Genomic DNA, 282,057 nt, shown 5'->3' with positions numbered 1-282,057 from the left:
GAAGCTGCCTTCATTCTCACATCTCTCATTTTCTATCTTGTCTTAATTCTTTCTGTCTATTTTCTCCACCTTTTGTCTTTTTTATTTAGCTGACAGGCTGAACCGCAGGGCGTGGGATGGCCAGTGGGGGAATAAGGACGAGAACAGTGGGAGAAAGGGAGGAGACACATGAAATGAGATAAAGATGAGCTGCAATGAAAGAAACAAGGATGGAGAACGTATGTCGTTGAGAATAAAACAAAGGCTGGTACACTGTTGAGTAAAAATGAAGAAGAATGAAGTTCTCTTTAGTGAATTTGGGTTTCTAGAGAGATAAGGAGGTGAATGGTGTGATGTTGGGCTGCTTGTTTTCATATGTTAGACTTTATAGACAGATTGTATGAAAATAGTGTTTTGTGACAAGGATTCTATTTAGATTTGTGTCCTCCTGCCTATTTACCATGAGCTTCCTGAACTCTCTGGCTGTTGCATGTTTGTAGTCAGACAGTTTCGACTCAAAGTTAATCATGTTGCTTCTCTTATTTATGCCCACATAAACAGATGTGTAAAGAATAACCAGAGCTTGATACACCTGGACAATTGCAGTCATAATTGCCTCATTTTTTGCTCCTGTCACATTGTTACTCCCTGCAATATAAAGTCCTGAACCTCTATGGAAACAGCACAACCATGGATAGAAGAATAGAGAACTCAACATGATTATAACATATTTTATATTTTTTAAATAAATGTACATTTATTTGATTATCCATTTTATACAAAATGAAAAATTCTAAAATCAAGATGTTCAACATTTCTGTCTCATTTCTATTTGAGGCTGCAGTTCAGCTGAAAAGTCCCAGAATTGTTCTCATGTGACTGTTCATCACAGCTGAGTAATTACTGGCTACTTGGTTGTGCTGAGGAGTGCAGAAGATTTTGTTTTTACAGAAAATCTAGTTAGAGCAAACTGTGGATTTTGGGGAAATTTTTAAACAATGTTACATGTAGAAAAAAAGATTCTGATGAAAGTTTAAGGTCTAATGTTAGATTAGGTCATGTTTCCCCAAGGAACAGCACAACACACATGGTTAGTGTAAGGAGTACCAGAGAGGAAATGAGATGTTTCTAGCTCCAATAAACAGTGTCATTTTGGAACATGTCTTTCAAACCTGCCAACAGGTTTCATGGTTCGAAGGTTAAGATGATAACATGTAAAAATCCACTTTGTTTGGAAAGCTAATTGCCCCACTAAATGCTTTGTGTGTGACTCCTTGTTTCACTGAATTTCAAAGTCAGAGCTGCATTAATGGGCAAATTTGTGGGATATATTACAAAACTGTTCATAGCTAACATAATGTCAGTACAAGGTCATCTCAGGCATCAGATTACCATTACTGCTGCTGACAGGGAGGTAAACGTTAAACTGCTATGAGTTGAGGCACTTTCTTGAAATTAAAATATATAAAGTAGCGGCTAATGTAGCCTGAGGCCTTGAGCCTCAAGCAAGGCTCACACAACAAACTTTTCATCTTCTGCACCAACACCAATGCCCTTTAAATCTAACTGTAACTCATTCAAACCTCTGGCTAAACACTTGTTAAAATATAAATGCACGTTTAAAAACTTTAATTTTTTTCTAGAATTACTGCTAACATGTCAGATCTGCCCTGAACATTTAGAGCTAAATGGACTTGTGATGAAATGTAACCGTCGGACCTAAGTGAAGCCGCTATCAGTGGTATCACCTTGATGACATATAGTAAGGACGGCATGGGATGAGTCAAAGTGGGAGTTTATGGATCAATAGCTGTCACAGCTCAGGAGTCCTATGATCTGTAAAGCTGCCTGCTTAAAAAGATTATGAGTGCACTGTGGGTGTTGGGCTTCTGTGGTTATACAGTGTGAGCGTGAGCGCACGAAAAAGAATAAATTACAGGGTAATGATATTAAAAGCACAAAGTCGTTAAGATGCCAAGTTAAGACACAATAAATCCTGTCATGGCTTCTACAGCCTGTCCCCACACAGGGTAATTAAATTAGATTTATAAGCCATATTACATCAGTGCTAGATACTTCATCCACCCTCAGCTCTGCACCGTCCCTCCTTTCTGGCCCGCTTTATTAGACGACCTGACAGCCTGCGAAAAATATGGTGGAACGTTTCAGGTCCCGGGCTGCGAGAGCTCTGCACTGGGCACTCTGTCTTTGGTGGTGTCAGTCGTGTCCACTGATAATATATTAAGCGCTCCACTTCTCTGCAGAGCGGGATAGTAGCAGGGCTGCTTATGACAGAGTCAAACAGCTTTATCACCATCCGCAGTCACTGCTGCCACTGTTCCTGCTGCTGCCACCTCAGCCCAGACGCCCTCACCCTCCTTCACCTCACTGGGATACTTTGGAGTTTTTGAGAACAGTGACACAGCAGGACAAACAGCACAGCTTCCAGAGGATATGGCAACAATGCACGTTTCCACTCCTCACAAGTTACATTCGGTGCCGATGCTCGATGCCCTTTATGCATGGAGGTGGAAGATCAGGAGGCTTGCAACAGACCTGCAGTGAACAAGTGCTGGTCTATTAACCGTAACCTCCAGACCGTCCTTCCAGCATCAACATGGCATACAGTATGTTTATGTCAGATGGCAACCTCTAGTGCTGAAAAATGAAGCCAATGCAAAAGCCCCCAAAACTGCAGTTCCTTGAATGGCCACTTGAGGGTGGATCAAACCCCATAGATCTCCATGATGAAATGCCCAACCTTACCGTAGGAATAAACATGCTTACAGCCTGGTACAGAAAACAGTATTGACCTCTATAGGTGATTCCTCCTTTCATGACAACTATTCAGGTGTGAATTTCTTATATAACTCACTTTTTAAAATTGTATTAGGACTTAAAGGGATGCATAATTACTCCACCAAGGAATGGCGGAGTTATGTGACGATCAGTGTACGTGTATCTATTTGTCCGTCTGTTTGTCTGTTCACAACATTACTCAAAAACAGAATAACGGATTTGGATGAAATTTTCAGGGAAGGTCAGAAATGACACCATGGACCAAGTGATTAGATTTTGGCAGTGATGTGGCTTAGAGTCTGGATCCACGGATTTGTTAAAGATTTCTGTATCATTGCAAGATAGTGGCATGGCATCACTGTAACTCTGACAAGTGAACACTACGTCAGCTGTTTGCTGATGATAACATGATTGCAATCCAACTACAAATCCACCGCTGCGGACTTATCCATCAGAAATGATAAAAGGAACAATTGATTAAATTATAGGGGTTTCCGAGTCCCATCACTTCCCGCCGCATGCTACATATTTAGGTCATGCAATTCAGTATCCGTACATAACATACACATGCATAACACACACCTGTGCTCAGCGCAAGGTCATTTTGTTTGTGGGTACATCTATATTAAATAATCACATTCAGCCGTGATTTCTGCCACAAATTTTTTTCAAGATTTCACCCGTCAGAAATGATACAACGACTGAGCAGTCTTGGCGGAGTACTGCACTCTCTGAGTGTTTTTCTTGTTAAAAGTGTTTCCTCTTTGAGTGACAGGTGGGTGCTGTCATATGACAGTCCATGGCCCCAACATAATTGCATGTGGCCCGCCTTAGCCCATTTTTTAAATTAACCAGGAGTTAGGAGGAGTTTAGTCTGAATCACCCAATATAGAATGCCATCGCACATTTTAGGCGGCTTTGTCTTACCTTCCGCTCTCATTGTGTTACCATTTTCTTCACTATGGGAAACAACATTAACAACCTCCAACCAGCAACCTATGACACTGAAAGTTTCACTTTTTGCAGTGGATTTGGATAATGCAATAAGGTAACACTGCTAGTTTTTTTGTGGTGAATTATCCATTTTAATTTCAGCATTTGCCTCAGTGCATGCAAATGTTTTACTAAAACAATTTCGCTATTTTGAGGTAACATTGAAGCCACATCATTTGCTTAACTTCCCCCACAATGACTACGATTGGTTTAAAAAAATGTAAATAATTCTGAGTGTTTTGTTTCCCAATAGCAGAATGATAGTGAGGTGCGGTCAAACCATAATGCACTACAGAATGGTCTTCCAAGCGAGACTAGGAGGAGTCACTCACTGCCAGGATGGCCAGTCGCTCTGCAGGACACCTGTTGGGGATGTCAGAGGTTTGTCCATCTTTATATACTGTCAGCGGTTTATGTTCACATGTCCTCTAGTGGCCCTAGAAATTACAAAAGGAGGAATTTATTATAGAGCTTCTAAGTCCATGGAGAGAGGAGGTCAGGGTGGATGACTGGGTCAGCCAAACATCAGATTATAAAGTGGAAGACCATTGTTAATTTAAGACAAAGAAGTTTTTTGGTGGGAATGTGGTTTGGTGCATGGGGGCATTTACATCATAGTATTTTACATATTTGATGTTGAGGATTTTGTAATTCATTTATGATTTTGCCAAGATGAAGAAAATCTCCCGGATCTTCACTATTTCAACCCAAAACCACAATGTTTTCCAAAACCTAGTCAAGTTGTTTTTGTGCGGAAACATGAATATTATTTTTGTCACATTTTAAAACAATTTTGAAGCATTACTCTATACGTTGTCCTGTCATCCATTTTACTGCTTAATTTAGATTATTTGGTGGTTATCGTGACACTTCTTTAATTTATAACCTAACCCTGAACAAACCTTAACCATAAATGCATTACTCACAATCATTGCTGTGTAGAAAGTAATTGGAACACTGTTGAGTAATTTGGAACATGCTGGCATTGAACACAATCAAGGACTTTGCAGAATTGCCCAATCCTGACATTTATAACTGGTGCTGGGGAAATGTAAAACATGGTGGAAATGGTTTTATTGTCAGTTTACCAAAAAAACTCATCTTTACTTTCCTCTAATGTGCATGTAAAACACACTGCAGCAATGTTTTTAAATTACAATAGACAAAATGACTATAATGTGAATTATTCATCTCCATACATTATTTTACTGTAGCACCTTTCAGGTGGTTGCTTTCACGGCTCGCAACTTAACTGTTTTTTTTAAAGTTTTTTTTTTTGGCCTTTTATGGCTTTATTTGATAAGTGCAGTGGAGATGGACAGGAAAGGAGGGAGAAGAGTGGGGGGAAGACATGCAGCAAAGGGCCGCCAACAGGACTCAAACGCAGGCCGCCGCGTTGGGGAAGCCCTGTACATGGGTCGCCTGCTTAACCTGTTGAGCTATACAGGTGCCCAACTTAACTCTTTTGATTTAGTCTTGCACAAATTACAAAAATGGTAGGACAAATGAATGGCATACAGCCATTTTTGCTGCCACCTCACAAGAATGGAGCCGAATGGAATTTTGTTTGTGTTAAACAGCAGTGATGCCAGATAATGCGAAGAACCACTTCCATAGGGAACATTTCTTATGTAAAAAATGGTGCCAATGAAAACTCCATTCACCTCCAATCCAATACTTTGGGCTTGGAGTGTGGGACTACAGGGGTGGAGTATTTCAAAATTTAACACAAATGAAACCAATTCAGCATGGATATTTCATTATAAAATCAAGTAAAAAACTGTTATTTATGTAAACCAACCTTATAAAGTCGAGCATGTAGGCAATGTCAATCATGAAGAAACCCAAACATGTAATGGGATAAAAGGAGGAATATGCCAATCAAAGGAATGACTGTGGGCAGAAAATAGCAAACACATTATTATTATTATGGATGAAGGAGTGTGTGGGGGAGGACACTTATCTGCCAACATCACAGTCAATTAGAAAAGACAATAACACGCATAATAGCAAGTGCACGATTAATATTATTACGTTTGATGTTCCTCGTGTCATCTGGAAAACTTAACTGATGATAAAATTGAAGATTTTCAGGCTGAGAATACAAACTCAGGCTTAATGGAAGAAAAGACCTTATATAATGAAAGCAGTGAAGAAGATAAAAAGGAGTGGAGTTCAGGCTGCTGTGGTTGATTTTAATGGGCTGTGGCACTTTTATTATCATTATTAATTAGCAGTTTTCAACCAGCGGGGTGTGATCAATAAGGTGGAGTGAAACAAATTTCAATGGGCCATTGGAATCAATCAGAAAGAGTTTTTATCTACATAACTGCCACTAAGCTCCGCTCGTTAGGGCCAACAGTAGGAGATGAGAGATTTGCAGCATTTTTAATTGGAACGACGTGACCAGGCAGCCATTTTTCTTCTGCTCTCCTCTAATCTGCAATTTTTCGCTTTGTTTCGCCTGTATTAGTGTTTTTTTTCCACTAGCTTTTCCTAATAGGCACGTGCACTATATGGTGCATGCAGCACACCACACATGCACGCTGACACACTAATCCTTGTCACCTCTTAATCAGACAACCATTAAAATTGGATTAGAGACTATCTGCTGAAATTCCACATTTCCAAGCAGGAGATGTTGTCCTTGTTTACTAAGCTGTGATTTTCCTCTTTGGAAAAGCGACACAATCCCTTGACATGCTGAGAGCTTGGAACCATTGAGACCGACCACACGCGGGATTCCAGTGTGTCTAAATCTGGTGACTGAAGGTAACATACTGTAACCAAAAAGCACTAAAGCCATTTATTATCCAAATATATATACAGGCACAGTCCCTCGTTGGATTCTCAACATAATGTTTCTCAGTGGTGGAATTCTCCTCAGTTTGTAGAAAGTGAAGGAAATACTCTGTAAATCTGAAAAAAAGCCTTTTTTCTCTGAAATACGTGTGTTTTATTAGGATATTGCAAGATACTTATTCAGCATCTGAATGTGCAAACATATACAGACTGATTTTTGTTTGAACAGAAGCACAGATATACATAGAGTTCATCCGTTCTTTAAAACACACAGAGTACACCTCTGTGCAACATCATGTAAAGATGTCAACTGGTTGAAATTTCTATCAGCTCTCAATAATTGCATTATTTCTTAGTTTGCACAGTAAAGTAGCCAAAAACAAATAGAATGTAAAGACTACATTAAAAATACAAGCGCCAAAGGAAAAACCCAGTGCAACAAAAGTGGACACACTTGGTATCACTCACACACAAGATAGGAAAGCTGTGATCATAAAACAGATCTTAGTACACCCTTTCTTTTCAATGGCACTTATTGCTTGAACGTGGGTGTGTCTATCTGCAAGTCTTCATAACGTGTTGTCAGAGGAATTGAATTTAATTGTGAGGCTTCAAAAAGATGGAAAAGGATGCATGAAGATCAGTGAGAAACTAAGAATCAGTAGAAACACATTAAACAAGATGTGCAGGAAGATCCGTAGTACCAAGAATCAGAGCCATAGCGATTGTCTAAAATCACACCAGAGACAGTGCACTACTCTCACAGTCCAGCTCTGAAAAACAGATGACCAGATGCTTGAAATATGGCACAAGGGTTATCAATGGACATCAGATTCTGTGACAGCTCTGATGGTGAGAGGGATGATGAATAATGATGATGTGTCCAAGAAAAAAAACGTTACTTGCTCTTTGGCAAAGAAGAGATATTGGGGCACATTCTTTGGTCAGATGAGATCAAGACAAATTTGTTTGACTCATGGAGTCCAGCATGGTTGGTATGAGCCTGGTCAGGGCCAGCACAGTGAATGCATGGTCCTGACAGTGAAGCACAGAGGAGAGGCGGGAGTGTGATGATATAGGACTGCAGGAATGCAGGTGTTGTGGAGATGACATTTATAGATACGCCATGAATGTCTGGATAAACTAAAATACTAGCTGACAAGATGACTCCCACTCTGCAGAAGCTTGACAAAGAGGAATATTTCAGCATGATAACCATCCAAAGCACACTGCCAAAATCACATGAGAGTTTTTACATCAGAAAAAAGTGAAAACTCATTCTGCACAAGTATGCTGCCTGACTTGAATAATCCAGTAGAACACCTTTGGGCAATTTTAGAAAGGAGGGTAGCGCAACACAACCCAAAGAGCAGATGAGAAAAATAATCTCTGCAGACATGTGTGCTGCACTGGTATCCTCCACGCTGAGGAGAACTGACATTAAAAATTAAGGTTGACATTCAGTGTATTGAAAAAATGTAAAGATTTGAATCTCAGCAATGGAAGTTACGCTGAGTTTTGTTGAATGAAATTCTTATTGTGGGTTCTGTATTTTTAAGATAGCAAATCCAAACAGATTTAAATTTTACATGAGAGCAAATATCCTGCTGTTCAACTCAGAAGTAATTCAGTCATTGAGAGGTGGGGCAGTTTTGAATAAGTGATATTTTACAGTGTTTATTCAGCATGTTAGAGAATTCAAACACATGACGCTACAGAGGTAAAAATGGATAGAAATGCAATTCCAAGCAGCGGGAACTGTGGACTCTACTACTATCAAAATATGAGAGGTTATCTTGCCATGTGCTGTAAAATTCATCAGTCGACCCTCTAAGAGAGAATTAGGTTTATTTCCAGTTTATGGAATGACACAGAGTTGGCCTGCCAAAAGCACTCTGCTGGAGGTGAGGGCGATTTCCAGTGTAGGAGGATGCGTCTGCAGCCGCAGACAGAGGCAAAGGACAGGACTTTTAATTTATTTTTGCTAAACTCAGGGTAGTTACAGGGCAACAGTGCAAGATCCATTCCTAAGACCTCTAACATGATTTTGAAAAGGTGATCAAAAGGTATAGACTAGATGAAAAGGGCTAGAAGCACATTTATTCAAATATTTTGCTAGTTTAGCTTTGATTAAGTGACTTCTATGGAGCGCTTCAAACGGAAGAAGAAAAATTAAGCTGTAAATAAGCTTTTGCCACAATGATCCTGAAACTAGAATCCCAGTTCAGCCTCCCTCTCACTTTGATTTCATCATGTGGAGGTGTGTCATAATGTAAGAATGAAACGCAGAAGTCATCCCTGCCAGGTTTTGTGGTTTCTCTAAAAAAGTTGGAAGCGTCCTCAGGGTGTGAGGGAATGTAGCAGAAAAAATATTTTACAAGGTTAGATTTACTGGTCAGACTTTAAAGTTGGCAAAAGTGCCATGAAAAACCAAGTGTCTGGATTATATGATCAGAGGTAGGTAGAGTATCCAAAAATTGTACTCAAGTAAGAGTAAAAAAGTCTTTGGTGAAAAGACTACTCAAGTACTGAGTAACTGTTTGATTGTAATATCAGATTTTTTTTTTTTTGAAATGTGGTCAGACAGACAAAAATGTAAAATAATGTGCAAATTCTGGTATTTCAGAATAATACAATAAAAAAAATCGAAAAAATAAATAATATCTTTACAGAATGACAAGTTAAGGCACAATAAACACAAATTTCCAAATCTCAGTGTTTCACAACATAAAGCTTTTGAAACAAATACCTGTAGTAAGGTAACGTTTGTATGCTTAAACAGTGCAAACTACTTCCAGTGAAAAATATACTGTATTTCACTTTCCTCCAAATGGCACAGGCTCAGTACATAAAAAATAACATTACAACTCAGGCTGGACCCCCCCGCTGTATCACGTGGACCTACCAGCCTGACCTGATGCTATACTACCCCCATGTTAGTAGCCGTCTTCGGCTTTTGTTAGAAGACAAAAGCCGAAGACGGACATATCCATGCTAATGCTATGCTAATGTTGTCAGACTCCGAAGTAAGATCAAATTTCTTGAAAATGCCCCCGTGTTTTTCATTCCTTGTCTGCTGTGTAAAGAGTTTGTGCCGCTATTCCGTCACAGTTCGTATGAGGTCATGTGACCGCAGGGCGACATCTGGTGAAACACAGTCACGTGATTATTGTTGCTTCGTCTGATTGGTGAAACACAGTCATGTGGTAGATCCACTGGGGGCATCTCTCTGGCAAAATAAAGCATATCTAAGGTGGTAAATAAAAACGTAAGGAGTCGAGTGTAGCCCAATGTAACAGAGTAAGAGTAACGTTTCTGCTTCACCAATCTACTCAAGTAAAAGTAAAAAGTATGGCAGAGAAAAACTATTCTCAGAAGTAATTTTTTTTTTTTTTGGAAAAGTTACTCAAATAAATGTAACGGAGTAAATGTAACTCATTACTACCCACCTCTGGATATGATACAATAATTTTACCAAAGCCTGCAGACAGAGTAGATTCTAACAGGTCAGAATAGAGACGGAACCTGAATAATTTGAAGTGTTTGCTGAGGTTCACGAAACAATTGTATTTAACAAATAGTTTTAATACTGAGATGGCGAAAGTATAGCAGGTGTGACAGGAGAGGGATCCTACTTTACTTCAGCCCAATCCATCCTCAAACAGCCAACTGAGATTTTTTTAAACTCAAGTTAAATATATTTGTATATCAAGTGGTCAGAAATAACTGGAAAAAGCAGAGATTTCTGTCAAACAGATAACACATACTATATATTTTACATGAAGTTCCTACATCAAAAAATTTTACAATGTAAAATGTGTACATGAGCTGTAATTAAAATCTGTTTCGAATGAATCTCATTAAAAAATTTTTTTTTGGTGGTGTCAGTTTTATCACCTTCAAATTATACTTTATACCTTTAACCCTTAGATGCATAAGTGGGTCAAAATGACCCAGTGAGGTCGTTTTCTTGCAATATCTTTGTAATTAAAAGTTTTTATCATTTCATATTCCAGCTGTTCCTCAAAAACGTGTTTGTTATATCATTCAATTTAAAATTTTAAGCTACCTTTTATACTTTTAAAGAAATTGTAATATTTGTATTACTACCCCAGGCTCTATCACTGATAGTAAGAGGTGATAAAGTGCACAAACTTGGAGGGACAGAGTAGCAACAGCTGGAGAAAAAGAGTGGAAAAATGTCAATAAAATGGATGTTGACATTCTTCTATTGCTGTCCTGTGTCATCTTTGTTTTTTTCAATTATCAGAATGTTCAAAATATGTTGTAAAATAAAAAATAAACATCTCTCAAACATGAAAAAATTCTTGTAGGGACAAAAACGTAATACAAACAAATAATATAAATTACTCTTAACCAAAATGGCAAAAATGGCATAAAAACACATTGATTCTTATACGGGTCATTTTTCACCCACTCATGGAAGAGTGTAGGTGCAATCACTTGTGCATCTGAGGGTTAAACGGGGATCGTAATTTCAGCCAAAGTGAAATAAAAATGAATTTACTGCTCCTTTAGAGTTGTGTATCTGGCATCAAGACATTAAGAAAAAATAGACTCCCACTCAACCACATGTTTTTCATTAGGACAACAGGGTAAAGAAAAGGAAAGAACAGTAAGTCTAATGACGAAAGTATGTTTTATAGTTTACTCTGGGGTTGAGCAAATACTTAAACTGGAAAAAACGAGAAACTTCTACGTTTCTTTAAAATTAAGTTGCAGCAATACTAACTGTTCACTTGAGAGGAATCAAATGATTTAAATACATCTCATTCACACCAGTGTCAATATTTTTTTAACTAAATTTACAGTCTAATCTGAGGTAACCAGCTGTAGCTTGAGTGAGTGCTGTCAGTCTTCACATCCAGTTCTCCACCAGAATACACATATTTTTTTACAAAGGTCAACAATCTCTTTAAACTTAACGAGATAAAGTGATCATCACACTCACCTCTTCCATCTCTCCCTCTTTCCTCCCTCCATCTCCCTCCTTCCTCCTCTCCTCTCGTGGCAGTCGGTGGTGGAGGGCTACTTAGCACACAACAGTTAATACCTGTCTAATTTATTAGCCTCCTGCCCCAGCCCTGAAGGGCCATTAGCAACACACACTGTCACAGCACACCGGCCTGTGTCGTAATTTATTGTCTTATTACAGTGCTGCAGCGGCATCAATTAATTATCCATTAAAGCGCTGCTGTCGCAGGATTTATGGAGGGGACTGTGGGGGCTGTGGAGATATAGTAGAGGAGGAAGTGAGGAGGGCGAGCAGAGATGCTGCAGAGGATGAAAGATGGATTGTTGTTTTTGGGGTGTGCTTTGGTTTAAAAGTCGGGATAAAAATAAAGTGAGCTGAAAATGCTGTAAATAAAAGTCAAACCAAATAATGTATCTGTTGTGAGATTATGAATCACACCAAAGCTGAATTATAATCTTTAAAAACATAGAGGTGATGCATAATTTACTGTAAATATCCAGACAAGCTGCTGCAGTATGCGCAGTAAGGAGGAAAAAAGTAGAATATGTATTTTAAAAAGCTTTTCAGCGAGAGGCCGGCTGCTGGTCACATTAACATCATAGCAGTTATTGCTTGTGCTAAATGAAAATGTACACAGGTATCAATATAAACAGCCATTATATCCAGTGTAGTAGAATCACTGTTAAAATATACAACACTGCACATCAGAGCGTTATGTACAGCAGCATTTAAAAAACGACTCAGGTGAAGGTTTGTAAGTGCTGTCAGGATATTGCAATTAAAGCTGCGCTAAATCAATATTTTTAAATTAACAATTGATGAAATGACTCAGCTTTATGAAGTGTTTCAGCATCTTTCAGTTCATTGTTTTGGTTTTATGGCCTCAAATGTTACTGTTTTGGTTCAACGCTTCCAAAAGCATAATTTTCAAATCTCTTAAAAAATATAAAAGTACTTGACATAGGGGAGCACTCAGCAGCTGAAAAGGCAGATATTCTTTCCTTAGAAGGTGGCGGAGACCAAACGAAAGCTAAAAGAAGAAGGAATACTTTCGTAGGACTGCACAGTTGCTTGGTGGTTAGCACTGTTACCTTGAAGACAGAAGATCCCTGGTTCACATCCCCACCTGGACCTGGGATCTTTCTGCATGGAGTTTGTATGTTCTTACTGTGCATTGTGTGAGTTTTCTCCAGGTAGTCCAAAAACATGCTGAGGTTAATTGATGATTCTAAATTGTCTGTAGGTGTGAATGTGATCTTTGTCTCTGTATGTAGCCCTGTGATAGACTGGTAACCTGTCCAGGGTGTCCCCTGCCTTGACCCTAAATCAACTGGGATAGACTCCAGACCCCCAGTGACCCTAATGAGGATTAAGTGATGTATAGATAATGTTCTGACAGTTGTTTTGTCTATAAAAAGTCAGAAAACGGTGAACGTCAATGTCAATTAGTGTCTCCCAAAGCTCAGGATGACGTCCTCAGATGTCTCAATTCATCCAAAATCCCAAAATATTCAGCGTACTGTCAAAGAGAAGTAAAGAAACCAGAAAAAATTCACATTTAAGCAGCTGGAATTCAAGTATTTTTTAATTTTTTCCCTCCAAAATTACTCAGATTGATGAGTTTTTTTGTCAAAAAAAATTGACAAATAATTTAAAGAAAAAATCCAAAGTAAACTGTTCTATATGCAACAGCCCTTGATTTTTTTAATCATAAAAATGCTAAATTATCTTGTCAGTTTAAAAGTACAGTGGTGCTTTTGTATACTGTTGAGTAGATTGATCTTAAAACTTTTTTTTAATTGCCCCCTGGAGACAAATAAAGTTTTCTGAATCTGAATCTGAATGACCCGTAGATGTGAAATGTGAGTGTGATTGTTTGTCTCTATATGTAGCTCTGTGATAGACTGGCTACCTGTCTAGGGTATCCCCTGCCTTCACCCTAAGTCAGCTGGGATAGACTCCAGCCCCCCCGTGACCCTAATGAGGATTAAGCGATGTATAGATAATGGATGGATGGATGGATGAATCTGAATGTAACTTTATAATATGTTTTGAGTGTAAAATAATAACTTGATAATAATGCAACACCTTTGTTAAAACTTTTATATTCTGTATAATTGTGCTGTCATTAATGCACTGGAATGTAGCAACATCTAAATGTACAGTGGCGCATAAAATGTAACTATTTTATACACTGTTGGTAGATTCATCCATAGCAATGCACCATATTTAGTACATTAATACTATGTTTTGTGTGTTAAGTATTAATTTAATCAGTAACTAGTTACTGAAGCTCTCAGATGAATGCTGTTAGTGATTATTTAACCCTCCAAAATAAAATGCTAATAGTTATGCACAAGTACATCAGAAATATTTATGGATACAATTACTTTAAACACATCAAAAATGCAAATCAGTAGCGTACAGTATATTATATGTGCACAGAAAAAAACCCACTCCTGCCCTTAAAACTGTATGAGACGTAACGATGGTAGTATCTTCTGCTGCCACACTCCCTCCATCTTCACCCCAACGAGCATCCTCCACCCAAACACAATTTGTCCAGAAAACAAAGTGTTTTCCAGCGCTGACAGGGAGAATGGATTACTTCCATTACACTCTACAAGAAACACACTCTGTTGAGATGAAAGGGTTGTAAATTATTGCAGAAGGTGTTGCTGCTAACAAGTCTGGTGATCCGGGGCTAATGGGGTTCACATTCGCTAACTGCATCCCGGCAGTGTGACAAATCAAACGCACCCAAATGAGCATCATCATCGTCGTCATCATCATCATCACGGCATGCCGGCTTGTGAGATCTGCAATAATCCTTACTGGACTGAGAGTGAAGAGGAAACATAGTTACAGTCAAAAATGCTAATAATTTAACTGAACTCTGTCTGTTTTGTGTTTGATTGTAGTGAAGCCTGATACCTGCCTTTGACCTTCTGAAGAAGAAGACAGAAATGACTGACAGGACAATCCCAGCAGACCTTTGGATGAACCTGCTAGCACGACGTTGACCGGTGTCACTTCGCTGTGTCAGGATGTGTCTGCTGTTTCGTCATGGCAACAGCATTTGAGGCTGAGCTGCAGAGACCATGCTGGCTCTTTGGTTACAGTGGTTATCCACTGATTTCCCTCTAGTACCCCATAAAATTGTCATTTGTGCTTTTAGGTGAAAAAATCCACAACTACTGGGTAAATTGCAATGAAATTTATTGCACAGATTCAAGTTTCCCCTCTTGATCAATTATTACAACTTTGGAATTTGTCCAGTATGTGGATCTATGACATCCAACACTAACTTCCTACTGACCACAGCTAGTTAATATTTAGTGCTGATTAGCAGCTGTAGCTAAAAATCAATGTGTTAGCTTTTAGCTTCTATTATTATATTTTCTCATCTTTTTCTTTTTTAAAGCAACTCTAAATACACTGAAAGCTACCTTTCAAAACTGATTTATATAGTGGTTTTTGCATGTCCACAGACAAAAACATATACTGAATCTTCAAAATGCACCATTTGTTACGTTTTCTCTTGAGGCTCAGGCGCAGGAACAGAGATTGAGACAGAGCTGAAGCCAACAATAATACTTTTATTGACAAGCGGGGAACCAAAAACTACAACTCCCAGTCGCTGGTCCCGGAAACAGGAACTTGACAACCACACTCGAAACCAGGGCGAGGGTGTCCCCTAGTGGCGGGCGGACTTGACGAATGTTTCAAAAAGCCAAAACTTAAAGCGAAAGACCTACTCAGCTCTCTAGAAAACACTATGCAAACTTAAAGCGAAAGAGCTACTCAGCTCACTAGAAAACACTATGCGGACTGAAAAGCGAAAGAGCAACTAAGCTCACTAGAAAACACTATGTAGACTGAAAAGCGAAAGAGCAACTCAGCTCACTAGAAAACTCTGCAGACTGAAAAGCAAAAGAGCAACTAAGCTCACTTAGAAACACTATGCAGACTTAAGGCGAAAGAGCAACTCAGCTCACTAGAAAACACTATGCGAACTTAAAGCGAAAGAGCTACTCAGCTCACTAGAAAACACTATACGGACTGAAAAACGAAAGAGCCACTAAGCTCACTAGAAAACACTATGTAGACTGAAAAGCGAAAGAGCAACTCAACTCACTAAAGACCTCCACCTGGCTCGTGCTGGGGACGGACTGCTGACTAAGGGAAAGGGTAAGGCAGGGGGGCTGAACGGAAGGTAGAGGCAGCGACGGCAGAGTGGGGGCCAGACTGAAGATGGCGAGTGGGTGGCGAGGTCTCCGGTGTCTGCCAGGAACTGTAGACGTGGGGAAGCCCAAAGAGACGGCTCAGTCGCAGGAGCAGGTGAGGTTCCCACTGAAAGGGAGAAAACTCAAATTACAAAGATATCCAACTCTCAGGTTTGGCTAGAGTGAAACAAGCAGCAGAACTGACAATGTGCATTCACAATCCGGCGTCCAAGTGGTGACTGGCGTCTGAATATATAGAGGGGAGGAGGAAGGCTGACTGGCTCCGCCACACCTGTTCCTACTTCCGCTGATGACCCTGATTGTTCACCTGCCGTCGTTGCCACAACACTCTGGATACCTAAAAAGGAGAAAGCACAAAAGGAGGGAGGAGCCCTAGCCAGAGCCTGCTGGAGCAGCCCTGACAGTACCCCCCCCTCTACGGGCACCTCCAGGTGCCCGAACTGGGTGGTTCGGGTGACGTCGGAAAAAGTCTGTGACGAGAGTGGGGTCCAAGATCAAGCTACGAGGAATCCAGCTGCGCTCCTCAGGTCCATAACCCTCCCAGTCGACCAAGAACTGCAGCCCCCGTCCTCGACGGCGGACATCCAGGAGTCGTCGAACAGTATACGCAGGCGCAGCATCAATGACCCTGGGAGGTGGAGGGGGACGGACAGGGGGGGCCAGAGTACTCTCCACAACTGGCTTAATCTGAGAAACATGGAAGGTCGGATGTATCTTCATAGCAGGTGGTAAAAGTAAACGTACCGCACTGGGGTTGATGACACGTTCCACCGTAAAAGGTCCAACAAAGCGTGGAGCCAGCTTCTTGGACTCCACTCTAAGTGGTAGGTCCTTTGCCCTTAACCAAACTCGTTGACCAGGCTGGTAAGTAGGTGCAGGTCTTCGATGACGATTAGCCTGTGAGGTCATTCTCTGTGAGGCCTGTAGAAGGGCCCTCCGTGCCTTCCTCCAGGTGCCTTGGCAGCGCCTAATCATCGCCTGGACAGAGGGGATGTTGATCTCTTGTTCTTGGGAGAAAAACAGAGGTGGTTGGTATCCCAAGGAACATTGAAAAGGAGACAAGCCAGAGGAAGCGTTAGTCAGAGCATTATGGGCGTACTCCACCCAAGGGAGTCTATCACTCCAGGTAGATGGGTTGTCAGAAACCATGCAACGTAAAAAAACCTCTAATGATTGGTTAGTTCTTTCCGTCTGTCCGTTAGACTGCGGGTGAAAACCTGACGAGAGACTAACCGTGGCCCCCAGTGCAGAGCAAAAACCCTTCCACACAGCTGACGTGAACTGAGGGCCCCGGTCAGAGACAATGTCCGCAGGGATTCCATGCAAGCGAAACACATGAGTGACCAAGGCGTCGGCAGTCTCCTTGGCGGAAGGAAGCTTGGACAAGGGTACAAAATGGGCAGCTTTGGAGAAACGATCAACAATAGTGAGTATGACTGTGTTACCTCGAGAGGGTGGCAAACCGGTTACAAAATCCACCGCTATGTGTGACCACGGGCGTCTGGGGACAGGGAGAGGCTGGAGAAGTCCATAGCTGGGCTGAGTGGAATTCTTATAGCGGGCACAAGTGGTACAAGCTCCGATGAACTCCCTGGTGTCAGCCTCCATGGTGGGCCACCAAAATTTCCCTCTGAGAATCTCCAAGGTCCGACTTATTCCAGGGTGGCAGGAGAACTTGGATGCATGCCCCCATAGTAATACCTGGGAATGCACAGAATCTGGAACAAATAGACGGTTAGTAGGGCCGTTACCTGGGTCTGGCTGATGTTGAAGTGCCTCCCGGACCTTAGCCTCTATCTGCCAAGTCAGGGCGGCCACCAAGCAGGAGTTCGGAAGGATGGCTTCGGGAGTCTTGGGTTCATCAGAGCAGGTAAACTGTCGAGATAAAGCATCAGGCTTAACATTACGGGAACCTGGTCGATATGATAGGGTAAAATTAAATCGGCCGAAAAACAGGGTCCACCGGGCCTGGCGTGAGTTCAGGCGTTTTGCAGATTTAACATATTCCAAGTTTTTATGGTCAGTCCACACCACAAAAGGTTGTTCAGTGCCCTCTAGCCAGTGTCGCCATTCCTCTAATGCCAGCTTCACAGCGAGCAGTTCCCTGTTTCCAACATCATAATTTCGCTCGGCGGGGGTTAGACGACGAGAGAAAAAAGCACATGGGTGTAATTTCTGGTCGTGGGGGGAGCGCTGGGAGAGGACGGCGCCAACTCCGGAGTCTGAGGCATCCACCTCCACTACGAACTGTAACGAAGGGTCCGGCTGGATGAGGATGGGGGCGGAGGTGAACCGATTCTTTAGTTCCTGGAAGGACTGCCCGGCATCCTCCGTCCAGGTGAATGGCCGAGCAGTTGAGGTGAGAGCTGTGAGGGGTGCAGCGACCCTACTAAAATCTCTAATAAAACGTCGATAAAAGTTCGCAAAGCCCAGGAAGCGCTGGAGCTGTTTTCGGTTCTCAGGAACTGGCCAGTCCTGAACCGCCGAAAGTTTCCCAGGGTCCATTTTAATCTCTCCTGGGGAAATAACAAAACCTAAGAATGAAATAGTGGAGGCATGGAACTCACATTTCTCCGCTTTCACAAAGAGACGATTCTTTAGCAGCCTCTCCAAAACCTGCCGTACATGACCAACGTGTTCCTCCAAGGAACGAGAGTAAATGAGGATATCGTCTAGGTACACAAAAACAAAACGATTTAGCATGTCTCTAAGTACATCATTTATAAGGTTCTGGAAAACAGCGGGAGCGTTGGTAAGGCCGAAAGGCATCACTAAATATTCAAAATGTCCTAACGGGGTATTGAAAGCAGTCTTCCACTCATCCCCCTTGCGAATTCGGATAAGATGATAGGCATTTCTAAGGTCCAATTTAGTAAAGATAGTCGCACCTTGGAGGGGGGTGAAAGCGGAGTTTAGCAACGGTAAGGGGTAAGAGTTCTTTACTGTGATTGCATTTAGTCCTCGGAAGTCAATGCAGGGACATAGAGACTTGTCCTTCTTGTCGACAAAAAAAAATCCAGCTCCTACTGGGGAGGAAGAGGGACAAATTATTCCTGCATTAAGGGACTCACGAATATAGGTCTCCATGGCTGTTTGTTCTGGTTTTGAAAGGTTGTATAGTCGGCTGGTAGGCAGAGTAGCATCCTTTAATAGTTCAATAGCACAGTCGTAGGGTCTGTGGGGCGGTAAAGACAGTGCAAGATCTTTGCTAAAAACTGGGGCGAGATCATGATACTGTGTAGGTACAGCTTCTAAATTCACAGGTTTAGAGATCTTAGAATGTTCTGAGGCAAGGGGCGGCAAGGCCGACAGCAAACAGCTCTGGTGACAGGTTGGACTCCAAGAGGTTACTTTCCCTGATTGCCAGTCGAGTTGGGGATTATGCCGTTTCAGCCATGGAAGTCCTAACACAAGAGGGGGCTCAGAATGGTCTAGGACACAGAAAGCTAGTTTCTCTCTATGATTTCCTGCTAGGCAGAGATCTACAGGTACAGTTTTCCTAGAAACTTTAGCTAACCTGAGGCCATTTAAAGAGCGAGCAATTAAGGGCTGATCTAAGGGAACAGTAGGAATCTTTAGCTGCCTTACCAACTCAAAGTCCAAAAAACATTCCTCGGCTCCAGAATCCACCAGGGCTGAGACGGGCAGAGAAGCAGAGCCCCAACTGAGCAAGGACTCCAGCTGAATGCGTGGCGGAGGAGAGGTGGTAGTTCGGCTCACCAGGATCCCCCCGTTCACTGGTGAGCCGTGTCTTTTGGCGGTAGCTTGGGACAGGAGGCAATAAAATGTCTAGATTTCCCACAGTATAAACACAAGCGGGCTTCTCGGCGATGTCTTTTCTCCTCCGGAGTTAATTGGGCACGTCCTAGCTGCATGGGTTCTGGATCGGAGGCGGTAGGAGAAGAGGGGGCCGAACTGGACGTGCGTCGGTGACTGGGAGAGCTGGAACTGGGGCGGACCCGCTTCTCCCGTCGTCGTTCTCGGAGACGGTTATCCAGTTTAATAGCGCTTGCGATCCACTGTTCCAAAGTCGAAGCCTCTTCTCTCAAAGCGAGTTCGTCCTTTAAACTCTCATTTAGTCCATTGTAGAAAGACCCACGTAGGGCGACATCATTCCATCCTGCTTCCGCCGCCAACGTGCGGAATTCCCTGGCATATTCAGCCACGCTCCGGGATCCTTGTTTTATGTTCATTAGGCGGGTTGAGGCATATCTCCCCAGGATGGGATGGTCAAAATTTCTCCTCATTTCTTGAACAAAGGCAGCGTAGGAATGACAAAGGGGCCCCTGTTGCTGCCAAACAGCCGTGCCCCAGTCACGAGCTTATCCTGCTAAGAGGCTAACTAAAAAGGCTATCCGGGCCTTATCCGTCGCATAGGAGTGAGGCTGAAGGTCGAAAACCAGAGAAACCTGAGTCAAAAATGCTTGACAGGAGTTAAAATCTCCGCTATAACGCTCAGGGAATGGAACATTAGGTTCCTTAACGTTACTGACTGAGGCTGTGGGGGCGACTACAGGAGCGGGTGCGACTGGACGAGCATCTAGTCGGTTAACTCGTTCGGTAAGCGAGGAGATCTGCTTATACATAGCGGAATTGCTAGTTGAGAGAGACTGTAACAAGTTGCTATGTTGATCGATCGCAGAGCCCTGACTAAACATAACCTCCTGAATAGTCTTCCCCGAGGCTCCGTCAACCTCGATCTCTTCTCCTGCTGAGCTCATTATGGCCGGATTGTTCTGTTACGTTTTCTCTTGAGGCTCAGGCGCAGGAACAGAGATTGAGACAGAGCTGAAGCCAACAATAATACTTTTATTGACAAGCGGGGAACCAAAAACTACAACTCCCAGTCGCTGGTCCCCGGAAACAGGAACTTGACAACCACACTCGAAACCAGGGCGAGGGTGTCCCCTAGTGGCGGGCGGACTTGACGAATGTTTCAAAAAGCCAAAACTTAAAGCGAAAGACCTACTCAGCTCTCTAGAAAACACTATGCAAACTTAAAGCGAAAGAGCTACTCAGCTCACTAGAAAACACTATGTGGACTGAAAAGCGAAAGAGCAACTAAGCTCACTAGAAAACACTATGTAGACTGAAAAGCGAAAGAGCAACTCAGCTCACTAGAAAACTCTGCAGACTGAAAAGCAAAAGAGCAACTAAGCTCACTTAGAAACACTATGCAGACTTAAGGCGAAAGAGCAACTCAGCTCACTAGAAAACACTATGCGAACTTAAAGCGAAAGAGCTACTCAGCTCACTAGAAAACACTATACGGACTGAAAAACGAAAGAGCCACAAAGCTCACTAGAAAACACTATGTAGACTGAAAAGCGAAAGAGCAACTCAACTCACTAAAGACCTCCACCTGGCTCGTGCTGGGGACGGACTGCTGACTAAGGGAAAGGGTAAGGCAGGGGGGCTGAACGGAAGGTAGAGGCAGCGACGGCAGAGTGGGGGCCAGACTGAAGATGGCGAGTGGGTGGCGAGGTCTCCGGTGTCTGCCAGGAACTGTAGACGTGGGGAAGCCCAAAGAGACGGCTCAGTCGCAGGAGCAGGTGAGGTTCCCACTGAAAGGGAGAAAACTCAAATTACAAAGATATCCAACTCTCAGGTTTGGCTAGAGTGAAACAAGCAGCAGAACTGACAATGTGCATTCACAATCCGGCGTCCAAGTGGTGACTGGCGTCTGAATATATAGAGGGGAGGAGGAAGGCTGACTGGCTCCGCCACACCTGTTCCTACTTCCGCTGATGACCCTGATTGTTCACCTGCCGTCGCTGCCACAACACTCTGGATACCTAAAAAGGAGAAAGCACAAAAGGAGGGAGGAGCCCAAGCCAGAGCCTGCTGGAGCAGCCCTGACACATTTTCTCTCATTGTGACCTCATTTTCTCTCACTGTGACCTCATATCTCACTTTGACCTCATCTTCTCTCACTGTGACCTCATTTTCTCTCACTGTGACCTCATTTTCTCTCACTGTGACCTCATTTCTCCTCACTGTGACCTCATTTTTCTCTCACTGTGACCTCATTTTCTCTCACTGTGACCTCATTTTCTCACTGTGACCTCATTTCTCCTCACTGTGACCACATTTTCTCTCACTGTGACCTCATTCTCTCTCACTGTGAACACATTTTCTCTTATTGTAATCTCATTTTCTATTACTGTGACATCATTTTCTCTCACTGTGACCTCATTTTCGCTCACTGTGACCTCATTTTTCTCTCAATGACCTCATTTTCTCTCATTGTGACCTCATTTTCTCTCACTGTGACCACATTTTCTCTCAGTGACCTCATTTTCTCTCACTGTGACCTCATTTTCTCTCACTGTGACCACATTTTCTCTTATTGTGACCTCATTTTCTATTACTGTGACGTCATTTTCTCTCACTGTGACCTCATTTTCTCTCACTCTGACGTCATTTCTCCTCACTGTGAACATATTTTCTCTCATTGTGACCTCATTTTCTCTCAATGTGACCTCATCTTCTCTCACTGTGTTCTCATATTTCTCTCACTGTGACCTAATTTGTCCTCACGGTGACATCATTTTCTCACTGTGACCTCATTTTCTCTCACTGTGACCTCATTTCTCCTGACTGTGACCTAATTTCTCCTCACTGTGACCACATTTTCTCTCACTGTGACCTCATTTTTCTCTCAATGACCTCATTTTTCTCCCAATGACCTCATTTTCTATCATTGTGACCTCATTTTCTCTCACTGTGACCACATTTTCTCTTATTGTGACCTCATTTTCTATTACTGTGACCTCATTTTCTCTCACTGTGACCTCATATTTCTCTCACTGTGACCTAATTTGTCCTCACGGTGACCTCATTTTCTCACTGTGACCTCATTTCTCCTCACTGTGACCACATTTTCTCTCACTGTGACCTCATTTTCTCACTGTGATCTAATTTGTCCTCACTGTGACCACATTTTCTCTCACTGTGACCTCATTTTCTCTAACTGTGACCTCATTTCTCCTCACTGTGACCTCATTTTTCTCTCACTGTGACCTCATTTCTCGTCACTGTGACCTCATGTTTCTCTCACTGTGATCTCATTTTCTCTCACTGTGACGTCATTTTCTCTCACTGTGACCACATTTTCTCTCATTGTGACCTCATTTTCTCTCACTGTGACCTCATCTCTCACTTTGACCTTATCTTCTCTCACTGTGACCTCATTTTCTCTCACTGTGACCTCATTTTCTCTCACTGTGACCTCATTTCTCCTAACTGTGACCACATTTTCTCTCACTGTGACCTCATTTTCTCACTGTGACCTAATTTCTCCTCACTGTGACCACATTTTCTCTCACTGTGACCTCATTTTTCTCTCAATGACCTCATTTTTCTCTCAATGACCTCATTTTCTCTCATTGTGACCTCATTTTCTCTGACTGTGACCGCATTTTCTCTTATTGTGACCTCATTTTCTATTACTGTGACCTCATTTCTCCTCACTGTGACCTCATTTTCTCTCACTGTGACCTCATTTCTCCTCACTGTGACCAAATTTTCTCTCATTGTGACCTCATTTTCTCTCACTGTGACCTCATCTCTCACTTTGACCTAATCTTCTCTCACTGTGACCTCATTTTCTCTCACTGTGACCTCATATTTCTCTAACTGTGACCTAATTTGTCCTCACTGTGACCTCATTTTCTCACTGTGACCACATTTTCTCTTATTGTGACCTCATTTTCTATTACTGTGACGTCATTTTCTCTCACTGTGACCTCATTTTTCTCTCAATGACCTCATTTTCTCTCACTGTGACCTCATTTTCTCACTGTGACCTCATTTCTCCTCACTGTGACCACATTTTCTCTCACTGTGACCTCATTCTCTCTCACTGTGACCACATTTCCTCTTATTGTGACCTCATTTTCTATTACTGTGACGTCATTTTCTCTCACTGTGACCTCATCTCTCACTTTGACCTTATCTTCTCTCACTGTGACCTCATTTTCTCTCACTGTGACCTCATATTTCTCTCACTGTGACCTAATTTGTCCTCACGGTGACCTCATTTTCTCACTGTGACCTCATTTCTCCCCACTGTGACCACATTTTCTCTCACTGTGACCTCATTTTCTCACTGTGACCACATTTTCTCTTATTGTGACCTCATTTTCTATTACTGTGACGTCATTTTCTCTCATTGTGACCTCATTTTTCTCTCAATGACCTCATTTTTCTCTCAATGACCTCATTTTCTCTCATTGTGACCTCATTTTCTCTGACTGTGACCACATTTTCTCTTATTGTGACCTCATTTTCTATTACTGTGACCTCATTTCTCCTCACTGTGACCTCATTTTCTCTCACTGTGACCTCATTTCTCCTCACTGTGACCACATTTTCTCTCATTGTGACCTCATTTTCTCTCACTGTGACCTCATCTCTCACTTTGACCTAATCTTCTCTCACTGTGACCTCATATTTCTCTAACTGTGACCTCATTTTCTCTCACTGTGACCTCATATTTCTCTAACTGTGACCTAATTTGTCCTCACGGTGACCTCATTTTCTCACTGTGACCTCATTTCTCCCCACTGTGACCACATTTTCTCTCACTGTGACCTCATTTTCTCACTGTGACCACATTTTCTCTTATTGTGACCTCATTTTCTATTACTGTGACGTCATTTTCTCTCACTGTGACCTCATTTTTCTCTCAATGACCTCATTTTCTCTCACTGTGACCTCATTTTCTCACTGTGACCTCATTTCTCCTCACTGTGACCTCATTTTCTCTCACTGTGACTCATTTTTCTCTCACTGTGACCTCATTTTCTGTCACTGTGACATCATATTCTTTAATTGTGACCTCATTTTTTTCTCACTGTGACCTCATTTTTTTCTCATTGTTACCTCATTTTCTCACACTGTGACCTCATTTTTCTTTCACTGTGAACTCATTTTATCTCACTGTGACCTAATTTGTCCTGAGTGTGACCTCATTTTCTCTCACTGTGACCTCATTTTCTCTCACTGTGACCTCATATTTCTCTCACTGTGACCTAATTTGTCCTCACGGTGACCTCATTTTCTCTCACTGTGACCTCATTTCTCCTCACTGTGACCACATTTTCTCTCACTGTGACCTCATTTTCTCACTGTGACCTCATTTCTCCTCACTGTGACCACATTTTCTCTCACTGTGACCTCATTTTCTCTCACTGTGACCTCATTTCTCCTAACTGTGACCACATTTTCTCTCATTGTGACCTCATTTTCTCTCACTGTGACCTCATCTCTCACTTTGACCTCATCTTCTCTCACTGTGACCTCATCTTCTCTCGCTGTGACCTCATATTTCTCTCACTGTGACCTAATTTGTCCCCACTGTGACCTCATTTTCTCTGTGTACCTAATTTTTCTCTCACTGTGACCTCATTTTTCTCTCACTGTGACCTCATTTTTCTCTCACTGTAAACTCACCTTTTCTCACTGTGACCTAATTTGTCCTCACTGTGACCTCATTTTCTCTCACTGTTACCTCATTTTCTGTCACTGTGACTTCATTTGTCCTCACTGTGACATCATTCTCTGTCACTGTGACCTCAGTTTTCTTTCACTGTGACCTCATTTTCTCTCACTGTGACCTAATTTTCTCTCACTGTGAACTCATTTTTTCTCACTGTGACCTAATTTGTCCTCAGTGTGACCTCATTTTCTCTCACTGTACCTCATTTTTCTCTCACTGTGACCTCATTTTTCCCTCACTGACCTCATTTTCTCTCATTGTGACCTCATTTTCTCACACTGTGACCTCATTTTTCTCTCACTGTTACCTCATTTTTCTTTCACTGTGACCTCATTTTCTCTCACTGTGACCTCATTTTTCTCTCACTGTGACCTCATTTTCTCTCACTGTGACCTCATTTTCTCTCACTGTGACCACATTTTCTCTTATTGTGACCTCATTTTCGATTACTGTGACGTCATTTTCTCTCACTGTGACCTCATTTTTCTCTCAATGACCTCATTTTCTCTCATTGTGACCTCATTTTCTCTCACTGTGACCTCATTTTCTCTCACTGTGATGTCATTTCTCCTCACTGTGAACACATTTTCTCTCATTGTGACCTCATTTTCTCTCACTGTGACCTCATCTTCTCTCACTGTGACCTCATATTTCTCTCACTGTGACCTAATTTGTCCTCACGGTGACATCATTTTCTCACTGTGACCTCATTTCTCCTCACTGTGACCTCATTTTTCTCTCACTGTGACCTCATTTTCTCTCACTGTGACCTCATTTTCTCACTGTGACCTCATTTCTCCTCACTGTGACCACATTTTCTCTCATTGTGACCTCATTTTCTCTCACTGTGACCTCATCTCTCACTTTGACCTCATCTTCTCTCACTGTGACCTCATTTTCTCTCACTGTGACCTCATTTTCTCTCACTGTGACCTCATTTCTCCTCACTGTGACCTCATTTTTCTCTCACTGTGACCTCATTTTCTCTCACTGTGACCTCATTTCTCCTCACTGTGACCACATTTTCTCTCACTGTGACCTCATTTTTCTCTCAATGACCTCATTTTTCTCTCAATGACCTCATTTTCTCTCATTGTGACCTCATTTTCTCTCACTGTGACCACATTTTCTCTTATTGTGACCTCATTTTCTATTACTGTGACCTCATTTCTCCTCACTGTGACCTCATTTTCTCTCACTGTGACCTCATTTCTCCTCACTGTGACCACATTTTCTCTCATTGTGACCTCATTTTCTCTCACTGTGACCTCATCTCTCACTTTGACCTTATCTTCTCTCACTGTGACCTCATTTTCTCTCACTGTGACCTCATATTTCTCTCACTGTGACCTAATTTGTCCTCACTGTGACCTCATTTTCTCACTGTGACCACATTTTCTCTTATTGTGACCTCATTTTCTATTACTGTGACGTCATTTTCTCTCACTGTGACCTCATTTTTCTCTCAATGACCTCATTTTCTCTCACTGTGACCTCATTTTCTCACTGTGACCTCATTTCTCCTCACTGTGACCACATTTTCTCTCACTGTGACCTCATTCTCTCTCACTGTGACCACATTTCCTCTTATTGTGACCTCATTTTCTATTACTGTGACGTCATTTTCTCTCACTGTGACCTCATCTCTCATTTTGACCTAATCTTCTCTCACTGTGACCTCATTTTCTCTCACTGTGACCTCATATTTCTCTAACTGTGACCTAATTTGTCCTCACGGTGACCTCATTTTCTCACTCTGACCTCATTTCTCCCCACTGTGACCACATTTTCTCTCACTGTGACCTCATTTTCTCACTGTGACCACATTTTCTCTTATTGTGACCTCATTTTCTATTACTGTGACGTCATTTTCTCTCATTGTGACCTCATTTTTCTCTCAATGACCTCATTTTTCTCTCAATGACCTCATTTTCTCTCATTGTGACCTCATTTTCTCTGACTGTGACCACATTTTCTCTTATTGTGACCTCATTTTCTATTACTGTGACCTCATTTCTCCTCACTGTGACCTCATTTTCTCTCACTGTGACCTCATTTCTCCTCACTGTGACCACATTTTCTCTCATTGTGACCTCATTTTCTCTCACTGTGACCTCATCTCTCACTTTGACCTTATCTTCTCTCACTGTGACCTCATTTTCTCTCACTGTGACCTCATTTTCTCTCACTGTGACCTCATATTTCTCTCACTGTGACCTAATTTGTCCTCACGGTGACCTCATTTTCTCACTGTGACCTCATTTCTCCCCACTGTGACCACATTTTCTCTCACTGTGACCTCATTTTCTCACTGTGACCACATTTTCTCTTATTGTGACCTCATTTTCTATTACTGTGACGTCATTTTCTCTCACTGTGACCTCATTTTTCTCTCAATGACCTCATTTTCTCTCACTGTGACCTCATTTTCTCACTGTGACCTCATTTCTCCTCACTGTGACCTCATTTTCTCTCACTGTGACTCATTTTTCTCTCACTGTGACCTCATTTTCTCTCACTGTGACATCATTTTCTGTAATTGTGACCTCATTTTTTTCTCACTGTGACCTCATTTTTCTCTCATTGTTACCTCATTTTCTCACACTGTGACCTCATTTTTCTTTCACTGTGAACTCATTTTATCTCACTGTGACCTAATTTGTCCTCAGTGTGACCTCATTTTCTCTCACTGTGACCTCATTTTCTCTCACTGTGACCTCATATTTCTCTCACTGTGACCTAATTTGTCCTCACGGTGACCTCATTTTCTCTCACTGTGACCTCATTTCTCCTCACTGTGACCACATTTTCTCTCACTGTGACCTCATTTTCTCACTGTGACCTAATTTCTCCTCACTGTGACCACATTTTCTCTCACTGTGACCTCATTTTCTCTCACTGTGACCTCATTTCTCCTCACTGTGACCACATTTTCTCTCATTGTGACCTCATTTTCTCTCACTGTGACCTCATCTCTCACTTTGACCTCATCTTCTCTCACTGTGACCTCATCTTCTCTCACTGTGACCTCATATTTCTCTCACTGTGACCTAATTTGTCCTCACTGTGACCTCATTTTCTCTCTGTGACCTCATTTTCTCTCACTGTGACCTCATTTTCTCTCACTGTGACCTCATTTTTCTTTCCCTGTGAACTCATTTTATCTCACTGTGACCTAATTTGTCCTCAGTGTGACCTCATTTTCTCTCACTGTGACCTCATTTTCTCTCACTGTGACCTCATTTCTCCTCACTGTGACCTCATTTCTCTTCACTGTGACCTCATTTTCTCTCACTGTGACCTCATTTTCTCTCACTGTGACCTCATTTTCTCTCACTGTGACCTCATTTTTCTCACTGTGACCTAATTTGTCCTCAGTGTGACCTCATTTTCTCTCACTGTGACCTCATTTTCTCTCACTGTGACCTCATTTTCTCTCACTGACCTCATTTTCTCTCATTGTGACCTCATTTTCTCTCACTGTGACCTCATTTTTCTCTCACTGTGACCTCATTTTCTTCACTGTGACCTCATTTTCTCTCACTGTGACCTCATTTTTCTCTCACTGTGACCTCATTTTCTCTCACTGTGACCTCATTTTCTCTCACTGTGACCACATTTTCTCTTATTGTGACCTCATTTTCGATTACTGTGACGTCATTTTCTCTCACTGTGACCTCATTTTTCTCTCAATGACCTCATTTTCTCTCATTGTGACCTCATTTTCTCTCACTGTGACCTCATTTTCTCTCACTGTGACGTCATTTCTCCTCACTGTGAACACATTTTCTCTCATTGTGACCTCATTTTCTCTCACTGTGACCTCATCTTCTCTCACTGTGACCTCATATTTCTCTCACTGTGACCTAATTTGTCCTCACGGTGACATCATTTTCTCACTGTGACCTCATTTCTCCTCACTGTGACCTCATTTTTCTCTCACTGTGACCTCATTTTCTCTCACTGTGACCTCATTTTCTCACTGTGACCTCATTTCTCCTCACTGTGACCACATTTTCTCTCACTGTGACCTCATTTTCTCTCACTGTGACCTCATTTTCTCTCACTGTGACCTCATTTTCTCTCACTGTGACCTCATTTTCTCTCACTGTGACCTCATTTTCTCTCACTGTGACCTCATTTTCTCTCACTGTGACCTCATTTTCTCTCACTGTGACCTCATTTTCTCTCATTGTGACCTCATTTTCTCTCACTGTGACCTCATTTTCTCTCACTGTGACCTCATTTTCTCTCACTGTGACCTCATTTTCTCTCACTGTGACCTCATTTTCTCTCACTGTGACCTCATTTTCTCTCACTGTGACCTCATTTTCTCTCACTGTGACCACATTTTCTCTTACTGTGACCTCATTTTCTCTCACTGTGACCTCATTTTCTCTCACTGTGACCTCATTTTTCTCTCAATGACCTCATTTTCTCTCATTGTGACCTCATTTTCTCTCACTGTGACCTCATTTTCTCTCACTGTGACCTCATTTCTCCTCACTGTGACCACATTTTCTCTCATTGTGACCTCATTTTCTCTCACTGTGACCTCATCTTCTCTCACTGTGACCTCATATTTCTCTCACTGTGACCTAATTTGTCCTCACGGTGACATCATTTTCTCACTGTGACCTCATTTCTCCTCACTGTGACCTCATTTTTCTCTCACTGTGACCTCATTTTCTCTCACTGTGACCTCATTTTCTCACTGTGACCTAATTTCTCCTCACTGTGACCACATTTTCTCTCATTGTGACCTCATTTTCTCTCACTGTGACCTCATATCTCACTTTGACCTCATCTTCTCTCACTGTGACCTCATTTTCTCTCACATTGACCTCATTTTCTCTCACTGTGACCTCATTTCTCCTCACTGTGACCTCATTTTTCTCTCACTGTGACCTCATTTTCTCTCACTGTGACCTCATTTTCTCACTGTGACCTCATTTCTCCTCACTGTGACCACATTTTCTCTCACTGTGACCTCATTCTCTCTCACTGTGAACACATTTTCTCTTATTGTAATCTCATTTTCTATTACTGTGACATCATTTTCTCTCACTGTGACCTCATTTTCGCTCACTGTGACCTCATTTTTCTCTCAATGACCTCATTTTCTCTCATTGTGACCTCATTTTCTCTTACTGTGACCACATTTTCTCTCATTGACCTCATATTTCTCTCACTGTGACCTACTTTGTCCTCACTGTGACCTCATTTTCTCACTGTGACCTCATTTCTCCTCACTGTGATCACATTTTCTCTCACTGTGACCTCATTTTCTCACTGTGACCTAATTTCTCCTCACTGTGACCACATTTTCTCTCATTGTGACCTCATTTTCTCTCACTGTGACCTCATATCTCACTTTGACCTCATCTTCTCTCACTGTGACCTCATTTTCGCTCACTGTGACCTCATTTTTCTCTCAATGACCTCATTTTCTCTCATTGTGACCTCATTTTCTCTCACTGTGACCACATTTTCTCTCAGTGACCTCATTTTCTCTCACTGTGACATCATTTTCTCTCACTGTGACCTCATTTTCTCTCACTCTGACGTCATTTCTCCTCACTGTGAACACATTTTCTCTCATTGTGACCTCATTTTCTCTCAATGTGACCTCATTTTCTCTCACTGTGACCTCATATTTCTCTAACTGTGACCTAATTTGTCCTCACGGTGACCTCATTTTCTCACTCTGACCTCATTTCTCCCCACTGTGACCACATTTTCTCTCACTGTGACCTCATTTTCTCACTGTGACCACATTTTCTCTTATTGTGACCTCATTTTCTATTACTGTGACGTCATTTTCTCTCATTGTGACCTCATTTTTCTCTCAATGACCTCATTTTTCTCTCAATGACCTCATTTTCTCTCATTGTGACCTCATTTTCTCTGACTGTGACCACATTTTCTCTTATTGTGACCTCATTTTCTATTACTGTGACCTCATTTCTCCTCACTGTGACCTCATTTTCTCTCACTGTGACCTTATTTCTCCTCACTGTGACCACATTTTCTCTCATTGTGACCTCATTTTCTCTCACTGTGACCTCATTTCTCTCACTGTGACCTCATTTTCTCTCACTGTGACCTCATTTTCTCTCACTGTGACCTCATTTTCTCTCACTGTGACCTCATTTTCTCTCACTGTGACCTCATTTCTCTCACTGTGACCTCATTTTCTCTCACTGTGACCTCATTTTCTCTCACTGTGACCTCATTTTCTCTCACTGTGACCACATTTTCTCTCATTGTGACCTCATTTTCTCTCACTGTGACCTCATTTTCTCTCACTGTGACCTCATTTTCTCTCACTGTGACCTCATTTTCTCTCACTGTGACCTCATTTTCTCTCACTGTGACCTCATTTTCTCTCACTGTGACCTCATTTTCTCTCACTGTGACCTCATTTTCTCTCACTGTGACCTCATTTTCTCTCACTGTGACCTCATTTTCTCTCACTGTGACCTCATTTTCTCTCACTGTGACCTCATTTTCTCTCACTGTGACCTCATTTTCTCTCACTGTGACCTCATTTTCTCTCACTGTGACCTCATATTTCTCTCACTGTGACCTAATTTGTCCTCACGGTGACCTCATTTTCTCTCACTGTGACCTCATTTCTCCTCACTGTGACCACATTTTCTCTCACTGTGACCTCATTTTCTCACTGTGACCTAATTTCTCCTCACTGTGACCACATTTTCTCTCACTGTGACCTCATTTTCTCTCACTGTGACCTCATTTCTCCTCACTGTGACCACATTTTCTCTCATTGTGACCTCATTTTCTCTCACTGTGACCTCATCTCTCACTTTGACCTCAACTTCTCTCACTGTGACGTCATCTTCTCTCGCTGTGACCTCATATTTCTCTCACTGTGACCTAATTTGTCCTCACTGTGACCTCATTTTCTCTGTGTACCTCATTTTTCTCTCACTGTGACCTCATTTTTCTCTCACTGTGACCTCATTTTCTCTCACTGTGAACTCATTTTCTCACTGTGACCTCATTTCTCCTCACTGTGACCTCATTTTCTCTCACTGTGACCTCATTTTCTCTCACTGTGACCTCATTTTCTCTCACTGTGACCTCATTTCTCTCTCACTGTGACCTCATTTTTCTCTCACTGTGACCTCATTTTCTCTCACTGTGACCTCATTTTTTCTCACTGTGACCTAATTTGTCCTCACTGTGACCTCATTTTCTCTCACTGTGACCTCATTTTTCTCTCACTGTGACCTCATTTTTCTCTCACTGACCTCATTTTCTCTCATTGTGACCTCATTTTCTCACACTGTGACCTCATTTTTCTCTCACTGTTACCTCATTTTTCTTTCACTGTGACCTCATTTTCTCTCACTGTGACCTCATTTTTCTCTCACTGTGACCTCATTTTCTCTCACTGTGACCTCATTTTCTCTCACTGTGACCACATTTTCTCTTATTGTGACCTCATTTTCGATTACTGTGACGTCATTTTCTCTCACTGTGACCTCATTTTTCTCTCAATGACCTCATTTTCTCTCATTGTGACCTCATTTTCTCTCACTGTGACCTCATTTTCTCTCACTGTGACGTCATTTCTCCTCACTGTGAACACATTTTCTCTCATTGTGACCTCATTTTCTCTCACTGTGACCTCATCTTCTCTCACTGTGACCTCATATTTCTCTCACTGTGACCTAATTTGTCCTCACGGTGACATCATTTTCTCACTGTGACCTCATTTCTCCTCACTGTGACCTCATTTTTCTCTCACTGTGACCTCATTTTCTCTCACTGTGACCTCATTTCTCCTCACTGTGACCACATTTTCTCTCACTGTGACCTCATTTTCTCTCACTGTGACCTCATTTTCTCTCACTGTGACCACATTTTCTCTTATTGTGACCTCATTTTCTATTACTGTGACGTCATTTTCTCTCACTGTGACCTCATTTTTCTCTCAATGACCTCATTTTCTCTCATTGTGACCTCATTTTCTGTCACTTTGACCTCATTTTCTCTCACTGTGACCTAATTTCTCCTCACTGTGACCACATTTTCTCTCATTGTGACCTCATTTTCTCTCACTGTGACCTCATGTCTCACTTTGACCTCATCTTCTCTCACTGTGACCTCATTTTCTCTCACTGTGACCTCATTTTTCTCTCACTGTGACCTCATTTTCTCTCACTGTGACCTCATTTTCTCACTGTGACCTCATTTCTCCTCACTGTGACCACATTTTCTCTCACTGTGACCTCATTCTCTCTCACTGTGAACACATTTTCTCTTATTGTAATCTCATTTTCTATTACTGTGACATCATTTTCTGTCACTGTGACCTCATTTTCGCTCACTGTGACCTCATTTTTCTCTCAATGACCTCATTTTCTCTCATTGTGACCTCATTTTCTCTCACTGTGACCACATTTTCTCTCAGTGACCTCATTTTCTCTCACTGTGACCTCATTTTCTCTCACTGTGACCACATTTTCTCTTATTGTGACCTCATTTTCTATTACTGTGACGTCATTTTCTCTCACTGTGACCTCATTTTCTCTCACTTTGACGTCATTTCTCCTCACTGTGAACACATTTTCTCTCATTGTGACCTCATTTTCTCTCAATGTGACCTCATCTTCTCTCACTGTGATCTCATATTTCTCTCACTGTGACCTAATTTGTCCTCACGGTGACATCATTTTCTCACTGTGACCTCATTTCTCCTCACTGTGACCTCATTTTTCTCTCACTGTGACCACATTTTCTCTCACTGTGACCTCATTTTCTCACTGTGACCACATTTTCTCTTATTGTGACCTCATTTTCTATTACTGTGACGTCATTTTCTCTCACTGTGACCTCATTTTTCTCTCAATGACCTCATTTTCTCTCACTGTGACCTCATTTTCTCACTGTGACCTCATTTCTCCTCACTGTGACCACATTTTCTCTCACTGTGACCTCATTCTCTCTCACTGTGACCTCATTTCTCCTCACTGTGATCACATTTTCTCTCACTGTGACCTCATTCTCTCTCACTGTGACCACATTTTCTCTTATTGTAATCTCATTTTCTATTACTGTGACCACATTTTCTCTCACTGTGACCTCATTTTTCTCTCACTATGACCTCATTTTCTCTCACTGTGACCACATTTTCTCTTATTGTGACCTCATTTTCTATTACTGTGACGTCATTTTCTCTCACTGTGACCTCATTTTTCTCTCAATGACCTCATTTTCTCTCATTGTGACCTCATTTTCTCTCACTGTGACCTCATTTTCTCTCACTGTGACCTCATTTCTCCTCACTGTGACCACATTTTCTCTCATTGTGACCTCATTTTCTCTCACTGTGACCTCATCTCTCACTTTGACCTCATCTTCTCTCACTGTGACCTCATCTTCTCTCACTGTGACCTCATATTTCTCTCACTGTGACCTAATTTGTCCTCACGGTGACCTCATTTTCTCACTGTGACCTCATTTCTCCTCACTTTGACCACATTTGCTCTCACTGTGACCTCATTTTCTCACTGTGACCTAATTTCTCCTCACTGTGACCACATTTTCTCTCATTGTGACCTCATTTTCTCTCACTGTGACCTCATCTTCTCTCACTGTGACCTCATATTTCTCTCACTGTGACCTAATTTGTCCTCACTGTGACCTCATTTTCTCTGTGTACCTCATTTTTCTCTCACTGTGACCTCATTTTTCTCTCACTGTGACCTCATTTTTCTCTAACTGTGACTTCATTTGTCCTCACTGTGACATCATTCTCTGTCACTGTGACCTCAGTTTTCTTTCACTGTGACCTCATTTTCTCTCACTGTGACCTAATTTTCTCTCACTGTGACCTCATTTTTCTCTCACTGTGAACTCATTTTTTCTCACTGTGACCTAATTTGTCCTCAGTGTGACCTCATTTTCTCTCACTGTGACCTCATTTTTCTCTCACTGTGACCTCATTTTCTCTCACTGTGACCTCATTTTCTCTCACTGTGACCACATTTTCTCTTATTGTGACCTCATTTTCGATTACTGTGACGTCATTTTCTCTCACTGTGACCTCATATTTCTCTCACTGTGACCTAATTTGTCCTCACGGTGACATCATTTTCTCACTGTGACCTCATTTCTCCTCACTGTGACCTCATTTTTCTCTCACTGTGACCTCATTTTCTCTCACTGTGACCTCATTTTCTCACTGTGACCTCATTTCTCCTCACTGTGACCACATTTTCTCTCACTGTGACCTCATTTTCTCTCACTGTGACCTCATTTTCTCTCACTGTGACCACATTTTCTCTTATTGTGACCTCATTTTCTATTACTGTGATGTCATTTTCTCTCACTGTGACCTCATTTTTCTCTCAATGACCTCATTTTCTCTCATTGTGACCTCATTTTCTCTCACTGTGACCTCATTTTCTCTCACTGTGACCTCATTTCTCCTCACTGTGACCACATTTTCTCTCATTGTGACCTCATTTTCTCTCACTGTGACCTCATCTCTCACTTTGACCTCATCTTCTCTCACTGTGACCTCATTTTCTCTCACTGTGACCTCATTTTTCTCTCACTGTGACCTCATTTTCTCTCACTGTGACCTCATTTTCTCACTGTGACCTCATTTCTCCTCACTGTGACCACATTTTCTCTCACTGTGACCTCATTCTCTCTCACTGTGAACACATTTTCTCTTATTGTAATCTCATTTTCTATTACTGTGACATCATTTTCTCTCACTGTGACCTCATTTTCGCTCACTGTGACCTCATTTTTCTCTCAATGACCTCATTTTCTCTCATTGTGACCTCATTTTCTCTCACTGTGACCACATTTTCTCTCAGTGACCTCATTTTCTCTCACTGTGACCTCATTTTCTCTCACTGTGACCACATTTTCTCTTATTGTGACCTCATTTTCTATTACTGTGACGTCATTTTCTCTCACTGTGACCTCATTTTCTCTCACTCTGACGTCATTTCTCCTCACTGTGAACACATTTTCTCTCATTGTGACCTCATTTTCTCTCAATGTGACCTCATCTTCTCTCACTGTGTTCTCATATTTCTCTCACTGTGACCTAATTTGTCCTCACGGTGACATCATTTTCTCACTGTGACCTCATTTCTCCTCACTGTGACCTCATTTTTCTCTCACTGTGACCACATTTTCTGTCACTGTGACCTCATTTTCTCTCACTGTTACCTCATTTCTCCTCACTGTGACCACATTTTCTCTCATTGTGACCTCATTTTCTCTCACTGTGACCTCATCTCTCACTTTGACCTCTTCTTCTCTCACTGTGACCTCATTTTCTCTCACTGTGACCTCATTTTTCTCTCACTGTGACCTCATTTTCTCTCACTGTGACCTCATTTTCTCACTGTGACCTCATTTCTCCTCACTGTGATCACATTTTCTCTCACTGTGACCTCATTCTCTCTCACTGTGACCACATTTTCTCTTATTGTAACCTCATTTTCTATTACTGTGACCACATTTTCTCTCACTGTGACCTCATTTTTCTCTCACTATGACCTCATTTTCTCTCACTGTGACCACATTTTCTCTTATTGTGACCTCATTTTCTATTACTGTGACGTCATTTTCTCTCACTGTGACCTCATTTTTCTCTCAATGACCTAATTTTCTCACTGTGACCTAATTTCTCCTCACTGTGACCTCATTTTCTCTCACTGTGACCACATTTTCTCTTATTGTGACCTCATTTTCGATTACTGTGACGTCATTTTCTCTCACTGTGACCTCATTTTCTCTCACTGTGACCACATTTTCTCTTACTGTGACCTCATTTTCGATTACTGTGGCCTCATTTTCTCTTACTGTGACCTCATTTTTCTCTCAATGACACCTCATCTCTCACTTTGACCTTATCTTCTCTCACTGTGACCTCATTTTCTCTCACTGTGACCTCATTTTCTCTCACTGTGCTCTCATTTCTCATCACTGTGACTCATTTTTCTCTCACTGTGACCTCATTTTCTCACTGTGACCTCATTTCTCCTCACTGTGACCTCATTTTCTCTCACTGTGACCTCATTTCTCCTCACTGTGACCTAATTTCTCCTCACTGTGACCACATTTTCTCTCACTGTGACCTCATTTTTCTCTCAATGACCTAATTTTTCTCCCAATGACCTCATTTTCTATCATTGTGACCTCATTTTCTCTCACTGTGACCACATTTTCTCTTATTGTGACCTCATTTTCTATTACTGTGACCTCATTTTCTCTCACTGTGACCTTATATTTCTCTCACTGTGACCTAATTTGTCCTCACGGTGACCTCATTTTCTCACTGTGACCTCATTTCTCCTCACTGTGACCACATTTTCTCTCACTGTGACCTCATTTTCTCACTGTGACATAATTTCTCCTCACTGTGACCACATTTTCTCTCACTGTGACCTCATTTTCTCTCACTCTGACCTCATTTCTCCTCACTGTGACCTCATTTTTCTCTCACTGTGACCTCATTTCTCGTCACTGTGACCTCATGTTTCTCTCACTGTGACCTCATTTTTTCTCACTGTGACCTCATTTTCTCTCACTGTGACCACATTTTCTCTCATTGTGACCTCATTTTCTCTCACTGTGACCTCATCTCTCACTTTGACCTCATCTTCTCTCACTGTGACCTCATTTTCTCTCACTGTGACCTCATTTCTCCTAACTGTGACCACATTTTCTCTCACTGTGACCTCATTTTCTCACTGTGACCTAATTTCTCCTCACTGTGACCACATTTTCTCTCACTGTGACCTCATTTTTCTCTCAATGACCTCATTTTTCTCTCAATGACCTCATTTTCTCTCATTGTGACCTCATTTTCTCTGACTGTGACCACATTTTCTCTTATTGTGACCTCATTTTCTATTACTGTGACCTCATTTCTCCTCACTGTGACCTCATTTTCTCTCACTGTGACCTCATTTCTCCTCACTGTGACCACATTTTCTCTCATTGTGACCTCATTTTCTCTCACTGTGACCTCATCTCTCACTTTGACCTAATCTTCTCTCACTGTGACCTCATTTTCTCTCACTGTGACCTCATATTTCTCTAACTGTGACCTAATTTGTCCTCACGGTGACCTCATTTTCTCACTGTGACCTCATTTCTCCCCACTGTGACCACATTTTCTCTCACTGTGACCTCATTTTTCTCTCAATGACCTCATTTTCTCTCACTGTGACCTCATTTTCTCACTGTGACCTCATTTCTCCTCACTGTGACCACATTTTCTCTCACTGTGACCTCATTCTCTCTCACTGTGACCACATTTTCTCTCACTGTGACCTCATTTTTCTCTCAATGACCTCATTTTCTCTCGTTGGGACCTCATTTTCTCTCACTGTGACCTAATTTTCTCTCACTGTGACCTCATTTTCTCTCACTGTGACTCATTTTTCTCTCACTGTGACCTCATTTTCTGTCACTGTGACATCATATTCTTTAATTGTGACCTCATTTTTTTCTCACTGTGACCTCATTTTTTTCTCATTGTTACCTCATTTTCTCACACTGTGACCTCATTTTTCTTTCACTGTGAACTCATTTTATCTCACTGTGACCTAATTTGTCCTCAGTGTGACCTCATTTTCTCTCACTGTGACCTCATTTTCTCTCACTGTGACCTCATATTTCTCTCACTGTGACCTAATTTGTCCTCACGGTGACCTCATTTTCTCTCACTGTGACCTCATTTCTCCTCACTGTGACCACATTTTCTCTCACTGTGACCTAATTTTCTCACTGTGACCTAATTTCTCCTCACTGTGACCACATTTTCTCTCACTGTGACCTCATTTTCTCTCACTGTGACCTCATTTCTCCTCACTGTGACCACATTTTCTCTCACTGTGACCTCATTTTCTCTCACTGTGACCTCATTTCTCCTCACTGTGACCACATTTTCTCTCATTGTGACCTCATTTTCTCTCACTGTGACCTCATCTCTCACTTTGACCTAATCTTCTCTCACTGTGACCTCATCTTCTCTCGCTGTGACCTCATATTTCTCTCACTGTGACCTAATTTGTCCTGACTGTGACCTCATTTTCTCTGTGTACCTCATTTTTCTCTCACTGTGACCTCATTTTTCTCTCACTGTGACCTCATTTTTCTCTCACTGTAAACTCACCTTTTCTCACTGTGACCTAATTTGTCCTCACTGTGACCTCATTTTCTCTCACTGTGACCTCATTTTCTGTCACTGTGACTTCATTTGTCCTCACTGTGACATCATTCTCTGTCACTGTGACCTCAGTTTTCTTTCACTGTGACCTCATTTTCTCTCACTGTGACCTCATTTTCTCACACTGTGACCTCATTTTTCTCTCACTGTGACCTCATTTTTCTTTCACTGTGACCTCATTTTCTCTCACTGTGACCTCATTTTCTCTCACTGTGACCTCATTTCTCCTCACTGTGACCACATTTTCTCTAACTGTGACCTCAATCTCTCTCACTGTGACCACATTTTCTCTTATTGTGACCTCATTTTCTATTACTGTGACCTCATTTTCTCTCACTGTGACCTCATTCTTCTCTCACTGTGACCTCATTTTCTCTCACTGTGACTTCATTTTCTTTCACTGTAGCACTGTATTGTACACAGTACAGTATGCAAATATTTACATCACGTCTGCATCAATTCTTTCAGCCTGGTCAGGCCACAGGACCTCATCAACATCACAAGCTATGTTTTCTCTGGAAAGAAAGACCTAATGTGTCTGATCCATCCCTGACATGCATCAACAGAAACATCACCACATGCCAAGACCACTGATTGCAAGAGATTTTCCCAAAGTATGGCTTCCGCTCATATACCTTCCACCTCCATATAGAGAAGAATTCTTCTATAGGATTCAGAAAGGGAGAATATGGCGGCAGAAAACAACAACAAAAACCGTGTATTCTTGCCAAACGCCGTGCTGCATCTATGTCAGTCGGCCCTCGAAGTCCATCTAGGAAAGTCAACAAATGCTGGGTGTTGTATGGGCCCAGAACTGCATGACGGTCAATTACTCCATGATTGCTTATTGCAGCACAGAGAGTTACGTTGCCCCACACTGACCTGGAACGTTGACTATAGCCCGTTGTTCAATGATGTTTCTCCCTCTTCTCCTCTTGGCCTCATCCACATAGATGCATTCATGTGTATCATCAGAATCCAAGTGAAGAACTCTCTGGAACAAACACACACAAAACAGAGAAAAAGTCAGTCATGTACACTTTCTGTAATTTTACCAGCACTTGTGAACCAGAATTATGCATTAGATTTTTTACAGTATTCTCAGAACATTTCTGACTGCTTGTATTGTTCCAGTATAGACATGTCACTGAAGAGACAAACAACATTTACATACATGTAAAGTGGTCCAGGATCAGGTGCATGGGCAGGTCCAGGTTCTGGTTCTGGGCGTGGCCTGGGTCATCCACGTCCTCTTCTTCCAACATGACCTCTTGCTCCTCTGACATCCATTTTGAATAAAAAAACAGCTGACATCCGTAGAAAGGCTTTAAGCTATGCTCAGTAACAGGGATGATGTCTCCTCCTGGAAATCAGCCACTAAATAAGGTGTCAAGAAATTATCACGAGTTGTTCCATCATAATTCCTCTAGCCAGTAATGCTAAAATTTAAACTATATTCATATTGCCTGTTTAGTTTGCAAGCCCTCGCACCACATTGCTACTCTTTATTTCCTCGATCAGATGGGCTCCACCATCATCATGAATGTGTGTGCAGTCGTCATTGCCACCCACTTCTCAGAGACCACGGAAAGAGACACAGTAGAGCATCATGCTGGTGCTGTGTCAGTCCAAAACCTCTGTTCCAAATTCACTTCTTGGCTGAGAAGAATCTTCCACATCATGTCAGACATTCTGCTGGCTGTATATACACACGTGGACAAAATTGTTGGTACCCCTCGGTTAATGAAAGAAAAACCCACAATGGTCACAGAAATAATTTGAATCTGACAAAAATAATAATAAATAAAAATTCTATGAAAATTACCCATTGAAAATCAGACATTGCTTTTGAACTGTGGTTTAACAGAATTATTTTTAAAAATAAACTCATGAAACTGGCCTGGACAAAAATGATGGTACCCATAGTCTGAAAATAATGTGACCATAGGGACATGTTCAATCAAGGTGTGTCCTCTAATTAGCATCACGGGTGTCTACAAACTTGTAATCAGTCAGTCGGCCTATTTATAGGGTTACAGTAGTCACTGTGCTGTTTGGTGACATGGTGTGTACCACACTAAACATGGACCAGAGGAAGCCAAGGAGAGAGTTGTCTCAGGAGATTAGAAAGAAAATTATAGACAAGCATGTTAGAGGTAAAGGCTATAAGAGCATCTCCAAGCAGCTTGATGTTCCTGTGACTACAGTTGCACATATTATTCAGGAATTTAAGATCCATGGGACTGTAGCCAACCTCCCTGGATGTGGCCACAGGAGGAAAATTGATGACAAATGGAAGAGACGGATAATAGGAATGGTAACAAAAGAGCCCAGAACAACCTCTAAAGACATTAAAAGTGAACTCCAAGGTCAAGGTACATCAGTGTCAGATCACACCATCCATCGTTGTTTGAGCCAAAGTGGACTTCATGGGAGACGACCAAGGAGGACACCATTGTTGAAAACAAATCCTAAAAAAGCCAGACTGGAATTTTCCAAACTGCATGTTGACAAGCCACAAAGCTTCTGGGAGAATGTCCTATGGACAGACAAGACAAAACTGGAACTTTTTGGCACATCAGCTCGATGTTCACAGATGCAGAAATGAAGCATATCAAGAAAAGAACACTGTCCCTACTGTGAAACATGGAGGAGGTTCTGTTATGTTCTGGGGCTGCTTTGCTGCATCTGGTACAGGGTGTCTGGAATCTGTGCAGGGTTCAATGAAATCTTATGACTATCGAGGTATTCTAGAGAGAAATGTGCTGCCCAGTGTCAGAAAACTTGGTCTCAGTCGCAGGTCATGGGTCTTCCAACAGAATAATGAGCCAAAACACACAGCTAGAAACAGCCAAGAATGGCTAAGGGGAAAACATTGGACTATTGTGAAGTGGCCTCTATGAGCCCTGATCTAAATCCTATTGAACATCTGTGGAAGGAGCTGAAACATGGCGTCTGGAGAAGGAACCTTCAAACCTGAGACAACTGGAGCAGTCTGCTGATGAGGAGTGGACCAGAATACCTGCTGAGAGGTGCAGAAGTCTCACTGACAGTTACACAAATGGTTTGATTGCAGTGATTGCCTCAAAAGGTTGTGCAACAAAATATTAAGTTAAGGGTCCCATCATTTTTGTCCAGGCCTTTTTCATGAGTTCATTTTTTTTAAATAATTCTGTTAAACCATGGTTCAAAAGCAATGTCTGATTTTCATTGGTTAATTTTCATAGAATTGTTATTTATTATTACTTTTGTCAGATTCAAATGATTTCTGTGACCATTGTGGGTTTTTCTTTCATTAACCGAGGGGTACCAACTATTTTGTCCACGTGTGTACATATGCACAAGCTCTATCCAAATATTATCCTCTTACCGCTGACAAAACAACAATATCCAAAACCTGTCATGTATGGAATAATACTTCAGGATAATACCAAGCAGCTTTGAGGATAACGGATTCATACCGTCACCACCTGCCATTAGAACTGAAAACAAATGCTTGAATCAAAAGTGCTCCGATACACTGCCCAGTGAGTTTAAGTTATTTCACACCTGCCAGACAGTGAATGAACAAAATCTTGTTCTGTGCCTCTCTAGGACATACTGAGGGAGTGTCGTCTTGGTGACAAAGAGTGTTCTAGCTACCTGCAGTGGGTTGCTCCCATCTACTTGTCCAGTTTTGTGATCATGGCCCAGTTTGTGCTGATAAACCTGGTGGTGGCGGCCATCATGCAGGCTCTGGAAAACAGCAATGAGGTACAGTGAGAGCAGACAAACATACAGCCATCCACTGATAAAAACAGCTGTAAAGACACATTCAAAACTCTTAATTTCTGTATGGATTTTATGGACCTTTTAAATTTCAGTCCTACTGACAAAATATAACTTACACAAAGCTTTGATTTCTGACATTAATGTTGTAATGCCATTGTAACAGAAGTCTATTTTAATATTTCAGAACAAACCTACTAACAATGGACCCCCCCACCCCGGAGGAGGAAAACCGACCAGCCACTGATCAGACCTCGCTGTGAACTGACTCATTAAGCTCCAGCTATCCTCACAACAACACAAAAGACAGAGGATCCTTTGGTTAAGCAGGAACATGGACATTTGTAAGATTAGTTTTTGTCATATTTCCTTTAATTTTAATAGAAAAAATTAGAAATGGTTCATTTGTGATTGTTATATTTTCTATTGTAAGTAGTGATATAAATTATGTAAATCAGATAGATTGGATTTAGTTCTTTTGATGGTAGCTTTTATCTTAATGAGTTCCACTAACTTGTATTTATAGTTGTTATTTTCTTGCTATTTCCAATAATCTTTATTTTTAATTCATTCTAAATGTATTTTGTTGTTTCTTGTGTTTTTGTTATATATAAACTGTATATGTTTTTTCTTTCACTTATATCTTGTAAGTTTGTGTTATTTTGCTTTTAAAAAATGGAAAACACTTGATTTACAGAAAAATTACTACTTAGATTTTTGTTCATTGTTCAGCTGCGTTACTGTGTGATATAAAGTGGATGTCATGCAGTATAACAGCAGATCATGTTACTGATAACATTTTTCTAAATGTTAGTTTTTAATGTTGTATCACATGCAAAATTCCATGAACTTTTTCAGAATTAGTGTGTACAACCCATTAAATACATATGAATGAAAAAATGAAGTAAACTGAAGGAAAAATAGACAGTAATCCAGCTACCTAATCATACAGATCTGTACCTAAATACACTGCAGTGAGAGGCCATAATATTAATACTGCTATCATTGTATTTAGTTTGTGCTTCAGGACACACTGGCATTCATAAAAACAGACATATCTTTGCACTTTTTTTTCTTTTTTTTTTAATCAAGGGATTAAATCTGTTCATGTATGCAGCAATACCACTGCTGCAAATAATGTAGTATTTAAGGAGCAAAACTGAAATTGAAAAACTCTAAAAAAAAAAAAATCTACTTCATACCCCAAAAAACAGATTTATTTATAAGCCGGTTATGCTGTAACACTGAAGGAGTTGGAGCTGTGTTTGAAGAGACCATATCTTATTTAGTTCATTTGTTAATGAGGAAGACCTGAATGGAAACACTGCCTATGAAGAGAATGTTTTAAAGGAGAGCTAAATGATTTCACTGGAGCCTTAAAGTGTGCAGACTGATGCCAGAGCAGGAGCTGAAGTGTGAACAGTTAGGTGAGAGGAGATGCTACACTGTGCAGTCTACAGCATGTTTTTTAAGAAACCACAACATTAGCAGAAGCTGTCACATATTTTCAATGTTTTTATATTGAGGTTTAAATTTGAAATGAAGTCATCAAACACCTCCATATGAAGATTAACCGATTTCTAAGACAGCAGACAGACACGCAGAAAAAGTCCAAAAAGAAGTACACTGAATAGTACGCCAATTCTTTAAAGAAATTGTACTTTTGTGTTGTTGGTTTCTAACATTGTCCAAGAGCTGCAACAAGATGATTATTGTTAATCCCTTTACGCGTGTACTTACAGTGCTGTGGCTGACCAGAGTACACATTGAAAATATCCAGATGTAGTATACAGATGTGCACTGACCTCTGAGCCTACTACTAATATTCTGTTTGCATCAGGTTCAAAACACTGCACTTTGTCTCCTGACTCAAACAAGTAAAGGGGTTCAAAATTTGCCATTCTGGCATCTTTACATTGACAGTCTGTTCAGTTGTCAGTACAGCATTCAGTATGGAATGAATTAAAGCAATCGTTTGTGAATTGGAGACTCGACATTGTCTGCAGGTCCAATGTGTTTGTCTGTTTCTCACCCATTTGTTGTATTTTAGAATTTTCTTCAGCAGCTTGTAATGCTACAGAGGATCCACAGCTACAGCTGCACATCCTCACTCTAAACCGCTCACAGTGTCATTTCACATCTACCACCAACGAGCCTGTCGTTTGAACGGCTCTTTTAAGTGAACGATGAGAACCGGTTCACAGTTGCGAGCTGTTCTTATGTGCAAATTACCCACGCTTTCTTCACGTGTCACCTGTGTGTCCCATGAGTCTGAGTTGTCCACGCTGTTTTCACGTGAACGACTAATAACATCTCTGAGTTTGAGTTATCCACAGCAGCTCCATTCATGGGAACGCAGCTCCATATGCTGTTAACTCAGAGGAGTGTGACTGAGAGGAGCCACATTTAGGAGAAGGGTATGTCTGCAGAGCCGGAGGCTGCACCGAGAGGGCTGCATCGAGAGGGCTGCACACTTCCGGTCACACATTTCAAGCATTTTTTAAGATAAGATAAGTCCTTTATTTCTCCCCACGCCAGGGGAAATTCACATTGTTACAGCAGCTTATGTAGTAATAGACGTAGTAATAGAAATAAAATAATAATAGAACAGTAGTAATAATATTTACAATATGTACAGGGGTGAGAAATGAGGATGAAATAGTACAGTAGTGACACACTGTAAGTTACTACAATAGATGGACACTGTAGTGCACAACTTGCGGTTTAAATGCGGAACTTACAGTTTTAGAGGATGATTTCACTCAAAATTTTCCAATAGTATGTGTCTGCAGAGCCAGAGGCTGCACGGAGAGGGTTGTATGTTTTATAACGTTATAAACATTTGTATTTATGCAGGTCAAGGAGTCATAGGGCTAATTTACTTTTGTGTGTTTGTGTACTTAACTTTATTTATTTAATTGTATGAAATAAATACGTTTCAGATCGTGCTTTTTGAGATCTCGACACCACAAAGGCCATTACAGATGATTACATTATTATTTTACCTGATAATTACACAGTTTGTCCAAATGCAAGTTGAGGAATTAAGTCCAGGCTGGTGTGGAATACTCGATGTGGTCCTAAAAGTGCAGCCTCCAGCTCTGCAGAAAAACTTACCGGGGCCAAAATGAAAGTGGAATAGTCCTTGAAAAAATATTTTAAATTCTAAGAATATTTTGAGTAAAATCATAATTTAAAACTGTAAGTTGTGCATTTAAACCGTAAGTTGTGCACTACAGTGACCATTTATTGTGGTAACTTTTAAAAAATGTTAGAAATGTGCGACCGGAAGTGTGCAGACCTCTCGGTGCAGCCTCCGGCTCTGCAGACACATACTATTGACATTTAGTGCTTTATCAGGGAGGAGGAGATATTAGCGATGGAAAAAAAAAATAAAACGACCCAGAGTCAAAGGAAACACAGCAGCATCTGGAATCCAAGGCAGTGAAACCCACAATGGATGCAACTGCTTTATTATTTCAAGGATATCTTTAATTTTGTTCACACTTATTGTTTACAGTTTGTTATTGTGTACATTGTTCTGATTGTTCTATACTTTTGCATTCACATCTTTAGCATGTCCTAATTCTTGTTTATTTTTGCAAATTTTACAGTAAACTGCTGTTTTGCATGGAAATTATCTGTAGCCTATATAGTTTTTATTGTGCCACAAAGTTTTTTAGGTGAGAGAAAATTCAAAATCTCACTGCCAAAGCATGGGGATATGGCACCACCTTATGGAATGTTTACAATGAAAACACAAGCCAAATAAAATCATAATTCATATTTCAGAATAATTCCTACCAATAGAGTATATAGTGGTGAGATGTGTAGGTTTGAATTGATCCATATTGTATCTTATAACTGCTACCAGTGATTGTTTCCTTGATAAAAGCAGTTACCCCTGGTTCTTCTAAAATAAATGATTAGAACAACGAGCCAGTCTTTTGAACGGCTCTTTGAAAGGAATGGCTCTTCAAGATCCGGCTCCCTTCAAAGAGCCATAAATCCCATCTCTAATACCACTTAGAAATAAGAATACGGTGCAGCAAACCATCCAGCGATATTCACTCACAACAAATCAAGGCTGATTATTCCAAAATACCTCAAACACACTGTTGCTGGCACTGTGTGGTATTCAGGATGAGGTTATTGACAGATTAACTTTTGTGGACGGACATGTGAGTACAATCTGTGTTGTAAATATCAATGTGGTCACGTTATTGCATGACCATTTCCCAAGCTTCTTTGATGCATAACAATTTCCACAATGTATTGCTCTCAAGGTGCCAGACTTTAGCTGCTACACTCTGCAAACTGTTGTTGATCTTCTTTTTATGATAGTCTGAATGCACTGTCCATCCATACATCCATTCAGTTTCTGTATCCACTCATGGAGGGTTGTGGAGTCTCTAACAGTGGAGTCGGTCTGTCACACGATGGTGCTGTGTGGCTGTGAAAAGCTGTTACATGGTGGTAAAAATAATAATAGCAAAAGTAATAATACAACTATGAGTACAGTATTCTTACTATAAAAACTGGAATCTAAGTCATAACAACCAAACATGTAACTTTCAGAAACAACACTGACTAAAGGACAAACTTACAACAACATAACATTTTAAGAGGAGGCACCGCTTTGTGTCAGGCTGGCTGCTGCCAGGCCTAGTTAGTGCCCTCCCCTCTCCTTTCTCTTTCCTTTTTGGGCAGCCCAGCAGCGCAGAGGAGGCAACAGGTGTTCCCCATCTGCCACAATTAGCCAGTTCATGAACAGGTGGAGTGCAACCAATCAAGCTTGATCTAGTCAGCAATATAACCAGACGCCACCCAGCTCTCAGTGCCGGATCGTAACACAGTCCTTCTGGACCCACCTGTTCCTGCCGTCAACACTGGACCCTGGTTATCACCTCAGAGACAAGGAAACACTCACCTGAGCCGACTCCCTCTTTCTCGCGTCCTTCCCCACTCACCTGTTGCTGCTTCAAGCCATCCACCATCTGGCCCGAAGCACACTGCTCCAAACCCTGGCTGCTACTGTGGTGAACCAGTTCTGAGCATTCCTAGAATATTCGTGAGTCTGTAGTCCAGTCATAATTATAGCTCTCGTAAAGAAACACTGTATTTTGAGAAGACTTCTGTTGTAGTTACCTCTCGCTATCCTTGTAAAGATAGCCTTGTGTTTTAGTTTTAGTACTCCAGAGCCTTTTGCTCTCTATTTCCGTTTCCAGTGGATATCCTAGTTTCCACTTGTAGTCCTAAAAACCTTTGTGAATAAATCTGTGTTGCATTCAAGGACCGTCTGTTCATTTCCTGCACCTGAGCCACCCTGAACCTCGTAACACTTTGACACGTCTGTTCACCCAAAGTCACAGCTTGATTTTACAACAGTGACTGTAAACTGCTGGGAACATTTCTCACATTGACTGTGATGTGTAAGTAAATATAATGTCAAACTGAATTAGAAATACAAACTTCATATATTGCAAGTGTAAAAATATGCCTATATTAAAATCATGGCTAGAGGATGATTCTGGTATAAAATGTAGGTAAAAAAGATTTTTTTCATTTGCAAGAACTTGTTCTGGGCAACCATCTATTACACATGCAGATATGAGCCTTAGAAGTTTACTCAAAATACACTTTTAAAAGATGTCTCCAGTAAATTATAAGAAAAGCAGTTAACACATGCATCATACTAATGTTTGAATTATCAGCCATTGTTTTCTGTCAAGTGTCCATGTGAGAACATTCAGTAATGCACAATAGGCCTCTTCTGTTGGTATATTTCAACATGACGACAACATAGAAGCAACTTGTAACTTTACACATAATATATTGCATACAATATATAGACTCCTATGCACAGCAGCTTTTGTGAGTCTGCATTCTGGCATGTGAAAACAGAAAGTGGAACCTTGGACCAATAAATAAGAATTTGTCCTCTGCTGGAGCCATTCAATCAATTGGGTTTTGTGGAGAAAGTGGCTTCTTAGTTAAAAACTTTAGTTTTTGTTTGTTTGTTTTTACAATTCCTTTCAGTTTTATGCCTTGCTTATATCAATAAAATGATACATCAGACTTGTTGCTGATACAATGGATAGCATGTATGTAGGGCTAGACAAAGAGTAAAAAGGCCAAATTTTATGTGTTTTTTTTGTAAATTTATTTAAATTTAGCTAATTGTTGAGTTCACCTTTTAGAAAGTGCTGTCTTTTCCTGCTGGTGATGTTGTGTCTGTCAGAGCAGATGTGTCAACACCAGTTGGAGATCAGACCCACCACTGCTGTGTCATCAGCAAACTTAATGATGACGTTAGAGTCTGATGTGGACAAACAGTCATTAGTATACAATGAGTACAGCAGAGGGCTCAGCACACAGCCCTGAGGGGCATCAATGTTCAGGGTGCGTGAGTGGGACAGGTGCTCTGCTGGTCAAAAAGCTGTATACCCACCTGCATAGGGAGGAGGTGAGTCCACAGTCCTGCAGCTTAGTGACCAGTCTGGAGGGGATTATAGTGTTGAATGTTGAACTGAAGACCACCAACAGCACTCGCAGCATCAACGTGGCTGATATGTCACTGTTGTGTTCTCAACTTATTCTGCTGCCCCCAAGTGACCAAAAACCTGTTACAGCTGCTTTAAACTCTTTAGATAAGTATTTGATTGTGGACTGAAGACTGATCAGCTTTGACAATCTGGTGGTGACAGGTTATACTATGAATGGACTGACATTTGGCAGTGTATTAACTTTGTATTAACTTGTACAAGCACCACTGCAAAGCCATTATCTGCAGCAGGTGACAGCACTGGTTACATTATGATGTCCTCCAGCATGTCTAAAGTCATCTCCAACCACAATCTGTTTTTATGGCTGTAACTACACCATGAGCTTAGACATAAACTGTAAATTTACATCTTTATGTATAGTCACATACCCAGATTGGTGGAAAATGTCTTCCTTTTTGTAAAAACAAACTGTGTTTTCTCCTCCAGGCATCATCCTAATCGTGACATCATTGTAGCTCTTGGAGATGCTTGTTATGGAGTTCAGAAGAGAGGAGGAGTAAGTACAGCATTTCTTTGATTCAACTGTCCAACAAAGGATAGTTCAACATGTGACTCTGGAGATTTTTTTAATTATTGTGTTCTATCTGTTGTATGATGAGAAACAGGACTAAGATTTTGTTGTAGTTGTATCAAATGGAGTCAGTGAAAATTGTGGGCTGATAGTACGTTATTTTCCTTCGTCCTTAAGATCAGTTAAACAGAAAAAAAGGAAGTTCGTAACAGCAGTTTATACCATCTGTATAACACATTACACAAAGATGCTGTAAATATGAGAATAGAACACGGTTTTGAGACACCACAGGCTTTGGATTAATGGCTTAATATAAATATAAAAGGTGATAATGTTAGTCAGGTCCACCAGTTGATGGGAACGGAAGTCAAGTTAATGAATTCAGTTCATCTTAAGTACAGTTGACACCTAATAACTCCAACAGGAGTTGTTGCACAAACAGTTTGAATTCAGATTTTTTTTTTTTTAAAGTCAGTTGTCTTAATTCTGCAACAACTCAGAAAGCAAGTTTCAAAATTAGAAACTCTAGAATTTGTTTTAGATATGTTCTTCCCTAAGTTGTATATTTTATGCAATGTCATTATTAGACATTCAAACAAAATACATAATTTCTTATTCTTGTCTAATTGTTTTGGCATTTTCATGTGTAAAAAGTGCTCCTGTTCTACTCAGATAGGTCACTAAAAGTTAAAGGTGCGATCATGTCTGGACGTGCCTCTCTGCCTCGAGCCACACTTCATTTTGATGGACACTGTTACGGGGGGAGCTGGAGAATCCAGGCGCAGACACAGAAAGACTGGCGGAAATGTGATTTAAGGAAAGGCTTTTATTTTACCAGAGAACAAAAACAATATATAAATGGAAAACTGAACTGGGGGGAAACAAGACTAAACCAAACCACTAACAAACACTATGAATTCAAGAAAGGAAGATCACTAAACTAGAACTAACAAAACTAAGCAAAGGAGGGGTACTTACAAAATGGGGGAACTGAACAGAAAGGGTAGGGAAGCAGGCTCAGGAAATCTGGGGTGAACGGAGACGAGACTAGAGCTACTGGCTGGAGACAAAAAACAAGGCTAGCGGGAATCCAAAAAAAGAACTGAGTCCAGGGTGAGGGAAATCCAATGGAGGTGAAAACAGAGTCCAAAAGCAGAGGGCATATGGGTCGATGATCCGGCAGGGAGTGAATGAACGGGCAGACCTTAAATAGGTGGAGGTGAGGTGGAGAACAGGTGAATGATGTGAACTGATTGCTGCAGCTGAAACTCATTGTAGCAATCAGCAAACCAGAGTGCAGGCAGGTGAAGCAGGAGGGCAAGAGACAGGGAGAGAGAGAGACACATGAGGGAGAGGTGACAGACAGAGGGAGCCAGAGAGAGACAGGTCAAAACAGAAACAAATCATGACTCAAGGGAGAAAGGAGGAAAACGAGGAAAAAGGGAAAGAAGGGCAGGGGCTAGAGCAGGATCCTAACAGACACTTTGGAAAAACAACCACCTTTCAATTGGTTTTCTTTCTCTCATGGGAGGGAAATAATGACGCTTTGTCTGTAGGTGACTTCACAGCAATTACACAGCCAGATTTTTAATTATACATCTGGGTTTTCTGCTAATGATTACTAATCCACGGGAAAAGTACAAAATCTCTTTGACAAAAATTTCCCCCAAACCTAATCTTCTGTAGCACCTAAATGTCTGGAGGCAAATCACCTCAAGTCTGCTTAAAACAACAGAACAAGATAAATGTGAAAGTGTTACTGGAAAATAAACATGATTGTGGAAAAAAAAAAAAGACTAAAGAAACTTAGAGCAAAAGTGTATAACTAGTATGAGGTAACTGGAAAATTAAACTATTGATTAAGAGTTCACTTCAAAGACGACCCAGTCAGGAGGCTGACTGAAATAATAAAAAAACTTACTTTGTGTTGATTGTTAGATTTTTAATGTATATTACACAAATCTGTAAGATATACAACCCCTGCATTTTCCCCCTGTAAAGTTCAAAGGTAAATTTGACTTTAGCACAGCAATCTGACTCACACAAGTCTTGAAAAGTAACCTGTGTAAAAAGTTCTGATAAGTAAAAACTTTTACAGAACATTTTGAAATGTCTGTGATTAAACTGTATGCACAATAGTTCGTTTCCTTGTTTGAACTGTGAAAAAACTTTGTAAACATGACCTGCAGTACCCAGGTCCACAACTTGAAGGAAATGGAAACAAAACTTAATAAATTCAGTTTGTCATAATTGCAACTGACACATAATATCTCCAACTGAAGCTATTAAATAAATTGCCAAATGCTGTACAGAGGAGGGAGGTTGAAAAAACCAACAAAAAGCACAGTTTACGTACTTCAAAGTTGAATGTGCATGTTGTAGTATCACACTGCAGGACTGTCCTGTAGAGCTAGAATGTGTAGAATGGTCTGGCAATGCTCTGGTGTGTTTATATTTCTTTAAATCAATTGCTATTTTCTTGGACGTGGCAAACAACAATATGCAATGACAGTTTTTGAACATTTGCCTACAGAGAGGAGAGCAACTTACAGGAAAAAAAAGTAGTAGGGCTGCTTTATTTACGCGATTCAAACTTCTGGCAAAACTTGAAACTTTCAGCATACAGGTTGCTGCTTGGAGAATGTAGTTGTTGCTTCCTGTAGTTCAGGGGATTTTAAAAACATTAACATGTAAATAGCAGAGAGGGAGCAGAAAGTTCTATGAGAGCCATTAGGAGGTTTACATCTACGTTCTCCATTCAGTGAGTCAGTCTGAAGATGCAGTGACAGCTAGAGGTGAAGTTGCTAATTGCAACCAACAGAATACCCTTCATCTCACCCAATGTTTCTAGTGTTTCAAGTGCTTACAGTAGCTTCTAAAAACACGAAAAGCCCTTTCTAGAGCCAGAATCTGGTTTATTTATTGTGGCCTTGGTAGTGCAAAATGGATGACTTCGTAGAAGAGGACTTACATCTTCTTTAGGCATTACCTAACAAAAACATGATTATATATCAATAAACACAGATATAAATTCTGCACAATGGACCTTAAAACTGATGCAAGATTATAATATAAGAAATCTCGGCCGGAAAACAAAAACACTTGACACACAAAGGCAGACTCCAAGGTACCACAAAAAGGCTAAAAACACTTCAGAGACAGCATGAACTGAAAATGCTAAGAAACAATGGCACAAAGAATGCATGTGACACAGAAAACTGGTGCGGTAGCCACAAAGGCAGGACAAAACAAACACTGACATGATAGAAGCGATTCCCAAATCACCAAACCAAAACCTGAAAAGATGACAGTATTAGGAATTTCACTGAAGTGACATTTGCAAGCTGCATGTTGTGCAACACAGCTGGTCAGTTTTATATGTAAAGATATGGAAGTGATAAAAGAGACAAAAAATAATCGGTTAACATCTATTTTCAATCTTTATTTTTCTTTGTTTAGTAACATTTGTTTAAATCTTCATTTCTAGAGAGATTTGTTCAATAGGGAGGCATTAAAACTGTGTTGAAACTGTACTCAAATATAAGTATTCAAATTTTACAAAAACATCCAGCTAAATTTTTGACAGGTCATGTTAGCAAATTAAGGTGACTAAATTGGTTCAGTTTGGCCAAAAACCGCTTTGAATAATCAAATTTGGTGCTTGGAACAGGATTCTCTATTGCAGAACAAGGAATTTGGGCTCCTCCACACTGAGTGGATCCAGGGGGTGCACAGCCTTTAAGTATAGAACCAGAGCAGGGAGACAATTAGCCTGACTCAGTGCTGATACTAGAAGCAGATTAAAGAACTTCCTCGGCCTGCTGCAAAGTTAAAAGAATAACTGACTAGTTGCATCTTGTTTGTCTGAAAATCGATGTGTGCTGGAAACAAACAAGCTTTGTACATGTCATCTGTATGAAAGCAAAAGTTTTTACAGCTCTTCCATCAAGCTACACTCAGAGGCGCAGTGAGAAATCACTGTAAAAGTCAAGAAATGTTACTGACTGAAATAACAGTCAGACTTTTAATCTTTCTGGTTATACAAGGGGATCTATTTCCAGCATATACAATAAGCTTAAATGCATTAGCCTGATCAGAAGGGTATTTTTACGCTTCAAGTCTACTGTCTTCCCTTTTATGCAAATAACTATAGTCACAGTGTGTTGGGCTTTAAGTGCTGCAAAAATGCAGGTGACCTACAAGGTGGTACCAAACATGCGCTCAGGATTGTGGCACAAATATAACTCCATACATTTTTGGGACAGCCATAGACTACAGTCTATGGGGACAGCCTTCGTTGTATCGCTGTATGCAGCTGGGATCTGTTCTGGGCAGGTCTGACAGCCCACAGCCTATTACAGCTGGCAATTTAGATTTTTACAAGGCTTTCGACACAATCGTACATAAATTCATAATCCACGCCTTAGAGAAATTTGGCTTTGGTTTGTATTTCAGCAGTGCTATCAAAACAATGTATACGAATGTAAACTGCTCAGTCAGATTGCATGCTGGTACTTCCCCTTGTTTTTTCCTTAAATGCGGGGTTAGGCAGGGATGCTCCATATCACCTTATCTCTTTTTGCTCTGCACTCAGCTACTCACTGACTTTATAAAGCTTAGTCCATTAAAAGGTATCTCAATAGCGGGTAACGAAGTTATCATCAGCCAGCTGGCTGATGATACAACATTATTTCTAAAAGATCTCTCTCAGATACCTTTATCTATTGATTTGATCAATACTTTCTCTGAAGCATCTGGACTTTGCTTGAACATAAAGAAATGTGAATTGCTTGCTCTCAAATATTGTGACATCCCTCCTATTTGCAAGATACCTGTAAAAGACACTATCACCCACTTGGAAATGGTCATTACTAAAGATAGAGAAGCCAGATGCAATCTGAACTTTGACTTGATTATTGACAAAATTCAGAAAAAATTGAACCAATGGCTACAAAGAGATTTGTCACTGAAAGGCGGAATTTTGCTAACCAAAGCTGAGGGAATATACCATCTTACATATGTTGCTTTATCTCTCGATGTTAACAAAAAGGTCTTAAAAGATATTGACAAGATGTTATATAGCTTCATATGGAGGAACAAAATCCACTATATTAAAAAATCTGTAATAATGAACTCATATGATATGGGCGGCCTTAACTTTTTAGACTTTTACACCTTAAATAGTACTTTTAAAATAAATTGGCTTAAACAATTCATTAAAAAACATTTTCAATTTGGAACTTCATACCAAATTTTATTTTCACTAAATTAGGAGGTCTAAATTTATTTTTATTTTGTAATTACAGTGTTGAAAAAAATCCCCTCAGAACTATCCAACTTTCATAAACAGATGCTTCTTTCTTGGTCATTAATCTACAAACAATTTTTCCCCACATAGATGCTACATATGGAACAATAAAGACATCATACACAGAAACAAATCCTTATTTTACCGTTTTTGGTTTACTCACAACATACTCTTGGTTCTTCAGTTGTTTAACCCAGATAGGTCACTTATGACATATCAAGAATTTATTTTAAAATATAGTATCATAATCCCTATTAATGAATTCAATATTGTTATAAATGCAATCCCTAAAGGAGTAATTATGTTATTTAAAAGTACAGCAGGACAGAATCCAAAACTATTACCCACTAATCCAACCAAACTTGAAATTAGTCAAATTTGTTTCTCCTCAACAAGCAATAGCAATTGTCGTATACGCTCATTATTTCAGAAAGATGTCGTATCAGTCCCATATGTGGTATCTTTCTGGAACACCTTTATTAATAACCCTAACTGGAAAAGGATGTGGAACCTGCCAGCTAGATATATGATAAATAATAAAATAAAAGAAGTATCTTTTAAAATAATTCACAGATTTTACCCCTCAGAAGTCTTTTTACGACGATTCAAAAAAGACATAGATATAATTTGCTCTTTCTGTGAAGGACACCCTGAAGACGTATTTCATTTATTGTGGTCTTGCCCCTTCTCCACCAAATTATGGGAAGATATTTGCAAATTGATTTCTACTTGTATTGAATCACATTTTTCCTTGTGCTTTGAACATATATGGTTTGGCTTCACTGACTATCCATCTGGCAAAAAAAAACAAAACAATTTTATATTATTAATCTTATTATATATTTAGCCAAAAGGCATATTCACAAATGTCGATACACTAATCAGAAACCACTTCTTTCTGTCTTTGATTATGAAGTCAAACAATACATTAAAACTATTAGACATTCCACTAATATGAAAGCCATTAAGACTCTTGATCTGCGTGCTCTTTTTAATGTATTTGTGGAGTGTAATGTTCTGAGGTGCTGCCCCTGAATGTTTGTAGCCCCTGGCGATGGTCTTCACATTGTATTGTGTTGCACTGTACTGCATTGTTTTTGTAAATAAAGATTTCTACAAAAAAAAAAAAATACGGATAGCAGCTTCCGGAAGTGGCGTGAGATACTGTTGATGCGAGAGGTCTGCTGGGAAAGTTTTAGTGGGACGCCATATTGGCCTGAAAGACAGAGGGAGAGCAACAGGGCTCGCAGTCACCTGTACGCATTTTCAGGTACATTCGATTCTGGGTAAGAATCAGGGTGATGGGAATGTATTACGGAATCTAATCTTGTTGTCTTTGTAACCAAAATTACACGTGAAGTGTGTGACAAAACGCAGCCTTTGCCATTGAGCTACCCATGTAGCTAGTTTAACTGACTAGGATTAACGTTTCTCCAAGTACATTTGTTCTGTTGCACGGGTAAATGTTTGCTACAAAAATTCAGTAAAGCCAAGTCCTACCTAATTCGAATCGCTCGTGCATTTGGCGTTGGTTTGAGCGGGTTCACTCCAGGTCCTGCTCTAGTAGATGCCTCTGCAGCCTTGGCTTGAAGGCTAGCTACTATTTGGAAAGAAGTTTGGCACGACCTTCATTCCAGTCCCTGGAGCACAGTTGATATCTGACTAAGTAATAGAAATGTCCTCTTAAAATATTAGTTTAAGGATAGATAATTGACTTTCATTATGTGCATTTCTAACCTTCCATATAATTACTTGAAAGGCGAACACAATTCTGTTATCTCGCTACGATTTGCCGAGGTCTGGATTTTCAGCGCCCTTTGAAGTGACGCCATGTCGATAGATTTCTTGGAGGTAAAGATTAAAGTGACTTGATTAAGCACTGTAAAAATTCAAAGTTGTGCTGCCTGTCAAAAATCTGGTACCCTGAAAGCATTTCTGGGAGAGATTTGTTCGTCATGACAACAGCTTTTGTTTGTTTGTTTTAATAACAGTGCTTATTTTGAAATAAAGGCAAATTGAGGAGAGAACTTAAACTATCATTAGCATTTATATTATCATTCATAGTAACATCAGATCGACATAACTGCAGTGACAGTTATGTTCAGAACCTTCTCTGTATACACTGGGCAACAGATTCATAGAATAGAATAGAATAGAATAGAATTGATCTTTATTGTCACTGTTACAGAAAACAATGAAAATCAGTACAAAAGTGAGTCACGTGTATTTGAAAATTTCTTCATGTAGGGGTTCAGCCTAAGACATCTTGGTCATGATCTGGCTGACTGTCATTAAGTGGCACTTTTTTAGATTTGGGTTTAAGGACTTGTTGCTATGGCAACAGTTTCAGATGGATTTTAAGCCAACTTCGAAGATCCCAAACAACCAATCTCGTGTCAAATTGTCAACATTATAATCTTGATGTGTAGATTGTTCTAATGTGAAGAAAGCTCCCTGGTCTGAGAACAATGGTGTCCTGTAGTATAAGTTATGATATATGATAGGAATGTGACTTTGGAGATGCATTGTTATATTGTAATATTATTGTTTTGTACGTATTGTTTATACGTTCAGAAAAACTGCAGATGGAAAATCTTTAGTTGGAAAATTTCTGCCTCTTTAAGATACATTTTTTGTGCCTTAACTCTTAGAAGTAAATGTAGTAAGGGTTTTCTAATAACAGCAAAGCCACTCACAAATTCCACTACGTTGTTCCTCTGTTGAGACAGTTTTCAATCAGTCTCTCATACCTTCCTATAAAAGTCTGTATTCTGTTCATGTTTGTTCTTTGTAATATTTTGTGTGTCTTTGTATAGCAGTAAGCATAGCTATGCTCCAAAAAGGCATGTATACATAGCCAATTCACTCTATTTAAAAATGGGTTAAGTTTAGAATGATGTGAAGTTTTGACATGGAAAGCATGAACTGACCCTTCTGAAGTTCTGTGGAATGATATGTAGTTGCAGAGTCAAAGATCCTTTTGTGTATGATTAAATTTGATGAGTGAATGCATCTTGGTCATTAAAGCCTGCCATTCTGCCTAATTCTTCAGACATGATGGCGAGTCCAGGGAAGGACAAGTACAGGATGAAGAGCTATAAAAACAAAGCGTTGAATCCTCAAGAGATGCGACGTAGAAGAGAGGAGGAGGGCATTCAGCTACGCAAACAGAAAAGAGAGGAACAGGTAAAAACTGTCTAACCTTGAACCACTTTATAAAAATCATTTATACATTACTTCTATTGTATGTTTGGAAAGCATGATAAAGTTTCAGATTTTGTTAAAGGCAAAACTATTTTGGGTGAGTAAGAATCTAACAGTCTAGTCTTGTATTGTAGACAGTCTTAATTTGGCATATGATCAGCTTTTCAGAGTAATTGTACAGATCAGATCATTATACTAGAAAATAGGGCTGGGCTATAAATCGATTTTATCGATTAATTCGACTTTGTACCTAATGTCGATTTGTTTTAATGAAAATCGATTTTCTCATCAACATCCGCCACCAGCGCCTTCCCGCTGGGCTCCCGTAGTTCAGAGTGCGCCCACCTCCCCCCCACAAACAACATGGCGGCGAGCGGTGCAGATCTAAAGGCACGTGTCCACTAGATGCTATTTTCCCGCACAGCAACGCACCACATCTGAAAATCGCACGGACGGCGGTCACTAGCGAACCACAACATGGTCACATGACAGCACTGAGCAATAGCAGGCCGCTACGTGGTCACATGACCGAGCTTTCAGCTGGACAGTCCTGCAGACAAGTCGGATAAACACAGCAGCTCGGCCGCAGATTTTCCCTTTTATTTCAAAAACACGTCAGTGAAAAGTATTTCTGAAAGCATTTGAAGCAAGAAATAATCTACAGCAGCTGAATCTGTCCTCGTTTTATGTCACCAACGCCTCTTTTCGAAGTTTGAGGACAGTTTAACGATGCGTGGGATCTCCGCACGCGGCATCCAATTTGCATAAAGTAGAAGTTCAGCCTACTTTATGCAAATGAGCTGCAGCCCTCTCCAGGTAAACACACCGGATCGCAGCAGGAAACGCACAGCAACCGGACCGGCATGCCACATGCAGCACATTTCCAGCTGCAATCTGGTGTGTTTACCTGGAGAGGGCTGCAGCTCATTTGCATTGAGTAGACTGGACTCCGGCCTGAGGAGATTAGGTAGGGGGTAAAAAAAACGGATAAATCGTGAATCGGGATTTTTTGTGAAAAAATCGGAGATTTTTTTTTTTTTTTTTAGGCCATATCGCCCAGCCCTACTAGAAAATAGGGCTGGACCTGGTCGTACGATGTCGCGCGATCGGTATTCGTCTCGTGAATTCGCCCAACGTGTCCCCCCGTCGGACGTTAATAGAAAAGCGCTATATAAATCTAATCCATTATTATTATTATTATTATTATTATTATTATTATTATTATTATTATTATTATAAGAACTGATCCGATAGTAACATCATCGTCGTCATTGTCCCCCCAGCGGACCTTACGAACCGAGTTGAAAATTTGGCTCCTTCCTGTGTTGGCTCACCGCCTCTGGCCTTACGAACCGAACCGAACCGAATATTCGCTTCGTTCCTCGGTCCGTCCGTCATTTCTCTGTTTGTACGTTCTTGGTTCCTCTGTTGAACTCCTCTCGTCTCATTTGAATGAGACATCCTTACGTCAGTTTGATACGACCTGTGGCACAGCTGCATCATCTGTCTACTGTTTAGTTATTGTTTGATGACTGCTGTGTTTTATGACCTCTGTCATGTGATCACAACATTGGGAATGATAACCTATAGTGTATAATTACTTTTAATTTCATCGGAACTGTAATCGGATGTACAGATAGGATACATTTCAATTTTTTTTATTCAGCGCACACACACACCAAAAGAGTACTATGTAAATAAGAAGTGATATGTATTGCTCTTTTGGTATGCCTCCATTCTCCTTGTGATTCATTTTAGGAATTGAGAGAGCCTTCAAGATGGTGTGCTGTAATCGATTTCTGGGTCACAGGCAAGAACAGAGAGGAGTCGAGGAGGCTCAAAATAGAGAAATGAGGAGAGAGAAAGTGTTGTTGTGGGCTAGGCAAAATAGTGGGCCAAACGCATCCTAGGTTTTGACAAATATTAACTTATAAAAACTGTGAAAATCAAGTCCAAAGACAGACTTTTCATGTAGCCACCAAATCACTAAATCTGACCCATTTTCAAAGTGCTCTGAAACTGAAACTAATTTTTAAAAGACAGTCCTGATAAAGCTTGTTTTATGCTTGACGCATGTGTGAGGTCCACATGGACTAATTATGTAATTTTAACAGCCACGCCCCCTTGCACAGTCCTAATCAAGTGGCTAATTTCCATCTCGCACACCTCCAGATTTTTCTGACAACACAGATGTGTGAGAATTACTGCTTTTAATTAAATTTGATTGATAATTGTAACACTTAAATATGTATAATGCCAAAATTTTCACAAATTTATGTCCCATCACTCCATGCTTCCACAGCAATCATTTTATCTTTCCAATGTGTGTATGCAGAAGCTTTATGGCTTGATTTACCCAACTAATGTTTATGTTAGTAAAGAGGGACGGCATGGCTCAGTGGGTAGAGTGGCTGTCTTGTGACAGGAGGGTTGTCGGTTCAATCCTGATCTGGTGAGCTCATGTCTAGGTGTCCCTGAGCAAGACACCGAACCCCTAACTGCTCCTGATGGGTCGTGGTTAGCGCCTTGCATGGCAGCTTCCACCATCAGTGTGTGAATGTGTGTGTGAATGGGTGAATGTGATGTATAATGTAAAGCGCTTTGGGTATCGTTTCCGGTATAGTAAAGCGCTATATAAATACAGACCATTTACCATGTTTGCTCATTTTTAAAACTCCCGGTTTCTTTCTGGTTCTTTCTGATTTCTTTCTGGTTAATCATACTCACACCCTGGAAAATGTTATCTACACAAACCAAAGTATATAAAGATGAAAGTGTAAAAATTGATTTCCTTCTCATATAAAAGCCCTTAAGGTCATCAGAAAAGGCAATGAAACTTTTTAACACAATATATGAAAATTACGTACAAAACAAGCCATAGTTGTTGTCCCCACTGTTGGTATCTCACGTGGGTGGCTATTTGGGTCCCTACAGGTATGTAGTATCAATAATATTTGTGCACTGTGGTACAGTAGTATATCATACTGATCTTTGCTCTCTCCAACAGTCTCTCAGTTACGGTTGAACCTCTATGCAGTTTTTGTACATGGGCTTTTGTGTTTGTCACAATCAGTTCATCAGACCAAGGTAGGAAAAAAAATTAATTGAAGAACTGAATTGAAATAAATCCTGTGACTTTGATTCCCCACAGCTGTTCAAGAGGAGGAATGTATGTGTACCTTCAGCTGATGAATCAATGCTGGAATGTCCAATCCAGGATCCAGACATCAGCTCCACGGTGCCTGTCACAGGCGTAAGTGTTGCTTTCTTGTTCTGTACTTCCTTTAAAATTACAATTGGCAGATATCTGGAAAAGGCTAAATAAAAATGAATTTGACAGCATATAGCTATCCTTTTGCAGCTCTTCCATTTTTGTTTAAAGCCCCTCCCACCACACGTCCATGTGTTTCAAACATGCAAAGATAGTCAAGCTGTCTTTGTGGCTTCACCCGGAATGTCAGCCCCAGTCTCCCTGATGAAAGTATCGTCCTAACCCATTGTACCACCACTTCCTGCTCTCACCGCAGAATTTATTTCTCTGTATAAATCAGTCCCTCCAGGATTTCGCGGGCGTTTTTCCAGATTGTTGCAGCCGAAAATGCCTTAATTCGCAGCAGCTTTTCTAAAAAATTGTGATATAAGTTGCAATGTTTTAAGCATATTTGTTGCGATGAAATTGCAGGAGACAGTGACAATTGCTAAAAAGCTGCATTTTTTTCAGCTGTTAGAACATGTTTCAACATTTTAATTGACAATATTTATTCCTAAACTAATTCATTAACTGATGTGGTTGGTAGATTTAAGGCACTAAATGATCATTTACTATTGAATGAATCATATTTGGACATATCTGTCAGTGGCTTAAAAAGTTAATTTCACTTCCTGGCACACATGTATTCACACACAAGCTCACAGTTTGTCATGTTAGTTAACAAGAAAAGCACTCAGAGAGCGGAGTACTCTGCCAAGACTGTTCATTCCCTGACCTTGTGCTGAGCACAGGTGTGTGTGTTATGCATGTGTATGTTATGTACAGATGCCAAATCGCATGACCTAAATATGTAGTGGGCAGGAATTGATGGGACTCAGAAATACCCCCACAATTTAATCAATTGTTTCTGCTATCATTTCTGATACATCCACAGTGGTGGATTTGTAGGGGGATTGCAATCATGTGATCGGCAGCAGGCAGCTGATGTAGTGTACACTTGTTGTCATGGTTACCGTGCCGCTATCAGACGCCGTGCCGCTACCTCAATGGGAAATCTTTAACCAATCCGTGGATCCAGACTATAAGCCTCATCACTGCCAAAATCTAATCACTTGGTCGTTGTGTCATTTATGACCTTCCCTGAAAATTTCATCCGTTTCTCCGTTTTTGAGTAATGTTGCTAACAGAGGAATGATTCACATATGCCGATCGTCACATAACTCTGTTGTATTCCTTAGCAGAGTAATGAATCTAACTTACTTTCATTCTTCCAGAGGTCCAACAGATCTGAATGCAACAGCTTCCGTAACGATGATCTGTCTGGTCTGTGGTCCACTCCTTTCAGCCGTTCTCCTGATATGTTTCATGGTAGAAAAGTGTTTGTCAATCGATGATTTTTGTTTTATTCCACCGCAATATTGCAGGGGTGCAGAACACTTTACCTCTGCTTTGGTGAAGAACATCAGGGAATTGTTTTTCACAGTCTTTAGCAGTATTTTTGTTGGTAAATGAGAGACATTAGAATCAGACATGTCTGGATCTTCGAACCATAAACAAGGAAGTGAATTCGGTGACGTACATACATTATGTTTGCACTGGGGACTACTTTGATTGGTGGAACTCATGGGAGGCGGGCCAAAATTGCAGAAAAGGTGCAGTGATTGGACAAAATTGCAAGGTCGTGCAGAATTTGCGGGAATTGTTGTGATCGCAACATCGCAAATTCATGGAGGGACTGATAATTGCTCATCTGATGTAAGTGAAAATACTAGCATTATGTGCTATATTTTCGAAAACCTAAAAAATGGAGCCAAAAGCAGCTGCAGAGGGATAGTTTCTTCTAAGAGCATTTGAATTGTGATATGCTGAAAAGAAATGATTATAATTCTGAATATTTATCTAATGTTGAATTGTGCAGGATGGGGTCATAACACCAGATATGATTCAGATGATCCTTTCTGAAGACCCAGATCAACAGCTAATTGCTACACAGAAATTCAGAAAATTACTCTCCAAAGGTTTGTGCTGCAAAACATAATTTATTTGACCTGAAGTTTACGTTATAGTCTTTCACAGATTTATTGAAGGATCTGCTGTTCCAAGCTTTAATACAGCAGAGATGAAACCAAAAGAAAAGAGTGCCAATTTTTGATACTTATGTTCATCACAAATGAACACACTGTTTGATAAATGATCTTTGCATGAAGACATCATGACCGCTACAGATGCAACTGTTGTTTTGCACATTTGTTGATCTAAACCAGTGTCTTCCTTTAAATCCTCTATCATTGTTTGAATCGGGCAACATTCAGTGCAGAAGTTTCTGTTGTTTGGTGCAGAGCCCAACCCACCAATAGATGAGGTCATTTCCACACCTGGTGTTGTGACTCGTTTTGTGGAGTTTCTGAAGAGGAGTGAGAACTGCTCACTACAGGTGAGAGCTTCACAATACAGCATAACAAAACATACCAAACATAGGTCCAGTCATTGAGATGTCTACACATTTCACTAGAAGATAACGGCTGTGGTTTTCTAATATGGAATGCCACTGCTTCTGCTTCTTCTGAAGTCATGTCACTGAACACATTTTGAGTTTACCATGTGATGTGAGCCCAGATTTAAATTTCAGAGACGTGGTACATCTTAGATGTCACTGACAAGTATAATTTGTCTCACTCATAGTAAATATAGTCTTTGAAATGTTGCTTTTTTGTAGACAACATGATTTGTTCTATTTTGCTTGTTGATTTGTAATTAATTGTAAAGTACTAAGTAAGTAAGATTAAAAATTGCCATGTTTTCAACTTTGCATGCAGTAATCTTAGACTATGGGTTGACTGAATTGCCATTTTTCTGTGCATTATGTGTGTATTTCCCACAGTTCGAGGCAGCATGGGCATTGACAAACATCGCCTCTGGTACCTTCCTGCACACAAAAGTGGTGATTGAAACTGGAGCTGTTCCCATTTTCATTGAGCTGCTGAACTCTGAATATGAGGATGTCCAAGAACAGGTGACAGACGACAAGATTATATTTAGAACTTCCTGGGCCTGGATTGGCATTCATTAAAGCCCTGAAAACTTATCTCTGAAGCCTGAACCTCTGTTTTTGAAACTATTATTGATACACTTTAGTTCCAAAGTAGAAATCCTCAGCCATAGCGTTGACTGCTAATTCATCATGATATGTTGTCAAGCACATAAAAACACCACATGGACATGTTTATAAGAATGGAAACTTGATTTTCATTGGACAGGGTCTTTAAAGGTAAAAGATTTATTCAAGTTTTTGTTTGTTGTACCTACTTTGCTTGTATTGAATGTTTATCGTTGTAGTCTGATAATGCTCAAAAGAAATAAGGTTTGACAACAACAAGGGCATACAGTAGATGGCAGAAATCAACAAACAGCCTAAACCTCATTAGGCACACACCACTTAGAGATGGACAGTTTGACGATATACATAAACCATGAAGGGATTAACATTTTTATATGAAAATGAACCATCATTTTTTAGTTATTACATTTTATGCAGCTGTATGTGTAATTACATTGACAGCGTGTATGTTTAGTAGTTTTAAGGTCAGGGTGAGAAGTTTTGAGAGATAGGAAGTCGTATAGTGACCTGAAGAACCCTCAGTCACAGACTGGTTGGGTACGTGTGTCCAGGCGAGACTCTTTTGATGAAACTCATTCTTTTAGGCAAAGCTGAGCAGGTGATGTGCTGTGGGGCTTTAAGTCTGTGGGACAACAGTGTGTAAATGGCTGAAGCATGTTCACTATGTGCGTTTCAGGCAGTGTGGGCGTTGGGGAATATAGCAGGAGATAACGCTGAGTGCAGAGACTATGTGCTCAACTGTGGCATCCTGCCGTTTCTACAGCAGTAAGTGTCATTCCTGTGTCTGTCTGTCTTAATCTGTCACACGTGGTCACAACTGGACTATGTATTGTATTGTCTTGTCTAGGCTACTTGCCAAATCCAACCGTCTAACAACAACCCGCAATGCAGTGTGGGCTCTGTCCAACCTGTGCCGAGGGAAAAATCCACCACCGGATTTTACCAAGGTGAGTCATAGCATAATTATTGGAGCCGATTTTCCTTACTTCTGCTTCAAGACATTCAATAGTTTTATTTGTTATTATTATGCTCATAGAATGAGCACTGTAATACAAAGTAACGGTTACTCAAGGCTGTGTAATAACAGGGTTTCTGCAGGGCATTAAAAATTAAATTTGATTCTCAGTGGCATTAAAAATTCTTTCTGCAGTTTTCGAGAAAAATACTTGACAATAATAATATAATATATAATTATAGACTGTGATTCGTCAGATATGTGTATCTGTGTAAACATGCCGGAGCATTGCGATAATTGTTCCAGCTGGTCGGGTACAATTGCCAAAAACTGTATGTTTTTAAAGTGGCTGGCAGGCTGGACCAGGTGGAGGAGAGCTGGGAAATGGGGAAAAGCAAATTCCAGCAAAAATGGCTAGAAAACATGGATTTCAGAGAATGACTGCAGCCCAGGGGTGGTCAGGGGTGGTTTCGGGATTCAGAAATAGTGAAATGTAGGGACAGTTTTCATGTAAAAAAATCATCTTTTACAAAAAAAACAAACCTGTGTAATTTGTTGAGTTCATGGTCGTGGCATTAAAATTTTTACAGTCTAGCATTAAAATCGCATTAAATAACATTAAATTTGACTGGCTGATTTCTGCAGAAACTCTGAATAATAATAAGACATAATAAAGAATGTTCTTCTGTGTTTGCCTTGCCGGCCAGAGCATAGCCACTCCAACAATTTGCTGCTGGGATGGTAAGGGTCCTCCTTAATCTTGCTTGTCCTGACCATGCTCCTCCTTGTGTAGATGTCTTTGAGGATAGGGAGTGCATGGTATGCTCTGCTGACCTCAGCACCCTCTGCAGGGCTCTCTGGTTGTGAGCAGGCTGGGTGATGTTCCCAGTCATTGTACCACTCCATTGTAAACAGTTCTTACTATCTTCACAAAACTTCTGAATGTTCTCAGCTGTCTGAGGTGATAATATGTCAAGATGTTTGAGCCATGAAAAATCCTCAGACATGTGCACCCCTAGGTACTTCAAGCTGCACACCCTTTCCACAAATGATCCATTTATCTTCAGTGGAGTGTAACACCTCTGCAGGCGTCTCTCCAAGTCTACAATCAGCTCCTTGGTTTTGCTGATAATCAGTATTAAGTTGTTAGTCCAGCACCAGTGTGACAGGCTGTCAGCCTCCTCTGTGTACAGCCACTCATCATTGTTACTGATGGATCTGACCACAACTTTGCCATCTGCAAATTTTCACAGTGGTGTTAATGTTGTTTGTAGACACACAGTCATGCATGTAGAGGGAGAAGAGCAAGGTGTTGAGGACACCCTTGGGGGACTCCTGTCTTCAGAGTGAAGGAGCTGTGCATGTGTCTGCCCACCCTGAGCACTCTGGTTCTGCTGGACAGTAAATTTTGAATCCAGTGACACAAGGAGGTGCACAGACCCAGACTGGGCTGCTTGGTGTAGAGTTTGACAGGTGCGATGGTACTGACAGCTAAAGTAAAATGAACTAACAGCGATCTCATATGGTCTGCTCTCCACCTGTCAAGGTGGAAATGGCATGGCTGGTAAGCAAAACAAAGTGGAGTAAGGAACAGATGTGTTCCCCAATTAGTCTCTTGAAACACTTAATTACTTCAGAGGTGAGAACTTCTTGGTGATCGTCATCTATGCAGGCTGGAGAGGCATTCTTTACTGTAGGAAAAATGATGGTGCGCTTTAGGCTACATACTGACTTAGGGACAGGTTGAACAGTTTTGTGAACACTGTAAATAGCAGGACTTTAGTGCTCTCTTTCAGTTATACCATATGGACTGGCTTCCTTCCTGATGTCCATGCTCCTTAGTGTCCTCCTCGCATTACACTCTGAAACAACTAGTACATATTCTGCTCCAGCTGTGAATGAACTCTTAGCTGTGTCGGTTAGCATGTTAGTGCTGATGCCAGAGTCTGTGTTTGCGCTAGCTTCAAACTGTGTGTAGCAGACATTCAGGTCATTAGCCTGAAGAGCAGTATCTGGTCTCACCAAGATGGGGGCTCTCCTTTTCCTGTAGTCTATGATGGTCTGCAATCTTTCCCACAAGCTTCAGGAGCCATGTTGTTGAATTGTGATTCTACCCTGTCCCTGTACCTCCACTTATTATCCTTCAGTGCTCATGTCAACATATGACAGTGTTTGGTATTCCTTCATACAAAGTGTGCGTTCAGAGCGGTGTCACTGTGGTAGCTGTTGTTTCCTTCAGCGTTGCACACTGTAGCTGGCCACTTCCGAGGGCTGTACTACTATTCCTAATGCAACAGATGCATATTGAAGATGTTAAACTGCAAACTTTATATATTAAAACAAGATATTGTATTGAAATTTATTTAGGTCTAACACTGTCCCATAATGGAGGATATCATTTTTATTTTCATCCAAATCAAAGTGAAATTAAAGTTACTGAATATTTGCTGTAATAAACAGCAGTAGAATAATCCATTTTGTAAATAAGTTCTATCACATGCAGTAACAGCAGTATAAATGGACTTGATAGCAAATCACGACCTACAGCCTACAGTCATTTGTTATTTAACCTGAAAAACAGCCAGTGCAGAAGTGAAAATAATACCAAATCCGAAAACGTAAACACACGACCTTTGCAGGGTAGTGGAGACACTGTCTGGAAACGGCCACACCATCTTGTTCATGCTTGCAACATTCATTCTTGTTCTTTCATCCCACTTTAATATTAAACTGTCCCCATGTCTCTGTTGCCATTGTGTCAGGTGTCTCCTTGTCTCAGCGTTCTGTCCAGGCTTCTATTCAGCAGTGATCCAGATGTGCTGGCTGATGCTTGCTGGGCTCTGTCCTACCTGTCTGACGGCCCTAATGAAAAGATCCAGACGGTCATTGACTCCGGTGTGTGCCGCAGACTGGTGGAGCTGCTCATGTAAGAGACTGACCCACCTAGGAGAAGAGTCATTGTTTCAGTCTCTAGAGGACAAAAAAACCAAGGGGTTATTCTGTCTCAAATCTTCAGGGGCCTTCTGCTCAACCAAAAGTCTGATCTACGTATATTTAAAATGGTATCTATGAAATTTTAGATTGATATGTCATTTGCTTATCTATCCTCTTTCAGCAGGTTTTTTTTCACCTTGAACATTTGAGAGTATGTTTGAATGACAATATCTCAGAAACTATAAAAGGTTTTCACTTTTCTCATCGTGCCATTATAGGTAAGTTGAAATGTGAAAAAAAATGAAGCCTTTCTAAAAAAAAAAAAAAAAAAAAAAAAAAAAAAGTCCAATCTTTGAGCACACAATAACAAAAAAAGTATCAGATTTAATCATCTAGTGATATTTTCTGAATTATATGTAGTTTCATGGGCTGCACAGTAGCTCAGCAGTTACCACTATTGTTCACAGCTAGAAGATCCCTGGTTTGCGTCCCTGCCTGGGCCTGGGATCTTTATGTGTGGAGTTGCATGTTCTCCCTGTGCAGACTAGGGCTGGCTTGAATAGCAATTTCTGGGCTCTGAATATTTGGCCCTGATTAATGACAAATATTCGGTTCGGGTTCTCCAGCTTCCTCCCACAGTCCAAAAACAGGCTGAGGTTAATTGAGGATTCTAAATTGTCTGTAGGTGTGAATGCGAGTGTGATTGTTTGTCTCTATATGTAGTCCTGTGATAGACTGGTGACTTATCCAGGGTGTCCCTCGCCTTCACCCTAAGTCAGCTGGGATAGACTCCACCCCCCCATGACCCTAATGAGGAGTAGGTGGTGTATAGATGGATGGATGGATGTAGTTTTATGTCACCATAATACTAAACAAAACATATAGAATGCTTTTATATAGAATGCAAGTACTTGGTCACAAGAATTTATTTTAGTACACAGACGTCCCTGACTGATGGTCACAATGTTATGCCTGATCGGTATATAGACATGGAATCACACTTTGACTTTCTGCACATAGTCCAGCTTGTGAAACTGGTCTTTAAGGCCAAGTTCAATCCCAGTGTTCAAACAAAGCTCCTCCATAGTCCAGTAGCAACCGCTTTAATTAAAGTTATTTTAATGATTAATTATAAAGATTTTGATGACTGAGAATCTCCTCATACAGTCTCTCCTCATAGAAAACATTTGTTTTAACCACTGCTTGTTTTGTGACTGAAGAGAGAGGGAGGCCCGAGTGCATCAGAGCCAAAGCAGTACACTTAATTTGTGTGATCAGTTAATAAAAAATAACGATACCAATAATCTAATAGTGCTGATAATTGGTCGATCCATAATTAAGACAAATAACTGAAGATTTCAGGCTTTTATCTTTTTTTAAAGCTATTTTTTGGTCTTTATTACAGTGCATAGTGGAGAGAGAGACAGGAAACGTGGGTAGACGAGTGGAAGAAAGACATGCAGTAAATGGTCATGGGTCGGACTCAAACCCATGACCATTGCATGGGGGACTATAGTCCCTGTTTGTGGGTCACCTGCTTAACCTGTTGAGCTACAGGGGCGCCTGAAGCCTTTGTCTTTAATAGTTCCTGAGATATTGTTGTTCTAGCATAGCCTCAAATTTCAGTGTGCAAAAAGACATGGTGAAAGTGGTTGACAGGTAATCTAAAAAAACTAAAAAAGTTTTATTTTAAAGTGAGTGATCTTAAAAAAAATATATCACGACATTTTATGCTTTAATTTTTTTGGGCAAATCAAAACTGGTTGAACAGTAATTTTTCTAAAAAAATGGTGAGATTTGATGACACCTAAGATGAATTATGAAAATGTACGTCTGACATTGGGTTGAGCTACTGCTTGTACTGCTACTGAACATCCACAAACCTTAAGGATAATTATGAACTTAATAATTGTTGCAGAATGTTTGGTGGTAATCCAGTCCAAACATTAAATACATTTTCTACTTGTGTGAGAAATCTTCAATTTTAGAAGGTCATATCTGTACAAGTTTTCACATTTTGCAGCCAAATGTTGAGCTTATGTAGTATTATGGTTCCGTCATACTGAGGAGGTATTTTCTAGTGAAAAAAAAAGGCCGTCACAGATCTTACGAAATGTAGCCTCAGAGCTTAAAACCCCACTTTTAAACTCTTGACTGTCATTTCTCAAGAGGGATTATTTTAATTGCCTGAAACTTTCATGGGAAGTTCATATTCGTAGAAGCTGTATAAACCTGGACAACATTCAACTAGCAGCATTCCCCATGATTTTAGTTGCGAGTACTAAACTTGACTGAGAGATACAAGGTATTTAAAATGTTTGAATAGTGATTTACTCAAACTCAAAATTAAATGTTTTAAAATTTTGAGATAGTGAAACTTTGATTTTCATGAGCTATAAGTTATAAGGCTTGAAATGTTTCACTGTTGTTGTGATGAATTTAGAATATATTCAATTTCACTTTCTTAAATTACTGATGGAAAATATTCAACTTTTTCACAAGTATAATTGCACCTGCCAGGAAACTAATTCTAATATTTTGGGGTAAAACATATGTTAAAACATATGAAAGGACTAGATGTAGGGACTGAATACAGCGAGAAGAAAAATGTATGTTCGAAGTCAGCCTGATATGCAGTTGGTTTTTCAGTTATTTCTGACTGAAACGCTCACAGACTTGAATTTCTGGAGTTGATATTTTCAGATTTCTCTACCGTGTTACCTTAGAAAAATGGTGGGCTACACAGCTGGACTAGCTACATTTCTAACTTTTTAACTACTGTAACAACCGACCTAGCTACGCTAGCTGTGTACCTCTATTTACCTTTACTTATATGCTAGAGTTAGTAGAATAGATGCACGTGCCTCACATTTGGTGCACTCTGTGAGTTTTGCAGAGTGAGGAGCTTGTACCTTTGTCCTACTCATCCAGGTGCTACTATTGAAGATGTCTATTACTAGACAGACTACATATCTTTCATGGAATACTTAGAGTTTAGCATTGTTTTGCTCTTAAAACTGGCAAATTCTAAGAAACTGGAGTTTAGCTCAAAATTTTTACAAGCACTAGATTTCAGTGTATTTTTAAAACTTTGTACTGTATGAACGTTCCTTTGTCTCCTTGTTCTTACAGGCACAGTGACTATAAGGTTGTTTCTCCTGCCTTGCGTGCAGTGGGCAACATAGTAACAGGAGATGACATCCAGACTCAGGTAGAGGTTCTGTTACTCACATTAGATGCTGATTCACTCACTTTCTTTGTCAGTTTCTTTATAGGGGATCAGAAACGGTATGAAATATAAATGTTGTCCTCTAAAGTCTTCTTGTACATTTGTTAACTTAGGTAATCTTGAACTGTTCAGCACTGCCCTGTTTACTCCACCTGCTGAGTAGTCCCAAGGAGTCCATCAAAAAGGAGGCATGTTGGACTGTGTCCAACATTACAGCTGGAAACAGAGCTCAGATTCAGGTAGTGGCTGATTCACCTAGGTTTGCATGACAAGAAGGACTGCTGTACTGTATTGCTGACAGCATTCATTCTCTTTTCAGAATGTGATTGATGCCAACATATTCCCAGTACTGATTGAGATCCTTCAGAAGGCTGAGTTCCGCACTAGGAAGGAGGCAGCATGGGCTATTACTAATGCCACCTCTGGGGGCACACCTGCACAAATAAGGTGTGTTTATCAGACTCTTCAAATCTATTTCTGTTCTTCTTCTTGTTTCTGTTGACATAGATTGTCAGAGGAATGATGACTCTCAGTGGATTATGGGGGAACATTGCAAGGGATTTTAAGAATGCAGCATGCATCTCCCACAAAGCCATTATGTTAGATAGCAGGAGCCAGACCAAAATCAACCCTGGCAGACCCTGAGTCATTACACTTCTAATTTGATACAAAATGTTTCCTTACAAATAAAACCATATGTGTAGAATTCAACTATCAGGGTTCTCACTCGCAACTTGCCCTGGCAACTCATTACCCCGACCTTCATATGTCTTCACTGGCTCCCAATCAAGTTGTGTACCTTGTACAAAAATCCTTCTCACCTATAAATCCTGCCGTTCTCTTGGCCCGGACTAGCTTTCAAACCACTTCCACTCTCTGTACCTAATTTGCATTCCACTGATATGGGTCTTCTCACCAACTACCACACCTCTTTGCGGTTCTGTGGAAGCAGAGCCTTTAGGGTGGGAACCCCCACCCTGGAATCCTTCCCCAGTAGTAATCCACAACGTTGCTTTTATTGTAACTTTCAAAAAACTCCTCAAAACCCTCCTGTTCAGAAAGGCCTTTGGTCTACGTCTGTTTCCTTGGCCAGCCCATGATTGTTCAGTGAGTGAGGTTAGGTGGCTATAGAATAAAGTCCACGTAAGTCAGCGTTCCTTGTTCTTTTTTGGTCTTCCAATTAGTGCTTGAAAGCCTTAAAATTGCATGACCTGACACTGACCTTAGTTCCGATGTGATGTTCCCACTGTCACAATGCTACTTAGTGAGCATAGTAGCCTTATTTATAACAGGTGAATAATTGCTGCAAGCTGCTTTAGTTGAACAAGTCTCTGAGAGCTGGTCAAATCCACGAGGGTAAACTGAATGCTGTTTCAACTGAAGGATACAACTCAAGAAAATCTGACCCTCTATGCCGCTAATCTGCTTCAGTTTGTTTGCTGACCTAGAAATGGTGAAAAATCAGAAATGTTCTTCATTTTGCATTTCAAAAGTTTTAGTGTTTTAAATATTTCCAGTTCTTCATAATTTGTAATTATTTTGCTGATTTTCATAAATATATGACAGATTTCAGTTCAACTGTATGATCTGACATAATTTTAAATTAAACAGGCTCCCCTAACTAAAGGTTTGATAGGAGTGTATTAATATTAAACTGAAATGCTTTGTATGATTTACATTTTACTTTGTGTGAACAGATATCTGGTGTCTCTGAATGCCATCAAACCCATGTGTGATCTGCTGACAGTAATGGACTCTAAGATCGTGCAGGTGTCACTGAACGGTTTGGAGAACATCCTCAGGCTGGGAGAACAGGAAGCCAAACAGAATGGAACAGGCATCAACCCATACTGTGCTCTTATTGAAGAGGCTTATGGTAAAGTTCTGCAACACATCTGCATGCTTGCTTACTTATTACCTTGTCCGTTAATAATTTTATGACTACAACACACTTGTTGATACATTCAATATTTAAAAAATTCACAAACTACTAAAATTTTTACTGTCAATATTATTACCCACATTGTGCTCTCATACAAAAATCTTACACTCTGTTGACAGCTGTGTGATTCTGCCTAACATTCTTTGTAAATGTGTCCAGCAGATGTGGAACCAAAACATAGTATTAAAATAAATCCACTCTTAACAGTTCAAACAGAATTTATTTATTCATCACTAAGGCTGCAGCTATTCTATTGATTATTCTGCTGATTAATCGAGTAATCAGATTCCACATTTAGCATTCGCATTACAGCATCAAAAGTGAAAGTGAGCACGCTGCACAACAGGTATGACTATCCAAGTGCAACACGGGCGGACATCCGCACTGTATCGTACATATATATAGTATAGTACAGAGTTTTTCAACTAAAATTCAAAAAGGTCCAGTCAGAGAAAATGTATTAAAGCAAAGGTCCAGAACATCATAATGTCTAACTTGAGTTAGTGTGATATATGTTGATGTACCTGGTAGTTGTATCAATGTCTGCATGTAACCAATAACTGACTGTCAAATAGAAAAAAATAATATGATTTTTTTTTTTTAAATGTTGACAGTATTTAAGTACACCGTGTCACAAAAGTTCGTTCTCAATATAATCAAGTTATTCAATAAGCAGCGTTTCTTCCTTTCACTTTCTTTCACCATCTTGCATAAATACCAATTCGGAAAGTCTGTAAACATTTTCTGTTCAGTCACAGGCCCTGATTTTTCCTCCTGGCCAAAACTGGAAGTAGTAGCTTTTTTAGAGTGTTGCTGGTAGAATATTGTGCATTAACAGTGGAAACTTGACGCACAATGTGCAGTTCTGAGAGACCTGAAGTAGACATAGCCCCCCAAACCATACTGTGGGTACTGAATTTCACTTGCTCAGAAGATGATATTTTTTTACGATCATCTGTATAGATACGGTAGTTTGGACTGTTGGGTGTCAGAAATAAGTACAGAGGGCTTTCCTCAGAGAAAATCCAGTTCTCCTAGTCTTTTGGAGTCAGAGTTATGTACTTCTCTGCGAAAGCCGGTTTCTTTTCCTTTTGCAGTTTGGTGAGTCATGGGGTATGTTGCCTCTTGTAAGCTTTTAGCCCCAATGTTTCTGTTAAATAACGATGCACAGTGCTTGTAGAAACATCTTCTCCAATATTTTTCAGCCTCTGACTGAGTCACCTGCATGACTGGTGTCTTTGACCCTCAGCCTTTCTCCTTAGATCCTTGGCTCTTGCGGTTAGGCCAGATGGACGTCCTGAGTGAGGCAAGTCTTGTAGGATCCTCCTTGGTTGTATGTTTGCCACCACTTCTGCACCCAGTGGATACTTCTGCCAAGAGCTTGCGTTACCTGTTGACCAGTTTCTCATTCATTTCAAAGAGCAATGGCCTGTGCACGAATCCCAGACTCTGAAACAGGAATTTTCCACCCTTACTCTTAGCCATGGTAACGTTTCCAAAGTTTGGTTGTGTGTAATGCATTTTGGTCAAGCAAGACATTTATGTACTGGGACCTGACAGTTTGAGCAGACAAACAAGCAAACAGTACCTACTTGACCAGGCGTAACTCATTTTTTTTTTTTTTTTTTTTTATTATCCCTTATTAATCCCTCGAGGGGAAATTCTGATTTTCGCATCTCTCCCCAATTGGGAGAGAGCGACGGGTCAGCCGCGGTACAGCGCCCCTGGAGCAGGAAGGGTTAAAGGCCTTGCTCAAGGGCCCAACAGTGGCCACATCGGGGCTTGGTGACAAACAAGCATGTTGTTCATTGGGGAGAACAAACTTTTGGAACACGGTGTAAAAGAAGGGCCGCATTTAAACACAAGACAAAATAAAATAGCTTTTAAAAAACTGCATTTTAGAATAAAGTTCAAAACTTGAGAAAAATGTCATTTAGGAGCACCATTTCCCCTTTTTCTTTAATTGTCTTACATCTAGAGTAAACTGTCTCAACCTACTTTACAATATATAAATCTCAACAAACCTGAACAATTGAACACTTGAACAGTTTCTTTCTTTCTCTCGTATATGCCACTCCACTACTTTCTGTTGCTTAGTGAGACAATTGAGCTGTAGCCTTTCCTGTCAGGATTTTAAATCTAGGCCTGAATGGTGTCAGGGCCATTCTCATGCACATGTGGAGGAGCTCATTAATGAGCCTGGAATGAAATTCAGTCTTAATTATGTTCATGGCTTATCTCGCATGCATTTGGTCTGATATTTCCTGACGACAGTACTATGAAGCGAGATTAATGGGCTACCAAGGTATGTTGAGCCAAAAGTCAAAGTTTTCAGTGAAAGGGGCTCTGTTTTAACCTGCTGGATCTCCATGGTAGCTAATCCTGTGGTGCTAACCTGGCCCAGAGCAGGTTATGTTCAGAGTTTTGGATTTTGATCAGCTGTAACAAGCATCTCCCTTAAACCAAAGCATTTCCTGACAGTTATTAACGAGCGAGACAGATTTTCAGCTGACATAAAATGTTTTATCTGTAAACAAGCTGAGCAGTACATTACTAAAACCACTGAATAAAGCCGTTCAGTTACAGTATCACACACTGTATTCATTGCGTTGCCATGGGAACCAGACATGTATTTAGTTGGTGATGCAGAAATCGCATAAATGAGTTTTTATGTTTGCCTTCTTTAAACTGCTGGTGCTCCAGCTGATAGAACACAGATTAGAAAACTGATTAGTTTATTAGTTTTTATTACAAAGAATATTCAATCGGTAACATTAGTTTCACTTTGATTTGGCCACAAATTAAAAGTGATTTCCTTAATTTTGAGACAGTGTGAGACCTACATGCACTTCAACACAATATCATGTTTGAATATATGAAGTTTAATAGTTCTATTGTGCAGCTGTCTGTTATCAATAATCAGCTGCATTGATCAGTAAAATAAATCTGCACGTCTTCTACCAGCATTGCAGCTTTTTACCATCATAAATTTTTATGTTTCTCATTGTTCTCCATTAAAACAACCTGTTCACGATCGGTTCATTTTGTGTGGAAAACGAGTCAAATGTTCGTTAGGAGCTCCTGTTTGTGTGAAGAGTTTGAAGCAGAAAGTCTGAATTGACAAAGAAAGTTGAAAACCACCTTCATACCTGTTAATTCTGACTGAGGTTTTTGTCGAGCCGACTCACACAAAGAAAGCCTTGCTATGTCAAACCGGCTTCATAGTTCAGCCTCTGGTCTGCTAAACCAACACCGTAAACACAAGAAAAGCTGCTCCGGTTAAAATAGAGCGTCCCGTCAAATTTAAAATCCCCTTATGATTTATTGATTATTGGTCCGGGTCCGTATAGGATGATGTCAAGGTCCGGACTAGTTAGTGAGCTGGGTTTGAGGGCTTGAGCTACCTGCTGACGACTGTCCATGAAGTGGATTAAACTAAGCCTGGAGGCAGAGAGTTTTACGTTACAGTATTTTAGTAATGAAATTACTGTAAATACTGGAGGAGCCGTTTCAGCCCTATTCATCACTCAAAGTAGAGTAGGCATCATGTTCAGCAGTCAAAACAACAACAATCAATTTATAATGTTAACAACTAACATACTTGATCAACTAACATTTCTGTACCTTATTTTGGCAGAATTTTAAAAATTTGTATTTTCAGATCTGGAAATTCTTGTATTTTCACCCTCTTAAAACATCTTAACTTGTAGGCCATTGTGAGGATCCAGTATTTCCAGAAATCTAACTTTCACAGCCATTATATTTGGTGAGAACATAGACAAAATTGTTTCCAGTAGATCCAAACGATTGAATGGTTCATGTACAGTCATGAGCCCAAATACAACCCTTGACTGAAAATTTTGCACTTTCTTCCACTTTCAAGGGCCAGTCATTTAAAGCACTCCGTTGTAACTGTTCGATCATTTGCTGGGAGCAATTTTCTCTGTGTCATTACCAGATTTCATGGTTGTGGGGGTTATACTTCTGGAAGAAATAAACCTTTTGAATTACTTCCCAGGTAAAACAATTTTTGTAGTGTAAATACAAAAATTGTCAGATCTGAAAACTTCTAATTCAGCCAAAATAATTTACAGAACTCTGTTGTGTGTCCCAAATAACAAATAGGCAAACTCTGAACAAAATCTGAGGTGTAGCAACACATATCCTCAGTTCTGTCTGAATTGACACAGACTGACCCACCTGCCTGACTAATTATATGCAGCTGCCAACAAAAAGGACTTCTCACCCCTACAGAGCTGCTTTGTTGAAGATGTTCACAATATTTGACAACAAAGATCAATCTCATGCTGCTAAAATGACGGATCATTTGGCGACTCAGCACAGCATGATACTTTTTGGCAGCCCATGAGGGTGAAGCCAAGCTGGTGTCGTGTTAAAAACTGATCGTCTGCCAAAAAGTAGTTGCCATCTGCGGGGGTGCACACTGCTTTCAAAAGCGATCCCACCAGCTGTAGCTCGAGACATCCGATCCCTTGCAGTGACTTTATCTGGTTTATCATCCACAATGTTTGACTTGACACGCACCAGTACACAAAACTGTATGTGCATGGTAATCGCAAAGGTGTGTCTCTGGGAAACTGATGTTTCCTATATGCAAATAATTACAGTTTTGATTAAGAAGAATTAGCAGTTTATAGCATAGCCATGACTTTTACACAGCAATACTAGTATAGTTTACGGTGCTTGCTATGTGTTTGGGATGTCTAGTTTACTTGTTTGTATTTAAAAAACAAACTAATTAACACGATTTACGGCTGGGCTACATGTAAAATAAAGAAATGATATTTTTAGCATTTACATCTGTACATTTTACTGTCTCTATGCCCTAGACCTTGTTATTTATGTATGGGACTGTTTGAGTGTCCTATTTTAAAGATTTTAGCCCACAGAGGCCTTTGTCTGATGAAAAAGCTTTTAACCGCCCATACAACACATTTCCACCTGCCAAAAAGTGATTACGCCACCTACCTTCAGTCTGAAAGCTTTTTTTGGCATCAGAATGACATGACTTCATTCATTGGGGGGTCGTATTGTTAAGATTTTAGACCACTCACTCCTTTTTACTGAGGAAAATAGTTTTAAAGGACCATTCCTTTCCAGTTGTGAAATACACTAAGCTTTGTATCTGTGGATCCCCCTATGCAGGCCTAGACAAGATTGAGTTCCTGCAGAGCCATGAAAACCAGGAGATCTACCAGAAAGCCTTCGACCTGATTGAACACTACTTTGGCGTGGAGGAGGACGACGCCAGCCTGGCTCCACAGGTGGACCAGAATCAAGGCCAGTTCGTCTTCCAGCAACAGGAAGGACCCATGGAGGGTTTCCAGCTTTAATTCCACCTCACCTCCACAGCCCTATCTTCTTCCTCAGAGACTGCAGCCTGCTGGCCTGTATACTCTCCTGGAACTTCCTCTCAGATCTGGGCCAACTCTACTATGCCTTCACAACTACACCTACTTCGGAGACAAATTTGTGAATATAGAGATGAAAAGTGGGCCCACATTTGGCTCCTTGATGATGTTTGAGACTGTGAGAACCTGAATGGAGGGCTCAGCTTTGCTGGTTTCCATCCCACTGGTAAGATGTCAATGCCATGAACAGCCAATGAAAGAAGAAATAATATTTTTAGTGCTGCAGTATGATGTTCCTTTGGCTTCCTGTAACAAAATGTTGATATCATTTTAAATTATGTTAATTGATATTTGTGTTACAATTAGGAACTGTATCTCCAAATCGGCATCCGTATCCCTTTTTGAATGTGAAACTACCTCCTCAGTCTTCGGCACAAAGAAAGAAAGAGGAAGTAGTAAAAGATTAGCCCAAAATGAATACAAAGAACAGTGTTTTTGTTTTTGAATTTGTTGTGGCTAAGTTTCAATCTTGAATAAAATCTTTTTTATTCAGACTAAGGGTATGGTGGCTAACCATTCAGAGGACTGGAGGCAGGCAGTGGGGTTATATACATTATGTACTGAAGCAGCTGCACATGCTTACTGGGATACTACTCCTTGTTATTTTAAAGCTCTTGAAGAGCACCCAAGACTCAAGGTGTTCTATTGTATTCTGAGAGCTTTGGAGGAGCTCCTCTTTCTTTTCTCCAACCTCAGCTCAGACTAAAGGCAACTGCTTCTTAGATTATGTAGCTAGTCAACTGGCCTGTGTTAGTTTGAACTCTGTAATGGTGTTGACTGGTGTTGGTTGTATCCAGTGTTTTTGCTGCTCATTTGAAATGTTCTTTTAGGGGGCGGTGTTTCTGTTACCTGATTCTGCGTATGCAACAGTTTTCTAGTTAAATTTTTGTTCCATTTTTTAGGTTGTCATTCTGAACTAGCCTTGTCTTAGTTTTTTTTCTGCCTGCAATCATTTCCTTGATGTGACAGGATATGTTGAGTGACCTACACAGTTTTGTATATTATATATACATATAAGTAATAGTGAAGAGAGTATTTAAATGGCTGTGGGTGGGTGTGATATGCAAGAATTTTTCTGGCAGATATAAATTTGTTATATTTCCAGTCCGTTACTGCTTCTCCTTTTTTCACTCTATGAACGAGTTTTTTTATTTGTAGCTTTATCTCATCTGAATATTTACACTTTGATTTGTTTTCATATTCTTATTTTGTGGCTGACGTCTTAAGATTAAAGTGTTTTCCTTGCTTCTGGCTCCACGATTTGACAGTTTTTGATACGTGTCTAGAACGGCAACATTAAATGGTGGACAAGTGAATAGGAAAATAATCTATATTTATGTGAGATGGAAAATATTTGTAATGCAGAAAACTCATCAAGCACATTCAATCGCGTATACTTTTCTAATATTTTTGGTTTGTATGATTGTCTATCACTTTGTAGGTTTTGGTAGTGTATTAATTTTTCCTGTTTGGAAATTTATTTGCTGTGTTCTTGTGGCTCTCAGTAGAAATTGTACTTTAACACTAAACCCTAAAAGACAATATGCAGCCACAATCTGTGGTTCTTAACACTTACTGGATCAGAGGCCTGACAGTGAAGCTAGGTCAGGCTGTCTGTAAAAATGTCTTGCTTTTCTGTGTGTGGATGCACACTTACATCGTGTGACAAGAATTAATAAATTGATCTGTTGTATACAAACTACACACACGCGTTATGAGCTTTTTTCTTCATAATCTTAGTAATTTTCTGTAGCAGAGTTCTCATACAGATTGTCAGATTTACTGGTAAGTTGGGTTGACTTACAGTGCCGTGCAAAAGCATTTGACACCCTACAGAATTCTTTTTTTTGAGTATTTGTCACACTTAAATGTTTGAGATCATCAAACTAATTTCAGTGTAAGACCGGGATCAAGAAAACACAAAATGCAGTTTATAGATGATTTTATTTCTTAAAGGAAAAATACTGTTCAGCCCATCTTTCCTGATGTGAAAAAGGAATTGCCCCTCTTAGCCACCAATCCAGCAAATGACCAAATTCATTTGGCAATTCATTGGGCGAAAATTGCAGAGTTGCAAGACGCCAACCACTTCTTACCAAAAATAACACAAAGGTTTGTCAATAATTTGCAAAAAAGTATCTAGATGAGCCCCAAGACTTTTTGGATAACATCCTGTGGACTGATGAGTCAAAGTTGGAACTTTTTGGAGGACATGGGTTCTGCTACACTTGGCGTAAAGCTAATATTGCATTCCACAAGAAGGACACCATACCAACACGTGAAACATGGTGTGATGGTTTGGAGCTGCTTTGTTTCCACAGGGCCTGGACGACTTGTCATAATTGATGGAGTCATGATTTCTGCTTTCTATCAGAAACTCCTGGAGAATATCTGCCATCATGACCTTTAGCTCAAGCACAAATAGGCAAATAGGTCATGCAGCATGACAATGACTCAGAACACACAGGCAAGTTCACCTCTGAGTGGCTCAAAAAGAGTAAAATGAAGGTTTTGGAGTGACCACGCCAAAGTCAGGATTTGAATCCAATTGAGATGATGTGACAAGACCTTACAGGGGCAGTTCATGCTGGAAAGCCATCTAATGTGGCTGAACTAAAACTATTCTACAGAGAAGAATGGACCTCCATGGTGATGTAAAACACTGATCACAAGGTATTGAAATATTTAACTGCAGTTGTTGCTGCCAAGGATGGCCCAAGCAGTTATTAGGTTCAGGGGGAAGTTACTTTTCACAGGATGTGGGTTTTCAATAATTCTTCAATAAACCAAATTAAAAAATTAGAAATCATAGATGATGCTACTTTTGCGCTACCGCACCACCTGTCATAGTGAAATATTGTACTTTTTTGGACCAATTAAGTGACTTGGAAAATGTCATGAGTATTAGAAGATCCAGTGTAGCTTGGTGCACAGAGGGAAGATAGGAGTTTTTCGAGCTACAAGCAATTTCAACTTCGTTTCATTGTTCTTTTTGTCTTTGTAGAGTGGTATAATCCTAAAACAACATCTGATAAGAAAACACTGCAGCCTCATACCCTGATTTTTGACCTCAACAGATTTTCAATAAGCCTAGTTATCAGTTGGAATTATGCTTTTACAATTGATCTTTACTTGCTCCCAAAATGGTTTAACGTCACCAAGCAGCTGAAAGAATGAAATTAAAATTGTCTAACAGCCAAAACAATGAGATCTAATGTGAGATTACTGAATTCATCCTCCACATCACCATGAAAATGATTTGTATTACTTGATTATTTATATCCATCCATCCATTATCTATACACCGCTTAATGTCCATTAGGGTTGTGGGGGGCTGGAGTCTATCCCAGATGACTTAGGGTGAGGACAGGGGACACCTGGTAACAGTCAGGTAACAGTCTATCACAGTACAAAAAAAGAGACAAACAATCACACTCACGTTCACACCTACGGACATTTTAAAATTATCAGTTAACCTCGGCATGTTTTTGGACTGTGGGAGGAAGCCGGAGAACCCGGCGAAAACCCACACATGTACAGGGAGAACATGCAAACTCCATGCAGAAAGATCCCAGGAAGGCCGGGACGTGCTGTGAGGCAACAGTGCTAACCACTGATCCACTGTGCAGCCCTTGATTATTTATGTGTTAATCTTCTTTTTGTGAGTAGTATAAAAGGACAGATTGGTGCTATACAATCTCGTGATGAAAAACTTTTTTAGTGACCTTGTGTTCAAAAGTCATACAGATGAACAGTTTCAAAGATTAATTGAAAATCTTTAGTTACTTTCTTCTTCTACTTTGTTTTTTAATGAGGTACTGTATGTAATTTATTGTGTACAGTTGTGTGGTTGTGACAGTCTTCAGATACACCCCAGGCCGCTAGGCGGCAGAACTGCACTAAAACTAGCACAGTCTCCGAAAGCGCATGCGCTACAACTGACCGGAAATGGGAAAGAAATCCCTGGCGGAAGAAGAAAAATGGAAGCGGCAGTGTTCATTCTATCGCTCGTGGACTGCTGTGCGCTGATTTTCCTCTCTGTTTACTTTGTATCCTTTTGTTTGTGTGTTCCTGGTGGATTTTAAAGGTTATTCGCCAAAGCCGTAAGCTGGCTGAAAGCTCTTATTAAGTCTTCTCTACATTAGCACATTAACGTCAACTAGCTAACTGTTAGCCGCCTTTATACAGCCTCAGGGTCAAACTGTCTGAACCAAGTTACCATTAACCCGCTTGTAACAGCTGAATAACTGTATGACAAAGTATGATCACAGGAACATAAAGTCAGGCCTCAACTTTCCATGAAAATTTTAAAATCGACACAACCAGAGAGATGAAAAGCTCTCTGTACCTCTGTTAACATTACTGATCTGATTCTTTTGAGGGCCACATATTGACTTGTGTGTGCTGACACACAAGTGTGTTTGCCGTTTTAGCATTACACAGTGACTAAAATTAACTAGTGTTATACTATTCTAGCTACTGGCCATAACTGATGACGACCAGCTTATATATTATACTTTGTATTTTTTGCACAATGAAGAAAATATTGCATAAAGTGTATAAACTTCGTGGAATAAACTCTGAGTAGATTTTTTTTTTAAAGCATGCAAATTTGATTTTTTTTTTTTTCAAAATTGATAATTTGGTAACATACAGTAGCTTCAGAAAGTTTTCAGTCCCCTTCACAGTCCCTTTGGTGTTGTAAAATGTAATTTTCCACAATTTTGCTTCTAGTCTAGACCTAATGACCTACAACAAAAGAATATGTTTTCATGTATTTTTGCAAATATATTGAAATTTCAAACCTGATGTGTACCTACAAAAATGTGCAACTAGTTTGTGATTGACGCAAGAATTGTAGACACATCTCAAAGATAACTAAAGTGGATACATCTGACCACAGATAAGAGTCCCGTGTTACAGGGACTGAATACGTTTGTAAATGACAGATTTCAATTTCAGGTGGAAATAAAAACAAGGTTTTCATCTTTCAACTAATGTGTGAACCTCATGAGTCCATGACACCTTCACTTAACACTCAGATTATCACCCTGTCTGATCTAGAATGTGACTACATCAATGCAAGGGCCTGCTGCTCCAAGCTAAACAAAGTACGTCTCCTTTGTCTAGATTATTATTGACTTATACATTCACTTCATTGATTTTGACTTCTTTTTTTAATTAATAATGTTGTGTTACCAGTTTGAATTTCCATTTTAAATTGGACTTTTGTTTGCAATGGTTAATTCTACCATCTGTTCTTAGAGAGACTAAAAGTTGTTAGTGTTCTGATGTGTGATTTTGGATTTTGATGTTTGGATTATGTATATTTGACATTATGTGTGTCCAGTGGGTAATTCCAGAGATGGTTGGCCAGTGTCTCTCCACTATGCTGATGCTGATCTCCATGCACTGGTTTATCTTCCTCCTCAACCTGCCTGTAGCAGCCTGGGACATTTATAGGTATGCTCATATAGATGCTCTTTCAGACAGATGAGTATCATTTAGGAGTTGATGTTCAGCATTTTTCTGACCATTGGTATTGATGATTTTCAGTCAATTTCGATAATACAAATTATTTTTAAAATTCCCTACTTTGGCTGTGACACAGCTGCCTCTCTCTAGCTGTGATCCTCAGCCTGCAGTCTCAAACAATGTCTTGTGCACAGCTCGATGTGATTGGTTACATGTCATGAGTACTTGCTTTATAAAAAATAAGGGCTACTGTGCCACAGATAAACACAGAGGAGGGCGTATGCAGACTACCTGCTCTGGTACGCAGTAGGAGATATTTTTCAAGGGTAAGGTAGGAGATGTTGCAGAAGTTACAATGCATACTCAGACACACACACACACGTGACTTTCTTTACCAATCCTTGCTACAGCACAGTTGAAGATGCCTCCTCTTTGTGGCAAAAAGGCACCATAGGTCAGCTGTTTATGCACAAGCTCAGCTGACTGGCTCAGGTCCATCTTCATTGCAGTGGTGTTCTGGTTTAATGGTCACGTTACTGCTAATGTTGCCCCAGTCCACCCACACGTCTCACGCTCCATTTTACCTTTACTGGAGAACAAAACTCAGTGATACTTAATGTATGTAGCCAAATGTCTGTTCCAGGAGGCACATTTTTGTGTTTGCTTTCAATCAGACCTAAAAACACAGTTTAAGTTTTTTATTTTAAAAGCAGTTTGGCCCATTATACAGTGTTGTGTACAATTCTTCATTTCTCCAAATGTCTGTAAAGGAGGTAGAGAGTGCAAAGTTAGTATGACCTATTGTGACACAATAAGCACATTGATAAGGAATATGCCAGGTAGAAATATACCATATTTATCCACTTGGAAAAGCAGAAAAGCAATTCCTCAGTCCACAAACAGGACAGTTTCCATTTTTGTGCTGCCTACAACACCAATACTACATAATTCTGCAGGGATGCCTGCAGTCCACAAAGCACACATGGACTGGATGAGCAAATGGACCCCTCAAGTAGCCTTACATGAATGAAGAGGTGGTCTGACTCTTTCACAACTTTTGAACTCTAGCATTTCAGGCTACCTTGCCACAGAAAAGTTTCTAAATTTGATGCAAAGTCCCAGCCACAGATGTGGGTGAGGCCCGAGATGTTACTAGTTCTGTTTGATACTTTAGAAAGTGAGAAGAGCATTGTGTTGTACATTCTGTCTCATCATCTTAAGATGTGTCAGTGTGCATGTGTCTTTGATTATGCACTTTTGCTGTCCAAATCCAAAACTCTTTCTGTTGGAGCTAACAACATTTATTTAACTGTGGTTGTGTTCATCATTTCCGTCTGAAATTGAAAGCATCATCTAAACTGTCATTCAGAATTTTAGTTTCACTTTCAGAGCATAGAGCAGCAGGATTTAGTGGCTTAGGTATGTGTGTGGAGACTTGGGGGGCTGCATTCTCAGGACCACGACCACACTTCAGGACTGCATGTTTAGAGTTTTATTTTCAGGACAGCACCACCTACTGCAATGGTCGTTCAAGTGCACGAGTTAAAGGTTGATTATGCTCAAAATATACTACCATCCATCCATCATCTATACACCACTCAAGCCTCATTAGGGTCATGGGGGGCTGGAGTCTATCCAGCTGACTTAGGGTGAAGGCAGGGGACACCTGGACAGGTAACAGTCTATCACAGGACTACACATAGAGACAAACAGTCACACTCACGTTCACACCTACAGACAATTTAGAATCACCAATTAACCTCAACATATTTTTGGACTGTGAGAGGAAGCTGGAGAACCTGGAGAAAACCCACACATGCACAGGGAGAACATGCAAACTCCATGCAGAAAGATCCCAGGAAGGCCACGACACGAACCGGGGATCTTGTAGCTGTGAGGCAACAGTGCTAACCACCACGTCACTGTGCAGCCCTCAAAATATACTTAATGTTTCACACAAAGTACTACTTCATGTCCAAGTACTTATAATTTTAAAGTTTTTTCTACCCAAGTAGTGCTTTTTAACTAACAAGGTTTGAAAGGTTTATTTCACCTAAATTACTGCTTATTACAATAATCATAACAACTTGTTGAGACTTCCATTTGGACAAATTGTGTAATTAGCATGCTTATGTCATTATCAGGAAATAATGGAATAATGGAATCCTTTGTTATGACCTTTGTGGTCTCTAGATCTCAAATTGGATGGCTTGAAAGGCTGTAAAGAGGCAATACACAAGGATCATTTTGGAGGCATGTATATATGGAAGATAAGCAGTATCGGTAAAAGTAGTAGTACCGTTCAAATCATTACGATGACATCCCTACCCTCACGTCCTTACACTCTGCCCCTCCACAACGAGTGTCTTTGAGTGCTTTGGATTATCTGACATTATCCACAGTCAGTCTCCCCCCTGCCTTCCAAAACCTGAGGAAAGGCTTGTTTTTTCTTTATGAGTCGTCTGACAATTTGACAGAACTTCCTTGAGGCCAACCAGAAGTCCCTTCATCAGTGCATCAGAAAATGACAGACTGACTGTGTGTGTGTCTCATAGCAGTAGGAGCTAGTGGAGCTAGTTAGGAGCACTGTCATGCTGAGTATGGTGTACTGAGGCTTCTGGGTTTACCCTCTTCTTGTCCCTGTTGTCCCTGCAGGTACGTGAAGGTCCCAATGGGAAATATGGGTGTGTTGGACCCAACTGAGATCCATAACCGAGGTCAACTAAAGTCCCACATGAAGGAGGCCATGATTAAACTGGGTTACCACCTGCTCTGCTTTTTCATTTATTTGTACAGGTGACAGCAGCAGCATCTACACACACAGTTTAATGACATGTCCAGGCCTTTCACATATCAGTTTACTGTCTGAATGCTAACATATGTTTCCCATTTTGTTTTTTCCAGCATGATCTTGGCTCTTATCAATGATTGAAGTCCCCAGCAAGCTCTCTGACTCCAGCTGCCAAATTTGAAACTCCAGGGTTCATTGTTTTGTGCTCACACCCTTCCCTGCCTCCGTACTGTATGCGTAAAATCTTTCAGAACAGCAGAAAATGTCCTAGCCTGTGGCTACACTGCATGCATAACGTATACATACACACTGTCACACTATGCTTCCATCATAATCAATAAATCAAAAGTGACAAAACCGCATGTCAGCAGCATTTAAGTATTGTGCACTGCAAATGTCAAAATAGACCAGTCTTCTATTAATGTTTTTACACGCTACCATTATAAAGAAAATAATGGCTCTGCATCAGTAACAGGGTTCCATTTCCAAATGCGAGCACCCTGTCAGTGTACCAACTAATGCTTACTTAGTAGCTTTTCCCTTACAAAGTCCACTGTGTTTGTCAATTTATTCTGGCAACATGTGGAATTTCAGAGGGATGTGTTGAGTCTGGAAACTGAGAATCTGTCATTTTGCCACATCCCAAGACCATAAATGTACTACAAGCTTAGCCACTAAATAGATTCCACAGCCCTGCCATGCTGTGGTCTCCATATGTGTCATTCAGTGTAGCCACACTGTTACACTGGGGTTTGTGTTGTCAGAATTTCAGAAGTTTTCCAGAGAATTCCAGAGTTTTTACTTCCAGAGTGGTCACATGGTTGATATTTAGCTATTCCACACTTACTTACAAACCAGTATGTTTATTGTGAAAGCCAAACTGATGCCAACTGTTTTTGACTAACAGTGAATGAATACAACATCTAGAGCTTTCTACCCTGACAGGAGGGAACCATGCTCTGGTTCTCTGTAACATTGTCTGCAAACCACTGGCATAAGCTTGTTGTTTGAATTACTTCCTGATGTCTTGAAGCAGTCTGGTCTGGTCCCTCTCTGTAAGTTCTCCTGTAAATGAGAACTTACAGAGAGACTGATAATGTGTTACTGACACCATGGCTTGCAGCTGTCCTTTATCAGTGGCCTTCTGCCAGCTTAGCATGCTGAAATGGGGAGGTCAGAGCTCTCTGATGGTCTGTCCTTCAAGTGTTTTCCCCTTCAAGTAATTTTTATGATGTCATTCACAGTCTTGTCATATGCCTTGACATGCTGTCATTTAGATTCTTACAATGAATCTACTGAGTGAGATTCACAGTGGTCTGAAAATGGTTGAATACTTTGTAGAAGCATAGAAGAGGATTCTGGGATGGCGTGTGAAAATGAGTTAGCAAGGTTGTTGGGAGTGCAGTTTAACACTTTGCTCTGAATTAGTCACATATTTTCTTCCTCTTTGTTACCAGCTTGTGCAAATGTGAAATCACTTGCTGTTGTGTTTCTTTGGTTTTGTGTTTTGTTTTTTTACTGCTCAAACGTGCCAGGTTCTGACCTCTGTTTTTAAACAGAACAGGTTTGGAACTTGCATTGCAGATTTGGTCACAGTATCAAAGGTTTTTCAAATCAAATGTTGAATTGAAGGTTTTTGATGGTATTGAAATGTAATGAAAACTGGTTGTGACAGCACATGTGATCCTCAGATGATGGAGAGCTAATGCTGTTCTGAGACTTTTTTATGCATACAGGACTTGCAACACTTCTAGCAACACACTTCACTGATCATTGATCATCGGCCACAGCTCAGCCTACAGACACACTACACACTGGCACATACACACTCATTTGCTTCAGTATGGGAACATCTGTGTGTATATTCACCACAAACAGCACAACATGTGATCATGTAATTGGCCAGTTTCAGTGATGTGGTGCAGATCCCACTCCATGGACAATGTGAACGACAATCACACTACACCACACACTTGAGTAGTCTCCCACTTTGTCGTAACACATCACAGAGGTGGATGCTGTTTGAAATTGTGTGTCTCTGTGTGTGTGGCTGTGTGTTAATGTATTATTATATCACCGTATGAGTGACAGCTTAGATTTGACCTCAGTTATGCACTGATGTAGTGTTTACTGAATGACTTATTACTGTATGTTTAAGCCTGACATTCCCTGTTTGTACGTTTCCTGAGTAAGCTGGTGTTGCAGCTTTTAACTGGGAAAGGGATGTGTGCACTCCTCTTTAGTTGATTAAGTGTATAGACAGAAAAATCATGACTTTACATTATATCCATACCTGCTTTGTGTTATAAAAGGCATGGTGTGTGTAACCACAGGATTGTTGGTGAACAAGTTTGTGTCTGATTGACACTTAACTGTCTTATGCAGCGGTAAGTTTCTTTTGTAAGAGGGAAGTGTGGTGTTTCATAAATAAAAAGGAAAAACAAACTTGCCTTATTTGCCTCAAAATGAGTAATTACTAATGAAGTGGTGACTTGACTTAGCAGCAGTGAAAGTGACGGTATGTGGTATCGTATGAAAAATATCTTACAGACATCACACAGCTAATCGCAAATGAAAAATAAAAATTGTCATATTTAAGAAGACAGGTTTTGTCAAACAGTTTAATGTATAAACACAAGAAGTTTGTTAAAGGTTGAGCATGGAACTTTAATCCAAAACACTTGTCAGACTGAGTGATTGCTAGCTACCTGTTCTATATGTGCTCTGGGAAATAATCTGTTTCTACAGAGCCCCGACTTTATAAATGGAAAACAAAAGTGGCTCAGACTGATCCATTGAAACTCGAGAGCTAATTTGTCATTTGTGTTTTCACAAAGGCTCTGCACAGTGGCATTAAGTGGTGTATAGAGGATGGATGGATGTCTTCACAAGGGCCTGTGATGTAACTTTTATCATGTACTTAAGTATGGCAGGGTCTGCATGGAACCCTATGCAGATGTCAATGTGCACCTCAAAATTTGTGATCAGGCTGACTGCATGCAACAGTAAAACAAGTAGATCTCAAATGCTTGTTTGAAGGAGATGCTGTGTAAAGAGATTTCCACACATTTAAAACCCATCATGCTTTCCAGTGACTTTGACCAAACAGTGTGAAGTTCTAGATTGTACTGAAATCCTGTGCTCTGTCTACACACTGTGCTTGGGACAGGAATGAAACAAACTGTAGACCAATGTATACCCCATAGTGTGTAAATTGTATGAATCGAACTGTGTCTGTTCAAAGTTCACATTGGTCAGTACATAGAGATGCAGGAACCCTGATCTCGCCCTAGGCTAGTGTTAGGCTGGGATTAAGCCCTAATTATTCTAACAAATGAGCACAGAGACAGCTGTGGACACAAGATTAATATAGTTTTTATTACTATTACTATTTATTTTTACTACTTTGTAGTCTGCTTGGAGGACACATTCCAGAATTGTACAGTAGACCTGCATTTTTGCATTCCATGCATCCACATTTCAGTCCTTGTAGATCCATGTGGAACCCAAAAGTTGCACTTCTGTGCTACAAAGACAGAAGTGGACCCTTGCATATCTGCAGATGCCCTTATATTTTAGTGTTCAGGGATAACAGTGATACCATATACATCAATAACTGGCCATGTGATTTTTTTATTTTTTTTTGCTCACGTCTCTGAAATCACTTAATTTTAAATAATTTTTTAAAATACTTTTTTTGGCCTTTATTATATAGGACAGTGGAGAGAGCGACAGGACACGTGGGCAGAAGAGTGGGGAATGACGTGCAGTAAATGGCCATGGGCTGGATTGGAACCCATGACCGCTGTGTCAGGGAAAAAGCCTACTCTTGATCCAGATGTTTTAGCTAACTATCCAACCTCCCATTTCTCTCTAAAATTCTTTAGAGAACAGTTGCAAATCAATTATGTGAACATTTACAAAGGAATAGCTTGTTTGAAGAGTTTCAGTCAGGCTTCAGAGTGCATCATAGCACAGAAACAGCTCTGGTGAAAGTTACTAATGACCTTCTCATAGCGTCAGATAATGGACTGGTCTCTATACTTATTTTATTGGACCTTAGTGCAGCATTCGATACAATCGACCACAAACTTTTATTACTGCAACCAGAAACATTCTGCTGGCATTAAAGGAACAGCACCTGGACAGGTTTGAATCCTACTTATGTGGGATTTCTATGATATTTCTAAATGGAGTTCTTATACTGTTTTTATATTAACTGCTTGCTTTTATAGAATCATATTCCTAATGTTTTGCACTGTTTATGATGATATTTTATACTGCCTATGAAGATGGAAAAATACTGGATAACGGAGGTATGCAAGAGTGGAAAATTACTAGGTGAAAAGTTATGATGGAGACTCTGTTTCAAGGTTGTGCTGGAGACTCTGTTTCACAGATAAGAACAACTGCTGAGGTTTCATCCTCCCCCACAAACAGAGGGGAACCATCTTCAGGGCTGTAAGGCTTGGAACATCCAGATCGGTACAACAAGACGGCTGCTCATATGCAAAGGAGGGGGTCAGATGCGCAGAAGACAACCAACCAGAAGAAAGACACACCCTGAATGCTTATGCACCTATGAACCTAGATATAAGGCTGGGTCAGGGGAAGAACAGCATGTCAGACTTCGTGACCTGACAAGAACTCTGTTGTTGTCAGGGATAGAAGTTTGGACCCAGAGCTCTGTATGCTATATTCAATCTGCTGTTAAATAAACATGTTTAATGAGACCTAAATACCTTCTACTGCTTCATTCAATGAATCCGCAGGAGCTATCTCACACAGTCTGTTTTCCTGGTAGATTGAGATTTTGCTCCAACACTTATCAGACAGGTTCCAGTTTGTGCATGTCAACAATGACTCTTCTGAGCATACTAGGGTTAATCATGGAGTTCCTCAGGGCTCTGTCTTAGGACCAATACTGTTCACATTATACATGCTTCCTTTAGGCAAGCACTGTATTAATTTCCATTGTTATGCTGAGGACACTCAATTGTATTTATCTATGAAGCCAAATGAAACTAATCAGCTAGCTAGACTGCAAGATTGTCTTAAGGACATAAAGACCTGGATGACCTATAATTTCTTACTACTAAATTCAGACAAGACTGAAGTCATTGTATTTGGCCCCAGACATCTTAGAGAATTGCTTTCAAAGCATATAGTTACTCTGGATGGCATTACATTGGCCTTCAGTACTACTGTGAGGAACCTCGATGTTATCTTTGACCAGGACATGTCCTTTAACTCACACATAAAACAAAATCTGTAGGACTTCCTTTTTCCACCTGAGAAATATTGTAAAAATCAGGAACATCCTGTCTCAGAGTGATGCAGAAAAACTAGTCCATGCACTTGTTACTTCTAGGCTTGACTACTGTAATTCCTTATTATCAGGTTGTCCCAGTAGCTCTCTGAAACATCTACAGCTGATCCAAAACACTGCAGCCAGAGTACTGATGGGAGTTAGCAAGAGAGATCACATGTCTCCTATATTGGTTTCTCTTCATTGGCTTCCTGTTAAATCTAGAATAGAAAAAATCCTTCTTCAGACATATAAAGCTCTTAACAACCAATCTCCATCATATTTTAAAGACCTGATAGTACCATATTATCCTAGCAGAACTGTTCGCTCTCAGACTGCAGGCTTACTTGTTGTTCCTAGAATCTCTAAAAGTAGAATGGGAGGCAGAGCCTTCAGTTATCAGCTCCTCTCCTGTGGAACCAGCTCCCAGTTTGGGTTCTGGAGGTGGACACCCTCTCTATTTTTAAGACCAGGCTTAAAACCTTCCTTTTCGACAAAGCTTATAGTTAGGGCTGACTGGGTGACCCTGAGGGGGTGAGCTGGTGTTTTCATTTGTACAACTGACTTCTTCTTCGACATCCCCTAGTTCTGCCCCTAGTTATGCTGCTATAGACCTAGGCTGCTGGGGAACCTCTCTGGATGCACTGAGCCCTTCTCTAACTACCTATGTATTTAATATATATACAGTTATTGCATTGCATTGACTCTGTTTCCTCCTGTGTGCTTTCTCCGAGTGTCCCTGGTCCCAGAGCTGGATGCTTCTGATCTTCATTCTAACTGCCTCACACTTGACACTGTCTGCATTGGGTTGCCATCCGTCAACATTAAAAAACTAATTTGCAGAGGCCTCTTTAGTTGCAACCACAGATGGGGCTAACTCTAACTCTGTCTTTACAGGGTCTGAAGGTTTGTTCTCAGTCAGACTCAGGGCAGAAACACGCTACACTAAGTATTGATCATGCAAAAGACATTTACAAAAATGTAATTTCAAGTGAGCAGTGTGTTGACAGGTGTGGTAAAGCCAAGCAACCAACACTGAATTGTGGCATGTACAAAAATGCTGATTGGCCCAACTGACCCTGATCCCACATCAAAATGGGAAAAAGAAAATTGCCACAAAGGTTGCTGAAAGACAACAGTCTCATCACAATTTGCTAATTTCAACCTCCTCAACTCCTTGGCCCTCCAGCCCGAACTTGGCACATCATAATAAAGGACGTCTCATTTCCTAAAAATGCATATGGAGGATCGAGGAGGCTTGCTGAAAGAGCTATGAGTGAGGATGCAGAGGTATACCTTCACTGTATCCTGTGCTGAAATCTTTTTGGCACAGTGATGGTTGATAAAAGGCCATGACACAGCTGGAATGTGCAAATGGCAGGAACAGGACTCTACAAATGTAATTGTTCCTTTTGTATTATTAACTTGCCTTAGATATTAAAGATAATCAAAGGTACAAACTTAATTTCCTTAAATGTTTGCGTAGTGCCTCAGTCATGGCTTTAGGTTGACAGATGGAAATAGCTGCAAACTTCAGATTATTATATCAACAAGAACATTTTTGTGCATTGGCACAACTCTGTTGTCCCATTTTATGTTGTCATATAGGTGTAGTGAATTGATTATAGGCAATTCAGTAAAAAGTTTTTTTCAAAATTACACTCCCTTGACCATTTTTTCTTTGTCCTTTTGTACAGGGACAATGAGACAGTGACACTCATCAGGCTGAAAAAGTCACGTTTTTACTAGCAAAGGGCACACAACCAAAAAAGCCTGGGAATAAATAACAGGATTTTTATGTATTGCATGATACTGTAATCTGTAATAGTTTTTGCTCTGAGCATGTGCTATTAATGTGTATGGCAACCTTTCTAAATGCCACACTTTTGACAGAAACATGTTTCAACCTTTGTGGCAATTTTCCTATTCCCATGAAAATTTGATCTATAAGTTTTTGTTTTGGTGCTGACAACTGGTATTTTAATAATGTAACAATTGCTATTCAGATGTGGGTTAACACCTGTTTTGACTGTTGGCATATATTTACTTGTTGACACATAAGGTATCCAATAACTTGTCTTGTATTGCTCAGGGAAAATTCTTAAGAAGATGGACCTTTCTGGAGTCATTTCACCCACACAGTGTCCAAAAACTGGGACAGTCTTACAAGGAAATGTAAGGTGTGGTTAACATTTTTCTATAAATGCTCACTTTTTTTTCTTAAAGTCACATTTGTTTGCCTATTTTTATATCTGCTCACTGTAGTGTTTGATAACTTGCACCACTGGTTGTTTTGCGTAGGAGGTGAGATGCACTGCAACTGGCTGACAGAGGAGAGGCCACAGCAGCTGCTGGCAGGAGGCCGTTTAAACAGCCTCCCATTGTGATGGACTATCCATAGTGTGTGTGTGTGTGTGTGTGTGACTTTATTTAATATAGTATAGTATGTTGTGATTGGAAATGTAAGTAAACACATACTGGAAGTTGTCATGAGCACTATTCTGTTAATCTGATAGAGATTGTAAACTGCAGCTGCAGGTGGTAACAATTCAATAGACAGGCAATACAGCAGCTGTGCCAAACATCATATTTATTTGATGTCGCTTGAAACTAGGGATAGACTTATTATCAGCCTGGCCCATTATCATGGACGATATCTGGCATTATCTGAATTGTTACTGATCAGTTTTTGATAAATTAAATGCACTACTTCAGGTCTGCTGCACCTCTCTTTGTCTGTAGTCACTCTGTGGTCCCAGAAATGTCTTTCAAGAAGAGCGTGCAAAAACTGGACAAGAAACATAAGCTGTTACTACAAACCGGGACTTGAGCTACTCTCAAAGTGGCTAAGCTATGCTAACGGCTTGCAGCTAAGTTAGTCAGCCACAAATTACCCTAACACAGAGTCTAGAAAACAATTAACAATTCTTTAAACCTTAGTGGGCAATTAAAGTGACAAAACAGCGAAAGATTTAAATAACAGAAAAGAACAGCAAACATAAATATGGGTGACAAACTCAAATGTCAATCACACATACAACAGAGGACAGCATTCTAATTTAATCACTCCTGTTTCTATTTTACATACTCAGTTTATAATCACTCTTATTTAATGAGGAAACCTAGTTATGAATGACAGGTTTCCTGATATCACATCCTGTTCAAATATTACATTTAATGTATATCATTTCTAAATAACAGTTTTCGGCCTTACTTGATCACCAATAATTGGCATTTTTATCAGCCCAAAAAAATAAAAAATAATAATAGGTCGATCCCTGCTTTAAAGTGAAGATTCTGAGGCTACGATGTCTCATTTTGTCACATACCTGTTGCCTCGATTTCTCTCTCCTCACATCTCTTCCTCACCTCTTTGGCTCGAATCTTTGGCGGGAGGGACGAAGAAGGAATCAAGGATGTGCAATTAGTGAAATGGGATGAGGGGCTGGAAACCAAGGACAACAGTACACACCCGACAGCCAGGTTGCTTGTGCACCAGCACAAGAAGAAAAAAGAGCAATGTATCTTCACGTGATATCGAGAACACTACTGGTGTATGTGATCAGACTTTACCAGCAGGAAGAGTCTGCTGAGAACCACACATAGTGGGATACTATAGTGCATAAACCATGGGCTCCAGCCTGCTGAGACTTGTTGAAAAAAAAAGAAGTGATCTGGTCAGATGGTCATTCTTCACCATATTCTCTACAAGTGGGTGAGTGCATGAGTGACACATACAAGTACAATGACACAGGAGTACAAAAATTATGCAAATCACATGCCTTGGGGTTTGCAGTCATCACATCCAAACCCCGTTGGACATCAGAAGATTCTGGACAGACATGCTAGACAGCACTCGTCACCACAGAATGTGTCTTTAGGGTGTATAGCACATTGTTTCCCTATACCTTTGCTTATGTATGCTAATCAACCAAAAGTTAATTCATTTCTATGAAGGATACGAGGTAAAAGATTGGTCTGCAAACACTAAAGAGTATCGCTTACCATTTCCTGTAACTTTTAACCAAAAGATAAACAAAACTTTGAGCAAATGGAAACCTCAATTAATAAAATGGGTTAAAAGAAAAACAATACATTTCATATTTGAATCCATTTAAAACCCTGATTGCTTTATTTAAAATATGCACACATAACAAATCTCCTACAGAACTATACTGAACAGTACAATCACTTTCTGTAATAACACATTTAAAATGTGAAATGGTCTCTGGCAGAAACTGCCTGCAAGCAAACATAGTTCCTACTTTGGCTTCTTTTAGCTGAAAGAGAAATGAAGAAAGCCTGAAATACTTAGTATAAACAAACTAAACTACAGTCAGGTCCATAAATACTTGGACATTGACACAATTTTCAGCATTTCAACTCTGTGCACCACCACAATGGATTTGAAGTGAAACAATCAAGATGTGCCTCAAGTGCAGATTTTCAGCTTTAATTTAAGGGTATTTAGATCCAAATCACCTGAACAGTGTAGGAATTACAACACATTTTATATGCGCCCTCCTCCTTTTTGAAGGGACCAAAGGTAGTTGGACAGTTGGCTGCTCAGCTGTTCCATGGCCAGGTGTGTGTTATTCCCTCATTATTTCATTTACAAGGAGCAGATCAAAGGTCTAGAGTTCACTTCAAGTGTGGTATTTGTGTTTGGAATCTGGTGAAGTCAACTCTCAATATGAAGTCCAAAGAGCATCACTATCAGTGAAGCGAGCCATCATTAGGCTGAAAAATCTAAACAAACCCATCAGAGAGATGGCAAAATCATTCAGTGTAGCCAAATCAGCTGTTTGATACATTCTTAAAAAGAAAGAATGTACTGGTGAGCTCAGCAATGTCAACAGACCTGGAAGACCCTGGAAAACAAGTGTGGTGGACGACAGAAGAAACCTTTCCCTGGTCAAGGCAAACCCTTTTCACAAAGGTTGGCCAAATCAAAAACACTCTGCAGTCAACTATTAAGATTTCACCAGAGTGAATACACAGGGTTCACCACAAGCTGTAAACTATTGGTGAGCCTCAAAAATGGGAAGACCAGATTGCCAAAGAAACATCTAAAAGAACATGTGCAGTTCTGGAACAACATCCTACGCACAGATGAGACAAAGATCAACTTCTACAATTCTACAATTTCATTTAGCAGACGCTTTCATCTAAAGCGACGTACATCTGAGAGCAGATACAAAGATCAACTTGGAGCAGAATGATGGGAAGAGTTTGGAGAAGAGAAGGAACTGCTCAAGATCCAAAGCATACCACCTCATCAGTGAAGCATGGTGGTGGTAGTATAATGGAGTAAGCATGTATGGCTGCCAATGGAACTGGTTCTCTTATATTTATTAAGATGTGTCTGCTGACAAAAGCAGCAGGGTGAATTCTGAAGTGTTTTAAGGCAAAGAAGTGGAATGTTCTGCAATGACCAAGTCAGTCACCTGACCTGAATCGAACTCAGCTGTATTTCACTTGCTGAAGACAGAACTGGAGGGAAAATGCCCCAAGAACAAGCAGGAAGTGAAGACAGCAGCAGTAGAGGCCTGGTAGAGCATCACCAGGGACCAAACCCAGTGTCTGGTGATGTCTGTGGGTTCTGGACTTCAGGCTGTCATTAACTGCAAAGGATTTACAACCAAATATTAAAAGTGACAATTTGATTTATGATTATGTTAGTTTGTCCAATTACTTTTGGTCCCTTAAAAAGGTGGAGGGCACAAATAAAATGTGTTGTAATTCCTACAATGTTCACCTGATTTGGATGTAAAAACCCTCAATTAAAGCTCTGCATTTAAAACACATCTTGATTTTTTGGATCAGTTTCAAATCCATTGTGGTGGTGTACAAAACCGAAAAGCTGAAAATTGTGTTAATGTCCAAATATTTCTGGAGCTGACTAACTCAAAGGGGCCACAGAAAAAGAAACTAGAACACCACAGCTGTGACTGACTTAACTCTGTGAGAAACATCTATTGTTGTGCACCCACGTATGTGATGTGTGATGGAGAAGTTGAAGCTTGTGATGGCTGCAGTGGTGTCTGACCAGATAAACAGGGTTCCCACAGTCCTGCAGTTTTTGTTAATGAGTAGAAATGTTTGATGAAAAGAATTCTCATTCTAATAAACTCGTAAACAGAATATATAAAAGCAGTTTGCACAAAATCAATACATGCTGAAATGCAATTTTGCAGGTTTTTGAATCTTAAAACTAATTTTCAGTGTTAGCAGTTGTAAATGTACATTTTCTACTTCATGTTAAGAAAATTTGGTGTGATGCTCTTAAAAAGCAGCTGAAACCTTTTAAAATTTGAAAGTAAATGGAACAAGCATGGGAACCCGTAAAAACATACATTATCATCATATTTGCCATTTGTACACAGCCTCATAATACATGCCATAACATACAAATATACAGCACATATTACATAGAACAATGCGTCCGGCAAGATTGTTCTTGCGACTCTCTGAAAACACTTTTGTGTTTCATAATTACTTTATGTTACACTTGTGTACAGATGTGTCACACCCTGACTGTTGAAGACACTACCATCACTTTGTTACTGTGTCCCTTCAGGTCACTGTTGATGTGTTGAACATAAAGGATCAGGCTTGTAATTTGCTGTTTTTGTTTTTTAATTTGTTTTAACATTTACTCATCAATAAAATGAATGCATCCTAACAAGTGCAACAAAAGTGGCTATATCAGATTCCCCTAATCCAGAGGTTCACTTTTATCCAAAAAACTTGAAAAATATGATAGGCCATGAACTCTCACTGTAGTATTTTTTTGTCAGTCCCGTGTACACTATCCTGCTGCCCTAAATACTCACAAGGGCACCGGATGTCGATTCATCCGTCACTGAAAAAAGTCTCCAACTCCAACTAATGTTTGTTCAAAACTACAGTGGCCAGGTATGTTCGGAAATCACATAGCCTTGATTAACATGTCTTCAAAGATTATCATCTTCTGAGAGCCACAGAACAAAGGATGTCAAATTCATGGGATTTTTTTGTTATATGAAACATATATTTTAACTTTAGAAAAAAAGAGTATTCTGGGGGCTCTACTTGATACAGTAAGAAACATGGGAGTATCTTTAAATGTTACAGCTCCACTTGTAGTAAATAAAAAAACAAATATAATGATGAATAAAACTTCACATGTAACAACTAAACCAAACCAAAAACATATTGTAAAGCTTGCTGTTTGTATACAGGGAGAGACGGCAATAACCTGCAATAAGAACCAAAATAAATAGCAAAGAAAGGGAAATTGATGTACAAGGAAAGCTACACTTGGTAATTCATATGTGAAAGGTACAGGTCCACAGATAATCCCTTGAATTCTAAAGGTTTGCATACACTGGTTGTTGTATGCTTTCAGAAGGCAAACAAACCACTTAATACATTTGAACAGTTTTAGCAGGACATACTGCAAGTGTAAAACATGGGTAAGCAATCAAAATGCTGTCCCGTGCAATCCTACACAACATGCTCATCAAATACTACTCTTTCTCTGGATATAAGCAGGAAAGGTAAAGGGAGAAAAAACATTAATGTCTTCTTCCTTAAATGAAAACACAAGATAACATAGATTTTTCCAGTTAGAAGTTTCTCCTTAAGTGGGTGTTACATCCATCAAATGTTCCTACAAGTAGACTCTCGTAAAAAGTTCAGGAGGTGAATAAGGGAAAAAAAGCTGAAGTCTCCTTATGTGAGCAGCTCAGTCAGGGAACTGAAGATAACGCACATCCTCCAACAGGTTCTGCTACGTCACAGCCTAGCACTAGTCAGTGATCTACTCATGATAAATAACCTAGCTGATAATAAATAACAGGATGTGGGTGGTCCTGCATGGTGCTGAGGGAACAGGTCCAGACAGGAGGAGGAGTTGAGTCAGATACTTGACATCCTGGAGCCCAACTTCACTAGTCCAGCTGTTCTCTTTCTGAGTGAGTTTGATATCACTACGTTGGGACATCCTGACTGCTGGCCACACCTCCAGGAAGCAGTTGTCCATATCACCAAAACCTCCCCCCGCTTCATCCATTCAAGTGTCTACAGAGTCTTAATGCCTGCCAGGTTGACAGCAATAGCTGATCATCAGCTATCCATGCTGCAACATTCTGATGGGAAAGGAAAGACACACAGGTTGTCATCCTGACAGATGCTATGCTTGGATATAATCATCTTTTTTTAGTAAGTCAGGTCACTACAATAAACCAACACACCAATAGCACAAATGGTAAAAGATTTCTTTGCTGTCAGTGACTGAAACTAAAATCACCTGTGTCACTTAGAGTCAAAACCATTAACTTTTAACCACTTTCTTGGCATGAGCACAGCAACAATGCTTGGCTTTTACATTGGTATGTACACTGCCTTTCCACTTGAAAAGGCAGTAATCCAGCATTCCTGCTATAACTCTTCCTGTCATCAGGGTTTGACTTCTCATTTACTGTAAGTGCTGCCTTAACTTTATAGCAATTTTGGAGCCAGTAGTTTGTACAACTGTGGTGTTTTACTGAGAGTAATTCTAAGATTTAGTCTACCTCCATGATAGAAAGAGGCTAGATAAAATAAAATAAACAACTAGCTTAGATGTTGGTAAGAATCACTCCATCTGTAATCGGTCTTGCTGGTCTTGCATTAACGTCATAGCTAAAATAATTGTGGGATTTTTTTCTCTCAATGCAATCACATTTAACAAGTTTAAAAATGGAAAATGGAAATTAAACAGTATATAAATCATATATAAATATTAATGTTAATTACTGTGAATTGAAAAGCCTGATTGCAGTTGGTAGGAAGGACTTCCTGTTGCGCTCAGACCTGCTCTGAGGGGGGATGAGTCTGTGGCTGAAGGTGCTCCGCCTAAACCCCTCCAGATTGTGTAGTAGGTGAGAAGCATTGCCCCATAATAGAGTTCAGTTCCTGAGCATTCTCACCCCAGCCACTTGCACTGATCCCATCTCAACAAAAAGTTGTGCATCTCACCTTCTTAATCAGCTTAAGGCTGGAATATACTTTCCACATGAACGAGACGCGCGGAAATCAGCCACACGGAAATCCGCTCGAGAGAATGTGTGTGCATTTATACTTCGTGCGGCGTCTGCTTCCAAACTGCAGGGGGCAGTGTATCGCAAACACATGTCTACCTGGTCTACTCTGGTACTAAACTAGAGAAGAAGAAGTCTGCTTCCAAACTGCAGGGGGCAGTGTATCTCAAACACACGTCTACCTGGTCTACTCTGGTACTAAACTAGAGAAGAAGTTTACCATTGTTTACACCACTTACAACACGGCATTTTACCGAATAAAAGCATTTCAGCAGTTAGTTTTAATTTCACACCATGAATAGCTCATAACCCGGTTACCACGGTGATCTCTGTGTGATGAATCGTTTAAGTGCACGTATTTCTAGACTTCAGCTACAAGTAGGTTCTGGCCCTCCGCCATGTTTTTCTGCGCGGCTCCATCCGCGTTGGTTAGAAAAATGTGGAGGTGCGCGGAGCGGAAATTTTCCGCATGGAAAGGCTGCTCGAGGGGGCGTGGGTGTGAAAATGACGTAATTTTTCCGCACGGATCTCGCGGACGCGGCAAGCATAAAACAAGCTTAATTCAGCCGGTTTCTGTCCCCGGAGCGGGCCCCCTCCGCCTGGAACAAGTCCCTGCCCCCAACATACAACCCCAAAGAATAAAGCACTGGCCGCCATACTCTGGTAAAATGTACATAAAAGAGGCCTGCTGATGATAAAAGACCTTAACCTTTGCAGGAAATATAGTCTGTTTTGGTCCTTATATACTGCCTCCATGTGGCTGGACCAGTCCAGCTTGTTGTCCAGCTGCACTCCCAGGTACCTATAGTTGGAGACAATCTCCACCTCCGTGCCAAGAATGGTGACTGGTGTTGGTGTGGACTTCTTCCTCCTGAAGTCAATCACCATTTCCTTGGTTTAGAGGTGTTTAGTAGAAGGTGGTTGATGTTGCAACAGTCAACAAAGTCCAAGATCATGTCTCTGTACTCCTCCTAACGTCCTCCTCTGATACAGTCGACAACCGCGGAGTCATCAGAAAATTTCTGAAGAAAGCAGCTGTCTGAGTAATACCTCAAGTCAGACATATATAATGTGAAGAGGAAAGGGGACAGGACAGTTCCTTGTGGGGCACCCGTGCTGGTGAGGATTTTGTTGGACACACAGTTCTGCAAACGAACATACTGTGGTCTGCAGGTCAGATAGTCCATGACCCAGGAGACCAGTGCTGACTCCACCTGCATCATCCTCATCTTCTCGCCAGGTAGCGCCAGCTTGATAGTGTTGAAGGCACTTGAAAAATCAGAAAACCTGATCCTCACTGTCGCATCAACAGTGTCCAGATATCCACAGGCCCTCTGGAGCATGTAGATGAGGGCATCATTGCACACCAATGCTGGGCTGATATGCGAACTGTAGGGGGTCTGTATAGGTCCTCACCCTGGGTCGTAAATGAGAAAGGACCAGTCTCTCAAGTGTCTTCATGGTCTGAGAAGTGAGGGCTACAGGTCTGTAGTCACAGGAGTCAGTAGGATGTTTTCTCTTGGAGACAGGGACTATGCAGGATGTTTTCCACAGTGTGGGGATCTTCTGCAGATTCAGGCTGAGGTTGAACAGGAATGTGGGGATGTCACACAGCTGAGTGGAGCAGGTCTTCAGCAGTCTGGGGCTGATCCCATCAGGACCAGCTGCTTTGCACGGTTTCACCCTGTCCAGTTCCCTTTTCACCTGAAAAGGCTGGATTGTTAAGGATGAGATGGCAGTCGAGCTGGGGGAAGGGAAGTGCGATTGAGTCAGAGAGGGAGGAGTGAGGGGAAGTGGAACTGAGCCGAAGGCACCAGAGCTGGTGGGGGAGGGGAAAGGGGTAACCTTGATAGGATAGTGGTAGAAGTTTGGGTTGGAGGAGGAGAGTGGGAGGAGTAGGTCAAGCTGCAGGCTGGAAGAGTGAGTACTACAGGGAGCTGAGAAGATAGGGCAGTGATGTTGAATCTATTGAAGAAGGCATTCACGCCATCAGCCAGGTCCTGGTTTCGGTCCAGCAGCAGTCCACCCTTCCGCCCAAAACTAGTGATCTTCCTCATAGCGGACCATGCGTGGTTCACACTATCTTGCCTCAGCTGATGTTTCAGTTTCACCCTGAAGGCTTCTTTGACCTCCTCAATCTTCCTCTACTTTTTGCAGTGCCTTTACTTTGTCTCTGTCACCCTCCCTGAAAGCCATTTTCTTCTGGTTTAGCAGGGCTTTCAGGCTGTTGGTGACCCAAGGTTTGTTGTTGGGGAAGCACTGAATCTCCATGCTGAGGATGCTAGCATCTGCACAGAAAACGATGTGTTCAGAGATGCAATCTGAGTCCTTGTCATTCCCATATGACTAACAGAAAACATTCCAGTTTGTGAGCTCCAGGCAGTCTTGCAGGGGTTCCTCTGCTTCCAGGGACCAGCATTTCACCATCCTCGTGATGACAGGTAGTCTCTTAGCAACTGGAATGTAGGAAGATTGGTGTAGCAGATTGTGATCTGATACACCAAGAGGCGGCAGTGGTGCAGTAGCTTTGTATGTATTTCCAACATTAGCATACAAAAGATCAAGAATCTTATCTACTCTTGTCAGGCAGTCCACAAACTGTTTGAAGGAGGGCAGTATATTGGAGATAGAGACGTTGAAATCACCGGAAAGTAGAATGAGTGAGTGTGGATGTTTGGCTTGCAGTCTCACGTTAGTTGAATTAACTGTCACAAGCAGTTTCAGCGTGTGCAGTAGGAGGAATGTAAACAACAATGGCGATGATCACAGTGAACTCTCGTGGCAGACAGTATGGTCTCAGACTAACTGCTAACAGTTCAATGTCCTGCTGCAGATCCATTCTTTGATGATAGCGTGTGCAGGGTTACACCATCTGTCAATCACAAGCAGAGCAAGTCCTCCACCTCTCCTCTTACCGCACGCTGTGGCATCCTGGTTCGCTCGTACAGTCCGGAAGCCTCTGATTCTGGTGTTATTCTCGGTAATACAGTCTTTCATCCATGCTTCTGTGTTAAACATAAGGCTGCTTTCCTGGTAGACTCTCTGGCTCCTGACGAGTGTCTCAAGCTCTTCTATCTTGTTTCCCATGGAGCAAATATTTCCCATGATAACAGATGGAAGAGCCGGTCTATAAGCATTTCTCTGAACTCTCTCCCTCTGCTTCCTGTTACTTTTTATTCCAGCTCGCTTCCCTCTACGTCTCTTCTGTAGTAATTCCTCCGGAATATCTTATGTCATCCCGGCAGTTTTGGAGAGCTCAGCGAGATCAAGAAGCTCCTGTTGGGATCAAACAATAGCCGGCTGGCTCCATTGCTCCGCACGGAGAACTCCCCTGAGTAGGTAGCAATGGTCTTTTCAACTCCATTCTCGCTTCTCACTCCTCCAAGAGAATTAAAGAGTAAAATAAAAACACTTAAATTGCCAACAATTGTGAAAACGTTTGGCTTGCAGAAAAAAAAAACATATTAAACTGAAAAACACAGGGCTAAGGAGCTGGCACTCTAACTGGTCCGTGGCAATGCAGCTCCATTTGTAGCATTTCTTTCTATCTTTTTATTACAGTCAGCATTAAGGTTTTCTGCAATTTGTGCTTCATCTTCTGTGGTATTGGACCACACAGGCCAGCATTCATTCCCCTATGCAAATCAGTGGGCCTTGGCTACCCACGACCCTGCTGCTGTCCCAACTGTTGATGTTCCTTGGACCAATTTTGGCAGGTATTAACCAATGCATACAGGAAGCACCCAACATTAGCTGCCATTTTCGACAGGCTATGATAACGACTAAACTGCAATAGCTAAATGACTGGGTCAAAATCATTGAGATCCTTATGCCTGCCCATTTTTCTTGCTTCCAACACCTCAACTTCAAGAACCGACACTCCTCTTGCTGCCTAACATATCTCACATTGGCAGGGGCCATTGTAAGATCATTTCACCTGTCTGTGGTTTTAATGCTGTGGCTGATCAGTGTATGTGAACTGTTGAAAGCAATGTTTCCAAGATAATCCAGCAAATGCAACAGTGACAGAAATGTGTAACCTTCATTCCTTTGATTTCACACACTAATGACCTGCACAACCTTTCAAAAGCTTTCTTAACAATTACACACACTAATTTTAATGTACATACCATTAAGACCTTCTGCATCCTGGACATCCAGGAATGGAGCGGGCCCCCAGATTCGGACGGTTCCGTCATCTGAGGCACTGGCAAGCAGTCCAGGCAAGACAGGGTTCCAGCTCACACAGTTGACTGTCCGGGTGTGACCAGTCAGCTCTGCGATGGGCAGCTCACTGCGCCGGTGCCAGATGTAAACTTTGTGGTCTGAAAGGGGACAAGACACTTCATCAGCAGCTACCAGTTTATTTTTCAATCTGTCTGTTGTCTAAGTCAAGGACGAAGTTGAGCTGAACTAAACGTCAACTTGTCTTGCCTTCACTGCCACTAGCAATGAAGTCCTCATTGTGCCCCCCAAAGCAGGAATGGATGGTGTAGAAGCCCTGGGTCACCCCTTGGTACTTCCTTACCAGCACTCGGTCCTGCAGGTCCCACAGGTGCACTCCCTATGAACACATAGCATTTACTAAGACACACACATAAAATTTAACTGGGATTGTAGCAAGTAGCTGAAGTTCAAATGAAAGAATGTTGGAAGTTGAAATGTTTGGAAGGAACAAGCTCTTCACCTGAGTAGCAACATTGAGCAGAGCTAATCTTCCATTTTTAGAAACAGTGAAAGACATGATGGGATGATCCTCCTGCACTCTAGAATGACACAGCATACAAAATTAATCTACAGGGAAAGCTCATTATGTTTCAAGACAGGAGAAAAATATTTATGTTGGGAGGTTAAACATATCACATATTAACTCTGTGTGTGTGTGTGTGTGTGTGTGTGTGTGTGTGTGTGTGTGTGTAATGTGATCCAATCAATTAACCAGGCATAGAGAAAATAAGTACGCATCAACTGAAAAGTCTGAGCCTCCCTGTTCATTTTCTAGCTGGAGTATATTGCTGTTTGTTTCATTCACATCATCGTTTATTGCCATTGTCACCTGACATCACATTTCTGTCAGAAAATGGCTAAGACTAAATGTTCTTTTCAAATCTGGTAGAATTTTCATCTCTGTCTATAGGTCTTAGTGGAAACCCTGGTATTGTGAGGTGATGTCTTTCAAAAGACAAACTTTTACAAGCCCTGGTTATACCCTATTTATTGTTACAGCACATGTTTTGCTTATACTGATATTATTACCATTTGTAATGATACATTCTATATTCTTTAAATCATCTACAGATCATAATGAAGGGCCCCATGTATGACCACTGACCTGTAAATTATATCTTTAATATATATTTATCCTAAAATCTAATAAAACAAATATTTATGGCACTGTAGACTTATCTGTAATGTTTCAACATTTCATGTGTACATATTTATAGTGATTATAAAACCATTTCTGAGTGAAAAAAAACTTTGGACAAAACAATCGGATTAAAAAAAATATATATCAGTCAAAATATTTACTGCACATTAACACTGCCTCACTCTAAAGGCCCTCAGAAAAGTTTTCGTAACATGCATGAAAGCAAAACACTATTGATAAAAGAATAAATACAATACACCTCTTTTTTGGAACATGAGTATTATGCTCCATGGCCCATTTTTTGTAATGGATAATATGCAGAATTAATGATGTAAACAATCTAGAATCGTAGAAAATACAAATCCTAATTGTTATAACAGATTTTTTCTTTCAGAAGTCAGTAATTTTGTATATGCAAAAACGGAGAGATTATAGAGGCTGCGGCTGGCACAGGAAAATTAAAAGTCATATTCATTTTGTGCAGATACCTCTAGAAACAACAGAAAAAAAAGTCTCTTCACCCAGTCAGGGTGCTGACTCACATGTTTCTGTCTGTCAGGTCCTCAAAATTGTATCCCCGGATACGTTGGTGGGTGTCTGATGCGAGGACGGTCCGGCCGTCAGTCAGACACCACAGGCACTGCACCCGTACTCCTTCCCACGAATCCAACAGGTTTCCATCCAAATCCTGGGAGACATGAGTTTAAAAAATACATTCAGAAACTCAATCAACACCAGACTACGGCAGGAAAATACAAGATCATTAGGCACTGAGCACCAGCCGGTGCATGTGTGTAATGCGACCATTTCAGCAACTAGGCACAAGAATAGGTTAGAAGTTAGTTGACAGTGATCTTGACCTATGACCACATAAATCAAGTCAGTTATTCCCCACATCCAAGTGAATTTGAAGAAAATTATGCTATTTATTCAAGAGCTATCATGTTCACAAGAATGCTAAAGTGCCTCTGCCCTCAGCTGTTGCTGGCACAGAGACATAAAAGCATGATGTAAACACACTGTAGGTAATGTTCAGAGCCTGCCGACATTGCTATTACAGATACTCACACACTGGTAGAATTGCCCTCTCTGGCCGCCAGTGACGAAACGTTTGCCATCTGGATTCCAAGCGACACTAGTAAGGCTATCCTCATGAGATTGACTCATCTTTGTTCGCAGTTCTCCTGTCTACAGAGCAAAGCCAAAAGGAGAGAGAAACATGACTGAAAAGATTAGAGACCACATATTTTACAACACATCAAATGAAATTTTTTCAGGTTTTATACAACTTGAAAATGCAATCTCTCATTGGCTAACACTGCTGTACCGTCTGGTCTGAGTGGGTTTGGAGAAGACTGAAGTGAATGAGATGACAGTATGTCTCAACTCACAGCGTAATGCGCCTTTTTATACGAAACTGACTGGAGAAGCAGCAACTGGCCGTTTTGGCAAGGTCATGTCTAAAGTTACACAAATCAAAATTTAGGTTTTAACGTGAAAGCAGTCAAGCATAGTTAGAAATTCAGTGAGAATTATTACCAATTATTTTAGCTGATTGTTCAGTTTTTCTGTGCAAAACCTCTTTTCTCATTGACCTGATTTCTAGCAGCAGCTCTGTACACATGTAAACAGCCTGCCCAGCACCAGATCCCTGTAACATTGGCTTGTATAATGAATTGACGGATGGACGGACAGACGGACGGACAGACAGACAGATAGAAATGAACAGGCTGTGCACAATGCAATCTATATCTGCTGTATATCACTAAGTACAGTAGGCATTTGGTAATAATGAAGTACTTGCAATATGCCAGTGAATTCAGGGTGAAAAAACTGAGTACTGAGCAGATGAAATGCATGTCCCCACTGCACCTGTGATACACCTGTATGCGTCTGTATTGTACCTGTATATTCCACAGCCACAGCTCAGAGCAGTCATCAGGACCACAGGCTATCAGATAGGTATCATCAGGGCTCCATGCCAGGTAAGAAACTCCATAAGCATGACCCTCCAGAGTCTTCATCAACTTTAGCTGCTGGGTTTCCTGATAGCCACACACAAACCAAGCAAAAGTCCAGTTATTTCGACTCTCCCACACACCGACTCCTTTCTCCTGTAGTAGAGGAGTGAAGTAGAACTCTTGATAAATAAAAGATTGATTACCATGTCAACTTGCCATACAATGACTGTGGTATCTTTGGACCCAGTCGCCAGCTTTGTGCCATTATTGGAGAATTTGCAGAACCAGACTTCATTACAGTGTTCAGTAAGAATCTGCTGTGTGTAGCAAGGGAACTGCTTCCTACAGTTTAGGAACACAGACTAGTAAGAAAGGTAATGCACATAAAACCTATAGCATATAAAAATAGCATTTAGGGTTAGAAATAGTGGCATGATGGATTCTCATGCTAAATATGGAAACACAAACATGACTTAGTCTTACATCATGCAAATTAAAGCGAGTGTTTGCTGAACTGACAGGTGCTTCCAAGAAGACAGGAATACCATTCAATGGGTCACAGTTTGTATAGTGAAACTGGTGTAAATTTCAAAACCTGATTCTTTTAAAGCATAGAATAGTCTCACCACCTGGGCGGACATCTGGTGCTGTACTGGATGTGTTCTGGATTCTTACCGGCTGCAGGCATGGTCCAGGAGCAGAGACACAGTGTCTAAGCCACTGTCCAGTTTGGTGTTGTGGTAGAGACAGCGCTCCCTCTGCAGCTCCACTGCCTGCTTCAGCAGAGTTTGCAGGCGGCGAGGAGGCAGCATCACTGATGGAGGCAGGTAAGCTGCACACAAACACACACAGAGAACATACCATTGTTATTACTAGTACATTGCAGATTCACCTGCTTCTATTTGGTTTGAACTCCTCTTTGCAGGAAGTGAATCAGACAGTGAACTTGCTTGATGTGCAGATCCACAAAACACTGTTGACAATTAAGCATATATCTCCTGTGTGAGCCTCTGAGACCTACAGTTACCCATAACCCCCTTTGTAATGTATATGTTTATGTCAAAGAGTTCCAGCCAGCTGCTAAACTTTCAAGACAGTATGTGTGTCACAAGTGATATGAGGAGGTTCAAAATATAAAGCAGGCCAATGGGAACATGCTGAACAACTACATTTCTTAGTTCACATTCTCTGATATTTTTTCTGTATGACCTATTCAAAGAAAAAATAGTGAAGTTTAGTAAATGGCTGCATATTACCTAGAGTTCTATTTCAATGATACTGTATACTAAAAAGATGATACCGTGTACTAAGATCATGACGGTCAAGAATGACATGCTACTAAATGATCTCATTTTTTTTAAGTTGAGATGTAACTCAGTGATTGTTTTGCATTTACAAAAGATTGCTTTAATCATAAAGTGTACATATAATCCAACTAAAATCATATCTACACATAAAGAGAAACAAGAAAAACAATATTACAATACATCAAAATTACTCACAGCTGTCACTGCTTACAAGTCAGTGTACAGACATACAGTATGTGGCCAGTACTACCTATGAACAGCAGAACAAGTTTGGGGTGTGAATTTGACTGAACTCACTCTGGAGCTTGTCCAGCAGTTTTGTCCGGGATACCGTGCCTTTGCCTTCCCACTCAGCTTTGGCTCGCAAGTCGTCTGCGTGACTGCACATCAGGTACCTTGAAAAGACAGCAGTATTTTGAGTGATTATTAGACACAGTCACATCTGCTTTTACAATGACCGAACACAAATATATAAGTATTAGTAACTGTATCAACTGCAGCTTTTTCTTTCAGTCCTACAAACTCCTACACTGTAATTACTACATCAGAAACAAGGGTTGTTGATCTGAGGACAGCTTTACCGGGAATTTTTCATAGAAAATATGCAAGCACTTCAGAAGATTATACTTGTTACTCCACCAAGGAGGGGGAGCCTAGGCGGAGACTGTGATGATCGGCATTGGTTTGTTTGTTTGTTAGCAACATTACTCAAAAACGGAATAACGGATTTGGATGAAATTTCCATGGAAGGTCAGAAATGTCACAAGGACCAAGTTATTAGATTTTGGCAGTGATGTGGCGATTTTTTAAAAGATTTCAGTGGTCGGAAATGATACAAGGAATGAGCAACCTAGGTTGAGTACTGCGCTCTCTGAGTGCTTTTCTTGTTCAGTTTGCACCCACTCAGGGCCTCTTTTCAGCTCACTTGCTTTCAGCACGTCTGCTGTGAGCAACAGAGTTGCTGAAGAGCTGGGAGGCAATCTGTCTTCACCCAGTTGAGGAACATCAAAAATTAGCTGCATAAAAATGCTTACAGAAGATCATGCATTGCACCTGTTTAAAAGTTGTTAAGCTTGTTGCCTGTTAGGGGTTACAATGATTTTGTCAACTTGGTCTTGCAACAGATTATCATAAATATCTCACTTCTGAATCAGGAAGACCGATGGTCACTGTCTTCTAAAGGGCAAAAGAAAAAATTTGGTTGGTGCTGCTTCCAGCCACAATGCTCAAAGTGACTGGAACAGTCTTCCAAATGATGTGAGAAGAACTGAAAATATTGACATTTTTAAACAAAGACCTAAAACCCATTTGGCTTTTATGCAACATCTAATCATTTTTAGAATCTTCCTCAAAATTTGTGCTGGTAGTGTGCTCCATGTTTTAGTTAACATTCAACTGTTTTTTCTGTATTCATTTTGTGTAGTGTTTTATAATTCAGATTTTTTTCTGTTGTGTTTTCTCTTTTATTTAATTATTCAATTAATTCTCCCTTTTCTTTACAATCTATTACTGTCTTATATTTAGTTTTATTTACAAGTCACCTTGTCTTATCTTTAGTGTTTTACTTGTATTTTGGTGGGTTTTAGTTTTCTATTCTATATTTACCATTGTGCTCACTCGTCAAACACTTACTACTTTGAACTGCATTCGACTTGTACTATAAAAGGCATGATAAAAATATAATCAAAAATATCATTTGACTGATGATATGGAGTGGAAAGCTCATATTGAATAGACTATAGATAGTGCTTAATAAAACAAAAAGAACCTACTTGTAGCATAAAACAAAGTAAGGGGTTGTGTAACACATTTTGGGCATGTCTTGGAGTTTGTGCTGTTGTGTCATAATCCAGGTGTTTCAGAGGGTTCCACACACTGAAAACTATGTATTTCTGAAGAACACGCTATAATAAAATCACGACTTCGCCAGCCATGTCTTACGTTAACATTTCACATTGTAGGTAGCATATAGAAACGCCATGTTCTTTTGTCAACATTGTGGAGTTCCACTCAGGTCCTCTGTCTGCTGGTAAACTGACCCGCTGAGGATGTGGATACGCTCTGTGTTATACTTGAGAGGAGTGAGCTCAGCTCTGAGGACCTGCAGAGCCTCCAAGACCTTCCCATCCTCCAGATACTCCAGATATTTCTGCTGCAACAGCAGGAATTTCATCCGCTGTAAAGGAACACAAGAAGAGGACAAGTCCAAAAATAACAAAGAAGGATGTTAGCCATCATGATGCCTGCAGGCTCTGTGTAGTGCAACATTTGCACATTTGATATAAGCTCTGTATTGAATCTGTTGTTTCTGAGTGTAACAACACTAGAAGACACTTGTGGCTTACTTAAGAAAGTGCTCACCTGGGGTACCGATCCTACCAACTTGAACATGTGGTTATTGAAAACACTGTCAATATGACATTTAGCAATTTTTTTTGTGTCTTTGATTGGCTGGTGTTTTCATTAACTGCCTTTGAGATAGGAATAGGAATTGGATCTGTTTGTGACACCAAGATCTTTGTGATGAAAATTTACATTGTAAATAAACCTCAGACTAGGCAAGTTATGAAATTAAAAATAGGCACTGGAAAAGGGGCATTTTCAAATAAAACATGCAATAAGCAATAAAGCAACGTGAAAAACATTTCAGAATATTGAGCTGAGCTGTAGACATTTCTTGGATTATTCACCATTTCATGGTTATATTGGGTATTTTGTCTCTGTTTTGTAGAAAACATTTATTTCATATTATCTTTTATATTAAATTTTCAACAATTTGGGGCTCCATAGTAATGCAAATTCTTCTTGACAACAGTCTACATCTGCACAACAGCTGGACTTCCACCAACCACTATCAACACTTTCTTGTATAAAAATCCAATTCTAAAACATTTCTGCTTACATGTAAATAATTACTTGTGTAAAATGATGTGTTTAGTCAAATTGTCACGGAATACAAAAACTGTGTGTGGGGGTTGATGATCACGTTTTGTGTTTTTATCTGTCATGCTCACTTAATCTCAAGTTGCACTGTGTAGTCCAAGTTAATACACTAAAAGCAACACATGAAGAACACACTAGTCATTACCAAGATCAGTGAGCTGCTCGGCTCATTCCAGCTGTTGAATGATTCACAGAATTAGCTTACTTGATGTATTTTTCTTCTTACTGCAGACACTAATTACTCACTAAAGCCCTGTTTCTCCTGTGATTGCTTTAGTGACTTAACTGTGAAACTGCTTGATGGCTTCCTTATGTTATTCTGTGGAGCTGAGACAAATGTTTGTATTCAGTTAATACTGGCTTCTTATATTATGTCACTACATTAAACGCACTGTACTTATAGGTGTTCCAGGTATTACTGTTGATTTAAAATGAGACAATACAGTATTAGAAACATTGCCTGTCAGTGGGCTGAAGTTTGTTAGGCTTCCTACTTACCACTATAGCACTTGGAGAATGCATTAATGCCTTCAGCTCATTCAGGTCACTCTCAGCCTGTATGAAAAGAAGAAAAAGTAAAACTCCAGTATGTTTCGATAATGAGAAAACAATATTAATAGACAAGCACTCAAGCGCAAAACCATCTTTTTTAGCAAACTAAATTCACATTATGTCCTTTAATAAAATACAGTTAACAGAATGTTTTAAAAACATAAAAAAAAAAATAAAAAATTCAAGGAGTTTTAATATGTTTTTCAGTCCCACCTTGTCCCACTCTCCTTCGATAACATGATTGCGGAACTTGGTGGCAGAGGGATGCTCCAGTCTGCAGCCTGATTCCTGCATCAGAAGGTCCACTGTCTGACTGTAAAAATGCAAAGCATGGCAAAAAAAAAATGCATTCATGTCATAACCAATGACAGTGGAAGGCATCATCTCACTGTTTTGTATCTAATGTCTAAAAGGAGTGATACAAGATGAGGACAACAGGTGAGTGTGGGTTGAGCAAAAACAGATTCATCAATAATAAACATAGTCTCTATCATTCCTCTTACAAATCTCACTCATAATGTCTGGCATTGTACAGTATTGTATGGAGCATGACTATGTCCCAGCTGGGACGGGGGAAAGGCAGGGTCACCCTGGACAGGTCGCTAGTCCATCCCAGGTATCCATCCATCCAGTATCTATACACTGCTTATTCCTCTGTACGGTCACAGGGAGGCTGGAGTCTATCTATAGTCAGTCCATCACAGGTATGGCAAATACAAAGCTAATCAAAGGCAATGACTAGTAGTAGTCTGATCCACAGGACGGACCCAGAGCAAATCCCCTGCAACAAATCAATTAATTTGTCACATTTGATTCAAGCTGCACCTGGCTGTAATGAGATGCTTATTCTCTCCGTCCTCAACAGCTTTCTGTACTATGCACGACTACAAGAAAATCCATTTAAATTCCATCAAAACTTCAATGACGTGTCATTCACAAAACATTTTAAACTAACTGGCATGTGGGGTTTTACAACATGCATCCAGTTTGTTTACTGTCAGCGCATTGCTTATATCACAGCACTGCGGCCAACTGCGCGACTCTTAAATCCAAGAGGTTGGGGACGTTTTCTTTCCCACATTTGACAGATAAAGGTCAAACAGTTGTCATGACTGATGGATGGTCATCCATCTGACCGCTGGCTGAGCAGACTCGCTTAGCTGGCTCACTTACTTGAGACCTAAATCGTTTAAATGTTGTCCTATCAGCCTGATGACATCCTCCTCAGACTGAGACAGACGCTTCTTCTTTTTGACGCCAGAGTTGGTATCCGACGTGCTGTTGTTGTTGGAAACGGGCTGGGCTGGCACACCGTTGTTGTTGCTGACAGCATTTCCATTGTTAGTGACTGACAGAAGTCCGTTAGAGTGAGCTGCGCCGACGGAGGACGACTCTCCATTCTGTGCACCGTTTCGGCATGACAGTTCTGAATCACGGTCCTGCTCTTCCCCGTTAGCCTGCATGTTACCACAGTTCATACAGCTGACACGATGTATATAAACGAATGACAGGCGCAATGGGAGAGTGCAGGGATGACAAAACCACCGGTACAGCCACCGATAGGCCCACTGACCCAGATGCAGCCCCGAACTGCCCTGCTCCCCCTGCGGCCGAGTCTTCGCGTTTGTTCCGCGGCGCTGGTCGCGACGATAAGCCGGTTTTCAGCGCGGAGAACTAAGACCCGAACGGCAGAATTATGTCGACAGTTGCATTTTGTAATTATGAGTGTTCTTTAGCGTTGTCAGTAGCGTTACACCCGCGTTGAAGTTGTTGGGTAGAGCTTGTTGTTGTTGCTCTCAGACAGCTGCAGCCCTGTTATGGACATACGCAGTGACGTCAGCGGAAATTCCTTCACGTCTTTGTGTGTTTCCTGCGTCACCGCGGGAGGCCGCTGTTCGCCAAAACTTACAGCTTTTGCCTTCCCCTTGCTATAGGTCTCCTTATTAAAAGTTAAACCTCAAACTATTCTAGAATCCTACTAATAATGTGTTTCACTGCTTTAGCATCAGTACCATGTGACAGTTCATTCAAACACACGCACACGTAACCTGCAGTGTTTACATGTTAATGTAAATGATTTACTTTCATGAGAAGAAACCCTCAGACAAGTTGCAACTGCATTATCATTATCATTCACATCGTTGATACTAAAAGCTGTGAAGCAAATTTTGAATCCTTATGATTAACATCAGTTACTTTTATGTAGTATATCTATTCAGTCTGTATCTATTTAATTGGGATAAACTGTAGACTTGTACATTATATTACATTTCTTTTGATCTCTGTACATCTATTAATGTACCACTTGCACTTTCAGATTCATAACTGAAAACTGAAATTGTAAACTTCGGGCAAATGGGTTCTGTAAAGTGTCTTGAAACTATCTGAATTGTGATTGGTGCTATATAAATATAATTGAATAAAATTGCTTTCTGTGTATGCATCTGTGCAACACAGCACATTACAAAACGCTGTAATTTATATATTTACAGTTTAAGTTTTAGGTTAAGTATTTCTACAATTATATACCTCATTTTGAGTGTCCTTACACTGCGGTGTGAAATATTTGTGACTTGGCTGCTGTGATGATTTATCATTGTAATCAGTACACTCCATGTCTATGTCCATCTCTTTAATTTCAACACACCACACGCATTAATTCCACAGAAACCCTGCACTCTGTCAGTGTCAGCCTTTGCCTTTATAGCTGAAGTGTAATTAATCAGTTTATGTTCTTGACAGACACTTTACTCAAAGTTAGTAAACCTGCAGAGATGCTGACAGGTAATAGAGTTGATGGGTAATTCCAGAATCAGTGCACTGTAGTTTTTATAGACAGAGCAGAAATCATAACACTGAGGCTTGTCTTTATTAGATTTTTTTTTAATCTGTTGACCTTATGATGACAAAAAAAATGGAAAGAAAGAAGTGACACAGTGACAAATTCTTCAACTTAAAAACCAGGACTGGGATCGATTATTCAGAAAGGGCTAAGTAGACGTACAAGATGCCCAATTCAATCTGTAAGTATTGTGAAGAGGAACCAAAATTTAGAATTAAAACTGGAACAGTAAAAACCACAAGAACAACAGGATTAAACTGTTTTGTTGCTTTTGGATGTCACCAGCTGGGTTGGTTGTTTAGGCCTTCCAGATGGACTGCCAGTGTTCCTTAGTTGGTATTTAGCTCAAAAACTTGTGTTGCAAACAAAACCTGGAGCAAAGTTAAGAGATTGTTCAAAGCGGTATTATGTTCCCGATCCTGAGATTCTTTTAAAATACAATTCCATGGTTCCTATTATGGTTTGTAGATCTAAAGCCATTCTTTCATCATTGGCACTTTCACATCTGTGTAAGAAAAGAAAAAACGATGACCCTGTCATTTCCATTAAGTAAATCTGACCAATAAACACTATCTAAACTCTATGTACAATGAGAACACATTCAGTCTTCTTCCCTTTAAATAGAACAAAACATTACATTATAAAAATATAAGTAAAATGGGAAGGAATGATTGAACCCTTCATTAAGAGAGGAGAGCTAACATATAAGGAGAAACTATTGCACTTCAGTTCCTTTTTATAGAGACACTAAAAGGCTTTACAATCAGAGGAAAGAACAGCCGCCTCTTAAATACTTTTCCCAGAAAACACATATGCAGTGCAGCTGCTTCCTGACAGGTGTCAGTCATTTCACTACTCCGCTGAACATCCAGAATACAAAATTGACGGAGTTATGTTTCAAGTCAAGTCAGTCAGAGTTGTTGTGTCCTCTGCATCTGCACTTGAGCAGGCTGTCTAGTCAGGCCTGTTTGGGTTTTTTGTGCACTTTTGTTCCCCACCTTTTAATACATGGTTTACCTGAAATTGGCCCGAAATGTCATACCTTTAGATTTCTAAGCTCCAATGTGCCCTTGGTAGGTTTTTCCAGTGTACAAGTTAATTAACAAAGCTATGAGAGGATGTCTCCTCATAAGAGTAAATTACTTTTGAGCAATGTTTATTATCTCATGTTACTATTAAGCATTTGCACAATCTCTGTATCTGCCCTGTGCTGTATACATCCATATCCATTTACCAATATGCAGTCCTTTACAAGACCAACCAAGCAGACAGTAGACGACAAACAGATGATGTCAGGGCATATTTAACTAGAAAAGTTAGACCCCATTTCCACATTGTATTTCCATTAGATTTGTGTCAGTATATCATACAAAATGTGTAAATTTGACCTAAAGGGTTGACATTTCTCCTGACTCCTCTTCTGTTCTCAGTTTGTGAAATTCTAAAACTTTTAAATTGTAAGAGATTTTTCCATGTACTATCATTCTGGTAAACAGATTTGTGGAAATGAAAATGGAAATTTGCTGCAGAAAGACAACTGACTAACTGTATCTACATAAATTGTTTTGAGAACTGACCGCAGTGCAAGAACTAAGTTTAAGTTTGTAATCCAATCTGTAAAAGCAGAGGCCTCATACTTATACTGGTACAGATCATATGGATTTACCAGGTAAAAACGGGGTCCATCCAAATGTGGTGCAAACATCAAGGAAAGATGAAACAAGTTCAACTTGAACTTTCAGTCACTATCACAATTTTTACACCATGATTCAGAATTCTCAATCCTTAAAAAGACTTTTTTGCTCCAAACAGTCAAATTTTACAAAAGACCACTGTGATGTTCAAGGAAAATTCTAGTTAGGAAGTTTTATCCTTTTGGGCTTTTCTAATAAGTGATCACCAAGCTAATTGCTGAGATCATATGCCACCATAGAATCCGTGAAACACACTGAATAGGTCAAGAAGCAGGCAGTCAGATGATCAGATAGATTGAAAACACTCCAACAGTTTGTCCTGATAAACCAAAACATTTTATTTGGAGATTAAACCTATAGCTAGCATATATTGCAGTAATTCCTCAACACAAAGGACAATTTACATTGAGCAAGATAAAGTGGGAAGTGTGTAGATGTTTACAATAATCTGGTTTATCTTTTTTATTGTTTGCCTTCTTTTTATCTTTGACAAAAAGGAGAATAGCATTTTGGTTTGTTTTTAACCTATCTGACTGTCTGACTACTCCTGATGGACATATTTTATGTGAACTTGTTTCCACATCTCACCTCTTAACTGTACAACACTATGACAATCAATCAATCAATCACCAGTGCTACAAAACGGTAACTCAACATATAGTAAACTGTAACTCTCCTTTGACAGTGGTTGGACAGGTAGAATTTCTCCCTACTATAGAAATGGGATCCTTCAACGAAGCTAAAACATGGTGATCACAGCTGTTATAGGCACTTGCATCAATCCAGGCCACGGATAACTATTTCTGGTGTGCCATCCATCTCCTAAAACATGCAGTACAGACTTCTGTTATCCTGTATGCTAAACAAGTTTCAAAGCACAGACGTATGTCGTGCCAGGTCCCAGAGTCAAGAGGAGAGCAGTACTGACCAAACTCACCTGTTCCCATATTAGAATTAAGGAAAAATAATATTTCAGCAGTGGAAAAATACACTGTGAGTAATGCATACACTCTTCTACACACCCACAACCACACATGCAGCAGGTTGCAGCAGGTGGCATTTCAGTCTGTATTGTCACACTCTAGCCACTCACTGGTCCACTTCCAAATAGTCCTGTCATCAGGCACAGAAAATCTTCACTCACATCATTCTGTCAGGTTTCCACAGAAGTATTGTGTAAATAGGTAGTGATCTCCAAAATTTCTGCCAGATGTCCAATGCCCATTTAGTGTTCATGTGCTGAGAAGATGGCATCAAAACTGGTGTGTTTGCCAAAAGACTAATGTGTGTATGTGTCAGTGTGTGTGTGTGTGTGTGTGTGTGTGTGTGTGAGTGAGAGAGAGAGAGCAAGCGAGCAAGCGAATAGTACTCATATATTTGAGAGACATTTGTTGTTTGTAGACTGGCAAAATAATGGATAAAGACATGGACATGGAAACTGACATAAGTAGCTGCTGAAACAGTTTTCAGATTTTGGACAGATGAAGCACAGGCAGCTGTGTGTCGGACATACAGTCTGACAAATCTGCAAGCATTACTCAGCATGGAAGCTGTTTTAATTTCCAGCAGACACTGTCAGTGTTAAGAGAGCATTATTCACTTTTGCTATGTCAAAGGAGAAAACAAGCTGCAAGCTTCAAGTTTGTCTCCTCCTAAAGATTCATGGGCACCTTAAACTGTCGTCAAGACTACATACCATAGTAAGGTATGTAAAAAGGTCACTGTTGCTATCAGAAAAAGGCTGGATATTTGATTTGTTTGGTCATTTTCAGGATATGTCAGACTTTATTAAATTTACAGAAATTTTAGTGATGGGTCATTTTCAAATCACTTTGGTGTAAATGTAGGTTTTCTATAAAAAAATCTTAATATTGGATGTAAAATCTATATTTCACATTTTCAAATTTGTATAAACAGCTGCTAAGATGTTATAGATATTATCATTCTTGTTTTGAACTTTGTGGTTCCTGAAAATGAAGCTCAAAGTCAAACAGAGCCTGAACCTTTTCTACAGATGCAGAACAAATATTTCTTTAGTAAAAAGTAATGAGGTATGAAGTGTTTCTTTCTATTAAGTCCAGGTATCTGAGCGTTTTTAGGCAAGTGACCTCTAATTCCGAAAATTCTTTTCCCCTCTCTGCATTCATCACATCACAAGATGAGGAGTGGGAATGTTTGTGTGTGGAGTGAGTGAGTGAGTGAGTGAGTGGGTTTTTGTGTAGTCCTTAGCTGTCTACCACCTGGTGTGGCAGAGTCACAGAGGAGCTGTTGATAAATGAACCTTGTTTGTCTCTTCCTTTCAGAAAATAAGTGAGCAGCTCCCCTTTCCCTTTCACAAAAATGGGTCCCCTCCTCACAAAGCGGAAGCTGTACTCCTTTAGGATGTTGTAGCAGTCCTCCACCACCTGGGACAAACACATAAAGGAGATTACATCCCAGTGCTTACAGACAGTTGATCAGAAAACAATGGGACACATTTATTTCAAGTTATATATGCAAAATTTGCATTTGTGATTGTTGGAAAAATGAAATAAAGCAGCACACAGAAGTTGACGAGCAACTGAAGGAATTCTACTAAAGTGCTCACTCAGCGCAGAGCAAAATACTGTTTGACATCAAAAGACGTTACTATCTCACTGATAAATGAAGTAGTCGCTGTCTGTGTGCCTATCTGTTCTTCACAGATCTCAGCAACCATATTCCAACCTACAACAAAGTTAGCAGGGTGTTGCTGCAAGTGCATTGTTGAGTTGAAGTCGTTTGCATGAGCGTTGGGCAATTTGGGGTATTTTTGTGGTGTGTGACCTGGCTTTTAGATGGCAGTGGGCAGAGTCAACGTTTTCCAAAGGCACAATTCTATACTGCCCAAACAAAATAAGGGAACGCTTAAGCCTCACAGTATAACATAAATTCAGCCAAAATTCTGGGATATCAGTCTGTCCAGCTAGGAAGTGTAAGTGACTGTAAACCCCCACCACCCACTGTGGGTTCATACTTCTGTTTTCCACTGTCCAATCATTGATCTACACTGTGGAATTTATTGAGAACAAAGTGACATAAGAATGAAGTGTTCCCTTAAGTTTTTTGAGCAGTGTAGAATATTGTCATAGATTAAGGCTAAGAAGTTTTTACATCTTGAAGACAGAAGAGTTGAACCACAGACAGCAGGCACTGCAGCAACATCATCTGTGGGAAGTCTATGATGTCACAGGATGTCCCATTCTGATAAGAGCCATACAATCTCTTATCAGAATGGGAGGAACTGTCAACAGGCTCATGTAGAATGAACAACGCTATGCCTGGAAAGCAAACAGCAGCAAGGGGCACTATTAAGCATCAGCAGTCAAGATGGATGGCTTCCAGCAGCTTTCAGTTTGTACACAAGGTTGCAGACACACACTGATTTATTACCAGATACTTATCATTTTGCATAACATCTGACAGTTTTAATTAGGACAGGGCAGCTTACTAAAATGCAAAATATGAGATCTGTGATCTCTGTTCATGGTTGACCTCCAGTTTTCATACTATTCTCATGTAAATCTGCATCACATCAGTTTCCCAATAAAATCAGCTGAGTGGCCTGTCCCTCCTAAACACAATACAGCTAAATAAAATAGAATGAATTACAATATAATAGGATTCACATCTGTACAGATGTCATTGTTTTGGTGCTGAAAAATACTAACAGAATTAAATCAGTCCAATGTTAATACACAGTGAATTAGAACTATATATTGTATATAGGTTGTGATCTGTTTACAGAATAAACCTACCAAAATACACAAATAAAATCAAAATCTCCAATTCAGCTAAAATAGAAAGTTTCTATCAAATGTCCTATTGTTGAGTCAACATCTAAACCAATCAGATGTTAGATCTGATGAGAGGCAGGCATTTACAATCATGTAATCATCCTAAGGCCTTGCTGGAGAGCAACAGTGGTGTCTGGCTCCAAAAGCTGCAGCCCACTTGATGTCACAACGGTATCGTTGCCTACAACACTGTAACGAACTTGGTTCGTGCAAACCAAGGAAGGTCATCTTGATAGACTTAAAAACAATTGTAGTTGGTGCAGGCTGATGACGTCTGATGGGTCAAAAGCTAAATGTTTGTTACAAAAGAAATGATCCAATGTAGAACTGCACTAAAGCTGCACTGACTCGTAAAAAGAGCCACTCAACACCTCAACAACATGACGTGTCGCTTAAATAACACTGTCACATTATGATAAATGCACTACTAATTACACATTCACACATCCAGCACACACTGAACAACACTGTCATTCATTTGGAGTTGCGTTTGTGTACACCTGCTAACTCTCAGTCCAATGTTCTCTCTTAGCTCTTAGCCTCCATTATTTCCTCAGGGAAATATGTAACCTTTTGCTGCTAAGAGCTCCACTATGTTCACTATGTAGCTTCTTACTGTGCTTGTTCACTGCTAAGCAGGTAGTGTACAGTGGCTCTTTAGAGCTTCTTCTGCTGACAGCTGCTGGAATCACTCAAGCAGTAAATCAATCGGCCAAAAGAGGCTGAAAGTTAGAATTCTCTGTGGGTATGTCAATATGAGCATTTCCACTCACATTATGTAAGTCAGTTAATGAGCTGCACATATAGAAATAATTATTAGTGCAGTGTTTGTAGTGTTTTTGGTGATATTGAACTTCAGTTAGCAGTACAATTAAAATATAAGATTATCAATATGATGTATGCCTAACTGAGGTAAAAAAAAAAAAATAGTTGTGTCATTCTATAAACAAAATCACATTATATTGTCAGAAAAATGTTGTTTCTAAAAATGTGTCTTTTTCTGCTAAATTTATGTTAAAACAGTTATGTCATTTACATGTAAAACAGGATTTTTCTGCCATTACTGTTCACACTGACACAAAGTTTCCTTTTGATTTTGTTTCACAGTCATTTCAGTCAAACAACAAATGTTTTCACACACGTGCTGCACAGGAACATGTACAGAATGTAGTGAGGTGACCACTTCTAGTCATTCTATACTGACAGAGAGAAAAAAAGGAAAAGAAAAAACTGAGCTAAAACATTGAACCTTCAACATTTCAATCATTTGAAATCTACTATCAAGACGTATTATTCTGAAAGTTGTGTGAACAGTGTTGGGTAATCCAGACGCCTACAGGAAAACCTAGTGTTATACCTGGATGTTTCCCATCACCCCTGTGGACTCCATGCGACTTGCCACGTTCACAGTGTTGCCCCAAATATCATAGTGGGGTTTTCGGGCTCCAATCACTCCTGCTAGCACCCCTCCCTTATTCAGACCTGGGGGAAAGTGTTGACACAAGCAATATTATTAATAATAATAATAATGATAACTTTATTTCTATAGCACCCTTAAGAACAGCGTTCTCAAAGTGCTTTGACAGTTAAAACATGCAACACAGAGACAATCAAACAAGCTATAGGAAACAAGTCAGCAGTCAATTAAAAGAAATGGTAAAAATGACAGTAAATTAAATGAATAATTTGCTAGATTAGCACGCAACTCAAACATGGGAACTAGGCAGTTTGAAAATGAAAGAACAAGACTGAGGGTTAAAATTAAAAGTCAAAAAAATAGAGAATTAAAGAATTAGAGAGACGACATCACACATGCAACCGCACATACAACCCATCAGCCCCACATGAAGGGTTGGCACTTACCGATGCGTAACATGAAGTTGTTGAATGACTGATAGTTGATGTTCATGAGTGTGACTTTCATGGCCAGAGCAAAGTCTGCTAGGTCTGCCAGGTGCTGCCAGCGCTCTTTGTCAGACTGCTCCTCTTTCTGTCAGACAAAAACAAAGATGACTAAGAAAACACAACATTTCAGCACAGTGAGCATGACTGCCTGTGAAGTGAAAAGTCTATACTGTATTTAGATATATGCTACTTCTAGCATGGAAAACAACCCCTCTGAGCATTTGGGAAGATAACTCCTGTTGTGTGGGTTCCTATGTTTATCCACATATCCAGTTTTGACCTAGTGTATGTCTTTGAATGACTAACAAATTTATCGTATTATGAAAACAATTCAGTGTTCAGTTACAGTTAGCCTCTACAGCTCAAATCCTGAATCCCACCTATTTCACTGGACTGCACGAATATCCTGAAGAAACACCTTGAAAGCAATACCAGACTCCACAGAGACAGTCATAATCTCCTAAGCTGCTTTTAATGTAAACTTATTGACAGCACTGCAGTTATTTTCAGATGGGTTGAGTGTAAACTGTCATGTTGGCTGAATCAACCAGAGAGACGCACTGAAGCCTGGAGAAGTCATATGACCGTGCTGACCTTCATGCAGGAGTAGCCATTGCTGACGTCTGCGGTGACACCTGATGCTGCCATGTAGGTGCTGCCAATGGTCTTGATTTTTGTGATGCAGCGGAACTGAGGCTCATCCAATAACTGGCATGGATACAGGTGAAAGGGTACATTTACACTTACTGATGGTGTAATAACAGAATCTCAAACTCCCACCACTTTAACAACTACTACTTCACCGTAGTCTAAAGGAAACCGTAACAGTCAGCAGAAAACTAACAGATAGGACGATGCATTTTAGCTAAAGATAAAGATGGTAACGCATTAAAGGGAACATGTAATGCTTTTTCAGATTTTCTCCTGTTTATACACTCTTGTGTTGTAAGATATCTGTTATATGTAGTCAAGGTTCCAAAATGTGAAGTGTACATCTGAAAACATGTTCCCTGCAAGTCAAAAGTCAAGGTTTGCACCCCTGGCAAGATGGCATATTTTGCTGATTTAAATATCCTCTTACATGAAAAACAAGTTGTTTACCTTGTTGACATGTGCATATGGTGTTTTGTATATGCTGGAAGACACTGCGAGAAAAATAAGCCTTTCATGCCACAGAAATGCCATAGCATTTCTATCTTGAAGATGCAATAGTGGTTTACTGATCAGAAGGTTAGGGGTTCAAGCCCCAGTGCCACCAAGCTGCAAATGGTTTGCCATTATCATGGCTGACCATATCAACTGGACTGAAAAACGTAAGAATGTATTTAAGAAGCTGACATTTTGAAAAAAGAACACGGAAAGAAGTGAAATCTGACAGTGTTCGTAGCCTCCGCAGTCAGCAGAAGAGATACAGTTTCCAGAAGCTGTGCTGAGCAGAATGGGCTCATTAGGAGGAGGGCCTTAAAGAAAGTGGAGCTTAAATCTCATCTTTCAGACAGGCTCAACTGAGGGTGTCAGTATAAAATAAATCAAAGCCAATAAAATGTAATCACGAAAATATATTCCAAGAGAGTGCCCGAACAAAATAAAAATATAGACTTGGAAACCTTCACAATATATTGCCATTCCTTTTGAGTGTCTTTGCATTTAGGCACTCATTACATGTGGCATCTCTGGTTCTTTTAAACTCTTATGCTGTTTGTTCCTAGTGTGCTGGCTGCTACTACAACATGACCAAAATGAGAAAAACAGCTTACACTGTCAAAGTCTGAGATGATCTCGTTGAGAAACCGTAAGCATTCAATACCACCATTATTGATGCTCTCTTCTGTGTAAAAGTCAGAGAAGTTGGGGATTGAAGCAAACATGACTCCGATCTCATCGTAAGACTGGCTGTACAACTCCTAGAACAGAACAAATCATTAAAGTGGATAGCAAGACAAAAGTTAATGCTTATGAAATACTCCCTGAATGATACAACAAAATGCAATATAATCTACAAGCTAAAACAACAATAATAATGCAGGGGTCCCTTTCACAAAGCAGGTTCAACAAACTCTGAGTGTAACCCTGAACTCTGAGTTGATCTACTCTGAGACAGGAAACTCTGAGTTTCCAGGTTCAGAACAGCTGATTTGCGTTGGTTAAATCAACTCAGAGTAGTTTCACCTGGAGTTAAACGTGTGCACCACAACTATAAAAAGCCAGTACCAATGGAGCCACGATTCGACGAGTCACCATAGCAACAGGGAAGCAGAGGGCTGCATTTTTCACCCCACTTGAATTGGAAATCTTAATGCGCTCATATGGGGAGTTTGAACACGTTTTTAGAAAGAAGTGCAACACCTGCAGCTGCAACAGAGAGGGAGACGATGTGGGAGAACATTGCTGCCTGGGTCAATGCATAAGTTTAAATCACAATAATATTACAGGAAAACTGTTTGAATAGTAGCCTATTAAGTTATGTTATTTAGGTGTAAGCAGCTTAAGATGAAATATAAAATCACTCCCTGGGAAATCCTAAAAGAAATTAAAATTACTAATTCCAGTCTGAGGTTGCAGCACAATGTCATTAACAGAATATGATTTAAAATGAATTTAACAGATCTCTACATCATTCACCTGCAATCCTGTGGAACTCCTCCTTGATGACTCTGACAGGTTTATGTCCAGGGAAAACCACAAAGATGGTAAAAGCCGTTTCAGAGCCAGACACACTTTTCTGACCGTCCTGCATACAGTTGCATTACTTAAGTTCTCTGCATCTCCGACATTATATAAAAAAACTTCCATTTGCAAAGAACCGCAGCACAACACACAATATCTGCTGGGATGTGAGAGCATGACTGTGGTTGGTGATGTTGCAAATGTAAAGACGGATTAGGTTGGATGTAGAGTATGGACTGTGATGTGAAACAGTACCGCTCAAAAAGATAATTGTCTGGAAATGCAAGAACATCTATGTGCGGTCTGATAACAATCTCCCTACGAATATTTAATTCTCCGTACAGTAATGCTGCTCCTTCATCCACTGGATCGTTAATGAAAGGACATGACATTTGGACAGACGGCAGAACTAGGCTTCACCAAAACTCACCTGCTGACTGAATGAATGAATGAGAAAATCAAATAGTGTGTAACTGAAAGAGAGCAGAGACAGAGAGAAACTCGAGGTTTACTGAGATAAACCTGGTTCCGACCAGGTTAGGTTCATAGAATCTGTTACTACGGTAACTGACAGACAGCTTCAGTTATCTCTCTCTGTGAAACAGGCTAGAGTTACCCCTCTTTCTCTGGTTTGAGTTACCTCCCTTTTTGAAATGGAAAACTCTGAGTTTCCCTCATTTCAGGGTTAACAAACTCAGAGTTTTCACTAAACCTGCTTTGTGAAATGGACCCCAGATATACACATTATGTTTTCTAATTTTCTGACTTTCCTGACAACGCTATGTAACTTAAGTGCTCAAACTGACAAGCAAGATGAGATGCCATTAAATTTTTGAGATGAGTGATATATTTTTTTATACATGATAAGAAGCAAGGACTGACATGGATGTGAACGTCTTACTTCGTCTCTTTTCTTGGAACCCAGGAAGTGTCGAGCCACATGTTCAGGCAGCATGTTGGTCACCAATGCTTCGTTCCAGCGCCTCATCTCATACACTTTCTCCTTCTGCTCATGGACCTCAATCTTCCAGAGGAAAAGGGTGCGTGCAAGTTTCTCTACCTTCAAGACAGTAACAGTGATGGTAGCATTTGATCACTTTATGGATTTGAAAGCAGATATGGCAAAGAAACCACGGGTAAATTCACTTACTTGACTTGAAATGATTATGCTTTAATCTGAACTAATTAACTCATTAACATGTGCATATGACGATTTTTTACATGCTGGAAGATGACATGAGCAAAATAAGCAGTCAATGCCACAGTGGAGCATTTCTACCTTCAAGCCCCACTGTTACCAAGCTGCCACTAGTCTACTCCAGGGGTGCCTTACAACTTCCTTACAATCTGGGATATGCAAAAAAATAAATAAATTAAGCTACTGTAAAATACTTGTAGTTTTCAAACAATTAGAATATAGTAAAATATTACAATATTTAATATCATGGGTTTAAAAAAAATGAATTAGAACACAGTAAAGTCCAAATTCTGTCAAGTATGTTCATTTATACACTTAACACTGTGAGGCACCGTCATCATAAAATACTGACATCAGTGCAGCTTAGCATGGAGGCAATCAGTCTATGTCACTGCTGACAGGTTATTGAAGCCCAGGTTCCTTTGATAGCTGCCTTTGGCTTGTCTATATTTTTGGGTCGGGTGTTTTTCATTTTTCTCCATATGAGGTTCTATGGAGTTCAGATCAGGTGAGTTGACTGGCCAGTCTAGCACAGTATTATCATGGTCAGCAAACCATTTGGTAGTTTTGGCATTCTACAAAGGTGCCAAGTTCTGCTAGAAAAGGATATCGGCATATCCATAAAGCTTGTCAGCAGATGGAAGCACAGAGTGCTCTAAAATCTCCTGGTAGATGGGAGCATTGACTTTGGACTTGATAAAACACAGTGTACCAACGGCAGCAAAGACATGGCAATCCAAACCATCACAGGCTGCAGAAACTTCAAACACATGGATTCTGTGCCTGTCCACTCTTACTCTAGACTTTAAATCCTTGATTTCCAGGTGAAATGCAAAATTTTCCTTCCTGAATTTTTTTCCTGAAAACGTGTGGTTGGTGGCTCTTGATGCCCTGACACCAGCCTCAGTCCACATTTTAAGCTCTCCTAGGTTCTTGAATCAACTTTTCTTGACAACCCTCAATGACTGCAGTCATTTTTGTGGCTTGTGCGTATTTTCCAACCAAACGTTTCCCTTCCAGTCAGCTTTCCATCATTACAGTATGCTTTAGTACAGGACTCTGCCCATAGCTAGCCTTTTCAGCAATGACCTTTTGTGGTCTCCTTGTAGAGAGTGCCGATAATCTTCTTCTGGACAACTTTCAAGTCAACAGTCTTCCCCATGATTGTGGTGGTGTGTACTGAACTAGACCAGGAGGTACCTAATATTTATACTGTTTGAATAGTAATTTACTCAAACTCAGAGAAAATATTGTAATATTTTGAGATTTTTTTTAAATCTTTGAGCTTTAGGCTAGAAAATAGAAAATTATTTGAAAGTTTACTTTTTGTGAAATAACTTTCCTAAATAACTGCTGAACATATTTTTCCATGATAATCTAATTGTTTGAGATGCACTAGTATTTGCTACCATTTATTAACAAATTAAAACAGCAAATGAGTTATTAACTATGCATGTAGAGCTCCAGAATTAGTTTTTTACACTATAGCAGACACATATTCTGATGAAAAGGTGTGTATTTATTTAATTTTTGTCTATTTTTAAGCAATGTTGCATAGTGTCTCTTATTTATCTTGTGGGACTAATTGGAAACTGCTGCTTCCAGCACAGCAGGGTTATCCTTCTCGCAATTAAGTACATGAAGGCTATGACTTTTTGAGTTGGCCTTTAAAGGGACAGAGTTCTGGCATACCTTCATATATCGCAAACAAAGTGGTAGAATAAATATTTTTTTAAAGACAAATTGTAGACAGTCTGGGGCAAGACCAAAATATGTTTAAAGGATCTGCAAGTTGGCTGTTACATTGAGGGTAAGAGCGGTCTGTATTCGGACATTTGCTTGTCTTGTGTTGGTTAGCTGAGCTCCTAAGACAATATCCAGCAGTATCAAGCCATGACAAGCACATGGAGATGAGTTATTAGGTTAAAGGAGGCTTCCCATCAGACTTATTTTCTTACTCAGGTCAGTTCCATCTTCCCCTGAATCTTTTTGGTGAAAGTAGAGAAATATTAGATATAGTATCAAGTAAGTCCCCTCTGCTGTCAGGATATAGGAAAAGTAAACAGTCTACTTGGTTCTCTTTTAGTAAATCTGGAAATGAAGCAATGCTTTTCTAGGCAAAATGTCTTATGTGAAGGTATCTGAATAAGTTAGATTTTAGTATATCAAATGGCTGGCAATGGTGACATGGTGGCAAACTTACCCTCTACAAAAATACTACAAACACCCAACAAACAACAAAGCCGAGAGGAAAGTTGTAATTTCTAGGGCTGGCCCGAATAGCAGTTTCTGGGATCCGGATATTCAGCTCGATTAATGACGAATATCCAACGCGGCGAATATTAGGATTGGTTCGTATCCTAACGTCCGACGGGAGGACACGTCGGGCGAACTGACGAGACGAATACCGTTCGCGCAACATCGTCTGACGGGGGGGCAAATATTCGGATTTCAAAATGAATATCTGGATACCACCGTCACGACCGAATATTCAGATATTCGGGTCCAGCCCTAGTAATTTCCCCAAATTAGGGAGCATAAGGACACCATATTTAAACCAAAATGCTTCTTAAATTGCCTTCAGATCTTGCTTGACAAACAAAACAGGGTGCTGAGCACTATGCATTTTTGAGGTGGGTCGACTGCACACACGATAAAAAAAAAAACCTAGATAAATGTGCATATCCATTTGCACCCATGACTCACCTTGGCTTGAGTCCAGTGCAGAATTTTCACTATATTGAACACCTAGTAACACTAAATAAAATTTGATAGAACATGGCCAGCCAGGCTGTTATACCTTTGAAGAGAACTCTTTCATTTTGCATGATTTCCGTTCTCGGATTAAGGGGGTTATGGCTTTATGCCGTAATTAGAAACATTTCTTGATCAAAATAGGAAATATTTGGTAAGACAAATACAATTAAGTAATAAAGTCATTTTAATAATGTTAATTTTATAACTGGAAAATTTTCAGCATTGACCTTCATGAAGCAGTTGAAGATCTGTCGAGTTGAGGATGTGATGAACAGTTATAAGGGTCTGAAACAATGTGGAATCATGTACATTGACCTGAACTGAGGCAGTGGGTGGATAATGTCTCTCGCTGTGGTTCTCTGGAGTCCCAGAGCCTTAGCAATGACTTTGTAACCCTTTCCAGACTGATAAATGTTAATGGCTTTGCTTTGTGTCTGTTCTTAAATCTCTTTAGAACATGGCAATTATATGTGGGAGTGGCTGGTGAAATTGAACCCAACTGCCAAATGAATTCAGTCTCTTGGTAGATTGGTAGCAGAGGGGACAATTATTTTTTCACATAAATTGGGGCTGGACAACAATCTTCCTTCAATAAATGAAATCATCATTTAAAAACTGCATTTTGTGCTTTTTTGGTTCATCTTTGTCTTATATTCTAATTAGTTTGATGATCTGAAACCTCTGAGTGTGACAAATATGAAAAATACTTCTACACAACTTTCCGCACGAACGAGCCGCGTGGAAATGAGCCACACGGAAATCTGCGCGAGAGAACATGTGTGTGTTTATACTCCGTGGGGCAGCTGCTCCCAAACTGCAGGGGGCAGTGTATCGCAAACACACGTCTGCCTGGTCTACTCTAGTACTAAAGTAGAGTAGAGGAAGTTTGCCAGTGTTTACACCACTTACAACATGGCATTTTACCAAATAGTTGCATTTCAGCAGTTCGTTTTAATTTCAAACCATGAATTGTTCATAACATGGTTACCACAGTGATCTCTGTGTGATGAATCATATAAGTGCCTGCATTTCTCAGCTACGAGTAGGTCCTAGTCCTCTGCCATGTTTTTCCGGGCGATTCTGTCCACGTAGTTAGAAAAATGTGGAGGTGCATGGCGCAGAAATTTTCCACGTGAGAAGGGCCGCTCGAGGGGGCGTGGGTGCGAAAATTCTCTTTCTATTTTTAGAATTATTTTATATTTACTATACTACTTCATGTTACTGTAATTTTACCTGACCAAAATCTGGCTCAAGAATTTTGTTTGGGTGTGATAAAGCTTTATCTTATCTTAAACTGTACATTTGTACTAGCTTAATCAGTAGTATATGTAGTAGCTTAATAAGACAACCAGTTGCTGTAAACTGACTTCAGATTGTTTCTTGATGCTTTTTACATTTTTTTTACACATGCTTATTTTAAATCTGTTTCTTTCTGTTCACAGAGACAAACAGTGAGAAAAAGGGAACACCACATACCACCTGGACATTTCCTCAGATGTGTGCCAGTCTTTGGCTTACATGAGTAGAGCTAACTTTAAGGCACCTATTTTGTAAATGTTTTGACGGTGTATGTATATTACTAACACTAGTACTAATATTACGAGCAATATTAAAGGTGAAATATTTAGAAAATGTTTTATAATGAAATTTGAAACATCAGTTTTTTCCATGTAACAAAAAAAATGGAGATCTGTGTGCAGTGTGAGTTCAGAGCGAAAGAAGTTTAGACCTTTTAGTCTTTATTTTGTATAAAGGCATGCTTTGTTGTTCGAGCTATTACAGCTGTTGATGCATCTTTTTATCACAATGCATTACGATGCACTGTTGGCAGGTGTACTTCTAATTGTTTTGGGTCCTCTAATGACCCTGCCAAACTTGTCATCTTTCTCTATTTTGTTTAGGTATAGTAAACATATCAGACATTAACTTACGTGTCTTGAGAAATAATAGAAGCTGCCCATCATAATGAAGATCATAATTGTCATTGTGAACTTGGAGGGCACCAGATATGACCTGCAAAGAAGAAAACTGACATATCAGCAACTTCTGCTGCAAAGGTAGTGTTTGAAAAACTACAACACTTCATTCGTATGTTAAAGGATAATTCCAGTGTATTTCAGCTTTGATATTTCTCATTAATGTGGCTACTGTAGCTGTAGCCTGCACTCTCTACCAGTGAGCTTGAATGAACATTCTGGTTTAAAGGTCAGCTGGTAAGTTGCCCCAGACACAGGTCTCAAATGCAGTTATTCCAGGTGAATAATTTTTGTATTTACTTTCAGTCAGATTGAAAACAAACATTTAAAATCATTTATGTAAAACTTGGGGAAATAGATAATAGAGGATGAAATAAACCAGAATTTTCCTTTAAAATATCATTCATATGAGTACATGAAACTAAGACTTCAGCACATACTCTAATGCCACAAAGAGTTTAGTGTGCAGAGTGCTACTAGATGGGTAATGACTTATGTGTTACACAAATGATACAGGCTTCTTTTCTAATTCACCTGTAATCCTGGAAGCGGGCCATGTCATAGCGGTCAAAGATGTCCTTCCAGCTGTAGATGTTAACGATACCAGTGGCCACTGTGATGAGCAGCATCAGTGTGAGCTTGACCATGTGACTGACCTGAACCAGCATATTGGTGGCCATCAGTGCCAGCACAGCAATGTAGCTGTAATATTTGGGGTTGTTCAGGCAACCTTCAAGGCCAGACCAGGTGGAGGAGGAAGAGGAAGAGGAGGGAGCGACTGTGGTGCTGCCGGAATCTGGAACTTCAGGCAGACAACTCAGCTAGACAGTGGGGAGACACACAGTCGTGAGCTTAATGTCTTCTAAAATTCATCAAACATCCAAAATGGATTTGCTCTTCTGTTTCCTGGCTGTAGTTTACTATGACATACAAGCAGCCTATGTGCTTAATACTGCTGACTGAAAACTAGGTGCATTTGGTGTCAGTTTAAATTCCTTATAAATTAATATATAGAATAAATATAAATCCATGCATTGGTTTAGTGTTTTGCAAACATAAGACAGTGCAGAGAGCAGCACACCATATCCATGATGTCAGCCATGGTGAGGATGAATATAGCTGCCATTGCCCAGGTGTTACGAGCCCAACGGGTGTGGTCAATCCAGGTGGAGAAAGACACTAGCTTCTTGGGAAATACCTGACACAAAAACCAGATTCAGTGAGACAGATTCACTCTCACTGTGACTATAAAAGCAAAAACTAAAAACGCACCAATAGGCTTTAAAGAAATTTGTGAAATTATTTTCAAATCAGATCTGATTTTTGAAAAAGAGTTAGCAATGATGATGATTCATTGGCAACTGCATCATCTGAGTACGTCTATTTGTGATGCAATGCAAAAGCTGCCGATGAAAATATTAAACCCATATGCTTGCTCATGCTAACTTTACTTTGCAGTGGCCATTCTGAATTGCCAAGACAAGAAAAGCATACGGGGAATTCATATCAGCATGAAGGATGGCTCTGCTCCAGGTCTGTGTCCCAGTAGCCTTACATAATACCAGAGCTTTGAAACCAGGACATCTTAATAGAATCGAGTCATAATTAAAGTTATTATTTATGTCTGTACTTTACCTGCAAGTCAAAATGTCTGCAGTGAAAGCCCTGTGGCTGGGAAAAGTGTAGTGAGAAGATAATCACATTAAGGCATGTGCCTCTGTTACCGCAGGGTTTTGACACTGTGTTTCATGTCATATTGATAGACACTGAAGAGTCCAAAGCAGTATGTACAGTGACCCTGCATTTTGTCAGTCTATGCGATTGATTTGCTGACTGTGTGTTGCTGGCTGACCTGAGCTGACTTTATCCTTTACCCAGCAGCAGTCAATACTGGACTGCCTGCTGGATATCAATATATTTGAATTTCCATGATGAGTTAAATCAGAAGTACAGGTCAATACCAAACACACACACACACACACACACACACACACACACACACACACACACACACACACACACACACACACACACACACACACACACACACACACACACACACACACACACACACAGACACACACACACACACTAAATAACAGTAAATTGTCAATATATACAGGCACTTGAATTGCATGTGTTCCATATATCAGAACATCAACCTGTGAGCAACGTTTTTAAAGCCCCAACAGTTACCAGACACACTAGGTTACAAAGAAAGCATGAGTGATTGCAATGAGGAGCTTGAGATTAGTCCAGCTAAAGTTTGCTTTTCCAGAGCATTTCCTGTCAAAAATAGGTTCAAGTTTTAACCTGTATATTGTCACATACTTGGCAGCCTGTCTCTGTTGATAACACACAGTCACTGTATCGACTGTTATTCATCTTGACATGCTTTACCTGCAGGACTTTACACGCTTTCAGTCAGTCTCCCTTAAACCACGATTTGTCAATATTTAGCATATTCACATGACATTGACAAAAATCTTCTGTCATTCCTGACAGAAAGGGATTACATACAGTCTTTCCTAAGCCACTTATTTCGTCATTATTACAAACACAATTCAAGGCACATTTGAATTACTCTGTTAATAAAAGGAAGTAAAAGTGAATAAAATGCAAAAACTGTTGCTACCGGTTCTATGTGTTTTGTCTGTGTAGATTGTTGATCATCTAGGTCATGGTTGTCCTAGGAGTTTCAGTAGAAAGCAGTTGGACTTCTCTTGTAGGTTCTTGGAGATGTTTCACCTTCATCCAAGAGGCTTCTTCAGTTCTAACTGACTAATGGGGACTTACAGAATTTATAGTAACTCCAGCTCACATGGCTAATGGCCCATTTACGACCAGGACTCACATGCCTCAAGGTGTAAATGGCTGTGAAACAAGACGGTCCAATAACGGTGATGCCATGTCAGGGTGACTCAAGATGTTAATGGTGGTGAAACTTTCTGGGGAGAGACCTTTTCACTGCATTATAGGTGCTTGATAACTGGTGTCTTAGACATCCTCTGTTTAGAGAAAAAAAATGACATAGATAGCTTCCTTTACTCCTCTTTCAAACCATCTATCCAAAATGTGGATGTTGCTGTCCTCAAAAGAATGTCCGTTGTATTTCAGATGCAGGTGGACTGCTTGGTCTTGTACTGAGGAGCTGCTCTCCTGTGCTGAGCTATGTACTTACAGAGGTGTTGTTTAGTTTCCCCTACATACATGCCTATGCACTCCTCACTGCACTGGACTACATATACAATGTTGCTCCGTTTGTGTGTGAGTGTTTTATCCTTGGGTTGAACCACTTTTTGCCTCGGTGTGTTACAGGATTTGAACTGTACTGCTCTATTGTATTTGGAGAAAATCCTCTGGAATTTGTTGGATACTCCAGTTACATATGGCTGCTAATGTTGTTTCTTCTGTTCCTCCTTTATTCTCTGTTTGCTGTGGTGCTGTTTTCCAGATCTTTTACGTGATCTAATGAAGGCCCAGTTGGGATAGCCACAGTTCTGCAGTGCTTTCTTAATGTGAGTGTGTTCCTTCTCCTTTCCATTGGTAGGTACTGCATCGCTACCAGTGTAGAGGAAAAGAGGGCCATTAGCAATGTGAGCTGGAGTGAAATTCTGAAATCTCCATCAGTCTGATAGAACTGAAGAAGCCTCTTGGATGAGAGACAAAACATCTTCAAGAACCTAAAAGTCCAGTTTCTCTTTGTTTTGTGTAACTATATCTGAAGAAGGTGCTGTATTCTGGTGCAACTAAGTTGCGAAAACATGGCAAAACCCTCACACACTGTTTAAACAAAATATAGGGATATAAAAATATGTTGTAACTCACTCGAGGAAAGATGGCAGCCAGGGAACAGATTGTCAGGACAAGCAGCAGGACCTCCCCCACTGCAAAGGTGATGTAGTTTGCAATCAGCCTGTTCCACAACAAATCAACACACAGACAAACCTTGAGAGACACATGTAGCACTGAGAGCAGTGAGTCTAATACCAAACCACAGAGAGCAATGCTCGACTGAGCTGTGAGAAAGACATGGATAAAAATGTTTGAGGCCCTCACGAGTTGAGGACCACTCACACACATCACAGAGCAAGACAGAAATCAAATTTGCCCACATTGTAGAGTGTGAGGAGATTGCTCCTGGCGTTTTAACTAACCAGGGGTCTATGAGGGCCTCCATTACTGCAGTGAAGAGCAGAACCACACAAGAGCAGCAGAAGGCTGCTCCGCTCTGTTTTTCCTTCTCCACAGAGTAACGAGTTTCCAGGTCTGGATCCACAAATCTCAGCGAGAGCCTGTTGGTGTGTTTCCCCTTCAGACTGTTGAGACACAAAAACTTCATCAGTAACAAGCATAAAATATTGGTATTTCATATTTACAGTTTACCTGGTTTCAGCAACACAACCCATATTGTTGCAGTTTGGTATTTTGAAAGAACAAGCTAAGTCTACTAGCTCCTAACAATTTGTTTTGCATTGTGGCTTGCTTATAGTTATTCTAATCAAAGTTCACAGAGTGGTGGCTGTAGTTCAGGCAGTGGAACAGTGGTACAGCTCCTGCCTCTCAACACCAAGTTTCCTTAAGCAAGGTACTGCTTTCAGTGAGTAGGACAGAGCTGTGCATACACTGCTGTATGAGTGTGCAGGTCAATTGATGAATGAAATTTTGAAAGCACTTTGTCAAGGAAAGAAGTTATGCAAGCACAGTTCATGTACCATTATGTTCACACATTGTATGTTTGAGAACTTTTGCTTCTTTATGAATAAAAAATAGAGTTCACAAATGTGCAATATTGTGGACAACTTTCATTTAGAACATGACTAGCTTTCTGTGTGATTAGTGCACACCAATGTGTCATAACTGACGAAGTGAAAGAATAATCCTTCCTCAGTGTGTCAGATTCTCTGACTGCCTCTAATATAAGCTAACAAGGAGAAAACCAGCATCATTGAGGTCTACAGTAGTGCTTTATGTGCAAAGAAGGTGTTCACATACACTTGAACTGTCTCTCTCTCCAGCAGAGCCTCATTTAGCAGTTTGTTGAGCTCCTGTTCATTCTCCTGAGCATCGATCACCCTTTCAGCCAGGTCCCGTAGCCGTAGCCTTCTCCGAGGGTTAGGGAAAGAAGGATTTACCACCTGAAATACAACAAAGAAAGGACAGTAGAGCATCTGCATATTCTTTTTGTATATCTGATACTACATCAATGCAATGTCAATAATGATGTAAGTCGCTTTAATCCACTGTGAGAACCTCCTCTGAACATTTCCAGCTGACAAATGCCTTCTTATTGATAAAGCTTACATAGATAACATGAAAGACTATTACATGCCTGACTTCAGTCTTATTCTACAAGATCTGTACTGATACAAATCAATTGCTCTTTAAAGATAAGTATACATTAAATCCATGTGAGTGAACCATATACCTGCTGATGTATAACTATACCTCTGGGTTAAGTGTAATGGTTTAGTGATACTGAACATATTAAAATCTAATTAAATGACTGCTATGGCAGCATGATGTTGCAGTGGCAAGTACTGTCACCTCATCATAGCTCAAAGATCCTGGGGTTTGTATCTTGGCCTGTAGTCTTTCTATGTGGGGTTTGCATGTTCTCATTCTAGGCACATTTATGCATGTTCCTCCCACAGTCCAAAGACATGCTTAGTGATTGGTGAGTTTAAAATTGTCCATAGCGTGAATGTGAGTGTGCTGTTTGTCTGTCTCTGTGTTGCCCTGTAATAGACTCGTGACCTGTCCAGGGGCACCCTGACATTCGCTCTAAGCCAGCTGGGATTGCCACCAGCACCCCTGGGACCCTACAGAGGATAAAGCATTGTATAGAAAGTGGATGGATGGATAAATGACTGCTGTTTTCTCAACATATTTAAGTTCCCCAGAGAATGAAGTCTTTCAATGGTGAAATCTCCTTTAGCTTTCTTCTTGTGCCACATTTACAAAAATAGTCAAAATTGTTTAATTAAATGTATTTGTTCAGTAAATTTCATTACAAATATGCCCAGAAGGGATAAACTCTGTAGGTTATGTCTTTATGAGCTGTCCTCTGGCACTATCCTCATGACAAAACAGTTTGCAACTGGCCAACAGTGCAAATTCATATTTTGGTCTATAGACTCTAAACTTTTACCCTAACAAATGTGAGCTGAAAGAACCATACAATATTATATACAATCAGTAGTGATAAACACCAAAAGCATCGAATTGTACATTTTCAAAGAGATGTAGCTGTGAAAGTCTACGTCTAATTTAAGTCAAGAGTTGACTTCTTGGTTACCCTTGCATCCAGTTCTTCTGGTTCCTCTGGTGTGGTGCAGGCTGTGTTAACACTGCCGTTACACTCTGTGGTGTTGATTAACAGTGGAGAGTTTCCATTGGATGATGTTACAGACAGCTTCTAATGTGAAACAATCAAAGAGTAAGTGCAGACTGATTACTGTGAGAGGTTAACAGATGTTTCTTTTGAGCATTTCAAATGATATGGAAATTTAATTTTGAGTAACAAGAAGTATTCAAAACATTGTATCTATAATTTTATCACCCTGACTGTCCAGATTACAATTTTCCATCTGTATACAAATCACCCATTGCATGTGTGTGATCCTCTGGTCTAACAATAGTGGGTGTTCTATATTGTAATATTATATAGAGTTAATTTTGTGATACTGGCCAATGGAAATAAGCACAACTTGACAATTTCAGGACGTAAAGTCAAATGTGAATATGTATGTAAAATTTCATCAATAGTTCCGCGCATCATCTAAGGGAATAGGTAAGATTTTTAATATCCAAATACTTGCAGTGTGGGTGTGTAGCAGGTTTTACTCACCACACCATTTATGCCACTCTTGCCTAAAGGTCCTTTAGGAACAACAACCAGGTAAGTCTCGATGCCTCTCTCTCTCAGGTAGTCACAACGGTCCCCTCCATTACCTGGCTCCACATCAAACTCCCCATGAAGACACTCCATGGTGCTCTGTGAGATGTGAACACGACTGGTCCACAAAACAAGAGGTCAAAGATTAGTCAGGATGTTGCCCTACCACTTACCATGTGAGTGCTTCTCTACACTTCATGGAGCTGTGAAGAGAACATTATAAGCTTATCAAGTCCTAATCATGTGACAATGTGCAGTGTGCATTGGAGTGCTGAATTGTAACAAAAGACTCAGTTTTAGTCAGTTTTCTATGTATATAACATGACATCTAGGTAAACTACATGTGACGATTAAGACAGTGAGACTAGGTTGACACTACTGGAAAATGATAGCAAACAGTTTTTGTATGAATAATTTTTGTACAAACTGGTAAGAAAGAGCATCCATGTTCAATAATGTTATGTTCAATATTTTTATTTTGAAAATGGTTTAAGTTAACATGTGAAACGTCCTTTTTCTTTTGGTGGTGAACCTACAGAGAATTGAATTACCGATTCTGTAGTCCCCTTAGGTGGCATCACTTGAATAAAGCACATGGACACAACAGTGCCTATAACATGTTACCATCCTCGTGGAAATGTTTCTCTTTTTTGCTTTTCAACACTGAACCGTGGTCAATATATTTAGGTTTTGTAGACTGCAACTTTCAAAAACATTTTTTTTTCAGGTAAAAGGGAAAATCTACAAAATAATATAAATAATTTGAAAATATAGAACATAATAAATGATACATAATGCATAAGTATTCATCCATGTTAAGCCAGTATTTAGTAGATGCACCTATGGCCACAATTATGACAACCATTGAGCTTGTGTAGATAGATCTCAACCAGCCATGCATATCTAGACATTACTTTTTTTGTTTTTAACCCCATCCTTCTTTGCAATACAGGGATCATGAGTGAACAACCCTTTTCAAGTCCAAGAACAAATTCTGATTTGTATTAAGGCCTGTGCGCTGGCTTGGCCACTCTAGAACATTCACTTTGTTGTTTTTAAACCATTTCTGTGCAGCTTTGGCTCCATGCTTCGGATCACTGTCTTGCTGTAATACTAATATCTTCCCAGGTAACAGTTATCTTGCAGACTGCATCAGGTTGTCCTCTGGATTTCTCTACACTTTACTACGATCATTTTACCCTCTACCTCTGCACGCATTCTAAGGTGTACTGCCAAGAACCATTCCCACATCATGATGCTGTCACCATTATGCATAACAGTGGGGATGGTGCACTTTTGATGGTGTCTGCCAACTATAAAACATGGCTTCTAGTTTAGCTTTGTAGTCTCCAGGATGCCTTCTGGTGAGCTCTAGTCAAGATTTTTTTCACCAGAGGCTTCTCTTTGCCAATCTCCAATAAAGCTTTGACTGGCAAAGAAGATGCAACAGTTGCTGTATACACAGTCTCCCATCTCAGCTGCTGACACTTTTAATTCCTTCAGAGGAGTCATATGTGTCTTGGTGGCCTTCCTGACTAATGTCTTTCTTGCATGGTCACTTAGCTGTTGATGACAGTCTGCTCTAGGTAAATTTACAATGTGCCATATTAATTCCATGTCTTAATGATGGATTTACCTGTGGTGACTTTGAAAATTTTCTTGTATCCATTATAGACTCATGCTTGTCAATAACCATTTCATGGGATTGCTTGGAGTTTTGTTTTCTTTATCCGAGTGTAGTTATAGCCAGGAGTTTTGATTTACCAGTGACTGGATCTTCCTGGTACAGGTGTCATTATACTACAATTACTTGAGACACATTCGCTGCAGTCAGATGATCTCCATTTCACTATCCGTGTGACTTCTAGCACCAACTGGCTGCACTGTTGAATTAAGTGGGCCACTTTAAAAGGGATAAATTTTGCATTTTAGCTTTTTAATTAACTGATATTATTTGGTAGAAATAGTTTTTGTCAATTCTTATCAAAAAGCCAAATTACACTGACCAGGATTCAGAGCAATATGAAGTGAAATTCATTAGTTGAAAAGCATCCAGTAGAGCACTATTTAATGAACAAAAAAACATGCACTAAGAGAAAGGTTCATTGAAACTGATAGCATATAGTCAAAAAAGAAATTGCTAAAATTTGACACAAAGTGGATTTATAAATTAAATAATCTATTTCCAGATGGAGAGGACGAGGCAGACGGAATGAAAATGATAGATGGACTTACATCATGGCTACATATGGAACAGGCAAAAGTCACAACTCAGAGGGCAAAAGATCGGAGGAGCTGGAGAGAAATGATCACCTACGCTGAATGGCATGGCACTTGATTGATTGATTGATTTCCAGATGGCATGAATACCAAACTGATTGTCACATCTCTTTATGAAGAGTTAAAAATGTTCATGCCTGCTGTTGGACTGCAGTTGGAGATTTTATATACAGTAGGTCCAAAAGTTGGCACAACTCCAGCTGCATTGACTCCAGAACTCCAAAAAGTTTTTTGTAAAGTCAGAAATGCTTGCCCTTCTCAGTCTTCTGAGTCAGTCAGGCTGAGGTCAGGTGACTGTGGAGGAAAGTCCCAGACAATCAGTAGTACTTGGTCTCTTTTGGTCTTCAAGTGGTTCTCGCAAACGTTTGAGGTGCATTTGGGCTTATCACTCTGCTGCAGAATGAATCCTTCTCCAAAACAACAAGTGGAGCATGACACTAAAGCACAGAGAGCTATATCCCTCTGGTCAGGGCTGAGTTGAAATTGGTGCAGGTGTCCAGCTCCAAAAAAGTCAGAATAACAATCTAACTTCTGACATTTCCATTCAGTTGTGATCCCATGTTTCCCACTAACACAACTGTACTTAGTCAGTAGTATCTTGCTGGAAACTAAAGCCACAGTCATTTTTTTAACAGGTCAAAATGGCTACAGGATGATTTACTTGGACAAGCCCATGTCAAGTTTATCATTTTCAACTCACGGCAAGAATGCAACTGAAGAAAATTTGACCTTTGTGAAGGGTTAAAGGAGTTAACATGGTCACTGCCACTAATCTCCTTCAGCTTGGTTACTGACCAAGAAACAGAATGTGGGGAAATTTTGTGTTTCATGTACTGATGTTACCCACTTAGCTGATCATTTACTTGTATAAGACATCAACTAATGTAACACTGGACATGTGTGAGTGTTCCCAATTACCCGGATGCAGGTGTCCTGATGATGTACATGCACAAGCAATCATTGTTTCACAAACGTGTTTGATCACTCATCTGCTGACACTCCGAAAACAAGAAAAAGCATGAATTGTGTGCACATAAGTTTACACACAACCGTTACAAGGCCTCATAAGACCTTGTGCCAGCAAAAGAGGACATTGTTTATTGGGAAACAAATGTCATAAAACTGACCCCTTAGCTGCAAGAACACCAGTGTATGACCCCAATGAATGCATCCAGGGAAGGCAGTCTCCCTGTCTCAGTCTTGCAAATTTCTAATTGACACGAGTAAGCAATGGGCTGCACAGTGGCGTAGTGGTTAGCACTTCCGCCTTGCAGCTAGAAGAGCCCTGGTTCATGTCCCGGCCTTACCGGGATCTTTCTGCATGGAGTTTGCATGTTCTCCCAGTGCATGCGTGGGTTTTCTCTGGCTTCCTCCCACAGTCCAAAAATATGCTGAGGTTAACTGATTACTCTAAATTGCCCGTAGGTGTGAATGTGAGAGTGATTGTTTGTCTCTATGTGTAGCCCTGCGACAGACTGGTGATCTGTCCAGGGTGTCCCCTGCCTTCACCTGAGTCAGCTGGGATAGACTCCAGCCCCTCTGCGACCCTAATGAGGATGAAGCGGTGTATAGATAATGGATGGATGGACATGAGTAAGTATCATTACTACCAGTACTGTATTGTGGACCCTGAGGAACCCAACTAAATTGGCTACACAAGTATAATTTAAAAGCTGTAGTGAGGAATGATAGCCATAGTGGTACATAAAGTATGTGACTTTGTGTGAAAAAATCTATACAAAGTAATTTCTAGGCTAGCTCCTCGCTTATCATACACACCTAGACCCACCAGGCTGTCTTTTGTTCTTTTTCCATCTCTGGCTTTTGCCATTGAGACTAATTCCAGTAATTTATTTTATGTTATAATTTTTCAACTCCTCAAAATTTCCTGGGCCACTCACCAAACCTCTTTGACCATAAATGGCTTTATTACTTTTCTTAGCAATAGTTTAATTAGGTCCCTATACTGTTCCATGAACTGTGCAACAGTAAAATCATACATTTATGGTCACCAACTCAAATGAGCAGTTTTAATCTAGTTATCCAAAAAAGCCGTCCACTCTTGCTGTGCTCTGACTTAATCATATGTTCATGAGTAACACTTCATTCATTCACTTGCAAATACCCTAATTTCTCTAGCTATTTAAAGAAACTTAGTCAGACATATCCTCACTTATCACCAAGTTGTGGTCTCGCGTATTCCTTTAAAACAGAAGATAGAGGTCCCTTTACTGCTACTTTGAATGTAGGATTAACTTAATTTGATGACTTTCCTTCATTTGAAGGTGGTGCCCAAAAGTTCTAATGTGAAGTGCAAATCTAAACACAAGCGTAGTCACAGTACAAAGTGGATTGAAGCAACATTATTTTAAAAATGTGACCAAAGGAAATGTGATGCATGGAGTTAAAACTCTTACCCTGGTATCCCTCCAGCTTCCATTTTGTTGGCCACAGTGACGTCTGTGGACCAAACATCATACTGCCAGCGTTTCTGGCCCAGCACTCCACCCAGGACTGTGCCACTGTGCACTCCAACCCGCATGTCAACATCAGTCTGGGTTTTCTCTCGGACGTACCTGTGGTTGGTTCACAAAGCAACCACATTAAATAAAAGCAGCAGGAAGCAGCTGGCTTTGATTGGTGCACTCATCCAGCTTCATTTCCCATTTTAAAACCTTGAAAACCATGACACCACAAAACCATTCTCACCCAACAGGAAACACTGTCTCTGATACATGTGAAGAGAATGAAGGGACAGCAGATTGAATGACCTCTCATTGTCAACCAGTGTTCAGTTCACTTTATATCACAGTTGCAGTTCACAGAAAGTCAATAAGAGTCCATCAGAAGGATCAATTCTCTGCTGTGGAAAAGTGCCTAGTCCACCGCATGACATCAAAAAGAGGCTAATCTTTAGAACAGACCAGCATAACCCAGATTTATCTCAGGCTGGTCCTGACCCATTATCCGTGTACTCACGAGATGGCTTCCACCATGGCCAAGCCCATCATGATGGAGCAGGCAGCATGGTCCTCCCTGTAGTCTGGCAGCCCACAGATACAGTAGTAGCAGTCTCCCAGGATCTTTATCCGCAGCTGGTGATATTTCTGACAGTGGAGATATGTTTTGGTCAGAGATGCACTCATGAATATGCAATAATCAGACTGGGACATTTTTGTCCTTATCTATTCCTCTTATCTGAATCAGAATTTTGAAAAGTGTTATGTAACAGGCTACAAGAGAGCACAAGCGTCTCATGGTAACAAAGTGGGTTGCTGGGTTAATTACAAGAAGTGCACATGAATGTGAATAAAATGATCACTACAGTATACATGACACTGAATTGTGACCTTGTATGGTTTTGTTAGAAGACCCTGGGTTTTCACACTGCCAGACTGGCCTGATTGAAAAAAATAAGATAATTAATGAATGTATGTATGTATGTGTGGATATATATATATATATATATATATATATATATATATATATATATATATATATATATATATATATATATACATATATATTTTTTTAAATATATATTTATATATATATATATTTATTTTTTTTATTTTTATATATATATATATATATATATATATATATATATATATAGAGAGAGAGAGAGAGAGAGACTTTCTTATATGTAAGTTAATATATTAAACTTACTTTAACTCAAAGATTAGAAGACAAACCTTCTTGATGCCAACTGATGTAAAACAAAACAGAAGTATAAATCTCACCCTCTATGGCTTTGACAGCCAATAGCAGTGGCTATTTTTCATCTGTTTTTCTATTATTTGTATTGCAATGACCAGGAATAATAATAAATTAAGTGCTTTAAACATGTCATGCCTATCATTTTTTACCACAAAAAGGGGAAAAGTAAGTCTTCTGAAAGCCATTGTGTGTTTTTTGCACACTGCTTAAAGAAATCTCCAAGTGTCTGTCTGCATCTGAATGTTGTGCAACACCAATACAATATACTGTCTTCCTTTATTTCAATATCTCAGTCACATACGCTGTAAGCCAACCCTGTCAGAAAGTACACCTGCCTTTGTTAAAAACACCGGACCACCTGCTTACTCCTCATCTGAACTGTTCTCACCAGAAATCTGGGACTGTAGCAGTACAAGAGGGTCTGAATGATCTTTTCTTTTGAAAAATTCATTGATAGCTTGTTTCATCAGACACATCTAGATGACATCCCGCATGTTGTTAACTGCACTTAATCTCACTCACAGCACATTCACACTTTATCCTGGTGTTTCACATGATATATGATGATGATTGGGAAAAAAAATAAAGGGGTAATATTTGCAAGTTGCACTGGTGTGAACATAACTAGTGATAGCAGAAAATAGTTCATCCATATACTGTATATATTTACTGAAACATTTTTAGAATCAATTTTAAACATTGTTAGCAATTTTAAAAAGGGCTTTGAAAATGAGGGCAGCTTCTGCGCCTTAAGACTGGAGTCTACATCTAAAATTCAGGTCTTGTCATCACCATGTGCCAGAAACACACTGCAGGAAGTTGTTGCATCAAGCTGTAAGAAGTAGTTCCAGATTCAACTCCACCATAAAAAACAACCTGCTGTTTTTACATTTCTGTGGGAACCTAAATGAGGTAAAGCCCCTGTTTTACTATTTTACTCCTGAGTCCACAATGACCATTTCAAAAAGTAGGTCCTGTACAAGCAGCAGCACAAGGTGCAAAAGGGAATCTACAATAATGCTATACATGTTAATGAAATGTTCACTGGTTGCATCAAACCTATTTCAGTTTTAATTTTACAGTATCATTATTATTCACTATTATTGTCAAAAGTAACATAGGAGCATTATGGAATTAAGATTAGAACACAATGAGCTGCTGCAATCAAACATCATCCACACGGACCCACAAACAGAAAGGACAAAAACTTAGTTATAACTGACCTGTTGGATGATTTAAAATGATCTCATACAAACAGAAGAAATCTAAGTCTAAATGTCTATGTAACACAATACAATCAGGTACATAAATATTTGGACACTGACACAATTTTCAGCATTTTCAGCTCTGCACACCACCTCAATGGATTTGAAATGAATCAATCAACATGTGTTTAAGTGCAGAGCTTTAATTTGAGGGTTTTTACATCCAAATCAGGTGAACATTGTAGGAATTACAACACATTTTATTTGTGCCCTCCTCCTTGTTAAGGGACCAAAAGTAATTGGACAAACTAACATAATCATAAATCAAATTGTCACTTTTAATATTTGGTTGTAAATCCTTTGCAGTTAATGACAACCTGAAGTCCAGAACCCACAGACTTCACCAGACACTGGGTTTGGTCCCTGGTGATGCTCTACCAGGCCTCTACTGCTGCTGTCTTCACTTCCTGCTTGTTCTTGGGGCATTTTCCCTCCAGTTCTGTCTTCAGCAAGTGAAATACAGCTGAGTTCGATTCAGGTCAGGTGACTGACTTGGTCATTGCAGAACATTCCACTTCTTTGCCTTAAAACACTTCAGAATTCACCCTGCTGCTTTTGTCAGCAGTCACATCTTAATAAATATAAGAGAACCAGATCCATTGGCAGCCATACATGCTCACTCCATTATACTACCACCACCATGCTTCACTGATGAGGTGGTATGCTTTGGATCTTGAGCAGTTCCTTCTCTTCTCCAAATTCTTCCCATCATTCTGCTACACGTTGATCTTTGTCTTATAAAAACAAACAAAAAAAGAACTGCACATGTTCTTTTAGATGTTTTTTCTGTCTTCCTGTTTTGAGGCTCACCAATAGTTTACAGCTTGTGGTGAACCCTCTGTATTCACTCTGGTGAAGTCTTCTCTTAATAGTTGACTGCAGAATGACAGCTCTTTGGACTTCATATTGAGAGTTGACCTCACCAGATTCCAAACACAAATACCACACTTAAACTCTAGACCTTTGATCTGCTCCTTGTAAATGAAATAATGAGGGAATAACACACACCTGGCCATGGAACAGCTGAGCAGCCAACTGTCCAACTACCTTTGGTCCCTTCAAAAAGGAGCAGGGCACATATAAAATGTGTTGTAATTCCTGCACGGTTTAGCTGATTTGGATGTAAATATCTTCAAATTAAAGTTGAAAGTCTGCACTTGAAGCACATCTTGATTGTTTCATTTCAAATCCATTGTGGTGGTGGACAGAGTTGAAATGCTGAAAATTGTGTCAATGTCCAAGTATTTATGGACCTGACTGTATATTATATTTCTTGTAAGCTTGATTAACATAATACAAAATCAATGCATGTCTATAACTGAAACATGTAAATGTCATGCAAATGTAATTTCTTTATGCATCACTGTTGTTATGTAACACTGTGAAACTTACTGCAGCCAGCTTGTCAAATCGAGCAAAGAGTTCATTAAGCAGTTTGACCAGCTCCTGAGCGCTGCAAGATGATGACAGCTGGGTGAAGCCAACGATGTCTGCAAACAAAATACTGCATAACAACAAGAGATGCATGCAAAACATCTAATTAATACTATCACATTGATACAGTCACATAACCAGCATCTTTGATGCACTTTTTTTAATACCTCTACACTATTTCAAAAACTCCAAGACCAAAAGGTTCTTCTCCCTTCTATTCATCCTCCAATAGTACATAGGTGTAAATTTACTTAACAAAGCCATCTAATTTTTTCTGCTCTATCATCACATTTTTCTCACTCAACACTGATACATGCATGTCAGTTCATAATTTCACAGATACTGTTGAATTTTACAGTTTTCTTAAGCTTATACTTCTGTGTTGTAATAGGAGATTCAGGAGCTGGGAATGAACAGCAGAGAACTACAAAAATAGAATCTATCTAAAAGTTACTGACGCCAAAATAAACAATGACACCTCTGTGGAACTGTCTCACTCACCCTGAGTCTAGATGGCTTTCTAAAGAATGGTTCACAGTTTTTCAAGCCTATCTTACAACAACAGTGCCTGTTCAAAATGGGTCGACTGCTTGGCTGTCAGTATCTGTCAGGTACTTCACACTCAGCACTCGACTCAACTGACTGTATTGGGTTACCAAAATGTTAACATTAAAGCATACATTAGAGGACAACTCATCAGGCATAAATAGCACCGCTGAGAGAAAGAGGGTTAAGAGAGAGGGGTTTTTACCATTCAAATAAAAAAAAACAAAAAAAAAAACAATTAAATGATCGTGAGTAAAGAAGTGAACATACAGCGATTGCTCTGGGGGCAATGCATTCCAAAGTATATTTCAAGATAATATGAGGCTTCAGCTAGAGTATTTTTAGTTCACACCTCCCTGTTTTGATAGTACTCCTCCAAAACAGCACAACAGGAAAACAAAGAAAGTGAAGTTCACACTAAAAACATGAAGTTGTAACTTTTCAGTGAAAACAGAGGGAATGATAGGCAGGAATCTCATTCTCAGTTCTGATTTTTGGTGTCATGATCCAAAAAAACATATCCAATTCCGAATCAGTTGCAGGTTGCCTACACATTTTCCATTTCAAAATGTCCTTCGCTGTAGATTTTTCAGACTATATCTGACCATCGTCAACATATCTGTTACATTCTGACTATGTATAAAGCCCACACAATGAATGAATTCTAGGTACACTGCTGACAACAAATATTCAATAGCCTATTTCGACCATGCTTTTATTGAACAAATTGCACAATTACATGAATATTCAACTATTTAAATGTAATATTAATTTAAATAAGACATTACGATAGACATATGACATGAAAATCTAAATTCCCCTGCTACTCCCTTTAAGATATTTACTTCTAAAACGCAACAGAAACATCACTTTGCTACCCTCGTCTCCCACAAGCTTCTGGTTGTCTTAAACCACAGAACTGGTGCAGTTCAACTAAATTTGTGACACAGACTTGTTTCTTCAGCACAGTCCATAGGTTTTTGAAGAGGTTTTAAGTCTATGACAAGGACAGTTTAAAACCCTCATTCTAGCCTGATGTAGCTATTTCTTAACCACTTTTGATGTGTATCTGGTGTCACTGTCTTGTCAGAACATCCAGCTGTGTCCAAGATCCAACTTTCTGGCTGGTGATTTAAAGTTTTCCTAAAATTATGGAGGTAATCTTCCTTCATCATTCTATGTACTTTGTGTAAAACTCTTATACATAAAATCAGTTGTTTGCATCAATGATTTGGGGATCTGTAGTTGCTTCGAAAAAGCTTAAAGTCATTTTCCTGACTTGTCACGGCAATGATTTATCTCTTCAGATCAGTAGTAAGCTCCTGATACTTGCTCAGTTTGGTGTCTAATGTTTCTACTAAATAGGCCTTATTAAAATTGGCTCAGTCAGCAGCTATAGTCATTCATAATCATTCACAAAAAATTAAGACGCCATGATACTAAGAAAATGAGACTTTGCTGTATGTACCTTTTCATCTAGCGGATTATGTCATTATTCTATAAGGCCTACAATAAATCAATAAAAGAACCAAAATGCATGGTTGTTTTTTGTGACAAAGACACGTGTTTCAATGATTATCTAATAGAAGATTAAGAGTTATAGGAGTAATTAAAAACTCAAGAATGCCATGATTTACATGGTCTTTATATGTGTATGTAAACTTTTGTTCACAACTGTCCCAGCCCACGTATTAACTTGTTTTGAACAGTCATACAGGACTCTGACCACTAAAACCTAATAGAAGTACCAAGTTACCTGACATTTTCATGTCTGTACATGTACATGGTGTTGAACTGCTGCATCTCTTTCTGACTTGGCTCCTTCTTCATGTCCTGAAGCATCTCATCAGCTATGTGCTTTGGAAGAATGGAGAGCAGGAGACGCTCCTGTGGAGGACATAAACAGACAACATCAACAACAGTTTATGTCCTTATGACAATTACTTTATTTCTAAGAGTAACATTTTCAGATGGACATCAAACTCGTGTGTGTGTGTGTGTGTGTGTGTGTGTGTGTGTGTGTGTGTGTGTGTGTGTGTGTGTGTGTGTATGTGTGTGTGTGTGTGTGTGCCTGAGCAGGATGTGGTTCGTCCAGTTTAACATAAAGACTACGAGCAGAGAGAAACTATTTGACTATTTTATCTGAAGCATCTGTATTGCTAAGAAAGGTACTCGTTCTTCAGTCGACAGTATGAAGGAAACACACTATTTTCCAGCCATGTCTGTATTGTGCTAGCATTAGCACTGGGTTGGCTGTGACTGTAATGTACTTAATCACATCTGACCTTGTACTAATATCATAAGTTTAGCTGTCCAGTACATTCCTTTTAGTATGGAGTCTGCTATCTTGCATTAATACGGAGGATAAGTGGTAGTAGCACTTCTTATAAGACTACTACTGCTTTCACTCTGCACAGTTTCAAACCACACACAATATAACATCTGACCAAAAATTGGAAACCAGCAGCAACTCATTTTTGAATGAAAACCAGCCTCCAGGACAATAATTTTTTAAACTTTTTTATAATCATTTTGGAGCCCACACTGTTTATCCCATTACTAATCTCATTTTGTGTCTTTTGTTGGCCCATCTTTATATCTACTCTTTACACTGAGGAATGACAATAACCAAAAGCAACACTGTGACACAAACTTTACATCATCTGAGGTTTGCGAACTCTGAGGTGGGTCTCCCTGGGGAGGAGGTTACATCACATACCACATGATTTGATTCTAACCTGCACATCGCTCCCTTGTTTCATCATCCTGTCTCATGGGACAAAAATGCACATACGATATTTTTTATAATATTATGTAACAAACGACCCTGATTCAGATCCTTTAACAAATCATCACTCAATGCATCCAGTCAAAATGAATTCCTGTTTCCTAGTGGGTGGGCAGACCTTAGCAGAATAGGTGAGGCACTCAGATGTCTGGAAGGAGCTCTTAGGGTTGCACCAACCCACATTTAATCTCCTGATATTAGTTTATTCTTATTTTAGATGTGCAATAAAGTATAATGTGAGGTTCCCCATCGGGTGTGTGATATCACCAGGCCACTTCCCTGTGGGGGCATGTCAGGTACAACTTTGGGACCCCTTACTTGAGCTGGAGGATGCTGCTAGATAAAACAAAGGCTTCTGTGCTACTTTGAATAGCCTGCTATTATCAAGATTAATTGTGTCAGCTTTCAATATTGTAATCAAAACCTGACAGAAGCAGAGAGGTAATAAATGGCTCATTACAGCTGACACCGTCTTAGGAGACTGTTGCCATGGTAACTGGTTGCAACCGGATGCTTTTTGATTAGTTGGTGGCCTTTGTCTCCCAGCAGCCTGTACTTCTCCATTAATATTCTGGGAGTTTTTTCAGCCCTCATGTTGTCCTTTTCCTCTCCCTCACTTCACACAGCAACTACTTAAAATAAGTTTATATTCTTGGCAGCTGGATTACCTCATTTTGTTGATTGGAAGTCTGAATAATTCTTGTGTTTCTGGGGTGGCAGTAAACATAACCACTCTACCCGTGCTACTGCTATTTGCTATAGTGAATTGATTGTATCCATGCTCAGTCTCTTGGGCTACTTAAGAATAGTGCTAACTAACAGATTTGGTTGAGAGGGATCTTCTAATAAAGATTCCACATTTAATTGTCCTTTTTTTGGTCATGTTAATGTGGTAGTATTCATTTGAAATAGCTTTTTATAAGCAGCTCCTCTTCTATTCATTGTACATGATGTAATCCCAGTGGTTGGGGGTCTGACATGGTTTCAGAGGGGTGTTGGAAGGGTAATGGCTGTAAGGAAGCAGCGGAGAAGTGTGTCATTAATAGAAAAGATCTGACCAGCTGATAGGGCCAGATACTTATTATGGAAATTTAAAGCAAGCTGTTTACAACAAAAATCAATATTTTGATTAATCTAACCTTAGAACAAAAAAAAAAACTGCAAAACTTTTTCATGTTTAAAATTCCACTATCACTGTTGTCAGACTGAAATGAAAGACCCAGTGACATCCATCATCCATACACCACTTAATCCTCATTTGGGTCACGGGGGACTGGAGTCTATCCTAGCTGAAGGCAGGGGACACCTTGACAGGTCACCAGTCTATCACAGGGCTACACATAGAGACAAACAATCACACTCACATTCACATCTATGGACAATTTAGAGTCACCAATTAACCTCAGCATGTTTTTGGATGGTGGGAGGAAGCCGGAGAACCTGCAGAAAACTCACACATGAACAGGGAGAACATGGAAACTCCACGCAGCAAGATCCCAGGCCCAGGACAAGACACGAACTGGGTATCTTCTAGCTGTAAGGCAACCGTGCCAACCACCGCCCACCCCATGTAACTCTCTATTTACTGCGTCATTAACTAATCTGTATGTTGGTTACATCTGATTAGAAGCAGCATCCCATTCAAAAGTCCATAGTTAGGTTTTCGTGCCAGTGTTGCCATGTCTAGTGTATGTAACAGAATTCAAGCTTCAGCTAACTCTGTTCTGCATACAAACAGATAGATATGTAAATATGTTGCCAATATTGATAATATTAATTTTTATTGATGTTGGTATTTCTATATATTACACATAGATATAAACTGACACTCATAAATACCAGAATATTGAAATACCCAGGGTTTTCCATGCCATAGGAAGGCTAGTTGGGTTCTATGTTCACTTTTTAAAATTAATAAGGGCTTCACCTTACTATGTGAACCCACATAGTAAGGCAAAGAGTCAGTTCCTTCATTTTGATGCAGGAAGTGGTATCTTAAACAGTCCTTTTATTTTGCTAGATGAAGTTGCTGCTACGTAGCAGTGCCATGACATAGATGACACAACAACAACAACAACATCAACAACAACAACAACAATAATAATAGCAATAATATAGGGCAGGGCAAGTGTCATGTCATGTCGTGTCATGTGTCTCAGGCTTTAAAATCATTAGTGACTTTCACCAGTGCTGTTTCTGTGCTATGATGCACTTAATCCTACTGAAACTTCTGAAACAAACCATTTGTATACAGATGGTCACGTACTTGGCTAGCAACAACTTTTTCTAGAATTGTAGACATACAGGGGAGGTTGGATATAGGTCTATAATTGGATAAAACACCTTGATCCAGACCAGCCTTTTTGAGTAGCGGTTGGATGACGGCAACTTTTAAAGCCTGCAGTACGTAGCCTGATAATGAAGAGAGGTTAAGCATGTCTAATATTGGAGCATTAATTAAAGGAAATATGTCCTTGAACAGTCTAGTTGAGATGGGTTCTAACAGACATGCAGCTGTTTTAGAAGAAGGTACTATTGATGTGAACTCAAAGAGATTTACAACAGAGAAGCAGTCCAACTATAAGTGTGGTCCCACGGACACCTCCACAGTCACTGCATCTCAAGACATGTTCAGGATTTTTTCTATGAAAATGGAAACTGTACTGGAAGAGAAGGTCATGAAGTCACCACCACTGAGGTCCAAAGGAATGCAAAGCTCCACTGAGCTGTGACTCTTTGTCCCACTGCGATTGTTCTTGTTTTCTTCTATACGAGATGAATAATAAGCAGTTCTTGTCCTATAGAGAGGTTTTTCTTTGTCTTTCCAGGCTAAGTGAAATTCTTCTCAATTTGCAGAACACCACTGTCTTTCCAGTCTTTGTGATGTCTGCTTTAAGATGTGCAGTTGTGAATTATACAATGGGGCTACTCTTCTATGATTCATAGTCTTGTTTTTCAGAGGGCCAACAATCTTAAGTGTTGTATGCAGTGAGACTGCAGTCATATCAACCAGATTATCCACCTGTGTGGGAATAATGTTAGGGTAGCTGCTCTTCATTGTGTTGGCATATGGCATTATAGTAAATAATCATGAAACTACGTTACTGCATTTTCAAATAAACATCTGCAGTAATGATACTTCTTGGTAAATGCTCTGTAGTCCATTACTGAAAATTCAAATGATGTCAAAAAATGATTGCGTTATTATTATTATTATTATTATTACAGACTTCATTCATTCATTGACTTCATTTATATTGTTACTGACTCAATGCTATATAGATGAATGAAGGGAAGCTACCTGAACTTTGCTCCCAAACATTGATTATCTTGTTGTTGTACAGTCTCATTGCATAGGATACTTGACACTGTTGCCCCTCTGAAAAAGAAGGATCATGAAACATAGAAAGTTTCCTTGTGAAACTCAAACGGACACTCAGACGTAGATAGCAATAAGCTGGAAAGGAAGTGCCGTTCCACTAACATAAAAGAGTTTCACCTAAGGGAGAAGGATAGGATAGGACAATATCATACAGAAAAACCTTCTGTGATGCCAAAACTGTGTACTATCCATACTGTACTGTAGCAAAGCTGATAGAGTATTGGGGCTCTGTTGACCCTTGTATTCTTTTAACTTTTAGTAGTAATGACCAGGGGTGAAAGTAAGCCGGTACGGTCCGGAACGGCGTTCCGGTAAGAGTTTAGGTCCCGGAACGGCGTGGTACGGAGATCACGGGAGATGAGCTGCCAGCTCAAACAGTGAACCGGCCGCGGATCCCGCGACCCGTACGAATCGTACTCGTGAACACAAAAAAGTGATGCTAAAGCATGAAGCCTAAAACATTAAGCACTTTATTTCCTACGTAAATTTCAAACACGAGATTATTTTTGCTTGCAACCGTAGGATAATAAGCCATGACAAAGCGTTCATTCTCCGTGGGCGTCTGTCTCGCTCACACACGTTTACATTGTTGCATTGTTGCACTACAAATAAAAGCCTGTTTACATAACTGACTAGACTTTTTAAATCAATAAATGTATTTGATGAATTAAAATTATTATATATATATATATATATATATATATATATATATATATATATATATATATATATATATATATATATATATATATCATGATTTTTCAATTTATCTATAGTACCAGCAAAAAAGAAAAAATCTACTTTCACCCCTGGTAATGACTATCTATTAGAAAAAGAAATCAAATCCTTCCCACAGCTGTCACAGATGCCTTTTTAAAAACCTGAGCTTTAAAAACATCTGTAAGACCTGTTTTACATTTTGATTGCTTTTCTCCTTCAGCTCTCTCTGAGCTAATTTCAACAGTTTCTTCATCTGAAATATACACGTGTTTTTGGACCCCTTCAAAGTCACCAACATTCTTCTGATAGCTTCAGACCATGGATCTGTCATGCTACATTGGGACTGAAGACACTACACTAGGCTGGTTTAAATCATATTTATCAGATACATTTCAGTTCTGCATATCAGAGATGACCCTTTCATGCACAGTGCATCCACTCAAATACCAAGTATATCATAAGTGAGTCCAAAAGACATAAAGGCCTGGATGATCCAAAAATTTTTACTTCTAAATTCAGGCAAAGCTGTAATTACTGCATTTGGCTATAAAAACTTCAGAAACACACTAACTAACCACATCGTTGCCGTGGGTGGCACTGCCTTAGCTTTCATCTCTAGTGTGAGGACACTCTTGTTTCCCCTGAGCGATACTATCAAAATTAAGAACATCCTGTCTCGGGGTGATGCTGAAAAACTTGTCAGTGCATTTGTTACTTCTAGACTGGACAAGTGGAATTCCTTATGATGTCCTAATAACTCTGAAAAACCGCCAGCTGAGCCACAATGCTGCAGCATAAATACTGACCAAAAACTGGCAAGAGACCGGATTTCTCCCACGTCAGTGTCACACCCCCATCTGCAACCAAAAATAGAACTTAAAAACCTTCACCTGGCGCCTCTGTAGGTCAACTGGTTTATCAGGCAACTCACAAACAGAGGCTATGGTCCCCAATGCAGCAGTCAAGGGTTCGATTCCGACCCATGGTCATTTACTGCATGTCTTTCCTCCACTCTTCTACCCACGTTTCCTGTCTCTCCACTGTCCTCTATAATAAAGGCCAAAAAAAACCCTTCGCCTCACATACAAATCTTTAATTGACAAAGCTCCCTCATATCTTGAAGACCTCACACCACCATATTATCCCAATAGAGCACTTCACTCTTGAAGTGCATTTACTTGTGGTTTCTAAAGTTTCCAAAAGTGAATCAAGAAAAGCACTCCGAGAGCTCAGTACTCCACCAAGGCTATGTATGGATGTTGAATTGCATGACTTAAACATGTAGCGGGTGGCGGGAATTGATGGGACTCAGAAACACCCCCACAATGTAATCAGTTGTTCCTGGTACCATTTCCGACAGATAAGTCCCAATAAGTCTACAGCAGTGGATTTGTAGTAGGATCACAATCATGTGATCGTCAGCAGGCAGCAAACGTAGTGTTCACTTATTGTCATGGTTAAAGTGATGCAATGCTGCTATCGGACGCCGTGCTGCTATATGATACAGAAATCTTTAACAAATCCATGGATTCAGACTATAAGCCGCATCACTGCTAAAATCCAATCACCTGGTCCTTGTGTCATTTCTGACCTTCCCTGAAAATGTCATCCAAATCCGTTGGTCCATTTTTGGGTAATGTTGCGTACAGACGGAACGACAGATTCACAGACGGAAGGACAAACGTACACCGATCATCACATAACTCCATTGCATTCCTTGGCAGAGTAATGAGAGGGAGAGCCTTTAGCTATCAGGTTGATCTCCTGTTAAACCAGAAGGCAGACACCCACTCTATTTTAAGGTCCAGCTAAAAACTTTCCTATTTGATAAAGTTTATAGTTAGGGCTGTCTCAGGATCTTAATCCACTGGACCATTACATCAGCATTTGCAAGTCATTAAGTTTGTGCTTCCACTCTCTTGTAGCTTTACTTTTGTACTCTGTGTTTCCAGAGCAGCACGTTTCTGGTCTGCATTCGCAGACCTCACCAACCCGCTCAGTGTTTGCTGTTATATTGTTTATATTTCCCTCCACTCTTCGCTTATTCCAACTAGTTGTAGTAGAGAGCCGCCCTCCCTGAGTCTGGTTCTGTTGGAGGATTCTCGACATTTAAAGGGAGGTTTTCCTCCCCAGTGTCACCAAGAGCTGCTTAATGTGAAAATGTTGGGTTTCTCGTACAGAAAGAATATTTAAACAAACTATTCACAACTGCAGCAATTGCTATTGTAGCAATTTTAATATTCTTATGACTAAATTAATCTGCAAAGATAACTGATGTTACAGAAACTTTGACTGAACTGTCATTAGTTAACAACAATACTAAACAAAGTTAGGCTGTTTTCACATGTAACATCTTTTTCTGGTGAAAAAAATGAAAAAAGATCATATTTCTCCTGCCCTAGCTGCACTTCACTAGCTTCCTTTAAAAATCAGAGTTACTAGGATACATTTCAATAATCAAATTCCATTATATTAGACCATGCTTTACCATATTATCCCAAGAGATGACTTCCATTTCAGAGTGCAGGCTTACCTACGGTTCCTTGACTTTCTTAAAGCAAAATAGGAGGCACAGCCTTTAGCAATTAAGTCCTCTCCTGTGGAACTAGCTCCCAGTTTGGATTCAGGAGGCAGACATCCTCTCGGCGCAGGTGACATTGAATCGCACCATAGTTATGCCACTACAACCCTAGACTGCTGGGGGACTTCCCATGATGCATAGCGGACCTCTCCGCTCTTCCACTCTCCATGATTGCATGTGACAAACTTTGTGACTTTACTCATCTATAGTTGTGTTTTGTCCACTCTACAAGTATCTCTGGCTGCGTAGCTACATGTTTCTGATTTGTTGTTACTAGGTTCACCGTTCTCCCAAATCTTCATTGCTCTCATATGCTTTGTCAGTTTTTTATCTGCTATTCTGAGGCCTGTAACATTTTCACAAAGTTCTTTTTGTAATCATCTGGCTGTTATCTAACTGAAAGTGCTTTACACTGTGTTTCTCATTCACACACACATTCAGTTATCAACAGCAACAGAGATGTCATGCAATGTGCCTGCCTGCCATCAGGAGCAACTTCAGGTTAGTGTCTTCCCTAAGGACACTTCCACATGTGGATTGGCAGAGAACTGAAATGAGAACACTGTGATTAGTGAACAACATGCTCTACCATTTGAGCAACAGATCAATGTGTAATTAATGTGCTTATCAATATCACTTCCCCTTTGTGTGTAAGTCGTTTTCTTTTTCAGGATTCAAGATTCAGTTTAGAGATGGCATGGTGGTTAGTAATGTCGCCTCACAGCTGGAAGGTCCTGGGTTAAAATCTCGGTCTGGGGGATGTTCTCCCTGTCAGTGGACGGCTTCCTCCCAGTTCAAAAACATGCTGAGGTTAATTGGTGACTCTAAATTGTCTGTAGCTGTTAATGTGAGCGTGCTTGGTTGTCTGTCTATGTGCAGTCCTGTGATAGACTGGTGACCTGTCCAAGGTGTATCCGGTTTTTGTCCTAAGTCAGCTGGGATAGACTCCAGCCCCTCTGCAACCCTAAAGCGATTCAAGCCGTGTATAGATAATAGATGGATGGAAGATTCAGTTTAAATATTATCATGCATCACAAGATTATATAACAAAATTATAGATGTACTTCCTTTTATGCCACTCACAAAATAAACATATTGAAAGACACTTTTGACCTTATTCTTTCAGCTGCAACCGTGGTAGCATTCAACAGTGATGCCAGCAAGTAAAGAACAAACACTAAAACATCATTCAAACTGTAAGTAAAGTTACTGCAAATCTTCTGAGGTCAACAAGCAAGGTTACAAGGATTTATTGTTTTAATCAGTTTCTGTTTTAGGATTACATTCCTCTGTAAAGGCATATAGAACAATGAAATGGCTTTGAAACTGCATGCAGCTTGGGAAAACTCTATCATCCCCTCTCACTATCTATGCACTGAGCTCTGCGGGATTTTCCAGGAATGATGGTGCTGTTTTCCAAGAAAACGGATTAGACAGTAGGTGTAGTTTTAATACATATTGGTCTGTTATCTCAAACTTAACTGATTCCACAGCAAGTTAGGTGTTCAGCATAAGTTACCATGGGGATATACCCCAGGTAGAAGTGAACCCCCATCCTAGTCCTGAAAGCCCAGGGTTCAACCTGAACTTGCCTCAATACAAGCCTCTGGTCTCTCTCCTCTTTACCCTAATTCCAACTGGTCAAGGCACATGGCTGCCCTCCCTGAGCCTGGTTGTGCCAGAGGGTTCTTCGTGGTAAACTGGACATTTTTCTTCCCACTGTTAATAATTGCCTGCTCAAAGGGAATCCAGGGAAATTGTTGGGTTTCTCTTTAAAATATTGTAAGGTCTTCATCTTATGATGTGAAATGCCTTCTTATCACATATGTTGTGAGATGGCACTATATAAATAAAAATGAACTGAACAAGTGTGTGAGACCAGGATTTTTCATTGCAGCCGTCAGTTTTTAACTCGTGTATAGTGAGTTTGTCTGACAATGTTGCTGTTATAAAATCAGAAGGCTATCAGTGCAGAGCCACAGCTTAGGAAATAACTATGAAATGACCACCGCTGAACATGTAGTCCAAATTGGCTGCGTCTCAGTCACTATTGCATAATCCTTCTGTTGTCTGATAACAGAAACTGAAAAATTATGAAAATGAGCAAGGCTTAATTGGAAATTCAGCTGTATTAATCATTAATATGCTGTATATGTGCACAAAGAGCAGGAGACATGCAGATGTAAACACCAGCTAAGCTACACTGAAGCACAACAAGCAACATGACAAAATATTAACCCACAAACTCTTTTTATTGGTTTCAAATCAGTCTTTAACTCTCTGAACAATTTCCACATATCTCTGACCTGTGAGCAGAGGATCAGAGCTAATGGTACCATTAGCCACACAGAGAACTACCACTACAGACTGAAGAATGACAGAAGAAAATGTCTCCATTTGTTAAATAGCTCATAGTTTGCTAATTCAAGTTTAGAACATCCACAAAGCACAAAAAGATTAATGTTCACCTTACAGTAACTTAAAACTTTAAACATGTTACTTGGAGAAATTAACAGTTTTGTCAATATAGACATTATGTCTTGTCAGCTTTCTTTCACAAATATGGAAAGGATAATGGTTAAAAAGAAAGATGAAAAATACAAAAAAATATTTGAACCCTCCAGCCTGTGTAAGACAGACACCATCAGCGCCCTCTGAAAAGCTTGGGTTAACCTGCTGTCTGTGCTCTCACCTGTTGCTGGCTCTGCTCCTCCAGGTTCAGCTTGACCTCCAGTGACTGTCTCGCCTCCAGGAATGCCTTCCGATGCTTCCGGTCAGCCATGTAGTATGACATGACTCCCACAGTGATGGCACAAACATATATCACAATGTTGGCCAGTAGCTTGAAAAGAAGAAAGAAGGCAACAGTCAGGGTTGAGCAGAAGACGGGGTTTATCTTTAATAATGAAAATGTCTGCAACATTCACAAAATGTACGGCACTCAAGCTTACATACAAATGTAGCACACAATCTAATCAAATTTCAAGAAAATCATCAAAAGAAAATACTAATCAGTAAGTATTTGGCACTAATACCATACTGTAGTTAAAGTTAAGGATGGGAACACTTCCTCTACCCCTGTGTGATGCTGAACCCCGGCAGGAGAAAAGGACACAACCACAAGAAAGGGGGAAAAACAAGGATTATGTTGCAATCCATTTACACATCAATGGCAATAAAAAAAGAAAAACATCATTTGCTTAATATTCTTGCACATAGTATCTTTAACACACATGCTTCGTGCACATTATGGTTTTAAGTCTGTTTTGATTGCACTTTATTTCATTTATTCTTATCAATACATCAACTTTTCTATCTCAGCCTTCTCATTGTTTCTGAATTATTTTTTAAAAGTTATTTATTTAACCTTTATTTTACCAGGTAAGTTAGTTGAGAACTAGTTCTCATTTTCGATATCGACCTGGTCGTTATTTGCAGTGCTTCGATTTCTTTTTCAATGTGCAGATATGAAATCTACCTAAAAACAGGTGGATTTAAACACCTTCATAGTATGTCAAAAACAAGATGCCAACAAAGATGACAGACAGCTGTGTACACAAAGATGTCAAGATTTTCTTCTTTACTTGTGTTTCTTCAATAGTTCTTCTCCCTAAAAGGAGGCAAATTTTAAAATGCTCTGTTTTTATAGATCACGGTTCAGCTTGCAAGGCCAAAGTCTCAATAGTCTGCAAAATAAGAGGTTTTTTATGCAAATTATCTCTGTGATTTATTTCATGTCTAAAAAATATTATCAATATATTTATAAAACTAACTGGACACCCAGCAACCTAAATAAAAATGTGGTTAAAGGATACTTCAGTATTATTTCAATCTGATGTAGTTCCCATGAGTGTGGTTATTGTGTCTTTAGGCTTTATGCTACTTTTGCACTCTTCACCCCCTTTGTAGAGATTTGGAAAACTAGGGGTTAAACAAAACACCACATATCAAGGCAAAAATCATGAGCTCCCTTTAGCTTTCTAAGCAGATTTTTACTGAACTGCTTTAAACATTTACTATTGAGTCTGACTTTAATAATTACCCACCTGAAAAAGCTGTTTTGTGAACTACTATTTTATTATTATTTTATTACTATTATTATGTTTATTGATACATAAGCTGCTGTAACGATGTGAATTTCCCCTGGTGTGGGGAGAAATAAAGGACTATCTTATCTTAACTGCATTATGAGTTTTTCTATATTTGCCAGCTGGTATAATCACTGGCATATTCACCTCTGCATCAGTTAGTTTACATGTTCGAGGCTGACTGTCTGCAAACTCAACAGCTAAATGAGAGAGCAGCCAACCCCGTGGCCCATAATGAGAAGAGTCCCAGGTCATTTGAGTTTCATGGTCAGCCATATTTCTTGGAACCACAAGGTGTCCACAGATAAGGAGCTGAATCAAATAGGATAAAACAAATGGAGGACAGATGCAGAAGCAGAAACACAGTACACCTCAGGAAACATGGAGACAGAAAATCTCCATGTGTCCCTGCACAAGAATAATCCAAGCTGTGACGCAACAACTAATGAATCTGTAGCTTTGATAAATACTGTCATCGTGAAGAGGGTGTTCTACCTGACCAAAATCAACTGGAAGAAACAACCAAGACAGACTGAACTAAACAGCCAACTTCTCACATGGTAAGTAAAAGCTAAAACAGCAGTAAAATGCCATTTTACAAAATTTTTTATGTTTCATTTATATTTCTGTGCTTTTTCATCTGTCTGCTACATTCACAGATTACTGCAAATCTAAGTGCAATTATAGCGATTTTATTCAACATTTTAAGACTTTCTGTAAACTCAAGCACTGTCTAGAAAAGTGGTCTATTATGGGATGGCTACACCGTTAGCCGTTAGCATGACTCGTAGCTAATGTTAGCTCTGGTGCTAACAGCAACATGTTTTACATTGAGGTGATACCGTCAGCTTGAAGTGACGCAGTGATCAGAAAACTCTTTGTTGTACAATTTGCACACAACCAGGCTTTTATCCAAGCTGCCATCAGGAAGATTTTTAAAAGAAAACTTTCTGTCCAAGAAGCTCAATCTCATCTTCCTTCACTGTTCACCAGAGCCTGACTTCACTCAGTGCTTCCTGTGCTTCTTCTTCATGGCTACAAACAGACTTTAGGTTCATTACCGCCACCTACTGGGCTGGAGTGTTCATCAGAGTTACTGGTGTGCCAGAAATGAGGGAACTGAGGAGGCTGCAATTAATTTCGTTATTATTTTTAAGGCGTTATTTCCGCGTTAATTAATTAATCGAAATTAACGCGTTAAAGCCCGAGCCCTAACATACGTGTGTGTGTATATATATATATATATATATATATATATATATATATATATATATATATATATATATATATACATATACATATACATATACATATATATATATATATATATATATATATATATATATATATATATATATATATATATATATTTCTTGTGTGTTTTTATTCTTTATTATTGTTTTGGTATGGAACAAGTGCTCAGTACATTTCACTGCGCATTACACTATGTACAATTGTGTTCGTGACAAATAAAGGTCTTGAATATTGAATAATAATAATAACCATAACAGAAACATACAAAAAAATGTTTTGGTAATGAGCACTGCTGTTGATTTCAGGCAGCAGTGGGAAACACCCTAAACTTGGGTGGTGGTTTAATAAATTTGTTAAGCATTATGTGTCTGAATAAGACCAATAATTGTTTTTTTGTTTTTTTTTAAAATCTCAAATATTATGTTGTTTGACATATTTCTGCATTTTCCATCCATCCATTATCAATACGCTTAATCCTCATTAGAGTCGCCGGGGGCTGGAGTCTATCCCAGCTGACTTAGGGTGAAGGCAGGGGACACCCTGGACAGGTCTATTTCTGCATTTTGTGGACACTATTTCCAAAGCCCCACATCTGTCACCTTAGGACTTGCTCTGGGGGTAAGGGTTCTGTAAAGCATCTTGAGACAATTTGACCTGTAATTGGCACTATATAAATAAAACTGAATTGAAATTGAATCACCTTTAGCAGTACAATGCCACAGCTTAAAAGGCTTGAACTGCAAACAGGAGGAAACAGTACTTTTGCTGGGGCCTACTTTCAGCAGCAAATAAATCCACTGTCCTCTACTGAGTATTTAGGGCAGCAGAAAGGTGTGTGTGGAAGTGAATCAAAATAAACTACAGTGTGTGTGTTGATGGTAATGACAGAATAAGTCACTCAGTTTAACTGTGTTGCTCACACATGTTCCAATAGTTTTCAAACCAATGGAGTTCTATGGCATAGGAGTATCAGACAAACAGGACTTTGATAGACAGAGTACTTGTCAGCAGGAGACAGGTTGTTGCTTTGAATTTATGTCATTGTCTTAAGGTATTTTCAGTCAGCAGGTAATTGTTGTTGTGGCCATCACTCTATTTTGTACCAGTGGTAACACCACCTCAATTTCTTGCTCCCTCCCATTCTACCAGCATGTACACCACAGACTATTACTAATAACTATCCAAACTGTGTAATCTCATCACACAGTTAAATAAGAATGGGGTTGTAGCCTAAAACAGAAGAAATTGATAGCAATATGTTACAATTAATGTAAGAATGCCTGCTAACTAGTTTCATGATTCACAGTCTCAGAGTGGACAATCAGACTTTTAAACTCAAATACTGTCTCTCTTCACTGATCTGTTTGTTTTCCTGCTCCTGAAGAGGTAGATCATTTTCAAAAATCTGGACTTGTGAAATCAACATAGATGTTGTTTGTCTCTCTGTAGTTTCTATGACTGCCATAGCCACCCAAATAAGGAAAAGTGAAAATCATGAACTGTGATTGCAGCAGCCCAGAGCCAGTGAGAACACAGACTTTTAGTCAGCAAAATACTGTTCATGAGTGAGTGGATGGAGTGTTTCTATAGTTCTTTAATAACTTATTCATGTAAAGAAGACACTGAGACAGAATAAATACATCAAAGAACTGTGGAAAGTTCTCAAAGATGTCTGAAACTTACCTGACAAGTACCATAAAAATTGTCTACTGAGGAGAACTGATGTGGTCTTTAAGGGAAAAGGTGCTCATACCAAATTCTGATCTGATGTAGGTTCCGTAAATGTATAAACAACATGAAAGTATTTTTGAAAGCATTTTCACATTACTTTTATTTCCAGAAATGTTTACAAATTACTATCGTAAACTGTGGACCTTTCCTTGTTTTCTCACCAACTATGATGTCTGTCTATACTGCGAAAATATCTTGTAGGTCCCAACACTAAGAATGTTTCACAAAAAACTATTTTAATAATATGTGTAGGGCTGGGTATCAGGTGTTCCTTTTCGGGTGACTTCAAAATGTGCCAGCAGAGGAGAGCACAGGATACTGTCAAGCACAGTAGGTGTTCCTGATTGATGTCATTATTGTAACAATTTTAAATTGTCATTTATTAAATTTTGCACTGCTGCTTATGTTTAGAAAAAACAAAACATCTGAGAATTTTATTTCCTGCCTGTTCTGCAGCTGATTGAAAGCTCCAGAACAGGCCAACGTACTTTGTCAACAGTGTTATTTTCGTGTCAACGCCTAAGCTAGACAGTAACACAAGAACAATAAATATTCTCTAGATTATGCCACAGCAGCGATGGTTAGCATTGGATCACCTGTTGCATCTGTGAAGGAAAGGGTTTCTGTAAACTCAACAACTTAAAGATCTGGCTACATGACATTACACTCAAGAAAGTAAATTCTTTCCATTACAACCAGTTTCATATCCCCAGACACACTTTTTTCCCCCTTTCAGCTCTTACCTGTCGGCCAAGTGCTGCGCCCTGAATGTCCTCCTGTTGCTGCTGGGCGATGGTGACACCTAGAACCAGGGTGTGGACCCCACAGGACACAGTAGTGATAAGCACAATAGGTGTCAGTCTCAAAGGCAGAGTTAGGAAAAAGGAGAAGCTGAAGAAGGCCTGCCAGCCCACTGTGTCACTGGCCTGGTGGAAGCGAGCATAGTTCAGACCCAGGTAGCAGAATATCTGAGCTGCTATGAGCACCCAGAGGGCGTATGGCACCACCCGTCGTGAGATGCGGTCTGGCAGCAGCCCATGGCGGCACAGTAGGTAGAGGATAATATCTGCTGCCAGCCCCACTGATGCTACTAAAACAGAAGCCAGCTTGTCAGTAGTGTAGACCACCGCACACATGACGATGATGTAGCTGTCAAACAGTGCAGCAAACACAACAAGCACCAGCAGGGTTTCATGTCTTTGACGTCTGAAATAGGTCTGGTAGAGGTTCTCCAGAGACTCAGGTGCAAAGGTGAGACGCATGAATCGAGGCAGGCAAAGGCAGCATCCTGAACTCCGTACCGTGACCTCATGTGTTCGCCCCACTGCCTGCCCTGGGTCAGAGGGCAACGTTACAGAACAGTCTGCTGAGTACTCTGCTGAGTACTCTGGCTCAGAAAACGCTCGGTTCCGAGGCATGGTGAAGACTTCTGCCTTTTAATCAAAAATTAGTCAGTAGTTTGTTGTCCTGCAGGAGAAGAACAACTGCTGGGATACCTCTCAAGGAAACATTTAGAAATTTGTCTTCTGCTGAGTAGTCAACTTTTTCCCTCGAAGAGTCCACATGTGGCAGAAATCACAGCAGAGTGTTGATTGTCAAAACCTGTGCACTGCAGACATCTTCTTACATCTCTGCATCCGTGGTCACCTGATCCAGTACTGTCAGTTGACTCCGTTAGTCCTGTATCATAGGCACAGACTGAGCACGCCTACTCTTCATCAACAAGATCCAAACAATGTCCACGTATTGTTTATGCATTCAGCTTTACAAATGTATTTTACCTTCACGATGTACCTAACAGATGTGTACCATGTGATGAGCCGTTGACTTCATTAGCATTTGGTCAGCTAAATATAAGTTTAGAATTCTTCTTCTGTCTTCATCATTCCTCTGAGTCAGACAGTGTTTACATATTGGCCTTCCATTGCTCCACATGGCCTGAATAAGAAGAGACACAAGAAAGAAATTTACCATGGCTGAGTCCTTTGACACCTAAAGGCACTTGTTTTGCATTCACCAAAATCTAATTCTTGTAAAAGGCTGCTTTTGGTCGCTCTCCTTTGTGGAGAAAACACTGTGAAAACATCCATGCCTAAATCAAGTTCTTAATTAAAGGTCTTGTATTCCTGATAGAACATGATTGTAGACATCTAAAATATTTTAAGAGACACTTAACTTCAACCTACATCCAACCCACCCTCTTTTTCCCACCTCCTCATCAGAAAATGATTCCTACATAGAGGCGACCAGACGGATGAAATGAATCGAAGCTGAACATCTGATGATAACTGTTATGTGTAAGCCGAACTGAAACAGGACAGGACTCCTGCTCTTTGAAAATGCATGTTAGGGTTTGTACTTCAGACCATAAGAAGGACGACTTAAAAGCCAGATTTTGCCGTCAGGATCTTCCCATACTAGGGCCAGCTCTCCTGCGGGCCTACCTAGCTACATGTTGCGCTCTGTCAAATACACAGGTTGTGAAAACGCATTCAGAACACTAATGTTGTCTCAAGATTTTTACGCCTTCATTATGACTACAGTGACATAACCGTAAATAATCTGAGCGCTCTCCGGTGATACAGAGCACCAATGTCCACTAGTTAGTTGTCCAACAAACCTTTAAATGGCTGCTTTAGCATCTCCAAGCTTCACTATGTACATATTTGACGAACACCAATATGCAGCTGATCTCCAGTTTGGCCATTTTTGTCAACTTAAAATGTCTGGTATCTAATTTCCATTTATCTGCTATGCTGGAAACTCATATTTTCTCATAATTCAGCCAGATGCTGTGAAGACCATGTGTACAAACTGTACAGTTACATCCGCTTACCGTGTGTGATGCCAGATCTGGTTTCCTTTAAGTGCTAACGTCGCTCCTCGTAGACAGATGTGTGTGTCAGCAACCCGTATGAAAACACATTCAGCCTCACACTGGAAGAAATATTACAGAAGGAGGGGTGTCCAAACGGGTGCACAACCCCTGCTTCTGTGGTTTTGGTCTTGGGTGATTTCCGCTAAAGACACAGAACAGCTTCATCGTCAAGTTACAAGTACTATAAAAAGGACTTCCTGTCACATTCAAAATAATGGTGGATGTCTTATTAATGGATTATTGAAATTCTTTTCCCAAAAAGTGTCCTTGGAAAAAGTAATTTCTGTATAAGGGAATACGGTTTCAGCAAGTCTGAAGTTGACTATTTTAATCAATTGTCTTTTTTTAAAATGCAGTGGTGGAGTAAAGTCTCTTCAGAATATTTGAAGTCAGGTGTAATTCAGTCATGAATTTAATGCGTTCAAGTGCAGAAAAAAATCTGTGCCAAGTTAGCTTGGATTTAGGGATGACAAAAGAAAGTACATCCCAACATACGTACAATATAATTTCACTGTAAAACCGCAGAACAGATACAGTGCTCCTTCTTCATAAATTGTGAGGAGTCCCACTGGAGAAACAGCATTTTTCCTAAAGATAATACCTCATTTAGTGTTTCCTGTTAGTGGGGGAGAGAACTGTCTGACACATCAGTCCAAAAATATCCCATTAGTTCTCAGCTCAGTTTGAGATCTAGTGAATCTGAAGGCCCTAGCAAATAATCATTTTATAACGGGAAGTCAAAGACAAGCACAATCAAAGGACATTGCAGACCAGGATTTAATATAAAAGGAGTTTATTTTACAAAGAATGAATAATGGGGAAAACATATACAGAATGAGGTGAATTGAAAGAACAAGAAAAGGAAGGGACTGGGAACTAAAACTAAGAAGGGAGATTAATGGAAGACTACAAACCTGACTATTTACAAAGTTATTCAACAGATTAATTAAGGTCCCACAGCGACCTCTGGGGGGTGACCTGGGAAAGAACCAAACCATGAAACCAAGAGTGAGTTTCGTGGAAATACTAGAGACCCTATTAAAACTGATCGACATACAATACAGACAAAATGCAAGGAATATGAAAGGAACTGACCAGAACAATAGGATAACAATTTTAGTAACAGTTAGAGATAAAGCTACAGACTGACTGATATTCTCACAACTAGGAACCATAAACTCATTACACGGTAAACCATCAACTAGTAGAGAACACAACTTATGTAATCAACAGAATTACACAATACAGAATCACACAACCATGACAATCACAAAACTACAAAGTAGAACCATGAACACTGGTATCAGTAATTAACTTTTTACTTAACACTGCAACTACGAGAGCACACCACAGAGCTAACTATGCTTGCTACTTGGCTGGAGTCATCTCAGTGTAGGCTGGTGCATCATCCACCATCCTGGGTGGAGGAGGGGGATGGACAAAACAAAAAGCTTGAGACTTTCAAGCTTGAGAGGTGAACTGCGGTACGATGTCAGAAACAATGTCAGAGAGGTTGTCATGCCAATGGAATGCTTGTGAAATCATGATATCTGCAGTCCCTCCAGCAGAGGGGAGAGTGGTTGCATAACCATTGGAGGAAGTAAGGTTGGTGACAAAGTCCAGAACTAAATGAGACCACAGTCACTATGGTAAGGGGAGAGGGGCAGAAGTGTGGACCTGGGTTGATTGGCGTACATTGGCAGCAGTTGTTGTTGGTGCCTAGTCCACACGTTCTGCACAAGAACACTGTAATTTTTAGAGAACAAACACCAGCTCTTTTGAGTGACCCCACACTGTCACTAGACCTACATTGATTGTTCCACTACAACCCTGCTACGAATCTATCAGCACTATGTTGATAACTGGCCATTGGCCAACCATAATCCCCTCTCAGTGTCCCAAACTCAAGGTCACATTGCTCAAAACACAGACACACTTGCTTCATTATATATGTCTATGGATAACAAATTGGGCAGCATACGAGCATGTCCTAAATATCACCTTCACTGTAGTTAATCCCTTTGAAATAGCTTTTGTCTTAGAGTGGGGTGTAGTTCACTGAGAACTGGCAGGTTTGTGAATGCATCATCAGTAATTAATTTACCTCCCGATTTCCCTAATGAGGTTACTGTGGGAAATGGATTACCACAGAGGAGAGCCTGTGTTATAATTAGTAAGGATATGCTTGGATACAACAAAGAAGAGCTGGATTAAACTACACTACTTTATTTGATATCCATTAAATTAGATAACTTTATGTTTCAGGAGAGAATTGCTGGAATAACTTTCCTTTTTTTTCTTTTCAGAAACTTTGGTTTGTCATGTAATGACATTTTTAGTTCAATAGCTAATTATCTAGTCTGTTGGTTATAGAAATACCGGTTCCTGGTGATGACAGTATGTAAGGTAATGGGAGAAGTGTTGGAGCACAATCTCAATCTACCAGGAAAACAGACTGTGTGAGATAGCTCCTGCGGATTCATTGAATGAAGCAGTAGAAGGTATTTAGGTCTCATTAAACATGTTTATTTAACAGCAGATTGAATATAGCATACAGAGCTCTGGGTCCAAACTTCTATCCCTGACAACAACAAAGTTCTTGTCAGGTCACGAAGTCTGACATGCTGTTCTTCCCCTGACCCAGCCTTATATCTAGGTTCACAGGTGCATAAGCGTTCAGGGTGTGTCTTTCTTCTGATTGGTTGTCTTCTGCGCATCTGACCCCCTCCTTTGCGTATGAGCAGCCATCTTCTTGTCCTGATCAGGATGCTCCATGTTGCGGTGGGTGCAGAGGCTCAAGTGCAGGAAAAAAGAGTCAGAAAACAAAAGCAGTTTAAAAGTATTTATTTACAACACCAAAAGAAATACAAAAAACAAATATCAAAACCGGAACCCTAAAACCAGAAGTTGGCTAAAGTGTATTCGCAAAGCAGACGGAACTAGAACCCCTCTAGAGGTAAAGCGGACTAACTACAGGAACTAGAAAACTCAACAGAAAACCCACAGTTGGTAAAACCAAGGCAGGAGTTCAATGGAAAAAACACCAAACTAGTTATTCACAATTTCTCGGCTAATGTAATCCTGACTACCAAAAATTCCTAAGGACAAGAAGAAACTAGCAAAAGACATAACCCACTAGAAATATCTATAACCCCAGAATTAAGTTAACACAATATTCACAGATCGAAACTACAAGGCCTGGTCTATCAGTCTGATAATGCAAGGCTGGAGAACTTAACTGAATGTCCTAGGTGAACAGAGTCCAAGCTAGAAGCCAGAATCGAGCAGTCCAGAGGGAAACGGATCTCCTCCTTGATGTAACTCAGCCCGCGGTGGTATGGCTGGATTGCCAGGGGACGACTAGTGACTGGCTTCAGGCAAGGTGAGTATGGCGTTCCAGATGGCGTGACTGGTGTTCCTGTGGCAGTGGCAGGTGTGCGTTCCAGAACCAAGGATCCAGAGAATCAAGGTAAGGCGGCTCACTGTAGACGGTGTAGATGCTAGTGATGGGTCCGGCAACACCGATGCGTCGGTGCATGTGTTGAGCTCATAGAGCGAAAGGTCTTTATGGACCTTGCTTTGTGCACTGGTGCACAGTCATGTTGGAAGAGGAAGGACCAGCTCCAAACTGTTCCCACAAAGTTGGGAGCATGGAATTGTCCAAAATGTCTTGGTATGCTGAAGTATTCAGAGTTCCTTTCACTGGAACTAAGGGGCCAAGTCCAGCTCCTGAAAAACAAGCCCACACCATAATCCCCCCTCCACCAAACTTTACACTTGGCACAATGCAGTCCGACAAGTATGGTTCTCCTGGCAACCTCCAAACCCAGACTGGTCCATCAGATTGCCAGATGGAGAAGCGTGATTCGTCACTCCAGAGAAGGCGTCTCCACTGCTGTAGAGTCCAGTGGTGGCTGCTTTACACCACTGCATCCCTCACTTTGCATTGCACTTGGTGATGTATGGCTTGGATGCAGCTGCTCGGCCATGGAAACCCATTCCATGAAGCTCTCTGCTGAAGCACTGTTCTGGAGCTAATCTGAAGGCCACATGAAGTTTGAAGGTCTGTAGTGATTGACTGCAGAAAGTTGGCCACCTCTTGGCACTATGCTCCTCAGCATCCACTGACCCCACTCCGTCAGTTTACGTGTCCTACCACTTGGTGGCTGAGTTGCTGTCGTTCCCACACACTTCCACTTTCTTATAATACAGCTGACAGTTGACTGTGGAATATTTAGGAGTGAGAAAATGTCACGACTGGATTTGTTCCATGCTGGAATTCACTGAGCTCCTGAGAGCGAGCCATTCTTTCACAAATGTTTGTAAAAGCAGTCTGCATGCCTAGGTGCTTGATTTTATATACCTGTGGACATGGAAGTGATTGGAACACCTGATTCTGATTATTTGGATGGGTGAGCAAATACTTTCGGCAATATAGTCTATACATAAATACATACATACATACATATACAAACACACACACACACACACACACACACACACACACACACACACACACACACACACACCCACACACACACACACACACACACACACACACATATATATATATAGTATAGGTCATTAAATCAGTATGTACCACCTGGAGGTCAATGCTCAGAAGACAGTGGAGATGAGGATCGACTTCACGAAAACCCCAGCCCCCTATCACCCTGACTGACACCTCCATTACCACTGTGGACTCATTCCACTTCCTGGGCACCACCATCACCCAGGACCTCAGGTGGGAACCGACCATCAGTTCCCTCATCAAGAAGGCGCAGCAGAGGATGCACTTCCTGCGGCAGCTTAGGAAACTCAAGCTGCCACCTGAGGTGATGGTACAGTTCTATACTGCCATCATGGAGTCTATCCTCACCTCGTCCGTCACCGCGTGGTACGCTGGGGCCACTGCCAGGGACAGACACAGACTTCAGAGCATTGTAGCTCTGCTGAGAAGGTGATCGGCTGCAGCTTCCCATCTCTCCAGGACCTGTACGTCTCCAAGACTCGGTGCGTGCAGGTCTGATCGCAGCCGATATAATAATAATAATAATAGTAATAACAACAATAATAATAATAATAATAATAATAATAATAATAATAATAATAATAATAATAATAATAATAATAATAATAATAATAATAAATAAATAAATAATAATAAATTTTACATTTTAAAATTTAATTACATTTAAATTTAAATTTTGCCTGTAGTGATTTTTAAGATCCAGCAGGTGTCAGTATGGAGCAACACAGTACTGACACAGCATCAATACAGTTCGGGGAATGTGCCGCAATGCTTCATGAGGCCTCATCGACCCATCACTAGTAGACGCTGAAGGGCCAGAGACACGAGCAGGCAGGAGTCCATACTAAATAGAGAAAAACAGGATTACAAATAGCTCGAGAATAAGTGGCACAGACTGAAAAGTGCAAAGCACTAACTGAGGATGGAATTCAATGGTCCGGCTCCGAATGAAGACTGGCGTCTCATCTTATAGGGAGCCCGAAGCAGATGATTGCATGACTTCCACCTGCACTTGATCTCACTGATTATAACTCGTCACACTTGCCGCCACTCAGCTCCACCACTGAACACCTAGGAGAGAAAGAGAGAGACCAGGCCCAAGGGAGGGAGGAGCTGCCACTAGCCACAGCCAGAGGCTGTGACTGTGACACTCCAAACCTCACAGCCTCTTTGTGGGGAAGGATGAGGCCTCAGCAGTTGTTCTTATTTGTGGAACAGAGTCTTCCAGCACAACCTTGAAACAGAGTCTCCATCATAACTTTTCGCCTAGTACTTTCCACTCTTGCATACCACCCTTATCCAGTATTTTTCCATCTTCATAGACAGTGTAAAACATCCTCATAAACAGTGTAAAACATTAGGAATATGATTCTATAAAAACAAGCAATTAGTATAAACCAGTTAGTATAAAAACTCCATTTAGAAATATCATGGAAATCCCACAGAAGATAACAGGAAATTCATTAAACATTCATTTTCTTTTGGGGTGAGATAGGTTATAAAGCTGGCTGGTTGGTAGAGGGGCACCTGGCAGGAGATCTATGAGACAGTTGTAAGGATGATGGGGAGGTAAATAAAGCCATGTTCCGCAGTCAACCAGAGCTAGTAGGTACAAGGGGAATTGGTTGATACAAAGAGCAGCTTCAGTTCACATTCTCAGCGGGGGTGAAACCATAGAGAGCTTTCAGCTCACGAGTATTCCCACCTCTACTAATGAGTCCTGTCTTTTGAATAACTAGATCAGGCACAAAGGCCAGGCTGGCCACAATACAAGCACTCATCTGTCCTCATTCAACAAAGCCATGGGGGTCTTAAGATGGCAGCCTAAAGAGAGGACATGATTAGTTGAGTTGTTGTGCAGTGACGCTAATTTTCTGCATTAATGCCTGCAAATATTACTTTTCACAGACCCTTTGCAGGTCTGCAGTATGTAATGAGCATCAATAACTACTTTTTGAGACAGTCCAACAACATGTTGCAGAGAAAAAAAAACACAAACTCAACAAGCCAAAAGACCCTAGCCCAGGGGTTGGCAACCCACGGCTCCATAGCTGCATGTGGCTCTTTCATCCCTCCATTGTGGGTGGCTCCCTTTGGAAAATAATGAGTATTTAACACAAATTTATTTTATTTTAATTTGTCAGTTTTTTAAATGTAATTCTAAATTTGAAGATTATGGTAATCTTGTAACATAAAACATGCTTAATTTTTTTGTCGATCCAAATATGGGTCACAACTGCCAATGTGCGACACCTGCCGGCATGTGAGTGTGGATTTGGAGTCCTGTCGATCTTCAGATCCACATATGTATGTGAGCAAGTCTTATCCAACATGAACTATATTAAACACAGACATCGCTCACATCTCATAGAAGAGCACACAGCTTCACACAGCTTACAATCCTGTGTGAAGATTAAGGTGACGTCTTACAGCCCTGATGTGCAGACGCTGAGCTTGAGGTTCAGGAGCAAAAATCCCATTAACCAAGTAAGATAAATATTAGTGGTGGGACACGTTTAAAAACATGAATCTAATTAATTACAGGCTTTGTGATTTATTTCTCATGATTAAATGCATTTTTGTCAGATAGCAGTATTTGACCCAATAAGCAAAGTTTTCGATTTAAATAACTTTTGGGTGACGCCTGAATTGTTGAATAGACATACACGTGAACTTTAACAACAAAAATTTTTATGTTTTATTTATATTTCTGTGCATTTTCATCTGTCTAATACATTCACAGATTACTGCAATCTCAAAGTGCAATTATAGCGATTATATTCAACATTTTAAGACTTTTTGTAAACTCAAACACTTTCATTGTCTTCTAAAGTGGTCTATTATGGGATGGCTACACCGTTTGCTGGTACCAGGAATGTTGTAGCTAACGTTAGCTCTGGTGCTAACAGCAACATGTTTTACATTGAGGTGATACCGTTGGCTTGATGTGACGTAGTGATCAGAAAACTCTTCATTGTACAATTTGCACACAACCAGGCTTTTATCCAAGCTGCCATCAGGAAGATTTTTAAAAGGAAACTTTCTGCCCAACAACCTCAATGCGGTCTTGTCTTCCTTCACTGTTCAGCAAACTTTCTTGTGCTGACTTCACTCAGCGCATCCTGTGTATCTTCTTCACGGCTGGTAAACAGACTTTAGGTTCATTACCGCCACCTACTGGGCTGGAGTGTTCATCAGAGTTACCAGTGTGCCAGGAATTAGGGAACCGAGAAAGGTGAGATTAAATGCATTAGTTTTTTTAATGCATTATTTTTTCTTTCATTAATTAAGCAAAATTAACAAGTTAAAGTCCCAACTCAGTCCCCTAATAAATATTTGAATTGCCTATTATTTTGCATATATCCATAGGGTTAGGGTAAATGTAATTTTGTTTTCTCTGTAGCAGTTCACTGATTTCATAAATGCAACACATTCTAGTGTTTTTTTTTATACATAGCATAAAAGTTAAAAAAAAACAAACAAACAAACAATATATGTCATGTTATCTTCACTATAAATGTCAAAGGGTTTTTGTGGCTCTTGGTGTTTTCTTTTCTGTGGGAAACAGGTCCAAAGAGGTTTAAGGTTGCTGACCCCTGCCCTAGCCAACCAGCTAGTGGAGTTCAACACACTTGAACCTGCACTTTGCGAAGCAATCGGCAAAATTACAACCAATACCTCCAAAGTAATTGACAATAGCTGGGGCTGCTGTCGCAGCTGCTCCAAATGCAACGGGAACAACTTGATGGCCATGCAAAGCGGATCTCTGAGGCAGAGACAAGAACTTCGGCACTGTAGAATACTGTGGACCCATTCGAGGGCAAACTGAGAGTGCTGGAGAGACAGATCCTGTACATGAATGATCATATCAACAACCTGCAAAATCACAGGGGGAGGAAGAACATAAACATCATTGAATTTCCAGAGGATGCCCAGGGCAGCAATCCGACACAGTTTTTTGAGATTTGGTTGCTGAAAATAATAATAATTAATATTTAAATGAAGATGGGCCAAATGAAGGTGGAGAGGAGGCATCGCACAGCAGCTCCCAGGCCTCCTGCTTTGGCTAGACCCGGTTCTGGTGAGATTCCATAACTTTCTGGACAACAACATGTGTTAAATGCCTTGAGGGAGATAGGTAATAAAGACCAGTTGCTAAAACATGGGCTGGCGATGGTGATGATATTTCAAGAGTTCTCAGCAGCTGTCATTCACAAGTGCAAAACTTTCGATGTGGTGAAGAAATGCCTGAAGACCCTCTGGTGCTGAATAGAGGCTGCTCTGCCCGGTGTGGCTCAGAGTCATCCACCATGACTTCACTGGGATGTTCCATGTTCCAGCTGCAGTGGAGAATTATATCGAGATGCTAGAGCCCACTGATGTTGGTAATGGGTGAATATCAATCCGACTCAAGCTTTGGACTTGTGCTGTATTTTTTGTTATTATTCTTTGTGACTTGTTTATTGCAGGAAACGTAGCACAAGTACCTGTCTGTTTGGACTACGTGCTCATGGAGTGCAACTGATCTGGTGTTATATTTTAGGCAAAATTTATAGTGATACTTCTTGGCTTTTAGCGCTGGCTTGTTTTGCTGCTGTCAGAGGGCCCTCTAGTACTGTTTTCTATTCTACATAGAGAAGAGGACAGTGCTATATTTCGATGCCAAAGTTTGGCAAGTTACACCTTAGGTGTAAACCTTTTTGTTATCTGTTCTGTAGTTTGTTTGTTGTCTCTAGGCTCACTCCTTACTTGTTTAAAGATAAGTTAAAATAAGATAAGATAAGATAAATTTTAGTCATCCCAGAGGAAATTGCTTTGCCAGAGTACAATAAACAAAGGTTAGTGAAACTATAAAATTGCAGTGTCGTAGTTTCTCTGATGTCCGTGATGTGCAGGTGAAGAAGAAACGTCCATTGACACTGACTTTCTTAATATGGTTTTTTATTGAAAGAAAGAACAGTGTCGATACAGACAGGAGTTGCCTGGAAGGATGTCGCCAAATGATCCTCAGAGAACAAAGACCAGCGGTCAGTTTTTATACCTTCTGGTAATGGATAGAATTACAACATCTGGTTATTATTTGAAGAAGACCCTTACTCAAAAACAAGACCACCCTCAGATGGAGCCCCTCGACTCTGCATGTCCCTAAGGGCCACAAATATTCTCTAGCTAGACAGTGGACCCCAAAGTCAACACGCATAGAGTTTCTTGAGCAGAAAAACACATTCCAATGAAATTAATAACACCTGTAGTCAGGTTCACTTTGTGGTAAACAACTCCTATCAGGATTTATATCAGATCAGATACTACAGCAGTGTGGATTCAGATGGCCTAAAGATGGTACTAAATACCTGAGGATGTACACCTATCAGTCACAACATTATGTGACCACTGACAGGTGAAGTGAATAGCATTCATCATCTTGTTACAATGAAACAGTCTGCTGGGAAACCTTGAGTCCTGACATTCATGTGGATGTTTGACATGTACCACCCACCTAAGCATTGCAGGTCAAGCAACCCCCCACCCCCCATGGCAACAGCAGTCCTTGATGCCAGTTTCTACCCTCAGCAGGACAATGCACCCCGACACACCACAAAAACTGCTCAGGAGTGGCCCAGGGAACACAACAGAGCTAAGCTATTCACCCGGGTTCCACACTCTCCACATCAAAATCTGACTGAGTATCTGTGGGATGTTCCAGGATAAGCCTGATCTAGGTAGGTTCCACCCTGCAACCCACAGGACCCTCAGAATTCACTGCCACCATCCTGGTGCCACAGAACATCCCCAGAGTCCTGTGTCCATGCCCCACTGGGTCAGAGGAGTTTTAGCAGCATAAAAATGACCAACACAATATTAGGCATGTGGTCATAATGTTATGCCTGATTGGTATATATCACCCCTTCTTTGCAAAAGTTGTATGATGCAAACTATGTCAAAATTATCTCGCATATTAGCAGAGACTCCCTCCTTGGTTGTATTGAACATATTCATATGAATGTACTGCTCAGACTACTCTTTTTATTTCAAATGTTACCTGTCAAAATCCCCAAATCAGCTTTTGAAAACCTAGATAAAATTATCACAAAATTCATATGGCAAAATAAGCGACCAAGAATTATACTTAAAACCTTGCAGCTCTCCTAGTCAGATGGAGGCGTTTAGCTCCCAAACCTAAAATATTATTTCTGGGCCTCGCAAATGCTGCCTCTGATAGCATGGATCCAGAATGACACACAAAACACTGGCTTAATATTGGAAAGAATATGTCCCCAGACCCTCTGCAAACTCTTCCATTTTCGGATGGCCCTGTTAAGGGACTAGTGCAGTTGGATCTACCTGTCAATTGTGATCGACATGTAGATCTTTGCCCAGTTAAAAGTTGAACTTAAAAAATATAATCATAATAACAAAAATAATAATAGAAAAATATATAATGTAGAATATTTTTTTAAAAATACCGTATTTTTGCGACCATAAGGCGCACGTAAAAGTCTTAAATTTTCTCCAAAATGGACGGAGCACCTTATAATGTGGTGCGCCTTATGTGTGCACCGAATTCCAACATCTGTAAATGTTGTTGTGTGACTTTGATGAGCTCCGCTTGACTGACTGAGAGCATTTCCTGCCGACACGCGTCATCGTCCCTGTTGATCTGTGACTCCATGCCCATCCATCTCACAGCCGCTGTGAAAAACCAAGTGCAGCAAATGAACTCGGAGCTTGCTATCATTCCGGGAGGCTTGACGAAGGAACTCCAACCGCTGGACATCGGTGTAAACAGGGCGTTCAAAGTGAAGTTGCGAACGGCGTGGGAGCGATGGATGACAGATGGCGGACACAGTTTTACTAAGACTGGGAGGCAGCGGCGGATGAGTTACGCCACAATTTGTGAATGGATTGCAGATGCTTGGGCTAACGTGTCTGCTTGCACTGTTGTTCGAGTTTTCACAAAAGCCGGCATCATTTATGAGGAGCCGCACGGCAACGAGACTGACTCTGACAATGATGAGCGGGAACCTGGCGTGTTCCATGGAGAACTAGCCCAACTGTTCATTTCAGATACAGAAGATGAGGACTTTGATGGATTTGTGAATGAGGATTGATCAAAAAACAACGTGAAAACATTGCTAAATACTTCAATAAAGTACAACTGAACTCAGTTTTGCTTCTGCTGCCCTTTTTAAAACACACGCTAGCATGCATGTTTTAAGCTAGTACAGGTATGTTTTACCTGCCCGCGCTCTATAATCCGGTGTGCCTTATGTATGTGTTAAATACAGAAATAGCACCCGTAACTGAGACTGCGCCTTTTAATACGGTGCACCTTATGGTCGCGAAAATACGGTACCTACTACTTTACACCAATAAGGTTTTATTGCAAATCTGCCACTCTGTCTCCGATCTCTGATTGGGTCCAAATTGTCAGCTATGCAGCTTACAGGCTACCAGCATTTTAACAAATGAAGAGGAACTCGGCAAGGCTAGCAGTCTAGATCACGGACAAACAGAAAAAAGGTGAAAAGTACTACTTCCACTCTGAATGCGAACATGACTTTTTGTTTTCGCTGGTTAAACACAAACCTGCGTGCCTCATCTGCCACCAGTCTACAGCGCTCTCAAAGAAAGGTGACTTGGAGCATCACCATGCCACAAACCACGGCAAGTTCAGTCATGACTACACGCCAAAAAGCGCTCTGCACACCAGCAAAGTTAGGGAGCTGAAGACAACACTGAAAACCCAGCAGCAACTTGTTTTATCAAGCCAGTGGACAAAAATAAGGCCTTGACAGAGGCAGTTTGATGAATCAGTTGACATAACTGACACAGCACAGCTGACGGTGTTTGTTCGGATGACTTTTGAGGATTTAACTTCAAAAGAAGCCTTCCTGACTCTTTTTTACCACTGAAGGAGAGGACCAGGGGCGAGGACATTTTCACCAAGTTCAAACAATGTTCCCATTCATAAGTTGGTTGCTATGACAACAGACGGGGCACGAGCAATCAATTACCATTGTGTTATCCACCAGCAAGCTCTTGTCAGTAAAATTGTGAACTTTTTCCATGTAACAAGGTGACAAGGATTCTTAATTCAATACGAGCAATGGGACAGCTGCACCGTTCATTCAAGTCATGGATGAGGATGAGGTTGACGCAGTTTATGGTGATTTGCTTCTGCATGCTGAAGTGCGTTGGTTAAGTCATGGAAAGTCCTGCAGCGTTTTATTGACCTGTTACCTGAGATCCGCTCATTTCTGGAATCCTGAAAAGAGCATCATAAAGAACAGTCAGATGATGTGTGGCTGTGTGATCTGGGATTCCCCACAGACCTGGTAGCCAAAACGAACGAGCTCAAGACAGAATTGCAGGTAAAGACAGAGATGTAACGCACATGATCAGAGCTGTCAGCACATTCAAGGCCAAACTCGGTCTGTGGATTTCTCAGCTGAGAAATGGAAAACTCACACACTTCCCAAACCTGAAGAGACTCTCAAATGATGTGAGAGAACCTGAACAATTCTGTGTCCATCTGGATAAAGTGAAGGTTGAATTTGACAGATGTTTTCAAGAAATGCATAAAATGGAGGACATTATGAGATTTATTAGCAACCCATTCATTCCCATAGGCATCGAGGCACTGGCTGCTAAGCTTCAGGAGGTGTTTTCCTTACCAAATAGTGTGAACATCGAAATCACTGAACTGCAAAATGGAATTGAAATGCAGGCAAGGGCTAATGACAGACACTTTTGGGGTCTCGTGAACAGAGAAAAGTTTCCCCTTCTCTCCTCCTGTGCTGTAAAGGTCAAATCCTATTTTGGCTCCACATATCTCTATGAGGTGGCGTTTTCACACATGAAAATAATAAAATCAAAGCACAGAACCCATCTGACTGACAGACACCTTGCTGACTGTGTGAGACTAGGTGTCTCCAACTATGAGCCCAACTACAGTGCATTAACTGATGGGCTGCAGGGACAACCATCACACTGACTGTGATGTATTTCAAAAGGACAGAGGTCCAGGTTGATGTGTCTTGTGCGGTGGTGTGACATTCTTGAATGTTGCAGTATAAACAATGGCTCATATTTGTAAATACATTCTCACTACTCTGTTATTAATGTACATGTCAGTTGTCAAATGTAATGTATGTATGTAAGGAAAACAAAGTCTGCTTTCGACCTGTCAAAACTCTCACCGCTAGCGAGCATTGGATTTGTAAAGACCTTTATATCCAATAACTTAGATCCTGGCTTCAGAAAATGGTCAAACCATAAACTTGTTTATTTGCACCAGTTACCCCAGGGCAACAACCTCAAGATCAATTAAAAATGACTTCAGCCTCGACAGGACAGATTTTGTTAGATATTTCTAACGAAGAGCCTTCTTAATAGCACACAAGGAATGGAGAAAACTTACAAATCAATCCCATAGAAAAGTTTATTTTTATATATATATATATACATATATATATATATATATACATATAATATATATATAATACGCCTGTAGTGGCGCATGGGGTAGAACGATAACACATAAGAGTGAGTAAAAGGTCTTTCTGTGTCAAAATCCTCTTTGCGATTTGTACACCCCTTTCTGCATGTCCATTTGCCTGAGGATTATGCGGGCTTGAGGTGATGTGTTGGAAGTCAAAGTCTCAAGCAAACTCCTGGAACTCCGCACATGCGAACTGGGGCCCGTTATTCGAAACGACCTGGTCCGGGCAGCCATAGCGAGCAAAAAGCGTTTTCAGCTTCAGCACCACCTGTGAAGCAGTAGTTGTCAGCATGTGGAGTATCTCAATAAACCTGGAGAAGTAATCTGACTCTACCAGGTAAGTGCGCTTGTTGAAATCACACAGATCGATTGCAAGTCTTTGCCAGGGCCTGTCATGCAGAAGGGTCGAGATGAGGGGCTCCCTTCGCTGCGTGTGCTTCATCTCTTGGCAGGTTTGACAGGATTCAACTTTCCATTTGATGTCAGAACAGATGCCAGGCCACCACACGGATGCATTAGCCCGCTCTCTGCATTAAGTCAGACCTTGATGTCCGTCGTGGATCCGATCCAATATGTCAGCTCTCAAACTGGGCGGGATTAGTATGCAACAGCCTCTTGTGACAATCCCATTGTACTCTGACAGTTCTTTTTTAACTGGGTAATAGTCTCTGATGGCAATAGGGACATTTCCTACATATTCTGGCCATCCTGACTTAACATATTGCAGTATTGTTTGCAAGTTACTGTCAGCTGCAGTGGCTAGCCTTATGCTCTTGGGCCTTTGTGGCGTGGCTGGCACGCTGCTGAGAATAGCTGCAACGTAACACTCAATGTCTGAATGGGTGTCACTCACCTCGGTTGTGCACTGTACGGGCTGCGTGAGAGTGTCAGCTACAATGAGAGTCTTGCCTGGTGCATATTCAGCTGTAGGTTTGAACCTCCTAAGTCTCATCAAGAGTCTTTGGCAACGTATAGGAACATTGTCCAGATACTTTTTATTCATCAGTGGCACCAAAGGCTTATGGTCTGTGACCAGCTTGAAGTTCTCCAGTCCCACAAGGTACTTTTCAAACCTTTCGCATGCCCAAACGCTTGTCAGACATTCTTTTTCTATCTGGTTTCGGCATCGGACAGGCGGCGAGAACAGTAAGCGACCGGCTTCCACTCCCCATCGTGTTGTTGTAGCAGCACGCTTCCAATGCCATAGCTGCTAGCATCTGCTGATACCACTGTAGGTCGGTTCACATCACAGAACTTTAGCACAGGAGACGTAGACAGGATGTCTTTGATGCGCTGAAACGCCTCCTTTTGTGGGTAGTCCCACGTCCATGCAGTCTTGGATCTCAACAGTTCGTATAAAGGCTGGCCTACTGTTGAGATGTGAGGAATATACTTTCCTAAGTACGTAAACATGCCCAGGACACGTTTGAGATCCTGCACATTCTGTGGCTCTGGAAGCTCTTTAATGGCTTTTACTTTGTCGGGGTCAGGATTTGTCAATCACCTGGCCCAAGAAGTGAAGTTGGTTTTGTCTAAACACACACTTGTCTTTGTTCAACTTCAAACCTGTTGACTCGATTCTCTCCAGTACTTTGTTTAGGCGCTGGTCATGTTGTTCTGCTGTGTCGCCGTACACAAGAATATCGTCCATGTAGATAGCCACTCCGTCAAGATCACTCAGGGTCTCCGCCATCTTTCTCTGGAAGATTTCCAGAGCACTCGTAATGCCGAAAGGGAGACGTTTGAATGCGTATCTCCCGAAGGGCGTAATGAATGTGGTTAACTTGCTGCTTTCTGGATGAAGAGGTATCTGCCAGAAACCTGAGGCCGCGTCCAGTGATGTAAACATGGTGGCGCCACTCAGCTTCGCAGTGATTTCCTCGGCGGTTGGGAGAACATATCGCTCCCTCTTCACAGCCTCGTTTAACCTTTTCAGATCGACACAGATGCGCACGTTGCCATTTCATCTCGGGACTGGCACCATAGGTGCGCACCAGTCTGTCGGTTCAGTCATTTTTTCGATGACTCCATTCTCCTCCATGCACTGTATTTCCTCTTTTACTTTCTCTAAGAGAGGCAGGGGGACTCTTCGGGCTGTCTGTACTGCATAGGGCTCTGTGCTGTCTTTTAGATGTATTTTCACAGGCTCGGTCTTGAGAGTTCCGTGCTCACCAAATGTTTTGTGCACTTCCTCAATGCATTTGACTAGTCCCATTGCACATGCTGTGTCTTTGCTTAGCAGGTTATTAGCTGTTCGACTATGGATCACATACACTGGGAATGAGTAATGCTTTTCTTTATATTTCAGATCTGCCTGAAATTTCCCCCAAAATTTTAGCTGACCACCAGGGCTGCTCATTGGTGGAACGTTTGACTGCACCAGTTTTTGCTCGGGAACTAGCATGTTGAATGTCTCTTTTTCCATAATGTTCAAATCTGCTGCTGTATCAATTTTAAATTTAACCGGTGTTGAACCAATCACAATCTCTACAGTCCACTGATCACACTCTCTGTTGGTGTCTGTGACAGCTCCAAGGAAATATGGTGTCTGAGAAACAGTCTCTGCTTCTATCACTTCTCTAATCGACTCAGCATGGCACATTCTTTCCCAGTGGCCCACCTTTTTGCATTTGTTGCATGTAGATTTCTTAGCTGGGCATTTACCTTGGTCTCTGTGCTTAATTTTGCCACATCTTCCACATTTTGGCTCTGTTTGTTCAGCACTGTCTCTCTTTTTATTTGTCCACTGTCGTTTTCCTCTGTATGAAGATTTGGTATGTGAGACCTCCTGCACCGCTGCGCACGCCTCTCCCTGCTGGTGCACCTGCCTGGTCACCTCCTCAGACTGGCGTACAGTCTGAATAGTCTGGGATAACGTGAGCTGTGTTTCTAAATGCAGTTTACGAGACAACTCTTTGTCGTTAATTCCCACAACTATACGGTCTCTGATGTGCTCCTCTCGGTGTGCCCCAAAGTCACAATGTTCTGACAGTTCGTAAAGAGCTCTGATAAACATTTCAGCTTTCTCACCGGGCCGCTGTACTCTTTGGTGGAAACATGCGCGCTCGTGAATAACATTCCTTTTGGGGTAGAAGTATTCATCGTATTTTCCTAACACAACGTCGAATTTCTTGATCCGCCTCCTCCGCAAAAGTGAATGCTTTGAAAATGTTTTCAGCCTCCGGGCCCATGGCGTATATTAGAGAGCTTACTTGGACTTGTCCAGCTTTGTAGCCATGTGAAAACGCTGGAAACGTTGCTTCCAATCACCTCATTATATATATATATATATATATATATATATATATATATATATATATATATATATATATATATATATATATATGTACAAAAACACATATACATGCATGCAAACAAACATATATAACGTTTTAAAACGTATATTGCAAGTACAAAGCAGTGTGAGACAAGCAGTCCTAAGGCTTTTTCATTTTTTTCTGCTTAGATGCAGTTCTGACACAGAGCCAGCAGATGTCACTCTTCTGGTTGTGTCAAATGATTCGAAGCAGTGTGTCATTCTTGAAGCAGTTGTGTCAAAGTGGTTCATTGCTTCATGAAGCTTCGATTTCACCATCACTAGTCGAGCAGGATGAAATCAGTGAAATGAGAAGAGCCTCCTCTTTCAGGGATCTGCTTTTAGTGTCGGCGTTCTACGACGCCGTCTGCTTCGGACGAGCCAACTTGACTGCTCTTCGATGACGTCATGACGCAACTTACGTTAATTTATGATGCTGACGTGTAGGCAGAGAAGTTCCTGTTCAGCTTCCTTGTAGCATGTATTTAGCTGCTATCGCTTAGTTCCTCCTCATCTTATGCATTTGCCATTAACAGTTTCATATAAAAACGTCAAATGCAGTACGTCTCTATCGAGTTAAATAACAACGCAAGACAAACCGGAATAAAAGCAGAGGTAGGGGACCTCAAATTAAATCACTGATAAAGTAGCTTCAAGAAGACTCTAGTGCTAACTGTAGCAATTATAGCTAAACGATATTGACATTAGCTACAACGTGGCTACAGTAACGTGGATTTAGTCTGTGTAATTCACAACTGTCACCATTTTCTGAACGTCATTATGGCTTACTCTGTAAGCTGCAGAGCCCACAGCGAGCCCAGGAAATGTAAGCAATGCTGCACCCAAATACTGCGAATGTAACAAAGATAGGACTGGACAATGTGCTGCGTTCCTCACAGTGACAGCCATCAGACACCAAGTCAGTGTCACTATCAGATTTTTGTTTGCGGTTAAACCGAATCTACTGTCAAAGCCATATCAGCTCATGAAATCACAATCAGTCTTAATCATTTAAATCATATCAGCCGCTCTGATTCCCCCCAGTTGGGAGATATGCGAAAATCAGAATTTCCCCTCGTGGGATTAATAAGGGATAATAAACAACAGGCTCCATGGCTCTGCCACCTTTTTCTTAAACAAACTTTGCGTCTGTAATCAGATTAAACATTAACAGCACAGGTCTCGCTCATTCAAAGTATGACCATGAAAAGACACTGGCATCAGGGCAACGATCCAAGCATACTTAAAGGCTACCATGGACTACTTCAAAATATACAAACTGCAGCGTTTGGAGTAGCCCACGCAGGCCCCTGACCATACAGTCTACAGAAAGATACAAAGTATTGTGTGTGTGAGACAGACTAAAATACCTCAGAACTTGAAGTAATCTGCAGGAAGAGTAACTGAAAACTTATAAATCAAGAATAAAAAGACTTAGCTGGGTACAAAACCAGCTGTAGACTGATGTGTGGTAAAGGAACTTACTAGGATGGTCAAACTTTTCAACATGCCACAATTACTGCTGTGCTTATCATTTTTTTATGTTGATGAAAAATGACACCAATTAACAATTATAAAAATAATTAACAAAATTAACACTTCTAAGGTAAAACATGTGTGTACTCTTGAAATGTGAAAAAATAGTGGTTGTTTTGCCAAGGACTGTTTGTCAGAGCCAGTGTCTTGTTCATTCATCTTTTTGAGACCAGCCGTCCAAAATATTCCATTTTAATAAGTTTAAAATACAGAAGGCAGCAGAACCTCACTGTGGGGAAGATGGATCAAGAAAATGGTTGACATTTTGTTTAAAAATAGTTTTTTCAAAAGCAGTTTTAATTTGTTGCTAGTTTGTAATTTATAATCTATTTCTGAAATTCCAACAGACACAGATCCTGCCTACACTAGCATGTTTTGACTGTTCTGAAAACGAATTACTTTAGTACCAATGTGTACATACTTATGGTATTTAATGGTGGCAGTATTTGGTTGTCACTACCCCAGTGATAAATGCTCCCAGTCTGAATCCACCTTTTGTGGTGTTGTTAATTCAACTGATGTCCTTGTTTTTAAGCTGGCTCACAAGCCCTCTAACAACATGTGTCACATAGCTGTTGTAGGGATACAGCAACCTCATTTGATCCCCGGTAGATGGAGGATATATAATGTGACAGATAAATTAGCATCTGGTTTTCCACAGGTGTAGTCAAGAACTGCAGTCTTATGAAGAACAATGGGGAAGAGGAGGGTGCCAGATCTGTATAGAGCCCCTTTTCCCTTATACTCTGTTAAAGTGGACCCTGATACAGGGCTGGTGATCACAGCAGGAGGAGGGGGGCCCTCCAAGACAGGCATAAAGAATGCTGTGGTAAGTATGAAGATGAAGCCTTTTTAATTATTCACTTCTTTCTTTAATAGGATAGTACAGTGGCCCTGAAAGCTCTCCAACACACTGCCACATGCGCATACATCCAGCATATCTCACTAAAGTAAAGCTTCATCAGTTTGGTAGCACATTCAGTATATGGTTGATTTGTGTGTAATTCGCTGTGTTTTCTGGTCTGTCTCTTCTGTTTTGTGTCTGTCCTATTTTATCTGTGTGCGCTGTCAAATTCTTAACTCATAGCTATGTAGTGTATAATGTGATTACATAAGATACTGTCAAACGTTGAAGTCACTTAAAGTTAGGATACTTTTAAAATGTATGTTGTGAACATTTTTTATCATTTAAATCGTACAAAATTAAGTAAAAGTTGGAAAAACTTGAATTAAATCAGTGATACAGGTTTAGACACAATTTTATGCATTTTTTCTAAGTAGTTGGTAGGTGGGAGAACCTGCCATAATTCTTGTGGATGTAGTCTGTCTCAGTGTTCTGTCTCTTCATGTAATCCCAAACTGACTCGGTACTGTTCATGATCAGGCCTCTGTGGGCTTGTCATGCTGCTGAATGAATTTGATAGTAATATATGATGGATAAAAATCTAAATATGTGTCTAAAAGTTTTGCACAGTCCTTTATGTATTTTTGCAAAAGTACTATTTAAAGTTACATAGCCTGTTCAGTGTGAGTGAATGAATGGGTGTCTGGATTACAGGCATTTTGTGAGCACTGTGTGAGTAAACCAGTTTCAGCCGTAGCAGACTTACAACTGTGTGTTTCAGCATTTCCTGGATCTGCAGCTGGTTGGAGAACACCAGTACAGTGCCAGTCTCCTTCACTCTCATGATACTGACACACGTGCAACTATGAACATGGCTGTAGGTAATGGTGTGATTGCTGCAGGACAGGACGGAACCTGCTGTTTGATGAAGTTCAGACACTGCACACAGAAAGGAGGCAAAAATGCTCACAAAGATGGTAAGCCATAATACTACAATCTGAAATGTACCTGCTAAATATATTTTTGTATATGTATTGCATTTTTCAAAAAATGCAAGTGATTTAATTAGTTGTTTTAGCCATTAAACAGTTTTTGTGCCAGTACTAGCTGATTGTTCATAACATGTCATCTCAAGACACTTCAGATATATGCACTTTTTTTCAGAATCATTCTGTGATGCAGTGTTCCTAATATTGGTGCTGTACCCTGGTTAAAAGTGAGACTGTTCTGATGCAAAAGGAATGAAACCTAAAGATGACTAGGAAAAACTAAATATTTTTTTACAATATAAGTCCCTGACTGTAATATAATAGATTGCAATCTTCCACCCTTTATTGACTAACTTATGCTTTTCTTTTTCAGTGACATCAGACATTATTAATGTGTTAAATTACGACATGCAATAATAAAACTGTATTGAAGTGATGGCACATTGGAGTTTAGAAGGACACCAATTTGTAATTGTACAATCCTACAATTCGTACGGCATGTCTGTTGCACTGTCATCCATTAGGCATTTATAGTAGAAGCATTAGACAGAAGCCGATGGTGACTAAAAAGTCATAAGATTGCCTGCTTGGAGTCCACCAAACAGCAGTTACATGACTGAGAGTTCCAAGAAAAACATTCTCAGGTTTGATGAGACAAAAACGTAAGTCTTTGGACAGAACTGCAATATCTGGCAAACACCAGCCACTGCTCATCATCCATGCTTATGGTGAAGCATTTCAGGAGACTACCTCGTGAAGCTCATCCAGAGAATGCCAAGAGTGTGCAAAGCAATAATCAAAGCAAAGGGTGGCTATTTTGAAGAATCTAAAATATAAAACATATTTTGACTCATTTTGAATGTCTGAATTATTTCTGAAATCAGTGGTACACATACCACATCTACACCTCTGCCATTTCTATATTGGGAGATAGTCTTCTGCTGTCCCCACCCACCTCATCCCCACTCTCACCCAACCGCTCCAGGCAGATGGTTGCCTTCCTTAGTTCTTTTGGAGGTTTTTTTTTCCCCCCTCCCTATTCCAGGTTTTTTTTCATTCCTTCCCACCATCGCTCATAGGGAATCCAAAGACATCTTTGGACTGTTGGGTTTTCTCTTTCTGTTTATATTTCGTTTGTACCTTACTATACTAAGTGCTGTGAGATGACTTGTTGTGAATTTTCACTATATAAATAAAATGGAATTGAAGTGAATTTGTGATCTAATGAAAATGAGTGTCATCTTTGCAGCAGAGAACAGTGTACAGCAAGGTAGTGCCAGGCGACGAGCTGGGAAAGGAGGCAGAGTTGGACAGGATGGAGCTGCAGCATCCGGAGACATGTCAGATATGAAGGATGAGACAGCTCATATCTCAGTGACTAGTTTGGCTGAAGTGCAGTCAGACCTGAACCCTCAGGACCCCCTCCAGAAAGTGGTCAGGTTCAGTCCTGACCTGAAACTTCTGCTGACAGGAGGTACTGATGGACACATCCGAGTCTGGGAGGTAAACACTGTCTAGATGTTCACTTTAAAAGTATCTTCACACCAGCCATGTTGCATTATTGTCCTCGTAGTATTGCCAGGCTCTCTCTTGAATATGGATCTGGATTAACTAGATTAATTTGGGAGGCAAGTACGATGCTTTTCAACTTGGTGTGTGGGATGTTAACGTGATAGAGAGCCCTGTCATCATTTGTTAAACTAACCTTTATTACAGTAAAAGTGCTGAAAACAATAAGGTGATACATTCTTCACTCTGTCTATAATAAACAAGAAACTTTTTTCAGAATAAATTTATACTTGAAGTAATTTAAGATCCTAAAATTATATTATGATGTTAGATCTTTGTAGGTTTTCAGATAAACAATTTGCAACTTCATTCAACCTTTAAGTTTTAATGACGCATTACTTTTGCTGACGTAACTCAGCTACCTCCAGATTAGATGTGGATTAGCAGCTGGTTGACTGTCCAGAGGCACCTTTTTGAACATATTTCAGCTGTTAAATTACATACTTTTGGTCTTTATTTTGGGTCATGCAAACTTTTTCCACTTTCTTACTGTTGCCTGTATTTTCATTGCTTGATCATTTTTGGACTTACAAACAGAAATTCAAAGAGGGTAGCTGATTGTAAAAAGAAAAAAATGTTCTCAACAGTAGAAAAAATGTCTTTTACGTGCGTCTTCCTAAATTAATACCATTCTGCATAATAACTTAACTGTTCTGAGAATATGATCTTCCCCATCTTTTGGACAGGTTCAGCTATGACCTGCTATAATGAAATTGACTATATTGAAGATTCTCAAGTGATTTAGTTAACAAAATTAAGTAAAGAGGTATTTGTTTGGATTTGTTGGACTGTGCTGCAGCTACAGCTTTTGCTTCATTCCATATGTCAAGCATGAAATGGGTGAAAGAAATGTTATTACTAAAAGACGTGATGAGGAGAAATCGCAAAAATGTATCGATGACATATCGTTATACATTTTTAAAAATTCTGTTGTTTACCTAAATACACAGATTGATACAGTAAAGTGTTCTTTTACAGTTTCCTTCCCTGAAGAAGAAATTTGACTTCAAAGCACATGAAGAGGAGATTGAAGACTTGGATATGAGTCCAGGGAACAAGGTACACCATTGACACGACATTGTGTGGATGTTTAATGTCGATGACGGCTATGCCCGTTCACTACTAATGGTTAGTATTTTGTGTTGTGTTCTTATGCAGTACCTGGTGACAGTTGGCCGAGACTTTGCGTGCAGTGTATGGAGTGGCAACCAGCTGGCTATGGGTCTAAATTGGCTTGAAACCATGCCTCAAATAGCTAAGAAGACTTATCGATATATGGCTTGCAGGTAAGAAGAGCAAAACAAACGTAGTCTCTTATAGATTGTTTATCTATGAAAGCACATGGTTGCAATTCACCTCACTACATCCACATACATGATGTGGCAGAGAGTGTATGGTTGTATTTCCATTTATTTCAGGTTTGGTAGAGTAGAAGACCAAAAAGATGCCCTGAGGCTGTACACAGTGCAGATCCCCCATAGAAGAGACCGAAAACCACCTCCTTGCTACCTCACCAAGTGGGATGGCAAGAGCTTGCTGCCCATGCTGACATCTCCTTGTGGCACTGAGGTCATATCCACTCTCGCTGTTAGGTAACTAATTCATAAAATCTCAAGATAAAAGTTTACATTAGTGTTTTCTTAGTGGCTTTACGATGCAGGTGTTTCAGTTAGGGTTACATGAATGCGTAATGAGGCCCCATCACAGGAAACAAGTTATTACCACATACACACAGTTTTTTTTTAAGTTATTTTTTTGGCCTTCATTATATAGGACAGTGGAGAGAGAGGCAGGAAACATGGGTAGAAGACGGGGGGAATGACATGCAGTAAATGGCCATGGGCTGGATTGGAACACATTACCGCTGACTATAGGACTATAGCCCCAAGTTATGGGTAGGCCGCTCAGCTAGCCTAGCCATCTGGGCACTCTTAAAAAGCATTTTAATTGAAAAAAGGTAATGTGGCCAATCACTGACTGTAGGACCAATGGAAAATACCAGTGTTACTGTGTTTGCAGTGTAACTTTTGGTTTGATTTAAACAATAAACTTCAAGTTTTTGCCACTTATTTCAAAAAAAAAAAAAACTGCTACAAAAAACGTAGTGACTACATTCTAAAAAAATCTCTCAAGTTGAGCATTCACCTCCTCGACTTCCTTCTAATTCAAGCAAACTAAAAAAAACTACAAGTAGTAGCAGCAAAATAAATCAGCCAGCCATGGCTAACTAATTTGAATGATAAGATCAGCTCAAATGGTAGGAGCAATCGAGATGACTGATGCTGACAACCAATCAGAATAACAACTGACAACCTTTGATTACGTAACTCTATAACATAGAGCAGGGCTGTGAAACTCATTCTAGTTCAGGAGCCACATACAGCCCAATTTGATCTCCAGTGGGCCGGACCAGCAAAATCATAACATAATAGCCAATAAATAATGGCAATTCCAGATTTTCCCCTTTGTTTTAGTGCAAAAAAAATTTGATTCTGAAAAGGTTCACATCCAGTGAATTATCTTTTTGCGAAACATTTTGAACAAACTGAAATTTCTGAAGAAAAATAAGTGCAATTTCCACAATGTTATGCCTCAGTTTATCATTTATGCATTACAACTTCCAGATCACAAGGTATCTACAAAGGAACAAAACATAGTCGCAGGTATCTGGAACTCAACAATCTAATATTTTACTTTATGATCAAAACAACTTGTCAAGATCTAGAAATCATTTTAAATTCACATTCATTTCCACATCTGTGTAGTAATCCTGACCACATGAACTGACTCACCACACAAACTAAATGGCAACTATTGAGGGAAAGGTAAAGTTGCCCCCTGAATTGTAAATTTACAAAATTAAAAAAAAAACCAAAAAACATAAAAGTTGTGGCAGTGCAATGGATAAATTTGAAATAGCAGTGACTTTTATTGAAACATTGCAGTTATTGTTGCCCTTGTAATTTTTACACTTTGCAAAGTCATCCTGCAGGCTGGATTGGACCCTCTGGCGGCCAAGTTTTGGCTCACAGGCCGTATGTTTGACACCCCTGACATAGAGACTGCTGTCCAGGATCCAATGAAACACATCAGTGAGCCACTGGGTGATGGGCTCCTTCATTACTATTAATATGGACAGTTTATTTTGACTGGCTTCCACCACCCTCCTGCCCCAGATACCCAGAGCACCAAATGTGGATTAGTCTGCCACTGAAAATACTGTTACCGTTGGAGGAGAGACCAATGTACGTGGAGTTGAAAGCCACAGTTCTTGTCCTGTCATTGCTCCAGCACTGTTTTCCTCATCAATACTCTGGCTCTAAGTGATCTGGATCAGCAGTTGCTCTGTAGAAAGTGGAATCATCTTGTTGTCCAAACTCCTCATCATCATACCTACTGTCTACTGTCACTGTTGTTGATAGAACTAGTTTGCCAGTCTTTCAGCTGTGACCATCCAATGAGAGCTGAGTAAGGTGTAGAAAACTTTACTTTCATGTTTTATGTGTAGCTAAAAGTACTTTCCATGTACAAGTCGGTAAACAATACTCATACATCAAAGGTTAACCTTTTAAGAATGAAAATAATTCCTCTCCAATGTCTACTGCTAAAATGAAAAAATGAGCCTAACAAGCACCAGATGGGTCTGTAAAAGAGACTGATGTGAAGTGGACAGTTGGCAAGCTGACTGAGGGCAGAGCAGTGGAAGACAGTTTGTACTCTTGTGTGTTCTGGCCAGTATGGTAATGAAAGCCACGTAAACATTGTTCTCTAAAAGCACTTCTGTGCAGTGGATTTTGGAAACGTAGTTTTTAGGTTACTGTTTCATTTTTTCAGCATAAAAGTTTGTATTTTTTTTTCACAGTGACTCTGGAACATTTCTTGGACTTGGCACTGTGACAGGATCAGTATCAATCTACATAGCTTTCTCTCTACAGGTAGCCCACATGTCAAACTAACTTATACATACTTGGTTACATAAATCAACCAAGTAGCGTTGTTGTAAGCTGACAAATTGGTCTTGTTGTTTGTGTGTAGAAGCTGTATTACGTACAGGAGTCCCATGGCATCGTGGTGACAGATCTTGCCTTCCTGCCAGATTCTCTGAAAGACAAAAACATTAAGGGGAATAATGAAACAGCCATGTTGAGTGTGGCTGTGGACAGTCGTTGTCAAGTACATACGCTCGCCAACCGAAGTAAGTCCTACGTCATCACTCAGTGAACACATTAAGAACATCTTTCATCACCTCAGGCTCTCACTATCAGTTGTCCTTTGTTTCGTATTTCTTCCAGGATATTTCCCAATCTGGCTGGTGGTGTTCGTCTGTGGTCTCATGGTAGTGGGGGTCATCCTCCTTCTACAGTATCTCTTTCCAGGATTTATTTAATTTATGCACATGCACAAGTCAGGAATTATGGAGTCTGGACACATTTTTACATCTGTCAGGATCAGCAGTCCTCCAGACTGCCAGGACAAACTGTAGGACTGTTATTTGCTTTGATCTCTATCAGCTTTTCTTAATTGTTTTGTGTTCACTCTGATGTTTAAGGGCTTATTTTCATGAATGTTTAAAGGCTAAGGTCTTTTTACTGACAAATCTAAGGAGCAATGTAAAATTCTATGAACAAATAATTGTTAATTGAATAACTGCTTTGTGTTTCCCCTTTTTATTCACTCAACAGCAGCAGAAACCAGTTTACAGTCCTCTGTTTAGGGGCTGCTAGTGAAGATTTGTTGAAACATCTGTTTGTTTTTGGATGTCTGAATTCAAACCTACAGTAATTACTTTTACTTCACTGTGCCATTATTCAAGGCTCGAGAAAATTATTTAATAATACAAGAAAACAAATGTGGGAAAATGTGAGGTAAGATGCTTTAAGCATATAAGAAGCAGTGGCTCTGTGTAAACCTAATGAAAATGTCATTTTACTGGAGTGAAAACTGGATTTTCCATTTTTTGTAATTAAAGTGTTACCTTTAATTTATATATTCTGATTACGTTGTTCAGCCAATGTATGAAAATGTGATAGATTTTTTAAAATGACCCCCATATTATTGTAACTTAATGAAATGATAGAAGAAAATCAAAGTATTTAGAAATAAAAATACTGGAAAGGTACCTGAAAAAAACATGTTTAGTGTCTGTAAGTGGACTGTCAGATCTCTAAACTCTAGTATTTTAAAAGCCTACTGACCATTGGGGCAGTAGAATCAACACGGTGAACTTGAACAGTTCCATTTTTACACATCCACCAGTCATATTTGATTTGATGTATGTGTCCACCTGATAATATTATTATTCTGTAACTAAATACTCTTCACTTATATTATGAAACATTTAAATGGCGCTGCTACATTCATGAGATGTGTTCTGCAAATACAGACTGAAGTCATTTTCACATGGGGCTCGTGCAAATACAGATTATGGATTTTCAACGTCACTCAACATCACAAGTCACTTGACCAAACCATGCCTCGGCACAGTAGTTCCATACATTTGCTTCATGAGCTACATGCACGTTTTGGAGCCTCAGGTGTCAGAGGACCATCACTGCATACTAGTACTATGTGGTGTTCTGCTGGAAAACCTTGGATTTTGGCACCCATGTTCATGAGACTTTGACACCCAAATAAACGTTGTCCCAGATTAAGCATATTCCCTCATGCAAATGGCAATCCTAAATGTCACCGGCTTCTCCCAGCAGGAAAATGCACCCCACCACATCATAAAAACATCAAATAATCAGGAACATCTTGGGGCACATAATAATTGCCCCACTGCACAACCCAGAGTACCCAACAAGTCCACTGCCAACTTATTGTGGCGCTAACACAATATTAGGCAGGTGGTCATTATGTTATGCCTGATCGGTGCATGTTCATAATTAAATGGTAAATGATCTGTATGTACAGTGTTTAACAATTTATTAGACCACCACCTAGTTTAAGGTGTTTGCCACAGCTGCCCTGAATTAACGATATTGCTGATTACCAAAATACCTTATGTTTCTGCAATGGTTAATCTGCCAGTATGTGCAAGCTCTTTAATCAAAATGATATCTTTAATGCTAAAATAGGATCGTTGTTATCCATGAATTTTCAAATTTACATTTTTACAAAAACGCAGAAAAAAATACTAAAGCACATTATTTTTGATTGCAATGCCAAATTAATTCTCGGAGAACTCCAGTGTGCTGGCTCAATTTTTTTTTTTTTTTAGGAAAGCAGAGACTTAGTTGAAACAGTTCACTCAAGTATTTTAGACAGCAAAGGCAGGAGCAAAACTGATCTGTATTTTTTGACCTGAGTTGGGTTGAGTGTAGGTTTTTTTTATTGGAGTGACTCAAGCTTGCTTAAATGCAGTGGGGAACACACCCGTAGCAAGTGAGGAGTTGGTGTGTATTACTGCAGGATTAAGTGCTGGAGGTGGAGACCTGCTTGAGGTTGAATGATGCCATAAGTGACAGAAAGTCAGTTCCTTGGGCTTTGTCTGCGTGAATATTCTTGTCTCCCATGACAACATGTAGTGTGTCATAGTTCTGAATGGCCGAGAGAAACGTCCAGTTCAACTATAAACTTTCCTAGTTGACACCCTGGAGGGCGGTATATGACAACAACAGATGGCGTAACTGGTGCAGTGACACTGATTGCATGGTATTAAAATGCAGAGTTATTGTTTGGCAGAGAGAGACAGCTTAGTGAATTTGCATTTTTTGGAAGTGAGGACTCCTGTAATACCTCCTCATCCAGCAGCATGGGGAAAAGATAGAGTTAGCAGAGAGCAGCTGGTGTAGCAGTGTTTTCTGGACAGATCTAGGTTTCAGTCACAGATAGTACCTGAATATTTGAAGAATTAACCAGTGTTTGGATTAGTTATGTTTTTTTTACCGCCAACTGGAAATTTCATTAGCCAAGGCTGAAGGAGATACCAGTAGTGGAGGCTTTTATGAGGGAGCAGAGGTTTGAAGGGTTGCACTTTTTGTCGCAGATGCGTTTTTTTCTTTAAAGCCTTGGACAACAGAGATGGTATTGTAGCACATGGTAGGTGAGACAGGTCACATATAAATAGCGGGAAAAGACTACCCAGTCAGTGTCCTGGCTCAGTGGACTCACACAGGTAGACTCATAGGTCTTTACCCAATTCTGTCTTCACACAAGGATTGAGACAAGAAGCTGACATTTCCACTGACGCTACAGCGTAGCATGTGTTTAAATACCAGGAAGTATGGCTGGACCTGCCCCTTTCAGATTTTCAGTCAGGTAACAACACAGGGAACCACTCACCTATTGAAGAGAGTGAAACCAGGAAGTGCTCTGTGAAAAGTCTGACTACTACCTGACAATAAGTCCTTTGCCTTTCATCCTCTCTCTCTCAGCCTCAATCACTCTGTCTCCCTCTCCCTCTTCTGTCATTCAGATCTGTATGCAGCCTGCTTCGGCCCTGTTTACATGATGTTTCACCAGAAAACAAAACAACAAAAGTGTATCCTTTGCCTTGTTGGGCTCACACGACGACAGTGAAAAAAATCTGCATTTACACTGGAACAACTGAAAGACTGAAAATGCTGTAGTAAGCATGCCATGCTGGTAGTCAGCGATATAACTCTGTAGAAGCACACCACACGTGATCACTACCCATTCCTTCACAGACCAGAAGAAGTACAGCCGCCGATGTGGAGGTGCACTGATTATCTGGCGTATATTTTGAATGCGTCTTCAGTGATTGCAGTAATGGTGCAACAAATGCACATTTTGCTCAAGGAGATTCAATACATTCAGTAGATTCAGAGGATAAGCCTAACACAGTAGTCCGCCATTGTTATTGTTGTCGTCGGGTTCATGCATGGCAACTAGATTAAAAGTGGAATGTGCATGCACAAAGCAGAGCGTCACATCAGCGTTCTCACTGAAGATTCCGGCTACTCGTCCACACACCGACGGCATCTGCTGCGTTTGAGAAAAACTCTACTCTGGAGGCTGCATTCAAAAGTATTCATTTTAGGTTGTCTGAAACACTGTTTCTGTGTAAACAGGAGGTCACAACACAGCTAAACCTTTGCGTGTCATCCTAAAACCATTGTTGTGTAAACTGGGATTGGAGACTGCAGCAGGATCAGCTCACCTGTCCACAATCACCACTTCCCAATAAAGCCTGGATCATTCCTCCACATGGTGTCATATTTACCTGTCTTGCATTGAGAGCTATCCACAGCAATAACACTCTTTAATATGTCTATGTCTGGCAGTTCACAAAAACATTTATCACTTTACCTGCTGATGAAACCACTGTACATACTGGACACTCTACATTCTAAATGTTATCTACTACATCTGTAAACCATCTGCACCTATTTATATCATTTCACATGAAAACACATCCTCATTTGCACATTATATTCATTTGCACATTTCTATATCACTCTGTATATTCTTGTATATATTGTTAATTTTTTCTTTTCTATTTTATTCTATTTTAATCTATTTTATATTGCCTTCACATTATGCCTGACCTAATGTTCTGTGTCATCTTGTTGTTTACTACCCCCTTGTTGTTAAATACCCAACTGCTGTAACAACAGAATTTCCCTCTGGGGATTAATAAAGCCTGTCAAAATCTAAGTCTCTAAGTTTCTCACAATGTCTATATGACTAAAACAAATGAATGTTGATGCTGTCAACCTGAATAATAGTCTGGGTTTACAGATATTTTCTACTGTTACAATATTTCACAGCGTTGTTGTCCTGAAAGACAGACCACTCACCCGCAGAGGCATCCTTTCTACAGTCAGCTCCATCTATGATCCTCTGGGAATGCTCAGTCCCCTTGTTCTGACTGCAAAGAAGATTTTGAGGGATTTGTGCAGAAGAGGTGTTGGTTGGGATGACCCCATACTAGAGACAGTCTCTAAAGAGTGGCTGAAGTGGATGCAAGGGCTACACCTTCTGGATAGCTTTGAGCTGCAAAGATGTCTAAAGCCCCCAGAGTTTGGAGATGTTATTACAGCTCAGTTACACCATTTCTGTGACGCTTGTGAAGATGGTTATGGGACAGTCACTTACTTGCTGTTAACAAATGAGCACCTCCAGATGCACAGTGCTTTCATCATGGGAAAGGCTCGTGTTGCTCCACTAAAGACAGTCACAATCCCAAGAATGGATCTGATTACTGCAACAATGACAATTTGCATGGATGTCCTGTGGAAGAAAGAGCTGCACATGAGTTTGGAAAAATCTGTGTTTTGGACTGACAGTGCTTCTGTGCTGAAATATATCAGAAATGAAACCTCTAGATTCAAAGTGTTTGTCACCAATCGTGTTTCAGAGATACTGAAATCATCTCACCCTGCTCAGTGGAGGTACGTGGATACAGCTTCAAATCCAGCCGATGCAGCATCCAGAGGAGTCAAAGTGGAGGCATTTCTGAAGGACAGGCTGTGGTTAACAGGACCCCAGTTTCTTTGCCAACTTCAGACAGAATGGCCTGTGAACCCAGAACCTGTGAGCCATCTCACCCTGGACGATCCAGAGGTAAAGAAAAGTGCTGCTGTAAATGCTGTGCAAACAGAAGAAGATCCCACGACTCACCCGATCCATTACTATTCCTCTTGGAGCAGACTTAAAAGGGTTGCAGCGTGGTGGCTGAAATATAAGGAATGGTTGTGGTACTGCAGCAGAAAAAGAAAACAGCTAATAGTCAATCAGAGCAAAGAGAGCTTGCAGCAGTGGAACATGGAGCAGGAAATGTACACGTTTAAAAGCACTGCTGTCCAGGGGGGTCTTACAGTGGAGGACATGGAGAAGGCTGAGTTGGCCATAATTCAGTTTTGCCAAAGAAGAAAGTTCTCAGAAGAGATTCTGTGTTTGGAAAAGGGCCAAAATGTTAAGAAAAACAGTCATCTGCACAAGTTATGTCCAAGGCTGGAGGATGGAGTCCTGCATGTGGGAGGTCGGCTCAGTAGAGCAGCTATGCCTCTGGAGTCTAAGCATCCGATCATACTGTCAAAGGATCTCCATATTTCTACCCTGTTGTTACGAAATATCCATCAAAAAGTGGGACATAGTGGACGCAACCATATGTTGTCCAAGCTCAGGGAGAAATATTGGATGACGGGAGTAAGTACTGCCATAAGAACAGTACTGTCCAAGTGCACAATCTGCAGGAGACTTAGTGCTACTCCAGTGTACCAGCAGATGGCAGACTTGCCCACAGAAAGGCTCAGGCCAGATGAACCTCCATTCACTTGTGTAGGTGTTGACTATTTTGGACCCTTTGAAGAGCGGAGCAAGAGGAGCACAGTCAAAAGATATGGTGTCATATTTACCTGTCTTGCATTGAGAGCTATCCATATTGAGGTAGCACCATCTCTCGATACTGACTCCTTTATAAATGCTCTAAGACGTTTTATATCCAGAAGAGGACAGGTCCGCGAGCTGCGCTCAGATAATGGGACAAATTTTGTGGGAGCAGAACGTGAGCTGAAAGCAGCAATTGAGCAGTGGAACCAGGTAAAAGTGCATGATGTGTTACTTCAAAAGGGTATAAAGTGGACGTTCAACCCCCCTGCTGGGTCACATCATGGAGGAGCGTGGGAGAGGCTGATCAGATCTGTGAGGAAAGTCTTGAACTCCACCCTCAAAATGCAAAATCTGGATGAGGAGGGACTACACACAGTTCTCTGTGAAGTCGAGGCCATTATAAACAGCAGACCCATCACTAAAACCTCCACCAATCCCAACGACCTGGAAGCACTAACACCGAACCATCTGTTACTGCTCAAAAATCAGCCTCCATTGCCTCCTGGAGAATTTCAAGCAGCAGACTTGTATGCACAGAGAAGATGGCAACAATTTCAGTACATATCTGATCTGTTTTGGAAACGCTGGATAAAGGAGTACCTGCCTCTGTTGCAGGAACGGCAGAGATGGACTGGAGTGCAGAGAAACCTTGTCGCAGGAGATCTGGTGCTTATTATGGACAGTACAGCGCCTTGCAATTCATGGATAATGGGACGTGTATTGCAGGCGTTTCCGGACCGTAAAGGATTTGTTCGGCAAGTTCGGATCAAGACTAAAACGAGTTGCTTGGACAGACCCATATCCAAGGTCTGTTTGTTGCTGGAAGCAGAGGAGGCAGCATAAGGACGTTGCTGACCTCCACAAGGACTGTTTTTTCGGACTTGGACTGAGAAAATATCTGCTCCTTTTGGACTATGGACTAGTTGGTCATACTGATGACCAGAAGAAGGAATACCTGTACATCTATTCATGGACTTGAGAAATTTATTAGACATGTAGCATTTAAAATTGAAGATGTAGTGGATTATTGTGTCTCCTATTATGTATTTTGAAATGTGAATTATTATGTGGAACCTAATAATTAGGGGCTGGTGTGTAGGAGACAGATTGAGGTATAGGTGCACTGTCTAAGTGTGTGTGTGTGTGTGTGTGTGTGTGTGTGTGTGCGGCAGAGGCGGTGTTTCACCTAGAGTGGGCGTGTACATGTGAGAAAGGCTGTGCGTAAAGGCGCGCGCTCACCTATGGCACAGATGGAGAGTCAGGGTCGGTCATAGCCGTATTTTTTGTTGACCGCATTTCATTCTTCCATATTCCATTTTTACAGTTCAATTATGTTTTTTTTTCATGTCATGTTGTTCATACTGCTGCGCTCTGATAGCCCTGTCGTTTTGTCCTGCAATAAATGCACCAAAATGTATCTTCGGATCTGAGCGTATTTGTACATGTAAAACTCCTTGCGTGTCTCCAATGTACGAACCCAGGACCCAACCTCACACTCTCAGCAGCTATAAGGCTTGGTAAGGGGAAGCCGCAACACTGACCAAACATGAGGAAGAAGGGGGACTCTCCAGTAGTCTGATGAGGAGTTGTGTTATAGCAATACAGGACCTGAGACAGACATGTATTCTAGTCCCTCTTTCTGGAGACAGGCAGTGTGCGGAGCAAATTGTGCAGCGTGCGGTTAAAATGCTAACACTGACCATTCCCTTCAGGATGGTGAGGAGTAGTGCGGGATTTCACAATACCATACAAGCTACACAACTGCTGGATTAAAGAGCTCTCAAAATTACGGCCCTGGTCAGAATGTATCCGAGCAGGGACACCAAACTTATAAAACCACTCCAACACCAGAACCTTAGCCACAGTGGCAGGACACTGATTGCGCGTTGGGACAGCTACAGTGTACTTACTAAACACGTCTGTCATCACCAAGATGTTCTCAACACCATTCTGGGCAGGCTCTAGAGTGGTGTAATCAATAGCAAGAATCTCATTTGGGCGTGATGCCAAAAAATGTCCCATAGAGCGCTTAGCTTTGGGGGGATATCTTTGGCAACCTGACACCTCTCACATGTGTGACACCACTGGGCCACGTCATAGGACATACCAGGCCAGTAGCACCGAGAACATAGGAGGGCCAATGTTTGCTCCACTCCCCGGTACCGATGCTCCTGGTGGACCTTGGTCAGGACCTCACTACACAATGCACGAGGCAACAGCAGCTGAAGCACGGCTTCAGCACCATCCGAGCGGAACACCTGGCAGTACAGGACCCCATCCTTTTCAACCAGGTGGTCCCACTGCCTGAGCAAAGCCTGTGTAGACCCAGACAGCCGTTCACATTCCTCACGGCTAGGACGCTGTTTCCTACCCCAAAACTCCAGCAGTTCCTGGATAACAGGGTCTGCCTGTTGAAGGTCACAAAGCTCTGAGAGAGTATGCTGTGGTAAGGCTAGAATGGCAGCCTGAGTTGCCACCACCTCCCTCATCCTCAGGGCTTGCTGCAAAGGCTTAGGCACAGCAGTACCAGAGAGCATAGCCTCCACATCCTGGGAGCCAGGGGGGTGCTGACGGGAGAGAGCATCTGCATTTGTGTTACTTCTGCCTGATCGATACTTAAGCTCAAAATCAAAACAGGCCAGCTGGGCTGCCCACCTCTGCTCGGTGGCAGCTAATTTAGCAGAAGGCAAATGACTGAAGGGGTTGTTGTCTGTGTAGACAATACACTTATTAGCCAACAAGTACTCTCTAAATTTCTTGGTCATGGCCCACTTAAGGGCCAAGAGCTCGAGTTTCATGGAACTATAGTTGGTCATGTTCTTTTCTGTGGGCCTCAGCCCTCGACTAGCATAGGCTATCGGCCTCACCTTCCCGGCTTGCTCTTGAGAGAGCACTGCTCCCAAGCCACCATGGCTTGCATCATACTCCAAAATAAACTGGAGGGAAAAATCTGCATAGACTAGCACTGGTGCAGTGGTAAGCCTAGTTTTCAGTGCTTCAAAACACTGTTGACACTCATCAGTCCAACACTTGATAACCCCACGATCAGACTTCCGACTTCCAAACCAGCCTGTTCCTGACACAACTGCTCGTTATCAGTTTTTAATTGTGCAATTAAATCTCTGAGATCCTGTATCTATCCCTCCATAACTACAGTACGCACTACACTACAGGTAGTTAAGATGAAGCAAGAGCACCACAGAAGCTAAACCTGCACTAACAAAATTAAAACCCTACCAAGACCACTGCAGGGATCCGCTGAGGACTGCTGCTGCTTTGTCTCCAAGCTCTCCAATCTGCACATGAGGAAAAAAATTAATACACAAAACAGGGAAATAAAAACGAAACTGAAACAAGGAACCCACGTCTCAGCCATTACAAGAGTAAATTTTGCCGACAACGCCAAGTGTCGTGGTGTGACTACACATACACAATATACATCGTATGATTTCCAGATGAAATCAGAGGCCCGACAACGCCACCCTGGGATTTTCGCCCAGAGAATTATTTTCCTCTAACACTGGAGGCACACAAGTTCAATTTACTACAAGAGGCGTGAGACGTGGATCCCAAAAGTTAAAACATTTAATTACAATTTCTTAAAAAACAGGTTAAAACAGATTAAACTCTATTCACACTAGGGGCCAAAGGAAATGAAACAAAAGAAACCTAATCATTTGCTGGCCGCCAGGTGGATGGGGCTAGTGAAAGTGAAAGGAGTTGTTAACTGTATAAGGACATTGTTCAGTGTGCTCTTATACTGATGTGGAGAACTACAGGAAGTATTCATATGTGCGCATGTACAAAATAAAGAGGGCGCAAAATGGTTCTGGCCCAGCACCAAGACAGACTGGTTGTGTGTTATTTTCCTCTGTAATTTACGGTATGATTTACCGGTATTCCGACCCTTAGTATGCCTGTGCCAACAGGTTATGGACCCAGGAAGGAACTCGGGAACCGATGGCACCATTTGTGTTTCGACGCAGATGAGAGGAATTACGAACTATGGGAGACAAAGTTCCTCGGACACCTTCCACTGCTCGAGCTAAAGGCTACAATACTGAAAGACCCTGACGAAGACGCGGACAACGAAGGAGACTTGGAGAAAAATGAGGAAGCCTATGCCGAATTAATACAAATTTTGGATGATAAAAGTCTTTCCCTCGTGATGAGAGATGCAGCGGACGACGGAAGAAAAGCACTTCAAATACTGAGAGAACATTATGCCGGTAAGGGGAAACCACGGGTGATTAGCTTGTACACGGAGCTAACATCTCTCCAGAAAGGTGCTAACGAGAGTGTCACGGACTATATCATCCAAGCTGAGACAGCTGTTATAGCGCTAAGAAATGCCGAAGAGTCTCTCAGTGATGGCCTGTTGATAGCAATGGTCCTGAAGGGATTACTGGAGTCATTTAAGCCGTTTTCCATCCATATCACACAAAGTGACAAAGTGATAACTTTTGCTGAGTTCAAGTCAAAGCTAAGGAGCTACGAGAGCACAGAAAAGTTCACTGCCAGTTCAACTGACGACGGTGTGATGAAAACAAGTGAATGGATGAAGACAAAAGAAAAAGATAACTATGACATTAAACTAACATGCTGAGGGTGGGGGTGGGGTGGGGTGGGGTGGGGGGGTGGGGGGTGGGGGGGGTTCTGTTCCTCCTGAAGTCCATGATGATCTCCTTTGTCTTTGAGGTGTTTAGTGTCAGGTTGTTTACTGAACACCAGGTTGTGAGTTTCTGGACCTCCTCTCTGTAGGCTGTCTCATCTCCCGCTGAGATTTGAATGACCACTGTGGTGTCATCAACAAATTTGATGATGATGTTGTTTCTGTTGGCCGGTCTGCAGTCATAGGTGTAGAGACAGTACAGGAGGGGGCTCAGCACACAGCCCTGTGGTGTACCGGTGCTCAGTGTGTGGGTGGAGGGTGGACCAAGTTTCACAGACTGTGGTCTGTTGGTTAGAAAGTCCTTAATCCAGCTGCATGTGAGAGGAGGGAGGCCCAGGGTGTCCAGTTTGTTTATCAGGATGTCCGGTATGATTGTATTGAAAGCCGAGCTGTAATCCACAAAGAGCATCCTGGCATAGGTCTGCGGTTGTTCCAGGTGGCTCAACACAGCGTGCAGAGCTATGGCGATGGTGTCCTCTGTGGATCTGTTCGCTCGGTATGCAAACTGGTGGGAGTCGAGTGTGGGGGGGAGACAGTCGTTGATGTGCTGGAGAACCAGTCTCTCAAAGCACTTCATTATAACAGGTGTGAGGACAACAGGGCGGTAGTCTTTGAAGTGAAGTGGGACTCTATCCTCCTCTTATAGTTCACTTTGGCTTCCTTGATTCCTTTTTTCAGGTCAGCTTGAGCTGCACTGTAGAGAGCTCTGTCACCTGACCTGAAGGCAGCATCGCGAACCTTGAGGAGTGAGCGGACCCGGCTGGTCATCCAGGGTTTTTGGTTTGGAAAAACCTGGATGACTTTGTCCACAGACACAGTTCCCATACACAACTTAATGTAGTCCAGTAATGTCCCTGTGAATGTGTCCAGGTCCTTGTGTTCAAAAAGATCCCAGTCTGTGTGTTGGAGGCAGTCCTGTAGATTAGAGAGTGCATTCTCAGGCCAAGTTGTTCCGGTCTTTATGGTGGGTCTGGATCTGCGTCTCAGTGGGGTGTATGAAGGGATGAGCAGCAGGGAGAGATGGTCTGACTGGCCGAGGTGGGGGAGGGCTGTCGTTCTGTGGCCATGCTTGATGTTAGAATAAACATGATCTAGAGTGTTTTCCCCTCTGATTGGACATTTGACATGCTGATGGAACTTTGGGAGCACAGTCTTTAAATTGGCCTTATTAAAGTCTCCAGCTATAATGTGAACACCATCGGGGTGGGCCCGCTGCTGTTCATTTATGGCGTTCAGCAGGAGAGAGAGCGCCGTGCTAGCATTAGCATCCGGTGGAATGTAAACAGCAGTGACAATCACTACTGTTAGCTCTCTCGGGAGAAAATAAGGTCGGCATCTAACAGACATGTACTCAATGTCAGGGGAACAGTGTCTCTCTATAATCACACTGTTATGAAAATGTAGATGAATGTCATGGGTGTTATGAGTTTAAACATGGCATGAAATCCTTGGTCACTGTAACTACGAAGATGTGTTGAAGTTGGAAAGTGTTACAGAGGGAATGAAGATCAAAGCTAAAACTGAAAGGTCTAACCTACAGTGTGAGGTGTGCACAAAAGGAATATTTGTTCAGAGCAGAAACAGAGAGCCTGACAAAAGAGCAAAGGCAGTATTAGAGCTTGTACACACTGATTTAGCTGGCCCAATAGAACCAGAAGCAAAAGATGGATTCAGATACACCTTAGCATTTACTGATGACTATTCAGGAGCAGTTTTTGTGTACTTCTTGAAAGCGAAGAGCGATACCTTTAAAGGTACAGAAAAGTTCATTGCTTATGTGACTCCTTATGGAAAAATCAAGTGCATCACGTCAGATAATGGCACAGAATTCACATCTAAAGATTTACCTCTTGTCCTTCTTTTCTCTCTCTCTCCCTCCTTTTCTCATCCCTTGCTTCTCTGTCCTTTTCTCCTCCTCGCATCTTTATTCCTCTCTTCTCCTCCTCTCTGTCAGTTCTACCTGTTTCTGTCTCTTGTTGTCCCCTTCCTGGTACCTCCCCTCTGTGCTACGCCGTTGGCCATGCTGACGATCCCGGCCGATGGGACACAGCTGCAGAGGGAGCGCAGCTGTGCCCGATCACACATCAGCTGCATTTAAAGCCCACCAGTCTCCGCTGGATCATTGCTTCAGCTGGCTCCCCGCCAGCCGCTGCGCCCAGGTCTGTTTCAGCTCCGGACTCCCTCTGCCCGCTTAGTCCTGCCCTAGAACTCTCCATAGAGAGCCCGGCTTGATCCCGGAGCTTCCCCTCTGTCCCCGCCTCGGCTCCTCGCCGCTGATCTAAGCTGCACGTTATCAGCCCTGCGCTCTCCGCTGCGTGTCTAGCAGCACCGGCGTACGCCGCCCCAGACCGCCTGCTTCAGAACCTGTCTGCCGCCCTCCCCGTTTGGACTCACTGATTGTGAGTCAAGCCATTGTGTTTAGGTTTTAGCCCGTGTAGTGGTTAGTTTGTTTATAATTCTTGATTATTTTAGAGCTCTGTTTGGTTTTGGTTAAATTCACTAATTTCGGAGTTTGGTTTGCTTTGGTCAGCTCAGCCTGTGTCTTGTATTTTTTTGGAATAAAGTCCTTGTTTAAGAATATCTGTCTGTCTGCCATCTGTGGCCTGCACTCAGGGTTCAAACCCCCCTGGCCTGTAACAATTTTACTGCCTTAGATGGACAATAAAGTTTATTCTGTTTTATTCTAATGTATCATTAGCATTAACATGAGCTCCACACAGTTATCTGACCATACACTATTGTAGACAAAAAAAACTGTCTGAAGCAAAGAACAGAGATATTAACTCAGAACTGAACTGAGAGATTAACATTCATCAGTAACAGTTCTGTGGGGGAACATTAACGTAGATTTATTTATATCTGCTGATCATTAAAACAGCAGTTATTGATCCGTTATGATTGATCAGCTGTGACCTGCAGGACACTTAGCTACAGCTAACAGTTAACTAGTTTATGACGCTGACTAACCTGATTTAGCGTCAGCGTTAACACTAAATCAGGAAACATAACCTCAGATTTACAGAACAATTTTAAAACATGATGTTAGAACATATACGTATACATAACGTTTATATCAGAAGTTACAGTCTGATGTTAACTTACAGTAACTTCACTGCTTTATATGTGATGTCCAGATGTGGAAAAGAGTATAACTAGTTACAAAAATGACTTACCTGTAGAGTTTATCTTCACTTTTGGAGGCTAATGTTGTTAGCAGCAGTGTCGGTAAACAGCAGAAGCTGGCAAATGTGGGCGGGATAGAGAGTCCTCGGCTCGCAGTCAGTCTGACCAATCGCTGCTCTCTGGCTCCACCCTTTGAGAATCTTGTTGTCGTCACTGCCTCCAAAAGTCCAAGATGTCAACCAGGAAGCGGCTTCATTTTCTCAGTGCAGAAACCAACGAGTGACATCACGGTAGCTACGTCCATCTTTATATACAGTCTATGGTTTTACTGCCATGTTACAGGCACTGTTTGGGGGGGAAAAAGCATTTATTTAATTAAAAGTTAAAAAACAAACTTTCTGTGTAAATATCTCATGTTACAACATGGACACCTGTGGCTTATAGTCAGGTGCGGCTTATATGTGTATAAAACTTTTTTCTGCTTTAAATTTACTGAGTGTGGCTTATATTCAGGTGCGCTCAATAGTCCGGAAATTACGGTAAATGTTTTATGAATTTGTTTTATTCTATGCACTTTATAAATGAATCACTCCCTTGTTACTGTGAATAGTCTACGCACAATTTTACAGCTCTTCCAATCGCGAGTCACAAGCACTACACCTCATTTGCACACACAAACACAATTTGTCCTCTATGTAATCTCTAAGCTTCATTAAAAATTAACCAAAAACTGCAAGCACATATGCAACCACCACCATGATGCAGATGACACCTTTCCGATAGTCTGATTTGACAGGTGTTTTGGACATCTCTGTAGACACACACACACACACACACACACACACACACACACACAGAGAGAGAGCGCGAGAGAGAGATCTGATCTAACAGGTGTGTGGGAGGTCTCTTTCTCTGCCATGTCCCCTTGACTCAAAGCACTTCTAGTTGGGTAACTCAGGGACAAGACAGCACCCTGGCCAGTGACTTCCTGAAATTTTCCCTTACAAATGCATAAACTACTGGATTTATACAGCAGTGAGACAGTGCAATGATCTCAGCGAAGCCCATGGCAGAGCTGATGGCTTTTGAAACATTACAGTTGTTCAGAACTCCAAGCTGCTCCAGTGTCTGAAGGAAAACCAAGACATTGTACGGAACCCAACACACCACAAACACACACACACTATGGTGAAAATCAGCTTCACAGCTCTGTTCTTCTTGGAGTTCCTGCACTTTGAGAGCACAACAAGGATTTTCACATAGCAGAAAACTATGATGGGAAGGCATACAAAAAGGCCCACTGTGTTCTTACTGAAGTTTTGCTGCATCTTCCAGAAGTACTGGTTGTCCTCTGGGTAGATTGGGTGGCAGTGGGAGTCATCTCCATCCATCTCCAAGGAGGCAAATACAACCTGAGGGGTTGCCATGATGACTGATATGACCCAGGTGATGACACTGGCTGTGATTCCATAGCGAAGCGTCCGGGCTTGAATGGCCGCCACAGCATGGACGATGGCCAGGTAGCGGTCCACGCTCATTAGGGTCACAAACAAAGTCCCACTGCAGAAACCTAACTGTTTAGAGGAGCAGAGGAGGAAGGTGGGTAAGAACAGGATGTGACATGACATGAGGTGACACTTCACCAGCCTCAGTGAAGTTAATCGCTCAGCTGACATGACATGGTAGCTGTTTCACACATGACATGAGGATGGCTGTTTTCACCAGAGAAAACATCTGATATAATCTCTAGAATTCAGCTCTGTGAATAATGTGGTCTGTTCTAATACATCTTATATGTGAGAATATGAGTAATTTGTTACAATGTGCAAGTTAAATAGTAAAAATAATATCAATTCTAAAAATGTAAAAGCCCCACCTGATAGACTCCCGCACTCAGCTTGCATCAGTGGTGTGCACAGACATTTTGGAGGGCAGGTGCTCAGTAAAAAAACAAGGACACCTTGCGCAGCGTGTAGAACCACTGGCTGTCTTAATATAACAGTGGGAGATTTGAAAAAAAAAAAAAAAAATCAGGAACACATTTTCTGTAACAGCATTTATTTTAACATCTTAATAGTAACACACAAAGAGTCAATAAAAGTCAAAGTTTAAATAATAGCCTATCAATGTAAATACAAAATTACTGCAAGTGTTGTAAAGTAGAAGTAACTCATGGTTAGGACAAAATAATATATTTTGCTAATACAGCCTATTGCCTGATTTAGTTCCATCAAATCACATTGTGTTGGCAAAATAAATCAGGAACAGCTTTTAAGATGTCTCAATAAAATTAGAGAAAAGGGCCCTAAACAGTTAACATGACTCTGATGTTGACTCTGTGTCACGGCGTGGGGGTGAACCTGAGCAGAGAGCACACAGACGAGGGACTGAGGCAAGAACAAAGGTGGATTTTATTTAACAAAACAAAGGGGAGTGCTGGACGGGGTGGGGAACCTGGTGACTGGAATAACTGAACTAAAAGGGAGGTTGGGGGGGTGACTGTACCAGGAACCGGTGGCCCGGTTGGCGTTCTCCGTGGGGTGGGGCGGCGGAGAGCGGGCAGGAGGGCCTCGTTCCAGGAGGGGCGACAGACGGGGTGTTTTCCAGAGCCGAGGGGGGAGTACGGCAGGCAGAGACCCTCCACGATGAGCAGGGGTTCCAGGAGCAGGCAGCAGGTCCAAGGTGAGGGAGGCAGCGGGGGGGAGGTCTGGTCAGGGCTGGATCCAGAGTGCAGGAGACGGGAGGACAGAGCAGGTGGAACCGGGCAGCTGGGTCAGCGGAGCTAGGCAAGAGAAACAGGGTTAGTCAAGGTAAAGCTTTTCAATGGAAAAATCTCAGTAAAGGTTCAAGGCTAGACGACTGACTGCATGAGCAGAGTTTACTATCTGGCAGGGTGTGGAGTGTGCAGCCAGCTTTTATGGTGGAGATGATCATCAGGTGTGCTGCACCACAGCTGCCCGGAGTTCGGTTGACGAGTGATTGGTGATGAGCAGCAGCTGGACAGAGCAGGAAGGTGGAGAGAGGAATAGGAGGAAGGAGGGGGAGAGGGAGGATGAGGGAGGATGAGGGAGGATGAGGGAGGTCAGGTGGGGGCTGAAGCTGGGACAGAGGAGGGAGCCCTGACACTCTGACCTTTGTTCTTCATGATCATGATCTGTCTCCTCATCCTCCTTAGATGTTTTTTTTTTAATTCAGGAGAGCAGAGAGTTGCTTCCCTGGGCGGCTTGCTGTAGCTCTCTTTCTATGTCTCTCTTGAGTCTTTCCCTTCTAGGCATGCTGCGATTGGCAAATTAAAAGAGATCGACAATATCAAGACTGATTCCTGACATTAGGCTCCAACAGGGCAGAAAGCTACTTTTTCACTAAGCATGGGCTAGCTTAGTGAAATGATCTGTCAGAACTAGAACATCTACTGAGTGTTGTTTACCATCCTCTGCTCTCCAGAAGTCCAAACACACTAGTTCTATGGGGGCTGAAGCTCTAATACTCTCAAGAGGGGCTCGATCAGACGGGCCTGGTGTTTTGGCTAAAATGCACCTTTGACAGCACTTCACATGCTCTTTTATGTCAGACTCCATCTTCGGGCAAAAGAACTGCCGTCTTGCCAGGTGTAGAGTTCTTGCATGCCCCTGGTGTCCAGCAACATCATGAATGCCAAACAGTGCTTTTTCCTTGATATTATCAGACAGCACAAACTGATGTCTCTTTTGCTTGCTCAGGGGGTCCTTGGTGACCCGGTAGAGGACTCCATTATGGATCTTAAGCCTCTCTCACTGCTTCATGAGTGCCATTGCTTTAGAGTCAAATCCATTCTTTTCATGCCTGGAAGGGCGCCTCCTACGGTCCACAAATGGCATGAGCCTTGATATAGTTGGATCAAGCTGTTGACTGCGTTGGAGCATCTCCAGTGTGAATACAGGAAGCAAATCCTGTCCCGGCAACAACAGATCTTGAACAGACTGAAATATCTCCACTGCCCTTGTCTCAGCGACCACGTCCCACTGATCATGAACATCCAGAAGAGCCTTAACTTCCACAGCATTACACTGAAACTTAAGAGAGCTGGTCTGAGGCTCCACACCACCATGAGCTGTTTTCTTCACCTGATGACACTGGACCTTTAAACGGAAGGTGTCCTGTATTCCATCATGGCTACCACCTTCAGCCTCAGCAAGCAGATGGCTGTACTGCTCTGTGATGAGCCTGTGGCTGACTGTTGTTGCAAAGAGATCTCTACTGAGTGCATCTGCAACTATGTTCTTTGTGCCAGGAATATGCTTTAAATCAAAGGTGTAAGGTAAAAGTTTGGACACCCAGCGCTGCTCACATGCATCTAGCTTAGACTTGGTCAAAATATAAGTCAGCGGGTTGTTGTCTGTCCATACAGTAAAAGGGTGTCCCCTCAACCAGTGACTAAATTTTTCACAACCACTCGACTTCAATACGAGAAACTTGTGCCTGTGAGCTGGATACATTTTCTGAGAACTACTCCGGGTTTTACTGGCAAATGCAATGGGATGGGCTTTCTCTGGTCCAGCTGGTATTTGTGACAAAACAGCACCAAGCCCATCTAAAGAAGCATCAATGGACAGGATAAGAGGCTGAGAAAAGTCTGAGTGAGTGAGAATGACACAGTTCAAAAGGCTATCTTTGAGTTTAGACAGAGCTGCATCACATTCATCTGACCAATCAGAAGGGCTGAGTTTTCTGTATGAACCAGGATTAGTGTTTGATTTGGTTCTTGCCCTCCTCTTTTGATCTGCAGTGAGAGCAAACAATGGTTTGACTATAGAAGAGCAACTGGGGATGAAACGCTGATAATATGATACCATTCCGAGGAAGGATTTTATCCTGTTTACAGATGGTGTGCAGCCATCATCCTCCATTAGGTCAGTCTTTGACATATTTGTTATGACCTCAACCTTTGCTGGGTCTACAGCTACTTCGCTGCCATCTATGACATGACCCAGAAAATTCACAGAGGAGCACATTAGACGACACCTCTTGGGACTCAATTTGAGGTTATGGAGACGCAGCCTCTGGAACACGACCTCGAGCCTCTCCAAAGCCTCCTGTTCAGTTGAAGCAAGCACAAGCAGGTTATCAAGATAACACAGAAGATTGCTAAAGTTTAAGTCCCCAAAAATGCTGAGCATCATTCTCATGAATGAGGCTGGGCTGTTACACAGGCCTTGTGGCATTCGGTTATATTCGTACAGTCCCATAGGTGTGGTGAATGCCGTGTATTTCTTGTCTTCCTCTGCCATTGGGATGTTATAAAACCCTGAAGTCAGGTCCATTGTACTGAAGTAGGTGTTTCCACCCAGAGCAGCTAGACAGTCTGATTGGTGTGGTAACGAGTGCGCGTCCTTCAGGGTCCTGGCGTTCAACCACCTGAAATCAGTGCAGATTCTCAAACTGCCATCCTTTTTCCTCACTAATACAAGAGGGGAGGCATACTCACTCACTGACTACCTTATTATTTCCTGTTCTTTCATCTCAGAGAGAACTTGCCGCAGTCTCTGATAATGGTGGTACTCAGCAGTAAGGGAGGGGAAATGGTCTTTCATCAGTGAGATGGATGCGATGCTTGAAGCCTTTTACCTCGCCACAGTCCAGCGTATACTTGGAAAAAATGTCATTGTATCTTTTAAGCAGCTCAACCAATTTCATTTTGCCTGCTTGTCCAGTCTGACACAAGTTAATGTCAACGTCGCTTAGACCAACCTGTTGTAGCCAATGTCTGAAGTCTGTGCACTGGGTATCGCTACACTTTTCCTCCTGTTTAGCTTTTTCAGGTTTGCTGGTGCCCTGGAAGACCTCAAACTCCTCCACAGCCAAACAAGGAAAGACATCTGCCAGCTTACAGTTCCTCTTCAGGGTAACAGTCTTATCTGACAGGTTAGTAATTTTCATGGGAACTCACCTATCCCCCCATAATGGTGTGATAATTCGCCCAACCATAATGTTGCGTGGCATAGACTTGGATGAAGTGGGCTCAATGATCACTGTACTTTCTGGTGACCCCACACAAGGTGCTCTTGCCTTGCTAGCAGCGTGACTGACTGCTGAAGTTTGACTGTGCCAATCTTGTCTGGAAGCTCATCACCTCGCCACCGGGATGAATTAGCCATGAGGTCAAGAAACTGCTCACACTTGAAGAAGACTGCCACTGGAAACGAGATGCCAGTAGTCACTGGTGATTTTCAGTTGGTGCATGAGGAACCTGATGACATTTGTGCCTATGATTAAATCATCACGTTGGCCTGGCACTACAAGAATGGGGACAACACAGGTTTCTCCATACAGTTTCATTTCCACCTCATACATGCACTTGGGCTTGCTCAGCGTTCCACCACAACCTACTAGCACAATTTCTTGAGTTAAGGGAATGGACTTTAAGAGTACACCATCACTTACCATCTTCTGCTCTGCTTTTTCACTAGGTGTGCAATGCCATAGAGCCTGAATCAAGCATCCCCTGAACTCGCAGTTTGTTAATGCTAACAGGGGTGTAAAACAGTTCATCATAAGGGCCTATTCTTTGTGTGTTTTGAGCTATCACTTTAGCACCAACTGGTGCAGCTACACATGCTTTCATGTAGTGCTGCTCAATGTCATAATTACTGAGGATTTCTTTATTGGTGCCCACACATCCCCTCACCTTATGCGGGCCAGCCATCATCACAAGAAGATTTATCTGCTCCACAATTTTCCAGCTGCACAGAGATTTCACCTGGATGGCATGCTGCTTTTGAATCATCGGGAGCAGGAGTCTGCACATGAACTGTGACTGGCTTTGGACGTTTTGAAATGGAGAGCACCTGTTCTTTTGCTTCAATTTGGTAACGATCAATGAGCTCTTGAATTTCACTGGCTGTCCATTTATCTGGTGCTTTGAACTTGAGAACAGCAGTGAGACTTGGATCTGGGCAGTATTTAACAAACATCATAACTGCTTCTTGACAGGGATCTTCTACATGTTTTCCTACCCTTTTCAGGCACTCCTCTGCTGCATCAACTGCCTTGTTCAGCCAAACCAAGTACTCTACAGGATTTTCTCCCTCCACAGGAACTGTGTGCTGTAAAAATCAGCCATGGACATGCATGAATAGGTCACATCACTAAAATGTTGCCTGAGGATATCTAAAATGATGTCGGGTTTCTCCAGGGGCTTCAGTGAAGGGCTGCTCCTTGAAGTTATCCTCACAATGCCTTTAGCCTTGGTCATTAGCTTACACATTTCAGCATGCTGTTCTTTCACCGGTATGGCTTGTTTTGTGAGCTATCTTCTCATTAGCTCTTCCCATTCACAGACTGCATTCCTGTCTGACCCATCGCCTCTGAAAACTGGAGGTTCTTTCACATCTTGTAGAACTAACTTTGCTAGAGTCACTGGGTAAGTGGTCTACACTACTCTGAGCTTGTGTGCACCTAACATCCCTTCCTCCACATTCCTCCTTTAACTGGACTCTTATAGTCTTTCTCACCTCCTGGGAAATATATGTTATCAGATTACTTAATGCAGGGTTGGTTGTAGCTGAAGTGTCTGAAAGCATTTCACCTGGTCTAGAAGTATGATGATGGCATAGACTGTATATAAAGATGGACGTAGCACCCATGACGTCACCTGCTGGTTTCTGCAGTGAGAAAATGAAGCCCAAATTTTGCTACTTCCTGGTTGACATCTTGGATTTTTGGAGCCAGAGATGAAAAAAAGATTCTCAGAGGGCAGAGCCGGAGAGCAGTGATTGGTCAGACTGACTGAGAGCCGAGGACTCTCTGTCCCGCCCTCATTTCCCAGCTTCTGCTGTTTACCGACGCTGCTGCTAACAACATTAGTAAGCTTTGTAACTAGCTGTACTCTACTCCACAACTGGAGAATATCACATATAAAACAATCACCTACGTTACTGTAGCTGAAGTTACTGTAAGTTAACATAAGACTGGAACCTCTGATATAAACATGTTCTAACATCGTGTTTTAGAGTTGTTCTGTAAATCTCAAGTTACGTTTCCTAACTTTGTGTTCACACTAATGCTGAATCAGGTTTGTCAGTGTCATAAACTAGTTAACTGTTAGCTGTAGCTAAGTGTCTTGCAGGTCACAGCTGATCAATCATAATGGATCAGTCATAACAGATCGATAACTACTGTCTCGAGGTGCAGTTCATTAATGATCAGAAGACAGAAATTAATCTACATTAATATTCCTCCACAGAACTCTGTTACTGATGAATGTTGATCTCTTAGTTCAGTGAATGAAGGACAGTTCAATTCTGACTTAATATCTCTGTTCTTTGGTTCATACTGTTTTTAACAGCTTCTGTTCATCCAACAGTGTATGGTCAGACAACTGTGGAGCTCATGCTAATTTCTAATGATACATTAGAAGAAAAAGAATAAACGTTATTATCCATCTAAGGCAGTAAAATGGTCTTTAGCCTCAACCAGGAAAACAGACATTTCCAGAAGATTAAAAAATAGGACAAAACACAACACTGTATTGTGTTCCATTCATATCCTGATATGTTCACTCTCATATTTAATGTTCCAGCAGCTGGAATGAAAGGATCTTGGAGATCTTTTCCTCACTGTTAGTGTCTTTTCCTTCCAGCCTTGGTCTGGATCATTGGGAACATCTGGTCTGATGGACTGAGAGCTCCAGAGAACATGAACATCCAGCTGTGGTTGTCTGAAGAGTCTTTTCTCCTTCATCACTGTGAGGAAGAGCAGCACTGAGTCCTCCTCATCCTTCCAGTAATAACAATAATGCTGCAGATTCAGCGCCTCTCTTCATAATATAACTTGTCTTGTGACTGTTCAGTTTTTACTAGGGCTGGGACTTTAACGCGTTAATTTCGATTAATTAATTAATTACATCGGGGGGAAAAACGCGTTAAAAATAATAATTAATTGCACCCTCCTCAGTTCCCTCATTTCTGGCACACCAGTAACTCTGATGAACACTCCAGTAGGTGGCGGTAATGAACCTAAAGTCTGTTTATAGCCATGAAGAAGAAGCACAGGAAGCACTGAGTGAAGTCAGGCTCTGGTGAACAGTGAAGGAAGACGAGATTGAGTTTGTTGGGCAGAAAGTTTTCTTTTAAAAATCTTCCTGATGGCAGCTTGGATAAAAGCCTGGTTGTGTGCAAATTGTACAACAAAGAGTTTTCTGATCACTGCGTCACTTCAAGCTGACGGTATCACCTCAATGTAAAACATGTTGCTGTTAGCACCAGAGCTAACGTTAGCTACAAGTCATGCTAACGGCTAATGGTGTAGCCATCCCATAATAGACCACTTTTCTAGACAGTGCTCGAGTTTACAGAAAGTCTTAAAATGTTGAATAAAATCGCTGTAAATGCACTTAGATTTGCAGTAATCTGTGAATGTAGCAGACAGATGAAAAATGCAGATAAATAGAAATGAAACATTTTTGTGGTTTAAGTTTTTACTCCATCAAGGCTCTGCCTCCTTGGAGGAGGAACAACCTAAACAACAACAATATCTCTTTTAATAACTTCATTATAAACATTCTGTTTATAAAAAAGTTACATAAATAAAAATTGATATTCCTATAAAAAGAACCATCAAAATTCCACCATTTATTAGACCCAGGAAAGATGAAAACAGAATGAATCTCTGTATTTTCAACTTTCTGAAGCTCCTTGAACTACTTATGCTGATTCTATGTGCCATACAGTGGAAAAAACAACTAAATTCAGGCTTTAAGTCATCAAAATCACTTTTTCTATATGTCCCATTTTCCTTTTTTAAAATAAATTTTAAATTATAAACACATATATGTCTGTTCATTGATTCAACTGTCAACCACAATTTTATTTGAATTGAAAAACTTCACTTAGTCAAATATTGCTATTTGACAAAACTGCAATTATTGCGATTAATTAATTACAAAGCCTGTAATTAAATAGATTACTTTTTTAATCGCATCCCACCAGTAGTTTCTACACTTCACTCTAAGCAATAAATTGTTTATTTCATCCATTTATTTCATGTGTTTACACATCTTTACCGTTCAGAATTGTTAAATAATGTAGTTTTTAAATGTGCAATAAAGGGACCAATGAAGCTCTTGACCTGAAAGTGTAGCTGTTTTAATGCTGCACATCTGCTATAAATAACATGGACTTTTTATATTGTATTTCTGCTACAACAGCAGAGATGAAGTTAAAGGTGATAAATGGAACCTGTGAATACTAAGAACAGAGAATAATAAACTGCTGAAAGTTGGTCTGTCGTTCTGTAAGTGAAAGTTAAACAGGAAGTGGTTCACCGAGGATGTTGTCCATTCAGTCTCCTTCTTCACATCCAGATGAGGTTTTCCTTCTGCTGGCTTCACTCAGAAGATCCTCACAGTGAACATGAGACACCTGAGATGAAGACAGATGTCACAGTATCAGCATCAACAGTAGAGGTTCATTTTTATAGTAACCCTGGACAGATTTCCTGTTTCATATAGTTTTCCAAGCACTGAAAGACAGAAAGGTCTGCAGTCACTTTAGCTTTAGAGGAGAGGATTTTATTATCCAGCTTCTCTGTGCTGTAATTTAAATGTAATAACTAATGTTCATCATTACTTTGATCATATTCTGGAAGTTTATTTTTCCAATCTAAGTTGAAGGAATAAGTACTACAACATGTGAATCAGTCATTAAACAACATTAACCGTTATGCAGTAAATTTACTGTTTTCTCCAGTTTAACTTCAGAGACTCAGCAGATATTCAGGACTACTGACAACACAGAACCTTAACCTCACTGTTTTAATCACATTTAGGTTTTCTAAACATTACATTAATGTGAACCAGCGTCTCCACTGACAGTTTTATTAACTAAATGCACCACATCATACTAACACAACACACTTCAGCTGTTTATATGAAACACAATCATCGTTAGCTTAATGCTATGTTAGCTTTAATCAGGCTATGACTGATGCTAACATTAAAGCTAATATTTACTGGATGCTAACTTTCTTCTCTGGTCAACATACACAGAAATAAACTCCATCGACATCTGGAGTGCATGGCACACATATCTGACACTACAGGTGCATTTAATATTTTCTAGAAAAAATAAAAGACATGTTAGATACAGCAACAACGCGGTCCCTCGCTAGCCGCTCTATTCCCAACAAGGTCACGGGCCATCTCTTATAAGTATAGCAAATTACACAAACACAATATACATAAATATTGAGACAGAATTATGAAAACAGTTGAACAATATACACAAAAGACAAAAAAGGAGAGGGAGCTCACATACCTCGTAAAAATAAAGTGTGTTACATACAGCAACGATGCGGTCTCTCGCTAGCCGCTCTGAAAAGGAGATAAAAAAAAGTTCTCACTACACCTCTGTACCCTACTAAAAATAACTATATAAAACTCAGACAATCGACAAGAATATGTAGAAATGATAAAGCAGATTTTAAGCCACATTCTGTTTTTTTTTCTGTATCTGAACCTACAACGGAAAGCGCTCTCTGTTCACTCACCTATTCCCAACGGGATCACGGGCGTCTGAGGAAAGGAACTGCACATGAGCGAGTACGGAAAGCGTGTTGGGACATTCTTTATTTCCTGAAAGGGCTGGTACATTTGAAGCAAGCTGGTTATGCTGGTTTAAAACTGCTGTATTTATTAGCCTTAAAATCTTGCACTTCTATTTAAATGCAATGAAACCTGCTTGTGTTGACTGTTAAAAATTAATAAGTACAACTAATTTCATCATAAAACATTATATAATCCAAACAACACCAGTGTTTCATTTCTTAGAGTGTGTAACAAAATTGAATACATCTGTTCAGTTAGTCTAATTGCGTAGTTATGGAACAAAATGCCCTGTGAACACCTGTACTTTCTCTATTTGTGGGTCTACTTCATGGCTACACATTAAAAGGATCACAACAGGACATGAAAAATCTGCTTGTAAAACAAATTACGTTGTGATGGGAAAATGGAAAAATATACAAGAAGATCAGTAACCATGTAAGAATCTGCAGAAACACAGTTGCAACACAAATCAGGTGGGTATAACATGTCATAGTGACAGTAATAGGAGCTGCAGTGGCTATCCTAATAAAATGAGACTATAGAGACCTGCAATATATAGATCTGAAAAACAGGTTGGAAAGTGTGTCAAACGTAGCACAGGGGTGAAAATCTGAGCTTCTGTCAAGGCTCAGACAGTGAGAAGGAAATTACGTAACATTAATTTCTATAGCAGTGCCCAAAAAAGACCCCTGCTTGCTCTTTGGCAATTCATTAGGATTGTTGGAATAGCAGGGTAGAAAGTGTCTTCAATGAAAATTCTTGTCAGTGATGTGATTCACATAATTCACAGAGTTAAGAAACGATGTTGCAGTTGCCAGTAGTTTGAGCACAACATATGAAATACCATGTGAGGTTAACTGTCTCTCAGTATGGATCAGTCTATTTTAGTAGTACTGCTAAGTGTAATTCACCTTAATTATTTTTATTTTAATATGTTCTGAGTCTTCCTAACACATGGAAGCACAGGACTAGCTCACCCTTTTATTACTGAAACACAAATGGAATCACTTTGTGATACATTATTTTACCATTTTTCAAATTTGAAATTTCTATAGTAAATGTAGTGTTTGACTTGCTACACAAAAGAATATATCACGTTTTGGAGAATGTGTTGTTGGGGCACCACATATTCTCCAATGCACCTCTTGTACTTTAGGTCAGCTAATCACATAAATGATCTGAATGCCACTGAAATCAGTCCCGAATTGCACTTAAAGCTACTGGAGTGAAGCTTGAATGTATGTACACAGCAGGTTCTAATTTGGATGTCCCTGCTGACTAAGAACCAGTTATTTTCAACTGGTAAATGCATTCCGTGGTGTTTTCTAACAGTTTTTTCTATTAACTGCATTGTAGATATTTTTCGGTTATTTACATCAGCACTCCTTACAGTTAACGTCAAGGTCTTCAACAAGCAGAGGTAATTGCAATTTGTCAGTGAGACACCTAATATTATAACTGTGGACTGAAACAGCAAGGAAGGAGAGTGGTGTGTGTGTAAAGAGGCTAACACCAGCGTTGTCTTGGTTACTTAGTGTCTTTCAGCTGTGGAGGAGTATTGAGTGGTCCTTAACAGCTCTGTAAGGTTGCTCGGTCCCAAAGATTCTAAAACACCCTGCTGTCTTAACACTCATCACATCCCTGCCAAGCACCTTCACATAGGCTTTTTATTGAAGATGGAATATTAGCCATCCATAACCAGACGACTTAGGGAAAGTGATGGATAAATTTAGTTTAATAATTTGTGACAACAGAACAGGATGCTCTCATCCTGAATTGACAAGACAACTTGAGCAGCACAATTATGCCCATGTCATTATTTTTAAGCCACACATTGCCGTGTCAGTGCTACACACTGTGCTTTGGTCCAACTCCAGGCAGAGAACAGTTTATGGACATGTCAGTTTGGAGTTGTGTGAAACATTTTGACAGGTGTAAAATCAGGAAATATCAGGAAAATGAAGTAATGAAATGAAATATAAGTATGACATACATAATAACAAGCAATATGAGTGAGTAAGTAAGTAAACTTTATTTCTATAGCACTTTTCACAGAAAAGATTAACAAAGTGCTTCACAATAGAATGCAAAATGACAATAATAAAAACAACACATAAATACACATAACATGATACTAAAATACAGTCACCGACAATTCAGTCAACTAAAAGCTTATGTAAATAGTAGTATTTTCAGCTGACTTTTAAAAGAGTCGACTGAATCAGCCAGGCGGCTGTGGCTCAGGTGGTAGAGCGGGTCGTCCAATTCGGTTCGATTCCCTCTCTGTCCTAGTCATGTGCTGTTGTGTCCTTGGGCAAGACACTTTACCCACCTGGCCTCCAGTGCTGCTACTCACACTGGAGTATGAATGCATGTGAATGTTGGTGGTGGTCGGAGGGGCCGTAGGCGCAGATTGTCAGCCACGCTTCCGTCAGTCTGCCCCAGGGCAGCTGTGGCTACAAATGTAGTTTACCACCATCAGTGAGAATGTGTGAGTAAATGAATAATGGATCCATTGCTTTGAGTATGCCTTAATAGAAAAGCGCTATATAAATCTAATCCATTATTATTAGATATAAGGACCACGGTAAAGCATTCCACAAACGTGGAGCAACAGACTGGAATGCCAAATCACCTCCAGTTTTGTAGCGAGTTTCTGGTACCATCAAAAACTTTGATTCAGAAGATCTCAGTGACCGACGAGAAGTGTATGGAATTACACACGTGGACGTGGTACCCCTCAGTTAATGAAAGAAAAACCCACAATGGTCACAGAAATAATTTGAATCTGACAAAAGTAATAATAAATAAAAATTCTATGAAAATTAACCAATGAAAATCAGACATTGCTTTTGAACCGTGATTTAACAGAATTATTTTAAAAAATAAACTCATGAAACAGGTCTGGACAAAAATGATGGGACCCTTAACTTAATATTTTGTTGCACAACCTTTTGAGGCAATCACTGCAATCAAACCATTTGTGTAACTGTCAGTGAGACTTCTGCACCTCTCAGCAGGTATTCTGGTTTAATTTTTGTGGTTTAAGTTTTTACTCCGTCGAGGCTCTGCCTCCTTGGAGGAGGAATAACCTAAACAACAAAAATATCTCTTTTAATAACTTAATTATAACATTTTTGTTTATAAAAAAATTACATAAATAAAAATTGATATTCCTATAAAAAGAACAATCAAAATGACACCATTTATCAGACCCAGAAAAGATGAAAACAGAATGAATCTCTGGATTTTCAACTTTCTGAAGGTCCTTGAACTACTTATGCTGATTTTATGTGTCATACAGTGGAACAAACAACTAAATTCAGGCTTTAAGTCATCAAAATCACTTTTTCTATATGTCCCATTTTCCTTTTTTTAACATAAATTTTAAATTATAAACACATATATGTCTATTCATTGATTCAACTGTCAACCACAATTTTATTTGAATTGAAAAACTTCACTTATCGTGTCAGATATTGCTATTTGACAAAACTGCAATTAATTGCGATTAATTAAGTACAAAGCCTGTAATTTGCGATTTTCAGATACGGTGCGTTGTCGTACGGGAAAATCGCATCTAGTGGACACACGCCTTGAGAGAAGGTCACTTTTTGTTATATTTGTTTCTTTAATTTCAGCAGCACCCATTTGCTTTCAGACCCCTCACTTTTTTGTTGAAACCTACCCTCATCAAAAATAAAACAGACAGAACTCTGGAAATTCATTGTTTTCATTTACATTTGTTACAGTTTGGTTACCTTAGACAGCCGGGTTGTAACACCTAACATGATGTGAATTACACCCAGGGGTTTTCTCCCTCTACTGCCCCAAATACATCACCCACATTCACTTTCTCCCCTCCAGCAAATAGTCAAAGTCACCTTGACCAGGTACACAGAGGGGGAGGACTCATTCTATTCTGGTCCACAGAAATCTGGTACTCTCACAACCCTCTATAGCTATGAATAATGGCATATCAGTTTACTTGCTCTGTCTGATCTATCTCATGCAGCTGTTTTTCATTCACTGACTGTCTATTGGTCACAGCAGATCTGATAGGTCAAGTTTATTTACTGAAACTGATGTACAAGTTTCAGTAAGTGTAACTAAAGTACCCAGTGAAAGTGAAAATAAAAGTAGTTGACTGTAATGGCTGTGTAGCAGCAGCCACTTGACTGCGGAGCCATTCATGAGCATCACAGACCGCAAAAGACATAGTTTGTGTGCCTTAAGTTGACCGAGGTAACACACAAACCTCAAAGCTTTAACCTGAGCTGAAGGTAAAGTTTCAGTGTGTTGCCTCCAGCTGTTCTTATATTAGGAGTCCTTCCTCTGAGTTTATTAAATATGTGCAGCATCAGACTGCAGCAGGATTTTTCTGAATGTCTCCACAGACAGCTTTTAGGCACAGCAGTGACTTTAATAATTACTTATAATTCTAAATTAGATCAAATAAGATAAGCCTTTATTAATCCCACAGTGGGGGAATTCTCGTTGTTACAGCAGCAAAGATGGTGCAAACATTTAAGGAATGTTGTACAAAAATAAAAATAAATCAAATTACACATAAGTACTAGCATCTAGTACACATATCAATATTATTGCACAGATTTTTTTTGATGAATAGAAATACTGAATGTTAATATTGCACAGATTATTATCTATACTGCACAGGTTGTACATGAACAGAATAATAAAGATGTATCATATGCATTAGTACATGTAGAAAAACAGATATTGCACAGGATAACAAACAAGTACAAAATATTCATAATTTACAGAATGTGTTGCTATTGTACCAAAGAGAAGTGTGACAGTTTTTGATGTACTGGTCTACTGGGAGCAGTGCTGGTTGTAAAGTGGAAGGAAGGACCAGTGGTGTCTCCATCTGTCACATACTGTGGGTGAAGCAGCCTGTCACTGTGGGACATGTTCTCCAACACAGACAACAGTATAGCTATCATTCTCCTGTCTTTCACCACCTCCACCTGATCCAGAGGACATCCCAGGACAGAGCTGGACTTCTTCACCAGTTTGTTGAGTCTGTTCTTGTCTGCTGCGGAAATGCTGCTGCTCCTGCATACCACATAGAAGATGTCTGATGCCATGACAGAGTCAAAAAAGGACCTCAGATGCACTTTCTGCACTCTGAAAGACCCGTAAATTATTTAGATCAGTCAGGATCTAAAAGTAAGTCAAACTGTGTTCTTTACTTCACCCCAGACAAGTCACAGATTATCATCTGCAGTTATACCATTTGTTACACAGCTAAATCCTACCCAACCTACCTCAATATCTGTTTACAGTAAAAGTATGATATGTTTATTCAAGTCTTAATCTTTTTCTGTCTAATTCACTTTCTATCAGACAGATATTTCTGTTTCACAGCAGGACATATGCAGCAGTGACATCATTATATGTATGGACACCCCACAGAAAGTGGCTTCTCTAATACAGTAACCACTTAAATAAGGCAACTGACTAATAATGAAAACACATTTTCAATATTTAAATCATGAATAAACTCTATAAAGGATGTGTCTCTAATATACAGGTATTTTTAACAGTGTCCCAGGTTTATGATGTCTACAGTTCTAGTTTTTATTTTCCTGTAAACCAGAACATCTCTTCGCCTTGGCTGTTTTGAATAGCAGTCACCCAAACAGCCAAAAAGTATATCAGCATTTGAATTTTTAACTCCCATACTGACAGTTTTCAATAAGCCTATATAGCAGAATAGAATTACTGAATTGCAGATATGTCTTTTAGTTTTGGTATGCCACAACAAGAGTTTTAGTGGCCCGCCTTTCCATCCCTATTCATGACTTCATATCATGTTATACTGTCAAGTGACACAGAGACAGACACAGCAGCAAGGGCCTTGTGTAACTGTCAAAATAAAAGCTTAGGCTATTGCTTGATATTTTGACTATCGCAAAGATTTTCAAACATATGGATAAATGCAATAAACAGGAATCTGAAGCTATTTAATGCTTTTTTCATTGCCCCAAATTTCAAATGTGTTCTTTCACCAATATAGAGGCCCATATTTGCATAGACTGACTCAAAAAATTAGGACAAATTATAAAGCAAAATTCACTATTGTTAACTTTCCTAAATCTAATTTTGCTCTAAACTTTCTTAAATATTTTTTTGATTTTATTTCATTTTTATTTATTTATTTGCATCAATGAAATGTTTTCTTTATAGATTTATCTATTTATTTTTGTCCAACAGGATGTGTCACGTGACAGATTTTTCTCTCAAGGTGCAAGTCAAGCTGCATTGATCAGTGACAGGCTGGAGACCCAGGTGATTATTAGTGATTGAAACGGTCAAGAAGCTCAGCTGAAAGAGTTAATGCCCTGATCACGGTTTTTGCTCCTGATCTTCAGTAAGGAGCATCTGGACAAATCAACTCGGATTTGATATTTCTGTTTATAGTTTTGATATAATAGTGCTGTTACATACAGTATACCTACTTAAAATGGATTAAATCTGTCTGGACAGCTTGAGCAACTGCGGGTTAAAATGATATAATTTACCAATCTAAATGATTCAATCCATCATAATAACAAATCATGCTCAGCCCTCCATATATCTGATATTCGCTGTGATTTTTTTCAGTGCTACTGTCCTGTTAATACATGTTCGTCCCCAACAACAGTCACTGCTTGAGGTCTTCTGTTGAAAATGTTTCCGGTCCTGTCCCTCCTGCTCCCCGACATGCAGCCTCTACAGCCGTGTGCTCGCTGCGTCTCCGCTCCGCAGTTCGAGGCTGACGTTGATGAAGTGTGCCGCTAGTTTGATTCACTTTTGTTAAGATGGAGCCTCCGGACTTCGAAGCCACCAACTTCACCCTGGAGCCAGCGTCGTCCGCCTACCCGCTCTGTGAGGACTGGAGAGACGGCTCGGAGGGCTCCGTCTTTCACCTCGCCAACATCTTCTTCTTCTTGGGATTCATGGGCGGCAGCGGCTTCTACGGACTCCTCTATCTGTTCCCGCTCCTGACTCTGGGCTTCTTCTGCTTGTCCCTCTGGGCTTGGTCGGACCCCTGCAGCTCGGAGCCTTTCCTGTGGAGTCTCGCCCTCTCGGGGGTGTGTTTGGGACAAACCTTGCATGTTGCCTACAGGCTGAGGAGCGTCTCACTCAACAAGGACTTTCAGGAGCTTTACAACTGCATGTTTAAGAAACTCGGAGTATCACTGACGCATTTTTCGATGATAGTGGCCTCCAGTGACGGAGAAGTCCACACCATAGAGAAGAACCAGTGCCTCGCCATAGAGGGAAAAACCGCTATCGACAAGCTGTCAGTGCTGCTGTCTGGCAGGTACCTGCATGACCCTGATAAGATAAAATAAGATCTGCTTCATTCGTCCCAGAGGAAATTATTTTGCCAGAGTACAATAAACAATGGTTAGTGGAATACGCACAATTACACAGAGATTAGTAGTAAAATAGAAATAAAGAATACAAAGTACAAAATGCAAAGGAAAAAATACAAGTTTCTGAATGTTTGTGTGAAGTGTCTTAACTGTGTAAATTGTTTAACAAAAAAAGAATTATAATAATTTAGAAAAATAAACAAAAAATAAGGTAAAATAAGAAAAATAAAGTAGCACAAGTACAAGATGTAAACTGTATACTGTAAACTGCATACTAATACTAATAACAGAACAGATGAACTGAAAATGAAGTGAAGTGAAAGTAAACAGATGTATTGCACTTGAACAATGATAATACAGACTGTGAGTACAGTTATATTGCACAAAAGTTTGTTGATCGTATATCCCTTCTGCAGAAGGGGGAGGAATTGGACAGTCTGATTGCCTCAGATAGGAAGGACCTCCTGTGGCGTTCTGTGGTGCCTTAAGACAATCAACACATTTGCTTTGCTAAATACTAGAAGGTAAAACAGAATGAACAAAACTTCAAACACAATATGGCTGATTGTGTCGATTCAGGATTGATATAGAAATGCCTACAGTGGATATAAAAAGTCTACACACCCCTGTTCAAATGCCAGGCTTTTGTGACGTAAAAAAATGACACCAAGTTAAATAATTTCACAACTTTTTCCACTTTTAATGTGACCTATAACCTGTACAACACAATTGAAAAACAAACTGAAACCTTTAAAGGGGAAAAATAAAAAACTTAAAATAGCCTGGTTGCATAAATATGCACACCCTTAAACTAATACTTTGTTGCAGCACCTTTGGCTTTTATTACAGCACTCAGTCTTTTTGGGTAGGAGTCTATCAGCATGGCACATCTTGATGTGGCAATATTTGCCCACTCTTCTTTGCAAAACCGCTCCAAATCTGACAGATTGCGAGGGCATCTTCTGTGCACAACCCTCTTCAGATCACCCCACAGATGTTCAATCAGATTCAGGTCTGGACTCTGGCTGGGCCATTCCAAAACCTCAATCTTATTCTGGTGAAGCCATTCTTTTGTTGATTTGGATGTGTGCTTTGGGTCATTGTCGTGCTGAAAGATGAAGTTCCTCTTCATCTTCAGCTTTCTAACAGAAGCCCGAAGGTTTTGTGCCAACACTGACTGGTATTTGGAACTGTTCATAATTCCCTCCACCCTGACTAAGACCCCAGTTCCAGCTGAAGAAAAACAGCCCCAAAGCATGATGCTGCCACCACCATGCTTCACTGTAGGTATGGTGTTCTTTTGGTGATGAGCAGTGTTGTTTTTACGCCAAATATACGCCAATAATATATGCCATAATTCCAATATATTTGGAATTATGGCCAAAAAGTTCAACTTTGGTTTCATCGGACCATAACACATTTTCCCACATGCGTTTGGGAGATTTCAAATGTGTTTTTGCGAAATGAAGCCGGGCTTGGATGTTTTTCTTCGTAAGATAAGGCTTCCGTCTTGCCACCCTACCCCATAGTCCAGACATATGAAGAAGATGGGAGATTGTTGTCACATGTACTACACAGCCAGTACTTGCCAGAAATTCCTGCAGCTCCTTCAATGTTGCTGTCGGCCTCTTGGCAGCCTCCCTGACCAGTTTTCTTCTCGTCTTATCATCAATTTTGGACGGACGTCCTGTGCTCGGTAATGTCACTGTTGTGCCATATTTTCTCCACTTGATGATGACTGTCTTCACTGTATTCCATGGTATATTTAATTCCTTTGAAATTCTTTTGTACCCTTCACCTGCCTGATATCTTTGAACAATGAGATCCCTCTGATGCTTTGGAAGCTCTCTGCGGACCATGGCTTGTGCTGGAAGATGTGGCTACAAAAATGTCAGGAAAAGCCTACTAGAACAGCTGAACTTTATTTGGGGTGAATCAGAGGCACTTTAAATGGTGACAGGTGTGTGTTGACTCCAATTTAGCATGAGTTTGAATGTAATTGGTTAAATCTGAACACAGACACATCCCCAGTTATAAGAGGGTGTGTGCACACTTATGCAATCTCATTATCTCAGTTGTTTATTTTTACTTCATCTCCCTGGAAGGTTTCAGTTTGTTTTTCAGTTGCATTGTACAGGTTATAGGTCACATTAAAGGTGGAAAAAGTTGTGAAATTATTTATCTTGGTGTCATTTTTTTACGTCAGAAAAACCTGGCATTTGAACAGGGGTGTGTAGACTTTTTATATCCACTGTACATAGAACAAGAAGTCTCCGCTGTGAGTTAAGGTAGGTAAGAACTTCAACGCATTCAGAAGATTCATTGATGTTTCGGTTGCCCCAAATAATTCCAGTTTAACCTAACTGACGTGTTCTTCCACTAAAGCAATAATACAGACTGTCCACTCTTGGGCTTATTTCTTGACTGTTGCATAGTTACACAGCTCATGCACAGAAACTGCTGTTTTTCACAAATTTGCTTTGTGACAACTGCTTAACACATAGTAGAAGAGGAAATATTAATAACAGTCTGAACCTGAAACGTAGTAATAGTAATATAAAATATGAATGTACAAGTATTCAACAAATAAATCACAGAGTAGAATTAGTGTGGACAGTGCAAGAATGGAAACATGCAAATAGAGTAACAATAATTTTATAGTGAATTAGCAGTCATGGACATGTAAGCTAGATGAAAAGCATTACATTAGTCAGCGGTAGACTACAGATGGAAATGTCTGAAAGTTAGGAATGTTACAATGATCAAATGTAAGTTGACAGTAATGGGAGTAGATTGTGAAAGTTTTACAACTTTCATAGAAGGGGAAGAATTCTTTGTTGGATTGGCACATGAAGAAAGAACCTGCTCTTGTGTTGAATGGAAGGCTTAAAACTTGGATATACTTCCTTAATAGATGCATATTATTGTTGTACTTTCTAACCCAGTTGGAGGACACGTTCCAGACTTGTGCAGTAGATTGGAGTCTACTTAAAATGTCTTTGTGTAGCACTTGTGTAATCTTTCTTTTGTTTTGTGTAAAGAATCAGTCACAAAACATTTGCTCTATGGCTCCAGCCAGTCATTTATTCTGGTAACAAAGACTGATATCAAAAACATTAGATTTTTGACAAGAATTGAAAAAATAAGCAAAAAAAAAAAAAAAAAAATCAAAAGCAGTGCAAAGTGCAAAATCACTGATAAGCATTTCAGCAGCTGTTTTATGTCCTCTGCAAGACAGTATTGTTTCTGCCATTATGTTGTTTTCTGCTGTAAAGCTGATCCCTCCATTCTCTTACAGAATCCGTGTGACAGTCAATGGAGAGTTCCTGCATTACATCTACCCTTTCCAGTTTTTGGACTCACCTGAATGGGACTCTCTCAGACCATCAGAGGAGGGTGTATTTCAGGTTCATTTTAACTACTGTGCTGTGCAAATAGTATTTCAGGAATTAATGACATGATTGCTAATTCACTAAACTGGGTCAGGAGAGCTCAAGCTTTTCTGCTCGTACCCCCAACTTTAGGTCTATGAATCTTCATTAGACCAGAAATATCTAACTTGGCATTGTGGACAATGTATACATAAGGGCCAATTCATGCTTTCTATGCCAATGTGCGTAGACCAATGTTGACTTCAAAATGGGACTGTGGATGTGTAAGTGGTTCTCTTCATACTATTGTAAGTTGGTCACATTGCGTCCCATATCAAACACAGAAAAACATACGGGCCAGTTTTACAGGATATAGCAGCTACATACAGATTGGGCTGTAGTACCGGGTCACTAAGGTGTGCTGAGCACAGTGGGTGGGATGTCAGAGGATTTCCAGGGAATATAGAACTTACCATTATGTTAGGGCTCCACTGATGAAAAGCACATACAAATCGAAGCACCTCCAAAGTCCGATAATGCTCAAGTCAGCCAGTGATATTTTCAGAACCACATGCTGTTGCAACACAAAAATACAAAGTACAAAATAAAATAAATAGAATACTGCATCACATGAAATGCTTGTTCACAAAAATGGAGAAAAAATCATGAACTTTCCAAACCGATTGAGCAGGTATGACAAGCTGTACCACAAAAATAAAACCATTGCTTGATAGCCTAATCCAAGTAGAACAGAGCTTCAAAATGGTTGTCCAAAATAATTAAGAAAATATATCCATCCATTATCTATAGGTCTACACCACTTAATCCTCATTAAGGTCATGGGGGGCTGGAGTCAGGTCTATCACAGGGCTACACAGAGAGACAAGCCTACGGACAGTTTAAAATGACCAATTAACCTCTGCATGTTTTTGGACTGTGGGAGGAAGCCGGTGAAAATCCATGCATGCACAGGGAGAACATGCAGAAAGATCCCAGGCCCAGGCTGGGACGCAAACTGGGGCTCTACTAGCTGCAAGGCAACAGTGCTAATTGTTTATTTATTTAACCTTTACTTTACCAGGTAAGTTAGTTGAGAACTGGTTCTCATTTTCAATAACGACCTGCTAACCACCAAACCACTAGCATTTTCTAAACATTTTGTCAATACCATAAATAAGCTACTATATTTTTGTATCCAGGCAGATCACACAACATCATATTAGCTCAGCAGCATGATTGACACTGACATTGACACTGACAGACGAAAATAAGTAGTTGGAAGGAGGCTAATCTGCTGCATATTGAGAAGAGAAAACTCAGGCCCAAGATGGACCATTCACAGCAGCTGAGCATGAGTACCTGCAAAATACAGGAGTCTGCATGTTCTCCCTGTGCAAGCATGGCTTTTCTCCCTCAGTGGCAAATTTTCCTTAAAATCTTATAGATATTCACCAGTCAAATGAGTAATTGATAGCGTGTATTCAGTTTGGCCACATAAAGGCCAGCATGATTTTGATGATAACTCTCAGTGTTTAGGTGAAAATGTATCTGCAGTTTTCACATATATGCCAGTAGCCAAGAGAAGCCAACAACATACAAAATAAAGATGAAAAATTTTGTTTTTATGGGTATGTGGTTAAACTCATTACTTATTACTCATTTTCTAGAACTATAGCCCTTCTCTGCTATCAAACATTTGTCACAATGATCATGAGAAAAAGTAAAATTTTACACCAAAAGGCTCGCTCACATAAGCACATCTGATTACCAATAAATATATATCAAGACAAGATAATTTCCCACCAGAACAATCCTACTATCCCATCAGATCTATGTATTTGGTCATGGTTATATAATGCTGATGATGTAATGACCTCATGCAATGATAATTACCCAAGAATTTGCACAAAACTAGATGACAAGTCTCTTCCAAACCAGGGTTTAAGTCTATAAAGTAAGGTCTGATAATGAAAAACATATCCTAAAGAGAAATTATTTTATAGGTTATACTTTGAGAACCATTTTGAAACTTCAGAACTCTTTGATTAGGGTATATCTTGTGATACCTGCACATTCAGTTATGAAAATTAAAGGAAAATAACTTTTTCTCTATTTATTTTGGTGCCCCATTTGAATTTACAAGACAAATTCATTCTTGTGGTCACTGTGGAATCTGTTTGATAGGATCAAAATGGGTCCTCTTGCTTTGTGTTCATCTGAGAATAAACTTGGCCATCAAGGCCAATGTCACAAGCTAGAACATGTGCACAAATATATATATATATATATATATATATATATATATATATATATATATATATATATATATATATATATATATATATATATATAAAAGAACTACTTAAGAGTTTACCTTCAAGTATCTTTTTCATTAAGTATATGAATTCAATAAGTGTAATAGGTAAGGTAACAGTGCCCTCGCTAGCCTACTATGAAATTATCAAAGTTCATTTGAAATGACAAAAAAAAAAAAAATGTGCTGAAGGTCGGTCATCTCAGTAAGTATTTGATATTTACACACTATAATTTCATAAATACCTGTACGCATATTCATAATTTTTAAAAACTTTGGTGAACAAACTGCCTTCTACTACAGCCAGATATTTAAAATTTTGACACATCAGTCCAGAGCACCTGCTGCCATTTTTCTGCACCCTAGATTCTATGTTGTCTTGCATAGTTGAGTCACTTGGCCTTGTTTCCATGTCGGAGGTAATGCTTTTTGGCTGCAACTCTTCCATGAAGACCACTTCTGGCCAGACGTCTCCCGACAGTAGATGGGTGTACCTGGGTCCTTCTGCTTTCTGTTAGTTCTGAGCTGATGGCACTGCTGGATATCTTCGGATTTTGAAGAAAAATAAGCTTGATGTGTTTTTCATCTGCTGAACTAAGTTTCCTTGGTCAACCACTGTGTCTATGATCCTCAGTGTTGCCCATTTCTTTGTGCTTCTTCAAAAAAGCTTGAACAGCATATCTCGAAACCCCAGTCTGCTTTGAAATCTTTGTCTGGGAGAGGCCTTGCTGATGGAGTATAACTACCTTGTGCCTTGTTGCTGTGCTCAGTCATGCCATGGTGTATGACCTGTGATGTGAAACTGTCTTCCACGACCTCACCTTGGTAGCACAGTTTGGCTGTTCCTCACTCAGTATTAAGCCTCCTACACAGCTGTTTCAGTTTCAATTAATGATTGTGTTTCAATCTATGTGAAATTGGTGATCATTAGCACCTGTTGAGTATAATTGGTTGATCATACACCTGACTATAATCCTACAAAGTCCCTGACTTTATGCAAGTGTACCTATAAGAATTGATGCTGATTTGAAGGTAAAGGTTAGTAACAGTGAATATGGATTCGATTTAGATTTTTCTTTGTACGCTCACTTTGCATTTTGTAAATTGATAAAAAAATAAACAATTATTATGTTTTTGAAAGCATTCTTAATTTATAATTTTTTTTACACCTGCCTAATAATATTTTTTTTTACACCTGCCTAAAACCTTTGCACAGTTAAATGTATACAATTTATTAGACCACCTGTCATAAAACGAGAAAACACAAATATTTTATAAATCTGTCAAAAATTTGTTTCAAACTAAAAAATGTATTGTTCTTTACTTGGCAGTTAACAAACTGGAATGACTATATTGTCCTTATTCACATATTTTCACCTTTGCATTGTTTTTATGGACTTTTCAACATTGTCTTTTGTTATTGAGTTCCAAATAGTTTCTAGCTGTTTCCAGAGACTTGCTTTGGATGAAACTTTTGTGTGATCCATTTTTTAATTCAATAAATGCAATAGGATTCAAATCTGGACTTTGACTTGGCCAGTTATCAGTTTCAGTACTCCAGATTCTTTTTCTTGGTCCAGTCATCTCTGCACAGCTTTGAAGTATGATTGGTGTCATTGTCTTCTTGGTATATGAACCCACGTCCAATGAGGTTCAATCCAGAAGGAATTCGATGATGCACCAAGATATTGTGGTAGACCTTTCTGTTCATGATACCATCAATTTTAACTAATTGGCCCATCCTGTTTCCACAAATGGAACTCCATGCCATGATGAAATCTCCATCGTGTTTCACTGTGAGTACAATGAATCTAGCTCCTCCAGCTTTTCTGGACAACGATGCTGACCGAAGAGTTCAAAATTGGACTCTTTAGTCCAGAATATCTTCTTCCAGTCATCTCCATTCCAGTATTTGTGCTCCCTGCCAAAATTTAGGCATTTTTGGTTGTTTGCAGGCCTCAATAATGACTTCTTAGCAGTTACTCTTCCCTTTGAGACTTGTTCCTTCAGTTGTCTGCTCATGTTCATTCTGGAGACTTTCTCACATTCTGATCTAGAAGCATTAATCTCTGAAGATCACCAGTGGTCTTCCTTCTGTCTCTGGTACTTCACATCTTCAGGTGACATCTGCTTCAGTTAACGTTCGTTTTCAGCCTCTTCCTTGGCACATTTTCTAAATACCAGTCTCTGCAATGGAGTCCAAGACAGACTTGACCACAGTGACATTTTATGTCTTGCCTATTTGTCTCAAAGACCATTCAGCATAATGAAGTGCTTTAATTCAGATTCTGTCTTTCTCAGTGAGTTCCCTACACTTCACAATTTTAAACAGGAGTGAGGAATTTCAAAGTGAATACACATTTTTATACCCAAATTTGAGCCAGGAGACTGGAATTCTCTGAGAAATCAAAAATTAATCAGAATTACATACAACCACTAAAAGAAAATGTTATGTTCAAGCAAATAACTGTAATTTGGCATCTCAATCAATAAATAATAATGTGCTTTATTTTTTTCTGCTTTTTTGTAAAACTAAGTTTGAAAATTGATGGATAACATCAATAATTGTATTTTAACGTTAAAGATATCATTTTGATGAAAAAGCTGGCACATACTGGCGGATTAGCCATTACAGAAATGGTCAACCACCAGCTGTACTGCTCATTTAGGGCAGTGGTAATAAACACCTAGGCGGTGGTCTAAAAAATTTAGTAAGCACTGTATATACAGTCATGGAAAAAAAAAAATATTAGACCATCCTTGTTTTTTTCAGTTTCTTGTTCATTTCAATGCCTAGTACAACTAAAGGTATTTTACCTGAAGAATACAATGAACATGACAAAAAATGTAGCTGATTCCATAATACCTTATGTTCTATTTGAAATGCTTCAGCTTCACTGTATTCCCAGGGTTTATAAGAGGCCACTTCATGTCATCAGCAGCACATGCAAAGGCCTAGAGTGGTTTCCTGCTGACATTCAAGCCGTAACACAACTCAGAAGTTGTCAGCTCTCACATAATGCCTAAAACTGAAGAACTATGTGAAGCCACAAAGGCAGCCATCTTGGCACTGCTGGAGATTGGCATGAGTGTGAGACAGGTAGCGAATAAACTGAAGATCTCCAAGACAGCTGTTCATTACACCAAGAAAAAACAAGCCCAACATGGTACTACCAAAATGCTAGCTGGTCGTAGCAGGAAACATCTTTCTACTCCATGAGATGACCATGCACTCATCCGTTCCTGTGTCAGGAATCGTCGTCAAACCTCCAGGAACCTTAAAAATGAGTGGGCATTGTGGAGAAATGGGACTTGTTCGGCAAGGACAGTTGGAAACCAGCTTCTTGAAGCTGGTCTGAAATCACACAGGACATGGAAGAAGCCCTTCATCAATGAAAGGCAGAGGAAAGCCGGTTCTCTTTGCTGGGATCACAAGGATTGGACTGTTGATGATTGAGCTAAGGTTCTCTTCAGCGGTGAATTCAATTTCCAGTTGATGCCCACTCCAGCCAACTTACTGGTTAGAAAGAAGCCTGGAGAAGCCTACAAACCAGACTGTCTGCCCCTACAGTAAAACATTGGGGTGGATCAGTGACCATCTGGGGTTGTTTCAGTCTGGGTGGAACAGGGCAAATGAACCAGGTCATGTTTAGGGCTACTCTTGAAAACAGTCTTCTTCCATCAGCTGGAAAACTCTTTCCTGCTTCCAATGACTGGATTTTCCAACAAGGCAATGCCCCTTACCACACGGCAAGATCAGTTAAAGCCTGGATGGAGAACCGGAACATTGGAACCATGCCTTGGCCTGGTCAAACACCTGATCTAAATCCAATTGAAAACCTGTGGAAAATCATTAAATGCAAAACAAAAACAAAATAAAGAAAATTTGTTTGAATTTGTGCAGCAGGAATGGGCAGCTGTGACAGCAGAACAATGTCAGACGCTGATGGAGAGCAGCCAAGATGCAGGCTGTAGTCATCAGAAACAATGGTTATGCAATCACGTAAACTCCTGTGTGTATCATGTGACTGAAACACACAGAAAAGAAAACATGGAATCCCTAAAAGTACTGTTTTTGGCAGTACAATGCCATAGCTATTGATGTAAAAACTGAAGTAATTTTGGTTATTATCAAGAAACCATAGAAAATGGCTAGATATCAGCTCTTAAATTGAACTCTTATGAGCTATTTTTGTTGTTATCTTTATATCTGTCCAAACAAATGTACCTTTAGCTGTAGCAGGCATTACAATGATCAAGAAATTGAAGAAAACTAGGGTGGTCTTATCATTTTTCCATGACTGTGTATTGATTAAAATTGCATTTTTATTGTATAATGTCAGAGCCAAAATGTCGCTGTCCAACATTTGTGGACCTAACTGTAGCTGTCACACACACAAAAAATGGAAACAAATCAAGTTGATGACTGTCATTCTTAGTATTGTTCAACAGTTTGTTCAGTTAGATTAGTGAGCTGTCATAACAGAACTATTCGTCTAAATTATAACTTATCTGTTTTTTCTACACAGGTGACCCTGTGTGCTGATAACCCATGCCGATATGTGGCGTGGAGAAGGAAGAAACTGTACCTGCTTTTCGCTAAGCATCGCTACATAGCCAAGATCTTTGCCTTGGTGGTGCGCAATGACATAGCAGAAAAGCTGTACTCACTCAGTGACAAGGCTTTGGACAGATCTGGGCACCGCTATGATCTCCGCTTACCAAGTTACTGTCACATGCCTGGACCGAATTAGAAAAGACATATGACCTCCTGCAAGTACCAGTGTAGGGTGTAAGGTTTCCTAAACACACTCATACACTCTCCCAGGCCTTAAACACCAAGGACTGACTCACTGCATATAGGAATGAGTGTTGGTAAGTCAGGGCAAAAGAGCATTATCTAAAATCCTTTCTAGTGTTGACAGAATACAATGTGTTTGGTCTGCTATTCACTTAAAATAAAATAATGGTTTAAAGGAAATTTCTGTATCACAGAAAGAAGAGTTGAACTCTCCTCACCTTACTAAAAGTGAAAAAGGATCCAGCACTAAATAGTAACATATCGTCTAAGCACTCTGACAGAGTAAAAAGCAATAATGCCAACTAGTTCGTTAGTCCCTAGTCAGTTTCTTAATTTTATTTTCTCTGGTTGAAATTATATGCAAAAGCAGAACATAAGCAACTCAGACCTTTACTGCTCCACAAAGAGCCATCTGCAAATGCCATTCTGTCATGCAGCAGTGAAATAGAATATAATGCTTTGACTGAAGAGCTGTTTTGTCTCTGAGCGTTCTGACCTGACTGCTGAGTTAAATAGCTGTCCAAATGTTGTGTGTACTTGCACTATGCATTTAAAGGATATAAATCTTACGCATTATGGGGAGCCTCCTCTCTCTTGGACACAGAACGCCAGTCCCCATAGTGTAAATACTGTCATTTTTAGGTGAAGACTCAGTTTAATGTTGTTGTGAACCTTAGGGTTTGGTTTAGTCTTCAGAAAATTTATATAAATCAATGTAATGTACTTTGAAGTAATGAAAACAACTGTGTCAAAATGATTTTATGTTGATGACACTTAAGATCATGCTGTTAGACTGACCCTGAGGGCAAAGGATTATATTTATGAACTTAATATTTAGAACACCATTCATTTTTACTTTAAGTGGTGAGTTAGCTGAATGTATCGTACCTAATGAATGTAGAAAGGAAAGTAAATATGTGGCTGTGAGTGTCTTAACCTTCTAAAACTGCATGATGTAGAGACTTAGTGTTAATTTGATATATTGTTGTGAATATTCTATATGTCTGTTTTACTTCAGAAATAAATTATACTTTATTTTACTGTGTAAATGTGATGCATGAACAGTAGTGCAAATAATATACAGAGTGGCTATGTAGAATACAGTATACAGAAACTGACCAAGAAATTAACAGCAATTAAACACATTTTCAGTCATCGTCTGAGGATTGCATTCACCGGTTGCCATGGAGATAGGCCTATCTCAGTACATGGGCCTTGAGTTAAGTTTATTTTATCAAAATAACATATAAGAAATGAGTCATTGCATCAATGGTCCATTAAATTGAAACACAACAACAAAACTGTAAAAGAGTTAGCCCTTAAAAAGTGTTAATTTGACAATATAAATACTAAAAATGTGCAATTTTTCTGTTAGCTCTCAGACAAGCATTCTGTTTAAAATAAATCTCAACTTTGAATTATTTTGATTGATTAAAGAATGCAAGGAATATGAAAGAGTTCTATGTATGTGTTTGCATTCCTGGGGCAGCATTGTGATTCAGTGGCTAGCTGTCGTCTCACAGCTAGGTTTTGAATCTTGGCCGGGGTCTTTCTTTGTAGAGTTTACATGTCCTCCTTGTGCCCAAGTGGGTTTTTAGCCAGGTGCTCAGGCTTCCTGTCACAGTCTAAAGGCATTCTTAGACTAATTGGTGATTCTAAATTGTCCATTGGTGACAGTGTGCATTGTCTGTCTCTCTGTGTTGGTCCTGTGATGGACTGGTGACCTGTACCCTGTAAACCCTGGTGTACTCCGCCTTTGTCCTGAGTTAGCTGGGATAAGCTCCAGCTCCCCCATGACTTTCCAGAGGATGAAGTGGTGTGCAGGTAGTGGATGGATGAATAGATGTTTGCATTCCTGCACTAGGATACTGGCATTTTTATCAAAAATGATTAAAACAAAGAAGTTGTCTTTGGACAGCATAACAACATATTCTTGTGGTGAGAAAGTCATGACCAAGAAAGATCCCAGGCCCAGACCAGGGTGCAAACCGGGGATCTTCTTGTTACGCGGGGGGAGCTGGGGAACCCAAGCGCAGACTCACAGAAACTGACAGACAAAATGAATAACTGAAAGAGATTTATTTTTACAAAACAACTAATCAATACGGGAACACAGAACTGAACTGGGGGGGGGGGAGAACCAAACCAAAACTAATAAACTCTAACAACTAACTCCATGAATAAAAACGGAAATCTACAAACTGAACCGACTTAACAAAACTAAGCTAAAGAGGGATACTCACAAAATGGGGAAACTGATAACCGAGGGGAAAACAGACTAAACCAAACTACGAACAAACACTATGAATTTGAGAACTGAAGATCACTAAACTAGAACAAACAAAACTAAGCAAAGGAGGGGTACTTACAACATGGGGGAACTGAATAGAAGGGGTAGGGAAGCTGGCTCAAGAAATCTGGGGTGAAACGGAGACGAGACTAAAGCTGCTGGCTGGGGATCAAAACAGGGATAGCGGGAATCCTAAAAGAGGAACTGAGTCCAGGGTGAGGGAAATCCAATGGTGGTGAAAACAGAGTCCAAAAGTCGAGTGCAAAAACAGAGTCCAAAAACAGAGGGCATGTGGGTCGATGATCCGGCAGGGAGTGAATGAACGGGCAGAGCTTAAATAGGTGGAGGTGAGGTGGAGAACAGGTGAATGGTGTGAACTGATTGCTGCAGCTGGAACTCATTGAAGCAATCAGCAAGACAGAATGCAGGCAGGTGAAGCAGGTGAAGCAGGAGGGTGAGAGACAGGGAGAGAGAGAGACACATGAGGGAGAAGTGACAGACAGACAGAGGGAGCCAAAGAGAGACAGGTCAACACAGAAACAAATCATGACAGGGGAGAAAGGAGGAAAAAGAGGAAAAAGGGAAAGAAGGGCAGGGGCTAGAGCCGGATCCTAACAGTACCCCCCCCTCTACGTGCGCCTCCTGGCGCACGAAAAACCGAACAAGGAGCTGGTCACTGAAGAGGAGGGGGTCCAGAAACAAAATCCAAGAAGCACAGGGCGGGCGGAGGGGGTCTGGACGGAGGGACAGAAACAAAAATCCAAGAGGAGTCGGGTGGGTGGAGGGGGAACAGGACGGAGGGACAGAGACGGAAGTCCAAGAGGAGTTGGGTGGGCGGAGGGGGTCAGGACGGAGGGACAAAACAAAGTGTCCAGATCAGTCTGGGGCAGCACTGAGGCTGCAAAACAAAGTTCAAAAACAAAAACAGACCAGAGAATAGTTCAAAGGCTGGTCAAACACAAAACAAAAAATTCAAAGGCTGAAGGACGGCCCGGGTGCTGGACGGGCAGACGAGGCCGTTCTGGAGGACGGCCCGGGTGCTGGACGGGCAGACGAGGCCGTTCTGGAGGACGGCCCGGGTGCTGGGCGGGCAGACGAGGCCGTTCCGGAGGACGGCCCGGGTGCCACTCTGGAGGCCGGCGACGAAGGCGGCGAAGCCACTCGGGAGGCCGGCGACGGAGGCGGCGAAGCCACTCGGGAGGCGGCGAAGCCACTCGGGAGGCCGGCGAAGCCACTCGGGAGGCCGGCGACGGAGGAGGCGAAGCCACTCGGGAGGCCAGCGACGGAGCCACTCGGGAGGCCGGCGACAGAGGCGACGGAGCCACTCTGGAGGCCGGCAACGGAGCCACTCTGGAGGCCAGCGACGGAGGCGACGGAGCCACTCTGGAGGCCGGCGACGGAGCCACTCTGGAGGCCGGCGGCGGAGCCACTCTGGAGGCCGGCGGCGGAGCCACTCTGGAGGCCGGCGGCGGAGCCACTCTGGAGGCCGACGGCGGAGCCACTCTGGAGGCCGACGGCGGAGCCACTCTGGAGGCCGACGGCGGAGCCACTCTGGAGGCCGACGGCGGAGCCACTCTGGAGGCCGACGGCGGAGCCACTCTGGAGGCCGACGGCGGAGCCACTCTAGAGGCCGGCGACGGCGCCACTCTGGAGGCCGGCGACGGAGGACATGGAACCAATCTGGAGGCCGGCGACGGAGGACATGGAACCAATCTGGAGGCCGGCGACGGAGGACACGGAACCACTCTGGAGGCCGGCGACGGAGGACACGGAACCACTCTGGAGGCCGGCGACGGAGGACACGGAACCACTCTGGAGGCCGGCGACGGAGGACACGGAACCACTCTGGAGGCCGGCGATGAAACCACTCTGTAATCCGGCGACAGAGGAGGCGAAACCAGTCTGGAGGCCGGCGACGAAGGACACGGAACCACTCTGGAGGCCGGCAACGAAACCACTCTGGAGGCCGACGACGGAGGAGGCGGAACCCCTCGGGAGGCCAGCGGCGGACGAGACGGGGACCCTCGGGAGGCTGGCAGCGGCGGACAAGACGGGGACCCTCGGGAGGCCGGCAGCGGCGGACAAGACGGGGACCCTCGGGAGGCCAGCAGCGGCGGACGAGACGGGGACCCTCGGGAGGCCGGCAGCGGCGGACAAGACGGGGACCCTCGGGAGGCCGGCAGCGGCGGGGACCCTTGGGAGGCCGGCAGCGGCGGACGAGACGGGGACCCTCGGGAGGCCGGCAGCGGCGGACGAGACGGGGACCCTCGGGAGGCCGGCAGCGGCGGACAAGACGGGGACCCTCGGGAGGCCGGCAGCGGCGGGGACCCTTGGGAGGCCGGCAGCGGCGGACGAGACGGGGACCCTCGGGAGGCCGGCAGCGGCGGACGAGACGGGGACCCTCGGGAGGCCGGCAGCGGCGGACAAGACGGGGACCCTCGGGAGGCCGGCAGCGGCGGGGACCCTTGGGAGGCCGGCAGCGGCGGACGAGACGGGGACCCTCGGGAGGCCGGCAGCGGCGGACGAGACCGGGACCCTCGGGAGGCCGGCAGCGGCGGACAAGACGGGAACCCTCGGGAGGCCGGCAGCGGCGGGGACCCTTGGGAGGCCGGCAGCGGCGGACGAGATGGGGACCCTCGGGAGGCCGGCAGCGGCGGACGAGACGAAGGCGGAACCCCTCTGGAGGCCGGGCTGGGGACCGACGAAGGCGGGACCCCTCTGGAGGCCGGGCTGGGGACCGACGAAGGCAGGACCCCTCCGGAGGCTCGGGAGCAGGGGTGGCCACTGCAGACGGAGACTCGGGAGCAGGGGTGGCCACTGCAGACGGAGACTCGGGAGCGGGGGTGGCCACTGCTGACGGAGACTCAGGAACAGGGGTGGCCACTGCAGATGAAGACTCAGAAGCAGGGGGTTTATCAATGGACACTGGCACAGACTTTTGGCCGGAGGGTTGGTCAGCAGACTGAGGCTGAACAGTCTCTTGACTGGAGGATCCGTTGGCTGACATGGGCTCAACAGTCTCTGGGCCGGGGATGCTGTCAGCTGACACGGGCTCAACAGTCTCTCGGCCCGGGGATTGGTCAGCTGACCCTGGCTCAACAGTCTCTCGGCCAGGGGATTGGTCAGCTGACCCGGGCTCTACAGTCTCTCGGCCAGGGGATTGGTCAGCTGACCCGGGCTCAACAATCTCTCGGCCAGGGGATTGGTCAGCTGACCCGGGCTGTTTTGAGACGGAGTCGACAGCGTCGACCCGCTCGGGAACTGAGGCGGAGTCGACAGCGTCGACCCGCTCGGGAACTGAGGCGGCGTCGACAGCGTCGACCCGCTCGAGAACTGAGGCGGCGTCGACAGCGTCGACCCGCTCGGGAACTGAGGCGGCGTCGACAGCGTCGACCCGCTCGGGAACTGAGGCGGCGTCGACAGCGTCGACCCGCTCGGGAACTGAGGCGGCGTCGACAGCGTCGACCCGCTCGGGAACTGAGGCGGAGGCGGCGTCGACAGCGTCGACCCGCTCGGGAACTGAGGCGGAGGCGGCGTCGACAGCGTCGACCCGCTCGGGAACTGAGGCGGAGGCGGCGTCGACAGCGTCGACCCGCTCGGGAACTGAGGCGGAGGCGGCGTCGACAGCGTCGACCCGCTCGGGAACTGAGGCGGCGTCGACCCGCTCGGGAACTGAGGCGGAGGCGGCGTCGACAGCGTCGACCCGCTCGGAGACGGAGGCGAGTGAGGCGGCGTCGACAGCGTCGACCCCCTCGGAGACGGAGGCGAGTGAGGCGGCGTCGACAGCGTCGACCCCCTCGGAGACGGAGGCGAGTGAGGCGGCGTCGACAGCGTCGACCCCCTCGGAGACGGAGGCGAGTGAGGCGGCGTCGACAGCGTCGACCCCCTCGGAGACGGAGGCGAGTGAGGCGGCGTCGACAGCGTCGACCCCCTCGGAGACGGAGGCGAGTGAGGCGGCGTCGACAGCGTCGACCCCCTCGGAGACGGAGGCGAGTGAGGCGGCGTCGACAGCGTCGACCCCCTCGGAGACGGAGGCGAGTGAGGCGGCGTCGACAGCGTCGACCCCCTCGGAAACTGAGGCGAGTGAGGCGGCGTCGACAGCGTCGACCCCCTCGGAGACGGAGGCGAGTGAGGCGGCGTCGACAGCGTCGACCCCCTCGGAGACGGAGGCGAGTGAGGCGGCGTCGACAGCGTCGACCCCCTCGGAGACGGAGGCGAGTGAGGCGGCGTCGACAGCGTCGACCCCCTCGGAGACGGAGGCGAGTGAGGCGGCATCGACAGCGTCGACCCCCTCGGAGACGGGTGAGGCGGCGTCGTCGACCCCCTCGGAGACGGGTGAGGCGGCGTCGTCGACCCCCTCGGAGACGGGTGAGGCGGCGTCGTCGACCCCCTCGGAGACGGGTGAGGCGGCGTCGTCGACCCCCTCGGAGACGGAAATGGGTGAGGCGGCGTCGTCGACCCCCTCGGAGACGGAGACGGGTGAGGCGGCGTCGTCGACCCCCTCGGAGACGGAGACGGGTGAGGCGGCGTCGTCGACCCCCTCGGAGACGGAGACGGGTGAGGCGGCGTCGTCGACCCCCTCGGAGACGGAGACGGGTGAGGCGGCGTCGTCGACCCCCTCGGAAACGGCCAGAATGAAGCTCGGCGGAGGGACCTCAGCGACGCTCGGCGGCGGGACCTCAGCGACGCTTGGGAGCGGCGAGGTCGGTGCACCGGGGAGCGGCGAGGTCTGGCGTCCTCTAGAGCCACGCTTCCTGCGGCGAGGCTTCCTCACAGGTGGCTCAACTGACGGCTGGGGGGCAGGATCTGGGAGCTTGCTGGGTGGTGAGGAAGATGTGCTAACTGGCGGACTAGCTGACAGACTGGCAGACTGAATGCAGGTAGGGTGTGTGACTAAGGTAGGAAGGGTTACGAAAGGCAAGGGAGTGTTCAGAAACTCAAGAACATAGTCCGGCAGATGGCTCATTAACCATGGCATCTGGCAGGCCGCCCTACGACCCAAAGATACCAATTCCTGCTTGAATTCCTGACATTGAGCCTTCCTCCACTCCCCCCACAACTCGAGCAGGAGGTCGAAATACACACTGTATTCCTTACAAGTAAAGAAAATGTCTAGGGGGGAGCTCAAGCACCAGGACCGAACAGGACTGAGCGACTCACCCTGGCCGGTTACAGCCACCCTGCTCAGCGGGGAGGTAGGTGACGGGTCAGAGCCAGTCTGTGAGTCTGCTGGGTTCATTTCTGGCCGGATCATACTGTTACGCGGGGGGAGCTGGGGAACCCAAGCGCAGACTCACAGAAACTGACAGACAAAATGAATAACTGAAAGAGATTTATTTTTACAAAACAACTAATCAATACGGGAACACAGAACTGAACTGGGGGGGGGGGAGAACCAAACCAAAACTAATAAACTCTAACAACTAACTCCATGAATAAAAACGGAAATCTACAAACTGAACCGACTTAACAAAACTAAGCTAAAGAGGGATACTCACAAAATGGGGAAACTGATAACCGAGGGGAAAACAGACTAAACCAAACTACGAACAAACACTATGAATTTGAGAACTGAAGATCACTAAACTAGAACAAACAAAACTAAGCAAAGGAGGGGTACTTACAACATGGGGGAACTGAATAGAAGGGGTAGGGAAGCTGGCTCAAGAAATCTGGGGTGAAACGGAGACGAGACTAAAGCTGCTGGCTGGGGATCAAAACAGGGATAGCGGGAATCCTAAAAGAGGAACTGAGTCCAGGGTGAGGGAAATCCAATGGTGGTGAAAACAGAGTCCAAAAGTCGAGTGCAAAAACAGAGTCCAAAAACAGAGGGCATGTGGGTCGATGATCCGGCAGGGAGTGAATGAACGGGCAGAGCTTAAATAGGTGGAGGTGAGGTGGAGAACAGGTGAATGGTGTGAACTGATTGCTGCAGCTGGAACTCATTGAAGCAATCAGCAAGACAGAATGCAGGCAGGTGAAGCAGGTGAAGCAGGAGGGTGAGAGACAGGGAGAGAGAGAGACACATGAGGGAGAAGTGACAGACAGACAGAGGGAGCCAAAGAGAGACAGGTCAACACAGAAACAAATCATGACAGGGGAGAAAGGAGGAAAAAGAGGAAAAAGGGAAAGAAGGGCAGGGGCTAGAGCCGGATCCTAACACTTCTATTCAGTTTCAATTCAATTTTATTTATATAGCGCCAATTACAGTCAAACTGTCTCAAGACGCTTTACAAAACCCATATGCCTGAACCCCAGAGCAAGCCAAAAGGCGACAGTGGCAAGGAAAACACCCTTTTAACAGGGAAAAAAACCTCAAGCAGAACCTGGCTCTAATGTGGGGGGACCCATCTGCCTCCTGGCCGGGCGGATTGAGAGGGACAGAAGAGGTAGAGAGGCAGAGGGATAGAGATAGAAGGGTAGAGGGATAGAGGGAGAGGGTTACAGTTGGTGGGAGAACAACCACACATCTGAAGCATCCAGCTCTGGGACCAGGGACACTCAGAGAAAGGACACAGGGAGAAACAGAGTGAGTGTAATGCAATAATGGTATATATAGTAAATACATAGGTAGTTAGAGAAGGGCTCAGTGCAACAAGAGAGGTTCCCCAGCAGCCTAGGCCTATAGCAGCAGAACTAGGGGCAAACTAAAGGATGTCAAGAGGGGAAGTCAGTTGTGCAAATGAAAACACCAGCTCACCCCGTCAGGGTCACCCAGTCAGTCCTAACTATAAGCTTTGTCGAAAAGGAAGGTTTTAAGCCTGGTCTTAAAAATAGAGAGGGTGTCCACCTCCAGAACCCAAACTGGGAGCTTCTAGCTGCAAGGTGATGGTGCTAACCACCGAGCCACTGTACATCAGATAATTAATAATTAAGTAACATTAACGATAAAAGAACAGACCAGTATGTCAGAATATAATTTCTTCACTTTCATAATAATATAGTTTTCAACAAGCCTACCTGCATCAGCAACATAATAGCATTACTGAAATGCAGCTACATCCCCCTCCAATAGTATTGGAACAATGAGGCCAATTCCTTTATTTTTGCTGTAGGCTGAAAACATTTGGGTTTGACATCAAACAATGAATATGAGACAAGAGATCAACTTTTCAGCTTTTACTTCCAGGTATTTACATCTGGATCTGATACACAACTTAGAATATAGCACCTTATGTTTCAACTCATTTATTTTTCATGTGAGCAAAAGTATTGCAACATATGACTGACAGATGTGTTTTGCTGTCCTGCTGTGTCCTATTACATTGATTCTTCAAACAATAAATAGCACTCAATGTCTACGTTCTGTTTCAGATTTGGGTTTTGCCTGTGCAGACAGCATCTATAATTAGAGGTGTAGACAACATGAAAACCAGAGAGCTGTCTATGGATGAAAAACAAGCAGTTGTGAAGCTGAGAGAAGATGGGAGTCCATGCCCATGGGTCAGAGCTGTTTTGGCAGCAAAAGGCAGACCAACACAAGAATAGACAGGTGGTCATAATGTTATGCCTGATCGGTGTGTAGATGCTGTCTGAATTGCTGACTGTTTAAAAAAAAAAAAAAAAAAATACTGTAGGCCAACATCATGTTAATGCATTTGTGGACCTAATCAGTGATGTTTGCTGGGAATATTGGGTGTTTATTCAACTTCACATGCCCCCACCTAGTCAATCCAGCCATAATGAATCAAAGCCAGAGCTGTAACCAAGCACCTCTGATGGTCACCAAGGGTGACCATCCTTTGCAATCTGAGTATGAACAAATATAAAAACAAGGGTGAACTTCAAAAAGAAGTCAACAATCAGTGTAAGTCAAAATGCTATTGAAATCAGAGTAAGTAACATTCAAAGTTGAAAGGTTTTGCTTCGGGGCAGGGCACACCAATCACCAGGCGAATGAAATGAGCAGTGAATGACCAAAATGACGTACAATAGACTGACTTTTCCCCAAAAGAAAAACACCCAAAACAGCACAGTTGCCGCAGCAATCCATACGTCGTATTAATCAGCAGGAGAACTACCAGTTCAGCTGCTCACCAAACCACCAAAATGACTTGGTAGGTTTTACACATAACCTGACAACTACTAAACATAAGACAATATGAAGGAAATAATATAAAGTAAGTGACTACCATCGCTTTGTTTGTGAATATAACATAATATGAATGAATCTCTTGTAATCACAGGTAAAAACAAAGCTTATCATAGATACTTCCTTGCTGCTGCTGTCACTACTTTTGTAAGCCTTTATAAAATAGACAACAAATTAATGACAGACACACATTTTAGAAAAATCTGATTGAGCTAAACAAATGGGAGTGGTGTGTGCATTTACATAGTAATTAATGTTCTGTGATCCAAGGCTGTCAGGACAGCTGCTGATTACGTCCTTGCATTGCAGTGATGAAGACGTACCTCGTTCTGATACACAAATATCAGAAATTTTACGAGGAGAAGAGGAGAATATATAATGTTAAATATATTAAAGTATTTGAAAGCAGCAAACTATTTCTTTGCACTGAGAGCAGAGGTAGAGAAGCCTCACAGGCAGTCGGTTAGCAGTCGGTTAGCTAGCAGTTAGCTAGCAGTTAGCCGCTGCTCTGTCTCCCCCTGCTGAAGCTCTCAGGCACCACTTTCAACTTCTTTCCTATTTTAGTCTGAGAGCTGTGAGGAATGTGCAGACCCTACCAGAGAGCACACACCAACACACTCAAGTCTTTCACACAAACCTGTCGCTCTTCTTTCCTCCTCAGACTTCCACCGGCTGCTGTTCAATCGGTAAGTAGTCTAATAACGCGTTTTCCTCTCGATAGACAGTGACAAGTTGTAGCTATGAGACATTTCTCCTGAACTACAGGACTGTCCCTGCATCTATTTTTACATGTGAGCTCTCCCTGGAACGGAAAACAAAGCAGCTGATACTGTTACCGGACAATTCTGTGCCATTTTTAATTTTGAATAACGTGAATATTCTGCGAGCAGGAGTTACTCTGTGAAGACAACGTATCCAGCTAAATGCACGTATAGCTGCTGACCCACATAATGTATTTACATTACCTTTACATGTCATTTGTATGTCCAAGCCATTTAAATCACCTTCATTGTTGTAGGTTCAAGCTGGAGATGTAAAGCTCTCACTGACAGCTAAGGTTTATCCCAGTTGCCCATTTAAAGTTAGAGAGATGCATTACACTCAATACATTCCATTGGTTTTAGTTGTTAACAAAACGTGTAGCAGTGTAACAATTTTTGTAGTTTTCCTAATTATTTTTTTTAAATTAATTTTTAATAGTCTTAATAAACTGTATTTTTTTAAGTAGAAATATAGGCTGTTGCCTGTAAGCCCAGAACAATTCATCATGTTCCACTCACACTTCTCCAACCATGCCTCTGTGCTCAAGGTGACTCTGCAGCAGGATGTCTTCAACCCCAGAGCCACCCTTCCTCTTCTCCACATTGCCCTTGTTCCCTTCATCCACTCCAGTAGTCTCTACTGTGGAACCCAACGGCACCTCTTGCCATGAGTGGGAGCAGACCCACCACCTGCTCTTCCATCTGGGGTACTTGTCTCTGCTGCTGGGCCTGATCATCCCTACCACCCTGGGTCTGCACATGATTCTGCTGCGCCTCCTCCTGATGACAGGTCCGTTTATGGCATTCCTTAGATAACACTGCCACACAGAACGGTGGGGAAAATTAAAGTTATCATAGCTCAAACAGATCTTTACTCCAGTTGAAAATGCCCTGTATATTAAAATGATTAGTAAACTATTAGCAAAGTTAGTAGAGGATTTGGTTCAGTCTAGTTCAGTTCTGAAAGATTATTTTAAAAGCTGGTCTGTATGAAGGTAGATCTCATCAACAGAGCTGAGGCCCTAAAAGGCTCTGATAAAAGCAGGAGAGAATGGGGGATGGAAAAAGCACTTCCAACATGTTTATCTATGCTTGGAAGGAGAGTGGAGACAGGAAGCAGCAGGCATTGTGGGAAATGTGGTTGTTCTTTGGACAATTCATTTGTTTATATTGCTCACTGGTCCAAGCCAAGCTAATCTCAGAGGAAACGAAAGGAAGAAGAGACGAAGTAAACTAACAGATCTACAGCAGTTGAGCTGGTAGAGCAACTTTTATACACATAAATACTGCGAGCATATAATTCACATCACTTTCATACTCTAATCATTCACTCACTGCAGTGATCCAGGGTTCATAATTTTCCTTTAATTTGTCCAATGTTGATCAGCTGCGACATTTGAACCACTGACAAGTGAGTGAACAACAGTGATCATCTTGATATAATGCCATGTGTAACAAACTCAGTTAAAATTAGTTTTGTACAAGTTGCCTTTTATTATGCACTCTCTATTGTGAATGGAATTTGCACATGTTTTTATAGGACATTGCATTTGTTAGTTGTTGCTTCTAAAAAAAGAAGTCAGAAGTTGTAAATAAGTTGCACTATGTAGGGATTTATTTCTATCATAAAAGTTCTAGAACAAATGTTCAACCTGTTTTTTTTTTTTTAAAAGATCTAATTCTGAAGTAATTTAAAATTCTGTTTAGAGAGAAAGAAGTCCTGTTTGTATTTTAGCGCAAGCTAGACTGTATCCTTATTGTTTGTTTTAGCTATATTATGTTTTAGTTTTTCAGCTGTGTCAACTTATAAACAAACAACAATATCCCACATTATAATATATGGCTTCCTTAACATGGTAAGAAATGGTAAACACATAAACATCCATCCATCCTCTATGCACTGCTTAGTCCTCATTAGGGTCATGGGGGGCTGGAGTCTATCCAGCTGACTTAGGGTGAAGACAGGGTACACCTGGACAGGTAACAGTCTATCACAAGGCTACATATAGAGACAAACAATCACTCTCACATTCACACCTACGGGCAATTTAGAGTCACCAATTAACCTCAGCATATTTTTGGACTGTGGGAGGAACCCGGAGTATCTGGTGAAAACCCACACATGTACAGGGAGAACATGCAAACTCCATGCAGAAAGATCCCAGGCCGACTTTTGATCCCAGGATGATTTTAGTTGTGAGGTAACATTTCAGTGTCCATTCCTGTTCTTATTCCTTCTTTATCTTTAACCATGACAGGATGCAGTCTCTTCATTGCCTGGGCAACATTGTACAGGTGCAACATGGATGTGATGGTTTGGAATGTGGTATTTCTTGTGGTAAACTTCATGCACTTGTTCTTCCTTCTGTACAAGCGCAGACCGGTGAGTTCTGCTTCAGCCTGCCTTTATTCACATTCTACCAGTCACTGTAGATTCAGACCATTTATGTGTGCTTCAGGCTTTAGGGAATCAGCATGTATATTTATGCTGAGACTCAGTGTTGAATTTTTCCACCATTGTCTCTAGCAGAAACTGACATAATTCTCCTGGGGTTGGTCCTGCTGTATAGTAATGACATGTATGTAAAGGGCCTCCATCCAGTCGATAGAATCAGGCCAGGATTTTTTGTAATGTGGCAGGAGACCTGTCCTCAACCACTGCTCATTCACTGATTCACAAACTCTATAGCGTATGCTTTCACCACAGCAACATTGCTAAAACTGGCTTTAGCTTCTTGGGTTTTCATTGAAATGATGAATTATGGCTGTGATTGCTCTCTATCAGATTAAGATCGACAGAGAGCTGCGGTCAGTCTACAAGCGGATGTTTGAGCCTCTCCACGTGCAGGAGGCTTTGTTTCAGAGGCTCACAGGACAGTTCTGCACCATTCAGACCCTGAAGAAAGGCCAGGCGTATGCTGCTGAGGACAAGACCTCTGTGGACGAACGCCTCAGCATTCTCCTGAAAGGAAAGTATGTGTTTGTTTGACTTTGGGTGCAACTGCTGTTCTGTGTCATCCACCTGCATGGATTAGTCTCAGTGTCGCACAGACTTAATCTGAATCATCCTGACAGTTAATTTGGGACCTTTGGGAATAAACAGAGGGATTTTTAAAATCATTTTCAAGCTGATTTTCGTATAGAATGAAAACAAGTCACTACCATTTTTTTTGAAAAGGTTTTAAAATTACGTTAAAAAGGAATTGCTTTTTATTTTTAAGAATGAGAATTTTGACTTTAAACTTCTGTGAGACAGGATGAAGGTGTCGTACCGGGGCCATTTCCTTCACAACATCTATACCAATTCATTCATCGACTCACCAGAATTCAGGTCAACTGAGATGCACAAAGGAGAGAAGTTTCAGGTAAAGATCAGATGGATAAAAAAATAGAACAAACAGTTTTTGATTAACTGCAAATAGATAGATAGATAGATAGATAGATAGATAGATAGATAGATAGATAGATAGATAGATAGATAGATAGATAGATAAACAAGTGGTATTGTGTCTGACTGACAGGTGACCATCATGGCAGAGGAGAACTGCAAATTCCTGTGTTGGTCTCGAGAGAGGCTCACCTACTTCCTGGAATCAGACACTTTTTTAAATGAAGTGTTCAGATATCTCATCGGCAAAGACATCACCAACAAACTGTACTCTCTGAATGATCCAACACTCAGTGACAAGGTGGGTCTAACTTTGGTCATTTTATGATTTTTTTTTTTGCTTTGCAGCTGCTGAAAGTATTATCACATTAAGGCCATACTTAGCCATAACAGCGCTTGATTGATGTCCTGATGATATTGATGAGGATTTTGGGGGTGGACGTATTTTAGGCAGTGAAGAAGATGGACCGTCAGCCCAGCCTGTGCTCTCAGCTGTCTATGATGCAGATGAGAAACAGCATGGCGAGTACCAGCGACACTGATGACGTACTTAACCAGATCCTACGTGGAGGATCGGCTGGGTCATGTCGTAAGTCATATACCTCACAACAAGATGTTTTAGTCTGTTTGCAGGTCACTGTAACATTGAGTAGCTTACAGCAGGAGACCAGGGATTTGACAATGTTCTAATGTGCCCCCATAATAAATACTCATTCGTGCTGAGGTGAGGTGACTGTGGAGTAAGGTTCTGCTTTGTTGTACTTTGACCTTCAAGTAGTTTTTCAAAGCTTTGAGGTGTGTTTGGGCTCATCCTGCTGCAGCATGAATCCTTCTCCATAAAAGATATACACCAGAGGATGTAGCCTGTCCCTGAAGAGTGCTATTTCTCATTGGTCAGTCAATTTAGTGCAGGTGTGCAATTCCACTTGGATCACTACTAAAAGGGCTTTTCTGTCAGGGGTCTTTCTGATTATAGTTGTGACAAGTGCATGTGGTGATTGGTGAGGCTTGAAGTAAGTAGGTCTAAATATCATCCTGGGAATTTTACACAAGGAATAGTTTTACTTCTGGCCAGTAACAGTAACAAGGAAGGCATAGAGATTTGTCATTTCATGAAGCAAGAGACATGGAGCTGTAAAGAAAATTCTTCTTACTTTATTAACAATTTGTCTAAATCAAGTAAAACAGCCATTAAAACATTAGCCACAAAATACTTTATAGGGGGAGGTAAGCCTAATCAGTGTCAAGCCCATCAGTGGAGAGATAAGCCAGGGATGTGGGGGATCCCAGGGTGAAGTTGCCCCAAATAACGTGAACACAGACACACGCACTGGTGAAATGCCATCATCAGTGGTGCACTGCACTGTACACATTAGATACTACCACCCAGAGACACCACCCCTAGCACTTTAAGCTCCCAGATTCTAAAGGTACTGGAAGAGACAGTTAGTGGGGATGTACTATATAAAATAAAACACCTACACTACAAAATGACAAAAAAAAAAACCCCAACCTATTAAGATATAACATCCTTGAATGACGTTATACATAATGGAAAGAAGAAGCTAAGACTGATCCAGCAAGTCTTCCTTTACCTGTCACAGCAGCAGAAACCACTAAACCGAAAGTGAGGTGCAGCAAGTGGAGGGGTCACTCGGCTTCAGAGAGAAAGTATTCAGAGAACAACTACACACTTTTATAGAATGCCAACCCATAGCGATTGGCTGATGACTGCAGCATAATTAAGAAAGGAAAATATAATCTCAAGTACACCTGAAGGAATACAAATTATTCTGCTACCTAGTCTTGTGTTCTTTATTTAGTAAATTGTGTATCTGTGATGAAGCTTTTTTTAAAAAAAAAAAATCTCTCAATGTAGAAAGCTGGATGTATTGATCTTGCTTTACTCACTTTGGTCTGTCTGATGCTGCTTGTATACAATGCTTGAATCCAGTTTCCACAAAGTGTTTCAGAGTGCCATGCGCAACCAACTCAGAAACCTTCAGTCTAGCCATGACTGAAAAAGAGCCTCCTTGATTAGAGTAACAATATGAATTTTAACACTTTTACTTAGTTCTGATGTCATATTTTCCACTTTTACAATGCTACTTAGTCAGCAGAATTCTTTTGACAATTTGAGGTGCATTTTTCTGAAAGAAACAATGACTGCTGGTAGATTTAGTTCAACAAACCGCTGATGAGTCCAAATCCACCAGACTGCCAATGAGACAACTCAAGGAAATCTGTCATTTTCTTTACAAATGAGTTAATGTGGTCAGTGCCACTAATCTGCTTCAGTTGGCTTGCTGACCCAGAACTTCTGGTGTTTTTAAATGTTTCACCTCAAACTTTTTGATGGATTTCTACGTTTATATGAAAATATGACTATAATTTTTGATGAGGTCTCAGACTTTGGAGCTTACATCAAAACAATCATCTAGCAGTCTAAAAATGTAAGCATGTGCTGTGTAAGTTGCACATGATTGATAGATGCATTTTCTATATTTTATTTATTCATGTTTTGAACATTTTTTTTAAAGAATTATTTTACACATTTACTAAGCTTCACTGTTGGCTAAATGACAAGACAGTTGCATCATCAGTGCACTTGTTAGGTGGTTATTATTAGGACTGTCCTTTAAATAATCTACTAACAGTGTCAGCAACACAAATGAAAGTCACCAGTAACTACAACTTATGAATCTGCATCGGTTTTGATAGGATTAGCCGTAGTATTTGCTCTTCACGTAGATCTAGGAGTAGTAGGATTGTCTTTCTCTAACAGTCTTCCTCCTGTCCTGCCTCCAGCTGTGACTACTCCCTCAGAATGAGCCATTACCTGACAAATACTGTAAGACCACTTCTTTTATTTCACCCTACTCTCACTTCCTCTACCCCAACTCAAACTGACAGTCCTGATTATATTTTTAATTTCATGTTTTCAAACTGGCTGTGGAAGATTTAACTTTATAAGCTCCAAATTCTACCTGTTCTAACAGGGTGTTCCTCTAACTTGCCTGGTCCTGGTAACATCTGATGTAATTGTTTCATGTAAAAGAGTGGCACTGATCCAGTGATTAGCTGCTTTATTGGGCAAATATTGGCCTTTTAAAAAGTAGCTTAACACATGACTGAACCAGGTTTTTCTCTGTCCTCCCTGTCTGAAAACCTCACTTTTGACCAAAGTCAGCATGTCACTCATGTACACATCACTGTGGTTAGTAAAGTAGTTACATACAACAAAGACAAGTCTTTTGTGGGGATGTCTAAGGCCATGCTTGTTCCTAAAGACTGTTGTACAAAACAAAAATCCTAATAATGATTTTGCCTACAGTGTAATGCCAACGTCAGAACACAAAATGTTTTACACAATCTGTATTATAACTCTTTATAATCATGATTTTAACTATTTGCAGTTGTGGACAAACGTTTACATACATTTGTAACAACCATGTATCTAATCATGTATATGTAACAACTTTCCTTTGCGTGGCCCTGTGCAGAGAGGCAGCGTGTTGCACTTGCTCCTGCTGACTGTTGGTATTTTTCATATTTTTTTAAACTCCTTTGTACTTGTTTTGTCTCTACATTTTTTTCCAAGTAGTCATCACGACTACTTTTTGCACTTTTCTACAAGTCTTGTTCTGGTTCATCTCTTTATCAGAGAGTCACACAGACAGGGGTAGAACCGTTGTTTACACCCATGAACAGCTGGTGGCAATACTACAGCCTGGCGCAAGAACCGAAATCTCAGAGGAGCTGCAGAGGATGTGTCGGGCTTGCAGGGCTAGAACTTAGTGGAGAACAAAGAAGAGGGAATACAAGCCTTCTGTTCCAGCAGTTATGGGAAATGCGATGTCTCTTGGGAATAAGATGGATGAACTCTGCATGCTTGTAAAGATCCAGAGTGAATACCCTGAGCATAGTGGTTTTTGTTTCGCAGAGACATGGCTGCACTCAGCAGTGCTTGATCACAGCATGACCGATCCAGCTTCAGGACTGTTCAGGTGGACAGGAACATTATTCAGAGTGGTAAGAAGAAGGAAGGTGGGGTAGCACTCTTGGTGAATGAGAGGTGGTGTAACCCAATGTTCATGTGACAGAACGTTTTTGTGGCCCGGACATTGAATTCTCTCCCATGGTAATTCACCTCCCCCACTGTTGTTGCTGTTTACATTCCCCTGTCAGCTGATGTGGATGTGGCCTGTGACACTATCCATTCCACTGTGGCAAAGCTTCAGGATTAACATCCAAATGCCTTTATGCTCATAACTGGGGATTTCAACCATGTCATGCTGGATAAAACAGAAAAGGAGAGAGTCCAACTCCTCTGCAGGAGTTTGGTTCCAGAACCCTTGCTGTGTGTAGAGATGAGTCCAGCTACATCTAGTTGGCATTCCTCCACCTCCCGCACCATCTTGGGTTCCTTACCCTCCAGTAAGGTGACATTCTGTGTCCCCACAACCAATTTACACCACCGGGGTAATTTTTTTGCATTTTTTTATTCCTTGGCACCCGCTCCTGCCTACTGCCTGGTGTACATAGCACCCAACCCCGATTTTCGGCCCTGCGGGTGGTGAACCCACTGGTCGGTGGCCCCGTGTTACTTCTTCGGGCTGTGCCCAACTGAGTTCCACAGGGCCCAAAGACTCGGCCACCAGGCACTCCCTGGCGAGCGCCCCTCCTAGTCCTGGCTCTAGGAGGAAGCCCCAGTTTCACTGACCCGCGTGAGGTGGCGGCTTCCCTTTTTGAAGATTTGGTCAAGGTTTTTTGGTAATCTCCCTTTTTCACTATCCCATTTACTTCACGTAAAGCACCAGAACAGCACCAGAGCAGAACACTATAACCACCATGCTTGATATACACTATATTGCCTAAAGTATTCGCTCACCCATCCAAATAATCAGAATCAGGTGTTCCAATCACTTCCATGGCCACAGGTGTATAAAATCAAGCACCTAGGCATGCAGACTGCTTTTACAAACATTTGTGAAAGAATGACTCGCTCTCAGGAGCTCAGTGAATTCCAGCGTGGAACTGTGATAGGATGCCACCTGTGCAACAAATCCAGTCGTGACATTTCCTGGCTCCTAAATATTCCACAGTCAACTGGCAGCTGTATTATAAGAAAGTGGAAGTGTGTGGGAACAACAGCAACTCAGCCACCAAGTGGTAGGACACGTAAACTGACGGAGCGGGGTCAGTGGATGCTGAGGTGCATAGTGCCAAGAGGTGGCCAACTTTCTGCAGAGTCAATCGCTACAGACCTTCAAACTTCATGTGGCCTTCAGATTAGCTCCAGAACAGTGCTTCAGCAGAGAGCTTCATGGAATGGGTTTCCATGGCTGAGCAGCTGCATCCAAGCCATACATCACCAAGTGCAATGCAAAGCGTGGGATGCAGTGGTGTAAAGCAGCCACCACTGGAATCTAGAGCAGTGGAGACGCCTTCTCTGGAGTGACCAATCACGCTTCTCCATCTGGCAATCTGATGGACCAGTCTGGGTTTGGAGGTTGCCAAGAGAACCATGCTTGTCGGACTGCATTGTGCCAAGTGTAAAGTTTGGTGGAGGGGGGATTATGGTGTGGGCTTGTTTTTCAGGAGCTGGGCTTGGCCCCTTAGTTCCAGTGAAAGGAACTCTGAATGCTTCAGCATACCAAGACATTTTGGACAAATCCATGCTCCCAACTTTGTGGGAACAGTTTGGAGCTGGTCCCTTCCTCTTCCAACATGACTGTGCACCAGTGCACAAAGCAAGGTCCATAAAGACATGGATGACAGAGTCTGGTGTGGATGAACTTGACTGGCCTGCACAGAGTCCTGACCTCAACCTGACAGAACACCTTTGGGATGAATTAGAGCAGAGACTGAGAGCCAGACCTTCTGGTCCAACATCAGTGTGTGACCTCACAAATGTGCTTCTGGAAGAATGGTCAAAAATTCCCATAAACACACTCCTAAACCTTGTGGAAAGCCTTCCCAGAAGAGTTGAAGCTGTTATAGCTGCAAAGGGTGGACCGACGTCATATTAAACCCTATGGATTAGGAATGGGATGTCACTTATGTTCATATGCCAGTCAAGGCAGGTGAGCGAATACTTTTGGCAATATAGCGTATGTGCTGGTAGTAGATTTGATTAACTTGGGGTTTCAAGGCCTCTCCTTCTCTCCTCCAAACACATTGTTGGTCACTGTAGCCAAATAGCTGAATTTTTGTTTCATCCACAGAAATTCTCTCCCGAAAGCCTTTTCTTAGTCCATCAGTGATCAGCAGCAAACTTTAGTCAGGCAGCCTCCTAGTCCATGGTGATGTAAAACACACTTGACTGTGGACACTGACACCCGTGTTTCAGCAGCTTCCAATTCAATGCAGACTTGCTTCTTGCCAATTCTTGACTGACTCTTGACCATCCTGAACCAGTTGCCTCTCAGCAGCTTGTGCTTTCTTCCTGATTGAGGCAATGGCACAACTGTACCCTGCACTTGATATTTAGAGAAGTCATGCCACTAAGTATATTTGATTAACACAATTTTCTACATCACCAAAACTGATAATTGAAGTTGCTATATGTATATGTTTAACCCAAAAGATTTTGTCATATTTCTAGAGGACCTGTAATAAATCAAGAGTTTTAGGAGTCGCTGGAAACTCAACCGCCTTGATATACCATTTATAGGTGTATGTAAACTTCTTTTCATGACTGTCGGTCATTCCATGTCAGCTCATCAAAGGTCTTCTGCTTGACCATTTCTGATTTCCTTAAAATTTAAACTGTGGATATTTAAAATGGTACCTGTGAAATTTTAGATTGATATATCCAGTATTTTAAAGATAGTTAAAAAATAATAATAAAATGCCCAATAAGCCACATTTAGTGGGGTTTTTTGCACATTGAATTTGAAGGTACTTTCCAACAACGTCTCTGGAAGTATTAAATATAATAACCTAAATTTTTCACTGTAATTTCATTTAATGGCATTGATATAGAATAAGAAATACTGGACAAGTAGTTCAAATAGTCTGTGACTATGAGTGAGTTTTGAAAAAAAAAAATCAAATGAAGTCATCTCGTGATCACTGTGTAAAATATTTGATAGGTTAAAAATCGATTCAAGTGCTTTGTTGCACTGGGAATAAACATGGCCGTCACAACTATTGTCACAACCTGGACTGTGCATGAATTTACAGTGTGCTTACATGTAGATTTATAGTGATTGCTTAAGTGTTTACTTTTAAGAATTTCTTCCAATAAGTATATGAATTCAATAAGTTAACAGTTCACTGTTTCTCCAGAAGTTGGGTTAGAAACTCCAGAGCTCTGTTATGCATGGATTAGGCAATCTAGCAATGTTTGTGCGGTACAACTTGACATACCTGCTTAATCAGTTAGAAATGTTTAACAAAAATATATACAGTACCAGTCAAAGGTTTGGACACACCTTCTCATTCAGTGGTTTGTATTTATTTTAATTATCTTCTACATTGCAGATTAATACTGAAGACATCAAAACAATGAATGAACACATATGGAATTATGTAGTAAACAAAAAAGTGTCAAACAAAGCAGTATATGTTTTATATTTTAGATTCTTTGAAGTAGCCCCCTTTTGCTTTGATGACAGCTTTGCGCACTGTTGGCATTCTCTCAGTCAGCTTCATGAAGTAGTCTCCGTACTCTTTACTTTAAGACATGAAGGTCAGTCGATCCGCAAAATTTGAAGAACTTTGAATGTATCCTCAAGTGTACTTGCAAAACCCACCCAAGGCTATGATGAAACTGGCTCTCAGGAGGACCACCGCAGGAAAGGAAGACCAAGAGTTACGTCTGCTGCAGAGGATACATTCATTAGAGTCACCAGCCTCAGAAACTGCAAATTAACAGCACCTCAGATTAGAGCCCACCGAAATCTTCACAAAATCCAAGTAGCGACGAATCTCAATATCAACTGTTCAGAGTGTGTGAATCTGGCCTTCATGGTGGAGTTCCTGCAAAAAAGAAACTGCCGAGGATGAATAATAATAAGAAGAGAATTGTTTGGGCCAAGAAATGCCAGGAATGGACATTAGACCAGTAGAAATCTGTATTTTGGTCTGATGAGTCCAAATTTGAGATTTCAGACTTTGTGAGACTAGAGAAGGTCTCTACATGCATGGTTCCCACTGTGAAGCATGGAGGAGGAGGTGTGATGGTGTGGGAGTGCTTGGTTGGTGACACTGTTGGGGATTTATTCAAAATTGAAGGCACACTGAACCAGCATGACTAACACAGCATCCTGCAGTGCCATACCATCCCATCCAGTTTGCGTTTACTGGGACCACCATTTATTTTTCAGCAGGACAGTGACCCCCACACACACCTCCAGGCTGTGGAAGGACTATTTAACCAAGAAGGAGAGCGATGGAGTGCTGCATCAGATGACCTGGCCTCCACAGTCACCTGACCTAAACCTAATCCAGATGGTTTGAGATGACATGGACCTCAGAGTGAATGAAAAGCAGCCAACAAGTACTCAGCACCTCTGGGAACTCCTTTAAGACTGTTGGAAAACCATTTCAGGTGACTACGTCATGAAGCTGGCAAGAGTATGCAGAGCTGCCATCAAAGCAAAAGGACGCTACTTTGAAGAATTTAACATATAAACATATTCTGATTTAACACTTCTTTGTGTACAGCATAATTCCATATGTGTTCTTCCATAGTTTTGATGTCTTTAACAATGTAGAAAATAATTAAAATAAATAAAAAATAACTGAATGAGAAGGTCTGTCTAAACTTTTGACTGGTACTGTATGGTATTCATTTTCTCTTTTGAATTATTGTGACATGCAAATACATTTGGTTTAAAAAATATCACTTCTTGACAAAGAAGAACAAAACATTTATCTCAGTAAGTGTATGTCTAGGCTAAAATAATTATCTTCATAAATAGCCAAATGAATGCTATTAAAGCTTCAAGCAAATCAGGGATGGTCAAGCAGAAATTGTTTGATTTTAAATTCATGATTTGGTTTATATATGACCTCACTGGGAGACATGGTAAACTACATGATGCACACAACAAATCCTTACCATCTTTCTCTACCAACTTGGTGATTGGTAAGGTACAGGGCAGTACCTTAACTGCACCAACAAGTAAAAATTCTGAACTGATGCCCCGGTGCTCAAATTTCTCAATGATGGCTCTGCGACGATGACAAGAGCTAAAGCTTCTGCAGTTTACAACAGAGCAGTGAATTTGGGCTCTGTTTTCTTCAGTCAGTAAAAACATGAGGGTGTGCATTTCAAAGGGGCAGTTTTTATCAGTGAAAACCAAAGCTTTGTCAAGTCTGAGACAATAATCCTTTCAATATGGGGCGGCATGGCTCAGTGGGTAGAGTGGCTGTCTTGTAACCGGAGGGTTGCTGGTTCAATCCTGGTCTGGAGAGCTCATGTCCAGGTGTCTCTGAGCAAGACACTGAACCCCTAACTGCTCCTGATGGATCGTGGTTAGCGCCTTGCATGGCAGCTTCCGCCATCAGTGTGTGAATGTGTGTGTGAATGGGTGAATGTGATGTATAATGTAAAGCGCTTTGGGTATCGTTTAAGGTATAGTAAAGCGCTATATAAATACAGACCATTTACCAATCATCATCAGCTGATTAGATGACACGTTTGTGTCAGGTCCTCCATCTCTACCACTGCTCAGCTGGCAGCTATGTGTGTGTGTGTGTGAGTCCTAATTGCCGGAGACAGTAGCCCAGTAGGCTGGTCCATCTTTCACCAATCACCTCCCTCCTCCATTCAGACCCGGCTTAGACCTTCTTTATCTGTCACACCACTGACCACACATCTCCGATCAGTTTTCTGTCTCATCTTTATCCTGCCACTCTCAAATTCCTTTTGATTTCACTCCAGCCACTCTGCTTTGACTCAACTGTTTCATCACACGCCACTTTGCCTGTCTGCAATGCTATACTCGACACATCCGGCTTCCACCCCAGTCGCATAACGGATTCTGACTGCTCTCACCAGACCCCAGCCCTCCAGCCTGAACCAGCTTATCTCTTCCTCTCCATCCATCTGGTCAACTCTCTATATCTTCAGCAAAAGAGAAGTGCCAGGTCTCTGTTCTCTGTGGAAAATGTTGTACTCAGACATTAGGGAGCTTGGGAGGAATAAGTTAAAATTCATAGACTCTGGTGCTTTATCTTTGACTGTTCATTTTTTAATCTGTCTCTTGTAAGTCTTACAACTTTATGGAGGAGCAACAATGCTCTTTGGTTTGACCAACACCCCTGCAGTCTTCCAAAACCTGATTAATGATGTACTTTGTGACAATAAATTATTTAGTTTAGTGTATCTAGATGACATTCGGATCTTTTCCCAGACCCTGGAAGAACATACCTGACATGTATGTCAGATCCTGGAACAGCTGCTTGAAAACAAGCTCTACACCAAGGCGGAGAAATGTGAATTCCATGTATCCTCGGTCTCCTTCCTCAGTTACATCATCATGCAGTGGCAAGTGAATATGGATACCGCCATGGTCACCGCTGTCAAAAACTGGCTGCAGCCTGAGAACCAAAAGCAATGTCAGCGGTTCTTAGGTTTTGCTATCTTTTACCACCAGTTCATTAAGAACTACAGAAAGATCACCTCATTCCTGACAGCCCTGACTTCCAATTCAATTATTTTTAAATGATTATCATGAACCTCAGCTGTATGTTGGCTTTGGAAGAGTGGCACTGTTGGTTGGTGGAACAATTTTCCATTGTTTGGACTGATTGCAAAAATCGTACATACATCCAGACAGCTGAACAACTCAAACCTATTGTCCTGGCTCAATGAACATCAAACCAGATGCCCTCTTGAGACAGTTTCCCTTGAAAGAATCTCCAGCGGAATAGGACCCCTACTGCCCTTCACCTGCTTTGTTGCCTCACTCACCTTGAGGGTGAATGTGTGGTTAAACAGACCCTGTCACATGAATTTGAGCCTTCCTCCACCAGCAGCTTTGGTGGCCCTCCATGGATAAGGACACTCAGGAGTTCATTGCAGCTTACTGAATCTGTGCCCAGAACAAGCCATCTAACTATGCACATTCCAGATTTCTTCATTCGCTGCCCAATTCAAGGCCCCACATCTCTCTGGACTTCATCTATTGGCTGCTGCCCTCAAAGTGTAACACAGTTGACCTTACTGTTATTGATCGATTTTCTAAGGCTGCTCATTTTGTGGCTTTGCCAAAACTCCTCTCCTCGAAATGATTGCTGACATCATGGTTTCTTAGGTGTTTCATTTGCATGGTTTACCCTTGGATATAGTTTCAGACTGAGGTTCTTCTGTTTTGCTTTGGGGGCCACAGTCATTCTTTGGTCTGGATACCATCCTCAGTCCAAGGGCCAGTTGCAGCAAGCCAATCAGGAGCGGGCGACAGCACATTGTTTCATCACCTCTGAGACTCCAACATCCTGGCGCTCTCAACTTCCCTGGGTGGAGTATGTATACACCACACTCCCTAATGTTTCTAATGGAATGTCTTCTTTCTCGTGTTCTTTGGGGTACCAACCCCCTTTGTTCCCCATGCAGAAGCAGACAGTTGCAGTTCAGTCAGTTCAAGCCTAGCTCTTGTGTTGTGTGAGGACCTGGAGACGTACCCACTTAACTCTCCTCCACACCTCTGCAAACTCAAGTTAACTATGACCACACCCTAGTGGCTTTTGGTACTGGCCGAAAAGTATGGCTTTGTTCCTGCCTTTAATCATGGCATCCAGGAAGCTGTCCCATCCGCTATGTAGACCCCTGTAAATCTGAGACTGATAATATTCCCTGTGCTATGTGTTCTAAGCTTTGTGTGTTTATGTGCATTAACCGTACCTTTCATAAAAGTCACACCCTTCTAGGACGGTCCTCTGGCACCCCCATGCTCAGCCTTCACTCTCCGTGAGACTGTTGACTCTGTCCCCATTTTTCTGTCTGCTGTCCTGCCTTTATGGGAAATGTAGGACTCGGACATTATGAAGCTTGGGAGAAATAAGTCACAATTTTTAGACATTTGTAATATGCTTTATCGCAAATGTTCATAGTTCAGCATTTTCAATTGATTGGTTAGCAGTTGGAGTATCTTGAGTTTCACAGTGGAGATTTAGTATCTGCTGTAAAAAGTGTCTTAAGAACCTTTTCACTTGTAACAAGATTATGGTTTTGTGGAAGAACACTTAGATTGCACAATAGCAGAGATTATTTGCTCTTGATAGCATTTATGTAGAACTATTGCCTTCTTCTGCTTTTTTGTCAATATTAGTTAAATCTTTACCCAGGAAAGTGAAAGCATCGCATGCATTAGGTAGAAACAAACCAAATATTTTTATCTGTTGCATCTTGGATACAGACTAAAAGCACTAAAGGTGTTGCTCTTCAGAATGCTTTTATTCCAGAAGAGCCGCTTGATTTTTACTTTGCAGAAGGGCGCTGATTGCTCTAATGCAGGAAGAGGTAATGGAAACGCATTCACTGAGCTTTTTCTAGTTTCACAGTATCTGTCCATCCATCCATCCATCATCCAACATTGGACAATAACCTTCAGTGTGAACTGTTGTGATGTGAATGATGTTTGTTTCTTTAACGAGATATAGCAACTTTTGTACATTGTTGTGCTATGATGATAGATATTTTCCAATTACTGTGTGCATATGAGCACTTTATATACTTAAAACACCTAACTGATTCAGTTGTCATATTTTTATTTCTAGAAATATCACCTGGCACCAAGTCTTCCTCAAAAATGAAACGTATAGAAGAAGGCATGGAAGATGACGTTTTTGAGGAATCTGCACATTCTCACCATATGCCCAACACTTTGACTGATGAGGTGTAGTTGGCAAGGGAAGAATACACAAGATCCATACATGTTATGTAAACCTATTGAGTAACGTAACAGATCATGATCAATAAATTGACATGCTCATTATTTAGGCATTGCCAAATATGTTTGTGGTTATTTCTAAACTGTTAAAATTGAATAGTTTATCCACCGGAGAGCTTGACAAGTTTTTTTTTTTCTCACCGTAAAATGTAATTATATTTCTTGCCAACAGTTTTTTGAAAACAGTGTCAGCAAAATGTTTACTTTTATGTAAAAGAAAACACGCAGCAATAAAAAAACCTCCAGTGTTGGTCACTACACTGTCATAATATTTTATGTCATGAATTTTATGATAGAATCTTTGTAGTGACAATTTCTTATGGAGACATTTTTTTAAGCACTGTATTCTTTAGAAAATGAAAGAGAAACTTGTGCACTTTGTGTGTTTAATAAGTATTTGGAGAAAGATGCCTTATCCAAATACTGTTTGCTGTTTGGACTGTTAAAGCTTTAGGATCAGTTGTCATTGTGATTTTAATGTTGTACCACAATAAATGTCTGTGATCTGTCATCTCACTATTGTTTATTCTTTTTGTAGAATAGTGAAATCTTTAAGTTGAGTCTACAGGGTAAGGCATACCACTATTTATAGCAGTGCAGTGCCTCTGTGGTCCTAACATGCCATCAGTGCTTGGTTCATTACTGTAGAGGCCACTGAACTTCAAAGCACAGATCTAATGTGAAGGCTCAGTCTCACTTTGCCAGCCCATTCTGTACAGCATGATAGGGGAAAAACATTCTTTGCTGCCCAGATGTTGCTGTTGTTGTTTTCAATGATGAAGAAAACGGTAACACACAGACAGCGGAAGGGTGTCAAAATGCCAAGAGCAGGCTAATACCCATAACCTAAATCTAATGAGTCAGACTAGTGATGGTATTAATATTTCATTTTAAATCATTAGCTTTTACAGTCTTAAAATCTGTAAGACTTGTGGCAACAGCAAAGCCATAAGTCTTGGTTCCTGGCCCCTAGAAAAACTTATTTAGAATTTTACACTGATTGACTCAGAGATTCTGCCATCAAATACATACCACTGCCAACACATTTTAAACAAATGAAAATAAATCATAGCCATTTCTTTTTATTTATTGCTTACACAGTCTCTCTGAAATAACTACAGGCTCACATATCAGTGTCTTTGTCCTCAAGGATCATTCTGTCTAGATCGACTGGCAAGTAATTTTATTGATATATAATTAGATGTGCAATGCCATTAAGTGTACAAAAGTGTAGGAAGCCTCTGTCGTGTATATGTATATGTAAAAATACTACAAATCAAAGCCGGACCAGCTGTGGTACAGTGATCAGAAACAAACAGTTCACTTGATGGTTTACTGCTCATAAATGAACGGTACATTCAGACAGCCTCAGGAATCTCTGGATCTACTGATCAGAGGGTCAGAGGTTCAAACCCCGATGCGGCGACTGTCGGATCCTTGGGCAAAGCCAAGGCCTGTACTGTAAGGTACTATACTATGGCTGACCCTGCGCTCTGACCCCCATTGGCATAGGCGAAAAGAAATATTTCACAGCACTGCAATGTATTCGTGACAAATAAATGCAAATTTTAAAAAAATAATTAAGACTAATAACATTATCAATCCATTATGATTGATCAACAATGATTGCAGGAAACTTAGCTACAGCTAACGGTTGACTAATTTCTTATAATGACAAACAGAATTTTGTGCCTCGCTTTCACTTTTAACACTCACCAATTTAGGAAAAGCAGCTGTATTTACAGAACAAATTTATAGCGTGATGTTAGAACAGGTTATACCATCAGAGGTTGCACACAGTCTAATGTTAACTTACACATGCTAACTTCAGCTATAATCACATACAGTGTTGGGAAAAATATATTTGCTACCTTTTTGATGTCTTCTGTTTGTGCACATTTTTCACATGTAAATGTTCCACATCATCAAACTAATATTTATTTAATATTAGGTAGATGTATCTCACAAAACACAAAATGCAGTTTTAACTGATGTTTATTGAAAAGGTATACCACCCCTATGAAAAAGTAATTGCGCCCCTAAACCTAATAAAAGGTTGGGCCACCCTTGGCAGACACAATGTTAGTTAATCGTCTGTGATAGATTGTGATCAGTCTTTTACATCGCCAAGGAGCCATTCTGGCCCACTCTTCTTGGCAGAATAGTTTCAATTCGGCCATATTATATGGTTTTCGAACATGAACTTCCTTTTAAAGTCTTGCCATAGCATCTCAGTTGGATTCAAGTCTGGACTTTGACTCTGCCACTCCAAAGTCTTAACTTTGCTTTTTTTTGAGCCACTCAGAGGTGGACTTGCTTGTGTACTGTGAGCAATTGTCATGCTGTATAACCCATTTGCACTTGAACTTTAGGTCACGAACTGATGGGTGGATTTTCTCTTGGAGGATTTTCTGATGGAAAGCAGAACTCATGGCTACATCAATCATGACAAGTTTAGGTCCTGTGGAATCAAAGCAGCCCAAAAGCGTCACACTACCACCACCATCTTCCAAAAAGTTCCACCTTTGACTCAACACTGTTTCACGTTTTCTCCATTTGTGGATAATGTCTCTCACTGTGGTTCTCTGGAGTCCCAGAGCCTTATGGTTTTGTAACCCTTTCCAAACTGATAAATGCCCATGACTTTGTTTCATATCTGTTCTTGAAACCAGTGGCGGTTCAGGACAAATTTTACTGGGTTGTTCCTCTTTCTGTCCCTGCAGGTTAACGTCCCTCTCTGTGACTTTCATTGCCTGGCTCTTCCTCTTCCTGCTCCTCAGCTCTCTCAACACCTTGACATGACCTCGCTGCTTTCACTTTTTAAATCTGGGGCAAAAAAGCATGTAATGTCCCTTTCTTGCCTCATGCCAACTAGCCTACAATGAGAGGAAAACCGTAGAGGCATCCATCTCATTTAACTAGTAATGTTACCATCCATACTTAGCAAGGGTGGATACTGTTCATTACTTTATTCACCAAAGTATTATTTATCAAAATGCAACAGCCAAGACTCAGGTTACGTGGTTAACATCATCACACCATCGTGATATTTGATTGATATTTGCTTTGATGATTTTGCATAGCAATGCTAAACATAGCGAGATCAGACATTTACAAACTTGGAATGTGGAACAACAGGAACACAGTCATGTTTGCAACAAATCACTTTACAAGGTGACATAATTTTGCTTACCTTGTGCGAGTCACAAGAAAACTATCTCATCCTTTCTCCAAAATTTGTTGTAAGCCCGAATCCCATCAAATGCAGGCAGACCATCTGTACACCAGACAAACAGCACCAGGAGCAAAGCTGTTCTGCAGTTTGGGGTCCATTGTTCTAATTCCCCTATAGAGCGTAGAGCCACTTTAGTTTCCGTTTCGGTGCTGGAGCATATCATTGCTATAAAGTGATCAGTTTATTCTTCAATCAGCACAGGGGCCAGTGACATTTGGACAGGGGCACTGGTCCCTGTAGGCCCCTGTGTAGAAACTCTTTAGAATGTGGCATTGTGTGCTGTATTTTGAGACTCTTCAGCTCACAATGCCAGACAGGTTCTATTTATGTGACATTTAGATTTAACAAGCCTGGTGGTAATCATGCATGGGTGTGGCTGGTGAAATTTAACCCAACTGTCAAACTGGGTTTAATTTCAGTTATTAGCCCAGTTTCTCACAGAGCAAGGTGGTACTGCACAGAATTTTTCCTTTCATAAATAAAATCATCATTTAAAAACTGTATTTTGTGTTTTCTTATGTTATGTCTGTCTTATATTAAAATTAGTTTGATAATCTGAAACATTTAAGTGTGACAAATATGCAAAATAGAAGGAATCTGTAGGAGGGCAAATACACAGTACACATTAGGTTGCACCTTTTATATGTGATATTGTCGAGATGTGGATAAAAATACAAAAGGTTACTATAATTATGATTATTTTGTTTGTATTTATTTTTTGCATTAATGTCAAGATTGTCAGGGATTCCACACTTGATTCATTTTGGGACCACTCTTACTCTCATTATTCCTACAAACTGGCAAGCTCCTCATTGACTATAGGCGCTGTTTACCGATGTTCCCTAAACGCCTCATAGGCGAATGGACACGCCAGCCACGGGGCTGCAGTTCACTGACAGGTGTGAGACCAAAAATTAGTTGTAAAAGAATGAAATAAAGCGTTCCACTGTCAGATTTGACCAACTTGAAACAATGTGATTTTATATACATAGACTGTTTTCTATGAGCAGACCTTTCTATACGTGGAGTGCATTTTAAATGTCAATACAACTGTCGGTCGGCGGCTGCTTTCCGGGTCCGCCCCCTACATCACAGCTATTTTCTAGCTCCCAAAAATCCAAGATGGCAAACAGGAAGTAGCAGACGCATCGCTTCAGAAATCAACGGGTGACGTCATCTTCCACAGTCTGTACTGTAAGCAGAGCAACAACACTGAGCGGAGAAGTCAGCCTGTCTGCTAGTGAAACGGTTCCTTTCAGCCAGCGCCGATGGACAACGCCCAGGAGCGACACAAGCCCATAAGGAATAAATAAACGAGAAGGTCGAGGCTTTGTTCCTGAGTTGGTTCATCGTGTGGAACCTATAATGGAACGGGCGATGGAGCAGCTTAACGTACAGCTCAACCGGCTGACCCGTTCCCTCCGCCGGGCCAGGACCGTGGAACTCCCGGAAGGTAACGATGTAGGATCTCAAAGGCATTCGCTAAACAGCGTCAGCTTCCACGCACAAATAGTTTTGCTCACGTGGTAAACTGTGGCACAGCAGTCCACGTCCTCTGCCACTATCAGTGATGTTTTGGAGGGTCACTGCAGTGTGTTCTATCAGTAAAATACCTTCTACTCAGTTGAGTGACTCAGCTGACAGTAGAGTGGGTCAGTGCTCTGGTAATCAGCCTGACTGAACAGTGGGGGGACTCACTCGGTACTTCCAAAGAATCCTAAAAAGAACTGTGTTACTTCAAGTATTAAATGTGTATTGTTTATTTACATGCACTGTGTCTTCTAGGTGCAGATATGTTTTTTATAGTGTTTTTGTAGTCTGCAGTATGATAAGCGCAGCTGCCTGACTGATGTGACACATGGCGCTGGGAATTAAGACCTGTATGAGCAAATATGCCGGCAAAGGTTCATGTATGAAACCTGGCTCTTAAGTTTATTAACTGACCTATGTGCATACAATATGCAACAACAGAGCCATCCTATACAGTACCCTCAGGCTGTAGAGCAAACAAAGGAAAGAGGAAACTAAAAAGAAATTAAAAGCCAAAGTAGTTGAGAATGTTATTTGGAACTAAAAAGAGATTTTGCATTAGCAGAATATGTCTTTCCTGCCAGATGAAAAAGACAAAGATCTACAGAGACTACAAATTAGCACTTCAAAAAGGAAGACACTAAAATTAATGGTACTGAAAGGAAGCACATGTGGTCACTGTTTGACGAGTGATGTTGCAACAGAAATACTTCATCCAGCAATGGAAAACACTCAGAACTTAGGAACATTCACTTGAATAAGTTGAACTTGGTAATTTGATGTTTTTTTAAAAGTTGACTGAGCTGTCAAAATTTAAAATACTTATTAGGAGAAGAAAACTGAATATCTAGATGCACAATATACACTCCCCTCCAACAGTATTGGAACAGTGAGGTCAGTTCCTTTATTTTTGCTGTAGACTGAAAACATTTGGGTTTGACATCAAACCATGAATATGAGACAAGAGATCAACATTTCAGCTTTTATTTCCAGGTATTTACATTGTGAATATATTTTTCATTTTCAGACTCCACTTTGTAGGGATAAACCTGAGTTTGGAGGAGCTTGTCATGTAGTTTTGTGAAATTTCTTTGAGAATCATCACTACATTAGGATGACATCAGCATAATGCAGCCATATCTAGCATTACTTTTGTTTTTTTGATACAGTTTGTCATATGTGCTCAATCAGACATTACATTGGACACATTAACTTTACATTCATTTGTGTGATCAAGTGTGTAATATTAAAATGTTTTCTGTATGTTTTGTATTATTTTGACATGCAGCAACATATGGTTCTGAATAGAACACTAGTTGACTTCTACGTGATCATTTATTTTTTGGTTAATGTGTGAACAAAGATGGGACTTTGATGACGGATTGTTTTTTTTTTTTTTTATACTACTCACCCATAATCAGAGACCATCTGATTTACTTGTATTACCTTACAGATTCCAAAACATTACCCAGATAAGAAATAACATTTAAGAATTCTGTTCACATTGTTCTGTTTTACAGATATTATTTTAAAATTCTCCTGATTATCTTAGATTGGATGACCCCATTGTGAAAGTCCTGTGTTTGACCCACCGATCCACCACAACCTGAACCCTTTGTGCACTTTGTCACACTTTTAACTACCTTACCAGACTTCCTGGCATAGAGCCCTGCCTATAAGCCTCTCACATGAGTGAAATGCATTGACAAAGTGAGACGTAAAAATAATTAGACTGAATTTACTGACTGACTCTGCAGGGGAGGGCTTTCACTAGATGCTGACAAAAGGTCTTTATCCATCCACCTGAACCCAGGGACCTAAGACTCTGGAACCCATCCCTGGAACACATATGGGTCTGAATCTATGTTTTGCATTTCCAATACTACTTTTATTATTCTAAATTCATCACCATGACAGCAGGTGAACCTAAAAAGTGAGGTAATGAGGGTAAAAACAGAAAAAAACTGAAAACATGGATGCACTCTGCCAACTTACATGACAAGGAGAAGGATTGTGTACGTCATGACTAGGCACAAGGGAGAAGACTACTGATTTTTCATAAAGTTTTGTTTGACAGCCTGTACATCACTTGTTTGTAACAATGTGATAGTTACATCTGTGTCTCCTGGCTAGGCTTGAGTCTGGCATTTCGGAGTCCTATGTGAGTGAGGGTCCTAGCTTTCAAATAAAAGATGGATCAGCTTTGGTTCATGGTAGTTCAATTCTTGGTCTTTGTGGGTTCAGGCACACATTTTTGGATCTGTGATGACCTCTGATGCTGACTTAGTGGTCTAACCTAATGATTGAACTGCACTTTTTCTTTACAACTTCATAGCTCAGAGAATGTGGTGGTGCAAGGATCTTGACAGCCGCATTGTTTGCTGAAAACGTGGATGGTGAACATTATTGAAATATGTTTGTTATTCTTGTAATCTCTGATTTTTTTGAAATGTAACAGCATAACTGAGAGGCAGCTAGAGAAGGTCGTCACAGTGATTGCACAGAAGTCCCTACAGGGAAATCTTGCAACTCCGCAAATTACACCGACAGAATTCCATCTAGCCACGAAGCACTGATTTAATATGCTTTGTGTATTTTTAAATTTGGTCAGTGGGGGTCACTGTTTGTACCACTTACCTTTTTAGTTTGTCTATGCAACATGCAATAAGACAAGATAGTAATCCATCATTCAATGTAAAAGACACACAGTTTTAATGAAAGTGTGTGTTTTTTTTCTCTTTTGTAATTTTTTTAATCAAGCACTGCTTTAAACCACCCCTTTCTGAACTTGCTGTATCTTGTTTTCATTTAGATTTTATTCTAAAAGTTGTAACCTGAAGTATTGATTCCTTTTATAGCTGCCATGACAGATAGTAGTTTTGACAGTTCAGTTGTTGCTTATTGACTCGCCCAAGCTTGTCCCTGTTGCCGTTGTGGTGGTGCTCTGTATCATTCAACTGTGTCTCTAATGAATGTCTCATCATTTGGATGGACTCCAACTCCACTTTCTTGGAACGCAGATTCAGACATTGGCTATCTCATAGCAGAACTTTATGGTGTCCTTGTTCTGCTCTGCAGCCCCATTGTTTTTGGCATAACAGCACGTGAACCAGTTTTCCAACTGCTACACGTTCCAGCTGGTGTGTAAAGCTCACAGTGGAAAGCCAGAGAGTAGAACAAGGAGTTGGAGACTACTTCACACACTGTTGTAGTGTCCAGTTTTCTCTAGTTGGTGGAGGAGAGATTCACTGGAGACACCTCAGTAACATTGAACTAAAGCAGCCATACATGTTCAGATCATAACGTGATCTCTTCTGTATTGCTGATGAGCTGGAATGGTCTGGGTCATGGACATTTCCTTTCTCTGCACTTTTAGTTTCTTCACTTTGGTAATGGTGCACTTTGGCCACATCTTCACGAACTAAAGCTAGTGCGAATGGTGCTTAAGGTTGCTTCAGCACTTTTCTAAATTGGCTTTAAATGTTTCTATCAACTTCAAATTTAACCTTTGATTCTTGTTTGGAAAAAGAGGTATGAATCTTGTAGTGCAGCCTCTTGATTGTGCTTATTTTCTACAGACTGTAGACTGTGATACTTTAACACCTGCACTCCCTAGACTGGTACTGATGGGAGGCTGGAGTCTATCGCAGCTGACACTGGGTGAAAGGCAGGGCACCTCAGAGCTAAAAAACAGACAATCATGCACGCACCTATTGCCACTTTAGAATCACAAAAAAACCTACTATACATGTCTTTGGACTGAGGGAGGAAGCCTGAATACACATTGAAACCTCCGTAGGCAAAGGAAGAACATGCAAACTCCACACAAAAATGCTTTAACTGATCAAGTTTGAAACCACAACTTACCGTACTTGCTTTGAGCTGACAGTGGTAACCACTGAACTGTCATGAAACCCTAGCACTGTATATAGTAAATGCAAATGCATTTGTTTAAAATCAGTATCTAATACATTTTTGTCAGTAAGTTTACATTAACTTAGAAACTATAGTTTGTTGCTCCGCATGTATATGTAACTTTGTGTGTGTGCAGAAGGTGTCATGTCAGAGAGCTGTTGGATGGATAAGAAGCACAAGACAGGCACTAAAAATTGCCAAGAGTGCAACACTTTCGAACTACATCAGTTGTGTGAACTACATAGAGGCTAAACTGAGCAGGCACATGAGTCAGCACTTGAGCAAAGCTCAGAAGAACAACAGTAGGAGGTCTAAGCACAAGCTACTGGTCAAAAGAGCAATCACCCAGGGCTTAAAGACTAGGCAGACCAGCCTGAGTACAGCCTGAATTGACTACATGAAAGACTATGACTCAATCCCCCACTCATGGATACTTTAGAACCAGAGTTTATTTTGGCACCTGATATTGATTAAGGTTAGTTTCTGTCTTAGCAAAATGAATTTTTGCAAAAATGTTATTTGATTTTTATTAATTTTAGTCAGCATATCTTCAAACAGGACTGCACAGTGGATAGCACTGTTGCCTTGCAGCTAGAGGAACCCCGGTTCGCGTCCCGGCCTGGATCTGGGATCTTTCTGCATGGAGTTTGCATGTTCTCCCTGTGCATATGTGGTTTTCTCCAGGTTCTCCAGCTTCCTCCCACAGTCCAAAAACATGCTGAGGTTAATTGATGATTCTAAATTGTCCGTAGGTGTGAATGTGAGTGTGATTGTTTGTCTCTATGTGTAGCCCTGTGATAGACTGGTGACCTGTCCAGGGTGTCCCCTGTCTTCATCCTAAGTCAGCTGGGATAGACTCCAGCCCCCCATGACCCGAATGAGAATTAAGCGGTGTATAGATGATGGATGGATAGAACTGTTCAAACAAAACCTTTCAGTGGCATTTTGTTCTAATTTTTGCATTTTTAAGTTTTGTATCTGCTGAGCACTTTAAGACCATAGTAGTCTACATCTCTGTGTACAGTTACCATGGTCAGAGGTGTTATTCTGATCTATGGCAAGGTTAATGGAAAAGGCTTAGTGTCAGATGATCTCATTCAGTAAATCTAGTTTTTGCTGCCATTTCCAAACTCTGAACCACACTCTGTCTGTGTTGCTCACCTAGCGTTGAGATTACCACAACTGCCTGCTCTTTCCATTGAAGCACAGCAGCATTTTCAGTAAATGATTTACTGACCTGTTCACTCAAGTCCTGTTTGCTACTTGGATTTAGCTTTAGTAAACATGCTAAATGGATGTAAAATATTTATGCAGTTTTTGAACAGCAACGTTCTATGAATGTTAGCTTACCTTTTTACAAACGTCGATGGCTGTTGGTGGTTTGTTTCAGCTTTGTGGCCACTTCTCCTTGTAATTTGTAGATGACCTAGTTGATAAGCCTGTTTACTTTCAAGAATGGCCCGCAAACATTACTGCCTAACACTGAATGTGAGTCTTAATTAACAGCAGTACATGTCAAACTGATGAATCTACTGACCAAGAGATTAATTTCACAGTGGAGGAAACTTTGATCGGAACTTCTAGTGTGTGATTCCTCAGATGCTCAGTAAAAACACTCTGTATTAAAGTAGTGAATACTTTATTTGTCTGTTCATCTGTCTTGAACAGTATCATTCAGTTTCTGTTTGTTGATAATGAGTAAAGCTACCTAGTAAACAATTGGTTGTTACCAAATGTTTTTTGTTTTACAGACATTTTAAACAGATGATCAACTAATCATTTCCAAAGCTGTACATATAGATTCAGAAGTGGAGAAACCATCAACAACCAAATGTAAATGGATGACATCAAGTTATAGTTTTATTACTCATCTGTTTCTCCTCCATAGATAATGAAACTGCTGTGTACACACTGATGCCTATGGTCATGGCTGACCAGCATAGGTAAGCATCATCCTGACTGTACAACATGGGTAATGTATTAGTATACACTGTAATACTGTATTGCTGTTCTCAGACTGTGCTTGAACTAAAATACATATATTATGGCATATTTATCTACTTTGGCAGATAGAAACAAGCCTCATTTTGTTTTTACTTTCATTTGCACATCTTTACTACTGCAAAGGTATAATATTGTCCCCTCCAGAAGAAATGATTTTCCCGTTCCATCCTGTCTCTAAAAGGTCAGTGTCAGAGTTGCTGCTCAACTCCAAGTTTGATGTGAACTACGCCTTTGGACGGGTCAAGAGAAGTCTGCTGCACATTGCTGCCAAGTAAGATACAATAATGCTTACACTGTTCTTCTTTTTAGAGAAAGCACCAGGGATCGACGTTATTACCTAACGCCGATCCCTAGTGTGCTAATTTATTGAGATACAGATCAGTATCTCCATTAACTGACACATTTAGTCATAAATTTGATGATTATTTATGAAATAATGTCTTCAGATTTCTCTTTTTTGGCATTTGCACTGCTCAATAAATCACAGATTTGGACCACAAGTAACATTTCGGAACTATTGAAAGGAAGATTTATATTACCTGCTGCTGAGAGACAGTTGCTTAGGATGGTCAACCAACAATTGCTAAAAAATAGGTCTGCAATGAATTAGATGCTGCTGAAACAGTCAAGAGTGTTTTCCATCGCCATGCAAGAAGCAAGTGGCCCTTTGACTGAAGTTTACTGCTGATCATATGGACAAAGAAAGGCCTTCTGGAGGAAATTTCTGTGATCAGATTTTAAAAAAAAAAACATAATAATTCAACCACAATGACCAGATATATGTTTGGAGGAGAGAAGGTGAGGCCTTTAACCCCAAGTACACTACACCAACCCGTCAAGCTTAGTGGTAGCAGTATTATGGTCTGGGGCTGTTTCGGTACCAGTGAAATTGGTGCTTTATACAAAGTAAATGGTGTAATGAAGAAGGAGGATTACCTTCACATTCTTCAGAAAAACCTAAAATCACCAAATAGAAGGTTTCAATAAGACAATGACCCCAAACACACATCAAAGGTGGTAAAGAAATGACAAAATGTGTCTAGAATTAGGGTTTAAGACTGATTGTGAGCAAGGCTGGACCTGAATATCCATTCGTGATGGTGGTATCCGAATATGTACGTTCCTTTGTCTCACCCTCATAACATCCAGAAATGCCTAAAACTTGCCAGGGAGCACAAGCACTGGACTGTAAATGACTGGAAGAAGGTACTCTGGATGGACGAATCCAAGTTTGAACTCTTCGGTCAGCATCATTGTATTTATGTCTGCAGAAAAGCTGGAGAACGTTTTGATGCTAGATGCACTTAACCCACAGTGAAACACGGGGGAGATTCCATTATGGTATGGGGTTCCATTTGTGGAAACGGCATTGGCAAATTAGTTCAAATGGATGGTAGCATGAACAAGACGGTCTACCACAACATCTTGGTGTATCATGGAATCCCTTCTGGATGGAACCTGATTGGTTGAACCTGATTCTATGAACCATGGGTTCATAGACCAAGAAGACAATGACCCCAGTTATACTTCAAAGCTGTGCAGAGACTACTGGACCAAGAAAAAGAATCTTGAGTACTGGAACTGATGACTGGCCAAGTCAAAGTCCAGACTTGAATCCTATTGAACAGATCTGAGATTTATTGAATTTAAAAATAGAATGGCACAACAGCTTCATCCAAAGCAAGTCTCTGGGAACAGATACAAACTATTTGGAGTTCAATAACAAAAGAGACTGCTGAAAAGTCCATAAAAACAATGACAGCAAGAATGCAGCTGTTGTCAGGGCCAAAGGAGGTCATACACAATTTTAAGATGTTTGGTTAATATATGTGAATAAGGACTATTTAGTTGTTTCAGTTTATTTGCCTAATAAATAACAATGCAATTTTTAGTTTGAAACAAGTTTTTGACAGATTTCTAAAATTTGTTTTCTCGTTTTTATTACAGGTGGTCTAATAAATTTGTTAAGCACTATGCATACATACATGCATACATACATACATACATACATATTTAGCAAAAGGGAGTTTTTTTTGCATATGTACTGGTGTCTGCTACTCAGACAGTAAGTGGTACTGTGCTGTCTTTATACAGCTGCGGGTCAGTGGAGTGTCTGGTTCTGCTGCTGAAGAGAGGAGCCAACCCAAACTACCAGGACATCTCAGGCTGTACCCCTCTGCACCTTGCTGCTAGGAATGGGTATGAGAATACATATATAACAGATTTAATCTGTGTTTACATGTTGGTGATTCCCAGTGAGTTTACTTTTTCGGTCATATATTGATTTATACATACTGAAAGCCTTTTCTTCCTCAGTGATCATTGCAACACCGTTGTTAAGCATTTAAAATATAATATATTTATAATCTCGCAGTCTTTTTCTTTCCTACGTTTTGTTGCTGTGTGCACAAGACAGAAGGGCAGTCCTTAAAACTAACTCTATACCTCTATTTGAGTTTCAAAAAATGGCTCAGATTACATTTCACTCTCTTTTAGAAATGCTGCAAGTGGCCATAGTGGGTTAATTTAGTCATATGTACCATTTTTAATTGCCCCCCTGGGGTCAAGTAAAGTTTTCTGAATCTGAATTTTAGACAACCCCCAGCTATGATGCCACATTCTGTAATCCAAGATCTACCAGTCATCAGCAGCTGACCAGACAGAAGCACAGCAAACTTAGTTCAGCTTAGAGAAACATTTTAAGGCACAACACAACATTTTAGCTGTCCAGAAGACAAGATTACATCTTTGCTGTATTTGTTATGCTTGATTCCACTGTCCACCTAATGCCAGAATACAACCGGACAGAATCAGCATCAGCTGATTAGCTTGTTTGAGAGTTAATAAAGCCTACGTTACTGTCTGCCCTGTTTCATTTTATACTGGTCACTATGGTGCACATTAAAATGTATTAGATACATAATAATGTTAAACAATAGACAACACTTGAGAACTGAGCCAAGTGGCCTCACACTGTCTATCTCATTGAAGCATACACTGATCAGGCATAATATTATGACCACATGCCTAATGTTGTGTTGGTCCCTTTTTCTGCCAAAACAACCCTGACCTGTTGAGGCCTGGACTCCACTAGACCCCTGAAGGTGTGCTGTGGTATCTGGCACCAAGATGTTAGCAGCAGATCCTTTAAGTCCTGGAAGTTGTGAGGTGGAGCCTCCATGGATCAGACTTGTTTGTCCAGCAGATCCCACAGATGCTGGATTGGATTGAGATCTGGGGAATTTGGAGGCCAAGTCAACCTCAAACTGGTTGTTGTGCTCCTCAAACCATTCCTGGACCATTTTTGCTTTGTGGCACTGCGTATTATCCTGCTGAAAGAGGCCACTGCCATCAGGGAATACCGTTTCCATGAAAGGGTGTACATGATCTGCAACAATGCTTAGGTAGGTGTCAAAGTAACATCCACATGGATGGCAGGGCCCAAGGTTTCCCAGCAGAACATTGCTCAAAGCATTTCACTGCCTCCACCGGCTTGCATTCTGCACATGCATCCTGGTGTTCCCCAGGTAAGTGACATACACCCACTTGGCCATCCACATGATGTAAAGGAAAACGCAATTCATCAGACCAGGCCACCTTCTTCCATTGCTCCACGGTCCAGTTCTGATGCTCATGTGCCCAATGTTGGTGCTTTCAGCAGTGCACAGGGGTCATCATGGGCACCCTGACTGGTCTGTGACTATGCAGCCCCATACGCAACAAACTGTGATGCACTGTGTGTTCTGACACTTTTCTATCAGAACCAGTATTAGCATCTTCAGCAATTTGAGCAACAGTAGCTCATCTATTGGATCGGACCACACGGGCCAGCCTTCACTCCCCACGTACATCAATGGGCCTTGGCTGCTCATGACCCTGTCTCCGGTTCACCACTATTCCTTCCTTGGACCCCTTTTGATAGTTACTGACCACTACAGACCAGGAACACCCCACAAGAGTTGCAGTTTTGGAGATGCTCTGATCCAGTCATCCCTCCATCACAGTTTGGTCCCTGTCAAATTCACTCAAATCCTTACATTTACCCATTTTTCCTGCTTCTAACACATCAACATTGGGGACAAAATGTTCACTTGCTGCTTAATATATCCAACCCACTAACAGGTGCCATGATGGAGATAATCAGTGTTATTCATTTCACCTGTCAGTGGTCATAATGTTATGCCTAATCGGTGTACATTTGGAAACAAATGTAGCTTATCCAACTGTTTCCTCTACTAAGAATGTAACTGGATAAATCTTTGGCTTTAATGTTTCTTTTGAATACCTTCTGTTTTGACTTGTTTTCTGTATGTTGTTTTCAGTTGACTGTAAACATAGTCATGACTGTAAAATGGCATGAAACAGAGTACCTGTATACATAGTGACACTAATGCTAAACCCTTTCCCTCACTGTTACCTCAGACAGAAGAAGTGTATGGGCAAACTACTGGAATATAATGCTGATGTCAATATCTGCAACAATGAGGGACTGACTGCTGTGAGTTGACTCTATTTCTCTGGTTTTGCTTCACGTTGTACTATATTTCTTAGATCACTATAATCATCATTAGTGTGCTCCCTGTGTGACTGGTGGTTAATTCATTTGTGTAGTCAGGATAGTGACTGTTCACATTTTTCTCTGCTGCAGATCCACTGGTTGGCAGTAAATGGTCGAACAGAGCTTCTGCATGATCTGGTCCAGCATGTATCCAATGTTGATGTGGAGGATGCCATGGGGCAGACTGCTTTACACGTAGCCTGCCAAAATGGACACAAAACAGTAAGCAATTTCAAAATATCTCAGCAATTTGAAACCATAGATATGCGTCACACATTTTCAGTCCTGCTAGAAGAGCATGGGGATCAAAGCAACCATAGCATTAGCTATCCACTGCGTAGGGTGCATCCATCATGTGCTCACGGTAAGTGAGTGTAACTACTGTTAAGACCAGTTTATGGTTTGTATGGCTGTGTGCACCGGCTGAAAAGTGGACTGTGGACGCAGCTTTGTTCATACTTGAATAGAGCTGTGCCGGGCAGGGCGACTGTGGCTCACTTGGGAAAGTGGGTTGTCCATTAATTGCAAGTTTGTTGGCTAATCCCATAACCCTCCATATGTTGAAGTGTCCTTGGGCCAAACAACCCGAAGTTGCTCCAGATATCAGACAAGCACCTTGCATGGC

At 41.0% G+C, this 282,057-nt stretch overlaps 10 protein-coding genes across 16 annotated transcripts in view; 6 read left to right on the top strand and 4 right to left on the bottom strand.

The window, feature by feature from the left end:
* Positions 1-56,875: 56,875 nt before the first annotated feature.
* On the top strand, positions 56,876-81,436 carry kpna5 (karyopherin alpha 5 (importin alpha 6)). Of its 2 annotated transcripts, none has more exons than XM_023299638.3 (14): positions 56,876-56,977; positions 58,760-58,893; positions 62,063-62,164; positions 64,041-64,140; positions 64,462-64,556; positions 65,004-65,135; positions 65,917-66,005; positions 66,088-66,187; positions 68,958-69,121; positions 72,262-72,340; positions 72,472-72,597; positions 72,678-72,805; positions 74,056-74,234; positions 79,467-81,436. In XM_023299638.3, exons 1-14 carry the CDS (start codon positions 56,878-56,880, stop codon positions 79,652-79,654), a joined length of 1,716 nt encoding a protein of 571 aa, XP_023155406.2. In that variant the 5' UTR covers positions 56,876-56,877; the 3' UTR covers positions 79,655-81,436. The 2 variants fall into 2 exon arrangements, with proteins under 2 accessions (XP_023155406.2, XP_023155407.1); XM_023299639.3 differs by having other exon boundaries at positions 56,901-56,993.
* Positions 81,437-83,631: 2,195 nt separating this feature from the next.
* cnih4 (cornichon family AMPA receptor auxiliary protein 4) lies at positions 83,632-90,448 on the top strand. Its single transcript, XM_023299641.3, has 5 exons — positions 83,632-83,781; positions 84,775-84,843; positions 85,083-85,195; positions 87,863-88,003; positions 88,112-90,448. Exons 1-5 carry the CDS (start codon positions 83,713-83,715, stop codon positions 88,137-88,139), a joined length of 420 nt encoding a protein of 139 aa, XP_023155409.1. The 5' UTR covers positions 83,632-83,712; the 3' UTR covers positions 88,140-90,448.
* A 6,967-nt stretch (positions 90,449-97,415) lies between these two features.
* On the bottom strand, positions 97,416-116,338 carry wdr26a (WD repeat domain 26a). Of its 2 annotated transcripts, none has more exons than XM_055013733.1 (14): positions 115,676-116,338; positions 114,716-114,815; positions 114,449-114,505; positions 113,047-113,183; positions 111,305-111,402; positions 110,376-110,532; positions 109,904-110,042; positions 109,644-109,784; positions 108,808-108,927; positions 108,282-108,427; positions 107,059-107,137; positions 106,806-106,935; positions 106,502-106,696; positions 97,416-105,750 (listed from the first exon to the last, which is right to left on the bottom strand). In XM_055013733.1, the coding sequence occupies exons 1-14, from the start codon at positions 115,978-115,980 to the stop codon at positions 105,605-105,607; spliced, it is 1,950 nt and encodes a 649-aa protein (XP_054869708.1). In that variant the 5' UTR covers positions 115,981-116,338; the 3' UTR covers positions 97,416-105,604. The 2 variants fall into 2 exon arrangements, with proteins under 2 accessions (XP_054869708.1, XP_023155410.1); XM_023299642.3 differs by having other exon boundaries at positions 97,416-101,438.
* A 1,026-nt stretch (positions 116,339-117,364) lies between these two features.
* adcy3a (adenylate cyclase 3a) lies at positions 117,365-169,079 on the bottom strand. 4 transcript variants are annotated; one of them, XM_023299631.3, is made up of 22 exons: positions 168,880-169,079; positions 167,825-167,981; positions 166,787-167,723; positions 161,663-161,812; positions 151,256-151,386; positions 148,912-149,023; positions 145,514-145,641; positions 144,952-145,110; positions 140,207-140,372; positions 139,655-139,774; positions 138,352-138,494; positions 137,514-137,675; positions 137,185-137,272; positions 134,438-134,554; positions 133,891-134,177; positions 133,312-133,393; positions 128,327-128,485; positions 126,516-126,662; positions 125,353-125,466; positions 124,717-124,843; positions 124,211-124,335; positions 117,365-121,443 (listed from the first exon to the last, which is right to left on the bottom strand). In XM_023299631.3, the coding sequence occupies exons 3-22, from the start codon at positions 167,459-167,461 to the stop codon at positions 121,264-121,266; spliced, it is 3,372 nt and encodes a 1,123-aa protein (XP_023155399.1). In that variant the 5' UTR covers positions 167,462-167,723; positions 167,825-167,981; positions 168,880-169,079; the 3' UTR covers positions 117,365-121,263. The 4 variants fall into 4 exon arrangements, with proteins under 4 accessions (XP_023155399.1, XP_023155401.1, XP_023155402.1 ...); XM_023299633.3 differs by having other exon boundaries at positions 166,787-167,981; XM_023299634.3 differs by having other exon boundaries at positions 139,655-139,771; positions 166,787-167,981.
* Positions 169,080-186,721: 17,642 nt separating this feature from the next.
* On the top strand, positions 186,722-196,327 carry preb (prolactin regulatory element binding). The gene is made up of 10 exons (XM_023299636.3): positions 186,722-186,885; positions 188,468-188,635; positions 189,432-189,627; positions 190,889-191,142; positions 192,187-192,267; positions 192,367-192,494; positions 192,627-192,800; positions 195,071-195,143; positions 195,244-195,403; positions 195,501-196,327. Exons 2-10 carry the CDS (start codon positions 188,501-188,503, stop codon positions 195,593-195,595), a joined length of 1,296 nt encoding a protein of 431 aa, XP_023155404.2. The 5' UTR covers positions 186,722-186,885; positions 188,468-188,500; the 3' UTR covers positions 195,596-196,327.
* A 13,926-nt stretch (positions 196,328-210,253) lies between these two features.
* Positions 210,254-212,945, bottom strand: LOC129349719 (C-C chemokine receptor type 5-like). The gene is given in 5 exon segments (XM_055013944.1): positions 210,254-210,481; positions 210,484-210,873; positions 211,176-211,196; positions 211,805-212,081; positions 212,905-212,945. Coding segments are annotated over 5 exon segments (957 nt in total).
* LOC118469629 (uncharacterized) lies at positions 211,692-220,860 on the bottom strand. The gene is made up of 3 exons (XM_055013479.1): positions 220,823-220,860; positions 220,591-220,646; positions 211,692-219,696 (listed from the first exon to the last, which is right to left on the bottom strand). Exon 3 carries the CDS (start codon positions 214,597-214,599, stop codon positions 213,070-213,072), a length of 1,530 nt encoding a protein of 509 aa, XP_054869454.1. The 5' UTR covers positions 214,600-219,696; positions 220,591-220,646; positions 220,823-220,860; the 3' UTR covers positions 211,692-213,069.
* A 6,464-nt stretch (positions 220,861-227,324) lies between these two features.
* On the top strand, positions 227,325-240,212 carry popdc3 (popeye domain containing 3). Its single transcript, XM_023299645.3, has 3 exons — positions 227,325-228,213; positions 231,567-231,675; positions 238,483-240,212. The coding sequence occupies exons 1-3, from the start codon at positions 227,708-227,710 to the stop codon at positions 238,705-238,707; spliced, it is 840 nt and encodes a 279-aa protein (XP_023155413.1). The 5' UTR covers positions 227,325-227,707; the 3' UTR covers positions 238,708-240,212.
* Positions 240,213-249,664: 9,452 nt separating this feature from the next.
* Positions 249,665-266,706, top strand: bves (blood vessel epicardial substance). 2 transcript variants are annotated; one of them, XM_023299644.3, is made up of 9 exons: positions 249,665-249,822; positions 250,446-250,687; positions 252,156-252,280; positions 252,683-252,870; positions 253,154-253,262; positions 253,419-253,586; positions 253,736-253,874; positions 256,094-256,136; positions 266,018-266,148. In XM_023299644.3, the coding sequence occupies exons 2-8, from the start codon at positions 250,462-250,464 to the stop codon at positions 256,114-256,116; spliced, it is 978 nt and encodes a 325-aa protein (XP_023155412.1). In that variant the 5' UTR covers positions 249,665-249,822; positions 250,446-250,461; the 3' UTR covers positions 256,117-256,136; positions 266,018-266,148. The 2 variants fall into 2 exon arrangements, with proteins under 2 accessions (XP_023155412.1, XP_023155411.1); XM_023299643.3 differs by lacking the exon at positions 256,094-256,136 and having other exon boundaries at positions 266,018-266,706.
* A 3,887-nt stretch (positions 266,707-270,593) lies between these two features.
* The window catches only part of hace1 (HECT domain and ankyrin repeat containing E3 ubiquitin protein ligase 1), a 42,970-nt gene continuing 31,506 nt past the window's right edge, over positions 270,594-282,057 (top strand). Inside the window, exons 1-6 of the mRNA XM_055013480.1 lie at positions 270,594-270,878; positions 276,759-276,813; positions 277,056-277,145; positions 278,969-279,073; positions 281,297-281,372; positions 281,523-281,654. Of these exons, the coding sequence (XP_054869455.1) occupies positions 270,791-270,878; positions 276,759-276,813; positions 277,056-277,145; positions 278,969-279,073; positions 281,297-281,372; positions 281,523-281,654 (546 nt within the window). The 5' untranslated portion in view covers positions 270,594-270,790. The remainder of the gene's footprint in view (positions 270,879-276,758; positions 276,814-277,055; positions 277,146-278,968; positions 279,074-281,296; positions 281,373-281,522; positions 281,655-282,057) is intronic.

The sequence above is a fragment of the Amphiprion ocellaris genome, chromosome 9 (genome assembly GCF_022539595.1).
Source record: "Amphiprion ocellaris isolate individual 3 ecotype Okinawa chromosome 9, ASM2253959v1, whole genome shotgun sequence".
NCBI classification, from domain to species: domain Eukaryota; kingdom Metazoa; phylum Chordata; class Actinopteri; family Pomacentridae; genus Amphiprion; species Amphiprion ocellaris.
Note: the sequence above shows the minus strand (reverse complement) of the source record. Positions and strands in the feature narration are given on the sequence as shown.

Bases quoted from the DNA above. Each gene is read 5' to 3' on its own strand.
- cnih4 (XM_023299641.3), top strand. From the start codon at position 83,713: ATGGAAGCGGCAGTGTTCATTCTATCGCTCGTGGACTGCTGTGCGCTG. The intron at 85,196-87,862 runs GTATGCTCATAT...TTGTCCCTGCAG, and splicing joins GCAGCCTGGGACATTTATAG to GTACGTGAAGGTCCCAATGG. The intron at 88,004-88,111 runs GTGACAGCAGCA...TGTTTTTTCCAG, and splicing joins TTTTTCATTTATTTGTACAG to CATGATCTTGGCTCTTATCA.
- popdc3 (XM_023299645.3), top strand. From the start codon at position 227,708: ATGGAGCCTCCGGACTTCGAAGCCACCAACTTCACCCTGGAGCCAGCG. The intron at 228,214-231,566 runs GTACCTGCATGA...ATTCTCTTACAG, and splicing joins TCAGTGCTGCTGTCTGGCAG to AATCCGTGTGACAGTCAATG. The intron at 231,676-238,482 runs GTTCATTTTAAC...TTTTCTACACAG, and splicing joins CAGAGGAGGGTGTATTTCAG to GTGACCCTGTGTGCTGATAA.
- LOC118469629 (XM_055013479.1), bottom strand. From the start codon at position 214,599: ATGGACCTGACTTCAGGGTTTTATAACATCCCAATGGCAGAGGAAGAC.
- kpna5 (XM_023299638.3), top strand. From the start codon at position 56,878: ATGCGAGAGGTCTGCTGGGAAAGTTTTAGTGGGACGCCATATTGGCCT. The intron at 58,894-62,062 runs GTAAAAACTGTC...GATTCCCCACAG, and splicing joins AACAGAAAAGAGAGGAACAG to CTGTTCAAGAGGAGGAATGT. The intron at 72,341-72,471 runs GTAGAGGTTCTG...TTGTTAACTTAG, and splicing joins GAGATGACATCCAGACTCAG to GTAATCTTGAACTGTTCAGC.
- adcy3a (XM_023299633.3), bottom strand. From the start codon at position 167,461: ATGCCTCGGAACCGAGCGTTTTCTGAGCCAGAGTACTCAGCAGAGTAC. The intron at 161,813-166,786 runs GTAAGAGCTGAA...CTTCTTTTCAAG, and splicing joins GCGCAGCACTTGGCCGACAG to CTACTGGCCAACATTGTGAT. The intron at 134,178-134,437 runs GTGTGCTGCTCT...CCCACTGTCTAG, and splicing joins TGGCTGACATCATGGATATG to CTGAGTTGTCTGCCTGAAGT.
- preb (XM_023299636.3), top strand. From the start codon at position 188,501: ATGGGGAAGAGGAGGGTGCCAGATCTGTATAGAGCCCCTTTTCCCTTA. The intron at 191,143-192,186 runs GTAAACACTGTC...GTTCTTTTACAG, and splicing joins GACACATCCGAGTCTGGGAG to TTTCCTTCCCTGAAGAAGAA. The intron at 192,268-192,366 runs GTACACCATTGA...GTTCTTATGCAG, and splicing joins ATATGAGTCCAGGGAACAAG to TACCTGGTGACAGTTGGCCG.
- bves (XM_023299643.3), top strand. From the start codon at position 250,462: ATGTCTTCAACCCCAGAGCCACCCTTCCTCTTCTCCACATTGCCCTTG. The intron at 250,688-252,155 runs GTCCGTTTATGG...TAACCATGACAG, and splicing joins GCGCCTCCTCCTGATGACAG to GATGCAGTCTCTTCATTGCC. The intron at 253,587-253,735 runs GTGGGTCTAACT...GACGTATTTTAG, and splicing joins ATCCAACACTCAGTGACAAG to GCAGTGAAGAAGATGGACCG.
- wdr26a (XM_055013733.1), bottom strand. From the start codon at position 115,980: ATGAACTGTGGTAACATGCAGGCTAACGGGGAAGAGCAGGACCGTGAT. The intron at 110,533-111,304 runs GTGAGTTCAGTC...GTTTGTGTGCAG, and splicing joins ACTGCTGGACAAGCTCCAGA to CTTACCTGCCTCCATCAGTG. The intron at 105,751-106,501 runs GTATGTACATTA...ATTCTCTTGGAG, and splicing joins GGATGCAGAAGGTCTTAATG to GAGTGAGAAGCGAGAATGGA.